The sequence below is a fragment of the Myodes glareolus genome, chromosome 4 (genome assembly GCF_982192425.1).
Source record: "Myodes glareolus chromosome 4, mMyoGla1.1, whole genome shotgun sequence".
In the NCBI taxonomy this organism is placed as follows: domain Eukaryota; kingdom Metazoa; phylum Chordata; class Mammalia; order Rodentia; family Cricetidae; genus Myodes; species Myodes glareolus.
Window position 1 is genome coordinate 108,860,769 of NC_142029.1, and position 288,358 is coordinate 109,149,126.

Consider the following 288,358-nt stretch of genomic DNA (forward strand, 5'->3'; position numbering starts at 1 on the left):
CCTGTGGCTTATATTAACCCATTATTCTTATCTATGTTAGCCACATTGCTTGGTACCTTTCTCAGTGGGGCAGTCCACATCTTGCTTCTTCAGTGATCTGGGCAGAACTGTGGAGGGAGCTTCTTGCTTCCCAAAATACTCCTGTTCTCATCGCCCCACCTCTACTTCCTGTCTGGTTGACCCACCTATACTTCCTGTCAATCAGTGGGGGCAGGTCACATCCTGCTTCTTCGGTGTCTGATCAGGAGTCTGGGGGAAGCTTCCTGCTTCCCAGAATACCCCTATTCTCCTTGCCCCACCTCTACTTCTTGTCTGGTTGACCCACCTATACTTCCTGCCTGGCCAATCAGCATTTATTTAAAATATGATTGACAGAATACAGACAATTCTCCCACACCACTATGTCAGACTTCAATGTTTTATATCATTTCCTTCCTTCCTTCAGTTCTTATAATCTCCCTTTCCTTTCGACCATGGTGCTCCCCGAACCTTGGGGGCTGACACTTAGCTATCCCTCAATTTCTGTGTTTTGGCCAATTTTGAATCTTTGCAGTCAACACTGAGTTAAATAGGATTTTCTGACTGAAGCTGGAAATGCTATCCCATGGGTATAGGCATGGTTATTTAGAAGGAAATTTGATGGGCAAGTCATATCCTAAGGAGAAAACTTTAGACTTGAGGGGCCACAGTGGAAAGAACCAGTGGTATTATACTGTAAGATCACCAGGTATATAGGGGCTACTCAAACATAGTAGCAGACATTGTACTTGCCTCTTTCTTCACAGAACCATTATTATCTCAATACAGAAAATTTGATAATTCAAAAGATTAACAATATTTTTATTTTTACTATCACTAAATATCAAGTCAAATTTCAAATATCCTGACTTGTTTTTATAAATTTTATAGTTGGTTCAGTTAAACATATAAGTAAAATTGTTCCCTCACAGATACTCAATGTTTCTGAAATCTCTTTTCAATCTATAGATTTTTCCCAGGCTCAATCTCTCAACTCCCCCATTCTGACCTGTCTATCTCCTGATTGTCATAATTACATGGGATGAGACCCCTACACTCTTACAAGAATCATGGAAGACACATCATCTCTGTGGGTGTCCAAGCTCCAGGGCTTCCTCTATGTCCATTAAGTGTTAGTATAATCATGAACATTCTGAGGTCTGTGTCTATTACTCCCTTTCTTACTGTCACTGGACTCTTACTTTGTCTTCTGTTCTATCAGCCTCACTCTGTCCGGCAAAACACTTTCCTGGCAATTTTGTCTCACCTTTCAATTTTCTGAGAACAGCTAATTTATGGGTTCTCCAGAGTTCCAGTATTGTCATTCTTCACTCTCAACAAAAGAACTGAGGCACACAGTTTCTTTCCGGAGGCCCATATACATCTCAGAGACTCTGTGGACAACTTTAGGGTTCCTCAGAGTTGGGAGTTACAAGTATCTCTTTTCTCTCCTGTTTGGTTAAACATATAGTTACTGGTGATTAACAGATACTTGTGGTAAGCAGTATATTCTCTATGACCCATTTACATATTTTTGTTTGGGGAGATATTGTATATCTTAGTTTAAGGGGAGTTTGAATAGCTGACCAACCCCACACTCTTCCTCTGTAGTCATTTCCAATCACAACAATTACTCTGAAATCCTAGAAGAAAAGCTTAAAACAACTGTACATAGAACATAAACCTTACAGAAATTAGGAAATTCACATTCTCAAATGCATGCTCTTCTTACTCTGAAGATGCTGACCCACTCACATTTGTCCTAAGACTGCAATTGATATTTATTTCTTGGTATGAAGAGATGAGGTGGTTGGGTGGCTTAAAAGAGTTCTGTTGAATGGTGAAGGGGATTATGAACTCTTATATCTTTTTATTTACTCCAGTTGACTGAAATAGACTTTGTTGCATGCATAATAAATCTGGTGCCAGCCTACATTTACCTGGCGAAGTAAAACTTAAGTAAAGATATATGTTTCCTTTAATACTTAAGGTTCATGAGGGCATTTTCCACATAATCCCTCACAGAACACAGGGATGCAATGTGAGGTTTCTTATGTTTAATTCAGTTCAGGGAATCTGCAGCAAAAGGAAATCCCTAGATATTGCGTCTTTGTCTACTGAGTGCAAAATGAATAATGCCCCAGTTTATGCAGAGATTAGCTATATTCCAAATAGCTGAAGAAGGAAGGGGACATCTGGGACACTTATCACTTAGCTAAGGAAGGTGAGTAAACCATGCTTGGGAAACCTTGACCTTACTCTTCCATCTCTTTGAGGATAGGTGATATCAAAATGAACGGCAAGAACCTTTTACAGTCAGGCATACCAGGCCTTTTCTTTGGTGCTATCAACCAGCTCCCAAATCTTGACATAGAGACTTTTTCCTAGTTATGAATGCCTGGCCTAGATTAGACTCGTTTATTGCTAGCTTTTCTAACTTGGATCATCCTGTTTTTTATACCTATCTGTTGCCTTGGGGCTTTTTCCTTTTCTTTCCTTTTTGTATAACTTACTTTCATTGTTTCCAGTGTCTTTCTGACTAGGGGCTGCCTGACTTCTTTCCCCAGGCATATCCTTCAGTCTCTCCTCCTTCTTCTGTCATTCTTCCTCAAACCTCGATTCCTCCTCCTCTTTATTCTCTCTGCCTGCCAGCCCCACCTATCATTTCTCTGTCTAGATATTAGACATTCACCTTTTTTATTAGACCAATCAGGTGTCGTGGGCAGGCAAGGTGCAACAAATTCAGCAACATATCTTTATATAATTAAGCACACATCCTTACATTGTTAAACAAATGCAGAATAAGCAAATGTGACACACCTTTGTATAGTTAAATATTCCACAACTGTCAGATTTAGAGCCCTCCCTGGGTCACTGACACTAGTATGAAGAGAGAATGTGACATCTATGAAAGTCACTGAGAGTCTGCAGGGACTCCATCTGGAACACTGATTAAATAGGCAGCCCACTGTGTCACACTGTAACATTCACTGTATTAGTTTTATTTTCTTCACTTTCCTTTTAGTCATTAACCAATTAAAGGAACACAAATACAGAAGGATGTCCTACACCATTTCTTCTTTTCTGTTTAAATAAAAAGGAAAGTTTTAACTTTAACATATCAAAATTGCATATAACAAGACAGGTATCATCAAGAATTATAGTTACAACATTTGTATTTACCGCTGAATCAGGAAGACCTCGTTTAAAGGAATCATGCCTCTGCTCGCCACATTCTTCCCCACCAGTTTTCTCAGACTCCTAGTTTTCCTTAAGACTAAGCTCTTTGTAAAGCAAAAGCAGACTCCTGTGCTTCCACACAATCTCTATGAACCTTTGCAAATAAGAACTTTGCAACTTTTTATTAGCTGCGATGTGGTTACTGTGACTTGTCTGGTTGTCTTTGTTGTCTCCTTATCTGGGTATCCATTGAATCCTGGGCTTTTCTGAAATTCATTCATTCTGCTGCATCCCCAGTACCTGCTGTCACTTCTGCCCAGTCACTACTACCTGTTGTGCTCTCTGTTTATCTCATTCCAGTGGCCATATTTCTTGTGCAGTGTTTTCTTTGATGGCCCCATGTCTTTCCTGAATTAAATTAGATGCCTCAGAGGAGCATCATTCTGCTTATCATTCCTCTCTAACTTGTTTGTTTACTCTTTAGTAAGCAGCCCACCCCTGGAGAGAAGTCAGGATATTAAATTTAGTTCCCATCTTTTGTTCAATTCAGTGTTAATTTTTGAGTTTCTTCAGTTGGTTATATCAACAAAAGCAAACTCCAACTAATTGCTGTCATTCCCACATCAGACCACATAGCAGCACCTTTTCTTGGAGTACAATCATGATATCCAAAACAATGACTTTCCATTCTTTTAATTCTGTTTATTTTCATCACACAACAGAGAAGTTTTAAAAACATGCACAGATCATTACACTTACCCCCTAGGTCAGTATTGTTCTAGTTTCACTTCTGCTGCTATGACAAATATCCCCTGACAGAAAACAACTTAGAGAGGCAGATTTGTTTCAGTTTATTATTTCATAACCAATAACTCGAAGACAATCACAGCAGCAAGAACTTTAAATGGCTCATTACATTGCATCCATAATCCAGAGCAGAGAGAAATAAATGCACACATGCTTGTTTGCATGCACTCAGCTTGCTTCTCTTGCATGGTTCAGAACCTGTTGCTTATAGAGCAGAGCTACCCACAGTGCACTGGGACTTGCTGATCAGGTAACTGAAACCAGTCACCTACAGACATGCCCAGGCCAAACTAAGGTAGATGTCCCTCAATGAAACTCTCTTTGCTGGTCATTCTGGGTTATATCAAATTGACAGCTAAGAACTACTCATTGCCGGCATCACCTTAAATGAAAGCACAGGCATTCTCTGTCGTCACTGTGCGCATTAAATCATTGCTCAGGTCTCTCTTTATGTTCCCACTACTTATTCCAGTTCAGAAATCGTTTTCCTTCGCTTAGTTTTACCTGTGGTCTATTCCTAATTTTATTAACTGTCTTTCCTAGCATAATCTCCTTTCACAAAGAAAGGCACTGCTTTATTTCATATGGGGCACCACAGTGTATTTATTCTACCAGTGAAGAGGATTATGAACAAATTATAACTTGCCATCTGCAGCTGAAGTTGGGATAAAGCATTACTTGGAGACTTTGACTCCAATTATCTGTGTTGGAAATCCTATTACTTTTCGATTTTGTTGGGAAGAACCAGCTGCTCAAATTTTAAATAGGTCATTTCTTCATCATTGAGTTGTGGGTAGTATCATTTGTGCTAAGAACATAACAAGAGACCTTGGCCAACATCATCAGTCACAGCTCTCATAATTGTTGTTGTTACAGTCTTGTGGTTTTATGAGCCTTCCATTTTTCTTTGCGTTTTGAGACTCTGTCCCCAGGACACATCCAGTAGTTTCTCTTTGAGAAGAATGACAAAAATATTGAAATATACCTAATAAGACTTGAGAATGAATATGGGCAGGTTACTCACGTTTATTGCTTCAACTTGTGGCAGGACAAGGAACAAGTGGAGAACAGGTAGAAAGGAATGTTTGGTGTTGGCATATCTGTATTGTCAGGGCTTTCTAGGAAACTCTACTGGGAAGAAAAGACTACTATATTTTGTATTTTTTTCGTGTTTTATTATGTAATGGACTAGTATATTGAGATTGGTAATGCCAGAAAAACTATATATATATGCATATATATCAAGTAAAACATTTTAAAAATAACCAAATGGCATTAGTGGATAAATGACTATGTGTTCTTTGCCTACTGTGATCTGTCCTTCTGACTCCACCAAGCAGAAGGGAAGCCAGTCTGAAAGCCTCTCTGCTGAAGCTCCCATAGACGCCTGCAGAAAACCCTGAACTGTCCTGTGTAATGTCTAAAAAGCAGATCCCACAATAATTATCACGGAGGCACATAAAGTGTGTTCTAGTCTCCCAGCTCTGTCTGTCTTAGTGGAGTTAGGCTTAGTGCTGCAAACCCGAGTCCAGATGTGTTGCATCCTCTCAGCACTTACCAGATTACCTTGACTATGCACAGTCAGTGAATGAAAGAACAATCTTCCTGAAGCACTGGGTGTGTGTACGGGAAGAAAAAGAGAGGAATCATGCCATTATAGGACTAGTTTGTAAATATAAACTTTGAAAATAAATCTTTTCTTACAAGAATAGAAAGAAGAAAAGTGTTTAAAACCACTCTAAATTATTTTGTTCTTTGAAAACAAAACACAAGAAAGATTTCTTTGCTTTCGATTGAATTAAAAATAAAGTTACAGGGACAAAGTAGCATATATCAATTCTCTGTTCAAAATGCATTCTTTTACCATGATGTAAATGTCATAAGCATGGAGCCATTCTAACTGAAATTAAGCTGGAAACACTCTGCCAAATGTGTTTCTCAGTCATGCAAACAACATTTTTTTTTAAAAAAAGAGCATTTATAACTTACTCTGAAACACTTTTAAAACATGACTGTTTCACTTCATCTTACCCTCAGAGTTTTTATTTTTATTTTTATAAATCAGTCTCTTCTTGGAAATATTACTGGACTCAACACACATGTGGTTTTCATGTGACAAGCCTTGCCCAGGTACACTGAGTTTTGAAAAATTGATATGTAACTTACCATGTTTTCCCATCAGAGAAATGGGCCGATTTTAAAAGGAGATTTAATTTCAGCTAATGAGATATCATTTTCTTGTTTCCAACAATTCTTTTGTAATCAGACACTTAAACACAGTAATGTCACAGAGGAGAACCTAGGGCAGACAGAACCTCTACCAGAAGCTAAAAAGAGATGCAGAAATCCTGCTAGTTATTAACTATATATTCAAGGACATGATGCCTCTGAAACACTGCTTCCAAATGATGCTGCTAGTATTCATGAGAATAGTCTTAATTACAACTTTCAATCAAGGCTATCCAGTTTGACAATACCTGTAATCATGTGCCTTAAAAATACCATCAGTGGTATAAGTTCATAATCAAATTATAGGTATCCTAGCAGATACAATAAGAGTATGTGAGAACATATCAGTGTATCTGTCATTTCTTTGTCATAATTAAAGGACTTTTTTATGGTACCATACTAACTATTAAACATAAAGAATGAGGAGTATCGGAATGTAATTAGAAAAAACTGACTGAATATGTAAGTCTGCAGGAATCTCTGTTCACACCCAACCACCAGTTATGTCAGCAGCCCTGAAGAGTCTGAATTTGCAATCGTCCATCATTTAGTCACATGTTATTAAAGACGATGATTTATTTTGCATGCATGAAGGATTTATAGTTCTCAATAAACTAAAATTCACACCAGTGACTCTAATTGATGGAGGCTTCCAGTCATATCTCACATATAAGATGAGAATATGTTTCAAAATCACACTATCTTGTCAGCATATAAATATCTAAAACATTACAAGATAAATCTCACCAGTGATGTTGTATTCTCCAATTCAAACATTCTCATCAAAGTCTCTAAGCAACAAGAGATCTTATGTCAAAGTCAAGCAAAGGCTTAACATTGAATTGGGGTTCCTGGCATCAAATGTAGTTTCCTCCATGCTTCAGCAGCATTAATTGGGGACAGGATTCTAGTTCCCTGTGCCTCAATTAACTTGTTTGTGAAATGAAGCACACAGCTTGTTTTATTGTATATTACGAGAAATAAATATCACTGATGTCTGACACAGTAATGTGTCTTCTTTTCTTTCTATCCTGGTTGAACAGACCAAGGATGTCAACATTTGCAATCTGATGAGTGTGATGGGACCCTTGGGATGACACTGAGTGCCAATACAAAGTGCCCCTCTTTGGTGACACTCTAATTGACCTTCCAGGCACTTACAAAAGGAGTAACGAAAGCATCCTGTCTTCCCAATCATAAAACCTCAGGAATTCTAATAAAAGGATATAGAGTGGATAAGATTTAAATTAGCTTAATAATGATAATTCCCTATTATCTGAAATACTTGAAATGGGTTCTGACATTCCTTATGTGCATGAGCACCTTCACTTAGGCACGCACAGCACTCTTCTATAGTGCAGCTTCTACAGGAGTCTCCCTGTCTCTGCATTGTCTCCTAGTCATCTGTCTCATGCTGAAGACACCATGCAGATACTGAAGGTCCATTTTACATCAGTCTAAAATGCTGAGGCTAATCTTGTGTCAGCAGGTAGAAACCAAGTACACACACACACACACACACACACACATGTCAACATATTTCATTATCTCTTGATCTGAAGCAGACCAGGACCTTTAGAGACTTTGATGGTGATAATGTCACCGCCACCCTGAGAAGAATCCCCATGGCAGTGTTGATGTGATTATGTGGTGCAAATTATTTTGTGTGATGTAGTTCTTCAAGGTCTGTGTCAATGAAGATCAGTCTGGGAAGACTTAGTAGTTGTATGCCATATGCAAGAGCATTTACTATAGAATGCTCTCATTTGATAAGTCTTGGAACCTCTTCCCTGGGAAAACTACTTAATATTCCTAGAGTCAAAGCAGATGTCCCTGAGGCGGCCTCTGTTGCCACATGGACTTTCTTGTGAGCTTACTCCCACAGATCATTTGTTAGTTTAAACTATTATTTTACCATCAGGCTAGATGTTCTTGAGGGTTCGGGGTTCTCATTTACCCTCAGATTCTCTGTTTCCCTGCGTGTCTTTATCTTTTGCTCCATCTCTCTCTATGTGTCTCCCCACCCATATGTCTCATTTTCTTTCTCACTGATTTTTGACTCAGAGTCTTTCTGTTCAGTCCTAACTGACTGACCTATGAGCTCTGCCTACCCTCTAACTTGTGGCAGTTTTCTAGTCCCAGCCTTGACAGTACTGGCATTGTAGGTTTGTGCTATTTTGTGCCTCACCACGACAGCTTCAATCTCTCTTATTCTCTGTTGGACCCTTAGCCATGGGTTTCTAATCATTCATAATTAACACCCAAATATTTGTGGAAGACTTTTCAGGGTGAATAAAGTATTAAGTCTCATTTTTAGGCGTACCTTTTAGTTTCAGGAATATTATAGGCAGACACACACAGACATACACTATTTGAGCTTCTCTGTCTTTCTATAGGTGCATACCTCCATTTTAACACATTGTAGCACGTATAAAGGATTCCATTGATTAAATTAAATTATATAATTCATTTATTAAAAATTTTCTATCTTTCTCATTTAGTAGATTCTGTTTGCAATTGAAAGCGCCTATTGTCTTATGATTGGTTTCTAATAAGAACCAAATGGAAACTGAAATTCCCCAGAATCTAAATTCACCTTTTTCATATTTTCCATTGCTTAGCCCAGAAATACTAAGATAACAAAGGTGTGAGATTTCACGTCTGCCAATGAGGTGAGTTGATTTGATCCATCGCCTATTAAATGTTTGTAAAAGAATAAGTTCATACTTATCATTTTTATGGACTTTTTGAGCTTTATATTTTTCTCTGCTCTGCTACCTTTCTCTCCCCTCCCCTTCAACCCTCTCCCATGGTCCTCATGCTCCCAATTTACTTAGGAGTTCTTGTCCTTTTCTACTTTCCATGAAGATTAGATCCATGTATGTCTCTCTTAGGGTCCTCATTATTGTCCAGGTTATCTGATATTGTGAATTGTAGGCTGGTTTTCTTTTCTTTATGTCTAAAAGCCACTTCTGAGTGAGTACACAAGGTAGACACTATTCTTGGCTTTAAATAAATATGTCTACTTGAAAGTACACATGTTAATAGTTTCCTGCTTAAGACTTCTCTAAAAATACAAATGTCTAAAACATACCCTAGTCAAGCTACTGCATGATTTTGTTCAAATTCCAGGTGGATTATGTTTTTATTTTAAAAGAATTTTGATGAGGTTTTTAATAGGTATTAGAATTTAGCATCATATTTAGACATTAAACACAGAAAATCCTTTGTAGATATGACATTTGTAAATCTGTATTTTGTTCAAATATCAAGAATGGCCAATTAATCTTAATCTCTTTTTTAGAGCAAAGAGTGTATAGTGAGATCCTGTCCAGACTGTTTTACATTGTGAGCCCCTGATATAAAACCCAGAACCACATTCTGTGCTTGAATATGAACATCTTACTCTAAAGCAACTCCATTCTCTTAAACTATCTGCCCTGAATATCAACATCTACCAGGTCCAGGAGCATGAGAAGCTTACTGTCATTCCACAGAAGTGACTGAGGGCAAAAAGCAAAGTGAGCTGGACCATCAATGAGTTAATCTACCAAAGTAAATGAAAATAATTAAATGAAAACCAAGTTTTTGAGAACTTCTCTTTGCTTTCTTTGGAGTGACTCTGGGTTTTGAAACAGTGGAATCTGTAAGTCTCCTATAATTGTAAAAGGCTGTCTTCTCTCTGTCACGTTTAAAGTTTTCAGATATCTTCTGTTAGGCATGGGAGAAAGATCTCTCTGAAATGCTTAGGTTAAGTTTATCAGACTCAAAGGGATTTGATTAAAATAAAAGACCCAAACAGGAAGGTTTGGGGAAATGTTCAAGCCCCCTGAGAAAAGTGTCTCTGGTTCTGTGTAAGCGGCCATGAAGTAATGGAGTTTCCAAGGCTCCCTGGACTTTCATAGCCTTCCTTGTTGCTCTGCCCTGTGTGGTTTATATTGTAGAAGAAATGACATGCCAATGGCTATGATCTGGAATACATCTTATAAATACCTTTTTTGTTTTCTTGTCAATAACTTCTCAAAGATCTTAGGAAAAAACCCTATATACTATGTGTAGGTCACTTCCTGGCAGATTTTGAAATCCCTACTTTGTCACTTTAACCCATTCAGAGAAGGTCATCTGTGGCGCTACTCATTTAAACACAGCAGTGTCTTTTGCAAAGAGGTAGGACCAATTCAAATCATATTCTGATCCATAGCCAAAGCCCTATAGTTTCCCTTTAGGGCAGTGGTTCTGAACCTGTGGGTCATGGCCCCTTTATGGGTACATATAAGATATCATGTATATCAGTTATTTACATTGTCATTTTGTTACATTTTGTTACATACCAGTAACAAAATTATATTATGATATAGAAACAAAATAATTTTATGGTTCTGGGTCCTACAACATGAACTGTGTATGCAAGGGTGGCAACATTAGGAAGGTTGAAAACTATTGCAATAGAGAATTGTCACATTGTAACTACCTTGGATACTGGATATTGGTGTATTATTGAAAAACCTCTTTCTGGTGGAAGTATATTTCTTTTACTGTCCATGGCTTCCTGATCCTTGTAGCATGATTGGAAAGAATTTACACAAGATCCATAGGGTATAATTTCCAAGAGGAGTGAAGTTAATTATTGAGTAAAATGTTACAATTAGCACACCAGATTGTAACTGTTTTAGCTAAAGGGTTGGTAAAATACCATAGCCCAAATGGGAGGCTGGGTCCAGTGGTGATTGGGGACCCTATTGCTGGCAATCGTAACGCCTGTTGCCATGGGCATTCATCTCTGAATCCTGTGTAAGATCAGACAACCCATGAGAATGCAGCATATGGTCATTTAGCAAGTCCTTCTGAGCCTATTGGCCAGTAATTTGAATGTACTCCAGGTTTGATTGCAAATACTGCACCAACAATGAAGATTCCTCCATAGACGGACAACTTCTACAGCAGAGGGCCCACCTAAGACAGGGAAGGGGCCTCCCAAAGACGGGAAAGGGTTTACTCTTCTGAGATGATCTAAGACAGGAGGGTCTTCTGTTTTATAAAAATTTTAGGGAGGAGATGTTGGGATTAATGAGTCCTGGCCTTCAGCTGGATGTTGGGACTAATGAGTTCTGGCCTTCAGCTGCTCTTCCCACCTAGAACCTTCTAATTAAAGTCACTAGAAACTGTGCCTAGTTTAGAGGATTAGAGGATGGAATTATCACCTGTTGGCCATTGACTGCAGTGTATTTAAGTCCACGTGGTGTTAATAAATAGGGCTTTTCTGAACCAGCTATTAGAGTTCCGTGTGTCGGTCTGTCTCTGCATGTGTCGGTTTGTCTCTTTGTGTGTATTCTCAACCTCCAGCCCCTTGCCCGAAGCTCAAGAACTGGGGTCTAGCACACAGAGCACAGACACGGGGGTGCGGTGCACGACAGGGACTCTTGAACAGTCATACTGGACAGTAGACATCAGAACATTGGTGCATGTTTATGTAGGCATTATACTACTTGTTAAAGTTTCTGGGACAGGCCGCTTCAAATGGTGCTTTTCTTTCCAGGTTATTTACAGCCCTATTTGAATTAACTCCTGAGGGAGGAGGCAGTGTCTAATTTCTTTTCCAGAAAATCCTTTGTTAGACAGCAGTCTCATGATGCTTGGGACAGTTTAGAATGCCACATCTCTAAACACGGCAAGAAATATAATTCAGGTCCATTTTTTTTTATCAGTAATCAGTAATCAAAGTCTTTCACTTTCTGTTTCTGTGTTGTACTATCAATTAATCCCAAGATATGACAGACATATAATTCTAGTGCTAACTAATTTAATATCTATGCAAGTTTATTTGCTCTGGTACTTTCCACCCTCCTTTCCATGCTCTTTGGGATCCCCAAGTAAACAGCGATTGCCCCCTCTCATCTTTAATATGGCATGTAGAAGTACTTGGCCCCGTAAGTCTTTGTTTATAAACAGCTTCTTCGTGAGCTTTGGTCGCCTGCCTGCTGGCATTAGTTCACTATTGAGTCTAATTATGGGGTAGTTTGCTGGCTTATATTGAATGTTCTTAGTTAACCTTATTTTAGCTTTATTGGGTAGTAAATTTCCTAATTTGGCATAACTTCTGCTTGCTTGGCCTGATATCCTGGATTAAAAACTGTTTCTCTACAGTGAATGGATTTACTAATAAAGGCTCCTTTACTCTTCTAATTGAAGATCTCCATCTTTATTTAAAAGCCAATTTAAGCAAAATGGCTTTCTTGTCTCTTTCAATCTGAAGTCCTAGCAGGAAATGACATTTTCTTCATCTAATACATATTGTTCGAATTTCAACTTGTGTTCAGCTGTACACTGCAGCATCCTTGGGGAACAGGTAGCCACAGACAGCCTGCTTTGAAGGAAGAGCTAGGGTTCCCAACACCCATTATTCTATTTGTGTTGTATAAGGTCTTTGAACTGTCCAATTTTCTCTGTAGAGCAAGTCTGATCAAACTGACAGATCTATTCATTCTTCATACTGTTTACCCTTAGTATACTCTATATCTTCAAAGGAAGTCAAATTACTTCTGTTTCATAAACAGTGACTCACAGCCCTTTACACAATGACCGATCACACTGAATCAGTCCCACACCCAGAGCTTTATACCTATCTACTCCACTTCATGAAACCTCTCTTGTGCAATAGTGTTGTGGGAGTAACTTCCGCTGCCTCAACCAATAGTCGCTGAAATACGAGCCCATAGTGCAGCGGGGAGCGACTACCGCTCCGTCAGCCAATAGCTGCTGAAATACCAGCCCACTGGGGCGTGGTATATTTCTCTTTTAAAAAGAGAAGCATATCCGGAATAGGCCCTCTTGGTTCCGGCTCTTGGTTCCGGTGCTTGCTCCTGGCTCCTGTTCCCGGCTCCTGCGACTAGGCTCCCTTCCTGACGGTTTATGGTGTATTGTAGAAGGCCGCAACCACACTCTCCACCATAGATGGCGCTGCACCGCCAGGTGAGCTAGAAAGCTCACACGTGTTGGTATTTTTCCACTACTCCCAAGGTATCACCTGGGACTGGGAGCAGTTGACCAATCAAAGAGTGACACGTCCAAAGCAGGGTCTGTTTCCTATATAAGGGATGGGTTCCATCATATCTGGGTCCCTGGCCATGTGGCTTATGCTCTAGCTCCCAAGAGACATAAAGCTTTACTGCAGAAGGATCCTATGTGTACCGCGTGGTTCTTGCTGGCGAGACGGTAGCGCGGGACATCTGGTGCCGAAACCCGGGACGCTGAGGGACCCTGACAACTACGCCGGGGGACCCTGAGAAGGAAGTGCCCAGCAACGTGCTGAAAGTCCAGGAGAAAAAGCTGAAATCAGACACCAGGACAGAGAGCCGTGAATTTCAGAACTCTGAGAACGTGGAGCGGTGAGTGACGTCAGTTGAATCCCCCAAAAAGGGGAGGAAAAAGAATTTCAAAGTATAGGCCTAAAAAGAAAAGAAAATACAAAAAAAATCAAAGTTAAGGTATCTGAAAGAAGGTACAGAAAGCAACGGGGAAGAAAAATTCCTTAAGTTCAGTACAGGAGGAGTGTAAACAGCAGCAAAAAAGGCGAGGTAACTAAGTCGGGACTATGAGGACGATGGGGTACGGGAGACCGCGGCTTCCGCTCCCTCTCCGTCCACCTGCGTACTCGCTGATAAGAGACTCGGAGGCAACAGTCTTGTAGGGAGGCGAGTTGATCGTGTTCTAAGACTGCCTTCCCTATTCTTAAAGAGCCATAGAGCTTTTGGAGGTGATTTTCGCCTAATTTTGTTAAGAGAGCTCAGTCTCTGGCTCTCACGTACAGAACTTGAACTTTGTTTGAGGAAGTAGCCGGCGGTGGTGGCGCACGCCTTTAATCCCAGCACTCGGGAGGCAGAGGCGGAAGCTGCATGGCAGCGCCGCTAAAGACCTAAAGACGGAGAGGGGCCAAACTCTGAACCGCGTTTCTATAGCAACATGGGCGGGCGGAGATGAGTTCCCAGAGAACGGGGCTCCACGCGCGGGCAGACCGGGCAGGAGAAGCCCCCCCACGGGTGGGCGGATGCCCCCCTCGCCGGAGCTTGGAAAAGACTCACGGCCGGCGGTGCGAGTTCATTGCCTGAGGTGAAACGGCGAGCCCGCGCACGGCCCGGGGTGGAGCCATGCCTTTGGGCCATGCGGAGCACGCCACAATGGGCCTCAGAGGCGGGGCAACTGCCGCTGTCTGCTGCCGCCACTCACAGCCACAGCCGCCAAGAATTCAGTCAGATAAAAACATTTGTCGCCAAAAATTCAGTCAGATAAAAACATTTATCCCCCAAACATCGCCCCTTCGTCAGCAGGAAGTAGTCAGATCGATTGCCAACGCCCATTCTCCCTCAAAGAACTGGTCGTAATTATCATAATAAAGGCGCGTCAACCTGGTTACCATTACCTTTTGCCTGAGGCAACGGGTGGAATAAAACAATGCTACCTAGAGGTTTTTTCATTTGAATGAGGAACTGGAGAGATGGCTCAGAGGTTAAGAGCACTGCCTGCTCTTCCAAAGGTCATGAGTTCAATTCCCAGTGACAATTGTTTTCATTTTTAGACAATAGAGGGGGACTATTACCAGTGACAGCTTCCCCCAGAGAAAGGATTTCTCTTGCATTCTTTACATTTAATTTTTAATTCAAAATTTTGCTGGAAAAAACAGCATCAGACAGACATGCTCTGTTTGAAAGATTTGCTCTTTGAAACGGAGACATACAGGTCTCTAAGTTCAAAACCAGCCTACTTCCAGTACTGATTGTGCTGAATTTTTACACTGAGAGTTTTTAATACTCTTAAATGTTAATTTGGGAGGAGAGTTTTGTTTATGTTTTTCTAGGAGTGCTGACATACATCTGGATGCCAGCAAGACTGACAAGAGAAATAAAGAAGAGAGATGACCCAGTGGATGCTGAGTGTCCTGCTGTGGAAGATTCGTGTGGAGACAGCAGAGATGACCTTCTGGGCGGTGCCAAGAGCAGCTGTTTCACACCATCGACTTGAGCAACACCCTGTGCAACCTCTTATCTCTTAACAATTTTCTGACTGACTCTACTTTGCCTTTTCCTTCCTTAGGAATGGGTGGGAGCAGAGATATTCTTGGCATGCTGCGTCTAGGTGGAAGTGCTGTATGTCTTTGATTGGTGTGCTACCTGCTAGCCCAAGTGAGGTGGGGACCAGATTGGAAAATAGTTTTGCCTTATTGCTCTTATTAACAAGAGAAGAGGGAGATGTAGGGAGCCACCTGGAGGCACAGGTGGTCCTGCAGTTTGGAGGTAGCCACGTGGGGCTGAGCACCCTTGCCTGCACCCTTGCCTGCACATGCTCAGACCAGCAGAATGGCATTAACCAATCAGGACAGCGTTCAAGCCTCTTCACCGCTTAAAAGCAGCTGCCTCTGGGCCCAACCCTCTCTCTCTAAGCTTTCTCTCGTCCCTGCTCTATCTTCCCTTCCCCCAATTTTCCTCAAGGGAATGCTCCAAATAAAGATGTGACCAGAGAAGGAATTCTCGTTTTTGGTGGCGTTCATTCCTGCTGGTCAGGATGCCCGCCGCAGTGTATGTAAGTTTTACCCCCCAAAATAAATAACCCCTTAAAACATAACTGGTGTGGGATTGATTCGCCGATAATTGACGCCCAACTTTTGGTTTAAGAACCGCCCCACCCCCCCACCCCCAGCTCGGCCTCCCAGGATACACAGGACGTCCCCTCTCCCAGTAAAGTTTGTCCTTGGGTTTAGGGACATCATTTAGGGGTTGGTTATAATTAGTATAGGGTTGAGGGTTGGGGGAGGAATTTTATAAGCGCAGGAATCCAAAAAAAAAAAGAGGGATAATTGGATTATGGGATAATAGCTTTGTACTTGTGAGTTATTGTTTTTAGACAAATATATTGGTATTGATTCTTATATATTGATACAAACTTAAATTATGTTGACTATTTTAGGCATGCATGCTTCTACCTCTGTTTAAAACATTTTTATGTATTGACATATATATAGTGTATTGATATATGTATATTTTACCATATTGCATTGTACACTTCTACCTCTGATTAAGATACTTATATATTGTTTATGTATTGATATATATATATATTTACCATATTGCAATGTATACTTGCACATTGTTTATACTTGGAGGTCATATTGTCCCCATTTATTACACAGTTGTTTACTATTTCAGTCTTTAAGTTAGATAGATATTAAAAATAATATAGATCAATAGTCATCTAAGTTTGTCATTTATAATTAGACTAATCAGGTTCTTTAGATACATAAACATTATATTCAGTATAGATAGATAATCTTCAACCTCTTCAAAGAGCTATAGAAAATGGCCTTTAATCTAACTCAGAGTTCTGTGGTAGGGAGACACAATCGCTCCTGGCAACACTGATCTATTCCCGAGAGAATGTTGAGCACCATAGACACTCCACCTGGAGCCTTTCTTCTTGGCAGAACTGGCCTTTGGGTAAAGAAATGCCCATACCTCAACTACTGACAGAGTGACAGAGTATCCGTAAATGGATAAAACAGGACTGTCATATCCTGCCAAGACAGGATAAGATAGTTTTAAAAAGTTCCTTGCCTTTAAAAATGGTATGTCAGTTACGTTAGGCCTTAGCCAAAATTGGTTGCTTCAACGCTACAAAACGTGATTTTGGGTGTTTGCCCAGGTAGCCAATTGTCTATATGATTTGTTACATGTTCTGGAAGTTTGATTGCACTTCCTAATTACTCAGGTAGCATTATTTCCCTTCTCAGATCTTTAATGGGATTGAAGATTATATAAACGTAGTTACTTTCTTTTCATGACGTGGCCAAGTTATTTCTTATACAAGACTTAAGCTAGTTAGAATAGGATATTTGTATTTATTATATATAATTGTGTAGGTTTGTACTTACTGTATATAATTTCGTAGTAGGCTTAGAACTCTCTTACTTAAACAAAAGGGGGAGGTGTTGTGGGAGTAACTTCCACTGCCTCAACCAATAGTCGCTGAAATACGAGCCCACAGTGCAGCAGGGAGCGACTTCCGCTCCGTCAGCCAATAGCTGCTGAAATACCAGCCCACTGGGGTGTGGTATATTTCTCTTTTAAAAAGAGAAGCATATCCGGAATAGGCCCTCTTGGTTCCAGCTCTTGGTTCCGGTGCTTGCTCCTGGTTCCTGCTCCCGGCTCCTGCGACTAGGCTCCCTTCCTGACGGTTTATGATGTATGTAAGTTTTACCCCCCAAAATAAATAACCCCTTAAAACATAACTGGTGTGGGATTGATTCGCCGATACAATAGTATATTTTTATAAACTTCATTCAATAACCTGCCACAGAGGAGTTGAACCCCTGTAAGTCAAATTTCAGATCTATGAGTCGTAAATCCAAAGATAAAGTTTATGCAACATCAGTGGAAGACAAGAATCACAATCATCAGGCTGCAGCATGGGCTTCAGCAGCTCACAGCCTACCTTACACAAAGTTCAAGTACTTACTCAAGAAAACTGTAACAGAAGGTAACAGAGAACTTGGGGCTTCATCTTCAGGAAATAGGACTTGATACGTGTTGACATCTCTGAATTGTAATTTCTTCATGAATATTGTAAAGGGGAGCTTGCAGTGACGGAATTCCAATACTCTATCCCACAAAACTGAGAAAGTAGACAGATGTGCATAAGAGCTCTGAGAAGCCTAAGGCAAGATTTACTAACAGAAAAAATTTATGATGTGGCATAGATATATGCATGGATTATATACAAAGAGAGAGGAATCTTAAATAATTAGATGAAAGTGTTAATTGCAGTTCTTTTGAACTTATTTACATGATTGTAAACAATGAACTGTGACTATAAGTTGCACGCTCAGTGAAGAGAGGGAGACACGAGCAAGCCAGACAGAGCAGACATCACTCTGTTGTGTTAATGCTTGCATGTGAGACAGAAAGGAGTGACTCCATCAGATGTTATTCTTAGACTATTCCAGATAGACATCATCACATGTATTGACTTCAAAGTATCTGGATATTGCATTTCAACAGACTAAACAGAAGGAAAATAGGTTCAGGGCAAGGATGGAAAAATAGATTATCCTTCTTCCATGGGGTTTTTCTGGAGAAGAAAAAAAATAAACACTGCAGACAGATTACTCATAAAAGTTTTTCTAATATAAAATTACAGTTAATGGAAAAGTCTTGAGAGGTCACTCATGGTGCAAAAGTGAACAGCAAGGCACTTTTAGTTGACCTTGAAAACCAAGTGCCCTCTAAGAAAAACACTGGCTCAGGATTCTCACTTGGAGATTTTAGAAACTGAAATTTGTGTAAACCTTGACAAAAGACCATGTGATTTGCAGTAGATTCTAAGTCAGAGGATGAATTCTTGACTCTATAGCGCAGGCAAGACACTAAAGTAACTATAGGGGAAAATAAATTCTGATAGACTTTCACCTCTCTGCATTTGTAGGTCACACCTCCAAGTATTAGTAACTGTAAATCCAGAAGATTCTATGACCACAGTCCCAGAAGGTCCCAGAAGGCACTGGAAAACTAAAGCAACTAGCTGCTCTGTTTAGCTTATGATTCATCCAGAACACACACACACACACACACACACACACCCCAAAAACAAAAACAAAAAAACTGCAATACTCTTCCTGCAACCATTGAAGTGCATGGTGATGGCAGCTGGTGTCATAAGAACACAATGAAACATGCAATGCAACTATAAACAGAAATGACTGATTGCTAGAGCACAGATGTGTTTCAGCACTAACTGTACTCTAGTGGGCAGCAAGCAGCCAGCACAACTTGTTAGTTGCCTGTCTAAAGGTCACAGAGTGGCCACCAAGTGAGATAACTTGAACTGATGTGATAACTAAGTGTGCCAAGCCTGTCAATCTGAATTTGATTCCTGGGACTCACATGTTGTAAGGATAACAAGTGACTTTCACAGGTTGTTCTTTGACCTCCACACTTGGACAGTGGAGCAGTCACCACCCTCTCCTAAAAAAACACACAAACAAATAAATAAATGTAGTACGTGAGAAACTCAAAAGACTAGGACATACATGTGAGCCATTGTACTCTACGATGACTACTGGGCATAGGCAGTTAATGGGTATCTATAAAACAGTAAGAATAAACTCATAATTTTGAGTCCTAGCAAAAACTACAGATTTAGGTTAGAAGTTTAAAGATGTCTTTGGTCTGATGAGAAGCACCTTTAAGTTTATATTTATATGACAACCAAAATAATTCTAAAATTTTAAGTTTGTGACCCAAACAGTAAGTACTCATTGTTTTATTAGCTTATCAGAACTATACCATAGAAATGGAAAGATATCTGAAATATTTCCATATCTTAACTATCTATTTACATCATTGTAACCTATATTTACATCTTAAATCATTTTCTAAGACTCTCAAACCTTATAAGCTTTTATATCTTCAGACCCTTATATATCTTAAAACAATTTCTTATCAAGAGACCTAGTAATGTCATAAAAAGCAAGGCTTGATTTTTATATATAAAATGAGCTAACAAGCTGGCTACAGTCTTGTGGAAGGATGTGGATATCTGTGGCTGTTAAGGTGATGAAGTTATAGCTAGCCTAGCCATCAATACTATCAGAGATTTCAGAACAATAAATAAATTATACCTGAGTGCAGACCAAGCAGTTTCTGAATCTATTAAAAAATGAAAGGGATCAGTCCATGGACAATTATCCATATCCAGGTCTCGATAGAGTAGTATCACAGCTACAGCACCACTCTTTGCCAGGCCCAGAAGGTGAGAGTTTCTTTTCCCCCTGTGGAAGAGGACCATGGAAAAGACCAACCTTAATTTGTCTAGGTAAAAGTGGTGCAATAAATTTTCCAGTGTCCTTCTGTTTGCCCACAGTCTAGGCCAGGTACTGGAGACAGGTGTTGCATTGGGGCATCTTGCCCAGCGGTCAGCATTGTCATGATCTAGGTAGAGACATTGTGGTACCCTATAATCTTCCTTGGAGACCTTGGATCACTGCAAGGATCTGGGAGTATCTGTTTGATAAAATAAGCTTTTTAATCACCATTTTATGACATATTCTGTAGATCTCTGAAGTATTTGAGGGCTGCCTACATATATCTGATTTTGCTTCTAATTACTTGTTTTAAGCATGACTTCTAAAGCATTCACAGGGGACTAAATAAGGCTGATCCCTGTAATTAATTATATCGGTACTTTAAAGATGGCTACTATTAACTTGTATTCCCTAACAGTCTACAATATGTTAGCAGCTTTTAAAAGACTAAGATTTTACATTCCATTCTTTTCAGGGTTAGCCTTTACAATAATGATTTTTTAATTGAAGCTAATAAAGAAACTAAATTAGTCATTCTGAGCGTAAGAACAGAACAAGTTTGTATCCAGCTGTTAATACTGTCTCCTGGAAATCAAGGAAAGGTGACAATAGGAGGAAGCCTAGGGGCTAGCATTGTCCTTGACAAGTTCTAAGGCACTAGTGCCATTTTTTAATGGAAGAACCACAAGTAATTTTTGCCAGAGATAAGGAGAGTGACTTCCTTTTTAGGGAGCAAGAGTTTTCTCCAAGACTCCTGTGGGAATGAGAGCTTCAACTGAATGCCTGACCTTGGGAAAAGGACTTTGTAGCTTTATCTTTACTAAGTACAAATTTTAAAGAACGACACTTTTTCAATTGAAAAACTCCTTTTAGGATATATGACTCATTTTATCCAAATAGCTTAATCTTAACAAAGTAAGCAAAGACAGGAGGCTAGACAGACATTTTAAAGCCTAATTAAACCTTGAGCAAGGAGATACATTCTTTAAGCCATTGGTTCTCAATATTATGGAATATTTTGACCTTTTAGTATAGTTTCCCATGTTGTGGTGATCTCAAATTACAAAATTTTTCTTGTTGTTATTCTATAGCTGCAGTTATGCCAGTGTATGAATCTCAATTTAAAGATCTGATACACAGGTGGTCCTAGGCTATCCCTTTACAACTCCCAAAGATTGAGCCCACAAGCTTGGACCCACAGTTCTAAGGCCTCTCTCAACTGCTTAGGTCATTGTCTTTCTGCATCACAAGAAATGAACACTCCAGTTTCTGACTAGCATTTGGTGCTTATGACTATGACACTAACTTTAGTTTTTTATTTTAAGTTCAAATTTTAACAATATAAAACATTTTATAGAGCACAAATATCCCATAGCCTTCTCTATGTCACTGTAGCTGGAGCTTCTGGTGACTATCACCTGGTACTGACATTTCTAAAACTGTTACGGTCCATCCATGCAACTGGACTGCCTTTGGGACTCTAGTCTCAGCTATTCACTATGATCCCTTTATGTCTTTAGAACCATTATCACCTGGGTGACTCTTAAATCACAAAGTTTTGCTGGCATAAGAAAGTACATTTTGTATATAAAAACATTGAAGTGCAGCTGCAATATTATAGCATATATATATGCTATATATATATCTTGTTTTCAGGAAAGGACATGAAAAATCTATTCTAATCCAAACTGTCTTGGAAATCTGTTGTAGCCTCCTAGTTAGGCCCGCTTCACGTGGTCACCTCTAATCAAGATGATGGTGAATCATGTGGCATCTGTTTTTTATTTTTTTGAACTCTAGCAAAATGGCAACCAGCCATGTGACTGAGTAAAAAATGGTGATAATCCAACTTGAACTCATGTCGTATGTCTAAAATTACCCATGCATAGACTTTAAATTTATCAATTTCCAGTGTTACTAGATTTTATTTTTTAACTAGTTTTAATTTTAACAGATTTTTAACCATATTTAAAAAGAAATCTTATAACATTTTAAAATAGAGAATGTTCACATAAACCAAGTCTTTAAATAAAGAACAACATAAAATAGTTTTAACAGTGTCTATACTGAAAAGACATCTGAATTCTTGCTAACCCTGATCCAGTGACCAGAGAACTCAGAGATACGTTCTGATCCAGACCCATAAATTCACCCGCAGCAGAAGTGGGTGTTGACTGGGTGCTGTTGGAACAGAGACAGCAAAAATATCCAAACCCTTTCTGTCACAGTTCCATCATTGCAACAAAACTTACGAGCATACCAGAACACAAAGATAAACCTTCCCAGGGTGGGGCCGGATGAGGGTTACAGTTGTGTTTACCTTGAGAAATGTTGTTTCTAAAGGCACAGGAACATAACACTGCTGTGCATGTTCACAAGACTGTCACAGTTTCCAAATATCACACCACTACATCAAGTGTCTCTGTCACTACGGCCTTACCAGACGATCTCTGTAGAAACTTCCCTAATGTTTCAGGAAAAATAAAGAATTGTCCAGAGTCTGAACTGGACAACTTCTGATTTGAAAATAGCCTCTTGGTGATTTCCATTAAAAAAAAATTAAAAAATCTTTTTTTGTGTGTGGCAATAAGGTGAAACGAAATTCTGCTTCCCACTCAAAGTGAAAGCACATCTCTGATTTGGTTGGTGGTGTTTTGAAGCCCTGCTGTTGTGAGGAGGTGAACAGAGGCTAGAGTATGAGCAGTCTTGTGGACCAGATGACATCCCAGGGTCTGAGAAGGTACCCGTGTCCTACCAGCAACCATGCCAACTGTCAGCAATTGGCAGTGCTATAAAATCATAAGAAATAAAAGAGTGTCACAGTTACGGAGCTGACAGTACCAGTCTGTATACAAATCACAGTCTTTTTCAGATGGCTTATAGAAACATATTTTCAATATACTTTTGTAATATAATTCTAAACATACTCCAGATTTTATTGTAAGTGAATGTGTTGCCCCAAAAGCTTAATGCTTAAAGAGTGATAAAGATTCAAGTAGCACCTGTTGACTTAGAGAAACCTGGGTTCTCGACTCAAGACCTGCATGGTATTCATTTCCTGCCTAAGCATAGATGGGCCAGTGTTTTAAGAAGGCCACTTTTTGTTCCCAGCTGCTCAGCTCTGAAATAATCACACAAAAACCATATTATTTGCAATACTGTTTTGTCAATAGCATAAGCATATTTCTGGCTAACTCATATCTTAACTTGACCCATCTCCATTAATCTGTGTATCACCATGAGGCTGTGTCTTGCTGGGTAAAGTTCTGGCGTCTGCTTTTGGCTAGGCTACATGGCTTCTCCTGACTCTGCCTTCTTTCTCCCAGCATTCAGTATAGTTTTCCCCTCCTAACTCTACTCTACCCTATTATAGGCCAAGGCAGATTTCTTTATTAACCAATGGTATTCACGGCATACAGAGGGAATCCCACATCAGGCCAGGTGTAGTCTGTCTTAGAGGAACATAATATGATGGTTATTCTCTTTAATGCTATCATTTATCTCCCTCACTTTATATGCATATGTGAATCAAACATTTTTTACACACTGCAATTTGAAAATAACTATATACACATATGCATCTCATTTATACATATAGGCACACATATATATTTATATACACACAATTAGATACACACTCACATATATGTGTAAACATATGCATATATATACCATCCATACATATATACATACAAATAGATACAAACACATAGACACATCAAAATGTCTTTTCTATAGACATTTTGGTAAAATGGTAAAATATGAAATTTTTACACATGGTAAAATATGAAACTTTTACACATGGTAAAATATGAAAATGGGGTGAAGTAAGCCTCAATAATTTATGTGGAAACTTAGAAACATGATCCAGAAATGATTTCCTACTGCATGAGATCCCTATAGTCCCATTTCACACCTAATCAGCTTAGCTACACTTATGAAATAAAAGCTTTGATAAACAAATAAATATAAGTAACATCACAAGAATACAAATAAGTAGGGTTTATTAATGGGCTATCACTTGCTGTGAGTTAAAGATTCTGTTACTTAGCCTGATCTGAGCAAGGAACTGAATGGAAAGATAATCCTCAGATGTTATATTTACTCCCAGAAGCCATCCAATAAACAAGAACTTAAAACAAGAAATTAAATGAAAATATAAAACAGAGTTTATCTGAGTCCATATTATTTCAGGACTCACAGAAGTGGTTAATCCACTAAGTTCTTACAAAAATAAGTGTCCAGCCTATGTTCACAGGGTGAAACAACTGAGAGAGAAAAACATATACATATGCATACATATATGTGTACATAATATATAACCAAAGGGAATATATAAATATATATATTTATACATTATATTTGTAACATATTATGTATGCTTACATGTACATACATACATATGTGTATGTAATTATATGTGTACAAATACTTTCAATATAATTGTATATATTTCTTTTAACCCAGGCACAGGGGAGGCAGAGACAGAGGATTCTCTGTGAGTTCAAGATCAACCTGATCTACAAAATGAATTCTAGGCCAGCTAGATTTACCTAGTAAGAAGCTGTCCCAAGGAGGAGGGATTATATGAGCAAGGAGGGGGACGAGATCAAGATGGGAAAACCCAGAGAGACAGCTGACCTGAGCTTATGAGAGCTTATGTACTCTGAACAGAGAGCTAGAAAGCAAGCACGAGACTGACCGAGGTCCTATGCATGTGGATGACAGTTGTGTAGCTTTGTCTTTTGTGGGGCCTCTAGCAGTGGGACTAGACCAGTCCCTGATGCTTGAACTGGCTCTTTGGAACTTTTCCCTATGGTGGCTTGTTCAGCCTTGATGCAGGGGTGGTGAACTAGGCCTGCCTCAACTTGACATACCATGCTTTGTTGTTTCCCAAGGGAGACATGGCCCCATCTGAATGGAGACAGAGGGGTGGTGGGGGTGTAGAGAAGAGAGGAGGGGGGAAGGGAATGGGAAGAGATGAGGGAGAAAAAACTGTGGTTAATATTTAAAATAAAATAAAGAAAAATTAATTAATTAACTAAAAAAGAACCTACTGAGAGATGGTGGTGCATGTCTTTAATCCCAGTGATTGGAAGGCAAAGCCAGGCAGATACCTATGATTTCAAAGGCAACTTGGTATTCAGAGCGAGTTCCAGAACAGGCGTCAAAGCTACATAGAGAGGCCCTGTCTCAAAAAATTAAAAAACAAAAACAAAAACAAAAAAGACCCTGTCTCAAATGAAGATGATGATGATGATAAAGTTGACAATAATTTCCCCAACACAAAATGCTACACAACTGAACTTGGAGAGAAGAATCAGATGCAGAAAGCATTTGCTGTTCTTGTGGGCAACCCAGGTTGGGTTCCCAGCAACCAGAAGGACACTCGAAATCATCCGTGCTCCAGTCTCAGAGGATCTGATGCACTCTTCTGGCTTCTGAGGGCACTAAATACATATAGTGCACAGACATATACACAGATAAAACACATGAAACAAAAATAGATCTTTTTTTTTCAAGGAAACAGTAACATCACTGATTAAAATATGCTGATGTCGGGCTATATGATTTAAATTTGAAAGTTATTCATGAGGTAACAAGAATTGAAGATAGTAAATGTTTGCATTCACATTCCAGTCTACCTGTAAGCACATAGTTTTATCTGGAGATAGAAATATCTAGAAAGGATTGATTTCTAAAGTGCAGAATTGAGGCAGTTTCTACATCTTTCCACTTCTTGTCATTTGTTATTGGGCTGTAACTGAGCTTTTCCGATATTTGTACCAGAAAATTTCCTTAAGAGTGACATGCGTGCTCAGCTGCAAACACTTCTATATGTTCGCACAAGTGAACTTTTAAAGGTGAGGAACTTTTGTATTTTGTGTCTAACTGAATGGACATTTAAGAATCAGTGTTTCTGTTCTGTGTCTGGTGCTTTGGTCAGCTTTACCCCTCAGTCAGAGAGGCACAGGACAGAACCTTGATCTAAGGTGAAGAAACAGAGCAGAGATGCCAGGTGACTCTATCAAGTCCAAGGGAAGTAAACAGCAAGGGGAGAATTCTGATTCCTTACGAGCTGTCTCCACAGCATCATATAAAGGAAAACACAGTACCACAAACTCACCTCAGTTCATGGGGCTTCTGTCTCTTTGTGTGTTTCTTCATTTCTATCATCCCACACAGAACTCAAATCCAAGTAGATCAAAGACCATACATAAAACCAGGTGCACTGAACCTAGTGAATGAGAAAGTAGGAAGTAGCCTTGAATGCATTGGCACAGGAGACTACTTTCTGAATAGAATACCAATCCTGCAGGTACTAAGATCCACCATTAATGAATGGGACCTCCTGTAACTGAAAAACTTCTGTAAGTCAAAGGACACTGTCAAAAATACAAAACAACAACCCACAGGATGGAAAAAGATTGTCAATAACCCACACAAGAAACTAGACATCAAAAAACCAAATAATTAAATTTTAAAATGGGGTACAGATCTAAATAATGATTCAGGCAAATGCTCAAGAGAATTTACCGACTGATGCATCTTCTGCTTGTGCACAGATCTTTTTGTGCACATGATAATTTGAACACCAGTCACCTTGCCCCCTTTATTCTCCATAGTGCACTAAGACACAGTGTCTTCTTTACTCAGACTGGATGGACAAAGTATGTCACGAAGGCCGTCAGTTACTGAGGTTCAGCTGTGAGTAACCTGAATCGAACAGAAGGTAGGGGTCAGTTATGAATGGCAAAGAAGCCACAGTTCTGAAGCCAGCTTGTTTGCACACTACCTGATAGGTCCATCATCTACATGGTGCCTGAAGGTCCTGGCATTTTCACACTACTAGCTTCTTCATTTGCACATTACCTGCTAACCCCTTCCTTTGCACCACTGCCTGGCAGCTTGCCCAGCAAAATGACCAGGGAAGAATGAAAACAAAAAGCCACAAGTGAAAACCACCTATGTCCAAGTAGAAAATATCAATTTATATATATGAGTATAATCCTGTTTTGACACAAGAACAAGGCGGTAATTGCTCCTGTAGAGATGTGCACTTAGGGACCATTAGTAGCCATTAAGAAATAAACTTCTCTAGTATTTTGTTTATTGAAATTTCATAGCAGGAAGCAACCCTTAGCTCCTCCAAACAGTATCCTAATGTGCATAATGTAGACTAATCAATATTTAGACTTCAGATCTCAATATAAATGTAAGAACGATTTCAGTCACAGTTTTATTAGAATTGGTGAACGTGTGCTTCACATATTAAACTTACGAAAGGAAAAATAAACAAATACTGTACATTTTGAGTAAAATGTGTGTACATCCTAAATCAACCACCAGTTTATAAAACAGATGTTTTTATTAATAGGTGGCTGAAATCTAAAGTGAAATGGTGCTAGCACTCACAGAGACATACAATGAGCATGTATGGAAAGGCACTCTGTCCCCTCACAGCCCACATAAGCTATATTTGGTATAATCATGGTCTCCCACCTACCAAGATGCCTCTGGAGTTTGTTTGGGTGACTTCTCAAGCAGTTGGAGAGATCATGGGTTTAAATTTGCCCCAGGTGTTCTGAGAGTGCAGAGCTAACTATTCATTCATTCCTGAATGAAGCCATTCAGAAGTATGAAGGGTGTTGTTGTCTTGGTACGCTTCTCAGCTGAGTTGTTGTCTATAAGGTTATCCAGATTGTTCTAATGTACTCAGCCAAGAAATCCTGAATGTATAGGCTTCAGTGGCATTCTAAAACTTTGATTCACTTTATTTTTCTTAAAGGAATAACAGTCATTCTTTAATGCTATTTAAAAGGAAAGAATAAATTTTACAGTCATTCCATTCTGGTGAACTACACAGGCTGAAGGTCACTCAATTGGGAAACCAGTCAAATGACTTAGCATATGTTTTATATGTAAAGCTTATGTCTCTGGCCTAAGTGGTTGCTCCCATTCTATATTGAAATTTCACCCAACAAAGTGATTGAAGTAGGAGTTCATGACTCTGAGAGCTACTGAGGCCATTCAGTCTTGTGAGGCCACACTAGGAAGGTGCCTTGTGCAATACAGGATACAGGTGGCAGACAACAGGCCTCCATAGTTAAGAGACTCCAAATCAGTCTATGGCTGTCTTCATAGTTGTTATAGCAGCATAAATAAGCTGTGCAGAGGGAAATATGTGTGTCTACAGATGTTCAGGATAACCAGATGTGCCCTCTCTACAGAGCTATACAGGGAGTGAGAGGTGGATCTACATCCACAAATAGCTATCGACCACAATTGTTACTTCCCCCATTGTTGTAACAAAGCTTAAGAAAGGAAGGGTGTTATAGATTTATTGTCCAAGGGGAGAGAACATTTTGCTGGGGAAAGCATGGAGGCTCTTTGCATCCACAGTCAGGAAGCAGAAAATGATGAATGCTATTGCTGATCTCACTTGCTCCTCTTCATTCACTCCAGAACTCCAGCTCATAGAATGGTGCCAACCACATTCAAGGTGAGCCCTCCTATCCCAGTTAATCTACCTTATAAACTTTCTTAAAGACATGTCTAAAATTTCATTATGACATAATTATAGATTTTATTAATAAACACAATAAACATGACAAATAACATTAAAGATCATACATATTGGATAGTATATAGCTTAATAACACAATATAACAAATTTAGAGCATGAAATAATTTATATAAGAGAATGCAGAGTATATGTTTCCTTCTATATGTAACTCCTATTCTTAAGATAGGAGCTTCCTAAAACACAGAAAAGTTTCTACAGATATCTCTCTTTCCTTCTAACTACCTTCCTGTCTGCCTGTCTGTCTGTCTCTCTGTCTGTCTGTCTATCTATCTATCTATCTATCTATCTATCATTACCAACTATCTATCTATCTATCTATCTATCTATCTATCTATCTATCTATCTATCTATCTATCATTACCAACTATCTATCTATCTATCTATCTATCTATCTATCTATCTATCTATAGTTACCAACTATCTATATATCTATCAATGATATATCTACTATTTCAATATTTGTTTCCCTGTATGCCAAAGTCAAGTGTGGTATGATACATTTGATTAACTGAATTAGCTTGATTTACTTTGAATATGCTAATTCCCCTTACTCCTGCAAGTTTCCCTTCAGCCCCACTGGTTCCTTGTCAAGTTCCTCTCCGTTTGTGATGCTGCTTGAGCCATGTTAGAAGCAGGAAAATATAGTGAGCAAGCTCAAACCACACTAAGCCAAAATAAGGTTTTGGCTTGCTGACTCTTTTAGAAAGAGAGAACATGAAAATGGGGGGGGGGCTTAGGAAGGACTCTATGACACAGCCTCTTCAGAGAGGGTCATAATGCCCTCTTGTGAGTCATGACTCCTATATCCCAGAGAAGAGCTGTTTACTTTACCCCAAGAAAAGCAGAGAAATGGTCGGAGGAATCTGAATGCACACCTCTGTTACAGTCCCATGGTTGAGTATGTACAGTTCGGAACTTCTCGAGTTGCATTGTATAAAATGTTCCATTCTCCACCAAGGCGTTCGGCTTTAATCAATGGAGGGGGGGATGGGACTTTTCATTTCCTTATGGATATACTTGCCATAAAAACCTTACATTAAATTAGTTGCTGTAATTTTTCTTATTAATGTGTATATTTTTTAATCTATTTGACAAGGTCACAAGCAGAAAATATAGGGAAAAAGAAAATAAATGGAGATGTCAAAGGATTTGTGCTTAGCCATTAAGCATGTGACTAAAGTGATCCTGGTGAACACAAGTAACACAGAGAACCAGATATAGCAGGACTTTAGGTAATAGGATGGTCCAGACAGAAACTGACACACCAAGGAAGGCTGCAGGACCTGAGAGGGTACAGACAGAACCAGATACACCAAGGCTGCATGAACTAGGATTATACAAGTAGAGTCAGAGACACCAAAATCGCAGAAACTAAGATGGTGCAGATGAAACCAGAGACACTAAAACTGAAAGAACTCAGATGATCAGATGGATACAGATATGCCAAGATTGCAGATTCGGAATGGAACAGACAGAGCCAGACACACCAAGGATGCAGGGCCTGAGAGGGTACAGACAAAACCAAATATACACTAAGGTTGCAGGACCTAGGATGGTACAGACAGAATCAGATGCACCAAGACCGCAGGACCTAGGAAGGTAGAGATAGAACCATATATACCAAGTCTGCAAAACTTAGGATGAAAAGTATCGAGCTAATTCTCAAGAGGTTCAGACTCCAGCAGTTTCTACCTCTGGCAAGATGTAGGAGAGCTTGGGTTCTCAACCAGCCTCCACTAAACTTATTCCTGAAAAGCTTGTCAGAGCAGCTGAGAAAGTTCTAAACTTCTCAAGTCTTTGGAAACATATCTGTTTCTCACAGGTATTTCACTGGTAAAAATACGTTCTGATAAGAATGTAAGTTGCAAGCAACAATACCATCTATTAGTAAATTTAGTGCAAACCATTGGACAATTTAGAGATTCACAAGAGAACTAAACAACCGGGGGCCAAAGTACTGAAAGCTACAAATCCTAAACTGAAGCCAAATAGTGTTGAAATCTGGTTGCCATTCTTGGTCTGGCATTTTGCAGCTCATACGTGTGTGATGTCTTGTGAACACAATGGGCAGGCTCTGGTTCAAGAGTGACCCTGCAGATCACTGATAAACAACTTCTAGATGCTGTGAGAGAGATATATGAGGTTGAGTGCCATTGAGCCTGGTCAAAGATGCTGTGGGAGAGAAGCAGGAGGTTGAGTCTGGTCAGATGCACCAACCCAGCTGCAAGAAAGCTGGGGAGGTGCTGCAATGAGTAGTGCATACATCCTTCTTCACCAGCTCTTAAAACAGAGGTTTCTCAAGTCACAGAAGAGGGCACTATGCTGGGCAGATAAAGCCTAACCTCATTGAAATATATGCAATCCACCTTCACTGTTTTCCACTTAGGCAAACAAGTGACAGTGTCCAGATATGGTAGATATAGTGGACCAGCTTCACAAAAACAATGAATGAGTAATATTATCTCCAACGTCTGTATTAATCAACACTGGTGCTATAACATGATTGGCAGGACCTTATCACCAGAGCATATCCCTTACTTATGTGATTTTGTCCTTCTGTGAGGTTGTACATTGCTGATACAAGGCTTCTTCCTCTGTTTAGTCATGTTACAAAGAAGGAAGCTGAAAAAAACCAAAAGTAAACATTTTAGATTATTACTTTTGTTTTGGAGAATTGCTAGAAAACAAAACACAACTAAAACATGTGAAGTGGTCAAAGTTTACTTCTGTTAATTTATGACAAAATCATTCATCAAATAAGAGATGACTAATGCCCCAAAAATATCTCAGAAAAAGAAAAGCACTTTTCACTGTATGGGATCTACAGTATAAAGAAATTGGGGAAAATGGCTATGATCAAAATAATATAATTTAATATGTAATAACACTCATATTTCTAAAAATATGCTAAGCTTTACCCAGACTCTAATATAGATAGTATATATATATAATTTAGTACTCAATAAGGAATCTGTGGAATATACTTCTAAAAAGACAGGTTCCTAACATTTAGATGATTTATGATATCTTTTATAATCTATCTTGTTTCAATTAGTTGCAGTGACAAAACATCGATCAAAGAAACATAGAAGAGGAAAAGGTTTACTTGGTTTACTGTTATGGAATAAACTTATTGAACACCATGAAAATTGATCTCATTGGTTAAATAAAGACCTAATGGCCAATAGCCAGGCATGAAGAGGTTGGGTGGGACTGTGGACAGAGGCAGCACTGGGAAAGGAAGGATGGAGCTGCTGGAAGACTTGGGGAGAAAAAGGATGAACATGCCTTGTTAAAAAAGTACTGAGCTATGTGATAGAATGTAGATGAGAAATATTGGTTAATTTAAGTTAAAAAAGATACTTAGTAATAAGCCTAAGCAATCACTCAAGCATTTTTAATTAATAGTCTTTGTGTAGTTATTTGGGATCTTTCTGGCAGGACAGAAAATTATGCCTACAGCTTACCCTTCCAGGCAGGTCACAACCCACCAGGTCATAGCCCACTGCATAGCGAAGTCATGCTTACACTTCCAGGTCACAGCCTACCAGTTCACCATTTGCCATTGTAAGAAGTTAGGGAAAGAGCTCAAGCAGAAACCCAAAACAGAAAGAATATAGGGGAAATGATTGCTGGTTAACTCTGCCTCACATTTATCTTTCTTATGAAGCCCATTGATACCTATCTAAAGAATGGTACCTTCCAGAGTGGCCTGAAACTTCCTATAGTACTTTAAAAAATCAAGAAAATAACCCATAGATATGCCCACAGGACAATCAGGTCTGGCCAGTCCTTGACTGAAAATTCCTTGTCAGGTAATACAGAATATCACACATCTTAAAATGTTGTTATCCATTGAATCAACGATAGCTTTTCTGATTATTTTAGGTAATAGTGCTGGCAATCAAACACTGAACGCTATCTGGATCATCAGATGCAGTAGTGTAACACCAAGGATAAAACACTAAAAGGGTCCAACACTGAAAAGGTCAGAAGTACAGTTTATATAATGATCCCACAGAATTCATTGTTTAGGAAGCAGTCTTCTTGTGATGGATCATGTTGTCGCATATATGTAGCATGATGATACTTGTGAACAATGACACTCCTTAGGATGCTTCTATCTTTTCTGTTTCTGTTCTTGTGAAACTAGCATGTCTTCGAAGCCTAGGATCGTGACTTAGTTACATTTTTATCACCAGTGAGTATCTCACCCTCACTTTCATTTGAGCTCAATAGATGTTTGAAGTATGAAATAAATGAATGTCTAAGGAGGCAAGCAAATATGTGTGTGTCTTCTTTAGAAAATTATTTTCCTTGCACAGTCTCTATACCTATTACTTTACAAATTTCATTGCATAGAATGCTTCAATAACAGACAATTAATCAATATTATGTAGAACTCCACTCTACAGCGCTACGTGAAATTCCCTGCTTCGTCTGAAGAGAAGGCAGATTCATTTCATTTTTATTTCATTCAGTAGCTATAAAACTGCATTCAATGAGTCCCTGATTAGCTACAGTCTTCACTGGATTATCTAAAGATTCTGTAGTATAAGAAAACCAATTACTTCCAAAATTCTTCCTTGAACAGTATAAGTCTCTCTCTCTCTCTCTCTCTCTCTCTCTCTCTCTCTCTCTCTCTCTCTCTCGCACACACACACACACACACACACACACACACACACACACAGCCACAATCTACAACAATCTATGGGAAAGTATTTATCTTCCTTTCCTACACGGTTAGCAATAAAAGCTAGCCGCAGAGGATATCAGAAAATGGCAATTGCACCAAGGGTATAACTGAACATTGAAAATATGTATAACCACCCTTTGTGAATGTGTGTGTGTGTGTGTGTGTGCATGTGTGTGTAATTGGAGTAACTAGATGTTGTTGTGAGCCCATCAGTGTTGGTGCTGTGATATGAACTACAACCCATATGAGCAGTGGGTGCTCTTAACTAGTGAGAACTTCTAGGCTCTGCTTTCAGATTTAAATGAATGTTGAACACTACCCTTTAACATACATTAGTGACTGATTTGCCAGATGTGTGACCTTCTAATAATGCAGAGCACAGGCTAAACCCCAAGTTAGATCTCTGATCTCTCTTTACATGTATGTGCCCTAGACCACACAAAGCCTTGAACACACATCAATGAATCAAAAATGTTTCTTAACATTTTAATTGTTCCAGTATTCCAAAAAGAACAAAAATGTTCTGACCTCATAGGCTATATAGATCTACTGATATGTTATGTTAGTCATTTCTAAAATGTATTATGTATATTGAGTTAGTGCCAAGATTTTTAATAGATAACTGCAAGAAGATTTCAGACAAATCGTCAGCAAAACATACTCATTCACATATCCAATCTTTCCATCAGATCCATATACTCTGAAAGACTCTCAAACTGTAATATATTGCCTGAGTTAAGACAGAGCATCAATGCAAGTGAAGGCAAGATCTCACCCAGCTAAGTTTCCAAATAGCGGAAAGAAACTAAAGAAAAGTTTAGAGCCTTGTGTGAGGGGACACAACATGAATTCCAGCACTGGAACAGCCGAGACTGGTGGATCTCTGAGTTTGAAACCAGCCTAGTCAAGAGATCTAGTATCAGGACAACAAAACTGAGAAAGGGAGAAAGCTGGTGAAGATGTAATTGAATGTGGGGGACATGTTCCTGTCCCAGAAAGCAGCATGGTTTGTCCTCTTCAGCCATGTGATTCTGGCTTTAGAGTCAGAATAGAAGAAGCGGGTTATGGAATTGTCTATAGAAAGCCACCGATGCCAGGCAGATGTCACAGGTGACTTTGAATAGTGGCCTAATATAGTTCATTGCATAAAGCTGTTAAGTTGAAGCCTAGATTACTTGGGAGAACCCAAGATGTTAGAGATTCCAGAGTCACGAGGTACCTGCTGAGGAGAGCTGCCAATAGAGAATGGGAATAGCCCAAGGGAAAGAAGTGTGTTGCTGTCAGCAAAAATGAACACAGTAAAGATCTGGAGAACATTTTGACATCAGACATGGAGACGCAGAGTTTGGAGCTTGCCCAGCTGGGTTTTGGTCTCGCTTTGTTCCAGTATTTCATCACTATGTTCCTTCCCTATGTTTTGGACTGGTAATGCAGATCCAGTGCCATTATATGTTGGAAGTATGTGATCTCTCTTTTTATTTTGATTTTATAGAAGATTATAGTTAAGAGATTACATGAATCTCAGAAAGGACTTTAGACTTTGGACTTTTAAATATTTTTGTTATTATGATAAACTATGGGGACTTTTGAAGTTGGACTAAATACATTTGGTATTATGGTATTATTATAAATTTATGGAAAGCAGGGAGTAGAAATTAAGAGCTTGAATGTACTTGGTCCCCTAAATCTCAGAAGGAGTAGCACTGTTAGGAGGTATGACTTTATTTGAGTGGGTATGGTCTTGTTAGAGGAAGTGTGTCACTGTAGGGGCAGGCTTTGATGTTTACTATGCTCAGGACATTGTCCTGTGTCTCAATCGACATCCTGTTGCTAGTAAAATATAGGACTCTCAGCTACTCCAGTAAGACATCTGACTGCATGTTGCCATGTTCCCTGTCATGATGATAATAGACCGAACCTCTGAAACTGCAAGTGAGCCACCCCCGTTAAATGTTTTCTTTATAAAACTTGCTGTCAACTTTGTGTCTTTCCATGCAATAAAACCCAAAGACACTACCCATCATCTACCATTTATATGTTTATTATTATCAGTCATTTCCCTCTATCTTTCCAACATGTATAATCTAGGGATCATCTATCATTTATCTGTCATCTATCTGTTATTAATATAGCTGCCATATATTTATCATATATATATATTATATATCTTAATAAATGTAATCCAATCTGTCTATTCTTTGTTTGTTAGCTGCTATCTGTCATCTATCAGAATATCATCCGTCTATCCTACTTTTTCTCGTTCTCTGAGAACCATGGTGAATGCAGTGTTGATTAGATTGATTCGCAAAGTCAGTAGCACCTAAAAACTTGCAACCTAAAGGAAAATATCATGGATTGCTACTTATTTGTTTATTTGGCTGGAGACTCCAAACAGAGATCAGAGAGCTCTGGGTAACACAAATCGCTTGCATGTTAAAGTAAAATCAACACACTTGAAGTTTTATTGATCATTTTTGAACATATTCATGAGCATAAAAGACTTTCATGTGAGAAAAATAGAACCTTCTGACTAGGGGCCTGGCTCAGGTCTCCTTCTTTCTTTTCCTATCTAGAAGGGCAAAAGTCGCCAGTTCAAGTGCCTGACTTCTGTGCTGGTGGCTTTCAGTCCATGTTTATTTCCAGGTAAGACTGGGTCTCAGAGAGTGTGGAGGCCCAAAAAGGCCAAAGGTCAGAGAGTTGGAGTGCGTTTCTAGTTCTTTCAAGGTTATTGTGCTCCTACCTCAGACAAAGGTCCCACCTAGTTCTGCTTTCTCAAGGCTATTGTCAACAGGTGTGGCTAATCGCCAGAACTTGAGCTCCTGGAAAAGGAAAGTAGATTGTTCTTACCTCAAACAAAGTCTAAGTAGCCAACTAAGTTCCAGTTGCCTTTATGGAAATAACTTGGGATTCCACCCAGGGAGTGGTTTGCCAACAGAGTGCTATTCTGGGGCCTGAGTTTTACTTGGCGACTTGCTTTGTTCTAGCAACAGAATGTTTAATGATGAATATAGCCCATGATTTTCAATTGGTATGTTCATTTTCTTCTATCATGTTAATGCAGTCTTCTGTCTTACTCCTATCTTTTGGGGTCAGGAGTATTTTAAGCATTTGGAAGTTAAAGTGGGCAAATTTTCGGTACTCATGGAAATTCCCTCTGGATACTATCCTAATGTTTCTCTGCTTTGTTATTTTCATTCATGTCTTCATATTCTTTACTATGTTTCTAAATTCCCACTCCCTTACCCTGGCAAGAGATATTTTTTTAATTATTATGTTTTTATTATTAAAAAATTTCAGCCTCCTCCCTACCTCCCATTTCCCTCCCCTCCCCCCACCTCCCTCCCCCTTCCTCTCCAGTCCAAAGAGCAGTCAGGGTTCCCTGCCCTGTGGGAAATCCAAGGTCCTCCCCTCTCCATCCAGGTATTCCCTCCATCCAGGTCCAGGAAGGTGCACAACCAAGCAGACTAGGTTCTCCCAAAGCCAGTACATGTAGTAGGATCAAAACCCAGTGCCATTGTCCTTGGCTTCTCAGTCAAGCCCTCATTATCTGCCATGTTCAGAGAGTCTGGTTTGATCCCAGACTCTCTTTTTTCAGTCCCAGTCCAGCTGGCCTTGGTGAGCTCCCATTAGATCAGCCCCACCGTCTCAGTGGGTGGGCACACCCCTTGCGGTCCTGACTTTCTTGCTCATGTTCTCCCTCCTTCTGCTCCTCATTTGGGCCTTGGGAGTGTTGAGGCTGGTCCCCGCCAAGAGATAAAGAAAGAAAAGGGACATATTTATGGATCATGTTAAGATACATACAATCCTAGAAACAGTATATATCCTGAGATATATAGTAAGACACAATAAAAATGGATCCTACAAAATAATAGGCAAAAAAAGAATAGCAAATTCCTTTAACACAATATTTGTTTTATCTGGTTCCTCTGGGTAATAGGACATTACTCTCACTAGACATCTAAATACCACAGTAATAACATTCAGGAAAAATGCTTTTTTTATTGAAAACATCACTTTTTCTTTTGTCATATTTTTGGTTAATAAGACCTAAGTCCTGATGGCATTAAAAGCAATGAGGCAAATCTAGTTGGTGTCCAGGCACAGTATTCTTAAACATGGTGTTTCAGAAGAAACTATGATACAGACATTTCCTTTCTACACGTTTTGGCTCTGGTTTTGGTGTGATTTATATTTATTTACCCACCTAATTTTATAAGTTCCATAGTGTAATGGTCTGTCCTGTCCCTTTAAGAGACAAAGCCCACCAACTCCCTCCCTCATCTGCTGAGGCAGGCAGATCTTCCTTCCTGCTTGCAGTCCTTCCCTTTCCATCTCTCTCAAAGTCTCTCTCTTTAAGAGGCAACTTCTGTCTCTCTCTTCTCCCCACTTCTCCCTTCCACCTTCTCTGTTTCTCTCTGTGCGTTTCTCTCTGTCTCTCTCTGTCTCTGTCTCTGTCTCTGTCTCTGTCTCTCTCTCTCTCTCTCTCTCTCTCTCTCTGCTTTTCCCCCTCTTCATTTTCCCTTCCATAACCCACTAAATAAATATCCAACTTTACTCTCCATGGTGTGAATATCCATGTCTCTGTCCTTCACCCCTATGTGGCTCCCTGCCTAGGACCAGCTGTCTTCGGAGACTTGTGGTGTGATCTTGTGGCATGTCTATCCATCTCAGTCTTTCACCCACCAGGTAGCTCTCTGCCTGGGACCCGACTGCCTTCATGGCCTGCTGTGGTCTCAGGACCCATTGCCTGCTGTCTGCTGCCTGCTGCCACTCAGGGACCTGCAGCATGGTCTTATCGCCCACTGCCCACAGCCACTGCTTGGAGACCTGCAGTGTGGTCTTATGGCCCACTGCCCACAGCCGCCACTTAGAGACCTGAAGCATTTTACTTAAACCATAACACATAGTATAAAGAATAGGCATTCACCATTACTTAGTGCAATAATATTCTGCCACACTTTCTGCACTGATAATATTTGTTAAAATATAAGTTCCTCTTTCTTTCTGAAGGCTATTCTCTTATAATGTAATGAAAATAAAAGTTGTATTGAAATGTATGAAGAGTTATGTATGACTAAATGAAAGACTGCCTAGTGTAGAGATGAAAGGTTACTCTCCATATTTCAGTTTCCTAATTAGTTAAGAGTAATAAATGACTGTATATTTACACAGTTGCCATGTAGAGCCCTGAAAGATTATCTATTTTTTTTGAAAAAAATAGTTATAATATTAGATAAATAGAAGCTGAATTCACACTTTCCTCATAAAATACATAAGACAGAAAAATAAGACAAGCTTGGGTTGTAACTTCAAATGTTGGAACACTTACCTAGCAAGAACAACCTGGGTTAAATTCATAGTACCATGCATACACATGCCTATGCACACACAAGCACAGATCCAAAAGACATTTCTTTATTTATTCCATTTCTGGATACTTCAAACAATATTCATTTCATCATACTCTGCTTTGAATACTTGAGAAGAAATCTATTAAAAGTTAATACAGTATAAAGACATATAAATCTTTCCAAAATACAAAAAAAAATAAAAATCATGAAGTTGAAAGGGAGATATGTTAGAGGGAGTCTGGGGTGGTTGGAGGAGCAAAGAAGGGGTAGATATAATCAAGATACATTGCATGCATGTATGTATGATATTATCCTCCAGCCATGGTATAATCTCTCCAGTCACAGTTGCAAGGGCCATGTACTTGCCACCAACTAGGACCAACTAGCATTGTCTCCTTGCAGTTAGTTCTATAATGTGAATCAGAATGACATCACTGGCACATCAGAATTATGGAACCAGCCACGAACCACTTGATAAGCTTGCACCTGCAGGCCTCCTACACCTTCCTCTCTCTGAGCTAATGTTTTGAACAGGATGATGCAGATCTGCACAACATAGGGCACTTATGCAAATTTGACAAGGAGAAGTGAGAGACCTCTGAGCGTCTTCTCATGTTCCAGAATGATCAACCCCTACAGCCCTAACCCCAATCTTGTTCCAGGATGAACAGAAGTCATCTCAAGATGAATGGGGTAAAATCCAGGAGGCCATGGAAGTTGCCCTAGCCCTGGGAAAGAACCTGAACCAGGTCCCCTTGGATCATCATTCTCTGGGTTCTGTTTGTATAGACCCTCATCTTCATGACTTCTAGAAAAACTACTTCCTGGATGAAGAACTGAAGTTCATCAAGAATAAGACAACCTCCTGGCCAACCTCTGTAGATTTGTTGGGCCACAGCCAACACAACTGGGTTGCCTAGGCCCCCCTGGATGAGTACCTCTTTGAGCAGTTCACTCTCAGGCACAATTAGAGGGTCTCCTCATCATCTGAGAGACCCCCTCCTCTCATCTGTACCAGCCAGCCTTGGGACCTACACTTTAATCTCTCAACTCACCAAACTGCTTTATAACTGCCCTGTAGTCTCTCCCAAGTCCTGGACTAAATTAAAATGAAAATTTCAAAGAATAAAAAGTTAAAACATCTTTAAAATTAGACATTTCAAATTTCCTTATCTTCAAATCTATGAAAACTCCCAATAGAAACCATGGTTTTCATAACTCATAAGAATCTCTTGGGTCCAGAGAGAATCCAATATGCAACAATTACCTATGAAAAGATCAATGTGTAATTATGCTTTGGTATAAAATTATCCTGGGGGAAATCAGCATTGCAATCTTCCTAAAAGATTAAGTACAAATTCGTGGGAGATTGTTAATCAGTAATAGTGGTAAGGAAAAGGACAAGACAGAGAACCACATAGAATACATATAAAGTAACTGAAGAAGGAAGCATAGGCCAAAAGGAAAATTAGATTATTGCTGATGATTGGACAAGTGGAGCATAAGAATTTAAGGAGAGTCAGCTTCTAAGAAGAACATTTATCTATTCACATATACACACACATATACACACATGTGCATGCACGTTCACATACACACAAGAATACATTGATATTTAAATTGTTATAGAATGGTTCAAACTGAGAGATTAAAACACTGCTTCTTTATGGAAAACAACAGAACTTTCAACTGCTAGTTTTTCTTTGTAGAACAAAATAGGATCATTTTCTTCCAAATTCAACATAGACATGCCACAAATCATTGTTAGCTACCATCCTATTATCCAGTCTTAAAAATAGTTACATCTATAACTCCAGATAGCATGCAAAGGGCAGTATCATTTCTCTTCCACAGAGACTCTAAGAGTTTTATTTTTATACTGAAAATGAGGAAATAATCACTATAAAACATAGGAAAAGAAAACATTAAGGAAAATTTTAAGACCTATCATTTAGAAAGTTAATCTGAAATACCTGTTTCCTCTTATAACTAAGAAGATTGACTGAAATTAAAGTGACATAGTAATTTTAGCTAATCATGCAGGAATGGTGCATTAGATACCCACCATGTTGAATTTCCATGTGGCATGTGAATTAACAACTGGCATAATTGCCAAGAAGTACATTAGCATATCAACAGACTACTACATGCTCCCTATTTGTGTTTTTATTGGATCACACTTCTGTATTCCTACAGTATCTATTCTTGTTTCTATGTCAAAGTGAAATGTTTGCAATAGAGACCAAATGGTCATGAACTCCAAAATACTTTCTTTCTGGTGTTTTAAAGAAAACACTTCTGACCCTAATAGAGTGAAGATTCCAGTGCCTAGAGTATTTTGGAAGTAGAGAAGGAAGGTCTCAATGATAATTGTATGATGAGGATGATGAAAAACAAACAAACAAACAAACAAAAAACCCGTCCAAGTCATTAATGGTGCTGACCTGAGCATTTGAGTATTCCACACTATTTAGTGAGGCAGAATAGGCAGAGAACTGGGGAATGTGCGGGAAGGAAAGATACTAGAAGTTAATACATCTACTTTGAAATGTCTTCTCTTCACAAGGTCCAGTTTTGAAAGTCAGTTTGTGTGTTTACCTGTAATGTTTCTGTCGCCCACATGGGGCTTCACACTTGGCCAATACTATGTTTTGGGCCTAACAGTTTCCCTGTGTTTATTATCAGCTTTCAGCAGCACAAACCCTGTGATCCAGGTAATCAATATCCTTCATTTCTCTTTGCCTCAATTTCCTCATCCATAAAATTTAAATAACAACAAATCATATCCATTTTATCTCAATAAATCTAGATAAATGTTGGGGCATTTTACCAGAGCTCTAACACAATGTGAGGATTATATCTTTTATGTGTTAACTAGTGAAGTAAAATTGAAGAAATAGTTAGACTTGACTTCAATGACAAAGAAATGTTCTTCTGAGTAAAAATAAAACATACTCTATATCAAGGATCCTCAATACAAAACAATGCCTTTTTAAGATGTTCTGACTGAGCTCAGAATCACTATCAGCCAATGTCTCATTTATGCTAGAGATTGAGTAGGACTCATTAGCCTCCTTCTCCATCATAGAAGCCCTAAGGCTCAGATGTTGACAAAGCTTGGTTTTCAGATACTGGGGCATATAGAAAATGTGTGTACCATAAGGGATTGAAACATTGACAGTTTCCTTAATTGACTGGATGACTGAGAAAAGGAGGAAAATACTTAAGATGGGGTTATTAAGAAAATAGAATTTTTAAATTGAAAATAGATTCTTCTTCATATAATATGTCCCAATCACAGTTTCCTCCTAGCTCCACTCCTCCTAGCTCGCCCCCGTATCCTTCTCCCATATATTCATTCCCCCTCTATTTCTTCTTTAGAAAAGAATGTGTCTCCAAGAGCCAGACAGGATAAAACAAGATAGAGTAAGATGAGCTAAAAATCCTCATATTAAGGCTGGACAAAACAACCCAACAGGAGGAAAAGAATCTCAAGAGCAGGCAAAAGAGTCAGAGACGCACCCATTCCAACTGATCTTACAAGAAAACCAAGTTAAAAACAGCCATATCTTAAGCAGAAGACTACATGCAGTCCCATGCAGGACTCATGCTTGCCGCTTCGGTCTCTATGAGCCCAGGCGAGTCATGCTTAGTTAGTTTGGTGGATCATGTCTTCCCTCTCCTCTGAGTCCTAGAGCTCTTTTTCTTTAGCAGAGTTCCCTATCTCTGAGGGGAGAGATTCAATGGAGAGCTTCAATTTAGACTCTTTCTTGGCATAATGTCTGACCATGTGTCTTTGCACTGGCTCCCATATGCTACTGAAGGAAACCTCCCCCTTGATAATTAAATAATGCACCAATCTATGAGTATAAGAAAATATTATTAGGAATCATTTCTTTAAAGTTTTTTTTTTATTTTCTAGTTGTGTTTGCTTCTATGTTAGGTCTCTGGGCCATCCAACCTCTGGTTCTTCACCTTTCCTCTAGGTAGTGTAGGGCATGGGCTCCTTCTCATGGAGTGGGACTCACATTAAACCAAACATTGGTTGGCCACTTCCACAAGTTCTATACCACCATTTTTCCCAGCGTATCTCATAGGCAGGACAGATTATATAGTGAGTAGTTTTATGCCTGGTTTGGTGTCTAGGTATCTCTTTCCATAGCCTAAAAGTACTTTATTGTGTCAAAGCAAAAAGCCCAGGATAGTCAAAACAATCGTGAACAATAAATGAATTTCTGGAGGCATCACAATCCCTGACTTCAAATTCTACTACAGAGCTACAGTACTGAAAACAGCCTGGTATTGGCATAAAAACAGACAAAAGGAACAATGAACCAAATTGAAGACCCAGATATTAATCCACACACCTTTAAACACCTGATTTTTGACAAAGAAGAAAAAAATATCAAATGGAAAAAAGAAAACATATTAAACAAATAGTGCTGGCATAATTAAATATCAACATGTATAAGAATGAAAATAGATCCATATCTATCACCATGCACAAAACTCAAGTCCAAATGGATCAAAAACCTCAAGATCAAGCCAACTACACTGAACCTCATGGAAGAGAAAGTGAGAAGTAGCCTTGAATGCATTGGTGCAAGAGACCATTTCCTAAATATAACCCCAGCAGCACAGACACTGAGAGAAACAATTAATAAATGGGACATCCTGAAACTGAAAAGCTTTTGTAAAGAAAAGGACACGGTCAACAAGACAAAATGGCAGCCTATAGAATGGGAAAAGATTTTCACCAACCCCACATTAGACAAAGGGCTGATGATCAAAATATATGAAGAGCTCAAGAAATTGGTCACCAAAAGAACAAATAATCCAATTTTAAAAATGGGGTAGAGACCTAAAAAGAGAACTCACAACAAAGGAATCTAAAATGGGTGAAAGATGTTTAAGGAAACACTCAACATCCTTAACCATCAGAGAAATGCAACTCAAAACAACTTTGAGATTCCATCATACACCTGTAAGAATGGCCAAGATCAAAAACACTGATGAAAACTTATATTTGAAAAAAATGTGGGGTAAAGGAAACATTCCTGTATTGTTGATGGGAGTGCAAACTGGTACAAACCTTTGACTGTCAGTATGGCGATTTCTCAGAGAATTAGGAAACAACCTACCTTCAGACCCAGCAATACAACTTTTGAGTATATATCCAAAAGATGCTCAATCATACCACAAGGACATGTGCTAAATTATGTTTATAGAGCATTGTTTGTCATAGCCATAACCTGGAAACAACCTAAATGCTTCTTGAGTAAAGAATGGATAAGGAAAATGTGGTACATTTATACAATGTAGTACAATATAGCTGAAAAAATACAGTGACATCTTGAAATTTGTAGGCAAATATATGGGTCTAGAAAACATCATATTGAGTGAGGTAACCCAGACCCAGAAAGACAAATATCATATGTACTCACTCGTAAGTGGTCTTTAGACATACAGCAAAGAATACCAGCCTACAATTCACAATCTCAGAGAATGTAGACAACAATTAGGACCCTAAGAAAGACATACATAGGTCTAATCCATATGGGAAGTAGAAAAAGACAAGATCTCCTGAGTAACTTGGAAGCATGGGGACCGTGAGAAAGGGTTGAAAGGCAGGGAAGAGGAAGGGAGCAGAGCTAAAAAATGTATATCTCAATAAAATCAAAACAGAATTTAGAAAAAAGAAATTTCTTATATCAAACTTTAAACTAAACTTATAGCTGCCAATTTCTTTCTAATCTCAATCCTTTTCTCTTGACTTTGTTGACAATAATGCTTTATTTATTTTCCTACTTTCAACTTCAAGCCATGAAAACCTGAAGAGAATCACTTGGTTCAGTCCCTTTTCCAAGCACTGGAAATGGGATTGCGTATGCTTATTCTTGTGAATCCCACAGGTCTGCCATTAGGATCCGCCAATACCAGGGATGTGGTTATATTCATTCATTTCCACCACAGTATAACAGTCAATCATAGAATAGGTCCCAATTTACCTTTTCCAACAGTTACATATATATGACCTCTAGAGAAAATCTATCTTTTCTTTATTTTGTGACTGTGGTAAACACTATCTCCATTCACTGTTACCCATTCTCTGTGAACATGCATATCTATTTATTTGGGACAGTATTTCTGAAATAGTATTACACTGTCAGAGAGTGTGCTCCTCTTGAACAAATTCTGTAAACCTGAATTCTTTCTCTAAGGTGCACAAAGAAACATTGCCTGAGACTTACTTTTTCCATATAATAATCAACACTTGATATCCTGTCCATGAATAAGTTGTAACCATTTTTGACCCTTGCATAAGTCTGGGTAATTATGGCATAACCTGGATGTTGCCATTCTTTCTAAATGCACACGTACAAAGGCACAGGGTTATAGAACTGTGCTTTGAAGCAGACCACGTACCATAAAAAGACTACAGTAGAAATGTACAGCAGGATCATGACACTAGGAGATAACAGGAGGTCTTCGGAGCAGAAAAGGATGAGGCTGTACACAAAGTTAAATTGGATTAAATAGATTTGTTGTGGAACAAGGACACAGTGTGTGCTGTAATGGGTCAGTACAAATATACCTTTGGGTACTTCTCAGGAAAACCATGAAATTTTATCCATGACAAGAGGATATATATGACCTCTAGAGAAAATCAGTCATTTCTTCAGATAAACATTTTTGACTATCTCTTATTTCTGAGAACATTAAGTTCACGTTGCAGGTAGTTCTTTTAGAAAGTGCACATGGGGTGTGAAGGGTGCTAAAGAGATGGCTTATTCAATAAAATACTCACTGTACAAGTGTGGAAATGTGAGTTCAATTGCCAGTACCTATGTAAAAGAAGCCAGCTGCATTACACAGTTGTAAAGCCAGCACTGGAAAGACAAATAGAGCCCTCTGGCTTACTAGCCAGCTGGCCTAGCCTAAGCAGTGACCACCAATACATTTGAGCAGTTCTGTCTCAAAAGTCAAGGTGGACAGTCCCCATGGACAAGACCTAATGTTGTTCTATGACTTTATTAGTAAGTACACACATACAGGTATATGCACACGTGTGCACACACACACACACACACCCTTCGTGGGTGTGTTTTCATGTTTTTTTTTTTACTACCTCTCCATTTAGTTTCTGTTACAATTCCACTGTTGAAAAACTGTTTGCTAAAAACACTAAAATATAAGTACTTGTCTGGTGCATATATGTCCCAATAGCTGTGGAATTAGCTACATTAGAACTCAGCTAAGGATTACAAATGAATACTGAAAATAGTTAAAATGGTAGGATTTATGCCATGCATAATTCACCATAACTAAAAACAATCCACACATAATGTAAGGTGTTGATGAAGCAATCACCTTCTGCTGAGGAGGGAAGCTAAAGCAGTGGTTTCCTGCTGCTAGAAACACCACCCCAGTTCTTTTTTGCTTGTTGTCTATCTGCATTCCAGAGTCACCTCCTTTATGATTGACACAGCCTCCTTTGGATATGCTGATGCATGCATACTGAAACTGGCCTTGATGTCATTGGTCCCTGTCAGAGATCTCATGGAGACATCTTTGCTGTCTTTCAAAGTTATCTGAGGGATATTTCGTCATTATATCAGTGTATCATATATTTGTGAGGTAATATCTTCTCTGCTATTCAATTTCATTTTTTAATCTTTTTGATTATATTCATTAAAACAATGGATTTTTATTCAGACTTTCTAGAAATGAATTCCAGTTTATTCCCATATTATCTATTTAACCTTGAAAAGGTTATTTGATATTTGTCTGTCTCGAGTTTTCTTAGTTTGAATATGAGGACAAAATTTATACAAATTTGGCTGATTTGAGAGTTAAAGTCAATACTACAAAAACCTTGTAGCAATTTTTGGCTCTCTGACTACTCCTTATTGAGCTTCATCTGGCCCAAACTCTGATAAAATAAAGGTAAGAAATAGAGATCCAATTCTACTCTCCTCAGATGACAAGAGCTTATTTAAAGAGATAAACTAGCGCTGAGGAAATAGCGACATCCGTAAAGTGCTCACTGTGCAAGAATGAGGAACAGAGTTCATTTCCCAGAGCACATACTGCAAAAAACAAGAGGAGTGAGTGATGTGTGCTTGAAATTTGTGATGTGGGAGGTAAACCCTGAGGTTCACTGGCCAGTCAGTCTACCCTATTCAGCCAATTCCAGGCCAGAGAAAAATTCTTGTGCTTAAAAACAAGGTGGATGGTTTTACATACAAGCACACACACACACACACACACACACACAAACATATACACACACACCAAGAGAGATAAACACACAGACAGAGAGAAGAGAGCTTCAACCTCATAAGCAAGTAAAATAACTTAATGTTATAATCCAGATTATGAAAGAAGGAATATATATATGAAAGGAAGAGTGGTGAGAGAAGACATGTCTAGACAGTCCGGGAAACAACTTTTAATTGCAAGTGTACCTGAATCATCTCTGATGTGAGAATATTTCAGAAAGTAAACCATTACCCTTTGGAAAGTTAGAACTCTAGTTCCTGAAGGCCCTGTATCAGCATCTACAAAGGACAGAAACAGGAGCCTTTGAGGTTGTAAAAGATGTCAAGGTGTTTAGAAACAAAGTTCATGTGGTGCCTTTTCACAATACCAATTATCTGAAAATATGAAGGCCAAACTTGCATCTGTGGTATATCCAGCCAACCCCTGATCACCCTCCTTTTTTCCTGCTATCTTTTACTTTCAAGGCAGATGTACCAAGTTCTTTTGATTATGGCCTTAAAATCACCAGTCAGGGGACCAAAGCAGGGGAGCCAAAGGTTAGCTTCTATTACATGCAACAAAACTGTTTTGATCAGTTGTATGTTTTGTAGTCTAAGAATGACACACGTTGCTAGGAATTCCACAATTTGGGCTCCAACTCTTCATTTGTGTCTATAAAAAGATCTAAATTTAGATGATAGCGTCAAGAATACTCATGTAGCACAAAGAATAGAGCCATAAAGCCAGGTTTCAGGGAGCCTATGTGAGAAGTGGAAGGAGAGTGACAGTCTCGGACAGAGCCGGAATAAGATAAAAATGAGAAATAAAATCCCAAATGATCAGGAGTCATAGGCTGCCCAAGTCAGACAGGTAGGGGCAAAGAGACCTAATTACTTGAGAAAGTGGTGAACATTTCCCAAAGGTCCAGACAAGGTCATGTGCCCTAGATGTCTCTCACAGAGAGTGCACTGCATTACATCAAATTATTACTTAATATTGAACTGTACCTTTGCAATTCCAGCATCTATCTCAGTAAATAATGTGAAGTAATGATTCTCCAAAAAGAGATTTTGGCAGATAGATCCAAGTTCCATGAACTTGTTAACACAAAATCACCATCTAACTGAGCCTGAGAGGTGAGATATTTGATGAGGTCATTATCAATATCATCATTGATATTGATCATTGATATTGATCATTATCAATCATCAATAATGAAAATATAAACAATAGAAAACAACAAGAGTAGTAGAAGATGCAGGGGTGCACAGTGCCAGTGACTATGCTGCAGGGGGAAGGGAGTAATGGGCACAGTGGCAGGTTCTGCTTTCTGTGGGTCTTCCACGTGGTCCTTCTTAACACAGGCAGTCTTAGCATCACAGGCAGAAGTATTAGAAACTTCTTAAAAGAAGAGCCATTTATAGCAAAGGGGTATCTGGTTGTAATCCCAGCAGCCAAGAGGCTAAGGATGGGGACTGTCATAAGTTCTTGGCTGGATAGTGGCATATTGTTTCAAAAAATGAAAGAAAAGAAATGAGAAGTAGGAAAACAGGGAGAAGGAAGAGCAGGAGGAGGAGGAGAAAGGAAGACTATCTGGAGATTCCAGATCTGGTAAGTAAATCACAGTCTTGCAGAGAATATTGAAGTAGCTACAGAAAGAGGAACTGGAGATCTGAATAGCCACACATCTTTATCAGTCTTACAGATGAAGGATGCCTCTGTCAAGTTTCAGATGACTGTGTTTTTAAAAAAGACAGTTTACTGGAGAAGAAAAACACCCAAGACAATGTAGCCCTGAGATCCAGTCTCTACCCCAATGACCAAAGAGGAAATGGATCATATTATGGTTCAGTCTGGAAATTAGAAATAGTCACCAAAATAGAGCATTGGAATCTATGCACAAAAAGCTTTTACAGTATAAAAAATGAAAACAAGGGTTTCTTTCTTTGGTATTTGCTTTCAAAGGTTTCTAGAAATCTTGTGAGAGACTGTGACAAAGGTGAGGGGAAAATCTTCAGTAATGAAGGGTCCTGAGCCCAGCAGTGATGTCAGGGCAAGGAGAGTTATCAAAAAGTGGAGGGTCCTGTGTCCAGCAATGAAGTCAGTGCAAAGAGAGTTATAAAAAATTGAAGGGTCCTAAGCCCAGCAGTGATGTCAATACAAAGAGAGATATCAAAAGTGGAGGGCTCTGCACCCAGCAGTGATGTCAGTGCAAAGAGAGGCAGCAAGAACAATGCTTCCCATTGAGTTATGAATAGAAAACACAGCACATACCATAGAGAAGGACTCCAGCCATAAGCATATCAGATAGAAAATCACCATCCTCTAAGGGCATTACCCTATTCTTACTGACGGTGCAAACCATACTTATCAGTCCTCATACACCTATAGTATTTAAACTGACTGAAGATCAGTGCTTAACAAAGCACGTGCAACAGACCCTGGCCACAGGATGATGATGTGCAGTTGTTGGTAGAGGCATATTCTTTCTGTTTATCCAGGGAACAGTGAATTACACAATAACAAAAACGTTCTCATCGTAAAGTTTCTTGTAAACTTTATGAGACTATGTGAAGCTTTCATGTAATCTCCAACTTACCCATGGCCATGGAATCTGTTCCTCTCATAGCACAAGTTACAATATCTGGCCCCACCTCAGCTAGTTTTGAAACTCCAGGTGACCAGGGCAGAACCTGTCATGGAAGAGGGCTTACACAAATAACTTCAAAAACTCTATTTATGGAGGCTGGAGAGATGGCTCAGGACTTACGAGCATTTGCTGCTCTTGCAGAGAACTGTATTTTGGTTCTCAGCGCCAATGTGTCAGCTCATAAACATTAGTAAATCCAGTTCTAGGAGATGATGCCATTCTCAGGACTCCACAGGTACCAGGCACTTATATTGTACATGGATGTACCTGCAGGCAAAACACTCACACACATAAAATAAAAAAAATGATATTAAGTCATTGTTTCACCAAACAATGAAGGATTGTGGGAGATATTTAAAAATGCCAGAAGAAATGAAATTTTTTCTGTAAAATTATAAAAATTAGTGGAAACAAAAATGACATTTTTGAAGTAGTTTATTACCTGCTGTGGTAATCACAAATTCTAAGGAATACATCGGAATCCAGGCACAGCAATAATAATTCACAAATCTAATGGCTATATGCCACTGAGTTTTTCTGAATCCTAAGAATAAGATAAGTCGCAACTGTACAATGAACTTTGGTCTATGCGTTATGTTTTCCCAGTGGGATCATCACGCAGTTTACTCGCTAGTACATGAGATGGCACTCATCTAGAAGGAGGTGATTACACAGTTTTAGGATCACGTGAGGGGAACTCTCTCTCATGCTGATACTTTATTTTGTTTGCAAAAAGCAAGAGCAAATATAGGAATTCTACCTGCATCTATAACTTGCAACGTCATCCAGCAGGCCCTCCCACAGATTTACAAACTGTCTAGTGAAATGCTATGCTATATGAGCAACTTGTCTCTGTCAAAGTCAGACAAAAATATTAGTGCCTTAGAGATAAAAGTATACATTCCAAGCTAGAAAAGGCACTTTGGACAATGTTGGATGTTATGACAGATAGACCTCTACTGCCCTGAGTACCAGTGGTTTCTCCTATGACTGTTGCTGGACAAAAGCTTTAAATGCAGCCGGGCGGTGGTGGCGCACGCCTTTAATCCCAGCACTCGGGAGGCAGAGGCAGGCGAATCCCTGTGAGTTCGAGGCCAGCCTGGTCTACAAGAGCTAGTTCCAGGACAGGCACCAAAAACTACAGAGAAACCCTGTCTCGAAAAAATAAAATAAAAAAAAAAAAAAAAAAGCTTTAAATGCCTCCACATTAACATCTAACTATACTTTGTCTCAACTTTTATGTTAATACAAGGACACTTTTAACTTTGAAACAATCCTGGGTCACAACGAATGATGGAGTTATTCTACTGTGCAACACCCTTTTTAAAACTGACATTTATTACCAGAAACTGTACCTAATTTTTATTTAATCGAAGTACTAAATATGGATTATTATTTCCATACTAGTACAGATAAAATGCTTTCATATGGAACCTGTTACATGTATTGCTCAAAGTCACAAACATAATAAAGCAGAGCTGAATTCACATTTAATGTCCTTATGACTTTAAAGTCTATGTTGCTTGGGACTGAGCAGTCTTCAGAAGATCAGCATTCTGTTACCTTTGCACTCCAAGTAAATCAGTTTGACAAATCAGTGCACGTGATGATAGCCAGGTTTGTTAGTTTGCAGCCATCATCCCAGCTTTTAATAAGATTGAGGAAGAAGGATCTAAATTTCAGGCCAACTTGGTACATGGAGTGAGTTTGAAAATAAGCTGGGCAATTTAGAGATCTGTTGCAAAACAAAAATGAAGAAGGTTGAGAATATTAATCTGTGTACAAGTCTTTTTTCATATATTTGAGGCCCTGTGTGTGTTATGATTTCCTTTTCATAAATATGCATATATAACCTCTATAATAATCACACATAGATAGGAAAAGAGAAAAGGAAAAGACTCCCAGCTCAAAAGGCCCAGAAAATATTTTTACCAAAATCATAGAAGAAAATTTTCTTAACCTAAAGAAGAATATTCAATAAAGGTACCAGAAGCTTAGAGAATACCAAATAGATTGGACCTGGAAAGGATGTCTCCTTCCCACATAATTATCAAAACACTAAATTCTGAACATCTATGCCTCAAACACAAGGAAACCAATTTTTGTAAAAGAAATATTCCTTATTAAAGATGAAATCATATATAAAACCTCACACATAAGTAGTGGGAGACTTCAATATCTTATTCTAACCAATAAACAAATGATCGAGACAAAAATTTAATCAGAGAAATACTGGAGCTAACACATATAACGACTCAAATAGACCTCACAGATATTTACAGACTGTTTCACGCAAACACTAAAGATTATATTATATTTCTTCTTAGTACCACATGGAACATTCTCTAAAATGGACCACACACTTGGTCACAAACAAGTGTCAGCATATACAAGAAAACTGAAATAACCTGCTGCAGCCTATCAGACAACCCTGGATTAAAACTGGATTTCAACAACAGAAAGTCTACAAACTCACGGAAACTGAAAAACTCTCTGCTGCGTTACCCCTGTGTCAAGGAAGAAATAAGGAAAAATATTAAAGACTTCCTAGAATTAAAGGCAAGTGAATGCACAATGTACCAAATTTTATAGAACATAATGAAAGCTGTACTAGGAGTTCATAGTACTACGTGCCTTCATAAACAATTGAGTGATTTCAACTGGCCACTTAACAGCACATGTGAAAGAAAGCTCTTGAACAAAATGAAGCAAATACATTCAAGATGGCAGGAAATAATCAAACTGAAGGCTGAAATCAATAAAAAGAGAAGTAAAGAAAACAGTACAAAGAATCAACAAGATAGATAAATCTTATCCAAACTAATTAAAAGGCAGAGAAAGAATGTCCAAATTACCAAAATTAGAAATGAAAATGGGAGACATCACAGCAGATACTGGAAAAAAATACAGGTCTTAATTCAAAAATCTATACTCTACAAAATTGGAAATCTAAAAGAAATAGACAATTTTCTAGGGAGGTACCACATACCAAAATTAAATCAAGACCAAATAAACAATTTAAATAGACCTATGACCACTAAGGAAATAGAAGTAGTCATTAAAAGTCTCCCAACAAAAAAGACTGCAGTGCCAGATGGTTTCAGGACATAATCCTACCAGGAATGTCAAAGAAGAACTAATACTCTTGAAATTCTTCCACACAAGAGAAACAGAAACAACATTGTCAAACTCTTTTTATGAGGCTACAGTTACCCTGATACCCAAACCACACAATGATGCAACAAAGAAAAAGAATTGCAGACCAATTTACCTAATGAACATTAATTCAAAAATACTCAATAAAATAGTGACAAACTGAATCCAAGAACATATCAAAAAGACCATCCATGATGGTTAAATATGTTTCATCCTAGTGATTCAGGTATGGTTCTAAATGTGAAAATCTGTCAATGTAATCCACCATATAAGTAACCTGGGGAAAAATAGGATCATCTCTTTAGACACCAAAAAAACCTTTGACAAAATCCAACACCCCTTCATGATAAAGATCTTGAAAAGACAGGGATACAAGGAACATATCTAAACACAATAAAGACAGTTTACAGAAAACCAACAGCCAACATCAAATAAAATGGAGAGAAACTCAAAGCAATTCTACTAAAATCAGAAACAAGATAAGGCTGTCTACTCTCACCATATCTTTTCAATATAGTATTTGAAATTCTAGCCAGAGCCACAAGAGAACTATGGAAGCACAAGGGGATACAAATTGGAATGGAAGAAGTCAAAGTATCACCCTTCACAGGTGACATTATAGCATGCATAGGCAGTTCTAAAAATTCTATCAGAGAACTAACTTTTACAGCTGATAAACCTGCATCCAAAGGGGAAGTGGCTGCATCCAAGATTAACTAAGAAAAATCAATAGCCCTCCTCTATACAAATGACAAACTTGCTGATAAAGAAATCATGGAAAAACACTCTTCACAACAGCTACAAAAAATATGAATTATCTTGGTGCAACTCTAACCAATCAAGTGAATGACTTGCGTGAAAAGAACCTCAAGTCTTTGAAGAAAGAAATTGGAGAAGATATCAGAAAATGAAAGTATCTCTCATATTCGTGGATCGGTAAGATTAACATAGTAAAAATGGCCATTTTACCAAAAGCTATCTATAGATTCAATACAATCCCCATTAAAATTCCAGAAAAATTCATTACATACTTTGAAAGAACAATACTCAACTTTATATGGAAAAACAAAGCAAACAACAAACAAAAACAACCAGAATAGCTAAAACAACCTTGTATAATAAAAGAAATTTGGGACTTATCACCAACCCTGATTTCAAGCTTTACTACAGAGCTATAGTTTTAAAAAATTGTATTGGCTTAAACACAGACAGCTGGAAATAATGGAGTAGATTCAAAGATCCAGAAGTAAACTCACACACCTATAGACAGGTGATTTTCAACAAAGAAACTAAAATTATACAATGGAAAAAAAGCATCTTCAACAAATGATGGTGGTATAATTTGCATGTGGAAGAATGCAAATAGATTCATATCTACAACCCTGTAAAAAGCTCACGTCGAATGAATAAAAGACCTCAACATAAAACCAGATAAGCTGAACCTGATAGAAGAGAAAGTAGCAAACATTCTTGGATGCATTGGCACAGAAGACAAATTACTGAACAGAATACCAATAGCACAGATACTAGAACTGACAATTAATAAATGAGATCTCCTGAAACTTAACAGCTAATGTAAGGCCAAGGACACCATCAACGATAAAATGGCAGCTTGCATAATGAGAAAATATTGGCACCAACCCTAATCTGAAAGAATACTAATTTCCAAAATATATAAAGAATTCAAGAAAGTGACCCTGTTAGCTTCCCCGCCGCCATCCCAGCTTCCATCCAGAGGGCCTTCTGAGTGGTGAGTTGATTCGGGCCCCCTCGGGCCCAGCGAGGGGGAGCTAGAACTCTCCCCGACCCCATAGACTCCCAGGTCAGCCTGCTCTGCTGGCTCCACCCTGCTAGCTTCCCCACCAGCCATCCCAGCTTCTATCCAGAGGGCCTTCGGAGTGGTGAGGTGATTCGGGTCCCCGCAGGCCCAGCAAGGGGGAGCTAGGACTCTCCCCGACCCCATAGACTCCCAGGTCAGCCTGCTCTGCTGGCTCCACCCTGCTAGCTTCCCCGCCAGCCATCCCAGCTTCCATCCAGAGGGCCTTCGGAGTGGTGAGTTGAATCGGGCCCGCGACAGGGGCCCGGCGAGGGGAAGCTAGGACTCTCCCCGACCCCATAGACTCCCAGGTCAGCCTGCTCTGCTGGCTCCACCCTGCTAGCTTCCCCGCCAGCCATCCCAGCTTCCATCCAGAGGGCCTTCGGAGTGGTGAGTTGATTCGGGCCCCCGCGGGTCCGGCGGAGGGGGAGCTAGGACTCTCCCCGACCCCATAGACTCCCAGATCAGCCTGCTCTGCTGGCTCCACCCTGCTAGCTTCCCCGCCAGCCATCCCAGCTTCCATCCAGAGGGCCTTCGGAGTGGTGAGTTGATTCGGGCCCCCGCGGGTCCGGCGGAGGGGGAGCTAGGACTCTCCCCGACCCCATAGACTCCCAGGTCAGCCTGCTCTGCTGGCTCCACCCTGCTAGCTTCCCCGCCAGCCATCCCAGCTTCCATCCAGAGGGCCTTCGGAGTGGTGAGTTGATTCGGGCCCACGACAGGGGCCCGGCGAGGGGGAGCTAGGACTCTCCCCGACCCCATAGACTCCCAGGTCAGCCTGCAGTGCTGTTTCCACCCTGCTAGGCTCTCCCACCTGCCATCCCAGCTTCCATCCAGGTACAAATTTCTATATTTCTCCCCTCCCACTGAGCCCATAAAATTTCCCCAGCTCAGCTGCCTTGCACACTGGGCCTGCTCTATAGGGGCATCCCGGAAAGAGGCAGTGCCTGTGGTTCAATACCCTGCTTGGGGAAAGGTAGGCATTCTATCAGTGAACTCCCTGCCCAACAAGGGAACCTGACCCGATACCAGAAGTTCCAATAGAGAGCATTTGATCGAAGAGATGGGTAGACGCCAAGGCAAGACCTCCTCCAACAATCTGAAAAACAACATGAAAATATCAGATCCCAATGACCCTACAACAGAAGGATTTGAACACTCTAACCCAGATGAAGTGGAAAAAAGTGCCATTATGAAAGCAATAGAGTCCCTTAAACAGGATATGAATAACTCCCTTAAGGAACTGGTCGAGAAGTATAACAAAAAGTTTGAAGAAATGAGTATAGAAATGGATGAGAAATATAACAAAAAGTTTGAAGAAATAAGTAAATCCGTGAGTGATACCCTGAGAAACCAAGAAAAAACAATCAAACAAGTAAAGGAAACAGTCCAAGAATTGAAAACTGAAATGGAGGCAAAGAAGAAAACACAAAACGAGAACCGGCTGGATATGGAAAACCTAGGTAAACGAGCGGAGACTACAGAATCAAGCATAACCAATAGAATACAAGAGATAGAAGAACGAATCTCAGATTCTGAAGATACCATAGAGAAAATAAATGCTCTGGTCAGAGAAAACGGCAAATCCAACAAATTCTCTTCACAAAACATTCAGGAAATCTGGGACACAATAAAAAAACCAAATCTAAGAATAATAGGGATTGAAGAAGGAGAAGAACTGCAGATCGAAGGCCCAGAAAATATATTCAACAAAATTATAGAAGAAAACTTTCCCAACCTAAAGAACGATATTCCTATGAAGGTTCAAGAAGCATACAGAACACAGAATAGATTGGATCAGAAAAAAACATCCCCGTGCCATATAATAATCAAAACACAAAACATAAATATTAAAGAAAAAATTTTAAGAGCTGCAAAGGAAAAAGGTCAAGTAACTTATAAAGGTAAACTTATCAGGCTTACACCGGATTTCTCTATGGAAACCATGAAAGCCAGAAGATCCTGGATAGAGGTACTGCAGAAACTAAGAGACCATGGATGCAAACCCAGACTACTATACCCAGCCAAGCTATTGTTCACTATCAACGGAGAAAACAAAATATTCCAGGATAAAAACAAATTTAAACAATACGTAGCTACTAATCCAGCCTTACAGAGAATATTAGAAGGAAAATCACTACCGAAGGAATCCAACATTCCCAACACGATCTACAATAACTCGAACATCTAGCGACCATTCACAAGCACAAATCAAAGAAGAAAAACACATACACTCTACTACTTAAAAAAAAAAAATGACCGGAGTCAACAACCACTGGTCATTAATATCACTTAAAATCAATTGAATCAATACCTATAAAGAGGCACAGACTTAGAGATTGGATACGAAAACAGGATCCAACATTCTGCTGTTTACAAGAAACACATCTCAACCACAAAGACAGATACTTACTCAGAGTAAAGGGTTGGGAAAAGGTTTTCCAAGCAAATGGACCTAAGAAACAAGCGGGCGTGGCCATTCTAATATCTAACAAAATCGACTTCAAACTAAAATCAATCAGAAGAAATGGAGATGGACATTTCATACTCATAACTGGAACAATTCATCAGGAGGAAGTCTCAATCCTGAATATCTATGCTCCTAATATAAAGGCACCCACATATGTAAAAGAAACTCTTCTAGAAGTCAAGGCGGTCATCAAACCACACACACTAATAGTAGGAGACTTCAACACTCCTCTCTCACCAATGGACAGGTCAATCAGACAGAAACCAAACAGAGAATTGAGAGACCTATTGGAGGTATTGAATCAAATGGACTTAACAGACATCTATAGAACACTCCACCCAAATAGGAAAGAATATACCTTTTTCTCTGCAGCTCATGGAACCTTCTCGAAAATTGACCACATACTTGGTAACAAAGCAAACTTCCACAGATACAGAAAAATATTAGTAACTACCTGTGTCTTGTCAGATCACCATGGACTAAAATTAGAATTCAACAACAATGCTCCCCCCAGGAAGCCAACAAACTCATGGAAACTGAACAGTCAACTACTAAATCACCCCTGGGTCAAGGAAGAAATAAAGAAAGAAATTAATCTCTTCCTTGAATTTAATGAAAACAAAGACACAACATACTCAAACCTATGGGACACTATGAAAGCAGTGCTAAGAGGAAAGTTCATAGCACTAAGTGCCCAATTAAAGAAAGCGGAGAAAGCACACATTGGAGACTTAACAGCACACTTGAAAGATCTAGAAAAAAAAGAAGCTGATTCACCCAGGAGGTCTAGAAGACTGGAAATAATCAAACTGAGGGCTGAAATCAACAAAATAGAAATAGAGAAAACAATCCAAAGAATCAATGAATCAAAAAGCTGGTTCTTGGAGAAAATCAACAAGATTGACAAACCCCTATCCAAGTTAATCAAACGGCAGAGAGAGAACATGCAAATTAATAAGATTAGAAATGAAAAGGGGGACATAACCACAGACACAGAGGAAATTCAGAGAATCATTAGATCTTACTATGAAAGTTTATATGCCACAAAGTTGGAAAATGTAAAAGAAATGGACATTTTTTTAGATAAATACCATATACCAAAGTTGAACCAAGAACAGGTGAACAATCTAAATAGACCTGTTAGTCGCGAAGAGTTAGAAGCTGTTATCAAAAATCTCCCTACCAAAAAAAGCCCAGGACCAGATGGTTTCAATGCAGAATTCTACCAGAACTTCCAGGAAGAGCTAATACCTATACTCCTTAACGTATTCCACAATATAGAAACAGAAGAGTCACTGCCTAACTCCTTTTATGAAGCTACAGTTACCCTAATACCAAAACCACACAAAGACACAACCAAGAAAGAGAATTACAGGCCAATCTCACTCATGAACATCGACGCGAAAATTCTCAATAAAATACTGGCAAACCGAATCCAAGAGCACATTAGAAAAATTATCCATTATGATCAAGTCGGCTTCATTCCAGAGATGCAGGGATGGTTCAACATACGCAAATCTATCAATGTAATCCATCATATAAATAAACTGAAAGAAAAAAACCATATGATCATCTCACTAGATGCTGAAAAAGCATTTGACAAAATTCAACACCCATTTATGATAAAGGTGTTGGAGAGACTGGGGATACAAGGATCATACCTAAATATAATAAAAGCAATATACACCAAGCCGACAGCTAACATCAAACTGAATGGAGAGAAACTCAAAGCCTTTCCACTAAAATCAGGAACGCGACAAGGCTGTCCACTCTCTCCATACCTCTTCAATATAGTGCTTGAAGTTCTAGCAATAGCAATAAGACAACATAAAAGGATCACGGGGATTCGAATTGGAAAGGATGAAGTTAAACTTTCGTTATTTGCTGACGATATGATAGTGTACATAAGCGACCCCAAAAACTCTACCAAAGAACTCCTACAGCTGATAAACACCTTTAGTAACGTGGCAGGATACAAGATCAACTCCAAAAAATCAGTGGCACTCCTATACACAAAGGATAAAGAAGCAGAGAGGGAAATCAGAGAAGCATCACCTTTCATGATAGCCACAAATAGCATAAAATATCTTGGGGTTACTCTAACCAAGGAAGTGAAAGACCTATTTGACAAAAACTTTAAGTCTTTGAAGAAAGAAATTGAGGAGGATACCAGAAAATGGAAAGACCTCCCCTGCTCTTGGATTGGGAGAATCAACATAGTAAAAATGGCAATTCTACCAAAAGCAATCTATAGATTCAATGCAATCCCCATCAAAATCCCATCAAACTTCTTCACAGACCTTGAGAGAACAATAATCAAGTTTATATGGCAAAACAAAAAACCCAGGATAGCCAAAACAATCTTATACAATAAAAGAACTTCTGGAGGCATTACCATCCCTGACTTCAAACTCTATTATAGAGCTACAGTATTGAAAACAGCTTGGTATTGGAATAATAACAGAGAAGTCGACCTATGGAATCGAATAGAAGACCCAGATATTAACCCACAAACTTATGAACACCTAATTTTCGACAAGGGAGCTAAAGGTATACAATGGAAGAAGGAAAGCATCTTTAACAAATGGTGCTGGCATAACTGGATGTCAACATGTAAAAAAATGAAAGTAGATCCATATCTATCACCATGCACAAAAATCAAGTCCAAATGAATTAAAGACATCAACATTAATCTGTCCACTTTGAACCTGATAGAAGAGAAAGTGGGAAGTAGTCTACAAGATTTAGGCACAGGAGGCCTCTTCCTAAGTAGGACCCCAGCAGCACAGACAATAAGAGAAACAATGAATAAATGGGATCTACTGAAACTGGGAAGCTTCTGTAAAGCAAAGGACACTGTCAGTAAGACAAAAAGGCTGCCTTCTGACTGGGAGAAGATCTTCACCAACCCCTCATCAGACAAAGGTCTGATCTCCAAAATATACAAAGAACTCAAGAAACTAGGCACTAAAACTCTAATTAACCCAATTAAAAAATGGGGTACTGAACTTAACAGAGAATTCACAACAGATGAACTTCGAATGGCCAGAAGACACTTAAGGTCATGCTCAACCTCCTTAGCGATCAGGGAAATGCAAATCAAAACCACTTTGAGATACCATCTTACACAGGTCAGAATAGCTAAAGTCAAAAACACCAATGATAGCCTATGCTGGAGAGGATGTGGGGTGAGGGGAACACTCATCCATTGTTGGTGGGAATGCAAACTCGTGCAGCCACTGTGGAAATCAGTGTGGCGATTTCTCAGGAAACTGGGAGTCAACCTCCCTCAGGACCCAGCAATTCCACTCTTGGGAATATACCCTAGAGATTCCTTAACATACTACAAAAGCATTTGTTCTACTATGTTCATAGCAGCACTATTTGTAATAGCCAGAACCTGGAAACAGCCTAGGTGCCCCTCAATAGAAGAATGGTTAAAAAAGGTGTGGAACATATACACATTAGAGTTTTACTCAGCGGTAAAAAACAATGACATCTTGAATTTTGCATGCAAATGGATGGAAATAGAAAACGCTTTACTGAGTGAGGTAAGCAGACCCAAAAAGAGGAACACGGTATGTATTCACTCATAAGTGGATTCTAACCATAATTAAAGGTCTTTGAGCCTATTATTCGTGATCCTAGAGAAGCTAAATAAGAAGATGAACCTGATGAAGATTATTTAGCTATCCACCAGAAGGTAGGAAATAGACAAGAGTCCCAGGTAACCTCGGGTGCATCGGGGGGTGGGAGGGTCGATGGAGGGGGAGAGGGCTAGAGAGAAGGGAGTAGGGGAGGAACGGGGAAAGCTTGGTGGCCGGGGATTGGGGGGGGAGGGAGGTAGGATGAATATGGGATCAGGGAACAATATATTTCAACTAAGGGAGCCATTTTAGGGTTTACAGGAGACTTGATTATATATGGGATCCCAGGTCCAAGGAGAAATCCCCCAGATTGTTCTCTGGACAGAGGAGAGGGTGCCTCAATCGGCCGTGGCCCATGACCATACTGATGTATATTTTGCTTATCACCATAGATCCTTTGTCTGGCGAAGGACGGCTATGCAGTCGGAGGCCCACATTGGAGCAATGGATTGAGCCCCCCGAGGTCCGGAGGGGGAGCGGAAGGAGGAGGAACATGAAAGACAAAATCAGTACTGCGAGGGATGCTATCACCCACTGATACAAGGGAACGGATCTGATGAGAATTTACCAGGGCCAGTCGGACTGGGACTGAATGAGGACGTGATCTAGCCAGATTCTCGGAATTTGGCCGGATTCTCTGACTGTGGCTGGCCCGGGATCTTTCTGAAAAGCCATTGACTATGACACTGGGACCTGTTTCCTCTGCACATGCTGGATTTTGGGGATCCAGTCTGTTTGGACGCTCGCCTTCCTGGACCTGGAGGGAGGGGGAGGGAGCTGGAGCTTCCCACAGGGCAGGAAACCCTGACTGCCCTGGGGGACGGAGGGGAAGGAGGGAGGGAGTGGGGGGAGTGGGAGGGTGTTGGGAGGGCGGGCGGAAATGGAAACTTTTATAATTTAATAAAATTTACTAAAAAAAAAAAAAAGAATTCAAGAAAGTAGATATCAACAAACCAAACAGTTCAATTTAAAATAGGGTACAAATTGAAACAGAGAATTCTCAACAGAAGAACTTCAAATGGGTGAGAAACAAAGAAATGTTCAACATTCTTAGCCATCAGAGCAATATAAATCAAAATGACTGTGAGATTCCATCTTTAACCTGCCAGAATAGCTAAATCAAAAACACAAGTGACAGCTCATGCATAAGAGGACATGGGAAAGGAAAACACTCCTCCATTGCTAGTGGGAATGTAAACTTGTACAACCTCTTATAAAATCAGTATGGAAGTTTCTCAGAAAATTAGGAATCAATCTATCTACCTCAAGACCTAGTTATATCATTCTTGGGTACATACTCAAAGATTATTCAATCAAACCATGAGGACACTTGTGCAAATATGTTCATAGCAGCTTTATGTGTAATAGCCAGAACCTAGAAACAACCTAGGTGTCCCTCAATGGAAAAACGGACAAATAAAATGTAGTACACTTACACATTGATTTATTTTTCAGCTGTTAGAAAATGGTATTATGAAATTTGCAAGCAAATGGATGGAACTAGAAAAAAATCATCCTGAGTGAGGTAATCCAGACCTAGAAAGACAAACATGTTATAGACTCACATATAAGTAGATATTAGCTGGAAAATAAAGGATAACCATGCTATAATCCATAAACCCAGAAAGGCTAAGTAACAATTCACGGAGGGACATGAGATATCCCAGGGAAGGGGAAGCCAAAGAGATTTTGTGGGTGGACTGGGGGCATATAGGGTGGGAACATGAAGAATTGGGTAGGGAGGAACGGAGGGAGAGAGTACTGAAAAGGATCACCTGAAAGCAGGGGCATTCTGAGGTGAGGTAGAAACCTGTTGCAAGGGAAACTTCCAGGAATCTATAAGAAAGACCTTAGCTCAAACTCCAAGCAATATGAAGCCTGAATTGACTGTCTCTCGTGGCCAGGCAAGACTTCCAGTGAAGGAACTGAGACCCTAACTCAGTCATTTAACCTTAAACCTACAGTCTGTCTTGCTTATGCAATGTGCACTGGTACAGGAGGCATGGAGATTGAGGGAGTGGCTAACCAATAACTATTCTAGCCTTAGACCCATGCCAGGAAACTAAACCCACCCCTGACACTGCCTAGAGCACCAGGGCCCAGAGAATGGACGTCCCAAGACCTAGAATAGAATCAGGCAGGTTTAGAGAAAAAAATGTCAATGTAGTGATGCTTAATGATATTCTGCTTTACTCAGATATTGTTGCCCAGCCAAACTGTGATCAGAAAGGCGTCTTCCAGCAATTGATGGAAACAGATGCAAAGACCTCCCGGCAAGTATTAGGTAGAGTTTTGGGAATTTTGCTCAAGAGAGGGAGGAAGATTGTAGGACTGAAAGGGTCAAGGACCCATGAGAAAACCCACACAATCAACTAACCTGGGCTCATAGGGGCTCACAGAGACTGAACCTACAACCAGGGACCCTATATGGGACTGACCTAGAGCCTCTGCATCTATTAGACAGTTTTGTAGCTTGATCTTCTCATGGTATTCCTTCAGTCAGAGCAGAGGCTGTCTTTTACTATTTTACTGGCTGTGTGGACCCTATTCATCATATTGGGTTGCCTTGCCCAGTCTTAATACAAAGGGAGATGCTCAGTCTTACTGCAACTCCAGATGCCATGTTTTGTTGATATCCATGGGAGGCCTGCAATTTTCTTATAGAAAAAAGTAGATAGAATGAGCAGAGGGGAGGTAGGGGGAGGGGCCTGGAAGAGAGGATGGAGGGGCAACTAGTGTTGAGATGATGTAAAATGAATAAATATTTTTTAAAAGAAAAAAAAGTGTTTGGTACAGGGTAAACAAATTTATGATTTTCTTTACATTAGCAGGCTTAAAATTGTACTTGGAAATATATATAGATGAATAAATTCTTACTGCAAAATGTTTCAAGTTGAAAGAAATAATCAGATAGATTCTATATAAAGAGAGACAAAATTAACAGTTTCTTTTAGTTTCTTGTTGGTCTTATAGGTATCTTTAAAAGAAGATTTAAAGCCCTTGACAGATATTGAGTAAGAATAAAGAATGTAATGAAGTCTCTACTTTAGAATTTACTAAGTATACAGAAAAGTAGTTGGAATTGTAAAAATATGTCATATTCTGTATATTTATATGTTTATACACACACACACACACACACACATGACAATGACAGATGTGATTATAAACCTCTCTGAATGTAGAGTATGTCCTGATTACCATGGCACTAGTTGTCACACGCGTGGCAGTGGTGCATAGTGTTGAGATTTCAGCTATGATCTTCAATCCAGTGATCCACTCTTCAAACATAAAAGCTACCTACATATGAGGTTTCCTCATCCAGAGTCCTTGATTTTCTTCCCCCTAGTAGTAAGTCTTCTTTAGCACTGTGCTCAGACTCTCTTAGGTTACTGATCTACATCCCATCTCTTTTTTTAATTATTTCATTTGGTTTTTGATGTTACGATATAATTATGTAATGTCTTTTTTCTTCCCTCCTATATAACTGTACCTACACTCTTTAAAACTTATGCCCTTTTTCATTAATTATTGTTACATATCGTTCTACTCCTCTGCCGTGCAGAATTTGAGGTAGAGACTATAACATTATTCTCATAAAAATATCCATTTCCAGTTCTAAATCTTCTTTATGGAGATGCCTATGAGAATAATAAGGAATGGGAGTGATATGTTCACACACTCATAATTCACTGTAATTCACTAATTAGAAGACTTTAAAAAAAATTCATTAAGCCTCCATGCAGACAATGCTCATGTTAACCGAAGGAATACTGAAGCAGTTCTGTTAAAATGTCTGCCAGTCTTCTTTCCATGCAAGTGTCAGGTGCAAAATTAAAACACCATTTCCCAAGTAATCCCATTAAGCAAAAGTCACTGTGTGTGGTTTTGAGATTATTGTATAATTACTTCTACATATTTAGCATTCATTATCATGGGGAGATGAATCTGTGCAATCAACATTTGTTTAGACACAGTGTTTTGTCAGTACTCGGTGGCAAGTGTCACGAAGCTAAATAAAAGCATCTCTTACATATGTTTGTGCAACAGGAAAGAGACTTGGGATGTTAATTCCATCCTGTTGCTGATTCCGAATGCCAGCTCTGACAGTCATGATAACAATTGGTTCAGGTGGTGCTGACAGCCGCGGATGACAGGCTAACACAGGCACTGCACTAGAGATTCCGACTCTCACCACTGCACTTCTCTCTTCAAAGAGGACAGGTACTGACATATCACCAGGAAGTGCAAAAATGAGTTATGATCCATTTCTGGTAAATTGATTCAAACTTTTAGATGACATCAAATAGCAAGTAACAACCCTTTTGTGTCATCCAGGTTCTTAGATGAAGTTCTTCAAGGTACTATCCTAAATTGTAGGTTAGCAAAACAGTTGCCAAAATGTTCCCAATAGCTATCATCCCGGGCCATTTGCATGCAGGTCTGACAAGTCTCATCCTGGAAGCCACATCAGGAGTCAGTGAACTTTTTCTATAGAGAGTATGAAATTAAATGGAAAATGCCTCAATCTCCATCAGACAAAGTCACTCTGCCGAGATAGTCATTAGCAGCACACACTGAAATAGAGAGGTTGAGTTTCCGGCAACACTCTATAATCAAGTCAGGAACAGGACAATTTGGATAAGGGGAAGAGGGGGTGTGTGGAACCTTGGCTACAGCAAGACCTCTCAAGCCTTCTGCTTTCTGTGAGAGGAGAGCATGTGGCAGAAAGAAAGCCTTTTCAACATCTTTGAAGGGTTTTGGGCTTCTGTGCTTATCTGGAATTAGGATGGAGTTTCATGAACTTAGGCTTAGCTTTGATGAGTGTAGAGAAGCTGAACAAAGACCACACATTGCATAGGTGATAGCGCCTGTGTTTCCATGTAGGACTTTCATTCCAAGTAAACCAAGAATATCTAGTTGCCTAATATTCTGGCTTAGGAATTTGGTCACTCAGGACAAAGCTTTGATGGAAGAAAAAGAAACCGCCAAAAAAATAAAATTAAGAATCTAAACTCTGATTCATTGTTTGATAAATAATCATACAACTTCAGTCTTTTCTCTCTATACATTGAACATTAATTTCTTCTCTTTGGCAGTAACATCATATCTGATACCTCTAAGGCATAACACAGGTCTAGTTTTCCATATTATAATACTATATTTTCACTATTCTCAGTAGCTATTTTGGACAAGGTTGTTAGGAAGACTTAACTAGAAAACACTGAGCCATTGCCCCTCCAGAGGGCAATAGCAGAAGGTTCTTATGAGACTCTGGTTACATTTCTGTCAATTTTGTAACAAATAATTTTGCATCATGTGTATCTCTGTTTCAAAATAATGTAAATAAAGGATAGCACTAATTTCTTTGCACGAGCTCAGGGCCAACAGCTCTCATACCCAAGTCTGAACAAAAATGATCGGTAAGTGTTCCCTCTGAAAGGATTAGCATCACCTTTTTGTGTTTGGAATGATGAGAAGCACTTTGGGTCTTCAGCCCCAATCTAAAACAGTGAAATCACAAATACCAACAAATCCACAAGCATGTGAAAAATGGGGAGTCTCTAGATTGAAATGCACAAGTTTATCTCGTGGGAGCAGACAAACAAAACTGGAAGATCTTGTTCCATCTGAGCTGTGATGTTATGGACTATGAGACTCAATTTTGTCAGCATGTGAGAATTTATGAGTGACAGAACCTTGCTGTGAGTGTTTACTTGGGGTTGCAATAAACTTGCTGAAGAGCTAAATTTGCTAAGAAAAATCTGTGTATAAATTGTAATGTTCTAACAACCCTATTGTTACCTTTAGCTCTGCATGGAGCAATGTCACACAAACCCTCCTCAGGATTCATCTATTAGCAGCATCCTTGGGTTCTAGGACACTTACCGTAGGTCTTATGCCTGAAAAACAGCATTCATCTTCTGTTCTTTACTCTTTTCAGTCTAATCCTTCAACACTGGTCCTAGCGTTAAAGTGTGTGAATCCTCATTGCACAGCTTTGCTCAATTGTTTTTCATTGATGTTAGAGTGAAGTTCTAAAGGCCAGACTTCTGAGCATTATCTGTAACCTGCTAATGCAAAGCCAGCCCTCTCAATCTTCTACTTGTCACCCTAACAACCACATTTACCCTTCTTTGCTTTTTCATAGACTTGTATCTCTGCAGTTGCCATTTTCTTTGCTATAACCAAAAATCCAAGAAGTCTATGCATTTTCCCTTGATTATCTCAGGGAGAAAAATGCTCATAGCATTAAAGTCCTATTTGTATGTTCACTAACTAGATTGCTGTCTCTTTAAGCTATCCACTGGAGAAGTTGCAATTTAGAGTAAGGCCAAAGCATGATACAGGTTCACTTAAACAGTCTAGAAGTATACATTGTTATTGTTAGAAAATATTTACTTAGTGTTTAATGATTACTAAGTATCAATCTAGGTGTTAGGATATAGCATGTGCTCAAACTGGTATAATTAGAGCTTTGACAGGCATTTTAAAGAACTCCTCAAAGTTTAGATTCTGTCACTTACTGATTGAAGAAAACCAGTTCTACTGCACAGGTCTCTTGCAGGAAATAGCTGTGATAACACAGAAGTAAATGTAATTCTCAGGACTGTGATCTAAGTGAGGAAGGCAACGATAAGTGTTAACTCTACAGGATTACTATGAAGAAGGTAAAAATGTTCCCTGCATCATATATCAGAAAGGCCTACGGTAAGATATGTGGGGGTGGGGGTAGGGCGTCTAACTCACCACAGAAATAATGGGTCTGGACTCACTATTTTAGTCTATGGAAGTTCGTTCAGGCTGACTTCAAAGTTATGACTCTTTTGCCACCTTAGCCTCTGGAGCGCTAGAATTAAAGGTATAAGACATCCTGCTGAACCTGAGCCAGATCTTCAATTTGATGAAGACTCACAACTCTTTGAAATGAGAGAAGATCTAGAGATTCTTCTGAAGGAACTTGGATTTGCAGGGTTTGTGCACATCACGATTGGCATGCATATCTTTCAGAAGTAGTCTGATATTTTATGGTTTAGACGCAATATGCATTTCTCATCACATTCCATAATTATATTCTTAAACTTCCTTTGAGAACATTTCCCCAATTCCTTCTGATGTGAGAACCCCTTCTGTTAGAAAAACACAAAATTTGCTTGAAATATTTTTGATAAAACAAGTCAAGGCTAACAAGTTACATAAAACCTGCCTACATTAGCTGAGAAAGTTGTGAGTTTTATTTTCTCATGATACTAATGTCTAAAGGTAAGTGCTGCTTGTGTTGGCTTACCATCTCAGTCAATTCCGGAAAATGTGTCTGATTCTCTTACTTTTGTCTCTTGATTCACTAATTACTGTTGCAGAGAGGGCTACTATGTAGACTTGACATGCCAGGAAAGAATACTGTTTCCCAGGAAGATACAGAGTACCTCCCTTGATATCCTACCATATGCAAGTGGGTCCCCTGACTATGCTACTGAGTACAGAGAAGACTGGCAACAAGGAATCTCAGTTCTATTAATTTATTTACACCTCAAAAACATTTACTATCTATTTGCATGGCAAAAAACAAGAAATAGAAGCTCTTAGCACTGAGACAGCCTAGATGAAGGGACTCTAGCCAGCTTCAGCATGGCAAACATGTCTCTGGCAGCCCTTGCCCTTCTCCCCATTCTGTCTGCCTTGCTAAACCTATTAGAGTACATTACATCAAGCTTTATTCTTTTATTTGACCACTTCTTCCTCTTGAGACTGGCTACTAAGGTCCAGTTATCAAAGTATTGAAGCCCAGCAATCAAAAGCCCCTTACAGCTCACCTAATAAACTTGTCCAATTAAAATTAAACACCTCATCCTAACACAGGGTTACCCTTTTACCTTTGTAAAATATTATTTTCTTATGTGTCATGTCTGTCTCTTCTCTATGCAGAGGCAGACTTTGTCCACGCAGGGTAAAAATATCCCTGCTCCATTTCCCAGGGCCCTTCACTGTCTCTCTTGTCCTCTGTCTTCTGTCTTTGACTATTATTCTTTGCCCTTGTCCTTCCGGGCAAATAAATCTCCTTTGTGCTGAGAAGGGGTCCTGTTCCCTTTCACTAGGAATGAATTTTATAAACCTGAATGAAGGTAATAGTCAAGAAAATTAAGCTTATTTAAAATCTTATAAGGCCCAGATATGCTTCCTTGGTTTGTGGTTCCCATCTTATTGTGTAATATTTTCTTTATGTTTCTTCTCATTATATGTGCCTACATATTAATTATAAAACAATGAGACTCATCATCACATTCTAGTATACATAACCCATTGATCATGTCTCTCCATCCTTTTGTCTGGTCCTTCCCTTTTCTTTCAACATTTTTCTAGGTTGCCAAAGATTTCTAGTATTTCTTCCTGTTTTTTTCCACTCTTGCCCTCTCCTATGTCTAGTGTCTACTATTCTATTACTCTCACAAGACTGACTTAGTTCTGCACATATGGAATTTATCTGTGTGTGTCTGGCTTGTTTCACTGAATGCAGTGATTGTCAGTTCCAATCATGATGCTGTGAATAACAGGATCTCATTCTTTTCATGGCTCAGTAATATCCTATTGTATATATACACCACATTTTCTTTGTCCACTCATTTGCTGGACAGTTGGTTTGACTTCAACATTTGGCTCTTTTGAGAAGTGTTGTAATGAACATGGGTTTTAAAGTATTTTGTACATAAAAAATTCATTTGGAAATATGCCCAGTCATGGAATTGCTGTCTCAAATGTTTGTTCTACATTTAGTTTTTGAAAACTCTCTAGACTATTGTCTAAAATGACTCAGTAGATTTATATTCTTAGCAGCAGGGTGTTAGAGTTTCTATCTCTCTGAATCCTTTCCAGAAATTGTTGTGTTTTGTCTTTTTGCTGATAGCTATTCCAACAGGGGTGATAGGAAATTTCATTGTGGTTTTGATTAGCATCACCCTGGTGATCAGGAAAGCTGAACATGTTTCCCGTGTTCATCGACCATTTGAATGTCTTCTGCTGAGAGGAGTTTTATTGCTGTTACTTAATTGAATTTCTTTTTCGCTCATCTTTTTGAGATCTATATATATTGGGGGTGCCAAGCCCTTACTGTACCATTGGCAGCTTTTCCTCATTCTGAAAGCCATCTCTCTTTGCTGTTTCCTTCGTAATGGAGAAATTCTTGGATTGATATTTTAGCATTTATCTCACGTCTGTGGTTAGTGCTTTTAGGCTTTTCAAAGACAGAATCAACATGGATAATTTAACTTTATTGTATTCCATTTCTTTTTCCTTTGCTATGACCCAGAACTATATTACATTTGAGCAGTGTCAAGTGGCTATTCTTATCTTCCACCCAAAATAGAGAAAATACTGTGTTGTTATTTTTGCATTCAATGTAATATTGAGTATGAGGTTCACTTACACAGTCTTTATTATTTAACATCATTTCTTTCTTTAATAGCTTCTTTTTGTATAGAAGTTGTAGTCACATTTATATTTAGTGTATGCCAGAGTTTCGCATTTTGTTACATCTTTACCACTCACTAACTCATTACCTCTCAGGGTATTTTTTTTAAAGTTTATTAAAATATAAAAGTTTCTATTTTCGCCCCTCCTCCCAACACCCTCCCACTCCCCCCACTCCCTCTCCTCTTCCCTATCCATCCCTAAGAGCAGTCAAGGTTTCCTGCCCTGTGGGTAGTTCAAGTTCCTCCCCGCTCCCTCCAGGACCAGGAAGGTAAGTATCCAATCAGACTGGATCCCCCAAAATCCAGAATATGCAGAGGAAACAAGTCCCAGAGTCATTGTCAATGGTTTTTTAGAAAGACTCCGGGCCAGCCACATTCAGAGAATCCAGCCTCCTCCAGAGAATCTGGTTGGATCAAGCGCTCCTTCAGTCCCAGTCAACTGGCCTTGGTGAACTCTCATTAGATCAGTCCCCTTGTATCAGTGGGTGATGGCTCCCCTTGCGGTTCTGATTTCCTTTTTCATGTTCTTCCTCCTTCTGCTCCTCCTTTGGACCTTGGGGGACTCAGTCCGGTGCTGGTGCTCCAATGTGGGTCTCCATCTGCATCACCATCCATCGCCGGATGAAGGTTCCCTCTGATCTTGCCCTCCCTGCTCACAATCTTCTTCCTTCTGCTTCTCGGATGGACCTAGGGAGTTAAGTCCAGTGTTCCAATGTGAGTCCCCGTCTCTATCTCCATCTATTGCCAGATGAAGGATCTATGGTGATAAGCAAAATATTCATCAGTATGGTTATGGGCCAAGGCCAGTTCAGGCACCCTCTCCTCTGTCCAGAGAACAATCTGGGGATCTCTCCTTGGACCTGGGATCCCATTTACAGTCAAGTCTCTAGTAAACCCTAAACTGACTTCCATAGTTGAGATATATTCTTCCCTGAACCCATATCTATTCTTCCTCCCTCTCCCCCTCCCAGTCCCCCGAGCATTTCCCATTCCTCCCCTGCTCCCTTCTCTCTAACCTCCTCCTCTTCCAACTACCCTCCCAACCACCCATGCACCCTTGGTTACCTGGAACTCTTGTCTATTTCCAATCTCCAGGAGGAAAACTACCTGAATTTTCTTCAGGTTCACCTTCTTATTTAGCTTCTCTAGGATCACGAATAATAGGCTCAAAGACCTTTAATTATGGCTAGAATCCACTTATGAGTGAATACATACCTTATTCCTCTTTTTGGGTCTGGCTTACCTGAGTCAGTAAAGCGTTTTCTTTTTCTTTTTTTTCTTTTTCTTTTTATTTATTTATTTATTTATTTTTAATTTTTACTAGGAACCCCTCAAGAATCAAGTCTCTTGCAAACCCTAGAATGGCTCTCTTAGTTGCGATATAAACTTCCCTGCTCCCATAACCATCCTTCCTCCCTCCCCCTCTCCCATTCCCCCAAGCCATCCCCAATTCTCGCCCTCTCCCCTCTCCCTAACCATCTTCCCTTACTTCCACCCCCCACCCTCCATGCACCCGACTTTGCTTGGCAATCTTGCCTAGTTCTATTATCCAGGAGGATAACTGTATAAATTTTCTTCAGGTTCCCCTTCTTATCTAGCTTCTCTAGGATCAGAAATTATAGACCCAAAGACCTTTAACTATGGCTAGAATCCACTTAGGAGTGAGTACATACCATATTCCTCTTTTTGGGTCTGGCTTACCTCACTCAGTAAAGCGTTTTCTATTTCCATCCATTTGCATGCAAAATTCAAGATGTCATTGTTCTTTACCGCTGAGTAAAACTCTAATGTATATATGTTCCACACCTTCTTTAACCATTCTTCTATTGAGGGGCACCTAGGTTGTTTCCAGGTTCTGGCTATTACAAATAGTGCAGCTATGAACATAGTTGAACAAATATTTTTGTAGTATGATAGGGCATCTCTTGGGTATATTCCCAAGAGTGGAATTGCTGGGTCCTGAGGGAGGTTGACTCCCAGTTTCCTGAGAAACCGTCACACTGATTTCCACAGTGGCTGCACAAGGTTGCATTCCCACCAACAATGGATGAGTGTTCCCCTCATTCCACATCCTCTCCAGCATAGGCTATCATTGGTATTTTTGACTTTAGCTATTCTGACAGGTGTAAGATGGTATCTCAAGTTTCAAGTTCCCACATTCAAAGAATTGTAGGCCTGCATCAGAAGCTCCACTAAAGTCCCAATTCTGACACTGAGGTAAGAAAAGAATTCTATTTCATTATCTTCAGCCCAACACTGTGGTAGAAAGGAGTATTCTCACAGAGTTCTGCATGGCAAGTGCAGACAGTGGAAGGTCTTACAAAGCTCCTCCTTACAAAGCTCCTCCTGGCTTTGGAAGTGAAGAAACTATTTTGAGATCATGCCCAGCAAGGTTCAGTGCAAGTCTGTGTAGGGGACTTAAGCTGACGCTGCAGTTGGTACAGACTCTGGAATGCTGCTAAGCTTTGGTCTTACAGGGGACTGTACAATAGCCGCACAGATGCTGAGGCTGGTAAATGGAGAGCAGTCCCTCCTTAAGATGGTGAAGACAGTAAAGCCTTTCTGTTCCATTGATATTAAAGTGAAACATCTCCTGCTTGCCTCTAAACTGAACACTGTGCTTCCCAATGTATAATGTTTCGATAGACAAACATCGAAGTACTCACCTGAGCTCCAACTGTTACTCTAATCACCTATGACCTGGGCCAGTGTAGAAAAGGAGCCTTTGGGATTTGGAGATAGAAGAATGCAAGTTTTACTGGTTCCCAGAACAGAAATCTCAGCAGGTCCTTTTTAAACGGCCCCTGGTTAGAGCATTGCATGAACAGAATAGGAATGTCAATAACTGTAGTTATTAATAAGTTGGTCAACTGTTTATTTAGATTTGCTTTTATAAAATGTCAGGCTCTTTGCTTGTAGATACCATTTGGGCTTGAAATTCTCACTTTTCCTCTCCTTTACCTAAAGCCCGATCCAGGGCAGCAGAATTCTCAGTGTTTAGACAATTGTTGTATTTCTCTTTCTAATTTTCAATATATCTGGATTTTTACCTGATCGCATGATCCCTTCTCTCTGATTTCACCAGGTTCTTACAATACCAAATCTAATACTCAGCTACACAATGACTGTGTTTGTTGAATCTCAAGAAAGATCTAAGGAGAACCCAGGGTTCCTGAGACATCATCTTGAATCTCCTTTACACACACACACACACACACACACACACACACGTGTGTGTATACATACATACATACATATACATACATACACACACACACACACACACACACACACACATATATATATATATATATATATATATATATATATATAATGCTCAATGTTTTCACGGTGCTTAGCACGAAGAATAGGAGCATAGACAAAGCTGTCTCTATTCAGACTGTCAAACATCACAGTGGAGTGTTCATCGGGAAACTGAAAACCACTGGTGTTTACAGACATGCAGACTGGGTATTTCACCCACTCTGGGCCTCTGTTCTGTTTAATAGTGTCACTCCATGAAAGGGCCTGTGAATGGAAGTTGTAAAATACTTTTCTACATAGATTTTCAGATTAGCAAGAAATTCTCTCATGCCTTCAAAGCTGTTAATTCTTTATATAAAGCTAGGCCTCTGAAGAGACTCTGATGGAAAGCACAGTTATAATAGTTGTTTTAAAAAATTCTGACAGTGAGTGTTTATATAAATCAATACACTCCTGAACTAGCAACTTATGAATCCTAGACAAATAAGCAAAATTGTTCTGCTGTATATATAATCTACTAGTTTTTCTTGCCCTGTCTGAGCACACACAAACACACACAAATAAGCAAACAAAAACAAAATAAAACAACAACATCAAAATCCAGTACTGACGGAGCCTTGCACTGCCCTACTGCAATGAACGACACTGAGAATTAGGGATTCCTGGGTGTGGAGATACACATCTGAAAACCGTAATGTACCCAAGCAGGAGGGCTACACAATAGCAAGTTCCTGTCTCAAAACAAAATTTAAAGGAGCTATGCTATAGTTTACTAGTGGATTTCCTCTCTAGGGCTCCCATTTCAATCTCTAGTACTGTAAACAAGGAAACAAAATAACAATACCAAAAATTAACTAGGGCAAGAGTGACTTGACTCCATTAGACATGCTTAAAGCTTTCTGCCTTAGCAAAACAATAAAACAAGCTCTTACTTAGACTAGTTTAAAAAAAAAATCAGAGCAGGAAAAAAACACAAAGTAGTGAAAATTTAGATGACAAGCACAAAAGTAAAATCACAGATAGGTCCCCTGCACAGGCAATACTACACAAGACTAGAAAATCTCGTCATTCCAGAACGTTCACTGTCTCAAGTACTGATTGCCACACACAAGGTGTCAGTCACAGTTGACAGCAGAGAGGGATTACAGACCTGCAACCCTGCTTACTCATCTTCAGCTGGGGTGGGGGGCAGCATCTATCCATACAGCACACAGCTATCATTCACCTGGCATTTTGTTTTTTCACCTTATTTGGTAATTCTGCAGTAATTCCTGTTTCTTTGGGTATTGATACCTCTTCCAGTCAATGTAATTATAGGAAATTTTGTAGAAAGAGAAAACGAGCAGCTTCTTCATGTCTCCAACCCTCACTGGAACTTAGTCATGCAATCATTTCATTCTTACCATGGGATATTGATATCAAGCATGTCTGGCATATCTGAGAGTTGATTTAAAGTGATCGTGCATCCTGGGATGAACCAACACGATTAGTTGAGTGATCATAGTTAGCTCTGCAGGACAGGAGGATGTGTACTGGCCTGATCTGACTGAAACCATGTGAGAGCCTATCAACACCTCCTGAGTTTTTCTATAAAGACATCAAGTTGTTCACTAAGTCGAGTGTCAGAGGAACACTACTACATGTGAAAGATTGCTGCTTCAGATCCCATCATGCAGTCTGGAGGGGTCAATGCTCAGGAATCTTCTGGGGCTCTCCGCCATTCTTCTGCTTAACTTCATTGCAAGACAATTTCATTCAACTTCTCTATTTTGATAGCTTCTGACTCTCACACTTCATGCCCCTGTCTGATTAAGATCTGACTCTGAACTTTTTACATTAAATATGAAACCTAGTCTTTTTCTGGCTCCCTTTGTCTCTGTGAATCAAAGACCAAGCGGTGAAGTTACTAATTTCCTAACAAGCAACAGCACTCCACTCTGACTCCCCTCTTCTAAGAAAAGCCAATGCATAGTAAATTGGAATAGCTATTTAAAAATCATTATTTCTAATAAATTAATACATTTATAGTGTTTTCCTGTAACTTATTCTTAGTAAGAAAATTTGCAAATTACTGAAAGCACATAAATTATTGAACAATCAAGATAAAATGCTTCCAATTTTTAAAAGTGACGTAATAGGGGAAACTTAACTTGCCACATTTCCCTACTCATTACCTTTCAATTCCTTACCCCTTAAAAGTGACTATTTTTATTAACCTGAAGTTTAAAATTTGTGCATTGATATGAACATTCTGACACAATATTCTTACAAATGACATGAAACTACTCTGTTCTTAACCAAAATGAATACTTTCATGCTGCATATTTATCTTAAAATGTAATATTTAGATTCATCATTGTATCTTGAACATATCATCATTAGCTTATTAACGTTGTGTATTATCTAGCCATATGTACAAAATCACAAGCAGCTAATACACACTGAAAGACGCAGATTGAGAGAACAAAACCATCTCGAATTCTTCTAGTTGCTATGGCAGAACAGAAAAAACACATGAAACATTGCATTGCAATTAATTGATTTATCAGAGCAGTTAAGCTTATTCCTTCTGCTCACAATTCATTGGAAAAAAGTTGTCTCATGACACACTCAAATTCAATTTGAAGAATAAACTCAATTCTGCCATGTGGAGGGAAGGCAGTCAGCCAGCAATACTTGATAAGCTACACTATGTCTGGAATGTCAACTTCAACAGAGCTTTTTTAACAGCTGTGACATTTCTTAAGAACAAAAAGGAAAATATCTGTAAGGTATTTTTTTTTTTAGTGAGACTGATGCTGGTTGACACATCAAGTAAATTTTCTGTTTCTTTGGTTTTTATTAAATTATTCTACATTTACACTGAGAATTTTGCAGTGTATTCATTAGAATCAGAGCTCGCAGAATCAGCATCTCCTTAGAGCCAACAAAATATTGTCTGTTGGTTAATTTCAACTGAGATAATCAAGTAATATTCTTATTTTACATTTTATTTGTGTACCCTTAGGTAATATTGAGTCATGTATCAGCTGAAATTTTCTATGATTTGTTACGTATGATTATCTTTTATTATAACATTTTCATCATTTTCTTGAGAATTTCGTACAATGTATTTTGCTCACATTCACCGCATCCCCACAAATCCTCCTGGATACACCCACCTCCAAACCCAGCAACTATCTACTTTTTTGCTTTTTTTCTTAGTAACCCAACTCCAATTTGTGTTTCTCATGTACTCCCAAGTATGAAAAGTTTTGCTGGAGGTTGCCAACCTAACCCATCTTCTGTTCATGCCAGAATGTTATTTTTTATCTTTTACAGGTACTTTAAAGTCAACCACATCCTCTGTGAACTCATGAGTACAGTGGATTTGTCATGTCCAGGGAGTACTTCTTCCAAGTGGTCCTCCCTGCTCTCTGGCACTTATAATCTTTTTGTCCTCTCTTCTGTGATGGTTGATTTACATGCTGAGGTAAAACCCTGCACCCTGCTGGCTCAGTTACTCTCTGCCTTTGACCAGTTGTGAGTTTCTGTGTTAATTGCCCCACTGCATGAAGAATCTTCTGTGATGAGGTAAGAACTGTGCTGGTCTATAAGAACTGTGTTGGGCCCTGTCTCCCCTTACTCCTGGGGTGTATCTCTGAGGACAGTTCTGGTCAGCCAGCTAAAGCTTCCTGCTAATTCTTGTGCTCACTCTGTTAGCCTGGTGATTTAGCTACAGGACACAGTCCACCTTTGGTATGGTAATTTCCCACCTGCTGGGGAGAATTACATGGCACCAAGGTCTCTCTGGCTGCTGTCACCCTGCCTGGAAAGGAATTCCCTATGGTGCCAGGTCCCATAAGGTGCCAGTTTCCCCTCTGGTTGGGAGGGAGTTCCCTTACTGGGGCCAAGGTGTATTAGCCTTGCATTCTGCTAAATAAAGTGGCATTTGGTGATCTCTTGTCAAATGACCCAGGTCTCTTGTGTGTGTGTCTTTTGTTCAATCTCTAGGCCTTTGCCCAAACTCGTGATCGATAAGGAAGGCGCGCGACCCATACCAAGTAGGGTGACGCAGAACCAAGTGGTACAAAGAATCAAGGGATGAAGTTAGGGAGAAGTTGGTACTATGTTCATTTACCAGAATAATAGGTCCAGGAATAAACCTACTATTCTAGGTATTTTATACTTGACTTTTTAGAATTTTTTTCTTTTTTAATAAAAGAAAACTGAAGTTTACTAAGATTATATTTGAATATATATTTATGCACAGTTGGAAGGAGAGATGTGTAAAGAACAATAGTACCCACTCTGAAGTAGTGATAACTTCTCAAAAAAGAGTTCAAGGCTGTTAGTTGTCAGGGTTTCCAATATATTCTAAATGTGGATGTTTATCCATAAAATGGCCCCTATATCATTCATTTCATTATACATTTTCTATTTGTCTGTGAAAGCTCAATGTCCCTTTTTCCTGAAAATTCTGTACATTTGTCTTGTTGAAAATACTCTCCTATCTTGAGTTTATAGTATACTTTTTATAAAGGAACTGGATTTTTTTACATTCCAGGATTGCCTTTGCACATTTCAGAACATTTCAGACTTATCTATTTTTCCCTGTACATGACTATCTTTCTTTTCTTTTTTTCTTTTTTTCTTTTTGGTTTCAGCACACTCCATTCCTGTACACACAATGCTTTCTGAGGTAGAAGCAGAAAGGGTTTCTGGACCTGTACAGGCTGTTAGAATAACTGCAGACAGGCTACTACCTTTCCTGCTGATACTATCACCCTTTATTAGCAATTTTAAAGTCTAATAATGATGCTACTGCTCTCTGCCAGAGTAGAGTTCTCACTCCTGTCCTCCCCATCATCATAGGTTAAATTGTCTTTCTGCCCTGTTGACAATTCAGTATTTCTATTAACACATCTAAACATACAGCACGGTTTCTCTTAACTTTATTACTTTTAGTCATTTGTTTGACATCCATGAGCATTCTGATGTAAGCTGGTACACATGGGGATCACGGGAAAACTTGCCATTGGCTTCCTTCTTCTATCATGGAGGTTCCAGGGATCAAACTCAGGCTTTCAGGTTTGGTGCTAGGTGCCCCTCTCGTCGTATCAGTCCAAAGTCTTAAAACTTTTAAACAAGTATCAATGCAGAAAAGACATGCTTCCTTTGATTATCGTGACTGAGTTACTAACTACAATTCTGAAATTCCTTTGTTTAGGTCCACAAAAACAAAACCTTGATCCTATGACTTTCTTATATTAAATTGAATAATTGTTATCTTCTGGTGCATTAAACAGTTGAATTCATGGGTATTATTTGTCTTTTTATCTTTTCTTCCTTAATTTCATTAATGCCTCTGAGCATTCTTCTGAATTAAGATTTTCTGCTATATCTTAGGTCACAGGGAGGAAACTGAGTAAAAGAGATTTCTGATCACTTTTATGATCTCATTAAGGAAGTAGTCTAGGACATTCCTAATATAATCATCTACCCAAACTACAGTTTTTCAAAATAACATATTGTGGATTACGTTTCCAACATATGATTATTAGAAGCACACATACATATCAAAAAAATCCTTGCAAAACCTCAAGAAGAGCAGCACTTGATATTTACATTTTACTTTGCAAAGTTTTTACACTTGCATTTTTATGTGAGATTGGACTGTGCAGTTTGTACTCAGGATTCTCTTTTATTCTGTTTTGAAATTTTTATAAACTTCTAGAATGATAATGAGGTTCTCTATCCCTCTATCAGAATTATTTGTGCTATGTGGATTAATACTAATTATTTGCTAAAACTTTAATACAAGACAGTTGTATTTAACTTGAAGATTGTTTAGAAAATATCTAATATTTGCCTCTGTGTAGTCTCTTTTAGTATTGATTTTTATTTTACTTTAGGGTCAGATAAAAGCATTTTTAATATTTGTGGAGTGTAACTTCATAGCACAAAAATGATTGCATAGCTTTACATTTTGCTCAAGAAACATGTGTGAACTCTTTTTTTAAAGGATTTGCTCAATTTATGTGTTCTGAGGTTGTTTTGTTGCTGGCCTTTGCTTTGCTTTTTCTCATAATTTTATGGACTCATTTCCTTGATTGTTCAGAGGTATATTGGAATGTATTGTGATGGTTAGGTTTGTTATTCTCTCCATATGTGATGGGTCAGAACGTATGTGACTCCTCAAGCTCCTGTGTTAGAGGTTTGATCCCATGGCAGATCTGCTCAGAGGGGGTGTCTTCAGAAAGAGACTAGGTCACAAGCATTCTGACATCTGAAAGACTAATCTGAAAGATTGATCTATTGATAGCTTATAGTCTACTGGCCTGTAGTTCAAAATGTTAAATCTCTCTGAATTCTCTCTGTGAATTCAGTCACGAGTTGAACAGCTCTGTCTTATATACCTCCTTTCAAGATGAGCCCCTTTCTTGCTCATATATCCAGAACCAACAGCCAATAACAGATACTATGGCCAGAGGAAAAAATATCCTTTTTAAAAATTATTTTATAGAGTCTAAAATCTTATTAATGCAAGTATGTTTGTTTATGTGTGTAATATTTATTTATGAAATTTGTAAATGAATATTTGATACATATCACTTAAGTGGACAGCAGTGGGAATGTTTATGTTACTGTCCCTGTGCAAGTTAGATGGACCCTTAAAATAAGGCAGACTGAAGATAGGGAGATGGCTGTCAGTATGCTGCCTGATGAGAAAGCACTGGGACATAAAATAGAAACTCATCATTCAAATTTTTGAAAAATGGTATGGTTGAGTTCATCTGTTACCCTATATACCAGAAGTTTCTTTCTTTCTTTCTTTCTTTCTTTCTTTCTTTCTTTCTTTCTTTCTTTCTTTCTTTCTCTCTCTCTCTCTCTCTCTCTCTCTCTCTCTCTCTCTCTCTCCCTCCCTCCCTCCCTCCCTCCCTCCCTCCCTCCCTCCCTCCCTTCCTTCCTTCATTTTCACTGTCTTCAACTTGATACAAAGAAAGGTCAGTTGGGAATAGGGAACCTTAGTTGAGAAAACGCTTTCATCAGAGTGGCCTGAAGTCAAATATGTGGCATGTTTTCATGATCAGTGCTTGATTTGGAAAGGACAGCCCTCTGAAAGTGGTGCCACCCTGCACTGGTCACTTTTGGGGATATAAGCAGAGATGGGTAGAGAGAAGGGAGAAGGGGAGGATTCAGGAGAACTTGGGGAAATGGAATGGGTGGGATGGAGGAAGGGTGGATATGGGAGCAGGGAAGAAAATATCTTAATTAAGGGAGCCATTTTAGGGTTTGCTAGGGACTTGTCTCTAGAGGGGTTCCCAGGTCCAAGAAGAGGTCCCCAGATTGTTCCTTGGGCAGCAGAGGAGAGGGTGCCTGAACTGGCCTTGTCCCATAGCCACACTGTTGAATATCTTGCATATCACCATAGAATCTTCATCTGGTGATGGATGGAGATAGAGACAAAGACACACATTGGAGCACTGGACTTAGCTCCCAAGGTCCAAATGAGGAGCAGAAGGAGGGAGAACATGAGCAAGGAAGTCAGGACCATGAGGGGTGCGTCGACCCACTGAGACAGTGGGACTGATCTAATGGGAGCTGACCAAGGCCAGCTGGACTGGGAGTGATGGAGCATGTGATCAAAATGGACACTCTGAATGTGGCTGGCAATGAAGGCTGACTGAGAAGTCAAGGACAATGACACTGGGTTTTTATTCTACTTTATGGACTGACTTTGTGGGAGCCTGTTTTGTTTGGATGCTCACTTTTATAGACATGGATGGAGTAGGGAGGACCTTGGACTTCCCATGGGGCAGGGAACCCTGGCTGCTCTTAGGATTAGAGAGGGAGGGGGAGGTGGGGAGGGGGAGGAAAAAAGGAGGCAGGGAGGAGGTGGAAATTTTTAATAGATAGATAGACAGACAGACAGACAGACAGACAGACAGATAGATAGATAGATAGATAAAGCAAGCTGGGCAAGCCATGAGAAGCAATTCAGTATGCAATGTTCCTCCACAACCTCTGCTTTCTTTCCTGCCTCCAAGTTCCTTTCTAAGTTTCTGCCCTGGCTTCCCTTCATGGTGGACATTAATCTGCAAGATAAAATAAATTTATGCTTTTCTGAAGTTATTTTTGGTCAGTATTTTATCACAGTAAGAAGAAAGAAGGCAAAGACACCCAAGGAGACAACAGGCAACAGAGTTCACTGGTCAGACAGTTTCGCTAATTGGTGAGCAGTGTACAGTGACAGAATGTGGTTCAATGACAACTAAGAGTAGAGGAACGAGGGAAGGCGCATAATGTCAAATTACTGTCTACACACACACACACACACACACACACACACATTCCTACATAGGTGTACGAACACATACACTCAGACACTCACACACAAACAGACAGACACACACATGCACACACAAACAGAGAGAGAGAAAGAGAGAAAGAGAGAGAGAGAGAGAGAGAGAGAGAGAGAGAGAGAGAGAGAGACCTAGGTCATTTCTGAAATCAAAACACACTTCAAGCAGTTGCAACCAGGAAAGTGTGATCAACTGTCAAGGAGACAGTGAAGCTGAAGCAAGAACATGGAAATATATGTAGGAAATGATTCTGAGGTGCACTGATCACACAGGATGTCACTCTGCAGTACTGGCTGCCCTGGAAATCACCTTCCTTGACATCCAGATCCTTCTGTCTCAGTCTCGGTATCCTAAATGGTGAAATTACACATGTGCACTACCATAGTCAGCAAAAGAAAAGTTGATCCTTGGAAGAACAAAAGGTCTGTGTGCAAGAAAGTGTTAATGAGGAGAGGGTGCGACCAAGGAACAGGATCCAAAGAACAGGTAGAAATGAAAATCAAAATGTCAAGTGGGCTGCTAAGATGTTTATGAAGTTTGTCTTCTCTGTCTCCTGACCTCTTAGGTAAGCTTCACACAGCTCAACTTAAAGCTGGCACAAGGTTCATCCCCCACCACACCCAAGGTTACAGATGTGTAAACAACTGGTGGCAAAGCAACCCTGCACTGGCTGGCCATATGCAATTGCAGTAAAATATCACCACAGTTGCAGCTCTTGGGAGTCAGTGCTCAGTCTGTGATGCGCTGTGCAGTGGCACAGCTGCCTTCAAGGGGTTTCTGATCCTGTTACCCTTCACCTGTGCTCCTGGAACTGATGTTGATAAACTCAATGGTTTATCATGATGGTCTATGGTGTGTCTTAGTTTGAATGGGAAACATTCCCCTCTGGGCTAATGTATTTTAACACCTGCAACCCAACTGGCAAGATGGATAGCATGGAGGGCCTTTTCAGGATAGTGAGATTATTCTGTATAATACTGTAAAGAATATGTGTCAATAAGCATCTCATCCACAGAAAAAAGCCAGGGAGAAAGAGATTTGGACAGTCACAGGTTTTTTGAGTCCTCAGAGCTTACTCCCAGTGACACACTTACTCTAACAAGACCACACATCTTAATGCTTCCCCCAAAGAGATCCAACAACTAGGGGCTACAAGCATTTGGACATCAATGTGACTCACTGTACATACTCAAAGGCAGAAGAAGAGCAGTTGGTAGCTGTAACATGAGGGCTGACTTGCTTGCTGGGGTTTATGTCCTGCCCAGTTTCCCACAGCTGGCAAGCCCCAAAGAAAATCACACAGAGATCTCCATAAGTTGTAAAACTGATTGGCCCATTCGCTCAGACTACTTATTAGCTCTTTTAGCTTATATTAACCCATTATTCTTATCTATGTTACCCACATTGCTTGGTACCTTTCTCAGTGGGGCAGTCCACATCTTGCTTCTTCAGTGATCTGGGCAGAACTGCGGAGGGAGCTTCTTGCTTCCCAAAATACTCCTGTTCTCATTGCCCTACCTCTACTTTCTGTCTGGTTGACCCACCTATATATACTTCCTGCCTGACCAATTAGCGTTTATTTAAAACATGATTGACAGAATACAGACAATTCTCCCACACCAAGTAGCTCTGGCCAGTGCTAGAGAAAGCCTATGTGGAGGAGGTGCAAGCTACAGGACCCCAGGAAGTGACCTCACTTTCCTCACATGGTGCAGATGTAACTTGGCATCCTGATTACCAAGTAGCCAGAGAGCAGCAGCAGTCTCAACTGACTCACTTGTCCTGAGGCACTCAAAGAAAAAGGATGTTCTCCTGTTTCTGGAAATCTGGTGGTTCAGGCTGCAGGAAAGGCAAGGGTGGTATCTTTGGCCACCTTTGGGAACATTTGGTGTGCCTTCTAAGACAAGCGTTGGGGATGTTTGGTGTGCCTTCTCACACACCTCTGGCCATCTTTGAACAGGGAAGACCAGATAAAACAGGCCAGTTTGTAGCAGGAATCATTTCTAGTCCCCCTAATCTATTGCAATCCCTGCCTAGAGGTGTGTTCCTTTGAGAACACTGAGGAACATTCTTTATGCCCACTTTTCACTTCAGTGTGTGGTAATGGGTGGCTGATGCCTCTCAGAGTTTCCACATTTACAGCTCCTTCCTTTCTTGGTCCTTCCTGAGGGTCACATGGACCTGGCCCACCTATGTAAGCCACTCAAGTTTGACAACGAAAGTCCAGACTTCAAACAGAAAGTAGTGCAGTACCTACCAACTGCTCTGAGAAAGGGGAAGTGTGACTTCATCGTTACTTTCCTTGGTGTCTACCCTGCTTTTGCCACCACCTGGAAGGTGCTGGAATTGATAAGGAACATTATTGTGTGAGTGTTCACACCTCACTACAGACCCTCAAGCCTCCTGGTTTGGTTTTAGGAGGACACCACTCATCTCCAGGACTGTGTGCTCTCCTAGGAAAAGTACAATTGTGTCCTGGTAGAGTTATTCTCCTGCCTGTAGCTTCCAATTGACATGGCATAGATTGAGGGTGAGAAGATGAATCTAGTTTATGATATTTAACCAAGTAGTATTAAACACTACTTTTTCTTACACCATGAGCAAAGCCTTTTTTTCCCCACTTGGAACAAAGGTTCTAGTCCCTATCTGGGTTATATGGGATAAATGGAGCCAGAAAGGATCCCTGCAGGGGCCCAAAGAAACCCTGTAAAGCCAAGAAACCTGAAAAAAGGCAGCTTGGGTTCTAGGCATTGCATTTGTGTCTTTGAAGATCTGTGACCAGAGGCTCATTCCCAGGTCCTCAGCATGGTTGTCAGAAGAGTAAAAAGGACCTGCGGCACTCCAACCCATCCCCTTGCTTCTATTCCTATACCAGATTTCTATACCGTTTTTTGCTCTTTACCCCTTCCCCATCCTATACTCTATCACCACAATGGTGCCGGACCACCCAGCTCCAGGGCTCTTGTTTGAGTCTCAGATGGAGCTTGGTTGAGCACTACTCAGCCCAGCCAGAAGGCATGAAACAGAGCTGTTGCCTATTCTCTCTCCAGTGCCCATGCTCAGAGACCTTGGGTAATGCTTGGCATGATGTTCTCTGATGCCAGGCAGGCCCTTGTTGATTTGTTCCCCTGAATCAAAAGGTGGGGGGGCTCCATCTGTATCCTCCATCAATAAACAGTAAACTGTTTATTTTTAACAGTTTCAGTAAACAGTGTGTTTTTCATTATATAAACTTATTTTATGCAAAACTAGATGCTTTGTACAAATTTTCCTGATGTATTGTCAAATATATTTTAAAGAAGATTCAAAATGGAATCTGAAACACTCAAAATGCTTCTGACACTAAGGTTTTCAATCTTATTATCTGGATCAACAATGAAAAGATTATTCTTATTAATAAGTGCTGTTAAATGACCCTTTTTAATTTATATACTTCGCTCTGATTATTTTTCCTTCTCTCCTCCCTTGGCTCTTCCCCATGCCTACCACCTTCCATTCTTTGCTAAATATTCTTAATTCCATTGTTTTCCTCTCTGGAGCCAGCAGATGTTAAGCATTTGTTTATTATTGCTAGCATGAATGACAATAAAGAATGCTCATTGTATAATTTTATCTATGTGCACCCTGGTCTAGATGCATTCTCTCCAGATAATTTTACAAGACCTGTGAACTCAAGGATTTGAGGGCTCACATGTTGCAAATGAATTCTTTTACTAATTCTTAACAGTTTAAAATATTTAAAAATTCATAATTTAGTCAACTCTACAGAAGAAAATGATTACTAAAACATCACATGAAGCGTCTTCATATAGTCCTGTGTCTTATTCACAGAACTTGAGTTTAAACAATGGTTTTAACTCCTCTAAGACAGAAAAACGTGACTCACGTTTAGCGTCATCAGTGTCACAGGGGAAATTATTAGCAAATCCCTAGCCACAATGCTACTGGTATCTTTGTGAGAAGAGAGGAACTGTATCCTCTGGCAGCCTGCTGATCTTCCAATAGACCTCAACACACACTAAGGTCTGAGAGTTCTGATTCCAGGCATCTCCAACAGCCCTCGTCTCTACTTGGTAAATGTGAAAAGTGAGGCTCAATATACTATAATGCTAGTTGCCCTGAGTATGTTCCGTGCCTTTTCACAGGCCACAAAACATCCCTAACAGATGCAGAACAGTAGCTGTTACCCCAACTCATGTGAAACCAAGTGATAGAATTATAACATTTTTGAAGTCAAAGAAATTTGTTCAGTACATTCTATGTTCCTATGTAATTCTAAGAATTATTTTGTTCAAAATTCCTGATTTAGTGTTTATATGTTTTAGTGAACCTTAATCTTCATAAAACAATCAGTCATAGCCAGGAAGTGGTGGTGCACACCTTTAATTCCAAAACTCGGGAGAAAGAAGCAAGCAGATCTCTGTGAATTCGATGCCAGCCTGGTCTACAAGAGTAGTTCCAGGAAAGGATCCATAGCTACATAGAAATCTTGTCTCGAAAACCAAAACCAACCAAACAAACAAAAAACCAGTCATAATTTTGTTATTATTAATTATATATTGTCTTCATAGTAGCCATCTAAGAAATATCTATTGTCTAGATGAAAATTGACTACATTAATAGGAACATACTTTGCATAGGTCAGGGCATTAAAAATAATACCAAGTCTTCACCACACCCTCTCTCTAATATGGAGAACTTTTTATAAAGTACTGTTGCTCTGTTGATCATAATACTATATAATGAACTGATCTGTAGGCATTGGGAAGTGGAGGACAGCTGATGTGACTCAGAAGGGTCTTTTGAAGTGTCTGAAAATAGGAAATTCATGACTCATTCAATTTACCTCGGACCCACAGAGATTCCCCCATGACAAAGGAAAACATTAACTTTCTGTGTAGTAAGTAGTAATTGGAAGGAGAACAATCAATTTTCTTAGCATATAGCACTGCTTCTTAAATTTTTATGTTCACTATTCCTTTTATTAGAAGTTTTATACAAACCTGGGAATATAGATATATAAAATAAGATATAGGTCAAACCATGATTGATAATAAATCACAAAAATCATTTAACTTTGTTGATTCTGTCTGGATAGCTATCTTTTCTTTAGGAGTCTCTTGAATTTTCAAAGAGGGGTATTTTCTATTTTCTTGCAAAAACAAGAACAGAACCCTGCCCCAATCCTCATGAGATTTCTTTACAAATGTACGATTTTCACCTGTGTGGATGAACTGTCATAACTTTTTACCAAGAGTTTTCTTCTTTTCAAATTGAATATTAATTGATTTTGATGATATCCATAGCTTTTCTTCTCCAGTGGAAACAAGAGTGAAACCCCTTCTCCAACATAGGACATCTTCTTGTTCTGTTCTAATCTCAATATATCCTTGAAGTACACCAGCTAATTTAATCCAGAGGTTGCTTCTGTTTCCAATGTCTCTCTAAAACTGCTGTTCCTTTCTCATTTACATTTAAAAAATTCAAGGTTAGCAAAGCATTGTACAATCTATTTTTGGAGGTACTTATCATCTCTTTCTCTTTATTTAACATAACCTTTATAGTTCCATTTGATCTTTCTATAACTGCCCGACCTGTAGAAAGAAAAGGGGAAATGGTGTAGGAGGTCCTTCTGTATTTGTGTTGTTTTCATAGGTTGAATAAAGGAACTGCCTTGGTCTTTTGATAGGGCAGAACTTAGATAGGCGGGGAAAAGAGAACTGAATGCTGGGAGAAAGAAAGCAAGCGTAGAGAGCCACCATGGAGTTGCCAAGTCAGATATGCTGAATCTTTTCTGGTAAGCCACGACCTCATGGTGATATGCACATTATTAGAAATTGGTTGAATCAAAATGTGAGAGTTAGACAATAAAAGGCCAGAGATAATGGGCCAGGCAATAATTTAATTAATACAATTGCTGTGTGGTTATTTTGGGGGTTAAACTAGATGGGCAGGATAAAACAAAAGGACCCTGCACTCCCTACAACATTTACCAATTTTCCCCTAATCCTGAGGTTAAAATTCACTTAACAATTTTTATGAAGTTCAGGTCATCAATTCAAGTGAATTTTTATAAACAAATATTATAACACATTATAGTTTAAATATACACATTTAAATTAAGATTTCTTATTAAAATCTTACAAAGGAATTTTTTTTAAAAAAAATCATACACCAAAATTAAGCATATGCATCTGTCTATCCTTAGTCTATACATCACAATGAACTTCCACATAGTTAGTCACTCTGAAATTGGGAAGCATCACATTGGATTTTACCTTAAGTATCAAATAAATTTTTATGCAATTATTCACCCTAAAATGAAGAATCTATGACAGAATTACAAGTAAATAACAACCGGTTTTATAAAATCTTATATTGTTTGTGTACATTACCTGAATTCAGTCCTTTAAAAAATAAACTATACTGGTTTTGTATTTGCACGTTGAGAAATAACAACATAAAAATACTCAATTTGATTTCTATAATTAAACAACCATGTTTCTATAGGAGCATGTATAAATTTGCATATACATTAAAAAAAATTCCCAGTTCACAACATAGATTCTATCTGATCTGACATGCCATAGGCAGTGTGTCCTGACAGTGTAAACTAGGATGGCATGCACAGTAGAACGATTCCGTGTATGTTGTACCCAGAATCAAGACTACAGGGATGTTTGACTATCTATGCAACATGAACAAACCCTCCCAGAAACACCTTGGACTCAGAATAAGATTGATTTTGAATTAAGGGTTTTTCATTGTATATTGAGAATACTTTTGCTGTTGACAAAATCTCGGAACCCTTATATTTGGTTTTGCTATTCTATAAAGAAACAAGCCTACAGTTCAAGAAACCATTGACAGACTTCATTGTCCATAATGATATCTGTTATAAAATTGCCTGTGGGTCCCGAGCAGCTGGAGGGTCCCTGTGCCCGGTCCCGAGCAGCGGGGGCCTGGCAGCGGGTGGGAGGCACACGGACAGACACATCGTATCGAATAGAATTGGATATTTATTAGTTGAATTATGGAATGGGAAGGAAAGAGGGGAGAAGGGGGAAAGAGAGGAGAGAGAGAAAGAAAGAGAGAGAAAGAGAAAGAGAGAGACAGAAAAGGGAGGGAAGTGGAGAAGTAGGGAAAGAGGCAAAAGCAAAGCGGCCTCTCCAAGAGGAAGACAGAAAAGAAAGTGAGTTCAGGCCGGAAGCTGAAGATCAGCCTGCCTCAGAGGATGGGGGAGAGAGTGAGCATGGCTTGTATGAACAATCATAACAATATCTACAAAGATAAATCCTCTCTTCAATAAATAAACCACCTACAAATTCATCTTGACACTTGTATGAATGTATCTATACATAAAATCATTATACACCACCCCCTTTGTTTAACCAAAAGCTATATTCAAAATGATAGTCTGATATGTTTAGGAGTGTCTAGAATAAGTATTTAGTTTTAAGAAGATGGACAACAAGGCTTCTTGAAAAAACACAGTGTCAGAACTTAAGAGCAAAAACTGCAGATCATCTTCAGGCAGGCACTTTGTTTTTTGTTTTTTTTTCCAAATTCTGACACTAATAAGTAATTTTGTGTGGTACATATGTTTTACATGACTTTTACCGGAGAGGACACAAATAAATGTCTATTCACCATGCATAATGCACTGATGACAGACCAAAGTAAGGATCTTGCCAAAATCCCACTTAGTGAGCCAACGAGCTAGTTTATTAAGAGGGTCACAGAATGTGGATGAGGAGTTACTTCCAGAAGCAGAGATGACACACAGGCAGTGTCTCATGAAAGCTGTATCCTAGGAGCTCCCTGCACTGCTTGTAGTGATCTTGACAGGTTGGAGAGTGTGTTTTCTCCACAGCAACTATCTTCTTCCTGTTTATACAACCTTGGGGAGTAGGGCCTGTCAAACTTGTAAATTTCAGCTTTATGGGATTCCAGAGGTTTGTTAGCTTCATGAGTGTTAGGAACCTCAACTCCCTTACTTAGGAAAAGTTTCAATTCAGAGGAATTTTACCCGAAACAGTGTCTTCAAGCACTTGACTTTGTTGTCTGTTTTATAAGTTGTTGGGTAAAGGCAGGAATATCATATTCCATTGTCACACTTAGAAAGCATATGATGGGGAACTTTAGTCAATCACATTCTGCTTAGGGTGTGTCCCTGTGTCCCCCTGGGGCCACACAAAACAAATAAAAGAACCAGGTGTGTTTGTCTCTTCTTTTCTTTGTCCCCTGGGTTTTTGGCTCGCTGGAACCCTGGTTTTGCAAGTTTTCCTTTCTTCTGTTTATTAAAGCTAGATCTTTTATATTAAGCTAGTCTGGTTAATTTTTAACTACCCATCGACCACGCCCATCAAGTATAAATATCGCCTACTATAATTGAGAACAGAATACTCAAATGGGACTCAGGTAAGTTTATGTATACTTCCCTAACAATAAACTTTCAGTCAACATTAAATATGAATTGACCAAAAAGATCTGACTGTAAGTGACTTGAGATTGACGCTTCATAGATAATATCTCCCTCTACCCTCCATTGAGGATTTAACTCAGACTCAGGAGTCTAGGTCCACCAGGTGACATTTGTTTGTAAAAATATTGTGCAAATGATAAAACGATAAAATGATATTGGCAGGAGTAAAATAAATAATAAAAGAACAAGTGCCTGAGTTCTTTGCTTGGGCTGACTGGTTCTGTGGTTTCTCCTCTGATCTCTTCCCAAGGTGTTCGTTCCTCAATTACTTCAGATGTATAGCTTTAATAGTCTGTGAATGTGACATTATTCGCCTTCCAATATTGTATTCATTCATGAGACTTCACTCACGCATGGCTTCCCTGGGTAAAATACCTTCTGATTAAGAAAATAGTCAATAAACAGGTTCCCTGATATTTGCAGCTACATAGCTATCCTTGTGGTGTAGTCATAGAGAACTGTATGTTTCATATCTGCATTATGCCAGATCTCAACACATCTCAAAACCTGTAAAGTGACTGGTTATTTACTTTATCCTAGAAGATAGGAACTAAGTATAAAAGACAAATTCTGACTATGAGAGATTTGTATACAACTTGTTAAATATACAATTAAAAGGCAAGGTGGAAAAGGCAGATTTCCATATCCTCATCAGAGACATTCTTTTTATCAATGGAGTAAAATAAAAGAAAGAAGCAACAAAAAGATGCAATTCCTTTATTTTAAGATGGCAGAAGTAATATTTTCGAAATTAGTCCACAGGAACAGGTTGAAAAGGAAAAACTGGTGCAATTACTGAGTCTTACCATAAGCATTGAAAATTTCAGTTGCTTCAATATACATAGTCCTAAATTTGTGCAAATGTGCGATGAAAAGGTGCTTTCCTTCCATCCCAACATGATTACAAATATAAATTACTGTCTTTACAAACAATAAACATTTGATGGCTAAATTAATTTCTGACTGAAAACAACCCATGGTCTCCACTCTCATCACCACAGTTCTGCCAGGCCAACCACAGTTCACAAATGCAGCAGCAACTGCCAAAGCTTCCAGTCAAGTTCCAGGGATGTTCTTATTTTCTTGGTAGTTTAAAGCCAAATGTATTCATTTGTATCTTGTCACTATTCTGAAGAAACAGTAAAAAAATGTTTATTTAAAATTCTATTTTGGGTCCAAATACTGTCTTATATTTTTGGTTTTGAGCCTAGCCTTTCACAGCTGAGTCATCCCTCCAGGCCCCATATACTGTCTTATAAGAGAAAGAAAACCATTTATCTTAGAAAATACAGAAAGTAATTCCATATCCAACACATGTTTTAATAATAAGATTTAAACGGAGAGTGGGGTAAGTTGTTGTACCTGGTGGTAAATGATCTAAAAAAGAAAGTCAGTTGCAGCAAGTGTAAACAATAGGAAACCAAACCTGGGCTTAAGGGAAGAGGACATGTTGGTAGGAATGATCAATAAGGATGGAGACACTGTTGTAGTGATATTCCATTTGTATTTTAATAAATAAAGCTTGCCTGAAGATCAAAGAGTAAAGCAGCCCCCCTGGTCAACCTTAGAGACCAGGTAGTAGTGGCACACACCTTTTATTCCAGTAGCTATACTAGTTTTCAATATAAACCAGGCAGTAACGGAGCACACCTTTAATCCTAGCTCTAAAGAGGTACATAAGATGGGAGGAGACAGCTCTCAGCACAGCCTCATTCTGAGTTCCTGGAGCCAGGATCACCATATCAGACTGAGGTAGAGGTAAGAGTCAGTGGCTGGCAATTTTGCTTTTCTGACCCCAATATCTATCTTTAGGTTTTTATTAATCATGCTCCTGGCTGCAGAGAGTGAAGACAGAAATGTGAAAAAGAGTCCTCATAACTGGGCTTGTGAAGGAGAGCCCTCATAACTGGGCTCACTGCTACTTTTTCCTTTCAAAGTTGCCATGATCTAATTTTTGCGATCCAGTCTCATCATGGCATCTCATTGGCAGAGTATCCCAAGTCTCTTGACAATGCATGCTTTCAGGTTAAAAATGACAGTAAAGAAAGATGAAAGGGATAATAGTATGATTATATTTGATATTTTTGTGTAGGCTTATTCTCTGACAATCTTTTGAAGCATATGTGACTGTTTCTAATTTGCAGAAGACCATGCCTACATGGGCTGAGCTTTACCAACTTCTCCAGGGTCTCATAGCTACTGGTGAAGCACCAGGACGATGAACTGAAATTTCTTGTCCATTACCTCCTCCCCAGCCTCTCCTTAATTCCTCTTAACTAGTCTGTTCTTTGTTGTAACTACATCTCAAAAGCTCAAATGATTTCTGAGCATTATGTCCCAAAAGCCCTCCTCAACTCTGTTTTTGTCATCTGAGTCCCGCTTATCCCTCCCTACAGTGTTCATACTTCTTTTAAAAAATTTCCTGAGCCGTTAGGAGTCCCTCTCAATATTTTAATCATGCTCATCTCCCACAAAACATTCTTACATAGATTTGCTTGATGGCGCTCATCTGCTTGCTGATGAAGCGGTCTCCACATCACTGCAAACTTGAGGCTCTAAATCGGTGCACATGTGTCTTGTTCTTCATGTTTACTGCTAGTACTCCCACCTCAACCGTTAGTGCCTACATCTTAAGAGCAAGGGGAGACACCTTCACACCGATTTAGTCCAGAGTCTTTGCAGTTCCTTCTGACTTCTGTGTTGTTGAGTGCTAATGTCAACTTGTAAGTGAGAGGTGCCACTACACAGCAAAGCACATTATCAGTCTGTACTTGTGAAACAGCGAGACTGACACATACAACCACAAGGAGAACTCCTCTCAACAAGGAAGAAGGAAAAGACCAAATCAGAGTTCATCCTCCAACCTCTATGTACATGTATGTACATGTAGTGACATTGATACATGCATACACACACACACACACACACACACACATACAGATAAGTAATTTCTAAATTTAAATCAACGGTTCTTCTAAGCAAATAAAGACTAGGGGACACCTTGTCACTCCTCATTTGCTCTCAGTAGATGGGCAGTATTGTGACCCTATATACCAATCCAGCAGTTATTAAGAAAGATTTAATCTTAATTAATTAATTCATTCTTAATTATTCATTAACTAATTCTTAAGAAGTTAAATCTTAATGAGTTGCTCTTAATTAATAAATCTCAAGCTCACATAACAAGATAAAAGATGCTCCTCCAAAACTGATGCTTTAGTATCCTTCTCTTTAGAAATAGAGAACCAGAAACAACTGTGTGAAAACACAGGGCTCTTTGACTTTCTCAGCAGCCTCAATTTGAGGTTTTTCTTCTTTCATTTAGAACTGAAGCCATCAACATACTCCCAGAGTTATTATGTGGTCATGAATGCTGAACTGATCTTTGATCTGGAAGAGATGGCCTTCATTCCCACGTGCTGTTACTGGGAGTATCAAAAGCACTGTCTGTTCCATCACCCTTGGTCTCCATAAGAACGATGAACAGAAACTTTACTGAGCTTATTGGGTCTGTAGGAGGAACAAGATAAAAAATGTCTGCTATTTTAACTGAGTGGTGGTGGTGCACATTTTTAATCCCAGAACTGAGTAAGCAGAGACAAGTAAATCTCCAGCTCCATGACAGCCAGGGCTACACACAAAAGTCATGTCTCAAAAAAAAAAACAAAAACAAAAACAAAATCTGCTATTTTAAGTTCATGAGAACTAGAGATCAGTTGTTAGCTCAGTATTATTTTACCTTTTTAAAAGACAGACTGGTTAACATTCAGCTAATATTCTTATTATTACACAAGCTCAAAATAAACATTAAAATTAAATAGTTGTGGAATAATGGGCAAGGAATTTTCTTATTTATTAGTTCTTACCTACGCAATCAAAAGATATAGTTAAATTTCTTCCAAAGTAGCATAATCATAAACTTAGAAGAGAAAAATAATCTATTAATCATCATACATAGACCTTAACTCACATGGTTTAAGTCCCTGTTTAATGTCCTTTTTTGAAGATTGCCTGACACACAATAGAAAGTGAGTTAATATGTTCAGGAAGGTCATTGGCTGGAGAAACTCTCTCCACATTTCAACTAATTATGAAAATATATCCTATAGAATTTAAAAGACAGAGGCTTGGAGAAATTGCTGAATTATCTCAAATTAACTAAGTAATAGCAAATTTTAAGTAGAATTGGAATGGATTAAAACATTTATGTTTAGTACAAAACTCAAGTCCAAATGCATAAAAGATCGCAGCATAAAGTCAGTCACACTGAACCTAGAAGAGTAAGTGGGAAGTACACTTGAATGCATTGGCATAGGAGACTACTTCCTAAATATAACCTCAGAAACACAGACACAGAGAGAAACAATTAATAAATAGGACCTCCTGAAACCGAAAAGCTTTTGTAAAACAAAGGACATGGTCAACAAGACAAAATAGCAGCCTAGAGAATGGAAAAAGATCTTCACCCACCGCACATCCAAAATATACAAAGAACTCAAGAAATTGGTCATCAAAAGAACAAATAATCCAATAAAAAATGGGGTACAGACCTAAACAGAGAACTCTCAAGAGAGGAATCTAAAATGGATGAGAGACACGTAAGGAAATGTTGAACATCCCCAGTCATCAGAGAAATGCAAATCAAAACAACTCTGAGATTCAATCTTACACCTGTAAGAATGGCCAAGATCAAAAACACTGATGACATTTATGCTGGAGAGGTTATAGGGTAAAGGGAACACTCCTAAATTGCTGCGTGGAGTGCAAGCTGGCATCGCCTCTTTGGATATCAGTATGGTAATCTTAAAAAATTAGAAAATAACCTACTTCAAGACCCAGCAATCCCACTTTTGGGTATATACCCAAAGGATGCTCAATTGTACCACAAAGACATGTGCTCAACTATGCTCATAACAGCATTGTTTGTCATAACCAGAACCTAGAAACAATTTAAATGCCCCTTGACTGAAGAATGGATAAGGAAAATGTGGTACATTTACACATTGGAGTACTACCCAACAGAAAATAATAATAATATCATGAAATTTGCAGGATGGAGCTAGAAAACATTTTGAATGAGGTAACCCAGACTCAGGAAGAGAATTATCATATGTACTCATACAAAAGGGGTTTTAAACATAAAGCAAATAAAACCAGCCTACAAATCACAATCCCAGAGAACCTAGACAACAATGAGGACTCTAAGAGAGTCATACATGGATCTAATCTACATGGGAAGAAGAAAAAAATGTATAGCTCAATAAAATCAATACATAAAAATAAATTAAAAAATTATATTTAATTCTATATTTGTCTGAGACTCCTGATCCACCTGTATGCCAAGGTCATTTTGTGGTTGTGAGTTCATAACAACTTTTTATGAACTTGGGAATAATGTGGTGTCTCTTTTTTCTTACAAGGTTACTAATTCCATCAAAACTCCACTTATGATTTCATCCTTCCCAAGGACTCACACCCCAATACTATCATGTACAAACTAGAATCTCTGATGTGGGATTTCCCTCTGTATGATGTGAATATGTTTAATTACCATGGTTAATAAAGAAGCTGCTTCTGCCTATGGCAGGGCAGAATAAAGCCAGGTATGAAATTCAAATATATATCTATCTATATCTATATATATATATAGAGAGAGAGAGAGAAAGAGAGAGTAAACAGAGTCATGGGGATGCCATGTAGCTGCTGAAGGAGAAGGCACTGCCAGAACCTTACCAATAGATCACAGCCTCATGATGATGATACATAGATTAGTAGAAATGGGCTAATATATAAGAGCTAGATAGAAATACACCTAAGCTATTGGCCAAATAGTACAGATTTGCAGGAAGCACAGGAATTCACTCTAAAATAGAATGGAAAGGAAAGAAAGCAATAAAAACTTAGGATCCAAAGGAGTTGCTAGTTTGGATACACAGATTCTTATTTTGACACTTGAAAAAGAAGATAACAAAAAGAATGATATAGGGTCATAGAGTAAGTAGATGGATATATAGATGATATATAGATAGAGGAAACATGATAAATAGCTGATAGGGAAATGGTAGATAATGAATAATAAACAATAGATAAATAGAAAATATATAGATGATATAATATAGATTATAGATAATGGTGAATAAATAGCTAGATAGAGAGGAGTTATAAGGATCATATTTTGTGGGCAGACAGAAAATATAGTATAGATTAATAGGTGATAAATTATGGAGAATTGTTAGTGGAGACTTTGTTTTCATTTCCCAGCCACCCAAAACTGAATAATCACACAGAAACTATATTAATTTTATCATGTTTGTCTAATAGTTCAAGAATATTCCTTGTTCAATCTTACATTTTAAATAAACCCATTTCTCTTAATCTGTGTTTTGCCATGAGACTGTGGTTTACTGGTATAGCATTTTACTTGTTCAGCAGCTATATGGCATCTCCTTGGCTCTGCCTACTCTCTCTCTCCCTCTCCTCTCTCTCTCTCTCTCTCTCTCTCTCTCTCTCTCTCTCTCTCTCTCTCTCTCTCTCTCTCTCTTTTCATATTTCCTTCCTGACTTCACTCTACTAAGCCATTAGTCAAAATAGCTTTATTCATCAACTAATAAAGAAACAAATATTCAGAGAGACATCCACATCATCTCCCCTTTTCTGTGCAATTAAATAGGAAGATTTTAACTTTAACATAGTAAAATTACATATATAAAACAGCTATCAAGCAAGAATTATAGTTACAATACTTAGTCCATTTACATTTGGTAAATGAAGGAAAACACTCAATTTTTGATCTCTATATTTTTCACTGCTTCATTCCCTGCCTCTTCCCTCCCATTCAACCCTCTCCCAAGATTCCTAGGCTCCCAATTTACTCAGGAGATCTTGTCTTTTTCTACTTCCCATGTAGATTAGATCTATGTATATCTCTCTTAGGATCCTCATTATTGTCTAGGTTCTCTGTGATTCTGATTTGTGGTCTGGTTTTCTTTGTTTTGTGTTTAAGAACCACTTATGAGTGATAACATGTGATAATTGTCTTTCTGGGTCTGAGTTTCCTCACTCAAAATGCTGTTTTCTAGCTCCATTTATTTGCCTTCAAAATTCAAGATATTGTTATTTTTTTCTTCTGTGTAGTACTCCATTGTGTAAATGTACCACATTTTCCTTATCCATTCTTCAGTTGAGGGGCATTTAGGTTGTTTCCAGGTTCTGGCTATGACAAACAATGCTGCTATGAACATAGTTGAGCACACATCCTTGTGGCATGATTGAGAATCCTTTGCATATATACCCAAAAGTGGTATTGCTAGGTCTTGAGGAAGGTTGTTTCCTAATTTTCTGAGAAATCTCCACACTGATATCCAAAGGGGGCAGTACCAGCTTGCATTCCCACTAGCAATGCAGGAGTGTTTCCCTTTACCCCACAACCTCTCCAGCATAAGTTATTATCAGAAAAACACTCTATCATTTATCTCATCCTTTAGAGTCTAAGGTTTTATATCTAATTTGTCATTTACAATAACTAAGGAAAACTTAAATATAAAAATATAGTCATCAACTCCATTACAGACCCCTGAAGGATATATTATTACCTAAGCAAACAGGAAGTTCAGTGTAAGAAACTTCTAAATCTCTAGAATTGACAGAGACATCTCACTGCTGAGACAGTAACTCAAAGTTCTTCTGTAACAACGGGGCATTCATCTTCAGCCTACAGGCCTATAGTGTCTGGCAGACTTTTTCATGAAGCAGGAAATTTGAAAGAATATTTTGCTTATATTAGCAGTTTGTCAGTCACTCTCTTTTGTATCCTGCAGAATGACTAGCAGGCTCTTTCATGAAGCAGAAACGCTGCAGAACTTCACCTTCTTTTGGCAAGTTCAGCAGTTATTTTTCTATGGGTCCTGCATGTCAACTTTATGCAGTATACCATCAAGCAGTCCAGGCACGAGTAAATTCTTTCCTAAATGTAAAGCAAACTCCTTAAGGAGTCTCTTCAATATTCATCTTCTTCTTGAAGTAGATTGTTACTGCCAAATGCAGACATGTCTCACTGTTGAGAAAAGCCTAAGTTCTTAAAACATTTTAAGTGCCATATTCCTTAGGTCTTTGAAGTGTTGAAGATTATCTATCTAACTGAAATATATCTTTATATATCTACAAAACCTAAGTAAATAAAAGTTTGATTATTATAGATGACTATCTATTAATCTGTATTACTTAACTATACATTGCATTTTTAAATGAGATAAAACCATAATACCTTAAATAAGAGTGGAAGTATATATATATATTACAAAAAATTTACCCTAAATTTGTTGCAAAAGACCAAAATCCATACCAGTGTGAAATATTCATTTGTATATTATATTCCCCTTATTTTTTTTCAGAAATTGACCGTAACCATTAACCATTTATAATCAATCTTTTTGAAATGAAATTAAACATTTATAAACAATCATTTTGGGAATTTGGTCATAGTTTCCTCCAAACTACAGCCTGTTTTTTCTTGAGTAAGCATTTTTATGGTTCAGTGGGGTCTTCTATAAAATCACATTAACTGGAAGGAATCCACAGGTTACCATCTTTTGTAGAAGCAAAAGCGGTACTTCTTCTTCAAAGCAACATATCCTTAGAGTCAAATTTTGAGGTCCAGATACCTTTAAAATATATATGCTGGTTTCGTTTAGCAGCCCTCCAGAAACCAATGTCTCTCTGCAGTCAAAAAAATCAAAGACAACACAATAATATATACAATCCAGACTCTTTGTGTATTGTCTATTTATTATTACTCATTTTAATTTTTATTCTATTTTTAAGAACCTTAGTTTAATATCCTTAAATTAAATTTTAACCTATAAATCTGTATATCTTTTATCCTCTCTATCTTAAGCCCAAGTACATATATTAAACTTACTGGAGCCCATTCAGAGGCCTTTTTTGTCTGAATCTGTATTTGCTATGTATCTGTACTCCTTTTCTGACCACAAGAGCTTTTTTAAATGCTAAATGTTGTGGCCAGTACTAATGCTAAGGCTTAATTTGGCTCCTCTCTGTTCAACATGGCAGAGTTATGTTTATCACCCCTGGGAGCCATGCCCACCACCCCAACTCCAGGGATTTAGCGGGTCTATTTTGCTTACCACTAAGCAACAAATAGCATGCTGCTCACAAACACCATTTAAGTTCTTCGTAGTAGGACCTCCCAAAAGATCCAGAACCATTCATGCCACCAGCATGAACCAGGAAGCTATCTCTTAGAGGAGTCCCACACTTTTTGCTGCTAAGGCTGAGTCAGGAAGGCTCCATCTCTTCAAGGAGCCTTGCCTTTGCTAGCTGCCAGCAAACAGAGCCTATCTGAAAATATGCGACTACCAAGATGCTGCAATTGACTCCCATTTTGTGCATCTAGATACTATTTTTAAAAGCTATATGTTGATGTACATTGCCAAACATTGGGCACTATATGTAAGCAAAGACTGCTTTTGTTTCCTGACCACCAAGTCCTGACGGCTGAGGCATATTCTTAGCTAGCTCTTAAATCTTAAATTAACCCATTTCTATTAATCTATGTATCATCAAGAGGCTGTGGTTTACCAGTGCTGCATGTTACTCTTTCAATGGCTTTATAGTGTTTCCTTGACTCTGCTTCCATTCTCTCTCTCTGTTTAGATTTCTCTCCTGGCTTTACTCTGCCAAGCCATTGGCCAAAATAGATTTATTCATCAACCAATAAAAGCAACACATATATGGAAGGATATCCCACATCAAAGAATAGAGGGTATAAGATACATGAATAGAATATTGACAGGTGATATATAACAAATAAATGATAGATAGATAGATAGATAGATAGATAGATTGACAGTTAGAGATAGAAAGTCCAAAGGCATTATTCACATTCTTGAAATTTAAATTCAGTAACACCAACTTGTAAATTCAGCTCACTAACTCATAAAGTCTCATTTCCATGGGCATTTATGGAGATAATATGCAGCTTTCTTCTAGTATGTTTGTTTAGTTAAAATTTGTTTCAATATTAGAACAAGGTTGGATTTATAAAATTAGAGTCCATTTCCCTTTTTCTATTTGCTACAATAGTTTGTATATAATTAAAATTTTTAAAAGATAATTAGTTGAACCATCTGCACATGGAATTAGATTATTAGAATATTTTATCTCAGCCTTCTTCAGTGGGCTTTGGTAACTATAGCCTCTCAAGGAATTTGTTCATTTATATAAACTTTTAAAGTATTTCCTAAAATGTTATTAGTCCTCTTTTTAGAGTAATGTCTCATTGTTCATTCCTAATAATGATTATTTCTGACATTATCCCTGATCATCTATGTAAAATACATTTAATTAATGTGTCTTAGTTATGGTTCCCTTTTGTTGCAAGAAAACACCATGACCAAAAAGTGAGTTGAAGAAAAAAGGGCTTATTCAGCTTACACTTCCACGTTGATGTTCAGAACAGAAAGTCAGGATAGAAACTGAAGCATGGCTGGAACCTGGAGGCAGGAGCTGATACAGAGACTATGAAGAGGGGCTGCTTACTGGCTTCCTTCTCTGGTTTGCTCAGTCTGTTTTCTTATTGAAACTTGAACTGTGGTCCCATGGATGGTATCACCTTCCATAGGCTGGGGCCTCCCCCACTGACCATTAATTGAGAAAATTCCTTACAGCTGAATCTCATGGGAACATTATTTTCCTCAACTGAGATTCCTTCCTCTCTGATGACTCTAGCTTGTATCAAGTTGACATCCAAAACCAGCCAGTACATAATACTGGCATAGTTTTAGTTAAAAATATAATTATATCTTGGCTGTCTTTTTATTTTGTTACTTCATTTACATTTCAATAATTCTTTTCCAAATTTTTCAAGGTAAACGTAAGTTATTGATTCAAAATATTACTTGTATTTTCTAATTAAGATTATGGTTCTGCGTCTATGGTATTTTTTATAGTTTGGCTTCTATCTGTTTGTGAAAATCTAGTGTTAAAATTGTGATTTACTTACAACTCAAAATTTTGACATCCCTCAAATTATTGTCAAAGGGAAATTGAAAGCCAGGTCACTCCTTCCTTTCTGAACCGAGTAAGAAGAGAGAATGGGAAAGAGCCTAATGCCTTTTAAGAAGTGTGGTGTGAAGCACTAAATATAAGATTATTTATGGCCTCATTGCTCCTCAAGTCTAAACAATAATCCATAACAAATTTGCTAATGTGAGCAGTCCTATCTGTCTCCCCTTTCCTCTGGCCTTTACTACACTGCATTCTTCTGCTAGCTCTTTACCCTTATAAACTGATTTTAGATTTTAACATGATTGAGAATAGTCACAAATTTAAACATTTAAAAATTTAAAGCACAAACATTAGACTTAGCCCTATAGCATTTATAGCAAAGGGTCATTTAATTCTATTTGAACAAAGTTCTAAACAAGGGAAGTTCTAGTACGCTAGCTAACAGTCATTGGTGATGGTGAGTGTCACACAGTTACCCACTCAGTCACGTCTGTCAACACATGGATGTGCTAATGAAGTTGGGAAATAGATTTCTCTGTCAAAATACTCAGTCAAGTTTAGAGAGACCTACCAATAATCAAAGGAAAAGTACTCCATAGAACCTAAGCACACAGTTTGCCAGGAATTTGAGATAGAAAATTTGATTTTCTGTATGCTTTTCTTTTATATTTTTAAGTAAATTTAAATGCACTTTATTTTTAGACTTTCTACAAGAAAGACGTGATTTTCTTTAAAAAGAAAAAAAAAGGAACACTGTCTCTACTCCAAATAAATCGTTGTCAAAATAAAAGCCCAAAGTAGCTTCAATCCCATTTGTCCTAAGTCCTGGTGTTGTGTGGATGGTAAGTAGCAGTCAATCATGGTGACAGGTGATGGTTCCAATTTGTTAATGTATTTCCATCTCTAAGCCATCCTGAAAGAAAATTATGAAAGGAGTCACACCATTTTCATGGTTGTCCAGGAGAGCAACCATGTCTTCTGAATTCTTGTTTTCACCAATAAAACCTGGTAGTTATTGAAAATTAGCAAGGATGTGCTTGATTTGCTCTGCTGCAGTCCCAGTCATAAGACTTTACTCTTTCTGCTTCCTGTTCTTCAGGTTTGCTTTTGAGTGATTTCATGTAATCCAAGATGTACTTTTTGTAGGCTTCTTTTGTGATGTTGGTTTCTTTTAAGTGGTGGTTCATGACAATGTCAGCAAAGGCGACTACTGTACTTTTAGTACCTTCACACTCTGGGCCTTCAGCAAAAATGTTTCCCCCAATTGAACAAGTCATCGATGTTACCCTCTGCTCTACTGACCACCTAGCCCTCCACCTCCAGGCCCAGCATGTCCATGATGTCCTGGATGTTGTAGATGTAGGAAAACATCTGGTCATGGCTGATGAGGTCCCGGTAGAAGATCATGGTGGCACTAGCCTGAAGATTCTGAGTGTAACCAGAGCAGCACTGGTGCGGGCAGAAAAGGCTGACTTGGGCCCTCCCCATCCTCATAGAGAGGGCACATTCCTCTATGTCATCACCAGCTTCCCTCTGTAAGTTTTTATGAAGTCATGAGAATGTTCTTATTTATTAATACAAAAGGGAAGTAAATAAGAATAAAGACTACACCAAAGTAGAGAATTACTGCATGTTTTACAAAACACTTCACCGCCCGAAAACACTAACATTGACCCACATCTCTAGACTAAGAAAAGGAAAGAATACCAATCATAAAGAGGCTTGATGAGACATTACATTCTCTGTGAGATGAGTTGCTAGGGTTTTTGACAGGCAGCCACACTCTGATTATTGGATCTTTCTGGAAAGCATATATGTGCAACCAGTTCTGATAGATACATCAGGTCATCAAGACTCTTGCCATTAAACATTCAAATCCTATAATTGCCTTCTGTGCTGGTTTCATGCTCAGCCAGCAGCTGTGTGATATGAGAGTCCCCTTGTAACTTGCCCATGGAGAGCTCTGAGCAGCATGAGCTGGCACTGTTCTCTATTCCCTGTGCAGTTCCAGTCAGCTATGAAATGTGATTTCATAAGCCGGTCATTGTGATTGATTCAGCAGCCTCCTGAGAACACAAATCTCACAAGCCACCATCCCAGAGGGCAACCACCTCTACAACAGTGTTACTGACAAGTTTTTTAATTCAAATACTGTTGCCTCCATTTCTGAGCATGTGGAATCCTTAAAGAAAGCAAGTCGGAGGTGACAGCTCCAGCTTTAAGTAGAACCTAACTGAAGATACCCTGTGGTGTCACCCTCCCAAGACTCTTGGCTGTCCTGGCAAGTTTCACCACCTTCAAGATTATACAAAGTTTAAACAATGCTAGCATTTCCTAGCCAATGTTGACTTTCCCTTTGTTCTTATGAACTTTCACAGAATTTTAAAAATGTATTTGTTTTAATTTTTGAGATTATACTATAATTACATAATCCCCTATTTAGCTTCCCTCCCCCAAACCCTTCAATAAACCCCTTCTTGGTCTCTCTCCAACTCATGACCTGTTTTGTAATTAATTATCACATGCCCTGAAAACTTCTGTAGACTTTTATTGGCCAGGTTATACTTATAACACCTGGAGAGAATTATATTTAGCTGATACAACCTAAGCTACAAAGATGCTCCTATATTTGAAATCTTTAAAATACAGCTAAAACATTTTATCCCAGCTTATTGAATAAAATTTAACATTTTAGTACTATGCAAATAAATTAATAAGACACATTTTATGGTTGCTTCTAACAACTCTTGCCTTATGGAGAACAGGTGAGTGAATATTTTTCCTAATTATCCCACTCACATATATCAAATAGTGTTTCTGAAACATAATATAATGTTTATGGTACAAATTGTGTTATTTTTCTTTGTTTGTGTTTTGAGTTTCATAAAGACATTTTAATTCACGTACGTGATCTTGTCACTTCTTCTGTCATATATACATGTGTATGTGTGTGTTCTGATTATTAGAACAATGTATTATTATTCAATCTGAGTCTATCTTACTTTACATAATATTATGCTTCATAGTTTTTTCTATTTTACTAATAATGTAATTTCATTGCTTGTGGCTGGAAAAAGTTCCACTGTGTATATACATCACATTTTCTTTATCTATTCATCTGTTAACTGACAACTAGGCTGATTCAGTGCTCTGGCTATTGTGAATACAGTAGAAATAAACAGAATGGCCTGAGTCTCTATGGTATATCACTTTCTTCAACACACCAATGGTTTAGTAGCTCCAGAGAAATCTCAAGATATGAACCAGAAATTTTATTTTTCATGTTAATTCATTACCCTCTTGTAAATGTGAGATGAGATCTACTTCACTAGCATAGAAACCTACTTCAGTATAGATCTGCCAAAAGAGCTGTGGGAAATGGGAAAACATCTGAGATGGGCAGAGAATAAAGAAGAAGGAGAACACAGCACAGAGTGATAACAGAAGTAATCAAGGACAGATGCTTAAGGCTGACTTACCTAGACCTTCTCAGAACCTCAAAGATAGTCAAGTGCTCAAGAAAGAAGGTAGCCAGAGTAAGCTGTCTCCAGCAATGTAGTGAAGCATGACCTAGGGGGTCAACTGTCATGAGGAATATCAAGGAATTCATGATAGATAACTGCTAGTCACTGCAGAGGTCAAGTTTAAAGAAGATCTGCTTTACCCACAACTTTCTAGTGTAACATGATGGGGGCCAGCTTGTTGGGGTATCTGTCCCATCTAGTATTTTACAGCCGGCAAGTCCCAAAGAAAATCATGTACAAGACTCCATAAGATTATAAACTGATTGGCCCATTAGGTCAGGCTTCTTGTTAACTCTTATAACTTATATTAACCCATTATTTTTATCTATGTTAGCCATAATGGCTCTGTACCTTTCTCAGCTGGACATGTTACATGCTGCCTCTTTGGAGGTTTGCGCAGGAGTGGCTGAGGAACCTTTCTCCTCCCTAGCCTTATCCTATTCTCATTACTCCGCCTCTACTTCCTGTCTGGTTGACCCGCCTATACTTCCTGCCTGGCCAATCAGCGTTTTATTAAAATACATGATTGACAGAATACAGATAATTCTCCCGCACCATTCTAGAATACCGAGGTGGCAGGAACTGTTGTTATGGGAAGTGTAACGGCATTATATTTTAAAATGTGTCTTATTAGGCTTATCAAAGCAATGTTTTATACCATAGGAAAAAAGGGGGGAGGGAAATAAGAGAGAGGGTAAGGAAAGATATAGGTAGGAAGGAGGGAAAAGGGGGTCAAGAGAGGAAGAGAGAAGAGAGAGAAGAAAGAATATTAGGAAGACCCTCATGAGAACTGTGATAAAAATAAGCCTGGACTATATTTTTGTTTTTATCTGAAGTAGCCATAATTAAACTGAAAGCCTGCAGTGGTGTGGTCTGCGATGCTAAAGACAGAAGACACACCATGAGAAAAGAATTCTTTTCTCATAATGTTATATGAGAATAATATAAATAAATGTTAAAGATAAATGTTAAAGATAGAGAAACTACTGCAGAATTTTCTCCTCACTGTCTTTCATCTGCTGTGTGCATGCAGGTAGGGAAATCAGGAAAAAATAGTAATTTTACATCGCTTGGTTTTGTGTTATTTCTACTAGCACTACAAAAATCCAGAACTGGAGGGTACAGCTATTTTGTATGAGAAGTAAACATATTCAATTTGCAGCATAAATGAACAAGCAAACTTTGAAGAATATAAAATCTCCCTGACACCCTAAAGAAAATGCTGTCTATTCTCTCCAGGGAAGTAAGTAACTAGGTGTGATGATTAGGCAGTACAAGCCATCCCGGTGGATGGAAGAATAAGTATCTCTTTGAAGATGGGGTTAATTGAAACTCAAAGTAGCAATGACCCTTCCCTTCACCTTATTCCAGCCTTAGGTCTCAGCCCGAGATCCTTTAGCATTTCTTTCTCTGTGTAGGGAACAAGACACTCTGCCACTGTACTGTGCTTTCTGGTTTACTTAGAAATGAGTCCAACAGAATACACATGGTTGTTTGCTGTGAAGTTAGGTCAAGAACCCTTGTTAGTGCCTGAGGATCCACCAAACACTTGCAGAAGACCTTTACCAACTAAATCTTCCTTCTGTCAAATTATTTCTTAAACATTTCAGAAGTATTTGTACTCTGTAAAATGTGGACTGAAATAAAAGGGGAGGAGTGGAGAAGAATCACCAAACAGAAAAATTGGTGGCATATCAAAGTAGTAGATTTTCATGAGAAAAAAAAAACTGTGTCAAAAGAATAATACTTTCATTAATAATAAGAAAAATAAAAGGAAACACAGTTACAAAAAAAGAAACTCTCAAGCCAGGCACTGGCCTTTAGTTCCAGCACTCGGGAGGAAGAGAACAGAATAGCAGATTTGAGTTTGAGGCCACCCTGGTCTACAGAATGAATTCCAATAAACAAATTCTGTCTCTAAAAGAATAAGAAGAAGAAGGAGAAGGCTTTAAATTGAACATAAAGAAAACAACCCCAAAACTGACAAAGTATTCAAGATACAAGTGCAGAAATCTGGAATGGAAGTTGATGAGAAAAGAAACGTAAGCTTCAACTAAAAAGCTTCCCTTTGCAACTGAAATACGAATTTAAATAATTTCTAAAATATCTCTATCACTGAAATCTTTTTTTCTAGACTATTTATGTGATATGACTAATGAGACACATCACTGCAAAATTCCAGAATATGGGTATAACACTAACAAAGTTTTGAATAAACTCTCCAAAATCCTACATTCTACTAGTAATTACAATGTCACAGATCCTCTCAACTCAACGAGAGAAATTTGAGACATAATAGAACATTGTCATCTTAATGTGCATTGATGACACAGTAGTTCAAACCCAAATGTCATGAATCTGGTAAGGTTCTGCCACCACTCACCCATATTGGGTGGCATGAGTTCACTGGACCCTCGGATCTTAGTACAAACAGGTTCACTTTTCGCTAATCATACCAAACAGCACAACAGAACACTGTTGCAAACACTTTGAATCAGTTTTGTAATGACTGTCCCATGAATTGAAGTACTTTGACTGTACATACAATTTCTAATATTAGAGAAAAATATGATTTAATTCTGGAAAGTAAAGACCATTATTCTTTCTTAACATAATTTCTCCATATGTAAACATCTAATTAGCAAATGTTTGAATTGAATTGTGCTATGATGCATAGTAAACTACAAAGTGGCAGTGAGAAAGAGAGAGAGATGACTATTATCCATTCAAAGTAGGATTAAAGGAAAAACTCCATCTTCCATTATAATGATAGGAAAGGTATTAAGTACCAAAATAATATAGCAAACTAGAGAGTGAGAGATGGTAGAAGGGGACAGAGAAAGAGTAAAGTATTTTTTTGTTTAAAGTAGAAATAAAAGAAAAAATTCTTGCATTATAATTATGTATGTCCATTTATGAAAAAGATTTCTATCTTTGAGAAAATTATATTAATAAATGATGTCAGGATAATTATTTTTTTGTTTTTTTTTTTTTGGAGACAGGGTTTCACTGTAGTTTTAGATCCTGTCCTGGTACTAGCTCTTGTAGACCAAGTTGGCCTCGAACTCACAGAGATCCACCGGCCTCTGCCTTCCAAGTGCTGGGATTTAAGGCGTGCACCACGACTGCCCAAATAATTATGTTAGCCTCAATAAAATGTATGAATAAGAAAGTAAATGAATCATAAGGATCATATAGCTCAATAAACATTACTCATTTACAACAAATTAAATACTGAAATTTTAATGCTTGCAGTATAAATATGTTGGTGGGTTTTGAGTGGAGAAAATGTTTGGACTTGAGGAAATGTACAAAAGTTAAACATGAATATTATCCTAACCTCTAGTTAGATGTTTAGTATAGCTACTATATCGTTCCCAGAAAGGTTTAAAAAGAGCAAACTAGGTAAGAATCATGGATGTAGCCGGGAGAGAAAATTGCCTGGACAGTCGAAAAAGGGTTGAGTTAGAAAGAGAGGAAAATGAATGTCTTTATTCCTTTCAGTGTGATTTGAATTTTAAAGCACTTTGCAGATTTACTTTTTGTTTTCAATAGTATATAGAAACATGTACCAAAGGGCTTATTTTTATATTTCCTTTTTCTTCAATTGTTTTTATTGAGCTACAGATTTTTCTCTGCTCACCCCTATCACTCCCCTCCCCTTCTACCCTCTCTCATGGTCCCCATACTCCCAATTTACTCAGGAAATCTTGCATTTTTTTTGTTACTTCCCATGTAGATTAGATTCATGTATATCTCTCTTATGGTTCTCTTTGTTGTCTAGGTTCTCTAGGATTGTGAATTATAGCCTAGTATTTTTTGTTATATGTATAAAAGCCTCTTATAAGTGAGTACATATATTTGTCTTTCTGGGTCTTGGTTGCCTCACTCAATATGATGTTTTCTAGATCCAGTTATTTGCCTGCAAATTTCAAGATGTCATAATTTTTTCTGCTGTGTAGTACTCCATTGTGTAAATCTACCACATTTTCCTTATTCATTCTTTGGTTAAGGGACATTTAGGTTGTTTCTGTGTTTGAGCAATGATAAATAATGCTGCTATGAATATAGCTGAGTACATGTAGATACTGAAAATGACTATGACAAAATACAACATCTCTTCATGATAAAGTTATTGGAGAGAGCAGGGCTGTAAGGAACATACCTTACATACTAAAGGCATTATAAACATAGCAAAGGGAATACACAGAAAGCCAACTGTCAGCATCAGAACAAATGGAGAGAAACTCAACGAAATACCTCTGAAATCAGGAACAAGACAAGATTGTCCAATTTTTCCATATCTATTCAATCTAGTATTGAGATTCTAGCTAGAGCAATAAGACAAGAAAAGGAGATCAAGGGGATACAAATTGGAAAAGAAGAAGTCAAACTCTTACTGTTTGTTGATGTTTTGATAATATTACATAAATGACCTCAAAAATTCTGTCAAGAAACTTTTACAACTCATAAACACCTTCAGGAATGTAGCAGGATACAAGATTAACTCAAAAAAAAAGTAGTCCTCCTTTAACCAGATGATAAATGGGTGAGAAAGAAATCAGAGAAACATTAATCTTCACAATAGCAACAAATAACATAAAATATCTTGGAGTAATTCTAATCAAAAAAGTGGAAGACCTGTATGACAAGAACTTTAAACCTTTGAAGAAAGAAATTGAAGAAGACACCAGTAAATGGAAAGATCTTCCAGAATCCTGGTTAGGTAGAATTAACAGAGTAGAAATGGCAATCTTACCAAAACCAATCTACAGATACAATGCAATGCCCAGCAAAGTTCTTCACAGACCTTGAAATAACAATACTCAACTTCATACAGAAAAGCAAAAGCCAGGATAGCCAAAAAATCCTGTACAATAAAAGAACTTCTTGAGGCATCACAGTCCCTGACTTCAAACTCTACTACAGAGCTACAGTACTGAAAACAGCCTAGTATTGGCATAAAAACAGATAGGAGGACCAATGGAAATGAATTGAAGACCTTGATATCAATCCACACACCTATGAACACCTGATTTTTGACAAAGAAGCAAAAAACATAAAATGGAAAAAAAGCATATTCAACAAATGGTGATAGCATAACTAGATATCAATATGTAGAAGAATGAAAATAGATTAATATCTATTGACATGTACAAAACTAAAGTCCAAATGGATGAAAAGCCTCAACATAAAGCCAGTCACTTTGAACCTCATAGAAGAGAAAGTTGAAAATACACTTGAATACATTGGCACAGGAGACCACTTCCTATATATAACCCCTGTAGCACAGACACTGAGAGAAACAATTAATAAACAGGGCCTCCTGAAACCATAATGCTTCTGTAAAGCAAAAGAAATGGTCAACAAAATGACATTCAACAGAACGGGAAAAAATCTTCACCAACCCCACATCAGACAGAGGTCTGATTTCCAAAATATACAAAGAACATAAGAAACTGATTATCAAAAGAACAAATAACCCAATAAATAATGTGGTTCAGATCTAAATAGAGAACTCTCAACAGAGGAATCTAAAATGGCTGAAAGACACTTAAGGAAATGCTGGACATCCTTAGCCATCAGTGAAATGCAAACCAAAACAACTCTGTGGTTCCATCTTACACCTGTCAGAAAGGCTAAGATCAAAAACACTGATGACAACTTATGTTGGAGGGGATGTGGGGTAAAGGGAGCACTCCTGCACTGCTGGTGAGAATGCAAACTGGTACAGCTAGTTTGAATTTCAGTATGGAAATTTCTCAGAAATTTAGGAAACAACCTACCTCAAGACCCAACAATACCATTTGGGGGTATATACCCAAAGGATACTCAATTATTTTTTGTATTTTGTATTTTGTATTGGCTTCTGCTATACCATCAACACTGGATCCCCACTAAAACCCCTCTTAAATATCCTGTTGTTTCACTGAATCACAGCAATATTGCAACTACGGTTGCCCAGGACTGGTACTTTTACATGCTCCCAGCAGACCATTGATGGGGTAGATGTTGCGGGGAGCCAGCCCAAATCCCTAGATGAAGGCATGGGTGTCAGCTAATTTGGTCAGCCCAGGCCTCCATCAGAACCGCACTCCATGTGAGGGGCAAGACCAGCTTTCCTAAACCTGCACCCCTGTGTGACTGGAGTCAGCTTGCTCTTCCATAAAGGGTGGAGCCAGCTCTCTCAGGACCAATGAGGGGTGGGGGCTTGCTTAGCAAGGCGCTTGAACATCAACATGCCTTTGGGCAGCAGTAGAGACCAGAGATGTCTGCATGGCCTTTTGTGTTAACATAAGTCCACAAACATCAACACAGACCCTGGCTGCTTTATGGTCACAGATCCAGAAGTGGCCCCTGGCTGCAGTTCAGGCTCAGACATCACTATGGCGTCAGGTGACAGTGCAGGCCTCTCAGAGAAGTATGTCCTGCTCCACAGCGTGGCTCTAGACCATCCATGTGGCCTGTAGTGGGAACACAGAACACAAACATCAACACAGAGCCTGACTCCTGAAGGACCCGAACATCAGAGGGCCTCAAGTGCCAGCACAGGCCTCTCCCTCCAGCCTGTTCCTCACCAACGCCACTGCATCTCCAATTCCGCCTCTCTCCATAGATAGCACCTGGAGAACTCGACTTGGCTTTCTCTCCCAGTTCTCTACCGCACATTGGCTCGTGGTAGTGGCACGGGTGGGCCTCATTCACTAATAGCTTATGTACATCTGGACTTGGCACAATAAAATAATAATTCCCCCAGCCCACCAGGCTGTCACTCCTTTGCAAGAGCTGTTACCCTGTTGAGAAGAGACTAGTAGTATTCTGTGATTTGCGTGTTACTGAACTATCCCAAGATTCACCAGAAGCAAGCAGAGACCAGGGCCCCATTTCTCAGCGCACATGATATTTGGAAGAAGTTGCATGGTTTTTCCATGCAACCTTAAACTTTCAGTAGTTTGTTTGTAAACACCTCTTAGCACCAAACACTAGTAATGGAAATGTTTACTTGTTTCAAGTATTTTTCCACTATTACAAAAGCAATGGCTCATTTCAAATTTTCAAGTCATTTGCATTTGAAAAGTTTGTTTCTGAGTGTCACCATAGTCCTCAGTATAATTTAGACTTTTAAGTCAATTTGGTATTGATTCAACCAGAACAGTCAATTATTTCCTGCAGAACTTCTTTACTTCTCAGATTATTGACCTGGTCAAGTCAATTTGTAATTAGACAACTTTTAAAGTACTTTCTGTCCATGGCAATAATGTAGCCGTCAGACTCTTCTGTGTGCATCCAAACTCGGAGATGATGCAGGGATGGGACTTTGCTTAAATGGAAATTATTTTTATTTTTATTAAGATGCTTCTTGTGTTTGCAAAGCAGCTAAAATAATTGAGACGTTGAAACTGAATCATATCTGTACTAGGAAATGATGGTGTAAAATGCCATTTCTGAAGTTGAAAGAATTAAATATCAGCAATTTCACATAATTCAGTCTTATGGTTTAATTTCTTCTTCATACCCTAGAATAGGAAGAGTATTTACAAGGAGGAGAACCGCTCAAGGTCTGCATGGAGATTGTAAGTATTCCGTACAAACTTAGACTCTATACAAGGAAGCAACAGGAAAACTACACAATTTATTTCAGCCTGAGAGGATAGCAGCTCTGCAGAGCCTGCCTCCCTGAATACACACAGCAGACACACCCTCTCTCTACTTCAGGAGAAGAGATAACATTCTGATCTGATCCTTTTGTGTCTTTGTGAGCCAGGCATTGCTGCTTGCTAAGTCCTCTGATCTCCATAAGACTTTAGGAGTTTGTTCCAAATGTTTTGGTTTTTTTTGTTTTATTTTTAATTTTTTATTTATTAAAAATTTCCACCTTCTCCCCACCTCCCTTTTCCCTCCTCCTCTCTCACCCCCTCCCTCTCCAGTCCTAAGAGCAGTCAGGGTTTCCTGCCCTGTGGGAAGTCCAAGGTCCTCCCCCTCCATCCAGGTCTAGGAAGGTGAGCATCCAAACAAACCAGGTTCCCACAAATTCAGTCCATGGTTTTGAACAGTAGTCTTTGAACACTAGTTCATCGGTCTTCCCCAAATAATTTTAGGGTTGAGATGTCATAAAACTTCTTGTTCTTCCTTTTCTGTAATAATCAATCAATAAGAATCAGTTAATGCCTGTATTCATGACTCAAGAGGAAGCATGAAACATGGAGATGACATCTATCTATCTATCTATCTATCTATCTATCTATCTATCTATCATCTATTTATCTATCTTTCTTTCTATCTTTCTATCTTTCTATCATCTATCCACCCATCTATCTATCTATCTTTCTATCATCTATCTATCTATCTATCTATCTATCTATCTATCTATCTATCTATCTATCTTTCTATCTTTGTATCTATCTATTCTTTCCTGGAGCTGACACACACTAAATAACCAGCATAATTTTTTTCAAAGAACAAACAAATCCAACTAATATCTATAATCATTATTTTTCTATTTTGTAAAGGAATATAACTATGCCAATAATGTTTGTAGAATGCTAAAACACTGAAATACTATAATTTATAAATGTTATATAAATATTTTCTCACTTAAATCTGTCTATGATCAAAATTTAATAGACTTGAGTGAGACACAGGATATCTGTAATATCCCTAAATTATAACTGAATATAAACAATACTTTGTATGCTTTGAGATTTGAATTGACTATGTTCTTTCTTGTGCAATGTGACATGATTCTCCTGTAATTCAGGAAGCAGCTTCAATTCTAAGTTGGTCATATGATGACTACAGTAGATAACAGGTGTTCTACATCACAACATATGACTATGCTGTGACTTGTAAAATGACACAAATATTAAATAATGGTGGTTTCATCACATAAGTGGATTTTTAGGATGTAACTCTATGGTACATAGAAGACCATCTACATTTCACTTTCTCATTGTGGAATTGTGTCCCAAACCCAAGGAAGATGAGTAATACATAAATGTTTTCTCATATATATCTATGATCAAGAATTATTACAGCTGAAGACTTTTATATAACCAAAGGCTTTTTCCTGCCCAAGAAATAAATATCTGTGTACAACTTCATTTATTAGATGATGCTTCTTTCCATGACCTATACATGTACTCTTTCTCCTAAGACACCAGCTGTACTATTTCACAAGAGTTTCCGAAGAAATCTATTCAACCTTTGTCTTCTTCCTAGGAACAAGTTCATATTATAAATTCCCAATATAGAATTATGCAGAAACTAGGAGGTATTCTCTGTATTTTAATAGGAAATTTTTAATGTGGTGAATTAGAAGTTCACAAGAACATTAAACTCCTGAGGAAGAAAATCACAAGCATCCCCATGGGTCTATACCACCAGTAATTTAATGGATCTTGGCAGAGAACTACTGGAAAACCCAAACAGCTGTTCCTAAATGTATTTGTAGCTTTGGCCCAGGGAGTAATGATTCTCTTTGTAATATACCTTCAAATACCAGGGAGACAAAAATAAAATGCTTGCAAGAGAATCAGTTGTTATAGAAAAGGAGTCCTTCTCAGTGTTGCATCTTGTTTCGTTGATCCTTCTACTTGGGATTTGAGAAAAACTGGTTCATATGAAAGCAGCCAATTCAGAGTACAACAGTGTATTTTACCATAGATCCTGCAAAGCATCAACACCACCCGTTTGTGATCACATCATCAAAATTTGCTTCAAAGAAGAAAAGTGCAGATAAGACTTTTAATCATGAATAATTTAGTCTAATAAATACGCACCTGTTAGATCATTTTGTTGTTCATGGCTCTATAAGCACACACACACACACACACACACACACACACACACATGCAATTTAATTAGCAGATTCAATGACAATGGCTATAAAAACCTAGGAGGAGTAATATGAACTAAGTAAGAAGGAAAATAATTATCACCAGCCCCAGTTAGAGAGCAGAGGAGACAACAGGGTATCAGACAGAACCTAATCTTGAAGACTCCATCTATGAAGACTCTTGGTTCCATAAGGGAGCCCTAGTTAAAGAATAAGAAAATTAGGGGAGGCGTCATTCATCCTTTCCTTCATTGTGTTTCTCACTCCATCCTCAGGCACCGAATAAAGAAGGAACCCTTTATTGCAACCACATGTTGATGCCAGAGAGCAACTCTGAATTTATTACAAGCCATGGCTTAAGGGCAAAAAATTTCAGATGCCAGCACCAACCCCCAAGGTCATTTAGTCACCAGTATGAGCTGTAATGGATTATTGATCCCTGAGACTCTGAAGGCTCTTGGAGATCTATCATGGGTTAATCGAGGATGGTGTGCACATGCTTATTTATCTACTGTCTCCTGAGTTGTCAAGGGTGATTCTTCCTGCTGCAGCTAGCTGGGTTGTGCTGGCATCTATGGCAGGGGAACAGGAGTCCTTTTAGGAGACCTGCTTTAAATAACAATGAAATAGTAGGTCAGAGAACATATAGCTTCAGCAGCCAAATAATAAAACCCTTCTGAAAGCTTTCATTTGAATCTTTCAAATGCTGCCATCATTTCTGCATTTGTTATCATTAAATGTGCAGAGTTTCACTTTAAGTTCCTTTTAAAGCTATAGTACCTTCATGAATTAACTCAATCATCCACAATAGTTTCTTGTCTCTGTGTTGTATTTTTGTGAGGGGGCACAGAAGCACCAAGTGCCTTTCCGCCAGTGTTGTAAAGTCAAATTCCCTCAGCTGAGATTCTGTTTCATTTCCCAATGGTAAATTCTGACTTAAGTATGAAAACCTGAAAAATGACTGGCTTAATGGAAATCCTTACATAACTGCTGCTGTAATACCTCAAACATACAAAAATGTATCACCAGTGATCTTGTTCTGTGTACACTAAAAGGATACTTTGGTAAATAATAATAATAATAATAATAATAATAATAACAATAACAATAATGGCATGCCACAGTGAGCACCTCTCTGCTCACACCATCCAGGTGACAAATTTGACCTTAATCAGTTCAATCACTACCACAGCACAAGCGAATCCCAGAGACCACAGGTTTCTCTTTCTCTAAGAAATGCTTTTCTTCAATTCCCATAAAATCTTGAGCATTAAAAGAGTATGTATTTCACCTCATGGAGGTTAAGATAGTAAAAATATGTGCAGCCTGTCTGGTTGTCCAGCTACTGTAAACAGTCTGCAGCATCAGTGTTTGGGATAGAAATCAGTAAGAATAAACTTGAGGTGCCCATGAGACCAGCTCAGCCACATGTCCCTGACCCAACGATGCCTTTGTGCTTCTCAAGGTTCATCTAAATTCTTCTCACCACTCAGAACCCAGTATCAGATCGATCGTACCAAGAAGCTTTTCCTGTTTTTTCCCTCCCTACCTCCTTCTTTTCACACAAAGGGACCTGCAGCTTAGTAGCCTATAATGTGCATTTCGGTGTTTTGCATTTTTCATGGGAATTATATTTGCCTTTCAGGTTAGCTCAATTAGAAGGGAGATAGTATTTTAAGGCTCAGACTGTGTTAAATTTTTTATCAGCTTTATAACACCATGAAAGGAGGACCAGTGAATGAATGAGGCTCATGGACATGTCACTGGTAGGAAGCAGGAGACACTTTTGACACCCTGGTGGATGCAGGGATACTACCTGCCTTGATAAAAGCCTGTGTTTTAGCTTGTAGACTAAAATGGGCCATAATTTTCATTTCCCAAACATTGTTTTAATTATGTAAATATGCAGGAGACAATATTAGTCTTGTAGAAGCAAAGAAATATTCAGGATACCAACAGTGCCTTCCATTGTTATGCTTGTATTCACTCTGGAGTTCAACAATCAAACTCACCTATATGTTTCATATTTTCATAAAAAATTCATATGAATCGCCACTTCCATTGACTGTAAAATAACAGCTAAGATTGCATTCTCTCGTCAGAAAGATTCTTTCATTATCTGATGTTCCTTGTGATTTTGCTTCATACAGTACAAAACCGGATGTAGCTAACATTCTTTTGCTTCATTGTAGCTTAATTATGACAATAGATATAAAATCAGATTAAGTATTATCATACAAAACACATTCAGTAGACATCATTATTATTGTTTTCATTTTGCTATTGATTTTTTATTACTATTAGTATTGCAAACAAATTGCATCCATAAAATTCTTGCAATGAAAATCCTTATCATCAACTCATTCATCATCTTAGATGATTTTAATGCTGATCCAAATGTCTGCTGGGTGGTTTTTCCATACCCAGCAACTGCTCTTCTTTTGTAGGAGGTTGCTTGTTTGTTCCTGGCTGCTCAGTCCCAAATATCGCACAGAAGCTATATTATTTGCAATATAATAGCTTAAGCATATTTCTAGTTAGCTCTTACATCTAGAATCAATCCATTTCCATTATTTTATATTTTACCATGAGGTTTATGGCCTACCGGTAAGGTTCTAGCTGGCAGCTTGTGTCTTTCTCCTCTGATGGCTCTGCCTTTTTCTCCCAGCATACAGCATACAGTTTAGTTTTCCCCACAGAGTTCTGTTCTGCCCTGCTCTGCTATAGGCTCAAAGCAGCCTCTTTATTAAGCAATGGTATTCACAGCTTACAGAGGGGAACCCCACATCACTCCTCCCTCGTCATACTTAGAGCTCCTCCCAGTGCTCTCCTTTCTGTCTGTGATCTCCTCATTCACTAATGTCGTCCAAAGTCCTGTGGGACATACTATGCCTCCAGGTCACATCTTTACCTGTTCTCCTTGAGAATCCAGTATTTTCCACAAGTTTTCACCTCTTATTTTCCCTTTCAATCTCAAACTTAGCTTTTCTTTCCTCTTTTTCTTTAAAAATTAAACCAATCTGTAGTGTAGCTTATTTCTATTAAATTTTGTTTTCTCTGTTTTTGGATCTTGACAATCAAATATTGCTTCAGGATACGATAGATTAAATTTTCTTTAAATTTTATCAATAAAACTTGTAGTTTTCCTAAATATTTGACTATTCTAATGTATTTTCTTAGTTAAACACTCACCAGTTTTCTTTACAAATATGTCTATATTTCATCACTTTTCAAATCCATGAAAATGTCAATTATTCCCTTTAATGAATAGCCTCTTAATGAACTTATACATAAATTCACATTCTCTGTCTGTCTGTGTATCTGTGTCTGTCTGTCTCTCCTTTCTCTCTCTCCCCACTCCCTTTCCCACACTCTCTTTGACACAAAGATATGAGGGAGATAAGAAGAAGAAGCAACAAAACAATATGATTTGACTGGAAACTTTCTAAGTTTCTATGCACCCACCTGTCCAGCCAATCCACCTGCAATGTTTGCCCATCTTTACCCATCTGTCTCCTACATATTTCTTCTTCTTTTTTTTTAAAAATATTTATTTATTTATTTATTTATTTATTTTATTATGTATACAATATTCTTTCTGCATGTATGCCTGAAGGCCAGAAGAGGGCACCAGACCTCATTACGGATGGTTGTGAGCCACCATGTGGTTGCTGGGAATTGAACTCAGGACCTTTGGAAGAGCAGGAAATGCTCTTAACCACTGAGCCATCTCTCCAGCCCCATATTTCTTCTTATTAGAGAGAAAATCACATCCTCTATGTCCAATTACTGTGTGTGTTTCTTTGGCCTTCTCCACATTCCAATATCTAACTGTCCATTTTATCTATCTTATAAGTGGCAAAACTGTGCTCTAATTTTAACTATGTTTTTTAAAAGTTGTAATTTCAGTCATCATAAATTTCTCAAAATCCAGCACACACATTCCCTTTTTAGTTATTTCTTCTGTATTCAAAAATATGCCCACAATAACTCTTTAACCTTGTATGCCATCCAGTTCCACATCCATTTTCATTCGGTTATTCAATCCATTCAATCCATTAATTTATTAAGTATTAATTAGATGCCATAAATTAATATTAATCAATGGCTTGCTAGCTAAATTCAACAGATTTATTTCATTTCAGGGTGCTTTACTAAATTCCCCACAAGTTATCATTTATTCTGGACTGGAAGCGCTGGACTCTCTTCCTATGCTGTTCTTCTTCTTAGTATACTGCAGCACTCTTCACCAAAACAGCCTCACCTCTGCTCAGGCATCTGCCTCCTTGTTTCTATCTCTATTTTTTTTTGTACTTCATACCAGTTTGCTTATTCAGAATCTCTTCTTAAATGGTTCAGTCCTGTCTCTAGTTTACCATGATTGAATCATATCTCCCTTTCCATTCAGCAGAACATTCATTTGTTATTTTACATCTCAACAAGCGGAACACATTATATCCATCAGATTGCTAAACTCAGGAAGCTAGAAGTTGCTCTGATGTTCTTCTCAATGATGTTACCTCAGCTTGTTCATTTCCTTTCACTTAGAACAGTACAGACGCTTCCATTCAGTCCTCAGGCAATACTAGCATTATCTCTTGCCAAAACTCCTCACTGGCAATGTACTTCTATATCAAGTCAGACTTAATGTCTTATAAAACAGAAATATGGCCATTCTGTTCGTGTGCCTAAAACCTCACAAAGATTTCCCAATTATGCTAACAGTGAGTTCCTTAATGTACGTTGAAATCTCCAGAGTCCTGTATGTGAGTCTCTTCAGAATCATCTTGGTTAATTCACACTCTGCCATGAGACGCCACAGGAGTGTGATGCCACTTTGTTAACCATATTATTCTTAGTGTTCATCAAACACTACCCTCCCAGTTTGCACTGATGCTTAATGGGGTATGGCTGTTCCAGGATGCATAGCTTACTACATTCTTTGTTGTGCTTAAACAGGGAAACACCTGATCAAAGAAATAGAAACAAACTAGCAAAGAGCGTGCACTGGCCTTGGCATCAACATATGGTGAAGGATTTGAGCTAAGTGTGAAGCAGAGGGCTGGAAAAGCAACATCATCTTTCCTAAAATATAACAAATTCCCTCATTATTGACCTAAGACAATTTCTGGTTCTTAAATGCTATGTAAAATGAGAAAAAAAGAAAAAAAACATGGATATTGAAGAGGACAAGAAAGAGAGGAAGAAAGTAGGGACAAAGAGGAATGACCAAGCTTAGAAGACCCCAGATCTCACCTGACACTGTAAGTATTTCTTTAGAGAAAACATAAAACTGCTGCTCTGTAGAGTATTCAAAAATCAAAAGAGAAGTCATGCTTCTTTTTCTTCTCAAAATCATTTTCTTTCATTACTCTTCATTATAACAGGTCTTGAAAATCACTTTTGGCTCAGAAAACTGAAGGAGCTACTGGTATTCCTGATACAGAAGCATGTCATAATTTCATGCTTTTGCAAACACACACTGTGAGCAATCAGGGGAGAAAGGAAATTAAAAACTAATTCTGCTGGGTTTTTTTTACTCATTTATTTTATCAGTCATCTCAGCTGCAAACTGAATAACAATCAACAGGGCTTGATAGACACATATAGGGAGGCCAGCCATCATCTTAAGTCTCCAGAAACATGGAAAGAAATACAAACAAAAATGCTCAGGGGAAGTGCTTCTAATTGTGCAATCAGAGACACCATATCCAATGTTTCCAGTGAAGGTTAATTAATAGCCATAAAAATTGTAGTAGAAGACACTTACCTTAAAAACTAGAGTGCACCAATGACAGGGTTTAAGTATATAACACCCCCAAAACATGAAAGCTAACATGCCCCGCAGAAGACAATGCACCTGGAGCAATGGTGATAGTTACCAAAGGTATCTCTGCAGTGCTACCAATTTTCCACCTCCGAGACCTGAGAATCGTGATTGTTTACCAGGATCTCATTAGTGTTGTTGAAAAGACTCACGTTACCCATCAGAGAAGAGTTTGTATCTGCTACTTTTGTGTCTGTGTGGCATACTGAGAAATGGGAGGCAGAGGGGGCACTGGCTTTATTTATAAGTGTGTACAGATCAGAGGATAAAATGTGCAGTAGAACAGTTTGTGCAGTCGAAGCCCACTGAAGCCCGGGGTTGCAGAGGTGATGCAGTAGCTGCCAGTACTGATCATCACTGTGTACACTACAATGGAGGTCATTCTCAGAGCACCCCCTTTAGGCTGATCACAGTATTTGCTGAGGACTGGTCACAGATTGGGTTCCCTGGGAACAAACTCTGGGACTGTCCCATTCTGAAAGAAACTTTGTGTCTCACTGCAAATGGTGTGATATTTGAGGGTAGACTACCAGGAAGATGCCCCTTTCTAAGCAAAATACTCCAAAATATACTACACAGCCATATTTTGTTATTCTAGATTGCATTAAGTTTGTGCTATTACTTGGCACTTACCTGAACTGCAATTATTAGATTGGTTTATTTGCTTGTTTTCAACTAATTAATGATGCCATTATTTTATAATTCTATTCAAATTAAATTGATCGTGTTATAGCTAGAGATTTGTGTTTAATTAGACAAGCTCAATAAAATATAATGGGTTGAATTCTGTTTACCTATTTTAACAAGCCTCGCTTTTTTCTGCTGTATCATTTTTTAGCTGACAATGTTATATATGTACAGAATGTTTTCCAATTATTGTATCTACTCTCACTTCTCTTATCTTCTCGACATTCTGGTCAACAATCTCCAGTCCCAAATCACTATCAGTTCATTTTTTTCTTCTCTAGAGTCATGGGTTTTGCTTTTGTATTTCAATCAATTTATTTGGACCACGACCATCCATGTAGCTCTTGGTTTGGAATTGTCTTCTAGAGCCCACCTTTTTAATACAAAAAGCTAAGTTTTGGGGAAAATACAACTATCAACATACATTTTTCAGGATCTCTATTTGAGGTATTCACTTGGCTGAGCTTTTAAAGTCTTTGACATCATAAATATTTTCATAAATAAATTATTCCCAGTCTGTTTCAAAGGATAGTTGTAAGCTTCTGAGGAAACAGGGCATTTTCATTGCTTTACTGTCTTCTAAATCTTCAACATACTCTGACTGAAAATATTTTTTAAGATTATTTGAGAACTATAAATACTACTGACTTGGGAGTAGAGTCCTATTTCCATACCCACTGGGCTTGACTGAAAAGCAACATGAATGTTTATTTTTTTTGAAAGAGGGGATGAGACAGGGTTTCTCTGTGTAGCTTTGGAGCCTGTACTGGAACTTACTTGGTAGGCCAGACTGGTTTTGAACACGCAGAGATCTGTCTGCCTCTGCCTCCTGAGTACTGGGATTAGGCATGCACCACCACCGCCTGGCCATGAATGGTTATTTTTCATGCACATATATTTTACCAGTGTGAATTTAAGTAGACAAGAGTGAAGTAAACATTCAATGGAGGATTTTCAGGGATAGTTAGGAAACTATGGTTGTACAAATCTGTCATGACTTCACTGGTAGTGGCTGACCACCACATATCACTGGAGGACCTTAGTTCTGGTAATATTTTGACCCTGATATGTGTATTCAGACCATTTGCTTTCATACTCAATTGTGACATCTTTAAATTACTAACATTAAAACATAGGGCATTTGTCCTGGCTATTTTTCTATTGCTGCAACAAAACACCATGATCAAGGCAACTTATTAAAGAAATTTTTAATTTGGGATTTCAGTTTCAGAGGGTTGTTATCCATAATGACAGAGTCAAGGCATGGTTGTAGAAACAGCTGAGCCTACATATTGATCCATAAGCAGCAGAAAGAGAGGGAGAGAACTTCATAGATCACACTGAGAACAGTGCAAGTCTTTGAACACTTAAAGCCCAGATAAGTAAAACATCTTCTCCATCAATGCCACACCTTCCAATCCTTACCAAGCAGTTCCAATAAGTAGGGTCTGAGTACTCAAATATATAACCCAATGGGGGAGGCAATTCTCATTCAAACCACCACAACAGCCAAAGTGCCTAGATTACTTACTGCAGTTCTTTGTAAATTCTCTGCAACCAGAACTCAGGAAGTTACTAAAAGAATAAATCTCACAGATATATACAAGATACATGGTCTTTGTTTCCGGGTAGATGATTTCTCCTTTGACTTTTTAAACTTTAAAAACTCTAAATACAATACCTAATATAATGTAGGTTTTAGAAGTTTAAAACTTAAAACACTTTTCCCAATATTTCCTATCCCCCTTCTGCTGTGAAAGAATAAGCATCTTTTCATGGATGTTTCATCCCTGCAAATTATCCTGTATGTTAGATCTTCTCAGTATGATGGCCAGGAGAAAGACAGAGTGATATGTGAATGGTATCAAGACACATTTAACGTGAGGATTAAAATAGTGCCCATAATTGATTATATTTCAGAACACTCCTTCTGTTTCCCATCCACATATGCCTTCTTTTTGAACAAAATAATCCATGCACAATTTAAAAATCTTAACACATTCCTGAGGATGGCTGATAGAGATACCTTGACATAAAAACACAATGGCTACCTGTTGAAAACATACATTTAAAAAACTATAAGCCACTAAGACCTTTGAAAGCTTTTATTTTGTTAAGTAGTGTAAACTATACCAATGGGTGTGTAGCAGGGAAAAAAGTTCATACTGGGCACTAGAAGCCAAAAATAAGAAAAAACCAAAAGAAGAAAATCCTGAGTTAGCCTTACTCAAAGACAAATCAAGGACACAAAGGGAAAACTACACTGGCTCCTTTTCCCAAGGAATGAGCTAAGACTGCAGATATTCAGTGCTCCAAAGGAAGAGTCTCTTTCAAAGCATGAGACAACAAAACATTTCTTACCAAAACATTCAAACTTCCTTAAAAACTGCAGTTCTTTTTTTAAATATAATATTATTAAATTTATTCTTTGAAAAGTCAAAATTGTGCAATGGAAAAAAGAAAACATCTTTAATAAATGGTGCTGGAATACCTAAATGTGGGCATGAAGAAGAATTCAAACAGATCCATACCTATCTCTCTGCACAAAACTCAAGTCCTAGTGGATCAGAGATCTCAACATAAATCTAGTTATACTGAACCTAATAGAAGAGAGAGTAGAAAATAGCCTTGAATATATGAGCATGAAAGACAACTTCCTAAATAGAACACCAGTAGCACAAACACTGAGAGCAACAATTAATAAATGGGACCTCCTGAAACTTAATAGCTTCTATAAAGCAAAAGACATGGTCAACAAGAGCCTAAATAATGGGAAAAGTTCTTCACCAATCCCATATCTGACAGAGGTCTGATCTCCAAAATATACAAAGAAATCAAGAAACTAGGCATCAAAACCCCAAATAATCCAATTAAAAATGGGGTGCAGATCTAAACAGAGAATTCTCAATAGAAGAATCTCAAATGGTCGTGATACACTTTAAAAACTGTTTCTACATCCTCAGCCATGAGGGAAATGCAAATCAAAAGCACTTTGAGATTCCATCTTATACCTGTCAGAATGACTAAGATTAAAAAAAAACACAAGTGGCAGCTCATTCTGGAGAGGATGTGGAGCAAGGGAAACACTCCTCCATTGTTGGAGGGAAAGCAAACTTGTACAGTCACTTTGGAAACCAATATGACAGTTTCTAAGAAAAATGTCAATAAATCTGCCTCAAGACCCAGGTATACTACTCTTGAGCACATACCCAAAGAAATCTCAATCTTAACCGAAGGACATTTCCTTGGGTTATGTTCACAGAAGAGTTATTCCAAATAGCCAGAACCTGGAAACAACCTAGATACCTCTCAATAAAAGAATGAACAAAGAAAATGTGCTACATTTACACAAAGAAGTATTACTCACCGGTTATAAACAATGATAATCAGGAAATTTGCAGGCAAATGGATGAAACCAGAAAAAGATCATTCTGAGTGAGGTAACCCAGACTCAGGAAGACAAACAAGGTATATACTGACTCATAAGTGGATATTAGCTGTAAAATAAAGAATAACCATGCTATAAACTCAGTGAGGCTAGGTCACAAGGAGGGCCCAAGGAGAGATGCATGGATCTCTCTGGGAAGCAGAAACAGGAGAGATCTCCTAGATAGATGTGGTGGGTGAGGATGGGAACATGAGGAGTCAGGTAGGGGGATGGATGGAGGGAGAAGGTAATGATAGAGGTTTCTTGATTGGGGGTACATTTCAGTGTCAGGTAGAAAACTGATGGATGGAAAATTCCCGCAGATCTACAAGGATGACTCCAGTCATGACTTCTAGCAATAGTGAATATGTACCCAGAACTCTCCATCTCCTGCATTCAGACTAGTAACTGATGTGGTAAAAGTTTGTTTTCATTTCAAGAATGTTGATTATAAATGGTTAAATCGTCACACTCAATATTTTCCTAAAATAAAAGGGAAGGAGATGTGATGTAAAGATTAATACTTTGCATTCATATGAATCTTGGTCTATTGATACAAATTTAAGGTTGGTTTTGTTATACTGTATATATATATATATATATTTCTGATCTTGTTTAAAACATTATCTTTATGTAGCTCATTTAGAAATGTAATGTAAAATTAAGAAGTACAGCTCAAGAGTCATTTATAATTGTCAAACTTGTAGTCATGTTAGGTTTTCTAGACATATTTCAGATGTATTTCAGTTAGATAATCTTCAACACTTCATAGATCTACAGAATATGGCTCTTAAATGATTTAAGAACTTAGACTTTTCTCAACAGTGAGACACATCTGCTTCTGGCAGCACTGAGACTCCTTGTGGAGTTTGTTAGTCATTTGGGCAAGAAACTGCTCTTGCCTAGACTATTTGCTGTTATACTGTATAAACTGGACATGCAGGACCCAGAGAATAGTGACTTATAAACTTTTCACTTCTTTGGTTAGTGTTACCACAAGATATTTTATGTTATTTGTGACTATTGTAAAGGGTGATGTTTCTCTGATTTCTTTCTCGGCCTCTTTATTATTTGTATATAGGAGGGATAATGATTTTTTTAAGTTGATCTTGTATCATGCTACATTAACAAAGGTCTTCAACATTTCTAGGAGTTTCCTTGTAGAGGTTTTGGGGTCAGTTATGTATACCATCATATCATCTACAAATAGTGAAATTTGACTTCTTTCTTTCCACTTTGAACCCCCTTGACCTCCTTTTGTTTTCTTATTGCTTTAGCCAGAACTCCTAGTACTATGTTGAATAGATATGGAGAAGAGTGGACATCCTTGTATTGTTCCTTATTTTAGTGGAATCACTTTGAGTTTCTCTCTATTAATTTAATGTTGGTTTTCAGCTTGCTGTATAATGCTTTTATTATGTTTAGATATGTTCCTTGTATCCCTGATCTCTCCAAGACCTTTATCATGAAGAGACATTGTATTTTTGTCTAATGCGTTTTCAGCATCTAATGAGATGATCATATGTTTTTTCTTTCAGTTTATTTATATGGTGGAACACATTATAGAATTTTATGTGTTGAACCATCCCTTCATCTCTGGGATGAAGCCAACTTGATCATGGTGGATGATTGTTTTATGTGTTCTTGGATTCAGTTTGTCAGTATGTGATTGAGTATTTTTACATCAATGTTCATGATTGAGATTGGACTGTAATTTTCTTTCTTGGATGAGTCTTTGTGTGGTTTTGGTATCAGGGTGACTATAGCTTCATAAAAAGAGTTTGGTAATGTTCCTTCTGTCCCTATTATGTGGAACACTTTGAGGAGGATCGGTCTTGCCTCTTCTTTGAAGTTCTGGTAGAATACTGCACTGAAACCATGAGGCCCTGGGCTCTTTTTGGTTGTGAGGCTTTTGATGACAGCTTCTATTTTTTGCAAGTTAGAGGTCTATTTAAATTGTTTACCTGATCTTGATTTAATTTTGGTATGTAATACCTATCCAGAAAATTATCCATTTGTTTTACAATTTCCAATTTTGTGGAGTATAGGTTTTTGTAGTATGACCTAATAATTCTCTAGATTTCCTGTGTTTGCTGTTAAGTCCCCCTTTTCATTTCTGATTTTGTTAATTTGTATGTTCTCTCTCAGCCTTTTGATTAGCTTGGATAAGTGTTTGTCTGTCTTGTTGATTTTCTCAAAGAACCAACTCCTTGCTTCTTTGTTTCTATTTTATTGATTTCAGCCCTCAATTGGATTATTTTCTGTCATATATTCCTCCTGGATAAGTCTGCTTCTTTTGTTCTACAGCTTTCAGGTGAGCTTTTAAGTCACTCATGTAAGATTTCTCTACTTCCTTTAAGTAGGCACTTAATGCAAGAAACTTTCATCTTAGCATTGCTTTCATAGTGTCCCATGGATTTGGGTACATTGTGCCTTCATTTTCCTTTAATTCTAGGGAGTCTTTAATTTTTCTTTATTTCTTTCTTGACCCAGGGGTGGTTCAACTAAGCACTGTCCAACTTCCATGTGTTTTTATGCTTTCTGTAATTAGTATTGTTGTTAAATTTTAATTTTAAACCATGGCGATCCAATAAGATACAGGGGCTTATTCCAATACTTTTGTATCTGTTAAGGTTTGCTTTGTTATTAGGTATGGTGGTCAATTTTAGAGAAGGTTCCATGAGGTGCTGAGAAGAAGGTATATTCTTTGTTTTGGGGTGAAATGTGTTATAGATGGCTGTTAAGTCCATTTGAGTCGTGACAATCTGTTATTTCTCTTATTTCTCTGTTAGGTTTCTATCTGGCTGACCTGTCCATTGTGGATTGTGGGTGTTGAAGACTCCTACTGTTAGGTTTTGATGTGTGATATCAGCTTAAGTAATGTTACTTTTACATATGTGGGTGCTCTTGTATTTGGGGCATAGATATTCAGGATTGAGACTTCATCTTAATGTATTGTTCCTGTTATGAGTATAAAGTGTTCTTCTCCATATCTTCTGATTGATTTTAGTTTGAGATCTATTTTTGTTAGATATTAGGATAGCTATACCCACTTGTTTCCTAGGTTCATTTGATTGAAAAATCTTTCCCCAACCCTTTACTCTGAGGTAATGTCTGTCCTTGAGGTTGAGGTGTGTTTCTTGTATACAGCAGAAGGATGGATCCTGCTTTTATATCCATTGGCTTAGCCGGTGTCTTTTTATAAATGATTTGAATTCATTAATATTAAGAAATATTAATGACCAGTGATTGTTAGTTCCTGTTATTTTTTGGTAGTAGTGTTTTTGTGTTTCCCTTCTTTGTGTTTTGCTGGTGGGAGGTTATCTGTTGTCTGTGTTTTTATGAGTGCGGTTAGCTTTCTTGGTTTGGAGTTTTCTTTTTTATTACTTTCTGTAGGGCAGAATTTGTGGATGGGTATTTTTTTAACTCTGGGTTGTCATGGAATATCTTGTTTTCTACATCAGTGGTGATTGAAATCTTTGCTGGGTATAGTATTCTGGGCTTCCATCCATGGTATCTTAATGTCTGCAACATATCTGTTCAGGACTTGAGAAATTGGGTGTAATTCTGATAGTTCTGCCTTTAAATGTTACTTGACCTTTTAATTTGCAGCTCCTAATATTCTTTCTTGATTCTGTATGTTTTACAATTTGATTATTATATGGTGAGGGGACTTTTTCAATTTTGGTCCAGTCTATTTAATGTTCTCTAAGCTTATAGTAACCTTCATAAGGATATCCTTCTTTAGGTTGGGAAAGTTTTCTTCTATGATTTTGTTTATTATATTTTCTGTGTCTTTGAGCTGAATTCATCTCTTTCTATCCCTACTACTCTTAGTTTTGGTCTTTTCATGATGTTCCAGATTTCCTGGTTGTTTTGTGTAAAATTTTGTTGGATTTAATGTTATCTTTGACCAATGAATCTATTTCCTCTATAGTATCTTCAACACCTCTGAGTCTCTCTTTCATCTCTTTTATTCCATTGGCTATTCTTGCCTCTGTAATTCCCATTCATTTATACAGATTTTCTATATCCAAAATCTCTTCAGTTTGTTTTCTATTTTCTATTTCTTTATTGTTTCTATTTTAGTCTTCAAGTTTTGAACCGTTTGAACTGTTTACTTCACCTTTTTGGTTGATTTTTCTTGGTTTTCTTTGAAAGACTTATTGATTTATTGATTTCTTTCAATTTTTTTGTCTTTTCCTCTATTTCTTTAAGTGAATTTTTCTTTTCCTCTTTAAAGGTCTCCATCATTCTCATAAAGTTATGTTTAAAATTGTTTTCTTCTACTTCTTCTGGATTAGGATTATTAAGTCTTCCTGTTGTGTGACCACTGTGTTATGGTGTTACCATGATGCTTTTTGTGTTGTTGGAGTTTCACCAACATACTCTAAATTTGTTTTAAACTTTGTCATAGTTAGAGTTTCTATTGCTATGATCAAAAATCATGACTAAAAGTCACGTTTGGGAGGAAAGGGTTTATTTGCAGATCATAATCCTTCAGTGGAGAAAGTCAGAAGAGGAGCTCAAGTGGAGCTGGAACCTGGAGGCAGGAACTGGTGCAGAGGCCACAGAGAAGAGCTGCTTATTGACTTGATTCCCCTGGCTTCATCTGTCTGTTTTGTTATAGAACCCAGGAACAGCAGCCCAGAGATGGCATTACCCACTACAGGCTGGGCCCTCCTCCATTGATCACTAATAGAGAAAATGACTTGCAACTGGATCTCATGGAAGCATTTCCTCAACTGAGGCTCTTTCTTCTTGAAACAAGACTCTAGCTAGTTTCATGTTAACACACAAAACCAGGCAGTACCAGTTTATAGACCTGCACTGTGGCATCCACACTGAAGCAAGCCATCTAGTGGCGACTGATTGTCTCTTGGAGCTACAACTTTAGACATAACTGTTCAGTGACAAAACTTTCTGACAGACTGTTAAAGTACAGCCAGTGCTCTTGGGTGAAAATCTCATTTGAGAAACATTAGAAGTTAGTTTTCACAACATTAAGTGTAATGTGAGGATATCCTAGGGCAGGTATAGTGGTGCACATGGATATAGATACTAGAAGATCAGGAGTTCCAGGCCATCCTGGGATGACTTAGCTGGGTCATATGAGAACCATTCCAGAAATTTTAAAAAGAAAAAATAAAAATAGATTATTGATTGAGATCTTACGAATAATATTTTGTCAAAAACTAAAACAAATGACACTATTATTATTTTTGTGATATGTGATTTTGCAAGCATACACAGACCTACACACACACACACACTCACACACACCCTTACAACCTCCTTGTACTCAAGAGTCAATTCTGTAATTATAAACACTTAGATTAATTAAACTTTGTCTTTTCTGCACCATTAACTTTATTCCAGGCACTCTGTGTATTAGCACACATTAATCCACAGTCAAATTAGAATAACTTCCCCAGCTTAACTTAACTTCAGCACAATTCTTTCTTCTCAACAAGACTATTAATCTCATCATAATTCTGCAACTAGTGAAAGAAGCCAAGGTTGATGCAGTTTAAAGCATGAAAATGTTTGACAGTGATAAAGACTAGAAGAGGAGTTGAATGCCATCTTTTAACATTTTAAGGTTATTTTTCAAGGCATCATAAAGCTAAGAATTCTGTAAGTCCCTAGTAGAGTCATGACCAACGTGCAGTTAAAGTGGTAGGGATACAGAGTGCCGTCATCCCATTTCTGTGCTGTTACTGATAATACAAAATGAAGAGACTTTTAAGAAATTCTTTGATAGCTAAATACACCCAAGTTTTTGGAAGCATTGTATCAAATGTGTCAAAGAGAAATTCATTCTATGATTCTGTTCAAAGTTTGATGGCTTCATGATTCTAGCCCTTTCCTGCATGCTGATATGCCTGCCATGTATCGGCATCTTTGAACCTAATGTACAGACTCACACAAACACAATCCCTGTACCAAAAATTCAACAGTTCCTGACAGCAAAGACAATATCACACAGTGGGAGTTTGTTTTACTACAGGGTGTCTAGAATATCAACATCTAAGTTCTAATCATCCATTAAAATTCCTAAATGAATTCTGTATCCTGCTTACATCTCCTTACAATGGTGTGCCTCCATGAAACTATAGTTTAAAATCTAGACATATAATTGTATTTCTGAAAATGGCAGATTTGCTTGGAAATTATAAAATAGCACTCATCTCTTACACATAAAATTCTCCTTTGGAAAACATTGCAACTCAATTTCTGTAATATTGAATGCAGTGTGAGTATATGTCATTAAGTAAAGTTTTATTAATCTAGCTTTGTAAGAAAGGCAACAAAAGTAAGATTTCTCATCTCTATTTTGACAGATGAGGAACTTAGAGAATTCAAAGCACTTGCCTGTACCTAGAGGTGCTTACGACAGTGTGAAGTGAGACGAGAACATTTGTGCTAATGGCCAAGATTCTGGCTGTGTCGTTACAAAGGAAAAACAATGTACTTGAATAAAACGAGACATGAAACTTAAAGAACGATGCCTTCTTTTCTTGAATGGCAAGGATATAACATTCTCAACCCTCTACCTTCACTACTATAGGAAGAGAGCACATCCTCATCATATTATTACACCAACAGTAGTGCATTCTTAGAGCTTTGACACTCTCCCTGGCTTAGACAATACCAGCTACAGAATTACTACAAAAAATCCATCACATTGAAGGGACTGAAGAATCTTCAGGAACCACATTGGTTGCAATATTGTGCTACCACATGGAAGTATTTAGAAGAGTAGCTCTCCAAACAAATATATTTAGGAAGAAGTAATGATAAATTTTCATAATACCTACACCAGATTCTATCCCGGGTTCATGGATATATGAAACAGGGCCATAGAACATTGTTTCTTACCATGTCTTCCTCTTGTTTAAAAGAATGAGCACGTTTTGCTGGGAATTGTGCTGCAAGTCTGTCAGCACATCACCTTGGAGGAAGAGGCAGAATAATCAGAATTTCAAGGTCATCCTTGGCTACATAGTGAATTTGAGACCAACTTGTACAACAGGAGACCCTATATTAAAAATAAAAACAAGTTAAAATGACAACTGTCACAAAAAACAATGAATGAGAGCTTCTGACTCATCTTCTCATAAATCTTATGAGCAATATAGTAGTTTTCAAAATTAAAATGATCCATTTGATTCATGATCATTCCAACAAAACCTAACTTTGTACTATTTATAGTGATAAAGTATGAGCTACAAAAACTGTAACATTTTTGTTTTACTGAAAGGAGAAACAAAAGAATTCCTTGGGGGATTTCAAAATACCATTTAAATAACAACTTTAAGTATGGAATTTATTCTAAGCACAATTTTTAAATTCATGTAAACATATAGAAAGCCTTTGGGTGATAAAAATTCTCTTAATATTTTACATTCTTCTACAATGAAACAATTAAAATTTCCATAGTATACTTTTACTTAATTAAATTTACATTTTTGACATTTATTCCCTCATATACTTAAATGTGTATGCAAAGTGTGTTACATATCTATCCCATGAGTCAGAATTAATAACCTTGATTATAACAACATGCACAGCTATTAATAGCTTACAGTTTGATCTATCGAATTCTACCAGCCACTTCCGCAAATTCTCCCTCTTTCTGCTGATAGCCAAAGTTCTGTGCTACTGTAAATACAACTTGTATTTCCAAATGGCTAAAATATAAAATAAAAAGTTAAGCTTTTTAACATCTTAAGAGACCTTTTTAAAATTTTCTCCACCATTAGCTTTAACATTTTATCAAAATCTTTTTAGCTGTCTATAATTTCTTTCTGACAAAAATTCCTCAGAGAAAGAATTCCTTGAGAAGACTCCAAATAGATTCTAAGCTTTACCATAAGGAGTAAAGGAAGTTGTTGGAGGAACATCTTCCAACAACCTGAGAATTTGAGGGACACTAGAGTAACAAAATCTCATATAAAAGGTCTTGACTCAAGAACTCGTGTAGCAGCTAATTCTCCCCTATTCGTACTTGTAAGAGACAGAGGGTTTTACATCTCAGTATGAAAAACACAAAAAAACAAACAGAAACAATAGCGAAAACTCCATTCTTTATCTTCATTTGTAATATCCAAGCAAGGAAGAGAAATAAGAATTTTATATTTGTCTCATGCCAAGCTCTCAACATGTTATTCAAAACAACAAAAGAAGCAGTTTCTATGGCTCAGAGTAATTTCCTTTCTAAGTAAAAAGTCTTAGAGAAAGACAGACCTACAGTCCTTATTTCTCAATATTTCTAAGAAATATTTTTTATTTGTAAACAATTCTTGTATTCGTATCACTACATAAATAAGTAACTTTTATCTTGCTTTTCCTGACATTAGTCAGACAGTGAAAATCTGGTATAAATATTGCTACACATTCCCCCCAAAAATCAATGTAGCAGTGCAAAGAAACATAAAATCCAGAAAGTTCGCCATTGGCAGCTCCAAAGATGTCAGAAATCAGCGAAACTAGTAAATTTTCTTGCCTTTTAGAGTTATTTTATTCAAGATCTAGAAGGAAAATACTAAAGAAATTTAAAGCTCAATGATTCTGAAGTATAAGAGGTACTACCAAACTGGCTGTGAATTAGAGAGCTGTTTGAATAGTTCGGCAAAGTAAAATCCTCCATCCAAACATGGCCATCATGCAGGCAAAGCCCCCAAATAGTTCAAGGATATTTAAAGTTAGAGCTCAGCTTACATGGAATCTCTCCAAATGTGGTGTATTTATATTTATAAATAAGTCATATTTATATTTAGCACTGGATTGTTCTAACACTACTTTCAAAAAGTGTCATCTGGAATATCCACTTCCAACTCAGTATTCTATCAAAGGAGGGGACTGCAGAGTTCATCTTCTCAGCTCCTTAACTTTTGTTGAAGTATCTGGATAGAGTCAGCCCACATTAGTGAGTTATAAGGATTTTTTTCTATTGAGATCTGAATTGTGTTGACTTTAAAAAAATAAAAATTCTTTTTAAGAAAATACTTATTTTATAGACATTAATGTTTGCCTAAATGTATGTGCACAATGTGTGAGCCTTGTGCTTGCAGAGGACAGAGAGGGCTTTGGATCCCCTAAAACAGGAGTTCCAGAGGCTGTGAGTCACCTTATGTATGCTGTTGATGGAAGTTATGCCATCAGTGGAAGCTGCAAGTGCTCTTAACTGCTGATCCATCTTTCTGGCTCTAGTCCCCGCATTTTTATTTGCTATTGAAGAATTCTTCAAACAAGGAGAGATTGGAGTCCCACTGGAGAGAGTTTATTGTGTGTCTTCCAGGCTTAGAACTCAAAAGAAGTCATTTGGTGACTATTGACAGAGGCAAGTGAGGACAGATCTCACCAGGGAAAAACTTAGGTCATGATGTGCACACATTGGGAGTTCTTAAAACATTGAAAGCAGCAGGTTTTAACTGTGCTTATCACTATAGGCTCAGAATCTTTACTTATCAAGGAATCCTGTACTTCTTGTCCTGGTACTTATCCTAGATGTACAAGTAGAAATTATGTCTAGTGGAGAGTAAGACAGAAGCTGCATATCCAACAATTCAACTGCAATCTTAGAACCAAATGTTCCTGGATACATTTTAATGTGTTTCATGTCCCATCCCTGGGTCAAATACATTTGCTTAAGCCAATCAAAGCATACAAATAGAAAGTTGTTACTTCTCAAACCTCATGATGGTAAAATCCAAGATATCATTCAAAACTTAAGAAGGGGTGCTAGAATGGCAGGAATCAATTGGCCACGAAAGCAACCAATTATAATTACTATTATTTATTTTATTTCATTTACTTTATTTTTGGTTAATATGTTTTATTATTTTGAGACAGGATCTCAAAAACCATTGGTGGCCTTGAACTAGCAAAGCTACAGAAAGCCTTGAGCTCCAGGTTCTCATGTTTCTACCGCCCAGTTGCTGAGATGACTGGCATATGTATCCACATCCAGCTTAATGCTCCTTTTAAATTTGAGGAATCATTTTTTTTGTATGAAAATTTTATAAATTGTTAGAGTTAGGAAAAGTTAGTAAAGGATTTCTTATTTTCTGCAAACAACTTTCTTACATTTCTGCTCAGGACACCCAGAGTTCTCTCACTTGATATCACCGAGTAGCTCTTACATCAGTACATTGCCACTAGAATTCATGTAACCCAACCAAAAACAATATATTATCTAAACTCAATTAGTATCAATATCATTTGCATCCAATTGTAATTTTATAATTGCTGTTCTCATTATTAACATTGCAATCAGTTTCAACAGTGAACTGCTCATAATGACCTGTTTAATTTACAAATTAGGCTTGTTCAAGTTTCAGGCAGTAAAATATTCTGATTTTTGAATCCTGTAACTTTCTGAGATTCCCAAAAGTTTGCAAGATTTCTGGGTCTGTCTCCTCTGCCTATATGAATAGGCAGGTGAGTACATCATGTTTGGGGAAAATATCCCTAGTTTAGAGCCTAGGTTGAATTTTTCTGACAATGCTTTAGAAATCATTTTTAAAAGACAGTAATAAAATGTTTTAAGTAACTTAATTGAAACCAAACATAAAGATATTATTCACAGAAATAAGAACTATATATTTAAAGACATGAGACCTATTTCAGATCTCTGGCACTCGTGTGAGTCTTTATACACTCTAACATGATATTGCACACCTGAATTAATTATTAGGCAATGAGAGGAAGATCCTTGCAGTGTATCAGTCAGTCAGTCAATCTTGACAGTTGCTAAGTTCTGGATTCAGTGACATACTCTGTCTCAGAAAGAAAGTTAAAGAAGGAAATGAAGAAGATATCTGTTGTCAAACTCCAAGCACACGCACACACACACACACACACACACACACATTGTTCTTTAATAAAAGTACTATAATGACTGAGGTTTCTGTCTTTTCTTGTCCTGCAGCTGTTAAGTCCCAAAGAATCACACAGAGGTCTACATTAATTGTAAACTGATTGGCCTAGTAGCTCAGGGTTCTTATAATTAATTCTTACATCTCATATTAACCCATTATCCTTGTCTGTGTTAGCTATGTGGCTTAGTACCTTTTTCGGCGAGGCAGTCTCATCGTGTATCCTTTGTGTCTAGGTGATGACTACAGACTGAAACTTTTCTCTTCCCAGAAATTCCATTGCCCCATCTCTACTTCCTGCCTGGCTACTGGTCAATCAGCATTTTATTAAAAATAATATAACTGGCAGGATAAAAGATCATTGTCCCACAGCAGTACCAAATGAATTAAAGAAGTAAGCCTGAGACTTTTAGCAAACAGTGTTAAAAATACATAAAATAGCATTTATTTTCTCTATGGTATCTGAGCCCCCAAGGTCCAAATGAGGAGCAGAAGGAGAGAGATCATGAAAAAGGAAATCAGAACCGTGTGGGGTGCGTTCACCCTCGGATACAAGGGGACTAATCGAATGAGAGCTCACCAAGGCCAGCTGGACTGGGACTGAACGAGCATGTGAGCAAACCCAAGTCTCTAAATGTGACTGACATGGGGGCTGACTGAGAAGCCATTGTCAATGGCACTGGATCTTGTTTTGTCTGCATGTACTGGCTTTCTGGGATCCTAGTCTGTTTGGATGCTCACCTTCCTAGACCTGGAGGGAGAGGGGAGGAACTTGAACTTCCCACAGGGCAGGAAAACCTGACTGCTCTTAGGACTGGAGAGGAAAGAGGGGAGGAAGTTGGGGGGGGAGGGCGTGGGGGAAATGGGAGGGTATGGGGAGGAGGGGAGGAAGTGGAAATTTTTATAAACAAATAAATAAATTAATAAAAAAAATTAAAAAATACATAAAATACCCCTCTTGCAACATTATGGTAGGTAGGAGAATAAGACATAAAAGATAATGTATGACTCAATATACCAACATTACAAATCAGAAAGATGTTAAGTCCTTAAGTGTGCATGTGTTGAAAGAGAAAGAAATTCGTAATACAGGCACAATAAACTGCTGTGTTTACACAATATATTCCTTACTTTTCATTTTGTAATGAGCTCCAGATTCATATATATGCATAGCTTTTAAAAATTAAAAATTGGTTATTCTCTCATATAATACATGCCAATCACAATTTCTCCCCATTCTTTCCAGGTCCCCCTACCAACGTTCCTCTCCCCCCGGTCCACACCCCCTTCTTATTTCTTTTCAGAAAAGAGCAGGACTCCAGGAGACAACACGACAAGATGAGAAATAATAAGACAAGGCAGAAGCCCTCAAACCAAAGCTGACAAGGCTATAGGAGAAAAAGGAGTCATAGCTTTTAAAAATTAAATTAATTCAGTTTATTATACATCGATTTGGCCTCAAAAATAGCTGTAAGGGGTGAAATATCTAAGAAATAACTCTAACTCTGAAATCAATTTTGTCTTTGATTGGGTCATTTATTCCTTAGCTCTTTTTTGTTTATTTATTCCTTCTCTCCTTTTTGATTGAGTTTGTTTCCTTAGTTTTGCAGAATTTTGAAGTACAAGTTGTTAGTTGTTGACCTTCACTCTAATCAAATTAAGTCTTATTCAGAGAGTATTTCCTATGTCTGTAGTTTATAGTCTATGTTTTCTTCTAAAAGTCCAGCGTTCAGTCTTCAGATTGAGGTCTTTGATCCACTAGCATCTAATTTTTGTGCAGGATGACAGATATGGGTCTAATTTTATTCTTCTGCAACTAGACATTAACTTTTTCCAGCACCATTTGCTAAAGATGCTGCATTTCCTTGAGAGTGTTTTTTCCACTTTGTCAAATATCAGGTGGTTGAAGTTCAAGTACTGCCCTTTGGGTCTCCGTTTTGTTCCACTGGTCTACACGTCTGTTTGTGCCAGTGCCATTCTGTTTTCATTATTATAGCTCTATGATATATCTTTAAGTCAGCATGACAGAAAGATGTGCTATTTGCATTTGACATTTCTCTGACTGATATGTAAGCAAAACACAATTAGATAACACAGATAGTTAGCTTTGGAAGAAAGCATGAACAGGAAACAATCTTGAGTTGATTCTCAAGAAATATTCAAAGGAAATATATAAATCCAGAAAACCATCAAAATTTTCAGACTGAGAATACAGAGAAGATTCTTATTTCCAGCGGGTGAATCACATACAGAGACGACAAGAGCAACAGTGGACAACTCACATCTGATGCTTTAGATGAAGTTCAAACAGCAGTGAGGCTGGACAACATCATTTCATATTTTTACTAAAATCATTACAAACATCGTTTCCTTCAAAAGCTAAAATTTAAGCGAATGACTTTCTTTGAAACTGCAGCCATGCCCATTGTGCCAAACACAGGCGCTACAGTGCAGGTTGTTGGTGCATTCTCTCTTCAGAAGAATCTGTGGTCAATGTCTGTACGTTCTCAGCTGAGAGGGTACTATGATGTATGTCTGACTTCTAGACATACCCAAGTTATATGTTCTGATGACACCTAGTCAACATGTGCTAAGTAAGGTGCATTCCTTGGAGTAATTACTCTTTGAAATGTAAGTGTGAAAAGTTACTTTGCAGGCAAATTAGCTTATTGTCACAGAAAGAAAAAGTAGGAAGAATGTTAAAACTGAGAGGGTGAGAATGAGCGTTGTGAAGTGCTGTCCTCAGAACATGGCATGGCTCCTGCAGGCACGATCTCAGAGCAGATGTGCTTACATGCACAGGCCTGCACAAGACTGTGTCTGTCAGCATTTCATCATGGATAGAGGAGCGGTTAATGACATCTCACCCCTCCCTTGGGAAGGTATTGGCATTTAATGTTTATTGGGGAATTGGGGACATATTTTTTATGAGTGAAGTCAGTGTTAAGTTACTCATATTTCAGTAAATAAACCCATATCCATCCTCATACAAAAAAAAATCTAATTAAACTCAGTGTTTCACAAACAAAAGACAGGAAAAGAAGAAAAGAACTATTGGGGTGAAGAAGAAGTGGAGGTAAGAGATGGTATGGGGTTAGTACGATCAAAATGCATTGCATGCACCTTTGAAATGGGCAAAGAAACATTTTTTCGTTAAAGGAAGAATTTTACTTCAAAATTTTGAGTGTAGGACTTTTCAGGGACTTTTAATCATGGGTGGAAATGGTGAATGTCCAAGGGACTATGGGACCATATAGTCTTTGTTTTTCCCGTTAGGCGTCTTGCGCAGTTCCCCTTCTTAAAAAAAATACATAAAATTCAATACTCTCCTAAAATGACTGCTGTATCACTAGAAACACTAAACAGATGTTAATAGATTTTGTTTCTTTTCCTATCCATGCACATGGTTCCCCTGTGGAAATAAGAAATATGAGAAGGAAAGATGCCACACCTTAAATATTTGTTTCTGGTCACTTATATTTTCATGACATGTGAATTGAGCTAATCAATACATTTATTTCTCCATTATGCCATGTTAATAGCTCAATTACAGCACTTCATCCCGGCAAAGAAATTGCCTTTTGTTGTCCTCAGTACAAAAGAATAAAGCCCCGGCTCAGTGGGAAAGAAGCCAATCCTAGCTAGCTGCTGGCCCCATGCCTGGCACTCTAGCGGAACATGATGCCGGAGCAGGGAGCCATAAAGTGCGTCCTGAGGAAGTGGTGAAGCATTGCTCACCTCCTAGCCTCCTGCTCCTGTTCTGTCCCTGTCATTTCTTCAGCTTCACGTTAAACCCCATTGTTCACTACCTTTTCCCTGAGCTCCTCTGTCTTCATGTCCTCAGACTTCTCTACATATGGTTTTTGCTTTTCCTCCCAAATTTCCCTTGTCTGTGCTATGAGCCTGCTTACTCTTCAGGGTTTGCCTGAAAAATCCCATTGTCTTTAATTTCCAAATTCAATGTAAGCTCTTTCTTAAGAAAAATTAAATCACGTCCTTCATCCAGTTTTGATTATTCTGTTTATTGGGTTTATTTGTTTTAATATGAGCATCTCACCTATCTGACTATACCCAATATGGAAGTGGGTAATATAATTCCTTTGACTCTGATTTTTTGCATACCATTTTGCCCCTTAGAACATGTACTGAAAGACGCTGGTGGACAAGACAATTTAAATGAAACAGTAACCCATCATTACACTGAGTGGCTTGATCCTGATCAAACACACTGGACCACATAGTTCCAGTATCCACAAGGCCCAGAAAGACCTTTTTCTACAACAAATGTGTCAGTGATCAAAACAAGCTTTGGGATTCATGGCAGAGAAGACTTAAATGACATTACATAGATACTAAGTGAACTTTGATTCACACACTTTTCATCGAAGACTACTAGTCTTTTGTTGGCCCTGAAATCTCTTTATCATTCTCTCAGACCTAAATACGTAGTCCTTGACTTAGCCTTCCCATGTGCCCCCTCCAAAGCCTTAACCTCTGCTGTTCTACTTTTATTAAGAACAGTCCTGCATCTTCTGACACAGCATCTTCTCCAAACATTGTCCATCCTCACTCTCTGCAGCTTTTCCTTAATTCTATCTTAAGTGGACTGCGATTAGACTTTAAAGCCACTACTGTTTCACCAAAAAGCTACACCTTCTAAGACCCCAGTGCCTTCCAGACACCTGAGCTCTTTTTCCAGCTGACTCTTAATTCTTCAGTCCTCTCTAACACTTATTACAGAGCTTCCCAACAGTGTCTCCTGTAGTGATGAGGCGAGCAGACCTGCTATTTGTCCCGCCTGGCTCCCTCACAGCTAGCTTAGCCCTGGAAATAATAACACAACACAGTAACTGTATTCATTTAGACACTGCCTGGCCCATTATATCTAGCCTCTTCTTGACTAACTCTCACATATTAATTAACCCATTTCTAATAATCTGTATATCACCACATGACTGTGGCTTACCGGGATGAGTCTAACCTACGTCTGTCTAGGAGAGGAGAGCCATGGCGTCTGTCTTACTCTGCTTTCTTTCTCCCAGCATTCTGTTCTGTCTACTCCATACACCAAAAGGCTGACCTATCAAAAGGCCAAGGCAGCTACTTTATTTAACCAATAAAAGTAACCCATAGACAGGAGACCCTCCTACATCAGTCTCCCCTGGTCTCCTGATCACCTGCATGCCTCCCTTATGGTTACAATGGAGTCTCCCTGACTTTTCCCTGGCCTGTAAGGTTGCTCTTCCTAGCAATCAGTCATTAGATGCTTTTTCTTTATTACCTACACTTGTCCTAGAAGTGATCTCACAGAAGCCTACAGCTTTCATGTTCTGCATTTATTAGCAATTTCTGCATTTATTCCCTATCCCAAGCTTTTCTCCAAGATCTGGGTCTTCATAGCCAACTTCATGGTTATGATTTTATTAGTCTGATTAGCAGGCTCCTCACTCTAAAGTACCTAGGATATTCTGCCTCAACAAAAGTGATTTACTTAGTTATATTCTTCATACAATAAAATTTCTTAAAGTATTAGAACCTACAAATATTGACTATTTAATATACCGATCATCCTATACTTAAGAAGTTATGGGTGGTTTTCACCACACTGTTGTTCCCTCATGTCTCAGCTTTCTCTTCTTTCCCCTACCCTCAGGAAAGGCAGTCACTGTTTCCATATATATGTGTGAAATTTATGTATTTCCAATGTGAGAGATTTAAGAACAAGCATCTCACAAGTGTCCATGACCCCCCACAAGTGCTGCCCACAGTAACTACTTTTTATTGATTTTTCTTTTTTAATTTGCATGTGAACATGTATATATGTATGTAGGGGATGTGCATGTGTGAACATTTATGATTTGTATATATGTGGCATATGTGTATACACTTACATATGGAGGTCTGAGGTTGGTATCAAGAAACACTGGATTTCTGCCTTAATCATTAAGGCAGGGTTGCTTAGTCAAACCCAGAACTCACAGTTAATGACCACTGTCTATATCCAGCTCACTCTGAGGAGCTCCTTTCTCCATTATGGAAAGCCATGTCTATATGTCATTTCATTGTGGGTGCTGGTATCACATCTCCAGTCCTTAGTTTTGCATAGCAAATGCTTTCATCTTTGAATTATCTCCCCAGACGTGTTTTTTTAATGATAGACTTTATTGAACAGATATTCAAAATTCTGTCTTCCCTGATCAACAACCATCACTATAGCACATAGAAGGGGGAGACCAAAATTAAATCAGGAAAATACCGTGACCATAAGTTGCAGAATAATTTCTCATTTGCTGACACAGATTCAAGAATCTCAGTGTAAGACAGATACACTATTATGAATGAATTGGCAGATTCATTTCAATTTGTAGAAAACAGTTTAATAGAGTATCATTGGAACATTAAAGAAAAAAAGCTAATTTGTTGAGATGTATGCTACATTGGTTGTAGTTATCCTATAAAATAATTTCAACCAATCCAACATAGTATTTTTATGAGAATAGGAAATACGTTACTGAAAAGGACAGAGACTTTGCAGCTGTAGGCTCATCTGGATATGGACAATTGGTTGCATTATAGTCCTCAGACGGTTGTCCTCATTTGGTTAATGAGGAAAGAACAACATTTTACCACTGTAAAAACTGTAAACCCATCTCCTTCCAGGATGAGGCTTCTTCTATTTCGTCTTTGTTGGCTTTTGGCTTAATTAATGAAACCAGAATTTACTTTCCACCTTCAATGCATTACCCCTGATTTCAAGCAATTATAGAAGAGTAGAAAAATAAGAAAGTAGGTGTTGGGTGATGGTTAGCCAACAAACAAAAGTCTGGACACATGATGCCGGGAAGCCATAGATAGTGACCATGAACACTTTAGAGCACCAGGGACTCCATTTTCCTCTTATGTCACAAACCCAGGCTTGTTTCAGTAGGAAAAGGATTGCAGGCAAGAGTAAGAATAGGCCTTAGAAAGGAGTCAAATGTCCAGTTGGTTTTTAAAGAGAACTTGCTTTCAAGGTTCAGAGTTAAGTTTCACCTTCTGCTTATCTAATAAGAAGTGGTGAGTAAATAGTTCAAATATTCAGTGATTTTCAAAATCACAAGCAGCAAGAGATCAAAAAACCTGTGAGTTCCCTAAAACTTTTAATAAACTAAAGTGATCTTCAACATTTTGCTTTTAACTAGCAATTAAAAGCAAAAGTGTTTTGACTCTACACTACCTATTAGTTTCTAATCAGATCTGTGCTCTGGGGTGATGAGCATATTAGTGATCATTAATATGGTGACTTTCCCAGAGCCCTACAGTATCTAAGGAAACAAAGCTAGATTTAATCTAATTCTTGTCAGATTCTTATACTAATTTCTTTAGACATTTATGTGAACTCTCTTTAGATTTTAAATCCTCAAAATATATACTGTCAATACCCAGTGTGGTTTGACAAGTTTTCCTTGAAGCCCAGTTTTGATACATAGTCTCTAGCTTGCAGAGTTTCTGGCTGGTGATAGACACGTAAAAATTCCAAATCCAGGGAAAATAGAGCATTGAGGGTGTGTCACTAATCTTCTCTGGGTCTCTACTCTCATATTCTTTTGTTTTCCCCCTCTATTCCATGAGATGAGAGTTAGTCTCAGCTATAAACTCCTATGCTACCTATGCTAATGAATTATTTGTGAGAAGGACAGAAAGCTAACTAGAATAGGCATATGCACAATAATTAGCACAGACCAGTTCTATGCATAAAATTTTGATAATTCATGCAGTGATATAAGCATTGAATAGTAATAGCATACAGTATACAAAGTTTAATTTTTCATAAATAATTGTCAAACAAACAAACCTTCTCCAGGAGAAAATGTTTTCTGAGTATGGCACTTCCCTCAGTTACTTTAAAATTCTGTTTAGTTTAACTCAAAAATTATTTTAACTCAAAATTTAGTATAAATTAAAATTTTAATTCATAGCAAAAATTAAACACGCTTATGGAATCCCGTATGACATTTTGATACATGTCATTGTGCAATATATAAATCAAACTAAGCACATCTGTTTTATAAAATCAAATTTCTGAGAGCACCTATCCTCGTTTCCAGGTCAGGCCCTATGAACTGCCTAAAAGTTATGCTTAGAGTGGAAATGTCCACGTGCACTTAATACATGAGCAAAACTTTTAGCAAAGAAAATTTTTAGGCAGGTCTTGCATCAAATTACCTCATTTTTACAGGTTGCTGTGGAAACAGATCACATCTCTGGAAGTGCAAAACCATGCTGGAGTTTAAGGCAAAGAAAAATCCCCTGCGTGAAAGGGAGCAACAGCTGGGAGCTGAGGTGGCCTGAACTGACAAGGCAGAGCCAGACAGCTAGGTGGGTGCCTTCTGGGAAGGAAGAGTGTGGGGGAGGGGAGAGGAAAACAACTGAACATTGTAACGTGGAGCTATAGAGAGGCCCAGCTGCTGACTCTCACAACACCAGTGAAACGCAGAGAATTCCATTCATGAGAAGAGAATGAGAAATTCGAAATAAAATTAAGGAAGAAGATCACTGGGAAGTATCTTTCTTTGAAACTTCTTGAGGTAGTTGCCAGCCCTCTAGCGTTCCCCCAGCTCTTGGATTACAAGTGCCTCTCACTTTACTTACGTTTTCATGTGGGTTCTGGGAATCAAACTCAGGTCTTCTTTCTTTCAAGGGAAGCACTTCACACCACCTACTCCCTAAAATACAATACTCTTGTTTTAGGGTTGTAAAATGCAAAGTTCTGTTTATCTTATTCAATTTGTATATACTAAGGTTATATATACTAAGTCTTAAGTTTAATTCTAGGTACAGTAGTTTTGTTGGGAAGAAAGTAATACAAATGTGTAAGCTGATTAGAAATTAGCTTCACAAATCAACTTCATTAGAAGCTCATCAGTATAAGTATTCAGGAATTCAATGATCTCAAAAATTACTTCCTTATCCAGATAGCATCCAGAATCATTAAAAGTATTCACAATCTGTCTTCACTAAAACAAGGGTAATTGAATAGAAAAAACGGAGGTGTATCTGCGGTTGTCTGCAGAGGGCTGCTTGCTACTCAGCAAAGGGGTCACTAAATGGGAACCAGAGGCTGACTGAGGCACCAAACACCAGAACTTCATTTACCTGGCAGACACCTGGGAACAAGAGGGAGACATGTTTAATGAGTCCTTGCCTGGTTTATTTGTTTGATTTTCTCCATTAGTCATAACATGACTCTGGAGAGATTGTCTTAGTGAAGAAAACGGATGAGCGGCTAACAGGATAGCTGATCAACAAGATGCAGGTTTCTATGGTGTCAAATAGGTGTATGTGCTCCACTTTCCTGCCTGCTGTCCCTCCCATTGACCCATCAGCGTGTGAATCCTGAATAAGAATAAAACACACAGGGATGGAAACTGTACTTTTCTCTCAGAAAGTATAGTTAAAGAATTGACTTTGGTATTTACATGAATTGTGAGAACAATTGTTTTCCCCAATGCTGGCCACAGAGCTAGCGTATTTAAATTCAGAAAGGTTGTGCTACACAGTCCAAAACACTAACTGAAAAAACTAAGGGGAGCAGAGAGCAGAGGTCCGGGTGTGCACCGGGTTTCCTCTCTGACAGAACTGACCTGGAAAAGCCATGACTCACATCCTGCTGTACTGGATCCCTAAGCATTAGGATCAACTCTCATCCCAACTATCTTGAAGGAAAAATGTTCCAGCTGAGCCCTGGCCCCTGGTTCCAAGGGGAGACTTAACCTTTCGGGCTTTAACACATGATAAGTTTGAAATGGCAGTGTCTTAGCTTAAGTTCATTCTTTGTAACAATTGTGACCCTCTTATGAGTGACAAAATAATCAGGAAATGTCTTATTCTCCAGTTTTGGTTAAGTCTATGAATAAATTCATTTTCTCTATATATCACTATCTATTGTGCATTTTTCTCTGGTGCAAGGCTCTTCGATAGGGAGCCAGGCCTGTGGTCAAGGACTCAGCATCACTTTTACCCACGGGTTAATCTCATTAGTGCAGATGCCCATCAGCTCCAGTTAAAATTGAATCTCTGGTCGTATTGCTGATGCCAGACTTTACTTTCCCTGGTACTAACCTTGTTCAGGCAAAAGGCAACGAACATCTAAGGGCATCTGTGTTTGATGCAAGCTGTGTGATCAATTCTCTCTGAAGCAGCATTCCTCTATATCCATTCCATCTAAGTGAAATTTGGATACAGTAGAAGAGGATGTTACAGTGTGGTGGCCCCATAATGAAGGCTGGCAGCTCGTGTGTGAAATATGATTACAGCCAAGTAAATAAAATGGATGGTTCACAATTTCTCTACTATGTAGGTTTAATACTAAGCCAAAGGAAAATAACAAAACATTTTTTTTAATTTTTAATTAGGCAATACACATATGTTTGGGTATCAGTTTGCACACATAGGTGCAGTGTCTACAGAATCTAAAAAAGGTGCATCAGGATACAATTCCCTTGAATTGGTGTTATAGGCAGTTGTAAGCCAGTTTGGCTTAGTTACTGAGAATCAAACTCCGGTTCCCTGCAAGGGTATTAAGTCTGATTAATCACTGAACCATATCTTCAGTCACAAGTAAAGTATTCTTAAAATAAAATGATTTAAACACTTACCAAACACTTACCAAATCCCTTAATTGTATATGAAGACATCCCATGTCTGTTTCTGGATTCAAGGTCATCCTGATCTTCTGGGGGAAACAAGTATCCACTTTTAAGTATTTATTTTAGCATTCAAGACTATTCACTGTAAGGTCACATAGGCAACTGGAACATTCTAGAAAGACAATATGTCAAAGGACAATTACCCTAGGTTGTGGAGACAGCAGCATACATTTTGAGGTCCCTTTCTTTCTCCTATTGGGTACAAACTCTTAGTGACTCAGTGTTTAGTTCAGTTCCCACTCTTGTAACTGTCAAAGGCAGGTATTTCTGTCTGGGTGACACTTTGAAAAACCAGGGTCTTCTTAGGGCTTGTCTAATTAAGGGAAGATTGACAGAGATGAGTACGTCCTCATCATAGCACGTCATAGAACTGTGTACATCCACAGTGGAACCATGTGCATCTTCATCACAGCACACAGTGGAAACAAGCAGACACCGAGAAATCGGAAGCTAGAAATTGAGCTATGTACAGAGCAAGATTCCACATGAGAGGGGAGAGTAAGACAAAGATAAACAGGAAGTAAAAAGGGGGAAGGGAGAGAGACAAAAAAGAGAGCAGGGAGCTACATACGCTTGCAGCAATGAGACAAGAGTTAGCGTTTAGGAACACACATGGACATAGGACTGAGAAACGTTCCCAACGGTACAAGAAGAAAAGAGATGCTATTTGTTTCCTGTCCTACTTTTTTGTTTGTTTACTTTTTATTTTTGTTTGTTTGTTTTTCAAGATAGGGTTTGTTGTGGTCTGATTTTTCCTTCATCAGAATTTCTTGTATTATTTTTTGATATAATGTATCTTTAGATTATAAGGAACTGTTTAAGCCATTTTGTAATCTTTCTGTCACAGGACACTCATCTACTTATTACACCAACATTCATATTGGAAGCATACCCTGTGATGGAGATTAAGATTGCTAAATCTCATCCGCTTATCCGCTGGATTTTGTTACTTGGAGTCAAGTAACTAGTCATAGCACTGAGGACTGGCTGAGATCATGGCCTATGGCACAAAATCACATGATTGACATTTATTTTTCTGCCCAAATACCCAGGAAAGCTGTAGAGTGCTCTCCTGGTGTGAACAGCACTGCTATTAAAAGGTTAAAAACTTAAAAGGCAAGGTTTGGAAATGTTCTTTTAATTAGTTTAAATTTTTTCTTTGGTAGAGAAAGAATCTTGGTATTCAAGAGCAAAATCTGTGGAACAATATAATAAGTTCCATATTCAAGCATAATAGGAACACTGAAGTGTGAAATTCAGTATAGAAAGGCAGACAGGACAAGGCATGATCAATGTCTGCAGGAATCTAATCATAGGCAGCATATACTAAGGATGATCAGAAAATTAAAACAAAAATTAAATGTTTTCCTTGAATTAACCATAGTTTTCATCTTCATTGGTAAGGGTGAGGTCAAGCTTTAAAGACAGAAATTAAAAACAAAAACAAAGCATATTTTCCTTGACTTGTCCTTACTACCCATCTTCACGAATGTAAGTTACTTCTCTTGTTATTGTGACAGAAATGCCAAGAAAAGCAACTCAAGGAAGGACAGATTTGCTTTGACTTGCAGTTAGAGAGGACAGTTCTTCTTGATGGCAAGGCATGGCAGCAGGAGCATGAGTCATGTGGCCACTTGATGTCCACTGTTAAGAAACAGAAATGAATGTTGCTGGTCAGTTCACATTCCCTTTTCATTCAAAGTGGGCTCTTATCCCATGGAGTGATGCCCACATGCAGGAGAGGTCCTTCTTCCTCAGTACAACTTCTCTGAAATATCTTCATAAATATGTCAGGAGATTTGTTTCTATGATGAGTTTAAATTTTGTCAAGTTGACAGTGACCATGAATCTTTATAATAAGTTCTGTGTCAGGCTTCCACCCAGAAAATTACGTTCTCATTCTGTGAGAGGAAGCCAAGGTGCATGACTACATACACTATCTCCCTCTTGCAAGTCATTGTTCCCATAGGTAGCACTGGAAGACTACACACCTGCATTGTCTCTCTTTACAGTAGAAGCAAAACCCTTCAAAGGGACTTCGAACGTAGTGATACAGTCATGACAAAGGAACATAGTATTTTCCCCAATAGAAAAAAAATACTCTGAGGTTGCCTGCCACTTCTACTGGGGCCTTTTGGAAAATTTCATTACCACAAGCCTTTGGAGTACATTGCTGGAGTAGATAAGAGCTCAGGAGACTGTGGAACCTGAGTCCCAGTCTTTGAAATCACTTCCTGTGGGTTGTTTTTACTTTGAGGAGATAATCTATAAAGCCACACTTTAACTCTTTTACCAGAAGAAAATCAAATCAGAAAGCAACAGAGTTACCCCAAAGGCCTTGGAGGGTGGGGGAGAGAGAGAACTACAGTAATAGGGAAGAAAGGGGAAGGAAAGAAAAAGGAACAAAACTTCAGATTGAAGAAACACACAATAAACCTCTATCATCTTATACTCTGTATAGGGAGGAAGCTTCCTTTTCTCATACTTACCTTGGAACTCATGCAGAATGAGGATGAAGGGAATAATTGGAACCTGCCCTTGGAAGCTCATAGACCTTTCCCCATTTACTGTGTTAAACACACAGGGATTCTGGTTGCAGAATGAGATGAGAAGAATGTAGTAGCAATAATGTAGAAAGTTGTCTCAATTTTTGGATTGATGTGGCTGTGAACAATCTATAGAAATAGTAGGTGGCATCTGCGAGGACAGATTTACGAAGAGAGCATTACTCTTTGAGAACTATCTTAGATGGCACTCTGATAATACAAACTTAGGGCACTCATTGTATGCCTTATACAAGCTCACTGTGTGTTTCAAGGCAAATCAAATCACTAGGACATTACCGACATAGTCACCATCAGCCCATGACAGGGACTATCTAAAGGCCTAGATCAGACAATAAGAAATCAAACCAGCAGAATCTTTTATTGATTAGGATACTTTGAAGAAGTCGCATAGCTGCTCCAGTATTTCCAATTTCTATGTGACAAATGAGGTGATGCGGATTTTCAATTGAAGGCCCCAAGGAAGAACATGCGATCCAATGAGATTATTCAGCAAATAGAATTTTATGTGATATTTGTTAATGCAATATTAGGGAAAAGAATGTGTATTCTTTAGCAATAGGATTTTGGCCTTATTGGTAAAAATTTTATCAGTGCATGGGACACCCGAAGTTGGGCATGTCTAACATAATCATTGTTTTAGGGAGTCATTTTATTTTTAACAGTAAGACCACCCTGAAACTTCAACAAAGAAATGAGAGCTATGGAGGGGTCCTATTTGTAGGAGGATATGTTTCTCAGAGTCAGAATGCCTAGATTGCTAGAAAATGTCCAATAATGCATTTTTATAAAGTATATTAGTAATTGTAAGTGTACTAGTTCTCATACAAAGTGGAAGGAAATTAGTTAAATTAACTACAGCTCCACATATTCAAAATACTTTTTTGACATAGAATAAATGTAAATGCCAATAAGATATCTAATATTTTTATTTCACAAAGTTTCTGAAATAAGGTATATATTTTACATGTATGGGATCCCTCCATTTGGAATTCCTAACTCTCATGTGACTAAGACTCTTAAGTGGCACATGGCTGCTAGTAAAACCGAGCAAGAGAAACCTTGGTGGGCCAAGGGGCCACGTGGAGGGTGAGAGCCCACTGGCAGTGAGCAAACATGCCTTGCAAGTAGAGCTTATGAGGGAGCTGTATAGAGTTAAAAGGAGTGGGGGTAGGGAAGAGAAAGAGAAATACAGAGAGAAAGAAGAGAAAGGCAAGGAGCAGCCTGCTTCTTCATCAGAGCAAAAAGAATGGGCAGAGCTTGTCTCTTAAAGGGACCTTCTGTGCCTGTGTACATACATAGTGACATAGCAGCTGTAGGACCTTGGGCTGGCCAGGGTACTGCCTGGGTGCATCCTGCCAGGTTAGTGCCTGAATCCTAACAGCTGCCATATTAAAAAAGCAGCTGAAGTGGCTCCTGACACAAGCAGCAAGCTGTGTGTGACAAGGTCTTGTCTCTGCCCGACTCTCTCTGCTCGCTGCCTGTGCTTTTCTCTGTAGGGACTAAGCTTTTGTGAAATCTATGGATGTAATGGACATAGCTGGCCCATGAAGCAGGTACACATAGCTCTTTCTCAGATAAAGCCATGCTTCAGGACCAACTCTAATCTAACTTTCTGATGAATCAGAAAAAGACTCTAACTGACATAACTCGTCACTTCTCCACTTTACTTCCAATAATGTATGGTGGAATAAATACAGAAGAAAAGATGATCAACATGGTTATCAAAGTTTGAAATATACATATAAAATCTGAGTTAAAACATGTACTGCCCATTCTCTGGGGTTCCCTCAAAGACTACTACTGTATGCAGACAATTGCATCACTACTTCAACAAAGATGACTAAGCTTATGGTCCATTTTCCCTTTGTTGTACTTAATAGAAAACATTAGTTGAAGCCCATAAAATTAATATCCAATATCAAGCATCAGAAAACATTTTTAGAGGGCCAGAGGGTAAACACATTAAGTTTTATGATCCAAGAAACAAAATGGAGGTAGTTGTATAACTAATTCAAAATGATAACAACATTCTGGACCCACACACCATGCAAACATTGGGGACAGGCCAGATTTGCCATGGAAGCATAGTTTTCAGACACCTGAACGTCTTTTTTCAGACACCTGAACTAAACTGGAGTATAGTTTCTAGATTTAGTTCTCTCATGACCCATGAAAGCCTATGACAGATCTTAGCATTAGTGACTGATGAAGCACACACTCACTTTGTAGGGACTAAAAGAAACTATTAGGCTAAAATTACAGAATGATCCCATCATTCCATGAGCCATGCTCCTTCCTCCTGTTTCCAGGGACTGTGGAACCTAGCCTCTCAGAAAACATTTATCTGACTTCTAGGAGAAGGTACAGCTGTTATTAAATACCTCGCAAGGGAGCAAGTTCCTATTATACCAATCTTTGGGGAATGCAATTCTCAATGGCCATTATTTTCACTAACAATGAGTCAAGCTTTCTTATGCAGAAATATGTCAAATATGTGTTTGAAACTTATCCCTGTTATCTTGAACCTAAAAGCGTCTTTATAAATGAGATGGAAACCCAGATTTCTACCTCCCATGATTGTTATGAGGACAAAACTATGCAGGTCAACCAGTCAGTACTATTTGGTGAATATTTAACTGCAGAAGATAAAATAGCAATGAAGAGATGATGGTGAGGGCACAGATAAATAAGTTGTGATAGTATTAATGAATAGTCTTCACCACAGCGCAGAAGGCCATGCCAGAATAGTTTTCCTGTAAACAGAGACTGACCTTTCATTTCCCAGCCATTCAGACCTGAGTAATCATACAAAAACTATATTAACTACAACACTGTTTTGCCAATGATTCAGGGATATTCCTAGATATCTCTTACATCTTAAACTAACCTATTTCTATTAGTCTGTGTATTGCCACATGGCTGTAACATTGCCTCATTTTCTACAGGTCCTGTTTCCTTGGTGATTGGCTGGTATCTCTCTGACTCCTCATTCCTTTTCTCTGCATTCAGTTTAATTTTCCCACCAACCTATATTCTGTCCTACCGTAGGCCAAAGCAGCTTCTTTATTAACCAATGGCAATAAAGCATATTCACAACTTACAGAGGGAAATCCCACATCAATTTCTACAGTAAGACAGACGTCAGATGATCATGTTCCAAGGTTCTTAGCCTCCCAGAGAGCATATTTATAACACAATCTAACTATAAACATTTGTAAACCTAATTCACACAATTCAGATCTAGATACATCATGCTTCACTCCACATAAGCTTCTTACTCCCATTTTGGCAATTTCAATGAGACACAAACATTCAAGAAATATGTTCTGTGAAAAACTAGTGCCATGGAATATATATATATATATATACATACATATAGGCACATGGACATACATACACACAGATATATGCAGCATATAAGTAAAAAAAAGCATGTTGGAAATCTCAAGCTAAATAAAGTTAAATGTGTTAAATGTGTTCTTCTCTGCAGACTTTTCAGGCAAGTTTTTTACGATAGCTGTTAGCAGATAGTCCTTTTGTACACTGTGAAGATGTGTCTGTTTTACCTTATCTGCCTAAGGCGCCTTCCGATTGATTTAATAAAGAGTGGAGTAGCCAATAGCTGAGCATGAAAGGATAGGTGGTACTACTGGGGAGAGAGCAGAACTCCGGGGAAGAATCTGAGAGGTGGAGAATTCGCCGGCCTGACAGAGAGGAAGTGGGGATGCATGGTACTGGGCAGAAGTGTTGACCCAGCTGGCAGAATGTAGATTAATATAAGTGGGTTAATTTAAGCTTGAAGAGCTAGTTGGGAACAAGCCTAAGCTATAGACTGAGGTTCCATGATTAATATGAAGTCTCCATGTCATCCTTTGGGAGCTGGTGGTCCAAAGAAAGACCTGTTACAGAAAGCAGTTGTGGAAGAAACCACAACAATACCGTTACCCAGACTTGTATGGCAGAGACCATTTTTGCTACACTGAGCTGATTTAAGGACCAGCTATCTGTGCAAGACATCTACAAACTGGTGAAACAGATGACATGTGTTTGCACCACACTCTCAGAACAGATATTTAAGTTGACTTTCAAGCAATTTCTTCCTTCAAGTGTATAATACTCTAGAATCAATGTGAAAGGGAAGAATCTATCAGGTGACTTCAGCTTGCTACATCCAGAAAACAGAACCTGGGTCTGTAACAAATCAAATTCTATGAACTTGATCTATGTCAAATATCAAACAAAAAAGGCAGGCACTGCGCTTGGGACTTAACTATCATATACCCAGGCATAGGCTGTATTAGCATAAATTGGGGGAAATGAGGAAGAGGGTAAGGAGGAGGTGTGGGAAAGGGAATTCATACAGGCCATCCTGTAGAGCATGTTAGGACCTAGATAACTATGCAGTATAGGTGGAGGGGGATCATGCCCTTCATATCTGCCTCACCAAACTTTTACAGCAAAGCTCCCCAAAGCCCATTTCATGCCAGCAGAGGAATGTCCTGAGTCATAACAGTTGATCATATAGGATTTATGTTCTCTGGGAAAATGGCTCCTACTGCCGCTCTTTACTCAGTTGGATGGAGTGATTACGGTTTAAGATCCCACCGCAGGAAGCACAAAGCCCTTGGACAGAGGCTCTAACCTTCAATTACTGAAGCCTGGGGCCAATTATAGAATCGTGCTGAGGCTCAGAACCTCCACCTACAAATCCAGGACAATAATATATTTGAGGAGTGAACAGATCTCCTACATAAAACTGTATAGCATTTAATAAACAGTCATTGCATTATTGCTTAGTAGGGTGCCTGGTATATAAACAAGCAACATGCTTTTATTTACTTAGCAATAAAAAGACTCCTAATGAAATTCCGCTATACTCATAGATCAGTGCCTTGCTCAGCCGTTGTCAGAGAAGCATCCTCGTGCAGCAGATGGAAACAGGAACAGAGACCCAAATTGGACAAATAATCCAGAGAGACTTAAGCATACTCGACCCTAAATGGGATCTCACCATCAAATCTCACCCCTCAGCACTCAGGGAATTCTGCAGGAAAGGGGGAAGAAAAAGTGTAAGGGCCAGAGGGAATGGAGGACACCAAGAAAACAAAACCTAAGCTCAATAGTACTGGCACACATAAGAATCCATATAAACTATGACAGCACACACAGGGCCTACATGGGTCTGAACCAACCAGATGGGATCATAGAGCTGAAAGAAGTTAACACACACAGACACACACACACACACACACACACACACACACACACACACACACACACACCTAACCCAAAAGCTATCTCCAGTTGATCATCACTTGTAAATGAAAATATAGTTTTTCCAAGAGAGTCTCATTGGGAAAACAAGTTATACATGTCCAGGAGTAAGTAGATAGCCAACAGAAAATGAACTCAGTGGTACCATTGGACATTTCTTGTCTTATAATGTCAAGTCCAGTATTTTTATCTCTCTATTTAATGACATCTCTTTTATTTTATGTTCTTTGCATATATATCATGGCTTCTGGTTTGTGTTTTTATGAGATTACTGAGTGTGAAAACAAATGGGGCTCTGGCTCTGTATCCACTCCTTATGTTGTTAGTGGGCTCTTTCCCCTGTCTATTTTATCCTATTCCAATGTGTTTATTTTAGTTTCATCTTATCTTAACTCATCTCTGATAGTTTTCTAACGGGAGGCGGAAAGGGAATGGATCCAAATGTGAGGAGAGGTAGTAGGAAGTGGGAAAAGTAGAGAGAGATAAAACCTCAGTTAAAATATAGTGTATGAAAAAATCCATTGTCTATAAAAGAAACAAGTGAAATGCTTACACATAAAAACAAATGTGTTTAAGATGTCATATATTAACACTTCCATGCTATGATAGGATATCTTGTCATTTTTAAAATATTTATCAATCTTAAAAACTCAGAAGTTTGACATTTTACCTTCATTAAAAAAGAACATCAATATTCTTAACTCTTATAAATTTGTTCCTTACATACAACAAAATACTTTTATAAATTTGTTCTTTATATACCACAAAATATTTTTTTCTAGAAACTTCACTTATTATTGTAGAAGTTGAGTTTCCTGAGCTAAATAGAAGAAACCCCTAAATCCTGAAGTACTCCTCAAATCCCTCTAGTAAAGGTTTAGTGCTTTGGAAAGAAGGGGACAGTCTCTTCATTTATGAACAAGAGTCCTTGTCACTTCACAGTGCAGGTGACTGGAAACAGTAAGTGAAGAAGAGCATAACAGAGGTGAACTTTAGACACAATCACAGCCCTTGTGGCAGCAGTGCAGGGGAGTATCCTTCTGTGATGGCTGACACACTCAGGGGTTATTTGGGGCTCACTGACAACGCTCACACTGTAGTCAGTATTCCAGAAAAAACAGGAAGTTACGTAGAATAACTTCTCCCAAAAGCAGTGGTAAAAATGTGATTGTATGGCAAAACTCCCGCCACTTGGCATAGTCTCCCCAAAGGGCTACATAAAGCAGTGTAGCTGGCTTTATTTGGAGCAATTCAGCCTATTACCTTGAAGCCATAAGCTTGTTACATAATGGTAACTTATTTTCTTATTAAGTAAATGGTGATTGAGTGCTTATCCTGTGTAAAATTCCATTAGGGGAGTGAATTGAAGATAAACAGATGTCCCTAAGCACAAGCTAAACATCTAGGTTTCGTACAAGCTACACAGAATGGGGCAGTAAAATGCATTCCTAGCATATAGTACAGAGCCCATTCACGGACCGATCTCTGAGTTTGAGACCAGCCTGCTATACTGCTTTACAAACAGAGTTCAAGGACAGCCAGGACTGTAACACAGAGAAATCCTGTCTCAAAACAACAACAAGAAAACACAACACATAAAAATGAAAATTCTCAAAGCAACAGCAACAACAAAACATTTCACTGTAGATGACACTGTGTTACGTGAGAACATTTTCATATGAGGGCATATTGCTCGTTGACCATACTTTCTCATGCTTCCCATTGTTTCCCTTTGCTCTCCCAAATAATTTTGATTTTTCTTCCATGCCATATCTCTATATATAATATTTGATATATGTGATATGACATCTACTTACTTATGCATTTACATAAAATCTAGGAATCACATTCAAGGAAGAAAATTCATGAAATGTGACTTTCTGAGACTAAGTTAGTTTGATAATGCAATTACCTTATCTGCATTTATTTTCCTGAAAATGACATAGGTTCATTCTTTAGACAAAAAATCCCATTTTTTGTCTAACACATGTTTTCCTGAACCATGTTCTGTTTGCAGACACCTGTGTTAGTGCACAACATAGCTCTCCCACTATAAACAGCGCTGCAATGACAGTGTTGCTCAAGCATCTCCATATGCTGACTTCCGAGCCTTCCTTTGAGTAAATATCAGTAGCGGATATATAGGATCATTGGCTGGATGTAGTTGTGGTTTTGTGAAATGTTTCTCGGCTGAGTCCCTTAGTAGCTGGACAAGCTTGCTCTCACAGTAACGGTGTCAGAGTGCTTCCTTTAGACCATCTGCACTTGTCATCTGCTTCCTAACGATTGCCCTTCTGGCTACGACAAGCCTCAGATAATAACGAATCCAATTATTCTATTAACAGAGCACCGTTATCCATGAATGTCGTGGGATATGTCTGTAGCTTTATCAACTGAGAGGTGGAGGCGGGAGGATCAGGACTTTGGGCTAACCCTGGCTACAACAACACTTTTGAGACGTGAGGGGACGTCCCAAAGTAAAGGCAATGCCATAATGAATATGGAAGTTATGTGTTTACAGAATTAACTCACTTTTTTCATGTATTATTCATAAATATATTAATAATCTCTATTATGAACATATTTGTGGAGGACTCTCTTCAAATTACTTCTAGATTATCTCATAGTTCCAAAGGAAACTCTGGTATCTGAGAGGAAAGAATATAGAGCTGGCCATTGCAGGTAACACTGCAGCTCCAGAACAAGCCTGGGCCCGCAGTCACAGCTCCTCAGCTACTCCAAGTGCTGCTAGTTTTCTATGACTATTTGCAAGACAATTAATCTCAGAGAGTTAAGTAATTCCCAAAGTATTTCCCCATAAGGAATTTCAGGGTCAACATGGGGATTCTGGCTGTTGAGTCTGTGCTTTTGCCTCAAACGTTCCATCACAGTCCCAGGAAACACAATAGGCTGAAAGTTTGGCCTCAGGAAATTACACACATAAATGCCCCAGTGAGATGCCAAAGTGCCCTACAAGGTGGGCTGATGAGTAGAAAACTCAGGGGGAAAGTGGTAAATGATTTGATTAGTGGCAGTAGTAGGCCAGTCAAAGTCCTCAGCTAAAAAAAAATTCTCAGTTCACAAGGCAGAAGCACACTCCTCTGACATGGTCAAAAAGCCAATGTCAATGCAAACTTGACCTATGAGAGGCAGAGACTATGCCACTTAGGTTGTGGGACTTATCCTCTCTCTTTTATCATCTTAGCAGAGAAGGAAAAAGGAATGAGTATCTGAAGGGAATAGATAGCCCTGGAACCAGATTCGGGAATATAAGAAAAACATTTTAAATAATATAAACTATGACCCTCCTCCTTTCCTTTGCAGGGATGATGTCTGATTTTTAACACATTGGTTGACTTCCCTGCATCAGAAAGCCATGGGCGGTCACACTCCCTGTGCAGACTTCAGAATGACTCTCAGTCTGAACTCAATTTGCTTGAAGCTCCTTACTGCGCAACAAGCTTAGAAAAAATCTAGGTATCTACAGAAAAATTCTGTATCTAGTCTTTGTAATTAAGATAGAAAAGTAGGCTGTTCATTGAAGAGTCCACTGTGCCTCCCTTCAACATTAATTATGACATTCATCATCATGTGCCTTTGAGGACAAGGAATCCTGCCATATTTCTGAAGGCAATCTATCCCGAGCTTCTATTAAACAATGCTTCTGGACCAGCAAAGAACAGCATGGGCCCCGGCTCTGCCCGTTCATTAAAGACTTCCTCCTGCCGCTCAGCAGCAGGAGCAGATGCTGAGGCCTTAACAGCCACAGCGTGTAGAGTGCTGCCATGCACATCTGTGCTGCTGCATAATGAGGGAAGGAGCTGCAACTGTTCCGCTACAGCCCGAGAGGAGAGAGGAACACACCGAGGAGGGCACTCCCTCGTGTTCCCATGGATTCAGTCTCTACAGGGCCCGATGAAATAAGTTTCCAAAATATGACAACAGTCTTTCATATTATTTGGATCTTGACAAAATTCTATTTTTCTGTTGCACCAGAGTGAATTTTCTCTTCTGACTTAAAGTTAATAATGACACCTTCATCTTACTAGATTTGCCAAGCCTTCGCAAATTACCTTATGTTAAACATTATCTTCTTATCAGTATATGGCTTATTTTGATTTTAAATGCTACAGTTGGCTTCTAAATTGCAATTTAAAATCTTAAGAGCTTTTGGTTCTCAAAGCTCTTAAGAGAGTCTTCCTCCAATGTTTTCAGAATTTGGATCACATCCTGGCTGTCTTACACATTGGATGTATCATTCCATAAGAAAGTGTTCTCCACAGGTCAGACACTTTAACAGTTTTTTTGTGGATATTTAACAATATTCAAGGGTAGACACATGCTTTTTGTGTGTCTTACTTTTTCTTGTATTGTGTATGTTATGTGTATCTGTCAATATTTTATATGCATATGTGTGCATGTGTGTGTTAATAAGTTTGTGTATGAACCTCTGTGGTCTGTGTATCTGTGTGTGAGTATGTCTGTGTGAGCATGTCTACCATTATGTTTGTGTGAATGCAAAGGTAGCTGTTTTGTGTTTAGCTGATGTATTTTTATTCCACCCAAATGGGATTATAGTACTTCTGGCCACCTGGGTATGCAGTGAGCAGCCTTAGTGAATAATATTTAGTTATTGGTTAGACTTCTGGGGATATGCCATCTGGCTGTTCATTAATGTTCATAATAATTTTACTATTATTTGCTAAAAATAATAGTAGTAATCAGGCCATGGAGCTCTCATATATTGTCCTTAAATCACTCCAACCATTCTCCCTGATATCTCCATGCATAGCACACTCTGTTTCTTAGTTAATTCTTCTTGGCTGGAATTTCAGCCACAATAGGTAACAAGGAGTGTCTACTTACCAACTTCTTCCTTTATGAGGCATGTAACAGTTCTTATTCCTGAGCACTCAGTTACCCAAGAAGTCACTAATCCTACACACTTAGGTACTATTTCATGAGATGACAGTGCATGAAGATCAGGGTGCTGAATACCATATTCTGGATTGGTACATTCTGACAGGAGCCACTGACTCTTTGTTGTATCAAGAAAGTCGAGAAGCGGCTGTGTGCTGAGAAGTGAGGTTCTCCTTGAGTTAATAGACAACATCAAGGGTTTCCACAGTGTGCCATTCTGCATAATTAGGACTTAAATATTGATTCTTTTTAATTACTGTTGCTTTAAGCAGAATTTGGGGGTTTTAAATCTTCAGAAATTTGACAAAGCAAAAAACCAGCCTTGCAGTTATATCTGCACAAATAGGACTTGCAAAACTAAGCCGTGTAGTCAATTTCATAGCTAAAGTATAGTTCAGAGATGAATGTTAGTAGCATTGTGTATCCTCGCTTTGTAGTGTTAGAAATTATTCTCACACATTAGGTTAGGGACTGTGCTGTGAATAAAATCCTCATATACTGTTAATTACAAGCTGTTAACCTTAGGTAAAAATTTAGCCCCTTCTACGGATGGATCTGGGAAATTTCCCTGCTTTTACAGGACATAGAACTAAGAGGGATATCTTAGAAAGACATCCCATACTGTCACACATCTTTGTGAGATCTGGGTGTATATGCCTTATGACTTGGGAGTCAGAGCTCCCTGATCTTTCCAGCTATATTTCTGCATTGGTTGAGGCTGAGGAAATGGGCCCCTAAGAGTGCAGTAGGACCCAGACCCTCCCCGTCTCAGAGGTCCTTCCTTCTACTGTTTATTCTCCTGAGCATGCTACCTCTTGTAAAGGTCTGAGAACTTCACACAGCCTTTATTCTTGCTTCAGTCCTTTTAAGTTCCAACCCTATTGAATTTTCTGGAGCCATTTGTCTGTTACTTTCTGCACTGTTATATATAGTTATTTTTCTCAACTCTTAGTCACAATGTTTTTACTCAGTATCTCTGCTATTTTTAATTTACCTATTGAGGCATTTCCCTTTTATAGCTTAAAAATGGTGTGACATTGAGACATCCAATAGACTGAGAAAAAATTATATATGAACTATTTAAAAGAGTTAACTTTTTTTACACACACACATGCACACACATTTTATATATATATATATATATATATATATATATATATATATATATATACCATAAAATTTCTCTCTGAGAATGCTCCTGAGAACAAATTAGCTAGATGGCTGAAGTTCAATCAAAACAACTTTGAAATGTGTGGGTACTGGGTTATTACAGGCTTCTGCTGCCTGCAGTCAGCGGTTTCCTCTTTATTGTAAATTGTAAGTTGTCTAAAACACTTCCTCTTGTCCTGAACTCAGCTGCACTTCAGGGTCTCCATGTCTTAATTACAAACGAACAGGCTGCAGTGTCTCCTGCAAGGTTTGTGTAACTTAGGGTTGTTTTGCAATCTGCCACCTCTAAATAGCTATTAGTATGCCACAGTAAGAAACCATCAACAAAGGCTTGGCACGGTGCCGAGAGTCATCTGGGTCAAAATGCCAGACTTGTGTTTCTGGCGCTTGATAATTGTCTTATTCAGGCCCTCCCTTACTCTAACTTGGCCAGCCAGTGTGGTTCTCTGTAGGATCCTCTTGTCCCTTGCGTTGTAGACTTAAGGCCTAGTCTGTAGTTGGGAATCCATGCCTGATGCTGTAAACTTAGCCAAATACCCATTGCTGGTCAGAATATGGGTCATGAAGGAGAACCTACGACAGCCATCTTCCTAAACCCGTATAATTCCCCATACATTCTAAATACCTGCTCTTATATTCTCAGTCACATGCAGTTCCTCCCACTCAACAAAAAGCTTCTTTTCTCAGCAGACAGAGAACACTACAGACAGACACAACTGTGTGAAATTTAGAGAAAAAATTGAACTCGGGGTACCTTCCCCAGCTAGTACATTTACAACACAAATCCCACATCTAAGGCTCGGGGAACATTATGGAAGGAGGGACAGGGAGATTGTAGGAGCCAGAAGATCATGCCATTTTCTGCCTTCTTAAAACAAAATAAAATAAAACAAAAAAGAAAGTCAAAGAGGACATGAAGTGGAGGAAGGGGTATAAGGAGAAAACAGATTTGAGAGGACTTTGAGGGAGGTGTGGGACTGAATGAGATCAAAATATTAATTCTCCAAGAATTATTTAGATAATAAACTACATTGTTTGTAAAAGTTCACCTTACTTCAATTTTTTTCTATGAATACAAACAGGATTCACTGTTCATTGCAAGCTGTTTCTAAGGGCATTAGGAGAGTCCAAAACAGCATTTTCATAGGTCCTGCAAACTGTCCAGAAATTTGTACTTCATTTCACCCCATGCTGTGGAGGCTGTCGTTCTGAAGTCTAACTGCAGAATTCAAACACCAGTGCTTCAACTGTTCGTATTCCTCACTGTGTGTCTCTCTGCTACACTGAAAGTCTAACTTTACAGCTTGCTTGTTGCTCTCTGATATTTGCATTTATCTCTTTATAACTCTGTGAATATTGCAAAATTGTTGTTTAAACAACCCCAAATCCATGAACAGATGGATTGATGTACCTTCTTGAAGTACAGGCAGTATGGGTCACACTAACATGGAACACATAGACAATCCCAAGAGAGCCCATGTGTCATGGAACGTTTGGCCACTTCAGCTAATTAACTGATGGACACAGCCAGAGCCTGCCACTTATATTCAACGAGAATTTCATTAAAAGATTGAAGCTGACTGAGAAGCTGAGACAGAAAAGCTGACCAATCAGAAACATCCTGTACATGCGCAGTGAAAGGCTAACTTGATGGAATTCCATGAAGCCTTTTGATAAAGCTGGATTTAGGCCAATTTTCATCGTGTGTGCTTTTTACTTTTATCTGTGTCTACATTTGTTTCTCTCTACATATGTGTTCGTATAGTATCCACACATACATTTCATAAAGCAGTGTTCTGGATCCCTTTCTACCATGTCAGGTGTTTTATTATCTTTAGGTTCAGCTAAGTGTTCGGAGGTCTTAGAAGGTGTCACCGCAGTGATTTTCTCTTCAAATGTTTGTTTTTGTCGTTCCGCCTTAAGCGTCTGTCTGTCGGGACACAGTAACCTCCTTCTTTGCTTGTGCGACTGCCTTTTCCATTCTTATTGCTCTTTTCTTTCTGTGTAGATTTCATTTCTTGATTTATTCTCCTCTGTTCCTAGTGATAGGAAGCAGAGAGTCGCAGCAAAAACAAGGGTTGGATAAACCTTGTGTTAATTGCATTGGAAAGCACATGTGTGACAATATGGTTCACAGACAGAAAGTAAAATACTACTAGGAAATATGTGGTTTATTTAGCTTGAAATCTAAATGTATTCATAACTAGGATATAAAAGGGTTAGCAAATCAGTAAAGCAAAGTCCAGGCATAGCAGAAATGGGAGGGAGCATACATGAGTTAAAGGCTTGAGAAGAAATTAGGAAAGTGATAAGGACCAGACGTGGGAAATGAAAGCACAGTCGTAAAAGCTAATTCAGTAAAAAAATAAAACAAAATAAAAACCAAAGTAATTAATATGCAGAATACTCTCTGCAGGTAAGAAGATGGCTGCTAGTCTCTAGGTACGACAGAACAAGTTAGAAAAGAATATACCCCGGCTGCTTTATATTCCCACACGAGACACAGCATCCATTGGAGTTTCAGGACTGAAACTGCTCAGGACTGGTGTCGCCACTTAGTTCCATCCCCTCCCAACTAAAGTCTTCTCTCTGCTTTTGTTACATTATTTCCAGTGTCCACACCCACATCCATGTTTGCTTCTGTTGTTGGGTGCCCTTCCTCATCATGATCCAGGCTGCTTCCCTCTAGTTTCTTGTCTGAGTTTATTTGCATATACGCTCTGTGCCAGGAGCAGCTCACTTCTCTTAATGGTATAGTGGCTGGGGTGGTCATCATTTACTTAGCTGCTAGAGAAACTTGGTGTGCTGACGTTTGGAGATGTCTCTGAAATGAATAAAGGGTTGAAAGAAGTAGAAAAAAATCAAATGAAATTTTGTAATATAAGAGAATATGAAATTGTAATTTGGGTGCCCAGACATAGATTTTCTTAAAAGGTAGCAAATACAATTTCATATTATCTAGACCTTACTTAAAGTTATAGTACCAGAGGTGAATAATTCTAAAACAGACCCTTAATCTGTAAAGCAATGTACATGCCTGCACACACACACACACACACACACACACCACACACACATTAGTTTCTTGCTGTACAAGAGCAGACATGAATCAGACACATCTAAGTGTGGATTTCAGCACATATGTACCCACACAACATGTGAGCTCCAGTATAGGGTTTCAGAATGTGTTTTCCTATCTGTAAAATGAAGTTTTCAATGTTCTGTCAAAGTTGTAATGAAGATCATGAATGAGATTTATGAACCTGCCGATAACTGATCCCAATTACTAGCCAGGGGGATAAAATCGCCCCCGTCAAGCAGACGAAAAGTATGTATAAAGCAGAGTAACAAGAATGCCCCATGAACGTTAAGCAGAAGACCCATGCTTATTGGTGGTGCTGCAGTAGGTGAATACCACAGACAGAAAGCAGGACACTCACACGCCTGTGAGTTCTGTAGCAGTGTGAACTGTAAAGCCTTGGGAAGCTCACTCTTCCTTCCTGAGCTGATAGTCCATTTAAAAAATGCAGGGTAGGTTCATGAATACAGGAGGCTGAATTGGGGATTAACTGCAGGAACACATACAGAAGAGCATCAAGCAAAACTTTGGTTATCACTATATCAAGATGCATTTAAAAGGAATAGAAATCAGTTTGAATAGTATTTCAAGAAAAATATTGAAAGCTTTTGCAAATTTGATTTCAGTTGTCTGTCTAGGACTTTTTTTCTATGATCTCAGAACTACAATGACCACTAAGTAAAAAGCACAGAGGATAGAAGAATAAAAGAGATATTCTCCATGGTTGCTGGGGTCAAGAACTCTAGACTGGTTATAATATATTACTATGAATTTACAGATTCAGTGAATTAAGAAATATGCAATTAATTCACACTGATGAGTTTATTTCTTTATATGATATTCTCAATTTTTAATGTCTTTCATAATTTCTAAGACCCCCTTCTTCTTCCAAGCTCCCTCTACACTGTTCCTAAAGTTTTATGTAATTCTTCAGTAGCCCTAATCTTTCAGATTCCCCTTTATTCTGGGAATATCAGATATTATATTATATAACAGTAAAATTACAGTCATGAATTAGCAAAGAAATGATTTTTCTTGTTAGAGGTCACCAAACACAGGGAACTGCACTAAAGTGCAGCAGCATTCAGAGGGTGAAGAACCACTGATTTAGATGATAGTATCAATTTTTAAAATAATTCAAGGGGCTGGACAGATGACTCAACAGCTAAGCAAGTATACTGTTCAAACACTGGACCCGATTAGTTCCCAGCACCCAGGCTCAGTGACTGACAAGCACTAGCTGCAGAGAATCTAAGACCATCTTCTGGATAGCACAGATACATGTGCACACCCCCCCATACACACAAAAATACATAAATATACACATAATTGTAAATAAGTAGATACTTAACATAATTTGACAAAACTAACATTTTTATAATATCAAAGATTGTTCATGAAAATGCACAATTTGAATAAACAAAATAGAAAAGAATTAACTTGCAATTCTGTCTCAAACAATGTAAAGTATATCTGCTTTTAACAAAGAATGTGGCCAGTTTATCTCTCTGCTGTACCCTAGAGTCTTGGGTAGCGTTTGATCATAGTAAAGAATCAATAACTATGTATCTATAGAACACAAACATAAATGGACATAAGTACCTAATAATTAATGATTTAATCATACTATATTTATTTACCTGTATTCTTTTCTCCCTCTGTGAGTGTCTAAAGCACATGATAAAATGTGATGATTAACAAAATAGACAAAAGGCTAGCCACTGTAGAAATTACAACAATAGAAAGAAGTATATTATTATAAGAATTTACAAAATAACATGATAAATACTATGAAATATGCCTATACCCAATCCAAACTCAGAGGTCAGAGTAAAATTGCCCAGAGGGGGAAACATGAAGTCTATAATATAAGGAATTTAGTTTTGGTATAATCTGAACTGATACAGTACATAATACTTATAGTTTGAAAACATTTTCTATCTTTACAAGGCTCTTAAAGAACAGTAAGATGGCCTAATTAATTCTAGATAATATACTCCTGAAGGTTTACTACTTTACTGTTGCCGGTTCTGAAGCCTACAGTAACCACAAAATGTGTAAAGATTGCAAACAATTCAAGGTGGGACAACATCTCTAGCTATCTGACTTAAATTGTATTCTTCTTTCTTAGAGGGCTAGAGATGTGAGCAGTCTCACCTTGTACATTCTATGTTCTGGTCCCTCATTTAAGATATCCCAACCTTGGAAAAAAATTGTTAAACTGTGAAAATTAGGCTGTTTCCCTTGGTAAAAGGGTAAAAGTGAATTGGGAGGAACCATTCAAGTATAGGGGACATTTGGAATATGTAGATTGTTTCACTTCACAAAGATAGGAAAGCTTTCTTTGGATTGAGTATGCACTCTATCAAAATTCCAGTCATATATTCATAATATTAAAAATGAACCCTAATATTTATATGGAAGAATAAAAGAACCAAATAGCTAAAACAGATCTGAATAAAGGAAGAAAGAGGGAAACATCACAATACCTATTTGTAATTGTTTGAAAGAAAACGGTTCCCAAAGAAAGTGGCACCATTAGGAGGTGTGGCCTTGCTGGAGGAAGTGTGTCACTGTTGGGGTGGGCTTGGAGGTATGTTTTGCTCAAGCTTCCCTTAGTGTGACAGTCAGTCAACTTCCTGTTGTCTCTGTGTCAAGATGTAAGGACTCTCAGCTCAGGCACCAGGTTTCCCTCATTCCACCATGCTCCCCAGTAATGGACTGAACCTCAGAAACTGTAAGTTAGCCACCTCAATTAAATATTTCCTTTATAAGAGTTGCCATGGTCATGGTGTCTCTTCACAGCAATAGAAACAAATAAAAAAAACAAACACTAAGACATTATTAATGTCATCATGCTAACTTGTCATAGTACCAAACTGCCTTCTGATTCATGTTTATACTGATAGGGCAGTAGTAGCTTTCTGTCGACCTTGGTCAGAGAAACTCTTTCTGTGATGGGCAGATGGTAATTCAGAGATGCAAAGCTCTTCAGAGTGTTGAGAATACTCAGCCTTACATAGGGCATTTGTGTGAATCTCTCCCCAGTCTATGGGTCAGAAACATTGCAAAGGAAGGAATAGAAAGAGTATAAGAGTCAGGAGAAGAGAAAGAGTCTGTGAAATGCTGTCTTCTGAAAATGCAAGGCTCTTGTACTCACGAACTCATAGCATCTGTGGTTATCAGACCTGCACAAGGGGAAGTTAATAAAAATCCCACAGGGATTAGGGACAGTTCATGAGGATCCACACAATAATACTGGTAACTGATGAAGAATTACTTTTACTTGACTGTGTACTCACATATAGGTTGCCCATGCTCCAGTTGTTGGGCCTATGACCACATACAAATGGAGAGCAGTCGCTGAAATCACTAGGGTATTAAAAACAAAAGAACACATGAAATTGTGAATCACAGGGGTGCCTGAGAGGAGCTGGAGCATGGAAATAGGACTAGAAATCATCAAAATACTTTGAATGCACGTATGAACATTTCAAAGAATAAATTTTAAAATTATTTTTAAAATAACATGAATATGGGGGAAATACATATAGGGAGAAGATAAAAAAAGGATATTATTGATGTAATTAAGGATCTTGTATAAACATGAAGTTCTACTTTGCTATGTACAGTGCTTAGAGTTCAGTAACAACTAGATGCTGTCTACCAGCACAGGTCTGCTACCTATGCAGCATCTGAATATGGCACTGTGTGCACAGAGTTCTTAGTGCTGCTGGATTATGCTTACTAGGTCTCATAAATTTAGTTTTCTTACCCAGAAAATGGATATTAGCATGAACCTTGCTTTTAAGTGTTGGTCTTGAGTACAGAACAAATCAAGTGTTATAAAATATCCATGTTTAATATTTAGTAACTGTGACCTACAAAACCCAGAAATGAACACTCTACGTAGCTTAATCCAACTTTCTTATTTCTTTCTTGAGAAAAGCAATATTCTGACACTGACCTTCACTGCAGGTAGTTCAAGAGGTCTATGTTAATTCAGTGCTATGGAAATGGAAGTTCTTCCATGGGTTATTGGTTATCCATCTGGACAGAATGTTTTAAAAAAAATATATTAATCAGAAATGACATATTCACGGTGATTGTGAAGTCTGGACATTTGCTGTTGTTGGAAATGGAAACAGATCTACAGAGAAATTCTCCTCTGCCTTTCCTATTTTCAGTGATAGGTTTGTAAGAATAAACTCGTTGAATCTTTCAGCCAGTGGAGGGAAAACTCCATAGTGGTTTCTTAGAGGACACTAGATGTTACAGAGCAGGGCTCATGTTACTCTCGCACTTAAATGTGTGTCATAGTTCAGGTCCCCAGCACCCAATAATAAGAACAGAGATAGGTGACAGAAACAACACCGAGAGTAAATGGTAGGCAAGGCACCCAAGGTAAACCAGATGCCTTCAGCAAAGAGCTAGGGGAGAAGTTCTCAACCTGCGAGTCACAACCTCTTGGGGGTCAAATGGCCCTTTCATAGGCATCATCTAAGGCCATCTGCATATCAGATATTTACATTATGATGTGTAATGTTTTCAAAATTATAGTAATGAATTAGCAATAAAAATAACTTTATAGTTGGGAGTCACCACAGCATGAGGAACTGTATTAAAGGACCACAGCATTACGAAGGTTAACAACCAATGGTCTAGCACATAATCAAGAAAGAAACTATCTGGACATAAAGATTTGACTTGCATAACCATGACATGTGGTATAGGTGAGATTTAAATATATGTGTAGGAAAAAAAGAAATGATAACAATTCCAATAAAAAACAAACTTTAAAAAATAATGTTACACAACATTAAATTTTCTCTAAAGCTATAATATTCATACTAGGACAAGACAGTGCTGTTTTGTATTTGTAAATAGTCTAAAATAAAAGGGGAAACTTACATAGATATAAACATTAGAACTTTAATAAAACTAATATACCCATTGGAAGCTTGATTCTAAGGTCTCCACTTGATTTAAATATTTTAAGCTGTTCAATAAGTACTGTTGAAAGGATACCACTGATTGCCCACATACAATGAGCTTCCAAAGATCTCACATAATTTAAAACTTGTTAATTAAAGGAAATTATAGTTTTATATGTAAATTATCAAACGATGTAGTTTTTTTTTTTTAAAAAAAAAAAAAAAGAAGAAGAAGAAGACCTGGTAGAAAACTTCATGACCTGGAATTAAGCAAAAAGTGCTTGCAAACGATAGCAAAACTATACAAAAATAATGTTTGCTAACACACGTGCAATAGAGATGCTCATGTCTATGGGGCCACTATGAACCACAATCCATATTAGATTTAAGCCCTGGGTAGTGACACCCTATGTCAACCTCCCACCCCTTAATAAAAAATTCATAGCCTGGATTTTATCAAAATATGAAACTTTTATCTTGCTAAAGATACCTACAGAAGAATGTCACAATACAAAGTAGGCAAAGATATCTGTAAGTATCATATCCAGTAATTGATTATATTGTGCACAGAAAACTTCAAGAACCATGAAGACCTAATTATAGGAAGCAGTTAATAACAAATCCAAATTGATCCCCCGACTAACACAAATGTAAAAATGTCAGATACATATCCAGAAGATTTTCAAATAGCCACACATAAAATACAGATTCAAAACCATTGTTTTCTATCACTAATTTTGCATCTGAGTGTCTAAAATAAAATTCTTGAAAACAGTAAGCTGTAAAAAGGAAGGAGACTGATGAGGAGGTAAAAGCTGAGAATGAGAAATTTTCTGATCAAAATAAAGAGTGAGTGGCCAATGACCCCCAGTATGGTCACAGTACCTATATATCCACCAAGGTTATTCTTGATGTTTCTTCGGGGCCATTTTTGGATAGAATTGATGTTTAAGTTGGTAGGAATTTTCAGAGACACATCAACTAAAATAGACTGACCTCCATTATGTAAATTAAATCTATCTACCTATTTGAAATCATTAATTGGACTTTTATTTGAAATCATTAATTGACTTTTCTAGACCTGAAAGGAATTTTGTGCGTAGACCGCCTGTGGTACTGTACAGCTGCTCCTCCCTGACCGCACTTCCCACCGTATCAGCAGACCTATCTCATCAGGCTTGTGAACCTACAATCTCATGATAAAGTTGCCTCAACATCAGCAATTTCTTCTATCTTCCAGTTCTTTCTGCTGTTCCTCTCCTCTTCCCTTCCTCTCTTTCTCAACTTCTGTCCCTTTAACTTTCCTTCTTATTCACTCCTTCCTTATTTCCCTTCTCTCTTTCAATCCTTCATTCTTCTTTCAATCTCTCTGCTTCCCTGGCTTTCCCTCATTCTCTCTCCCTTATACTATGGAAGACATATTTCTCTAGATCTATTGAGTAATATAAGCAGGGTTTGACAAAGTTAAACATATACTTAACATATAACCCAGAGACACCAACCCTGGATATTATTTCTCGAGATGGGCTTGAATAGAATTTTTTCTAACTCTTAGTGTCTAGAATTTTATCTTTGCCCTAACTGGGTTAACAGGCATTTTTTTTACATCTGTGTAAAAGTGAACAGCTCAAAAAAATAAAAAGAAAAAGAAGAGAAGAAGAAGAAAAGGGAGAGGAAAAAAATGGAAATATAGAATTGAGGAAGGGAGGGAGGAAAGAACTTTGAGAGAGTAGATAAGAGAGAAACAGGGGGTGATAGAAAGAGCCAGATAAAAAGACAATGTGTGAACAACTGCTTAACATTATAAAGAGATGATATATGAGTGACAAATTCCTACAAACTTAAAGAAAGCCCGCCACCATTTTTTTAAATTTTTTTATTAAGCAAATAAAAGCACAGGATATGTACACAAAGTTCACAGAGATAAAAGATCTTTAACTGAAGAAAGCCATTCATTATGCTTGGGAATGCAAATGGAAAAGAGATAGCAATGTAATTCTTATCTATCAATGGTTCAGAAACACGGGCACCTACTAAGAGCATACTCCTGAAGATGCTGTGGGAATGAATGCATGAATCACTTAAATGAATTTCTTCCTGATAGCTAAATGAAACTACGTGAATACTAAGTTGTAATAGAATGTCCTATATGAACTTAGTAGTTTAGCCACTCACCCAAGTCAGAGGTATTTTTGAGATGAGGTAGACCTATTCTTCCATACAGGGAAAATGAGGCTGACAGCACTAGTTTTCTTTGTCAAAGATCAAATTCCAAATCTTATGTTATGGGAAGAAATTTCCTAAAGGGTGGTGGCTCTCTTCCCTACCTCCATACTTGTTTGTACTTTGAGTGTAACAGTGATGTTCCTCTCCTACACCTCAGTGTGAAGAGTTAGAACACTGTACCTGACATCAGTGATGTGCTTCCACTCCTAAGTCATGAAGCTGCAGTAGTGGACTTACTGTCTTTGCTTCATTCTTTCCCAAAGCCATTGCTGGCTTTAGCTGTCATTTCCAAGGACCACAAGATTAGTAAGAATTATAGACTCGGGATTTCTCTAGTAACAACACTGAGAATCAATAAAAAATGATTGGTCATTTAGTGTAATATACCTGGCAATAATCAGAAGCCTCTGGTTGATGACAAATTGATCTTGAAACACTAGTTACTCACACAGCTTGCTAAGATGGATTTCAGGATCCATCTTCTTCCGTGACTGCTTAGTCATGGGTCAGAGAGTTCAGAATTTGCTTTAATGTAGTGGACACTTGACATTGACATGTACGCTGTGTTTCTACTCTCCTAGAGGATGTGCATGGGAACCAGAGATGACTGCCAAGTGTTTGTTAGTGAACATGGAAGTGAAAGATTTTATCAGCCTTTAACACTTTTCAAAAGACAATTCATTTCTTAGTGTTGCAAAAAGAGTGGGCTAACAGATGACAAGGATGATTGGTTTCACAAGTGAAATGGAGAAGCATAGACTCATTCTTGCCACACTCCCTCTGCAGGAAAAGACTTTCTGAGTCTGCTTAAACATTTTCTCAGATTCTACTTAATTCCCAGTCTGCAGGTATGAGGAAGGCCCCAGGGAAAATCAGAAAACTCATGCCTTGGTAAGAAACGACACTGTGGCTGCTGGCTCTCTACTTCCTAACATGGAACTTAGACAAGTTACTTATTTCTGAGCTTTGCATCCTCATGAGAAGGGTGTTCATGCCTTAAAGTGGTATTTTTAGACTAGCAAAAATATATACTATAAATAAAGATTCCTATAAAAGTAGAGATCATTGCTCATTTATTGAAGGTTACAATTTGAAGATCCAGCTTCATTGAGGTACTTAGGGTCTGGAGACAGTCCCAGGAGGAGGAAAGACCTTCTAGTTTGAGCCACTCACTCTTTCCCATGGTCTGTTAAAAGTATGTTATAGTCATAAAGAGTCTTTCCTTTTTTCGTAGGTAACAAGTTTTATATTATGCAATGAAAATATTTTTGTTAAGACTTTGTTCTTTAAGTGTTCTATTAGACTCTTAAACTGGCAATAGATATTATCAGTTCAATGACTATTGATCAAGTATCATCTTGTCTCAGATCCCAGAGCTGGTGGTGAGCATGACAGAGAGAATTCCTTCCTCTTTGATTCCCTTGTGCTTTAGTTCAATTTATATGAAAAAAAAGAGTGATGCATGTTAAATTAGAGAATATGTGAATGTTACAAGCAGAAAGTCAAATATAAGGACAGCATAAAAGAATCATCATGTGAGATTAGGTCCATATGTAAAAAGAATTAAGTGACAGTTCACAAGGGAAAGTGTTGTGGTGCTCATAATGACAATCAAGCAGTAGATACTGCAGGAATTAAATCAATGTCCAGAAAAGGAAGGGAAAAATGCACTCTATGGTGAAACACAGTACAACTTCTTCATCAAAACCATCATCAAAACTGTTGCCATAAACTTATTAGTGAATATTTTGAGCATTATCTTAGAAGAAAATGGGAGACATAGACATTCTTGAAGTAAGAGTTGACACAATCAGGGATGGCTTGGAACACAACTCTAGAACTGTGGAGAAGAAGATACCTTCAAGGCAACATAATCATCCGATGAGATAACCTTTTGTAGCAGAATGAGAGGTCAGAATAGAAAGGGGTTTCTGAATATTAGAAGTGATACTTTGAGCATAAATCGTGGCAAATTTTATTAAACATTTGAATAAAAGTTTTGACTGGAGCTGGAGAGAGGACTTCATAGTTAAGATTACTTACTGATATCCACAGAGGGCTTGAGTTAGGTTTTCAGCTCCCATGCCAGATGGCTCACAACCACCTGTAAACACAGCACCACAGAAACAAATACCTTCTCCACAGCCCCCGACAGACACATACTACCAAGTGTGTGTGTGTGTGTGTGTGTGTGTGTGTGTGTGTAAGCTTAAAATTCTTCCAAACTGTAAAGCATATGTTTTTCTAAGCTTTTTCTCTTTTGCAATCATGAAGCTTCATTTTTATGGGCCCGTGATGGTTGCCAAGTTTGGCAACCAACACATCAAAGTAAAACCCTGCTGCCTAAATGGATAACAGAAAAAAAAAAGAGTGTGGAGAAGGCTGAATTTTTAGCTTTTCAAAATAATTTTGTTTCAGATACATTCAGAAACAAATATGTTTTATCAAAATATTTGAAAGAGCAGCTCTGTGAAGAAACAGTCCTGTTGAACATCTTTCAAACACCCCGCTGTAGTTGTTAGATCCTGCTGATTGCTCCATTTATCCTTCAGAAGAAGGGACACTGCACTGCCATTACATGTTGTTTCTTTCCTTGGTCTACAAGTTGGAAAATGCACATTCCTTCTAGAGGTTTCTAGGAACCAAGTTCCTTCTTGGACAGTGCCAGAAGATAGTCTAGACATCAGCGAAAATCTCTGAATTCACCCTCTAAAGCCAGTGGGACACATTACCAAATTACAGTATCTGCCATGTTGCCCTGCTAGCTTCTAATTATCCATGATGGTGCTGAAGCCTGGAGGGTAAAATGGCCTCATAAAATACAGTAATAAAGGTGTCCTTGGTTGGACCATCATTTTGTAAAGTGCAAACTATGATTGATTAGACAATCTGAACCTCAGGCCATCTGCAACCTGCCAAAAGAGTGTGTGTAGTTCTAACATTAGACTCAGGCGACTTTCCAACCTGACCTTTTGCCTGAACAGCTGGAAAAGACATGGGCTTATGGTGCAGCAGCCATATTCCATATGTCCCTCTAGTTAAAGGAAAACATGCTGATGTGTACCCATCTGCTGACCCATCTCCTCTATAGTCAGGGGACTCTCTGCAAGCAGTACCATCTTTACTTACCCTTTTAGGCATGTGGGACTTCATCAAGAATTGTTGAAATTACATCAAGGAAAAACTTGCTTGAACTTTCTCTCTCAGCAACTGGGGGATGTACAAGTAGATGAGGACTTTTCCATGAATGTCAGGAAAGGGGCCAGCAGCTGCCAACACACAAAAAACAAGGGAATTTCAACTGGGTACATGCATGTGTGGTGCTGTCAACTGGGATATTCAAAGCAGGGAAGAAAGCATTGTCTCCAACCTCTGTTTGTCTCATTAGACATCGTCTATGGCTCCTTCCCACCATATTGCTATTGGTTGCTATCGTGCAATATCTTACGTGAGCATCAGTACTAATATATTATATCTTAATACTTTCTACATAGCCACAGTTGAAAAGTACTCAAAAAAAAAAGAAACGTATATAGACACAAATAAAATCTACAAATACAAAACACTGACAAGTAGTACTGAAAATAGAAAGAGGGAGAAGAAGGAAATCAGGACTGTGAGGGATGCGATCACCCACTGATACAAGGGGACTGATCTAATGAGAGTTCACCAAGGCCAGTTGGACTGGGACTGAACGAGGACGCGATCCAACCAGATTCTCTGAATGTGGCTGGCCCAGAGTCTTTCTGAAAAGCCATTGACAATGACACTGGGACTTGTTTCCTCTGCATATACTGGATTTTGGGGATCCAGTCTGTTTGGCTACTCACCTTCCTGGACCTGGAGGGAGGGGGGAGGAACTTGAACTTCCCACAGGGCAGGAAGCCCTGACTGCTCTTAGGGATGGAGAGGGAGGAGGAGTGGGAGTGGGGGAAGTGGGAGGGTGTTGGGAGGAGGGGTGGAAATGAAAACTTTTATAATTTAATAAAATTACTTTCTCATCCAAAAAAAAAAAAAAGATGGGATCTATACAAAAAAAAAAAGAGGGAGAAGAGAAGATGGCTGTGATTTAAATGAGAAATGCTTCCCACAGGCTCAAGTGTTTGAATATTTAGATCATGGTGATCTCTTTTGTGAAGTTGCTGAACCTTTAGTAGGCACCACAGAACTTGGAAAGCATTATCAGGTAGCTTTATTGCCCATGTTTTCCATCCTTTCTCTGTCTGCCTGTCCACTGAGAAATAGGTGTGCAGCTGACTGATCCACTAGAGAGCCGCTCTCCATGCCACCTCACTATGGTGAGCCATGAACTAAAATGAACCTTATTCCATTCATCTAGTTTTACTCAGATACTTGGTCACAGCAATGAGAAAAGCTACTAGACAGATTAACCTGACAGACAAAGAAACATCCCCGGCTCTTAAATCACAGCAAATATTTCAGCATTGCTATTACCCGTGAGTCCTTACATAACACAGTCCCTTCCTCCAGGGTTGAGTTCTCCTTCTGTCATTTTACAAGTCCCTAACAATGCTGGGTGGTAGTGCCAAACACCTTTAATTCCAACACTTGGAAGACCGAGATGGGGGGATCTCTGTGAGTTCAAGACCAACCTGGTCTACAAAACAAGTTCCAGTATAAGCTCCAACAATACAGAGAAATCCTGTCTCGAAAAACAAAAACAAAACAACAAAAAAAGCCCCTATAAACTCCTAACATCTACACCATGCCACAAATTTAGCATTTAACTAACCATCATTTGAAAACACCATGTTGTCTGAACCAGGAGCAGCAGTAAGTCCTCTCCACTGATACTAGAGACATGGAACTTGCACTATTTTCTGTTGGTAAGCTGTAGAACTCCAGTTTGAACCAGACGGTAAGGCTCACACTAACACAGAAGAAACTTTCAAAGGCCCAAAGAGCAGGCGACAGCATAGTCTTGGTAAGGCAGTAACCAAAGAAAGTGATGTGGGGTGTCCTTCTGTATATGTATTGCTTTTAATGGTAATGAATAAAACTGTTTTGGCTTAGCAGAGTAAAGTCAGGAAGAAAATCAGACCAGAGAGAGAGAGAGAGAGAGAGAGAGAGAGAGAGAGAGAGAGAGTAAGCAGAGTCAGGGAAACATCATGTAACTGTCAAAGGAGAAAGGCACTCTGGTAAGCCACAGCCTCATGGCAATATGATTAATAGAAATGGGTTAATTTAAGATTAAGTGTTACTTAATAAGAAGTCTAAGCAAATAGGTCAAACAGTGTTGTAAGTAATATAGTTTCTGTATTATTATTCGGGTCTAGATGGCCAGGAAACAAATGAGCAGTCTCCATTTACATAATGATGCCAACATAGGCCAATTATATCCACATAAAACCTGAGGCAGCTTAGGAAGGAATTCTAGACTTAAAAGAATAGAAGAGTTAAGCATGATTTCTTGGTAGCAGTCTTTTCTTGAGTGGACTGTGGTTGCTAGAGGCAAGTAGAGGCATGATTCCCTTAAGAGAATGTTTCTCCACTCAACATTAGCAGCAACATCTGTGTTGCTTCCAGAATCGTGCTGGTTCAGTTACAGAGCACTTAATAAAGTCTGGGAACAGTATGTTACAAATTGCTTCATGGTCACATAGACCCACTGTATTCCTGGAGTTGGGGCAGTGAGCATGGCTAACAGAGGCAGTAAACATACCTCTGCCATATGGATGGGACAGAGCCAACAGGCAGGGTGGTGGAATTGCTCCTAGCCATGCCTGCTTAGAGCATTCCTGGTCTGAAAATGATTACAGATACTCAATAAAGACATATTCAGACAGAAATAAACTTCTGAACCTGTCATAGTATGTTTCAAAAATGTATGTAGGTTTGAAAGAAAAAAGTAAGAAAGTATAGACAGTTATATAAAGAAATAAATAAATAATCTAAAAATAAAACAAAGTCTTTAAAGAGACAGTTAAAGTAATATAAATGAGTATAGACAGTCATTGGTTAAAGGAGTAAAAAAATAAGTCACATAAAGATGGAAAATAAACATGGAATCTGGATTATGTATATTATTATGTTTTGCATTTTCAGACTGCAGGGAGACATTTGGTGCTAGGGACTGCTAAGCTAAACCAACATATATAGTTTAAAGGTATCTTGGCTTCATAATTTGAGTCTAAGGGTATGTTACTTTGGAAAAGAGTTTCTGCTTTTGTTTCCACAGAAAATGAGAACCTGTGGATCCCTTCCAGAATAATGTGACTTTATGGAGCAAGATCCTCTGAAAAGTCTCCATGAACCTTAGAAATACTTGGCCCAACAAACAGTAGAAAGCAGTTTTTATGCCCAAATTCCTAAAATAATTGTTCATAAATGTTTATTTTCTATTAAAAGGGTTGATTATATATTATTAATGGTCAAAGTCAATTTCTAAAAAAAATAAAGGGGATATGATTTAGAGATAAATACTTTACATTGTTATGGACTTTAGTGTATTGATACAGATTTAAGGCCAATTCTGTTACACTGTACATATGTATATTTCTACTCGTGTTTAAGGTATTAGGTTTATACAGCTCATTTAAAAATGTAATATATAATTAAAAAATGCAGGTTAATAGATAGTCATTTATTATAGTAAAACTTGTAGTCATGTTAGTTAGGTTTTCCAGATGACAGAGATATATTTCAAATGGATAGGTATCTTCAAATCTTTCAAAGACCTACAAAATATGGCATTTAAAAGCTTTTAAGAACTTAGACATTTTTCCATAGTGAGAAAATTTGCCTCTGGCAGCACCAATTACTTCAGAGAGGTTGATGGGTATTGAAGAAATTTGTTATGGAATTTGCCTTCAATGTGACAATGCTAGCCATTTGGACAAGAAACTATTTTTGCCTGGACTGCTTGATGCTATGCTGTATGAACTGGACACGCAGGACTCACATAAAAGTTATTTCTGAATTTTCCAAAAGATGGGATGGACCCTCAGTGTTTCCGCTTCATGGAAGAAACTGCCAGACATTTTGCAGGACACAGAGGAAAGCAACTGATGAACTTTGCCAGTACAGGGCATGACAGATTTTCAAATTTTCTGCTTCACTGAAAAATCTGTCAGTTGCTATGGGTATGTAGGCTGAAGACAGATGCCACAATGTCACTTTCGGTGACTATCCAGGCAGCAAGATGTCTCGGACAATTTTAGAGTTTTGGAAGTTGTTTACAATGAACTTCCTGCTTACTTAGGTAATATTATAACCTTCTGGAGTCTTTGATGGAATTGAAGAATAAATAGTTATTATTATAGTTTTCCTTAGTTATGATAAAAGGTAAATTAAATATGAAACTTTAGACTCACAAGAAATACTATAACTGTAATTCTTGCTTGATAACTCTTCTGTTATATGTAATTTTACTGTGTTAAAGTTTAAACCTTACATTTTATTTAGACAGAAAAGGAAAGATGATGTGGGATGTCCTTCTGTACGTGTATTATTTTTATTGGGTAATGAATAAATCTGTTTGGTCCAATGGCTTATCAGAGTAATGTCAGGTGGGAAATCAAAACAGAGAGAGAATAGGCAATGTTAGGTAGACACCATGTAGCTGCCAAAAAAAAGACACCTTCAGAACCTTACTAACAGACCACAGCTTCATAGTGATACAGAGATTAATAGAAATGTGTTAATTTAATGTGAGAGTGAGTTAAAAAGAATTATGAACTAATAGACCAAACAGTTTTGCGATTAACCTCGTTTCTGTGTGATTATTCTGTTCTGTGTGGCTGGGAAATGAACTAGCAGTCTCCATTTACAAGAAAGCCTTAGAAACAATGAAGACATTTTTATTTTTGTTATTTTTTCAATTATGTGTCTGTATGTTTATGCATGTGCTTGCAGGGTCTACATAATCCACAAAAGGAAGTCATAGTCCCTGGACCTAGAGTTACAGGTAGTTGTGAATTGCCCACCGCAGCTGTTAGGAACTGAACCTGCTCATCTTCATGAGCTGTACATGCTTTTAATCACTGAGTCATCTTTAACATGATTAAAAAGCAAACCCTGTCTAGCCTCCACAACAGATCTTTGGAAAGCACATTTTGATTAACTTGGAAAAAGAAAGATCAGTACAAAAAGAACCCAAGAAAACATAAAACAGAGGTTGTGATTAGATGTTACATGAAGAGCTGTGTGAATTTCTCTGAGCACATCCTTCTGTAAGAGATGTGGTTGCCTATTTATTGCTCAGGTCTCAGGTGCATACTCCTCTATCACTGATGAAATCATTCCTGTAACATGTCTGATTATACCACATCTCTTCCTGAGTAACAGTCTATTGAACACACTACTAAAACATACCGCGCCTTTCAGAAAAGGGAGATGCTTGATAGCATTGCCTGAGCTCTGCGGCAGTTCCATATTCCAGGTTTGCATCTGTTATTTGTGAGTTTCACTACAAACACATTGGCCGTCAGCATTACATGTGAATGAACCCAGGTGTAGCAGCCAACAGCACAGAGAAGAAAGAAGTGATTCCCAAAGAAGTTAAGGGAAGTTGTGTTTGTGGCACATGTCTTCATTCTACCTGTGAGAATTCTGCCTGTGGAGACATTTTGCTTGGTATTTTTGGTTTGGCAACATGGATCCCTTGTAGCTTTGAACTTGTAATACATCTTGTGATTGAATTCTTAGAAGTCTTGCATCCCCTTTCCAGGTGATGGAATTGTGGACCCGAACCATCATTCCTGGCTTATTCATGTGGAATTTAAAGTTGTTTTGATATACAAGCAAAATAATATTTTTTTAATATTTAATCTTTTTTAGGGTCAGTACCTCTACATTACTATCTGCATTATCTAAAGAGAAATGTTTTCTGTCTTGTACTATATAGATTCTATCAACCATCTTGTTTAGTCCTGAAATGAAATCCATTTTTGTAGAAGAATAACAAAGTAAGGCACAAGCATCACATTTACAAGGATATGAGTTAAAAGAACCATTGGTGCTTAAACTCAAAAATGTTAGTGCTAACCTCATTACTTCATTCACCTGTGGAGACATCTGTTCTTCCTGTTCCCACCAGAAGTGATAACTCCTTCCAAGAACTGATGGGAGGAGGGAGTGGGAATGTGGAAGAGTTAGCACAGTCCTCGTCTTTCAACAAGACTGAAATGTGAAATTGTTTCATTTTCATTATTAATTACTCGCATACTCCTAACACCAAATACCACAGAGAATGTGTGTCAAATCAAAACACTTGTTATTAGCTGCATTCATATTTTTCCTATGACTACTAATTATCCTAAGCAACATAATAAGAGCCATTGAGAATAACGAGAAGTATTTTTCTGACGCAGATTGAAAGTTGAGAGCTATCCTGGAAAATTTGTGCTAACAGTCTAGAGACATGCAACTCCTGGACACGAGTCCACATCCCATTTCATAAGATGCATGGGTATTGGTTCTTTTTTCCTAGTGTCCAAAATTCAGGGACTTGCCGGCAAGTGTCTCTGTCAGTAATTCTGTGATATTAATCAAAGTACTCAGCACTCACATGTCTGGACAAATGATAATAAAATGGTTCTGTGAGCCTCATTAAGATAAAATTGGAAAGGATAAACAAAAGAATCTCATAAATTCATGGAAAATATAATTTATTTTTCCTTCTTACCCCTGGCATCCTCCTGAAAAGCTGTACATATATACTTAACTTAAAAAAAAAAACCTAAGGAGAATGACATACTAAGCCGCCTCAAAGTATCAGTAAGTAAAGGTGAAGTTCTCCTTCACTGGTCCCAGACTACATGGTTTGCCAAGTAGTCTGTGACCACTTGATTCCTTTATTTAGGTTTCAACTCACCCCAACCCATAGGAGTTTCTTCTATGCCAAAAGATGTTAAACATTTCTCTTAATCATAAGAGAAATAAGAAAAACAAAAGAAATCATTCATAAATCTACCTATCTGTCAACTCATGTCAGCACTTAGGAAATATCTAATGAAAAGTAAGTATTTGTGGTGCACTGAGCTAAGTTTTAGAATTACAAATTCAAAAAAAAAGAAAGGAAGGAAGGGAGGGAGGGAGGGAGGGAGGGAGGAAGGGAGTGAGAGAGAGGGGGGAGAAGGAGGGAGGAAAGATGGAAGTTAGAAAAAAATCACACTATATGAACCATGCCCTGACGATGCTCACATTTCAGCTGGGAAGACAGGGAACATAAACAACACTGAGAGGTGGTGGGATGGGGTGATGTGCATTGTCTACAATGGGGAGATCTTGGAGCTCGGTTTGTCTTAAAGAGGGGAAGTACCTCATCCATCTTTAATTCAAATACCACTCTTGCTTCTGAACTAAGACTTCATAACTTCCTTGAAACCTGGGACCTCCTGAATAGATTTTGACTTTGTTCCAGTCTGTTGGCATTTTAGAGAAGCAAGTCTTTCCCTGTGTCAAAACCTTTTATACTTAGGAAGTGGTCTCCTGTGCCTATATCTTGTAGACTACTTCCCACTCTCTCTTCTATCAGGTTCAAAGTGGACAGATTAATGTTGATGTCTTTAATCCATTTGGACTTGAGTTTTGTGCATGGTGATAGATATGGATCTACTTTCATTCTTCTACAGGTTGATATCCAGTTATGCCAGAACCATTTGTTAAAGATGCTGTCCTTTTTCCATTGTATATCTTTAGCTCCCTTGTCGAAAATTAGGTGTTCATAAGTTTGTGGGTTAATATCCGGGTCTTCTATTCGATTCCATAGGTCGACTTCTCTGTTCTTATGTCAATACCAAGCTGTTTTCAATACTGTAGCCTATAATAGAGTTTGAAGTCAGGGATGGTAATGCCTCCAGAAGTTCCTTTATTGTATAAGATTGCTTTGGGTTTTTAGTTTTGCCATATAAACTTGATTATTGTTCTCTCAAGGTCTGTGAAGAAGTTTGATGGGATTTTGATGGGGATTGCATAGCACAAACAATAAGAGAATCAATGAATAAATAGGACCTACTGAAACTGAGAAGCTTCTGTAAAGCAAAGGACACTGTCAGTAAGACAAAAAGGCTACCTTCGGACTGGGAGAAGATCTTCACCAACCCCTTATCAGACAAAAGTCTGATCTCCAAAATATACAAAGAACTCAAGAAACTAGACACTAAAACTCTAATTAACCCAATTAAAAAATGGGGTACTGAACTGAACAGAGAATTCACAATAGATGAACTTCGAATGGCCAAAAGACACTTAAGGTCATGCTCAACCTCCTTAGCGATCAGGGAAATGCAAATCAAAACCACTTTGAGATACCATCTTACACCTGTCAGAATAGCTAAAGTCAAAAACACCAATGATAGCCTATGCTGGAGAGGATGTGGAGTGAGGGGAACACATATCCATTGTTGGTGGGAATGCAAACTGTGCAGCCACTGTGAAAATCAGTGTGGCGGTTTCTCAGGAAACTGGGAGTCAACCTCCCTCAGGACCCAGCAATTCCACTCTTGGGAATATACCCAAGAGATGCCCTATCATACTACAAAAGTATTTGTTCAACTATGTTCATAGCTGCACTATTTGTAATAGCCAGAACCTGGAAACAACCTAGGTGCCCCTCAATAGAAAAATGGTTAAAAATGATGTGGAACATATTAGAGTTTTACTCAACGGTAAAAAACAATGACATCTTGAATTTTGCATGCAAATGGATGGACATAGAAAACGCTTTACTGAGTGAGGTAACCCAGACCCAAAAAGAGGAATATGGTATGTATTCACTCATAAGTGGATTCTAGCCATAATTAAAGGTCTTTGAGCCTATTATTCGTGATCCTAGAGAAGCTAAATAAAAAGGTGAACCTGAAGAAAATCATATAGTTATCCTCCTGGATATTAGAAGTGGACAAGATTGCCAGGCAAACTTGGGTGCATGGGGGTTGGGGGGTTGGAAGTAAGGGGAGATGGTTAGGGAGAGGGGAGAGGGGGAGGATTGGGGATGGCTCGGGGGAAAGGGAGGGGGGGATGGAGGAAGGATGGTTATGGGAGCAGGAAAGTATATATCTCAACTAAGGGAGCCATTTTAGGGTTTGCAAGAGACTTGATTCTGGAGGGGTTCCCAGGCCCAAGGAGAGGTCCCCAGATTGTTCCCTGGGCAGCAAAGGAGAGGGTGCCTGAACTGGCCTTGAATATTTTGTATGTCACCACAGAACCTTCATCTGGCGAAGGATGGAGAAAGAGACAGAGACACATATTGGAACACTGGACTTAACTCCCTAGGTCCAAATGAAAAGCAGAGGGAGGGAAAACGTGAACAAGGAAGGCAGAACCAGAGGGAACCTTCATCCAACGATGGATGGCGATACAGACGGAGACCCACATTGGAGCACTGGACTGAGCCCCCAAGGTTCAAATGAAGAGCAGGAGGGAGAACATGAAAAAGCAAGTCAGGACCGCGAAGGGTGCATTCACCCACTGATACAAGGGGATTGATCGAATGAGAGCTCACCAAGGCCAGCTGGACTGGGACTGAAGGAGCATGTGATCAAACCGGATTCTCTGAATGTGGCTGACGTGGGGGCTGACTGAAAAGCCATTGATAATGGCACTGGGTCTTGTTTCATCTGCATGTACTGGATTTTTGGGATCCTGGTCTGTTTGGATGCTCACCTTCCTGGACCTGGAGGGAGGGGGAAGGAACTTGGACTTCCCACAGGGCAGGAAACCCTGACTGCTCTTGGGACTGGAGAGGGAGGAGGAGAGGGAGTGGGGGGAGCGGGAGGGTATTGGGAGGAGGGGAGGAAGTGGAAATTCTGTAAATAAATAAATAAGGAAAAAAACCTTTTATAGAGCCCACCTCACACTGGTAGAGCTTCCTGATATCCTTATTGCTGCATGGACTTCAGAGACCAGCTCTTCAATGACCCATGAGCCATGTCTGCACTCCGCTGAATCCCCTGGGCTTCCTGGGTAGCTCATATGTTCTCTGCCAAATTATAAATCCCAGTCCCTTGAGCTGTGGTTCCTCCCCCTTCTCTGAAGACCTGCATCACACCTGATTCTTGCACACTGTGAAGTGTAAGAACTCCATTAGGAATGTGAAACTAGCCCACCTGAAACACTTCTAGGTATATACCTCAAATATCAGTCACAGAGGAGATACCCACATATGTATTCACTTGAAGATCACAACAGCTTAGCTATGGAGTCAGCATAGATGATAACCAGCAGAAAATGGAATGAAGAAAGTGATATAGCAGTACAGATACAAAAGAGTATCAGTCAACCAGAAAGAAGAACAAAACACTGTAAACTTTAGAAAAATAAAAAATTGAAGAACATTGTGCTAAGTGAAATATGCCAGTCATAAAAACAAGAATCGGCGTTTTGCTTCATTTGGAGAAGGAAAAATGAAATGATACCAATCAGACAGCAGAAGAGGAACCAAAGAGGAAACTAAAAAGAACTAGAGAGGAGTGAGAAAGGCCAAAGAGGATATCAGAGAGAGTGGATTCAAACAAACATGGCATATACATGTAATATGGCAAAGACATCATTTTGCATAATTTATATGATTATTATAAAGATGCCTCTTTTATAAAGAAGGTAAATGACACATTTATCTTTAGTTGGTACACTTCTTTGGATTATGCTTCTACCATGGTGGTAACTCGTCAATAATTCCTAAATATTTGATGTGTCCATGACATGGGTAGACACTGGAAACAGAACAAGGAGCTCCTCATAAACTGGGTGCAGGACAGTCTAGAGAGAAAGCAGTTATCCTGGGTGCCTTTAAGTTTGGAAAACTGCTGTTTGAAAAGAACTTGTTATTTGAAGGTAAAGCCAGTTAAAAATTTCTGAATTTAGGCAGATTTCTTTCCCGTCTTAATTCTCACTAGATTTAGAGTGACCTCAGACAGGCATGCATTAAACATTATTGTGCTTTATAAAAGTCTTTTAACATTTTTACTTAGAACTGAAAATAAGTGGTACCTATGATACATGAAGAATGATGTTATATCTTAAGGCAAAATAAAAAAAAACAGAGACAGTTTCTGCCATAAGTAGCTCATAATATAGAAGGCAAACACAGACTAAAAATACTATCAGTAAAATTTTTACAGCATACCTTGTTCACAACTGTTTATTTCACACACAAAAAGAAATACTACAAATCCCTAGAGTTTAACCTGAAAAAACTGACCTCTACATTGTATACCATTGAGTTGTAATCATGAACTCCTCTCTCCTCTGTGCAGTACTGCAATGGGAATTTAGTGGACATATTGGAATCGCCAAACGTTTTTCCTCATCATCTTCACATGCATGCTGGGAAGGAGACTTGTGGGCCTAGACAACGTGAGCTGCCACTTTTCCTTACCGTGTTCAAAGCATCCAGCTCTTACACACAGTGACGTAATGATTTTTAGAACAGTCTTAGAAAGTTTCTTGGTTTTTGTTTGTTTCATAAATGTGTTGTCACATAGTCCAAGCTGGCCTCAAATTTATCTATGGAGCCAAAGATGACCTTGAATTTTTACCTCTGCTGTCTCTACCTTCTGAGTGCTGCCTTTCAGTTGTGCAGTGTCTGGTGTCACATGGTGCTAGATGCCAAGCAAACATTCTACATGCTAGACAGGCGTTCCACCTGCACAGCCCCAGGCACTAAGGTTGCTGATTTTTTTAATCAATTTTTTTTCTGATTAAGAAAATGAACTTCAGGATCAGTGCTTAGCCTCCAAGGTTACGTCCAAGGGATGTCAAACTGAACTTTGACCAGGCCTCTCTCAATGCAGTGTTCTAAGCCTCTCCTGCCATGCTCTTCCTTCTGAAATAGCTTCATTTATTATTTCTCAGGTTGATTTTTCAATCTTGTGGTATTTGGTTGTTACTCAAAATTCTTTGTGCTTTTTACATTCACATGAATCACTTATTTCTTTAAACCAGACACTGCTTGGGGCTATTAATGGGAACGAAATCTCTACCTGGGAGAACTTTAATTTTTTAAAACCATCCTTTGCTTATGAAATAGCCCCTGTTATATGCCTCACCTCATCTTTCAAGATCCCATCAACAAGGATTGTTTGCCTATGCCATTTTCTTGGCTGCCACCTCAGGGTACTCACCATCTGGTTAAATGTTAAAACCAGTGTTAAATGCATGCAAAGATTGAGAGGTAAAGAAGCTGTCACCCAAACTTAAAAATGTAGGAGAGATCAGCAAGGACTTTGAGAAGACACCTTGGTAGAAACAGGAAAGGAAGCTAGAGACAAGGGAGAGAAGTACAATGAACTTTAAGGATTTTTAGGAACGATGGCCATGCTCCTTGCGGAGCTCAAAGATGTTGAACTTGGACTAATGCTGACTTTCTTAGCTCATTACCCAAACAGAGAGTACAGGGTTCAGTTCATACACTGAGATTAACATTATAGAAATCTGATTTTTAAAATAAGCACCCTTGGAACCAGGACTTCTTTTATCGATTTTTATTGAGCTCTACATTTTTCTCTGCTCACCTCCCTGCCTCTTCCCTCCTCTTAAACCCTCTCCCAAGGTCCCAATGCTCCCAATTTACTCAGGAGATCTTGTCTTTCTCTACTTCCCATGTAGATCTATGTAAGTCTTTCTTAGGGTCCTGATTGCTGTCTAGGTTCTCTGGGATTGTGGTTTATGAGCTGGTATTCTTTGTTTTATGTTTAAAAACCACTTATGAGTGAGTACATGTGATAATTGACTCTCTGGGTCTGGGTTAAATCGCTCAAAATGATGTTTTCTAGCTCCATCCGTTTGCCTGCAAAATTCAAGATGTTGTTATTTTTTCTGCTGTGTAGTACTCCATTGTGTAAATGTACCACATCTTCTTTATCCATTCTTCAGTTGAGAGGCATTTAGGTTGTTTCCAGGTTCTGGCTATGACAAACAATGCTGCTATAAATATAGTTGAGCACATGTCCTTGTGGCACGATTGAGCATCCTTTGGATATATGCCCAAAAGTGGTATTACTGGGTCTTGACGAAGGTTGTTTCCTAATTTTATGAGAAACTGCCACACTGACATCCAAAGGGGTTGTACCAGCTTGTATTCCTACCAGAAATAAAGGAGTGTTCCCTTTTCCTCACAACCTCTCCAGCATAAGTTGTCATCAGTGTTTTTGATTTTGGCCATTCTTACAGGTATCAGATGGACTCTCAGAGTTGTTTTGATTTGCATTTCTCTGATGACTAAGGATATTGAGCATTTCCTTGAGTGTTTTTCAGAATCAGGACTTTTCATTGGTAGACTGGGGCATCATCATATGAGGAGCAGTGAATATCACACAGTCACTACTAACAATGGAAAACATTATTCCAGCTGTTACTACAGAAAGGCAGGGTGGACCTGTCTATCATTGCATAAAATTACATCGAAGAATCCAGCCACAATCTCCAAAGGAAGATGTGCACCAGTACAGTTTACGGAATGAGCAGTAATTCTCCTGAAATCAGGCCAGACACCTCTATGCGCAGCACAAACAGGAGAAGGCAGCAGCTGATATCCACCCCTGCTCTGTTTTCTAAGAAGTGTAATGGCCTCAGCTTCCTTCCTGTCTGTGCATGAGCAGAGCGAACATTAAGTTTATTTCATTGTGCTGCCAGCACTTCATTTCCCTGGACTCATTCTCTGGGTATATCCTTGGCTGTTTCTCATTTGTCAGTCTGTTCCCAGAACAGCTTAAGAGATCTAAGAGAAAGATGCTGAATCAATATTTGAGCTTTATGTGGGTCCTGGAGAAGCCTGACTACACAGCAGTAAGCTGCAGTGGCCCGGAGCTGCTGTAGAAGCAGCCTTGTCCAAGTGGGTTAGCTCTTGACTCAAGTATAGTGACTAAGCCGCAAAACTAACTTAGCTGCATTTTATCTGGAACTCAGAAGAGCACTTGACATCTGGCTTTCAGAATTTGGGAGGAAAAAAATACCTCACTAATCATAGTGACCTAGAGTTGCCTGTTCAGTCACCACAGAAGAGTAAGAGGACCTATGGTCAGCCTTGTCTTATTCCGCTATGTGATTATAAGCAACCTATTGATTTCTAGTCTCTGCTGTCTCTTGAAACTTGGGTTGGTTGGGCTTTACTCCAAAATTAGCTCTAGTTCTATGCTATTTAGAAAACTAGCACAGTCCTCTTGAATATTGTAATATCAGAATATTCATTCAATTTGTTATCTAATTATTTAGTAGAACTATTACATATTTACTGATATGGATGCTGACAGTATAGAAAAGAAAACTGAGACAAACTGTCTCTTAGTCTTGGGGCTCAGGGCATCTTTAATCCTTTTGTACAGAAAGCACCACACATCCACGATTTTTAACATTGTGGGTAAAACAAAACTCAAAGGAGAACCTAAGAGGACTTCCTTCTGCCCTTATCAGAACCAAACATGCTTGGAACCCATAAGAAAACAAGTGCTTGTCTAAAAGGATTATGGCAACAAAGTGGCATGCATGATGTAGTATGAGCACTCTAAGAGTTGTTGAGACAGTGAGGAGGCTGGACATCAGAATGAAGTTATAAGAAGAGTGGGAAACTGAGGATCATATGTGGGGGAGAATGCTGAGAGGGCAATCAAGTATAGGCATACTTGCACGATGGAGGATTGTATGTGATCAAATTTTAAATGTATTCTAGATGATTCCAGAAGATAAAATTGTTGAAATTATTGCCAGTGACTGGAAGCTGAAGAAAAATAGGTTTTCTCTTTTTGGTAGTTACAGAAAAGAAAATTTCACATCCTAAATAAACAACAGAATGGGCTTCTTGACTGAACATGCTAGAATAACTGTGATTGATAGCCTGGGGGTTAAATGAGTAAGCATAAGAATTGCAAACTGAGTTGGTGTGTTCCAGTCCCAAATCTCTATGTAAGCTTTCATCATGCACATGGAAAAAGTAGCTATAAAATCCCTTTCATTCTGAAGATCTGGGGGTTTATAGATCTTTTCTATAAACCTATGGTTATGGCCAATAGCATCATATGAAAATGAGAAATGATTTCTGTGACAATAGATCTTTCTCTGCTGCTCACTGAGAATCTACAAAATGGTAAGTAATACACATTTTACAGAATCTGTTATTCATGATTAAAAGAGAAAATATGAGAGAAAGGCCTGATGTTATGATACTAAATGGTTTAGTTCATGAGAGACAACACAATGACCGGTAGGTGTAATTTAAACCTTGAACAATAGGGACTGTTGTTCTCTCGCTGAAAGTGAAGTACTCTTCATGAAGGTTGCCTTGCATGTTAATGCAAACTTGCAGCATGAAGCTGATTAGTGAGGTTTCACTCATCGGTCTTGGGCTGTCTGAAAACTTCCAGATAACATGTGTCCATAACATTGCATCCAAATGATCGCCCCAAGAGCTTATAAAGACACGAGGAGAAAGAATGAACAGAAAGCAAGGACGTGCTACTATGATGTGCTATCTTAACTGTCAACACACATGAATTTGGAATCACCCATGACGCATGCTGCTGAGGGCTTCCCTGAAGAAGATGAATTGATGGGGGAAGGCACATCCTAAATGTTGATGCTACCAGTGTATGGACTAGAGTGCCTGGCTGGAAAAGAAAGGAAAAAGGGGAGGGAGCTAGCTGAGTGCCAGAGTCCCTGCTCTCTGCACTCTGGCATAGCCTGGTGGAGAAACTACAGCTTCCTTCTCCTGTGTGCTCCTTCATGCCTTTCCTGTCACAAATGACTGCCCTCTGTCAAACAGTAAGCAGAAGAAATTCTGCTCCCCTGAAGGCGCTCATCTTACATATTTGGTCACAGTGATGACAAAAGAACTAGCTTGGTTCTCACAGAAATGTTCAGTTTTGTTAGTGTAGACTGAAGAATTAAACTGTTAAATATTCTACTACATTTGTTGACCAAATCAAAACGTTTCTTAGTTCTCTCTCTCTCTCTCTCTCTCTCTCTCTCTCTCTCTCTCTCTCTCACACACACACACACACACACACACACACACACACACACAGTGCACACATACATGCATGCAAGCACATGTATTCACTGTAGCAGACAGGGACCTTTTCTCTAACACCTCTTCCAATGGGCTAGCTTTCCAGCCTTCACAGTGCTACCATACTTAAAGATTTCCCATGATTCACTTCCCAGGGAGAAATCTTCAGACAGGTACTATATCATCACATGCTGACCACTTAGTGATCTTCCGATATTTGCCACACTATAAATACTTGGGGAAAAATGGCTGTCCAGTTGTTCAACTGAAACTCCTTAAAAGTAAATCTATAACATACAACTTATAGTACCTGGTTACTTGCTATGATTAAGAACCTCATTTATATATCCCTTCCTTGCTCTTCCTATATGTTTTACTATCTTTATACACTTGTATATATTTTCCAGGCGCACTAGGCACGTATTCATCTCTTTTGATTTAATTTCTCCCTCCGTGGATCTGTGTGTGGGCATCTCATTTGAGAAGCCTCTTGTTCATAAATAACTACTAGATGGTTTTACTGTCCAAACACCTTCAACATTTTAATTGGAACTGTTTCTAAAGCCTGCTTCCTAAGCTGCATAACTGGCTCACATTCAAATGGGGCTGAGATGTATCCATCAATAACGGCTCACATTGCATTAAAATATAGATTAAAACACATCAAAGTAGAAACAACTTCCTTTACACTTAATAAAATTTAATACACATTCAAAAATACATTTTTTCAAAGGCAGACACCTTTAAAAATTTCCTTTATGGTAGGAAAATGTCCTCAGAATCTTGCCTTTGGGACACTGGATCAGTTTGTGTCTTTGTCTCTTAGGAGGTCTGCTATTGGAATGCAAGATCACTTTATGACTTTTCTCTATTGATTTCATGAATTAATATAGCAGATTTATTCCTATGTTTCCTAATGGGTATTAGCATTTACAGAAAGGGAGGAAAGAGCAGAGACATAAAGGAACTGAAAGAGACCTTGGATCTTGAACACATCACACCTCAATTGTGAGTGAGGTCATGGTAATGAGAGAAGCAGAAAGGCACATGTGGGGTGGGGAAAGAAAGGGCTGCTTTGTGTGCTGTTGACCATTCTCTCGCCTCATTGTCAATTGGGACTGTTGCAGGCCTCCCTTGACTTGAATCTGGATCAGCTGACATTCTGACTCCCTATTAGCGGAGCCTGCCTGATATGGTTATGATTTACGAAAGAAGCTGGCTGCTCTTCACATCACATAGCAGGAAAACATTTGTTAAAGCCAGCACACTCTTAGCCCCAGCCACACTCCAGCCAGGCTATCAACTAAGCCCCTGCTTAACTCACAGTTGCCCAGTATAGAGTCCTTCTCTGAAGACAAGCATTGGACAGGCAGTGTTCATGAATTGGGCTGGAGCTCAGATCTCATCATTATCACAGTGTGAAAGAAGCAGAGAGATAAATGCAGGCTTCTCAAGATACTCAGTGAATGTTCCAGAAAGATAATAGAACCTCTCATTTTTTGTGTCTCTGTATTATTTTCCCTTAATGTTAGGCTCTTTGGGAGGCCTTATGGATATAGAAGTTTCTTCAGTTCCTCCTGAGGTTAAGAAGAATGCATCCACAGTGTTTTACAAGATTCTGAGGCTATGAAAGATGACAGTAGATACTCATGCATAGTTATAGTAGTCCAACAAAAGAAGAGAGATCAGAGAAGAAAGTTAACATTCTTCATGATGGGCTTTCTGTATTTCTGCTCATTTATAGTAAAAGTTTACAGTATGGGATTCCTGTATATTTCCATGAATGATCAATGTATGAGGCTTCTTGATTTCTCTTTGTTACCCCTCATGTTTTGGTTGTTTTGCTTCATAAGCCATTGGTATCTACACACACACACACACACACACACACACACACACACACACACACACAAATATGTACCTGTGTCAACACGTGTTTCTCTGTAAATGACTTCCCAGCATATTTTCAAGTTGAGTTTACATCATCATATGATCTGCTTCAGAGGCTGTTGCCCAGTACTGAGATGAGGACACGCAGCCAGCATGCATCCCTCATCTGCAAATGACACCATTATTGAGCTGCACGTACTTTTGAAAATACTAGCATAGAGAGGCAGGAGCAGAGCATTTAATTTCTATATGTTTTAAATTTGACTCTATATAGGGTGAAATATCTAGTTTCTATGGAGTGGTAGTGCCAATTTGCTTGAGCTGCTTGTCATAAAGTGTCATGGCAATGTTCTTCACCACTGTGGCGAGGGTAAGTCCAAGAACAAGGAGCTGGTGATTTCAGAACCACTCCCGACCACACACACATACACTGCCCCTGCTATGTCCTCAAAAGTCCTCTGTGTGAACCACAGGAATGCCTTCTGCCTCTCAAGGCCCCACTGTAATGTATCATTTAGCACAGCCACCCTATAAGGTTTTTGTGTCAAGATGAAGTACATTCTGAAGCGCAGGAGAGCTAAGACCCAACAAAGGAATGTTGAATCAATACTATGTAGACATACTGACAGAAAACATCCCAGGGGCGATCAGTAGAAAAGCATGGGGAGTTGATAAAGCTAGTACTTCAGAAGCTGAAGTAGAAGAATCATGAGCTTGAAGTCAATCTGGAAAACCTAGGAAGCAGGTAAATGATAGTAATAATAGTCATGGTGAAAACAATAATAACTCAGCAACAGCAATAGAACAGTAATTAGCATAGTAATATCCTGCCTTGAACAAAATTAAACAGAGAAGAAGAGAAAGTATATGAGCTGGGGATGACACACAGTGGGAAAATGCAAGCATGAGGACTGAAGTTCAAATCCACAGCACTCATATGTTCCATAAGTAGGTGAGTGTGGCCACTCCCATGCAATCCCAGTTATCAGGAGGTAGAGACAGGAATCCCCAGCGCATTCTCACAGCCTAGATCAGAAAAGCTAACTAGTTCTGGTTTAAATGAGAAACCCTGCCTCAATGCATATAATTTTGGAAAGAGAAAGGAAACAGATGGCAACCTCTGCCATCTACTCACAGTATCCACATGTGTGTGCGCATGTATCCACACACAAACAAATGTCCATACACATATGCACACATATTAGAAATCCTTAGATATTGTTTTTGCAAATAGCACCGTGAAGACTCAGTTCCATTCTAGAAGACTGGCTCATAGTTGCTCCCTGAGACCAGAATCATCTTATTCAAATCACTCAGTTGTTGCTTTGCTTAGAATCCTGGTCATTGTCTGTTTGCTCATAAATAAATGTTTGCTCACACTTAAAGAAAAACTCAATTTATATTTGACAAGCATGATACATTGTAGGACACCCTTCTGTATTCTGTGAATATGTCTTATTACCATTGGTTAATAAAGAAGCTGATTTGGCCTATGGCAGGACAAAAGAGAGCTAGGAGGGAAAGCCAAATTGAATACAGGGAAAAAGAAGGAGTAATCAAGAGAGACACCAATAGTCTCTGGAGAAGTAAGATATGACATAATAAGCCAAGAGCCTCATGAAAATTTATAAACTAATAAGAATGGGTTAGTTTAAGTTGTAAGAGCTGGTTAATAATAAGCCTGAGCTGATAGGCTAAACAGTATGTAATTAATATTAAACCTCTGAGTGGTTATTTTAGAAGCAGCTGTGGGACAAGGCAGGATGAGAAGCCTCCAGTTACAATGATATGACAAGCGGCAAAATTTTTAGTGATCCTTTGAGAAAGTGTCCATGTTACTATAACAGTAGGAGAAGAATGACTCTCTGGAACAAGCTGAAGACATTCCAGTCTTCACCTGCTGTCACCTCTTGCCTTTTGCAGTCATACCCACTACAGGCAAAAGTTTTCAAAAATCTTCCTGCTTCTCAACTAAATCTCTCATAGGCATTCTCAGCAGCTTCTGATTAGTAGATTCCAGATGCAGACCAGTGTTTGCTCTGATCTGTCTGTAACCTTTGAATGAAAGATTCTTGACTCTCATTTTTACAAACAACAATAAAACCGAAAGTTATGTGGAACATTTTACTACTAGTTCCAACTTTATGAATTTTTCTGGTATATACAGAATATTTTCCTTTATATTAAGTGTTTAGTGTTAAATATCTATGTAGATTTCATCAAATGAAAAAGTATCCTAAAAATCACCTTGTTTACTAAATATTAGAACCTGTGTCCATGCGTTCTACTGTAGATACTTCAAAGAGGAAAGCCATCCTGACAGCTGATGTGGACAGAAAGTATCTCACTGTCTTTTGTTGTCTATTATTTTTCTTCCCCCCTCGTTCTTTCTCTTTCTTCCTTCATCATTGCTTACTAAGTACATGTCATGTGCCCAGTAGCATTCCAAAAAATTACAGAACTAAAATAAAGCCCCTAATTATATAAATCTTTCTTTCCACCATAAAAATGCAGTTAGCATAATACACCATCCAGGGTGCTACAGTAAAGAATATGATAAAGAGGTACAGAGGAGAAGAGTGTGGTAAATTCAGGGAGTAAGTTCCTGGCCTCCAAGGCTCTTCTCTGTGCTTTCCCAGTAAGGAATGAAGGTAGAGTGGGAAATGAAGTGTAGGTCTTCTCAGCCTTCTCTGTAAGGTCATGGGTTAGGGAGAGGGTCTCATCACTGTGCACTTGGCAATCTTTCTCAATTCTGATTCCTCTTACCCTTGCTGTAAGGAGAGTAAAATGCTCTTTATGTGGAGTAGTATGGGATGGCATCTCTGGGGTACTAACTTTGTTCTTTCATTCGAGATAGTCCATACTAGTAGAAAATAGGACAATTGCAGATTTGTGGTACTACACAGCTCTCTTACGGCTCTATGACATTGTTTAAGAAGGATTTACAAGTTTAAACCATGTAGTTTTTTTTTTCTTTTGGGATACCTTGATTGAAATCATCACAAAGAAACAAGGCCAGTGAAGATAATTTCCCATCAGGAAATGGGTCTTGGGGATGGAAGGTGACCTAAGATGGGTTGGAAGTACAGGTAAGGGAAGGGATACGGAACACTATTGGGATGCCCTCTAGACCCAGAGCAAACTCTGCACTTCTTCAAGTCAGACAGACCAAAGATTTGCCTATCAGACGACCACCATGACATGGGTGGCTAGCTATCCCTGTGTTGTTAAAACATGAAGCTATTTTCTTATTTTCCATTTTCCAAGAAATGTTACTTGAAAGTATAAAAATAATTTAAGCACTTGGGAGTTAAATGTATTCTCCTTTTAATTCCTTTTGCATTAGTTTCTCTTTTTACTTAATTTTTTATGGCTGAAAGAATTTAATTAATTCAACATGGTTACTTTAGAGAGACATTTCCCGGGTCCTGCTAGACACACTGTAGACATATATTCAAAATAAGTCTAGGGAATAAGACACTCCAGTAAATAATTTATTATATCTGATGTAAATTCATTTAGATTGTTTTACTTTTCTGAAGACTGAATATTAATGCTCCCCACAAGTGTGAAATATTTGATATTTCTGGAGTAGCTTTATCACTCCACAGTTCTGTCCAGATCAGCATAAATCAGAGCTGAGTCTCAAGATACAACCTGGAAAGTGTTCTCAGCGTGGTTTTTAAGCTATGTGAGCCTTACGCAGAGCAAAGTAAACTGAACTTTCTGGGGTGAAAGGAAAAGTGTATTTTTCACATTACGGTTACCAGAAGGCTGCCTTTTGGGGAGTCCTTCCCTTCGAAATGAGGCCTCATTCATTTGGTTCATCATCTGTGGCTTATTTGAAATTTTAAAATACATGTTTTACTGAATTTTGATATGGCAAGGACTTTCTATTTTCTTTAAATAACTACTTTGAAAGAATGAGCTTACAATTTTCAAACCAATGCTTATTATTTCGGGGCATGACTCACGGATTGAAAGCCTGCCACTCACTTATGTTTGCCTAGCAAGAATGCTACCTCCCAAAATGTTTATGCATGCTCTGTTAGCTGTGGGCTCCGCTGAGGACTGACTGAAAATTAAATGATTTATGCCTTCTTTTAAAGCTCATATTCCTATAAATTAAAGCAAAAAAATAGAAATTATATTTTTAGAGCAAACTAGAATCTAAGAAATATACAACAACAAAACCAAGCTTTGCCACATCTCATAATAAAAAAAAATATTGCTAGCAAATGTGCCTGTGTTTATCTGGGCAATTTATTCTTAATTTTAGATTTCTTATGTAAGTAAATAGTTACAAAACTGTAAATCTGGTTAGCCCATACTTTACAGCTGGAATGAGTCTTAAAAATTATTTGAATAAACTCTTTTATTGACAAGAATGCACAGAACGTGAATAGAGAAATGACTTAGCCAAGGACGGCTTCATAATATCTGGATTTGTAAGAGCACCCAACAGGTTTTCTCTGACCTCCCTGCAGTGATCTTTTGAAGCCTCAGTGACATGAACAGCACTGACAATTGGTAGAAATGTCAGGAGACAGCAATGGTTAGTGTCAGAGAAGAAATGGTTCAGAGCAATGCTCTGAGAAGTCAGGTTCAGTACTGACGGCTATAGATGGCGTCAAAAATCTTGACTGCACTCTACAGCTGTGGTTATTTCCTACATTGAGTCTGCCTATTCTGGGATATTAACAAAAACATGAGTGCACAGGCTGCCATCCACAGCCTTTCCATACACAGCTGTTTGGCATGGTGCTATGCAATTCTTTCCTCATAATGAAAACATTCCCACCCTAGGGAGGATAGATACTCATAAGACTCAGGAGACAAACAAAACCTACATGGTTAAAGAAGATCCGAGAACAAACTCACAAGATCCACAGGACACCCCTAGGTGTGTAGAACAGTAACAATTACTAGGGAGAGTGGCCTGGAGGGTGGACACAGAACTCAGAGGACGCCATTTTGTGTTATCATCCATGCTGGCAAGGTCTTAACAATAATGCACTCCCTGAGTCACCCATGTTCCTGAAAATAAGTTCAATAACTCATTGGTCCACCAAGGAAAAGTTTTGGAGAATGATTTATTTGGTTCTGCTCTTGGTTACCTGAGATACACAGATATTTTTTTCCAGACTTCTTTGGGAAAATCCCTACAACACATGAACACAACAAAAGATTACCCTTTCATATAAACATGTGAGAGTTGAATCCCCAGCTCATCACTATCCACAGCAATCAACATCTCTTGTCCTCTGGTATAGAAAGATAGCAATTCACTCAGGGCAAGAAGCAACACTCTCTAATCTCACATTGACACCACCTGCTCAATAAATTATGCACCTTCCCAAAGAAGCTACACCATTTATGATATAAATTACATCTAGGAGTCATGGTTACAATTTCCTGTAGAATGATGCTCAGAAAACCTGTTTTAGAAATGGGTGCATTATCTCGCCGACATTTTTTAACTGACATTTTAAACTCCAGGGTCAGGAGTAAACATACCCAGTTTCCTGCCTTCCGCCAATGCTGCATAATCTCTAAAAAAGAGATTAGGTTTTTGGCAAGAAGCACTAGGTCCTCTGTGGCCAGTGTGAGCAATCCCGCTTCACTTTATAGCCAGGAGCTATTTTTCATATCCCAGTAATGATTGGCTCTTCAGGGTGAGTGTGCTGTGGTCTTTTCCTCAGGAAGGCTGTTTTCCAGATCTATACCCTTGGACATGTGTGAATGCTTCAATTGTGTTTTGACATTTCCATGTCTTCATTAGTGAGTCTCAGCAAATTTCTCCTTGAAACCATTGCCTGACACCAGCACCACAGTCACAGAGCCGTTTGATGACTTCAGGGCCAGGGCACACTTTATGACTCTAAACAGTAAAATAAGGGTATGTCTTTCTTTGTCTCAACTATGAGGACATTCATTATTCTTATGTCTCCTCCTGCCGTGTTGAGAATTCAAGTGGGTTTAATTTAATTCCACCCACGGAATCACAGGATGTTAACCCCAGAGCAATAAGTATTTCTGAAGTGCGAAGCGCATAGCAGGATTATGTGCTCTTTCTGTCGGCCCTCTTAGAGCTGCTCCTCTCGTTTCTCCCGCTTCCGTCAAGTGATGTGAAGGTTCATCTTTATTGTCAAACGAATTTTGAATCACCCAGGAAACACACCTTTGAGGTGTCTTTGAAGGCGTATTCAGAGTGGTTTAACAAACGGAAGATCTGGAGGTGGATGGCACCGTCCCATAAGCTGGAGCTGTTGACAAAATGAAAAAGGGAGGAGTTAATGAGCTGAGCATCAACACCCGTCTCTCCGCTTTCCAGCTACAGGTACATTGTACTCAGCTGTCTCGTGCTCCTGTTGCCATGTTTCCTTGCCACATTGGATGGACCACATCCTCTCAAAGTGTGAGCTAGGATAAGCCCTTCCTCCTTTAAGTGGCTGTTGCTAGGTATTTGGCCACAGTAACTGAGACAGATGAGACAGAGATGTCTTCCAGTGCCCATCACAGAGCAGTAACTGAATATCACAATAACTGATTAAAACAAAACAAAACAAAATACCCCCAAACAAACAAGCAAACAACTTGGCTTTAAGAACCCTTGCATAAAACTAAGTTATTTGCCTCATAAAATAACATCAGAAGTTGGGGTGGGGAGAGATGGTTCAGTCTGTAAAGCACTTGTCACACAAACCTGAGAAACTAATTTCCATAACCAGAATCCATGTTAAAAGCATGGTATGTTGGGTGTGGTTTGTGAGCACAGCATAGAGCAAGCAGAGACAGAAACAGAGACAAGTCAGTGAGCTCTGGGTTAAGCAAGGGACCCTGTCTCACAAAATAATGTGGCAAGCAACTGAAAAGGACATCTGTTGTCAACCTCTGACCTCCACATGTGCATGTGCCCATGCACACACACACACACACACACGAGCAAATGCATAGCTCACGTGTACACACCCAAACCCACCAGAACAAAAGAAAATATCAGAAAGAGTTTTATCCATGTTGGTGAGTCTCATCCTCCATAACACTAGTCCTGAATCATCTGTGTTTCTGGATCCACAGCTCAGTGCACAGGGCTGGCTATTGTGAGTGCCTATCGTGTATCCTAGAGATGAAAAAGTCTGCCCTGTCCATTACTTCTTTTCCTTTCCAAAACCTAGTAAGCCACGGGAGTGACTATTAATCCCCAATTCCTGTCCTGCTGCTGTTTCTTCTTTCCTCTTCATCTCAGGCCTTCAAACCTTTACAAACCAACAAGGAAAACAGTAATCTCAGTATGTTCATAAGTACGTTCACAAATAGATGGGAGACGAGAGAGCTGTGAAGTATGGCTAACTGCATGTGGTTCTCACAAGGCCCTTTGGGTCACTGTGTTACCTACCAGTCACAACATCTACCTATCGTAACCAAGCGCCCAACACTCGCTCTTCCCCTCCACAAAACACATGGATTTCATGGCCTCTGTGAGAAGATAATGTCACAGTTTTCTTTGTAATCCTCCGCCACTTGTATAACCAGAGGACAGGGTCTTTGTAATCCTCCTCGACTTGTGTAACCAGAGGACAGGGTCTTTTTAGCTACTGTGAGGTCAGTTTATTAAGGGCAGACTCATCTCTCCTTCTTTCATGAAAATTTAAAATTTAGATTTAAGTGAATAATCATGGTTTGCATACCCATTTATTCTCTGTAGCAACTGAGGAAACGAATATAGGTCAGGATGGGAGCTCGTCATTTTTAACAAGTTCTTAGAATAAGGCATCTTTCCTTTTCCCTGCTAGATCCTAGCCCCACGCAGGCAGGAAAAAAAATGCATAACCAGGGGGTGGTGAGAAAACCTTGTTCTCCATGGCCACTATGGCCATTTCCCCAAGAAGAGCCTTGAGCTGAAGTCATCTCCTCAAGCAGGCAGGTTAGATGGTGCGCTGGTCATAAAGGAGGTTAATGCAACCCAAAGAATTTAGAATACCCTACCTAAAATAAATCAATTTGGAAAGAAGCAACCTTGCCAACTTAAATTTTTTTTCTAACTTAAAATTTTTCATATAGAGTTACTGACCTAAAATATTTTGGGTCTATTTAACCATCCCAAGAGCTCCCCATGCTATTTCTGAGAGAGGTCCAATCTTGGGTAATGGTTTCGTTTCTCCTGAAATCCTGTTTACTTCTGAGCATTCCTGGTTAATTATGCCATTTGGTCAACCAAACCCAGCTTACCAAACTTCCCACAGGAGCTTCTGAGGGGAATTTTGAGTGATGAGATCATTCATGTCAGTCTCCTTAAGGTTAATGGAGAATTCTGCCTTAGAACAGGCACTCTCATCGAAGTGTAGAATGCATTTCCAGGTCAGAGCATTGGCCTGGGCCAAAGTCCTGCCCTAGGTCAGATCCTTGTCTTGGGTGAGATTTATGCCCTGGATCAAATCTTTGCCCTGTGCCGTGTCCTGAGTCATAGCCGTGCCCAGAGTCAGAGCCCTTTCTGGTCAGAGTCCAGCCCTGTCTCAGAGCATAGCCCCAACTCAGGACCCTTGCATCCCCTGGGTCAGAGCTCTGCCCAGGGTAAGATGCTTGTCCTCAGTTAGAGCATTGTCATAAGTCAGAACTGTGCCCTCAACTAGAGCTCTGCCCTGGCTCAGAATCCTGCCCCAAGTCAATGCCATGTTGGCATCCTTATTTAGACTGCAGTGCCAATTTCATTCACCCTTCAGACAAAAAAAGCCTCATATGTCAGCTGATTTAGAATGCACACCCCCACCATCTCCACAGTGCCCTGGGCAGAATGATGACTGATTTCTTGGAACTAAGATAACATGAAGAAAGTCAGCTAACATGTATGTAGTGACACCCATAATCTGGTGATGATAGCCATATCCTTGTATATATTATAGGGTATTACTTTTTTTCAGAAAGGGACATGACTTTATAATTTTGCTTTACTCTGATTGGTTATTCCATAAATGGTCACAGTATATCCAGGAACAAGCCTAGATTCAGAACGGTGAGCTTGGAAATCAGGTTCAGCTCTCTCTGTTCTTTGATTTTGTTTTCTTTGGGTGATCAATTCCTTCATGTTTCATGCTTTAGAAAAACAAAATATAATTATCCATGTGTTCATGGAGAGGCAACAGATCAGATAGATATTTAAAGACCTTTCTAAGGTCTTTGGTACACTGTGGCAGAAAATTCAATTGGCTTCAATTAATTCATATTGAGGCAAGGTACCACACAACAGCAAAGGTGGCCTTCAGATATAAGATTTTGATTTTTATGAGACAAACTTTTGACAAGACTTTACCTCTCAACCATAGCTCTTCTCTGATGTCTATATTATAACTCACCCTTTGTTGGCTCTATAATTAAATTGTCCTGTTTTAGAGCCCACCCTAAGTGGTTATTTTTGCACAAATGTCAAGATGAAAAGTCTGGCTAGGTTGGGGTTTTTAGAAGGTAGCAAATGGAGTATGATTGTCTGTTTCGCAGACTCGCAGTAGACAGGAGCCGACTCCACACCACTGAAGGCAGGAAGGCTGTAACAGGAATCTGTGTATCTGCTTCTCCCATGGGAATGATGCCAAGATTTCCTGCACCTTAGCTTCCTCACTTTAAAAGGAAGATTAATAGTTTCCTATTATGACTTACAAAATGTATCAGATATTGATTGACTTGAACTTAGTGCTTATTAAATACTAGCTTTGATGAAAGACAACAACGTTGGATGACGGTGATGATGGGCTCATCTCACGGCTGTTACCATTCTGTGAGATAAATGGACACAACCCTGAAGCACTGCAGGAGACTCAGAGGAGAACCACAGCTTGGGAGTGGGATCCAGGGGTTAGTCTGCTCAAAATGGCAGAAGAAAATAGAATTGGCCATAAGGTCTTTACCAAAAATGTGGCACATCTCAACCTCAAAACATTTGCTAGCGTCTGCAAGCACATTAAGACTTCTCCCCCACTTAAAGATCTCAGTCCTACCCACAAGTCCTCAATAGAAAGAAATAATCTTCCAAAAATAAGAATTCTAAGATCTGTGCTTTCCTCTGAGGAGAAATACCAACATAGAGGTATATAAAAAGTACTTTCACTAGTAAAATGAATATACTTATTACACTTTTTTAATATATATCCTAAGAAATTATATTAATCAGGTTGAAATCTGTAACAATGCACTTTTCAAAAGAGGGATTGTCCATTCAGCTATTATGATGGCATCTATGACTGTCATGTTTCTGCTTAGACAAATGTGTTTATTTTTAGGCACGATGTACATGCTAAGAATATTACAGTGTTTTCTGAACTTGAAGGAATCCAGTGCACATGATTGGATGTGGAAATCACAGAACACGAAATCCTACAAATATGATGACCACCTCAGCTGGCTTCATTGGTAACATGGAGAAATGGTAAGGAGATCTTCCTAATTAAAGTATGAAAATCAAGCAGTTTCAGAGTTGAGGGTAGCACTGCACTCCAAGCCCTAATTCTTGTTGCTGTAGAGTACATGCCTTATGCCCCATGAATGTACCTTCCCCTTGAGACAGCAAACTCCTGTTTCCTCCTTCTGTAGACACGGACAGCATTGGGATTTATCAGGTCTTGGCTTAGCTTGATCTTGATTATATTCATACTTTATACCTGTATTATATTCATGCTTTGATTTGGGGTTCCTCAGAATATGAAGCTTACTATCTTGTTACTTTCTCTTTTATTTTCATGATGTGAAGCCATTATAAGTCCATAGCAAATAAACTAGCCAGAGATTAATAATGATAGCAACAATGTAACAACAGCAGACATAAAAAAAATATGACTAGAATACCACAGTAAACACATAAAACTGAGCTCCAAAGATTGCTTCACTCTCCAGTCCATAAAAGGCTGAATGTTGTCAGCTATGTCACAGGACGACAATGAACCTGACTTTTGGGGGCAGACACAGCCACTCATTGATCAACTCTGTCATTTCAGACACAGTACGGAGAAATGGATCTCTCTCCATTCACCCATGCAGCAGGGAATAGAAAGCTAGGGAGAGGAGGGTGGAGGCATGCTGTATAGATAGGCTAGATTTCAGGTTGGTGAGACCCATGAGGAAAGCACAGTTTTTCCCACTGGAGATGCTCAATGCAGCTGGTGCTTAACAGGAAATAAATCATGTAGCAAAGTCTACCTGAGAGGCAAGGTAGCCTAGATGTAACTAGAACGCAATATATAAAAACATGGCTAATATATATTTCTTTAACATACAGATCTCTGTATATAATATAATGATATATTATACATGCTTATCTATTTTTGTATACTATTACTCTTATTAAGTATTAAGTCTGGGCTTCAGGATAGGGGAAATGACTCAGTCATTGAAGGACTTGCTTAGCAACCTAAAGACATGAGTATATATGACAAGAACCTATATATAAAAACCAGGGCAGGGTGATACACATGTGTAATTCCAGTGCTGAGAAGTGAATAAGGAAGACTCCCTCAGGCCAGCCAGCATAGCTAGCTTGGCAGATTAGAGACCAATGAGAGATTCTGTTTCATAGAGGAAAGACCTCTATTTTCCACACAAATATGTGCAAATGCACTCTTGAACACACACACATGAATACATGTGCACACACAAATATATACTGTTTGTAAAGGGTACATCCACTGAAGGATTACATGAGAGGTGAGAAAACACGTGGCTTGGAATTTAAAGCTAAGATTTTGTAGGCAGTTTAGAAGGCCAGAGACTATTTCAGAAGCAATAGCCCAGAAGCTGGCAAAGTTATGTACTGAGTTAGGAGTGGCCCAGCATGATTGGAGAGTTCTTACAGTCGACAGACTGCAGGAAATGGAAAGATAAGAGGAATCTTAAATATCATGTCAGCCTTAGAATTTTTACTTCAGGCATCAGAAATGTGATCTGTCTTAGGATGATAAGAAGGCAGGGCCTAAAGTATCAGTTACAGGACAAACAGAAGACAGGGGTTGCTCAGGCGATCCTTATGATGTTACCAAGGGAATCAAAACCAAAGTAGGAGTTCTCCATTCAATATGGACTGGTGTTTCTTATTCTTAACTAATTGTCCTCTTTAAAATAGACAATCCTACTGAGAAAACCTGACCTAGATATAGAGTTCAGCATTTCTAGCAAGCTCCAAGTTGATGCCAATGTTGCTGGCCCGTGAATTGTGCGAGCTTACAGGTAACCCTAGATACACCATCCTTGCTAGACTGGCCATGTGGTGCTTCAACAAATGTATCTGCATTGGGAGAAGATAGAGACATATTTGCTATGGAAGATAACTGTTTATATTAGACATGAAGCCTAAGTTGTGCTGGAGGCATTGGAGTCTATCGAAAGGCAGAAGACAAATCTAAGTGGATAATATTTCCCTGAAACCACCACCAATAACAGTATACTGGCCCATTTGGGGATGTGATGACCCAGCATCTTGTCTCACAGAGGAATCTTCTGAAGAGATATCCTGGCCTGGGTTCACCCCATGGCAACATCTGAGCTTCTTGCTCACACTGAGAGTCTGTATCCTGAAGCTTCCTGTTTCCTTCGCTCCCTTGCGGTGTTTCTCCAGGTAGCACTCCCCAGTAACACCCCGTCTCAGTGTGGGTTTCTCGGAAACCTAGCCTCAGACAGATGTGCTCATTTTGGACCCAAAATCACAGAAATTCCTCTCGTCTGAGCGGCCTCTCCACAGGCGTGTTCCCGAACAGAGACAGCCCCTCAGTACTTCGTCTGCCCTGTGGATTCTGCTTTGGGAGTTTTATTAGAAGGTGCTGCTGTACCATCTGTTGAAAACAAGGCAGCGAGTTTCAGGGTCATTTCTGTAGGAGGGAGGTCACATTCCCAGCTGTTGTGTCTTGCCTTCTGTGTCTTCGCTCATTCTTCTCACTCCTTATTTTGCATGGAGCTACTAAAGCTGCACTGTCTTCCCGTGTGCCCATTATCCACCTGCAATTGCAGGGAGCCGCCATTATGGGCATACTCTTTAAAAGAGAAAGAAGTCGAACATGCTGATTATACCTGCAGATCAAGCCGAAATGAAAGGCATGGAAGAACCATGAAGGACAGAAGGTCACATAGAGTGGCTTCAGCACTTGGAAATATAAATAGAAAATGACCAAATAAGCTTTTAGCAGAGAGACCTGAACACTAATACATCTGGAGGAAAGGGACCCAAAGCAGAGCTGTTTACATTTACAGAGAGAAATTGAGCAAGAAAATAGGAAAGCAGATAGGAAGTTGGTAGTACACATTTCCACATAAATTTATGGTCCGCTGAGACTGAATCAAAACAGGGCATGTTTCTTGGCAACATGTAGAGACACTTTAGCACAGGTGGCTACAAGATGACCTGTACAGAGCTGCCATGGAGATTTCCAGGTGCTTGGGAAATAGTTTGAAACAGACAAGAAGGGGTGTCTGGGAGACAGAAAGAGAAAGGATGAATGAGACTGGATTACCAGACAGCAAGGTAAAGTCAGTGCAGCAAACCACACCTATCGCTGAGGGCAAATGTCAAAGAGGATGGTATGGAAACGATAAGTTCTCTAGTGATGAATATCCTGGGTAGGGTGTTGGCTGTTAAAACAGAATTCGGGCTTAGAGACATGACCAGTCCTGAAACTTCAGCGAACACTTGCAAAGGGGTAGCATCCATGGTGTGATTTTCCAAAGGTGGTTGACAAAGAAGCGTCTGTGAAGTCGCTGTGAGACAGCCTTGATGGGAAGAACCTGAACACCTGATAACAATGATGCCTAAAGCCAAGAGGGCATCCTCCTTCAGAGAGCAACGCATCCATGTTCCACAGTGAGTATAGGAAAAGTAAAGAAATGAACACAGAAGAGTGGGCAACCTACTGACCTGGGCTCACTGACAGTCAGGCCTTCTCTTTCATCTCTCACAGAAGGAGTTTCATGGGATAGAGACACTTATTTCATGTTTTCTGAATTAATTAATGGTGGAAATCTGAGGGGAAAACTGCCTGGGATGTTATGCCAGATGCAGGCTCAGCACTTCTGAGACCCAGGATTTCCCAAAGGCTCTGCGTTCCAGAAAGCAATTTGTAGTCTGGGGGTCCTGGTCTCCTAGTCAGTCTTTAGGGTATAGTAGACCCCTCAGCAGCGGGTGGGCAGATGTCTACATTTCAAAGCAGTCCTTTCTCTCATTATAAAATCTGTGTGTGAAATTAGAGGATTTGACAGCAAGTGTTAGGACACTGTATAGATTACACAGTTAAGAACATGGGCTGAAGGACCAGACAACCAGATTTCAAAATTCGACAGGGCCACTTTCTAATTGGGTATAAACTTCAGCAAGTTACTGTTTTCCTTCTCCTTAAATTTATCAATTTTTAACCAAGGATAATGATAGTTCTGCTTAGATGAGGCTGTAGGACATTAAACTTCAGAAAGCTTTAAAGGTATTTAAGAGACTATGGTTCTGTAAATCGTGTGTGTGTGTGTGTGTGTGTGTGTGTGTGTGTGTGTGTGCATGCGTGCGTGTAAGAGAAGGGGATGGGGTCAGACTCTAAACAAGGTAGTCAGTAAATAATAGCTATTATTCCACATATCAGTCAGTTACCTGAGATTCGTTAAATAAATCAGATACTAGCAAATGGCTTGTCAAAGAGTAGCTAAAGAAATGTGCTTTTAGTGTGTGTCAAGTGTGAACTCAGTGGCAGAGGAAACCACCCATGTGAAGGTGTGGAGCAATGGAGGCTATATGAAAAACACAAACAGACAGAACTTTTAGAGATGGGGAGAGAGGAAGTCACAGTCTTATTAAGCAGGGTAATAGCTTTTGCTTTGATTTGGTTTTGAACCTGGTGTGTGTGTGTGTGTGTGTGTGTGTGTGTGTGTGTGTGTGTGTGCGTGTGTGTGTGTGTGTACACACGTAGAGGCCAGAGGTTGGTGTGCCATGTCTTCCTGAATTGCTTTCCTCTTTATTACCTAAGGCAGATTCTCTTTCTGAGCCCAAAGCTCACCAATTGGTTTTACCCAACTAATCAGTTAGTGTAGGGAATCTTTTGTCTCCGTTTCCCTATGATTGAGAAACAGACATGCCAGAGTGCCCATTGGGCTATACATAGATGCTAAAGATCTAAATTGTAATCTTGGCTGTCAGTTAGGACACAAGTGCCTTATGCAATGTATTCCCAACCCTGTGTGGTACGATGTTAGCGTAATGGAAAGTCACCAGAAATGCCTGAACATGGAAAGACCTGATGTGACTTGGAACTTTCAGGTCTCCACACTGGTTCTGTGAGAGAAGAAAAGTGACCTAGAGTAGAACCAGGGTGCGTTATTGTAGGATATCGGCCACTTCAGAAACCGGATCACCCTCCCGGAGGAGAACTGGGGGAGAGCCTTGGAGTTGGAAAGAATGTGATGTTTGACTGGTACTAGAGTAGAGCTAACCAGACCCTTAGAAGAATCCATTAGCATCTTTAGTATCTGATACTTGACAGAGCTTAGGAATAATGTCAAACAATTAATTACAAGCAGTGTCTGCCTTAGCCCTCTTGTGTCCATGTTGCCTGAAAATACATTCATCAAAGCCCAACACCACACTTCTGTGCAGGTACCACAGCATATTCAATGTCTCCGACTGTCAGGGTCCTGACAGGAAACAGAATCACATCCAGACTTTAATGAAGAGCTTATCTACAGAAGCATGGGCAAAGTCAAATGACCTGAAAGAAGTTTGGAAAACCCATAAACCAAAAACAGGTGGAATCCATTACCACTAAGAGCCTGCACAGAAGGGGGAGGAAGGAACACCAGCCAGGCCCAGTGGAAACAAGCATCTTGTGGGAGTCAGCTGAAAGGAAAGCGACCCCAGAGGGGTTTGCCGCTGCTGTAAGGGACCGCTCAAAGCCAAAGGAAGGCAGTAGAATTGCATCCTCCTCTGACACACATCTCCAGCAACTGCGTTCTACTAACCAAAGGCAAGAGGCATCCTGACTGTCGAGGCTGTGTGGTCCTTCATCCAATGTGTTACTTTCCCAGGGCCATAGCCAGAAACATGCAAAAGGTAGGTCTATACGTGTTGGGGAGGTAAAGTATACAGACCATAGAAGGAATTCAACATGAAAATGTCACAGGAGGGGGACGAGTAGCTTTATACTTGCTTTGGGGTTTTAATATATTTTCAGCTCAGAGACATTGCAGTCCAAACTATTCCTTACAAAGAACATTGGCTATACACTCTGAAAGTGATAATCTATTGTTTCTTTCTTTCTTTCATCCCTCACAGGGAAGTTAGGGAAAATGGTACAGAGAGTGATTTCACATTCTGTTGCTTCTATGAAGAAGCAGACACTTCTTCATTTTAAGATGTTTGTTGTTAAGGACTGGAGGGAAACGCGGGGACAACACAAAACAATCACCGCAGGAAGTGATAAAACTCAGTGCTGACTGCCGTGGCCATGTATCAGTGGCATTGGAATCCCTCCTAGACTAAATGGAAGCCTCTGTGCACGTATGGAATCTGCCTTGTGCTTTTATATTTGCTGCCTAGGGCATTTTGAGATAGAACTTTGTAGCTCAGGCTTGCCTCAACTCCTTATGTAGTCAAGAATGTTCATAAATTCATAATCTGCCTGCTTCTGCCTTTCAAATTCTGAGATTATGAACTCCTCTGGTTTTCTCTATGGCTTCGATCTCTTTCTGTATCTCTCCTACTTCTACTTCACCTGAAATCATCCAAGAACACTTTACTTTTAGCATAAGCTAATTATGTCCCCATGCTTTAAGGAGACAGCTTGACCTAGAGACATACACCCCCTCCTGACCACAAAGCTAAACTACTGTGTCAGGAAGAAAGTTTCCTTCATTTTCTAGAGCTTTAGCCATCTTGCTTGTATCACCATTCTGTCTGACTCCTCGTTCACCCCCACCCCAACATTATGCTTCCATAGAGGTGCAGATCACAGCCTCTCAGGAGCTCCTGGCTTCTCCTCGAAGAGAATTCAGTGCTGGTCGTATGCCCTGCCTCCGCAGTGCTTTCTTATCATCTCAGAACTCCGGAGCCTGTGTGCACAATAAATCAGTGGCATTTTAAGCTCTCCCTGTGGCCTCGATTACTATGCGTCTTGTTGCAGCTTTGCTCTGCCGATAACGTTTATGACTTCACCTAAATTCTTAATGCTCTGTCTCGGTGCAAAGAAATGGGATTTTTTATGAAAATGTAACTTTTAGCTTAGCCCACCAGACAATTGCCAATATGCTTTGCAACGAATAAAACAGCCTCCAAATGTCATATTCCCTCAAATTTAGCTCTGAGATCGTCTAGAGCCTTGATTATAAACCCAATGAAGACTGATCATGTCAGCTTTGAATATCTCTGCATTCCCTATAGCCCATCATTGAGCCTGTCATCAAATTAGGGCTTACCAAATATTTGTTGACTACTGAATAGCGCACTGTTTTGCAAATGGTGTTTTCAAAGCACCACTTCCCCTGTGCATTTTATATGCTAACAAACACACACACACACACACACACACACACGAGAGAGAGAGAGAGAGAGAGAGAGAGAGAGAGAGAGAGAGAGAGAGTTTACACTCACACATTAATAATTCCAGTGCAATTGAAATCAAATGTAGCTCACAAAAAAGCAAAACACAGTGTCCTCAAGACAACAAAGTTGAGATTTGGCAATGGTCCCAAGAATGCAACTGTTCTCTGACCCCAAAGCTCTTCATCTATTGATCCAAGGTCGTGAGAGCTATTTTCTATCTGCTTTCTCTCCCTCACTACAGAGCTCACTCAGGTCTCTTGCATTGTTGCCTTTATTCATCAAGTTTCAATTAGGAATGTTGTGTGACTTGTCCAAGGGAGCCATGAACAACCATCTATTCATTCCAGATAGGGCACCAATGACAGACCAAAAAAAAAAAAAAAAGAAATTATTTCACTCAAACCTAGCGTAATGAACCAATAAGGTTAGTGGATTAACATATAGGAGCAGAACTGAATCTAACGTGGACCTCTAAAACTCCCCCCTCAGCCAGAACAAGGACTCAGAAATGCTGCATGCTGGAGCCGCATGCAGTGCCCAGGCAGCTCCACTGAGGAGTGTCTTCTCTTTAAGTGCTCATATATCTAATCTTCCCGGATCTCTTGAGTCTTGTAGCTTTAGTCAGCTCCCAGAATTCCCCCACTCCTCCAGGGGTACTGCCTCAACATAGAGGAAATAGCTGCACATCAGTATGGAAATTGTTTCCCGAAACACCCTGACTACATGATAATGTGGGCTACTCCGTGGTAATTGCCAACACACCTTGGCTTCTATATTATCGTGGTATAAAGGTTTCCAGTGTCAACACCCAACTCCATGCTACCACAAGGCAGTTCTGCCCAGAAGTATGATCATCCCCTGCATGCTAATTATCACTGCTTATTGTTAGTTGTGTATTTAGTTTATGATTAGAGCATCCAAATCATGACAAGCACCCAGTCTTACAGTCCGGTTCCCCACGTGTATCTGTTGCTCCAATCAGAAAGGCTGACGAGGTTTTGACCTCAAAGCTGTTTTCGGCTGTTGTTGTTTTGTTGTGTTTTTTTTTTTCCATCTCAATTTGTCAGAATAGGTGTTGCTTAGAAAAAAGAAGAATACAAAAGTGAAAAATGATTAAACTGAGACTTTGAAAGCAAAATTCTTTTCCTGCACCCCAAATTTGTGTGTGTGTGTGTGTGTGTGTGTGTGTGTGTGTGTGTTCAGAACTTGAGATCAAATGCATCTTGCCTCCCGGCTCTTGGATCTTCATGACGTTCTTCAGCTGTCAGCCATGACCACAAACCCACATCCTTTAAAGGAAGCACAATGCTTCCTCTGCAGGGCAGCTCAGCTAATGGACAGCAGTGGTGGAATAAATCTATCAACACCCATGCTGTGGAGCCACTGCTGTCCATACGGGAGGTGAGGCATTTGTTGCTATTTTAAGAAGAAAAAGTCAGGCCTGATGGCAAGGCCTATAATTCTCTTTACACGGAAGGCTTAAACCAGGAATATGGTAAATTGAAAGCTCAAGACCAAATTGGGTTATAGAATGAGTTCCAGGCTATCTTGAGCAACATAAAGAGACTTTGAATCAAAATTTTAAAATAATAGAAAGACTACCTAGAGAGGGAGAACTGTTTGTCTTCAGGGATATAGCTCCCTGGAGCATTGCTCATGGTTCAATGAATGACCTTACAATCATGCAAGTACTGGCATCATTAACTGGATTCAGAGGATTGTTTTAATAAGGGAATGGCAGTGGTAGGGAGAGATGGCACAGAGTTAAGAACTTGGAATTCTTTTCCAGAAAATACCAGTTTAATACCCAGCACCCACATGGTACATCACAACCATCTGTAACTCCAATCTCAGGGACGTCCATGCCCTTTCTGACCTCCATGGGCACTGCATATACATGGTGACATGGTGGACACACATACATGGAGGCAAGATACTCACTCATACAGGTAAAATAAAAATAAAGGATACACACACACACACACACACACACACACACACACACACATATATATAGTAAATAAAAGAGTCTTGAGGACACTCAAGATAAACCACTAAGGGGAATCTCAGAGGAACTGAAAGAAGCATTCAGGACAGATATGATCAAACTTCAGTGCATACATCTACGAAATTAAAAAATAAAATATTTTATATAAAAGTAAGCATAAACAGCAATAGAAATGTTTGGGTTGTAGCCAGTGGTCGAGTACATACTAGCACACAAATTGTCAATAAAACAGATGGAAATGCAAAGAAGGAAAAAAGAGACAGTCAAAAGGAAAACCTTTGCCCCTGTGTGCTGTGTGCGTCTCAACATCTAAGAGCACCAATGTCCACTGTTGCAGCTGCTTCTCGCCAGATGCCAATGATGGACAGTCTCTCCCTCTGCAGATGAAGATGCTGAGAAAGTAGCAGACAAAGTGTTGAGGGCTTCTCTAAAAGGTTCTAGTTCCTGAGTAACACAGCTGTGCAAGGGGCAGTCATCCTCAAAACATCCTTTGGAGGAGAAAGGAGTGAACAGCTCCATCCAAACTCAACCCTGAGACCCGCACGTGGGCTCCACCATCATTTAAAGCAACAATCTTCACCTGGTTGACCAATTTTCTGGATCTTGACTGTTTTGCATAGACAGTCACCTTGACAAGGAGAGGCTGCAGCATATTAACTACAGGCTCCTGTGTACTAGAGAAAGAAAGGGCTCCTCTTCTACCGTAGACCTCAGTGTGGAGGCTGCTAACCCCCTTCCCATCTCCAAGACGCTCATGGCATTTCAGAACAGCATCGGCAAAGTAACTGCTATTTTTTGTGGTTTCCTTATGTAAGATCTTAAAGAATCCCCCCTCCCCCGGTAACCCGTAGGTTTTCAGTCTCTGCCATTTATTAGTGTAAATTATTTTCTTGTCTGCCTTTGATCTGCTGTTGTATCTTGTTTGTAACAGACATTCCTGTAGGAGAAAATTATACAACTTTCCCATGAAGATACATTTTAATAAAGCATAAAACTCTGAACTCTCAACTGTTCACAGATACATAGGGAATTCTGAAAATCCACTTTGCCAGCCAGAGGCTCCACGGCAGTGCTATGTGCGTACCTTGTTGCCCAGGGGAACAGCCCACACAGGCTACAGATCTGCATCGTCAGGGAGGTTGTTGAGTTTGAGACATTAACCCTCTTCTTTTTGTGTAACTCTTCTGGCATTTAAAAGCAGTTTTGTGTGTGGATTTGAGACAAGGATCAGAAAAGTCCCCATGCTGTCAGTAAAAGGTGTTTGCTCATTTGAAAGGCAAAATAACCAGAAGTTACTTGGGCAGAAGCCACATTGACTCAGGTGACAGGGAACAAAAAAGAAAAGCAGAAAGAGACTTTTGGATTCAAAAATAGCTATATAAAGAAACCGGTAGCGATTTGGGAACTTGGCCAGAACACCTTATATTAATATTTAAATTTGTCTCTGAATAGCTGAAAACCCAAGAGAGAATATACCTTAATAAGAATTCCGAAGTTTAAGGATGTGAGACAGCCATGGCGGCCTTCACACATTCACATGCTCTTTTCATGGGGGGAGAAAGAAGAAGAGAATATCCAAGAGTAGGAGGGCATGCTACATATGTAAAAATGGAAGCCATTGTATTTGGGCAAAAATGCGAAACTGTGAGAAGTGAGGTAGATAACAACTCTTAGATTCAGAACACTGATCAAAGGATTTCCATAATTCAGGAAAGTTGTTTGGCTCGTTAGTTTTAGGTTTTTACCACAAAGGGCACTAAAATAGACTAAAATTGGGTGGGAAAGAGCAGAGAGTGGAATCCAATAGAGCTCGCAGGCAGCTCGTGTTGCTTGTGCCACCAGAATTCTACAAACAGCAGATGGTTGGTCTCGATTGCTAATTTCCCTGGATGGAGAGAAGCCTAGGAAGGAAGTTAAGCTCAGTTCTGGGTATGTATGACATCTTACTGAAGATAAATACACGAAATACATGCATACATTGGAAAAGGATCTGATTTTTATGAGGAGTGAAATGCCTAAGAAGCAGCTTAGGCACCGTTCCCACCAAGCACGTTTAAAATCGTCCTAACGCCGTCACTAGTCTGCCACTGTGGCTGCTCTCGATGTCTCGCCCGAGTTTCTTACCTTCTCGGAGGGCTTCGGTATGAGCCATGCTCAGCGCACATGTACATGTGTTCCACTGCAGCTCAAGATCCCAGGAAGAACTTTACAGAATATGCATTCATCAGAACAGAAATAAGTGAAAGCCCAAAAAAGGAAATAAATAGCCCCAGTTTACAACAGCAAAGAATTGTGCAGCTTCCTAAAATGTGCCGGTGCCGCAGGAAGGACTCGGCTCCCTCCGAGCCCTGCAGCCTATGAAAGGCAAACTGTCCAAGCTAAAGACTTCTTTTCCTCCCTCAGAACCTATATTTCATTTGAATTTCTAATTGAAGTTACTGCCCTCAGAATGGCAGGGATTCATTAGCTTGGGAAAGCTATTGCTGTTGGTGGCAGGTACCTGAGAGTGGAGTGGGGTCATTGCCTAAACACCAGTCAGAGATTAGGCCTGGCTTTCTCCGTATTTCTCAAAGGCTTATGATTTATTAATATTTGCATAATGCATCCACCATGTGCTAGACAGTCATTTAGCTGAAAAATTTTAAACTGTCTAAGAATATTATTTAAGGAATTGCTGAACCAATGCTGATCAAAATGTATACTTTCTAGAATTTTAACCAAAACTTAAGCTGGGCACTTTCATTTTTCCTTCTCTGACAGAGTTCAATTCAATTCCAAAGCTCTTCTTTCGTACTTGCCTATTCTCAGGGTCCCTGTGGGGAGCCAGCATTTTTTGTTTCCAAACCTGATGACAGAGCACTGGTCTAGACGATTTCCCAGAGGTAGCAAAGTGGGTTCCATCACCAGCATCACACACCCACTGAATAGTGAGGAAAGTAACCAGAAGACTGAGTTCATTCAGAGGCTGAGTTCATTCAGCCTCCTGGAAGAGTCATGTAGTCATCTTTACTGTCACACAGTCACATGGCACCTGTCCTTCAGGATCATACAGAACTGAGAAAATAAACCACCATGCTACCTTTTCAAAAGCATGGACTCCTTCAGTATACCTCATGGCATCAAAAGCAGCACTCAGCAGACTGTCCTGCTGGGTAAATCACTTTCTGGGGCCACTTTAACAACAGAAACACTGGCACCAGCCTATTGTCATAGATTCACCATACTCATGTGTCATCTTTTACATGGATTCACTAACAGTTGCTAAAGTCCCATGAACCAAGCAATCCAGGCTATGGGGGTCAGAACTGTGTTCTTTTACGATGTGTTTGTGTGTCTGTAATGAAAAAGCTGCCCAAGATTCTCTCATATGCAGTCCCTAATTCCATACATTTCTCATTTTACTATTTTTATATTTTAAATCCTTAGTTTTAGCATGGAGAAAATTTTTCCTATAAAAATTTGGATACTATTTCGTCATTATGCTTTAATTAACATTTGTCTTTATTGGCTCAGCCACCTATTCTGGAATTAAAGAGCATCCTTTAACATATTTCCTTAATTAAAATTCATAGAAATAAGCTATAAATACTTTTTTGGTAGCTGGTTTTGAGGCAGGGTTTCTCTATATAGTTTTGGAACCTGTCCTGGAACTCATTCTGTATTCCAGGCTGGCCTCGAACTCACAGAGATCCACCAGCTTTGACTCCTGAGTTCTGGGATTAAAGGCGTGTGTTACCACTGCCCAGTAATAAATACTTTGAAAATAATATTATGAATATTTCATTTAGAATAAATTAAAATTCATTATCTGAAGCTGTATTACCTGGAATTGAAGTCTTGTTCACCCCGAATTTAGCTCAGTACAGTACTGAAGTGTCACAGTCGGGACTGAGAGGGTAATGGAGATACCTCGAGTACAAGGAACATAGAGCTCGACGTGACTCATACATCTGCTGCCTTAGCTACTGCCCTCTTGCTGTGAGAAGACACCAGGCCCAAGGCAATTTTATAAAAGCAATCCTTTAACCGCAGGCCTTCTTACAGTTTTACGTTTATGATCAACATGGCAGGATGCAGACAGGTATGGTGATGGAGCTTTAGCTATCTTAACTCCTGTTCTGAAGGATCTGAAGGCAGTAGGAAGATAGAAAGAGTGAGTGAGAGAGAGAGAGAGAGAGAGAGAGAGAGAGAGAGAGAGAGAGAGAGAGAGACTAGGTTTGGCATAAGTTTTTGAAACCACAAAATCCACCCCCAGAGACACACTTCCTTCAACAAAGCCACACTTCTGACACTTCTCAAACAATTCTCCTGACTGACTAGGAAGCAAGCATTCAAACATATAAGCCCGTGGGGGCCAGTCTCCTTCAGACCACCACATTTCACTCCATAGTCCTCATTGGCTTGTAGTCATCATAATGTAAATTTCATTTCATTTAACTTCAAAAGATTCCATAACTGGTAACAGTTTCAACACTGTTTAAAGGCCAAAGTCTCTTCTGAAACGTAAGGCAATCTCCTAACTGTGACCCCTAAAAAAGATAAATAAGAAAGCAGATCGCACACTTTCAATAAACAATAGGCCATAATATATCTTACCATGCCAAGATGGAGGAAATATTGGACCAAAGCAAGACTGAAAACCAGCCGGGAAACTCTGAGGTTCTGTCTGATGTCCGAGGGCTCAGATGACCCTTCCCTTCCAGCCTTGCTGACTACAACATACTTCTCTTTGTCTGGCTCTCCGCCCCATCTGAAGCTCTCCTTGGCACATATCCCACAGCCCTGGCACCTCCAGCGTTTTGGGACCTCTAAGGCAATCCAGGATTCATCTTCACAGCTTCATGTGGTGGCCTCTCTGGGCCTCCATGCAAGAACTTCCCTGCCGCAAACCTTGCCCAACAGATTTTCTTAACCCTGTAGGAAGGGTCCTCCAGCCCTTCCCTGTGCCATTCTTGGCTAGAAGTCCAGAATCACAAGGTAAAGACAGCCACGGTCTTCTGTTTGAGGGTGCTAGAACCTGCCCCCTCCTTGAATTACATTTGCATAAGCTTCCCTTTATTGATGGCCTCCATTGCTGCTTAGGCTGCACTTTAATTCATATTCCTAAGATGGAAGCTTAGCTGCGTGGGGTCTTGTCCTGAGGACGCCACTCCCTTTATTCCATTTCAAATCGAGCCTTGCTTTAAACTTTGTCTCTCTTTGAACATAAGACTTGGCACCAATATTAAATTCCCAGGTGGTGATTTTATCCCCAAACACTACATTTTGTATTTCTCCTTGCCTTATTCATTGTAGATCTGCGTAAGAGTGGCCAATAGTAACCATATAACATAGCCAATAGTAGGTCGTCTTGAAATTTCACCAGATAGTGCCATTAATCCATAACTCTTCTGTTTAGCCTCTGGGAGAAGTTTAGGACAAAGGCCAAAAGTAGTCACACTGCCTGACAAACTCTCATAAGAATAGATTTTAAGTCACTTGCTACGATTATTCCACCAGGAAACGTCTTAGGCCAGGCTTGCATAGCCCACATCGCCCTGAGCACTGCTGTTTTCCATGTTCCTGCTAGGACACAGGTTCAGCCACTTTTCCATTACAAAGTCCCGAAATCTTCCGTATTCCTCCAAACAGCAACATAGCCAGGCACGTCACATCAATACTTCTGGTACCAAGTTCTGTCCTGCTTACTATTTTCTTGCTATGAGGATAAATCATCAAGGCAGCACTTACAAAAAGAAAGAATTTAATTGACAGATTGATTATGGTTTTAAGGGGTTAGTCCATGATTTTAACGGCAGGAAGCAGACAGGCATTGTGTTAGGACAGTAACTGAGAGCTTCAGATTCTAATCCACAGGCATTAGTCAGAGACAACAACTGTACCTAGTATGGGCTTCCTAGTATGGGCTTTTGAAACCTCAAAATCCACCTTCAGTGACACACTTCCTCCAACAAAACTACATGTCCTAATCCTCAAACAGTTCCAATAACAGGAAACCAATCATTCAAACATATGAGTCCACGGGGGTCATTTTATCCAAGCCACCACAGCGAGCAAACATTGAACAGTCTGATGTACATTGAGTAGCTCCTCCCCTTAATCACTGTGCCATCTGAATCTGCACCTAGTTTCACTAAATCACCTAAATGAATTCTCAGTCAATAGTGATGTCTGAAAAGTTACTGATAATATTCCTAAAATATCTTGCATACTGACAGTTGTTTTAAGAAATGCTTTTAATTCATTTATCTAATAAAATGGGTGAAAAGAGCCTAGATATTTATCAGTAAATTAATGAATGGGTGAATAAAATGCTTTGTATATAAAAACTACAACTGCATTCACTTGTAACCAGAATGATTCTGCATATTTTTTGATATTAAGAGAACTTCATCAAATTCAGAATGATAAACACAATAGGTTCCATTATATGCAGAAAACAGAGGGATGGGACTTTCTGCTTGAGGAAATGTGGAAGAGTATTGAGAAGTACAGAGATATGCAAAGAGTGAGGAAATACATGTATGAACACCATAAGAACATGTCCCACAGACAAACAATAAACTGCTAACAATCATCGTATCTTAAACCTCCTTTTGTTAGTAATCAGGTAGTTGTATATAAATGGTGGCAGGTAAGTGTAAACATTTTGTAGAAGAAAAATGAACTATGTTTGTCAAATTGTTCTAAATATAATTCATAGTAATAATCAACACATTCTTCTCATTCAGCACAAATACAGATATCTTCCTTTCAACATCTTGGCTTATATAGTCTAATAGTTGATTAACTGAAAAATAGATAAATAAATACATAGAGCTCTAGATAGACGATAAATAACTGATAGACAGAAAGTTGGTAGATATTGGACTGTGGGATAAAATTAGGTTTAATGTAGGCTAATGTGGTTTATAGCAAAAGAGGCTCAGAGCATGCTCCACTAAATGAAGTTTATGATCTACTATTGGGCTGTAATACCCACCTTCAAAATAAATGAATCTGGTCTCGTGTTTTGTTTTGTTTTTATTATTATGATTAAAGATGTATTGGTTTGGGTTTTATTTTTTAAATGTATATGTAGAGAAGTTTCATAAGGAAGAATAGGATGCAAAATCCAAAATGTCTGTTCAGTAGAAAAGATGAGCAAAGAAACAGAGCTAAACAGAAACAGGCGGAAAAACAGACAAAGCAAATGGCAAGAGAGCACAACCTCAGCATAATTAATCAGAAACTAGGACCAAACAACCCAACTGCTTCTCATTCACAACACTAAGAAGAGGATCAGCTGAAGAGGATAACAGTAAGGAGCGATGGAACAATTAGAAAAATAAATAGAAAACAAGTGTGTTGATGTATCAAAATCTGCTCTATTAGAATGTCAGAGCAAATCTAGTGACAATAACAAAATACATTTGTATATATTTGTGCAATACAAGTGAGAAAGTGATAACTGTTTTTTATGTGAGGTGCTATATAGGTCAATACCCTATCAGTTTTCATGGCTATGTTAACCATCCTGACGTCAGCAGCTCCAGAAATCGTCATTGATACCTCACAGTTTTTATGTGCCAGGGGCCCGGAGGCAGAAGAAGCATCTACTTCAGAAACTGTCTGGAGTTTACTGTCTATTGCTGACTGTTATGTGTAAATCCTTCGTGATGGCCTCCAAAGTGGCTTGTTCCCCTTATTATCAACAGGTGGCTGAGGTCTTTACCCAAGAACCATGCTGATGCTGCTTGAGTGTCCTCCCATGTGGATGCAGTCCCTGGAGAATGACTGACAAGAGTGTAGAGGGAGTCAGTTGTGTTTAGAGACTAGTCCGGAGCCCACATCCTATCAATTTCATCATATTCTGTCAACTAAACAGAGAATTCAAAAACAAGAGGGGAACTTACGAGGGCATGAACAATTAGAAGTAAAAATCACCCAATAGCAACATGAAGCCTTTAATTATAATGATGCTTGATATGGACAAATGACATGAACTAGAAAATCACAAAGTAGGCCTGTGAAACCCAAGAACATAAAAAATTACCTATGATGGTTTTTAAAAAGCAAGTGTTTTAAATATGTGCCAAATTATCAACAGCTAAAAGTCCAAGGTCAGAAGATAGTAGAATGGAGACAAACAGCAACAATCCAAACCCCTGAAAATTCAGAGTCTCTGACTAGTTGTGGGAAGGATAGGTGGTAGAAATGCAAGGGAGAGACACAGTAGATACTGGAAAGGGAGAGAACATAAAAGTTCAGGAAAATAATTTATAAAAGAAGCAATAGACTCCACCATAGAGACATGAATGTAGTGGAAGCAGAGAGGAAGTCCCATGCCTCTGCCCCATGAGAGAAGGAGCACGTGATGGTCTCTAGGAAAACAAAGCAAAACAAAACCCAAGGGGAAAGAAACCCAGAAATTTAAAAGGAGAATCCCCTTGGAGCCCATGAGGCAGCTAACTGGATAATTGGAAGGTACTTATAACTCAGGAAGGAACCATTTCTGCAACAGGCCATGTCAGCAAATTGCTCAATCAGAGAGAGCAGAGAAATTGCTGCTGTTTCAGGGGCCCCACCCTTTCTACCTACTATGCAGCCTACAGATCACATGAACATGAACGTTAAGATGAATTCTGAACCTGTGTAACATGAGGGCCTGTTGTTTTGCCCCAGCTGCCCAGCTAACTTAGCCTTGAAATAATCACACCGAAACTGTATTCATTAAAGCACTGCTTGGCCCATTAGCTCAGGCTTCGTATTAGCTCTTACAACTTAAATTAACCCATTATTCTAGTATATGTTAGCCACAAACCTGTTATAGACTCAAAGACAATTGGACTCGCATGAGAACTGTGGATCACCAGCTCAACAGCAAGCTATGTCCTGGTTGAAGCAAAATCCTCAACATCAAAGATAAATATAAGCCCTTGTGTGCATCTCTTCCTGTCCCTGAGTCTCTGGCACTGCAATCTGTATGTTGGATAATGTGACCACCCAGCACAGGAATCCAGAGAGCAAAATGGGGCTGAGCATGAGGAGCTACACATCAAGTACTAGAAAACAAAACACAGGCCTGACTCCCAAGCAAGAAAAACTTCTGGGACAACTTACATAGAATTCCAGAGACACAAAACCACATTTCCAACTGTGAGTGACAGATGACAGTTGTCAAAAGAAATTACATTTGTCAACAAGGGACAAATATAAACTGAAGATGATGTAACCATTTTTATTCTACCTTTCATAATTTAATTTTTAATTTTGCTTTGGTGTTTTCAGCAGTGTTTTGTGTTATACATTTTATCTACCCCAAATGGGCTATTGTGACAATTCATTCTCAGCCCCTAGGACAACTTCTAATACTGCTAACTCCCAGGCTTTCCCTCTCATCCTGACAACTTACACTTCTGTTATTTTCCCCTTTCTAGATTTTATCCACTCAATAACTAACACCCTAGCTTTGAAACATTACAGCCACGTTTATCCTAGCTCTGTCTTTTCACTTTATCTTGGTCTAATTGACTCATACAAGGACTTTTTTCAGTGTTTCCATACTAAGGTGTTTGTATGTTATGTTAACATAACATAAGATTTATGTTAACTTGAGACACACGATAGTCATCTGAGAGAAAAAAAAATCCTCAATTAAGAAAAAGTCTCCATAAGAAAGAGCTGTAGGGCAATTTGTAGATTCTACACTGTAGAGTCACAGTGGAGAGAATTTTCTTAATTACCGATGGATGAGGGAGGCTCCAGCACATTGTAGGTGATGTCACCCCTGAGTTGGTGATCCTAAGTTCTAAAAAAACCAGCTGAGCAAGGCATGTGGAGCCAGTCAGTAAGGAGCATGCCTCCACAGTCTTTTCCTCAGCTCCTGCCTCCAGGTTCCTGTCATTGGAGTTCTTGTCCTGACGTCCTTCAATGATAGACTGTAATATGGAAGTGTAAGCCCAATAAACCCTTCCCTCGCAAGCCTTCTTTTGACTCATGTTGCTTTATTGCATCAATAGAGCAATAGTAACCCTGACTAAGACAGTATTTATCAAGTCGTTGTTTTGATTTCTGCTTCCTATTTCCCCCTAGGTAAGACTGCATACAAAAAGACCCTTATAAAAGGAAAATCATAAAATAAGTGGGAAAAGATGGGGGGAAGGTAACCTGGACAGAACATCAGGTCTGACAAAGGCTGAAAACACACCAGAGAAGCTCAAAGGGTTACAATAAAGTGGTCTAAGCAGCACCTTCAAAAAATCACACCCTTGGCTGAATCAGATGGAAGAGGACAGGTGGAGCACCAGAAAGAGCTTTCAGAATCCTACCGTGTACTGGCCCCTTAGTGGGCTGAGACCAACTGCTGAGTGAAATGATACAATGAAGTAAGTACACAGGCAAGAATGCTGGCCAAGACCAGGATATAGTCAGCAGCATGAGGGAATAACTCTACGTGGTGGGAGCATAATTCAGCAAGGAAATGGCGATTGTGAAATAGGGCCAAACAGAAATTCTGGAAATGAAAGAGTCTATCAAAAGACAGGTTGGAAGGCATTATCACCAGAAAAGATCAAAGGAAGAAAGAATACTGGGAATCAAAGACAAAAGCAAGGTAATGCTTCCTATAAATTTCAATAAAGGAAAAAAGCAAATCAACATGACTACAAGGTCCATCCATAAAATTGATGTTCATCGAAAAATGAATGGCCACACCAGAGATCATCCTGTTAAATGAGATGAGCCAGGCTCAGGAAAATACATATTTCTCCTCTCAAATGCCAACCCAAAAATAAATGTCTGTATGTGTCGGGTGACTGGAGGGAAAAGGGTCTCTTTCTGTAGAGGGAAAGTTCCATTAAGAAAAAAAAAAGATAGAAAAGGGAAGAAGCAGGTGGGGTCAAATAAGAGAAAGATGCAGTGGAGCATACGTAAAATTCATAATTATACTCACTACTTTGCATGATAATTTAAAAAATTTATTAAATATAACAAATCTAGAAAGTCAGTTGAAGGTGAAGATTAGGGAACTCAGTATTATTTAAAGCTGAAGAAGAAAGGCATCTCTGATCGGCCAGCTCTGCCCCATATAATTTCTTCTAGCCTAGAAGTCTTAAAGCTCACACCTGAGAACACGTCCAACAATACCGTTAGTCTCAAATTTTAGAACTGACTGAGTTGGCATTTCTAATTTATTTTTTTTTCCGTTAGACTTGTTTATTCAAGTATTTGAAAACACTCTTTTTACTTCCTCCCCTCCTCCCAATACCCCCCCCGCTCCTCCCACTCCCCCCTCTCCTTCTCCTCTTCCCTCACCATTCCCAAGAGCAGTCAGGGTTTCCTGCCCTGTGGGAAATCCAAGTTCCTTCCCCCTCCCTCTAGGTCCAGAAAGGTGAGCATCCAAACAGGCCAGGATCCCAAAAAGCCAGTCCATGCAGAGGAAACAAGACCCAGTGCCATTGTCAATGGCTTCTCAGTCTTCATTTGGACCTCGGGGGCTCAGTCAGCCCCCATGTCAACCACATTCAGAGAGTCCGGTTTGGTCACATGCTCGTTCAGTCCCAGTCCAGCTGACCTTAGTGAGCTCTAAATGCATTCAAATTTTTCCTTTTAAAAAGTCTGTATTTCTCAAATGGCTTATACAACCGGAGCCTAAGAATAAGCTAGAGGTATGGAAAGTAGGTAGGAATGTGTTTGTACTGAGCACATACTGACAGGGAGCAGATAAAAGCACTCCCTTTACCCATCTGCCCATGTGCCAAAACATAAGAATACAGAACTAAATTTAAATTCAGCAAATAGTGTCGAGGTATCTACCATGGCGTGTTCAAATGTACACTTTAGGTTTTAAAAGGGAAAATTGGTATACAGTTTGTGTGATGACCTTAGACCTCAGAATCCGTAATAAATAATGTAAATCTTCCCAGAAGATACAATATACCCATATGCTACAACCTTAGCCAGACTTCTGGAATCTAAATACATACAGTCTTTATTGAACCAATGGTTCATCCAGTGGCTGGTAAACTAAGCACATTGTAATGTAGTGTAATGTAATGGCTTCTGTAATGTGCTGGCTTCCTGTGAAGCAGGTAACATCTTGTCTGTCCTCTTCCTTGGCTTTCTCTGGCCGCTCTGCTTTTCTTCTTGCTAGATCTTGAGGAGATCGACCCAGCACAGATACCAGCTCTGCTTTTCCCTTGCCTACACCCTCTAATGCACTCTGCATACACAGGTTGAGAATAGGCTTCGTTTCAGAGGATGTCAGGACAAATTTTTGTGACCCACTTAGTTTAACCAGGGATGCCTGTGAGACTGTTTGACGCTGTCCACTGGAACCTCATGGACTCACAGCTACGTATGCATCTGAATACCATAACTGTGCCTCCGGCAGTATGCGCCCTATCTGTGATTGACTGATGGCTGCCCATCTTGTGCAGATTCAGTCGAGGCAACCTCAGCTGCAGTGGGGTCTGATTTTAAAGGCTATGTCAGACCCAACAAACAGCAAAAGTGAAGTCTGTAATTCCCAGAATAGTATAATTAAGGAGGTTTGGTTACTATAAAGTTATAGATAAATATTCTATATAGAAGAGATCAAGTACTTTATTTAAATTCACATAGACAGCAGTGGCCAAGCTTCTAAATCATATGAGGCCTTCCTTTCCCCAAAGTTAACATTCACAGCTACTTGATATGGGCTGTCTGTCATCCTATTTCCACACTTTTCTACACTCATGTTTAAGAACTCCATCTTGGGAAGAATCCCATTCCAAGAAACCCCACTGCTTTTATTCATATGTTCTTTGGACCTCACAGTCGCTGTTTATGATCAAATCAAATTCCAGATAGTAGGCAGTTTTATTTTACACAAAATTGGTTCCTAAGCATCTCCCTGATTAATGGTCCCATGGATACCATCTCTCTCTATGGTTTTTCACCCAGTATTTTCTTAGTATTGTCAGAGCTCACACATAAAATTTTTTAAAGCAAAATATGTGTTCAGACACGACTATCAAAAGTGTGCATGTCTCTACAGATCCAGAGCAGTGTTCAGAGTTCTAGCCTCCAGCATCTTCCCTTTGCTCCCGTATGGGCCTTCCAGCTCATATCCGTACAGTCTGATGCATGTCTTCCTCACCTGCTATGGGGACTTTCTCCCTTATACTGCCTTTCTCCTCTCTCCAGAGTGACTTCGTCCATCTTCGGTTTGCCTGAAACAATTCATGTTTAAAACTCAGTTCAAATCCCCTCTCTTTCCTGGTGCTTACCCCAGTGTTCCCATTTCAGGAGTGATTCTCTCTGCCTTCACATGGCCATTGTGTTTGTGCAAGGTTCTTTGATGCTGAAGTGTGTGTATAGTAGGTGAGCCTTAAAGTTTTATTTTATATTTATTTTCATGTTAGTGTTTGTAGTTTATTTTCATTTTCATCTTTGTGCACACACCCACACAAACACGCAAGGGTGTGAGTGTGTGTAGAGACAAGAAGAGTTAAGTAAATCTGGAGCTGAAATTACAAGCAGCTTTGGGCCTTTTGGTGTGTGTTCTGGGAACCAAACTTTAATATTCTGCAAGAGCAGAAAGCGCTTTTAACAACTGAGTCATCCATCCAGCACTCATTTGAAGTTTATAAGTGTGTTTATCTCTTACTGGATTTCAAATCTTGCTTAATTTGCATGATTATGCTCTTGGTAACCTATTTGTGACGTTATCTTTGGGTCTTCCAAAGATTTCGAACCACAGCCCGAAGTTTGCATAGATGAGGAAACTGAAGTACAAATAGGGAACAATTTAATTAAAAGACTGCAATAAGAGATGGTTACAGTAGACTGGCCCCAACTGTACCTGATCCGACAGGTGAGTGTCTGAGATCCCTGCTCTCTAGGCCCTAGCTCCCACACCTTCCCAGCCCATAGCACTCCCAGAAACCAGGAAGCAGCACCCTCTTCCACCAACTAACCCCCACCTTAGCACGAGTGGCCACAGGCCCCACTGGCCCCAACTGCACCTGAAGGCACAGCACCAGCAACCACCTGTGCCACAAGCCCCAACTGTACAGCTGGAGGAAGAGGCCAGAACTGCAGCTGAAGGAAAAGTGACTACCTGAACTACCAGGCTCCGCCTGCACAGATTGGAGGAAGAGATGGGTAGATGGCAGTGTAAGAATGCATTCAACAGCACAAGGAGCTAGCTATAAGACATCACCAGAAATTAGTGGTCCTCCCATCAGCAAGACCTGAACACCCTAACACAGATGAAGCAGAAGGAAATGACCTTAAAAATAACTTTATGAAGATGATAGAGGCCTTTAAAGAAGAAATAAATAATTCCTATAAAGAAATAGAGGAAAGGACAGACAAAAAAAATTGGAAGAAATCAATAAATCCCTTAAAGAAAGCTGAAGAAAACCAACAAAAAGCAATCAAACAGGTGAAGGAAACAGTTCAAGGCATGAAAATTGAAACTGAGGCAATAAAGAAAACACAAACCAGGAAAATTCTGGAAATGGAAAATCTGGGTAAATGAACAGGAACTACAGAGGCAAGCATAACCAACATAATACAAGAGATGGAAGAGAGAATCTCAAGAGTTGAAGATACAATAGAGAAAACAGATTCACCAGTCTAAGAAAATGTTCAACCAGCAAATTCTTAACAAAAAACATCCAGGAAATCTGGAACACAATGAAAAGACCAAACCTAAGAATAATTTATATAGAAGACTCCAGCTCAAAGGCACAGAAAATATGTTCAACAAAAATCATAGAAGATAACTTCCTCAACTTAAAGAAGGATATGCCTATGAAGGTACAGGAAGCATACAGAACATCAAATAGACTTAACAAAAAAAAAGTCCACTCTCTATATAATAATCCAAACACTAAACTTACAGAATAACGAAAGACTATGAAGCGCCACAAAAAAAAAGGTCAAGTAATATATCAAGGCAGACCTATCAGAATCACACCTGACTTCTCAATGAAAACTTTGAAAACCAGAAAGTCTGAACAGATGTGCTGCAGACACTAAGAGATAATGGATACCAGCACTGACTATTATACCCAGAAAAGCTTTCAGTCACCATAGAAGGAGAAAACAAGATATTTCATGATAAAACTAGATTTAAGCAGTACCTATTCACAAATCCAGCCTTACAAAAATTACTAGAAGGAAAACTCTAATCCAAACAATTTAGCTGCACTCATGAAAAACACAAATAACAGATAACCTCACACCAACAAACCCCAAAGAAGGGAAGCACACAAACACTACCACAGAAAAATAACAGGAATTAACAATCATTGGTCATTAATATCTCTTGTTATCAGTGGATTTAATTCACCTATAAAAAGACACAGACCAACATAATGGATATAAAAAATATGTTCTATCCTTCTGCTGCATACAAGATACACACCGCAACCTCAGAGACAGAGGTTACCTCAGAGTAAAAGGTTGGGAAAAACATTTCTAATCAAATGGACCTAAGAAACAAGCAGGTGTAGCTATCCTAATATCTAATAAAATACTCTTCAAACTAAAATCAATTAGAAGGGATGGAGAAGAACACTTCGTACTCATCACAGAAAAAATACATCAATGAAGTCTCAATTCTGGACATCTATACCACATAGATAAGAGTACCCACATTTGTAAAAGAAACATTACTAAAGTTTAAATCACAAATCAAACCCCTCACACTAATAATAGGAGACTTCAACACTCTGTTCTCATCAATGGACAGGTCTGAACAGAGAAATGAGGGAACTAGCAGATGTCATGACTCAAATGGACTTAACAGATATCTATAGAACATTCCACCCAAACTCAAAAGAATATATCTTCTTTTAAGAACCTCATGGAGCCTTCACTAAAATAGACCACATACTCAGTAACAAAGTAAACCTCAACAGACACAAAAATAAAAATGGAATAACCCCCTGTATTTTATCGGGTCACCAGGACTTATAGTTAGAATTCAGCAACAACTTCAATTTCAGAAAGTCTGCAACTCATGGGAATTAAACAATGCTCAACTAAATCTCCCCTGGGTCAAGGAAGAAATAAAAAAAGAAATTAAATACTTCCTATAATTCAACAAAAATGAATGCACAGCATACCCAAACCTATGGGTGCAGTGGGACAATGGTCTTGTTCCTTGTAAAGATTTATCACACTGATTGGCCAGTAGACAGGTAGGAAGTATAGGTGGAGCAAACAGGCAAGAAATAGAGGCAGGGCAATGAGAACAGGGGAATTCTAGGAAGAGGAAATAGTCAGTCTGCAGTCATCACAGAGGAATCCAGACACAAAGCAAGCAAGATGAAAATGCCTTACTGATAAAAGGTACCAAACCACGTAGCTAATACAGACAAGAATTGTGGCCTAATATAGGTTACAAGAGTTAATAAGAAGCCTGAACTAATAGCCAACAAGTTTATAGTTAATGTAGACTTCTGTGTATTCCTTTGGGACTGAACAACTGTGGGACCAGGCAGGGCAAAAACTTCTGTCAACATATGGGACAATATGAAAGCAGAGCTAACTGGAAAATTTATAGCAGTTAAGTGTCTATATAAAGAAAGTGGAGAAATATCACACTAGTAACTTAACAGTACAACTAAAATCTCTAGAACAAAAGGAAGCCAACACACCCAGGAGGAGTAACTGGCAGTAAATAATCAAATTTGAGGACTAAAATCAATAAAATCTTGGCAAAAAAAGTAATATAAAGAATCAAAGGAACAAGGAGGTGGTTCTTTAAGAAAATAGACAAATCCTTATCCAAACTAACCAAAAGACAGAGAGAGAATATCCCAATTAACAACATCAGAAATGAAAAGGGGGACTAACAATAGACAATGAGAAAATCCAGAGAATCATTAGATCATATTTCAAAAACCTGTACTCCACAAAGCTAAAATCTAACTGAAATGGAAATTTTTCTGGATAGATATCACTTACCAAATTACATACGATCAGATAAACAATATAAATAGACAAATAAACCCCAAGGAAATTGAAGCAGTCATCAAAATTATCTCAACCAAAAAAAAAAAAAATCCCAGGGCTGAATGGTTTCAGCACAGAATCTACCAGAACTTTAAAGGAGAGATAATACCAATACTTCTCAAATTGCTCCAGACAATAGAAACAGAACTCTTTTTATGAGGCTACAATTACCCCGATAACTAAATCACACAAAGACTCAACTAAGAAAGAGAATTATAGACCAATCTCCCTCATGAACACTGATGCAAAAAATACTCAATAAAATTCTGGCAAACTTCTTGAATGTGTTCTTGAATCCAAGAACACATCAAAAAAATTTACTGATCATAATCAAGTTGGTTTCATCCCATAATCAAGTTGGCATGGATAGTTCAACATATAAACATTGTCAATGTAATCCTCCTTATAAATAAACCGAAACAATAGAATCATATAATCATTTCATTAGATGCTGAAAAGGCCTTTGACAAAAATACAACACCACTTCATGACAAATGTCTTGGAAAGATCAGGGATACAAGGAACATACCTAAATATTACCTGAATATAATAAAAGCAATATACAGCAAACCAACAACCAACCTCAAATTAAATGGAGAGAAACTCAAAAAGATTCTACTAAAATCAGGAACAAGACAAGGCTGTCCACTCTCTCCATATTTATTCAACATAGTTCTTGAAGTTGTAGTTGGAGCAATAAGACAACAAAAGGAGATCAAGGGGATACAAATCGAAAAGTAAGAAGTCAAACCTTTGCTATTTGCAGATTATATGACAGTATGCATAAGTGACCCCAAAAATTCGATGAGGGAACACCTACAGCTGATAAATACCTTCAGTGATGTAGCAGGATATAAGATCAACTCAAAACAAATCAGTATTCTTCCTATATACAAATTATAAATAGACTGAGAAAGAAAACAATATCACCTTCACAAAAGCCACAAATGACAAAATATCTTGGGGGTAACTCTAACCAAAGAATTGTATGGTAAGAAGAAAGAAATTGAAGAAGGTACAGAAAAATGAGAAGATCTCCCATGCTCTTGGATATGTAGGACCAACATAGTAAAACTGGCAGTCTGCAGACTCAAGGCTATCCCAACCGAAACTTTTCATAGACTGTAAAAGAAGAATACTCAACTTCATATGGAAAAACAAAACCTCAGGATAGTCAAAACAATTTTGTACAATAAAGGAAATTTCAGAGGCATCACCACCCATGACTTTATTACTAGAGCTATAGTAATGAAAGAGCTTGATGTTGACATAAAAACAGACAGGTGGATCAAATGGAATAGCCTGATATTAATTCACACACACATGAAAACCTGAATTTGAACAAAGAAGCTAAAATTATACAATGGAAGAAAGAAAGCATCTTCAACAAATGGTGCTGGCATAACTGGATGTTGACATGATCCATATCTATCCTCATGCACAAACCTCAATCCAAATGGATAAAAGACCTCAACATAAATACAGATACACTGGAATATGATAGAAGAGAATATGGGAAGTATTTAAGAATGCATGGGTGCAGGAGAACACTTCCTAAATAAAGCACCAGTTACCCAGACACTGTGAACATAATTGTAAATGAGACCTCCTGAAAACAAGAAGCTTCAGTAAGGCAAAGAATACAATTAATAAGACAAAATAGCAGCCTACAGAATGGAAAAGATATTCATTAACCCCACATTAGACAGAGGACTGATTTCCAAAATACATAAAGAATTCAATAAACTAGACATCAAAATATCAAATAATCCATTTAAAAATGTGGCAGAGATCTAAACAAACATTCTCAACAGAAGAATCTCAAATGACCAAATAACACTTAAAGAATTAATCAACACCCTTAGCCATCAGAGAAATTCAAATCAAAATGACTCTGAGATAACATCTTACACCTGTCAGACTGGCTAATATCAAAGCACCAATGATAACTTATACTGAAGAGGATATGAAGTTGGGGGACAACTCCTTCGTTTCTGGTGGGAGTGAAAACATGTACAGCCACTTTGGAAAATCAGTATGGCAGTTTCTCAGAATTTTGGGAATCAATCTACCTTGAGAACCAGCAATACCACTCTTGAGCATATTACCAAGGACACAAACTCATACCACAAGGACATTTGCTCAACTCTTTTCATATAGCAGCATTATTCCTAATAGTCAGAACCTGGAAACAACCTAGGTGTCCCTCAACTGAAGAGCAGGTAAAGAAAATATGGTACATTTACACAATAGACTACTACTCAGCAGTAAAAAAAAAAACAATAACAGCTTGAGATTTGCAGGCAAATAGACAGAACTAGAAAAAAACATACTGAGTGAAGTAACCCAAACCCAGAAAGACAAATGCGGCATGTACTCACTCATAAATGGATAGTTAACATAAAGCAAAGGATAACCAGCCTACAGACTACAACCCCTTGCTACAAGGTAGCAAGGAGAACCCTAGAGAGAAATACATGGGTCCACCTGGGAAGGAAAAATAGACAAAATCTCCTGAGTAAATTGAGAATGTAGTGGGGATATGAGGAAGGATTAGAGGTGAGGGGAAGGAAGAAGACGAGGAGAGAGGATTACACAAGGGAACTGGATGGTCAAGATGGGGAAAAGACAGACAGGGAGAACAAGGAAAAACATATCTTGGTTGAGGGAGCCATTAAAAGATTCACAAGAAACCTGGCACTAGGAAAATTCCCAGTAAGCAATAAGGATGATGCCTGCTACGACCTTAAAGTATAGTGGAGAGGGTGCCTGAACTGACCTTCCCCTGTAATCAGGTTGATGACTAGCTTAATTGTCATCATAGAACCTTCATCCTACCACTGAGGGAAGCAAATGCAGAGATATATAGCTAAGGACTGGACTGAGCTCCCAGAGTCCAGTCGAAGAGAGGAAGGTAAGAAGGACACTTAAAAGGAATTCCACACTAGCTCAGAATTGAGAAATAGATGGTTACTTATTTAGGGGTAAAGTCATAAATCAGATCCTCTGCTTGAATGGAAATCAGAAAACGAATCCCGCAGCCAGAAAAAGAGGCCAGACAGGAAAGTAATAATATGAACAAAGGGATCAAGACCATGATGGAGAAACTCACAAAAACAGCTGAACTGAGCTAGTGAGAGCTCACTGTCTCCAGACTGAGAGTGCAGGAACCTGCTTAGGACCAAGTTAGGCCCTCTGAATGTGGGTGACAGTTGTGTGACTTGGGCAATTTTGGGGACCACTGGCAGTGAGACCAAGATTTATCCTGAGTGCATGAACTGGCTTTTTGGGGCCCTTCTCTATGGAGAGATACCGTGCTCAGTCTAGATACAGGGAATGGAGATAGGTCCTGCCTCAAAGTGATGTGTAAGACTTTGTTGACACCCCTTGGAAAGCCTTAGTCTCTCTGATAAGTAGATGGGGAATGGGGTGGGTGGAACCAGAGGAGAAGGGGGAGTGGGAACTGGAATTGGTATGTCAAATGAGAAAAGATTATTTTAAAAATAAAAATTAAAAAAATATGGTGACATGAGATGAAGCCTATTTGAGTGTACTCTTCCAAGCTTACAGCTTCTCCTGGCATGCAGTACACATAGTGGACAAATGTTGGGCTGCGATTTGGCGTTTTATCCTCATTACAAAGGGCTTGCTTGTTAAGTTCCTTCATATAAATCAACACTCAGAATGAAAGATGTAAGGTTTCATTGTAACAGTTTTAATAAAATCAGCGGCAGATTGATTTGGCAAATTCTTCAAGACAACTAGTAAAACAAAATTATGGATGAATGTAGACCCTACCAGGCAAGACTCAGCTCCAACTGAAAAGTTGAACTTGTGCATCTTTATATTGATTTAAAAAAAACCCTGTGTTTCTCAGGGTGAAGGTAGTTTAAAATATTTTTTTTCTTTAGATGTTGTAAGACAAGGCTCCTTTTTTTAACCAAGAAAACCTCTCATTCATGCCATGATATCAGCAGTCTGTATCCATCCACATAAGTTAAGGACTTTAATTAAATACAGGATAAATAAGTATGTGTTTCAATTTATTAATAGTATTGAAAAGGGTCTTCTCTTGTCTATGTCTTTTTGGAGGGGGGTCATTTGGTACTCATACTTGCATACACACATGTACACATACATAACAACTGTTTTTCTTTCAGAGCTTTCAGGTGAGGGCAATTTACTTTCCTTATACAATGGCTGTATATGATAGTCCATAAACTTCTGCTTCATAATGCCCAGCCCCTGCTTCTTCATTTTGAGTTTTTCCTATGGGTACAAGAGTACATTAGAAGCATAGGAAAGTATGATATCAAAATCAAGGGTCTGGTCTGGGGTTCCTAGCACCAACCTTGTCTCTCATAAGGCTACCAAGGCTGTGTGTCCTAGTATGGAGCTCAGAGGACAGGGGACAGTCTCAAGGTTTCATGATCTTAAAAGAGAAAAAAGTTTGCTCACTGTTCTTATCACCCACCTCTTCTATGAGTGTGTGCATATGTGTGTGTGTGTATGCATGCATATGTACACATCTTATCTTTAAATGTACACAAATGTATACATTTGTGTGGTCATGGAAGAGATTATTGTTATGTATTTTCTTCAATCATTTTCCTACTTATTTTGGAGGAGGTTGTTTCTCTTGCTCTGGTGAGCCCAGCTGCCATATCCTGAGGGCAGTCAAGTGGTCCCATGGCAAGATCCATGCAGTGATATTTAGAGAGTTTCTGCCCATGGCAAGGAATAGAGCCTCATGGTAACAGCTATAAGAATAAGTCAATCTGCAGGTGGTGTCTCCAGGCCCTATCATATGACCAGATGCCTGAAAACCTGGACAGTATCTCAAACAACACCTTATCAGAGATCTATCCCAAAAACTGACACAAGTGGTTCCCAATCCTTACTGAAGCTAGAGCTTATCAATTTGGCTGCATTAGGTACTCAACAAGCTCTGGAAATTGCTGGTCTCTAGGTCCTAGCACTGGTCTTACCAGGGTGTGCTTCCATGCTTGCCTTTTTATGTATGGTCTGGAGATTGAATTCAGGTCCTCATGTTTGAGTACTTTACAGGCTAAGCCATCGACCTCGCTCTGATCAATAGCACTTGCACTACAGAATATGCTATCTTCGGGTACTTCTTCATCAATCTGCACTTTCTGGGCATTTAAAACTCCATGGATTTAAAGCAGTGAAAAAGAAATACCAAACCCAAACATGTTTCTTTCTGGAATTCATCCTGTTTGAATAGAGAGATAGTTCTCCCACCAGGAAGAATATTGTGCCACTCCTAGTGATGCCAGTGAGTGGTGCCTGATGTACAGAGGTGAAACATGGAAGTCCAAAGATGTCTCCTATTGGCAATTAAGTCTCAGCTCAGAGCACAGTTACAGAGATCAGTGAGAAGGAAAGCTATTTATTGACCCACTTTATAAGACAGATGGTACCACATCTGTGCTGGCTATATCATCAGTCAAAGAAAATGTTAAATCTAAAAAAATTCCTAACACGAAACATCTAGGAAATCTGGGGCACTCTGAAAACACCAAACATAAGAAGAGAAGGAGGAGAAGAAACACAGATCAAAAACACAGAGAATATGTTTAACAAAATCATAGAAGAAAATTTTGCCAACCTAAAGAAGACATGTCTTTAAAGGTACAAGACACTTACAGAACACCAAATAGACTAGATAAGAAAGGAAAATCACATTGACACATAATAATCAAAATGCTAGACATAAAGAATAAGTTCTATGTAGGTACCACTTCTTCCTCACCATGTTTGATGAACTGTACATGTGTTGTCTTCAGCAGTGAGACCTTGCTGTCAGTTTGTGGAAGCCTATTGCCTTGACAATAGCCTGGGTTGTTTGAAGAGTCACATGGGACCCCATTGACCAATAACTCAATTAGATGTAACTCAGTCCTGGTACTGGAAGCTTCACTGAATGACAAGAAATAGCCAGTTGGCATTCTGTCTCCTCCATTATTTGATAATTTCTTTTAGATCACCTTCATATATGCATGTTTTTTAGGAAGATTCTACTGTATTAGGTTTCCATACTACCCCTCAAATGACCCTTAAATTTATCTGTCTTTTCCTGTATTCTCTCCCTAATTCTTGTCTAGACTTGTTCCTTCTTATTCCAAGACACCCCATACATCCATAACTCTCTATTTTGAGTCACTTTCCTGAAGAGTTCTATCTGTACTCTCTACCCTCTTACTCTTTACTCAGCCTCTGTGGTTCTGTGTCACGATTTGGGGACTGGTGGTCCAAGAAAGCCTGCTATATATACCTGACACTGCTTGGATAACCAAGAACCAGAGAGTAGACTAGATATCCCAGGGACCTAGGACAAAATCAAATACCAGAGATCTTTTTGAAAAAAGTAGTGATAAAATGATTCATAATGATATTTTGAATCAGTGTCTTGCTCAGGCACCATCAGATAAGCTTTCTCCTACAAAAGATAGAAACAATTCAGAGACCAGAGCCAGACATTACACACAGAGCGTGGGAAATCTTGGAACATTCAACCATAAATGGAGTGTCTTCACCAAATCTCCCTTCCCAGAGCTCAGGGAACCCCATGAAATCAGAAGAGGATTTTTGGAAAGGCTATATGATTCAGAGGGGATACCAGGAGGAAAAGATTTTTTAAATCAGCATGATCAAAGCTCATATGAACTCACAGAGACTGAAACAGCAAGCACGGGGCCTGTTTTTATGGAACTCCAAAGTATGACAACTGATTCTTGTGCCTACTCTTAGTCACTTTCATGGGAAGCAAACAACTCTCTACTGAGTAACCTCTGGATCAATGAAGAAATAAGAAGAGAAAGATTTCCTAGAAACAGCTGAAAATAAATTCACAACATACCCAAACCTATGGGACACAATAAAAGCAATGCTAAGAGGAAAGTTTACAGCACTAAGTGCCTTCATGAAGAATGTGGAGAAATCTTGTATTAGTGACATAATAGCAGACCTGAAAGCTCTAGAATAAATAGAAGCAGACACACCTAAGAAGAGTAGATGGCAGGAAATAATCAAACTGAGGGCTGAAAACAATAAAATAAAAAAAAAGAAAAAATCATTTTTTGAGAAAATCAGCAAAATAGACAAACCCTTATCCAAACTAATTAAAGAGCAGAGAGAAAATATCCAAATCAACAAAATCAGAAGTGAAAATGAGGAAATGACAACAGACTTCAAGGATATCCAGAGAATCACCAGGTCATACTGCAAAAATCTGAACTTCGCATAATTGAAAAATCTAAAAGAAATGAACAAATTTCTTGATAGATACCACCTTCAAAGGTTAAATCAAGATCAGATGAACAACTTAAATATAACAATAACCCTTATGGAAATAGAATCAGTCATTAAAAGGCTCCAAAACAAAATTAAAATGCCACGTCCAGGACAGTTTTAATGCAGAATTCTACCAGACTTTCAAAGAAGAGCCGATATCAATACCCATCAAATTGTCTCACAAAATAGAAACGGAATGAACATTGCAAATTCTTTCTATGAGGCCACCATCACTCTGATACCCAAACCAAAGACTCAACCAAGAGAACTGCAAACCAATTTTCTTCGTGAATATTGATGTAAAAATACCCAATAAAATACTGGCAAACCAAATCCAAGAGCAGCATGACCGAGCAGGGTTCATCTCAGAGATACAGGGATGGTTCAACATACAAAAATCTGTCAATGTAATCACCATATAAACAAACTGAAAGAAAAAAAGAAAGAAAACACAATCATCTCCTTAGACGCTGAAAAAGTCTTTGACAAAATCCACCATCCATTACTGATAAAAGACCAGGGATGCAAGGAACATACCTAAATGAAATAAAGGCAATTTATAGCAAATAGATTGCCAACACTGAATTAACTGGAGAGGTATTCCACCAAAATCAGAAGTAATTCTACCAAAATCATGAACAGGATAAAGTTGTATTGCTGGTGGCCATGTCAATAGAGCAGCAGATGGCAAATGACTTCAGGGGGTCGGCCCAACAGGTAACAAAACCATGGTGGGTGAATCTCTGATAGGCAAGTCCCTAAGAGCCTTGGCACTATAAAGTTTCTTGCTACTGCTCTGTCTTTGCATGTTTGCCACTGCCATTTTTCTCTTATATCTGCCATGGTATGAATGCACATGGGGAAATCCACTGACCTTAATGCAGTATGATCATCTCATGTAAATATCCCCTGTGCATTTTTACCTGTAGATTATTATGAAGACAATTCCCTCCTAAACCATGTTGTTAAACTGAAGCAGTGATTTTATGCAATAAAAATGTTAGTTTAAATAGGATTTTGGTGATTGAGGGAATTTAATAAATATAAAAGGGATTATGATAGAGGTTAGTTTTGTGGGAAAATTACCATAGGTAAAGGTAGGATAAAATGTTGCCTCCGCCTCTGATAAAGCAGAGACTATGAAGAACAATAAATAAAACAAGGAAATGTCACATAGCCAGAACAAATAAGTTTCTATTGAAAAACCATATAGACTATGGCTTAGGTTAATGATTAAGACAAACTATTGAGTCCCAGTAGCCCAAATAACTTAAATTCTTTTATTCTTAATGTTGGGAGATGTGTTGTGCTCACTGGTTTCAGAGTGCATCACAGTTGAAACAAAGCCTTAAAACAACTTCAGGTTAGTATAAAATGTTTTGATAATAGCTTTGAGGAAAAAGTATAACCTTAGAAAATGATCTTAAGCTCACAGGGATGCATAGCTCAGTGATAGATTCATTGCAATTCTGGGTCAAAAACAAAGCAGTTCAATTATTATTAGATGGCATGTCTTTCTTGCTAGAATGAGTTGGTGACAAAATGCAATGATTAATTTTTGTGTCCATTGCTACCCTCAGCCTCCTGGTGTAAAAAACTGTTGATGAGTGTCTGCACCCAGAGGATTGAAAATACAGCTGACTGGTTCATTTTCAAACATAAAAGTTTAGATTTGTGATACTTCTAAAATTTCTTACATTACATTTTGAGATAAAAATAAAATAATTAATCCTTTCCTTATAATCACAAAATGCCAGCAAAAGAACTGGATGAGAAAAATACCTTGTTTGATTTCACTCTATTAATTAATCTATAACTTACTTGGAGATAAATGTATGTAAGTTCTTGGGACAACTCATTTTTTACCTGTAGTATATAAAATATTTAACTCTGTGGATGTGGGAAAACAGGCTGTTTTTTAACTTGAAGTCATTCACTTAAAATAGAATGTAACTTCACTGTAATTTTTATACTACCTGAAAGATTTGCTGGGGTATGTAAGCTAAAAAGGAAAAAATAAAGTTAGTTGGAAGGAAAACATCAAGAATGAGAGAAGTAAAACACCCGGAAAGATGTAGGGAAGAAGAAGAAGAAGAAGAAGAAGAAGAAGAAGAAGAAGAAGAAGAAGAAGAAGAAGAAGAAGAAGAAGAAGAAGAAGAAGAAGAAGAAGAAGAAGAAGAAGAAGAAGAAAGAGAAAGTCAGGAGAAAACCATCAAGAGAGTGCACTTGTCTTTTCCTGTTACTCCCCCAGATAAAAAGTCTAAGTTCAACAACTCCATGGACTCCCACTGAGCCCTTTGCTGTTGGAGGCTGCTCCTTAAGGCAGCAGTATTTCTGGTCTTCTCCACACCTTTTCAATAGAGTACTATGCAAAGCAATAAGACAGCTGAAGCAAGTCAAGGGGTTACAAATCGAAAAGGAAGAAGTACAAGTATCATTATTCACAGATGATATGGTAAATATAAAAGCAACCCCGTAAACTCTACCAGGGAATTTCTACAGCAAAAAAAAAAAAAAAAAAAAGAAAAAAAAAAACATCTTTAGTCAAGTGGTGAACCCAAGACTAACTCAAATAAATCAGTCACCTTCTTATATACAAATGATAAATGTGCTGAGAAAAAAGATCAGAGAATCAAGACCCTTTACAGTAGCTTCAAATAATATAAAATATCTTGGTGTAACTCTAACAAAGAAACCTATATGAGATTAACCTATAAGAGAAGCACTTCTAATCTTTGAAGAAAGAAATTAAAGAAAGTGTTGGAAAAGAGAAAGATTTCCCATGCTCATGGATCAGAAGGAATGACAAAGTAAAACTGACCATCTTACCAAAAGGAATCTACAAATTCAGTGCAACCCCCAATAAAATCCCAACACAATTCTTTATAGCCTTTGGAAGAAAAATACTCAACTTCATATGGAAAAACAAAGAAAAAACTAGGGTAGCTAAAATAATCCTTTATCATAAAGGAACTTCTGGATGGATCACCATCCCTGATTTAAAGCTCTGCTTCAGAGCTATAGTAATAAAAACAGCATGGTTTTGGCATAAAAACAGTTGTGACGATCAGTGGAATTGAATCAAAGAAATAAATCCACATACCTATGGACACCTGACTTTTAACAAAGAAGCAAAAATTGTACAATAGAAAAAAAGAAAGCAGTTTAAACCAATGGTTCGGATACAACTGCATGTTAGCATGCAGAAAAATACAAATAGATCCATAGCTATTATCCTGCAGACAACTCAAGTGCAAGGAGACCAAAAACCTCAACATCAATCCAGATGCTCTGAACCTGATAAAAGAGAAAGTAGGAGATAAACTTGAACACATTGGCACTAGAGACAACTTCCTAAACAAAATATCAATATATCAATAGCACAGGCATTAAGACTGACATATAGATATAGATATAGGTATAGGTAGAGAGATAGAGAGATAGAGAGATAGAGAGATAAAGAGATAGATAGATAGATAGATAGATAGATAGATAGATAGATAGATAGATAGATAGACAGACAGACAGATAGATACTGAAAAGTTTCTGTAAGGCAAAAGATATCATCAATAGGACAAAATGGCAGTCTACAGAATGTGAACGGTCTTCACTAACCCCACGTCCAAGAGATGGCTGATTTCCAAAACATACAAAGAACTCGAAAAACTAGATACCCAGAAACCAAATCATCCAGTTTTATAAAATAGGGTACAGATCTAAACAGAAAATTTCCAACTGAAGAATCTCAAATGTCTGAGAAAGATTTGAAGAGGTGTTCAACACCTTTAGCCATCAGGAAAAATGCAAATCAAAAAACTGAAATACCATCTTACATCTGTCAGAAAGTTAAGATCAAAAATACAAGTGACAGCTCATGCTGGAGAGGACATGGAGCAAGGGGAACACTCTTCCATTGCTTCTTGGAGTGCAAACTTGTACAGCCACTTTGGAAATCAGTGTGAAATTTTCTTAGAAAACTGAAAATCAATCTGCCACAAGGCCCATCTATACACTCCTGAGCATATACACAAAGGATGCTCAATCATACCACAAGGACACTTGCTCAACAATGTTCATAGCAGCTTTCTATGTAATAGCCAGAACCTGGAAACAACTGAGAAATGGAGTAGGAAAATGTGGTACTTGTACAACTTTTAAATACAAGGAAAAAAGGAAATTTGAAGATAAATGCATGAAACTAGAAAAAAAATCATCCTGACTGAAGTAACTCAGACTGAGAAAGACAAACATGGTATGTACTCACTCATAAGTGGATATTAGCTGTAAAATAAAGGATAACTATGCTACAATCCACAAACCCAGAGAGACCGGGTAGCGAGGAGGTTTCCTAAGGGGATGCCTGGGTCTCACTTGGAAAGGGAAATAGACGAGATTTTGTGGGTAGACTGAGGACTGGGAGAGATAGAAACATGAACAACCGGGTTGGGTTGGGTGGAGGAGAGAGTACTGGAAGAGACTATTGGAAGGGGGGGCTGCATCTGGGGGTCAGGTAAAAGCCTGTTGCAAGGAAGTCTCCCAAGAATCTATAAGGACTATAAGGACAGCCCCAGCTAAGATTCCAAGCAATAGCGGATATGTAGCCTAAAAGGGCCATCTGCTATGACCAGATTGGTGCCTAGGTGAATTGTCATCAGAGTTACTTCATCCAGCAACTGAAGGAAACATGCAGACCCATAGCTGAACATTAGGCAAAGTTTGGGGAATCCTGCAGAAGTACGGAGAAAGGATCCTAGAAGTCAGACTGGTCAAGGACCCCATAGAAAACTCACAGAATCAACTAACCTGGGCACATTTGGGGCTCACAGAGTCTGAAACGACATCCAGAGAGCCTGCCTGGGACTGACAGAGGTCCTCTATATATGTGACAGTTACAGAACTTGGTCCTACTGTAGGACTTCTAACAGTGGTGCACAAGAGTTGTCTCTGACTCTTATTAATTTTTTTAAATTTTATTTTGTTTTGGCTTTGGGGATCCTAGTCCTCCTCATGTTGGGTCACATTGTCCATTCTTAATATTTAGGGAGGTGCTTAGTCTTACTGCAACTTGGTAAGTCATGCTTTATTGATACTCACAGGATCTCCGTCTGTATGGCCATCTATCGTCAGATGAAGGATCTATGGTGATAAGCAAAATCTTCATCAGTATGGTTATGGGCCAAGGACAGTTCAGGCACCCTCTCCTCTGTCTAGAGAACAGTCTGGGGATCTCTCCTTGGACCTGGGATCCCATTTATAATCAAGTCTCCTGTAAACCCTAAAATGACTCCCTTAGTTGAAATATATTCTTCCTTGATCTCATATCCATCCTTCCTCCCTCCCCCCATCCCAGTCCACCTAGCTTTCCCCATTCCTCCCCTACTCCCTTCTCTCTAACCCTCTCCCCTTCCAACAACCCGCCCACCCCCCCCCATGCACCCGAGGTTACCTGGGCCTCTTGTCTATTTCCAATCTCCAGGCAGATAGCTACATGATTTTCAACAGGATCACCTTCTTATTTAGCTTCTCTAGGATCACGAATAATAGGCTCAAAGACCTTTAATTATGGTTAGAACCCACATATGAGTGAATACATACCATATTCCTCTTTTTGGGTCTGGCTTACCTCACTCAGTAAAGCGTTTTCTATTTCCATCCATTTGCATGCAAAATTCAAGGTGTCATTGTTTTTTACCGCTGAGTAAAACTCTAATGTGTATATGTTCCACACCTTTATTAACCATTCTTCTATTGAGGGGCACCTAGGTTGTTTCCAGGTTCTGGCTATTACAAATAGTGCTGCTATGCACATAGTTGAACAAATGCTTTTGTAGTATGATAGGGCATCTCTTGGGTATATTCCCAAGAGTGGAATTGCTGGGTTCTGAGGGAGGTTGACTCCCAGTTTCCTGAGAAACCGCCACACTGATTTCCACAGTGGCTGCACAAGTTTGCATTCCCACCAACAATGGATGAGTGTTCCCTTCATTCCACATCCTCTCCAGCATAGGCTATCATTGGTGTTTTTGAGTTTGGACCCACATTGGAGCACCGGACTGAGCCCTCCATGGTCCAAATGAGGGGCAGAAGGAGGAAGAACATGAAAAAAACTCAGGACCGCGAGGGGTGCGATCACCCACTGATACAAGGGGACTGATCTAATGAGAGTTCACCAAGGCCAGTTGGACTGGGACTGAAAGAGCATGTGATCCAACCAGATTTTCTGAATGTGGCCGGATTCTCTGAATGTGGCTGGCCCGGAGCCTTTCTGAAAAGCCATTGACAATGACACTGGGACTTGTTTCCTCTGCATATACTGGATTTTTGGGATCCAGTCTGTTCAGATACTCACCTTCAGGGACCTGGAGGGAGGGGGGAGGAACTTGAACTTCCCACAGGGCTGGAAGCCCTGACTGCTCTTAGGGATGGAGAGGGAGGAGGAGGGGAGTGGGGGGAGTGGGAGGGTGTTGGGAGGAGGGGCAGAAATGGAAACTTTCATAATTTAATAAACTTTGAAAAAAAAAAGTTACTCACAGGAGACCTGTCCTTTGCTGAACAGAATAAGAGGGTGAGTAGATTGGAGTTGTGGAAACCGAGAGGGGGTGAAGGGGGATATGGGAAAAGAGTGAGGAGAAGAAACTGCAGCCAGGATGTAAAATAAATAAAAAAATAATTAATTAATATCTTTATTAAAATTTTAAAAGAAGATTATGAAGCCTCTTTAGGTGTTTTCTTTTTGATTGATTTTTATTGAGCCCTACATTTTTTCTGCTCCCCTCTCCTGCCTCCCCTCCCCTTCAACCCTCTCCCAAGGTCCTCATGCTCCCAATTTACTTAGGAGATCTTTCTTTTAAGTTTTTCAATATCCATCGGAAAGGAGGGCAATGCTAAGGAGAACGTTTCCCGATACTATCTCGATTTTAAAGACAAGAAAGTTTAAGCTCAAGGAAACCAAGAATTAATTCAAAACCCTCCACCTGGAGAGGCCCTGGAACCTAAATTGGAGGCTTTGACCTTCATAAGTGACTTTGTCCAGAACTGGACTGATGTATCGGTTGTCTTCATCCATGGCGCACAGGTTGCATATGACTTATTAGTCCACAATAAGCCCTCAATGTACTTCAGCCCCACTTAAAATGAGGTGAAAAATACAGCACAAGAGGAAGAAAAAGAAAGAACTGTGCTTCCAGGGAGCCAGTGCTGGGTGTTGCTTTAATTCCTCTCTTCCTTCTAACTCTGGAGCAAGGAAACTCGAGATGAGTAAATGAGCCAAGGTAGACCCAGGGGCCAGGCTACATCCCAAAAGGAGACACAGTTTCTTATATTTCTATTCCATTCCTGCTTCTCACAGAGGTGTGACCAATTCCTGGAGGCCATTATTCATTCTTAGTAATTTATTATGAGTAGGATAGTCATCTTGGTTCCTCTTCCTTCTTCCTTCCCTCTACATTGTATTTGAATAATCAGAGTGAGCGGTTTGCGAGAAGCCCTGGTGAAGCTGGTCCTTCATTATCGCTGTTGTCTGGCTTTGATAATAAACAGCTCAATGCGGTTTCTCATGTTCAGTTCAGTTCTCCTAGTCTCCATACTGAAGGGGCAGAAAGGGAAGAATTCCACGTAAGCCTCTGCTGCTGACATGGGCGCTAGTTTGCAATTTCAGGTTCAGAAATAAATTGCAATTTAAATAAGGTATGAGCCATTATTTTCGTTACCTCCCTTTTTCATCCTTCTTTCTCTTTCATGCTCTCTCCTAGATGTGACACAGGCATTGTAAAATGGCTCACGGTTGACAATAAGCTGCTGCATTCCAGGAGTTGGCTCTGTGTTTCTTGTCAGTCCGTTGCCTCCAAGGAAAATGCTTTAGGATGAGGTAAGCAGCCTCCCCGTGTCCTCAGCATAGAACACTCACATATAAGATTTCAGCTTAGAACACTCGCATCTAAGATCTCAGCATAGAACACTCACATCTAAGCCCAGCCTCCCTGTGCCCTCAGCATAGAACACTTACATCTAAGCCCAGTGCGCATACAGTCTCAATACTTCATGACTTTATGTTTCTGCCTTTGCACCCTCACTAAACCTTACGTTGATTTCATTTAATGGGAGTATTTTGTAGCACGAATACTTGTCACAATCTATTCTGTCTTAATTTGGAAGGAAATATTTGGCCGCACTTTTTTTCCTTTTTTAAAAAGAAAGTAAAAAATCATTTCAGTATGAAAGAGATTTTTGGTCTGGAGAGATGGCTCAGTGGATATTGTGCTTGCTTCCGGTGTACACATTTAGGACCTGAGTTCAATATTTGTAATAAACTTAAAAATTATGTGTGTGGTTGTAAGCTTCCGCACTTTTCTGTGGACACCCGAACCTCGAAACAGGGCGCGCTTTCCTGACTCGAGCCCACGAGAACGGACGCATGTCCTAGGGGTTTGAACAGACGACACACACACAAAGAGACCGGCTCATCTGCCAAAGAGCAAGTGGCAAATGGCAGCTTTATTAAGCATAAGTCGGGTATATATACTGTGGGGCAAAAGGACACCAGCCCCCCATCAGGATCAAGGAAAGAGAAAAGTCAGGGGGTCGCACCCAAGGTCGGAGAGCAGCTGAACAGAGAAAAGAGGAAGCCAGGTGGGCGTGCTCAGGCTCAGAGAAAGGCTGACCCGGGAACCTTGCCTGCGGCGAGAACCTTGCTTGCAGGTGGAATTACCATGACAGTAGAGTTCTCTCTGAGCTACACCCTTGGGCCGTAGGTGAAATTAACATAACAGGAGAGGGCAGTTCTATGCTACACCCTCAAGCTGATGCAGTGGAACCAGGAAGCAGAACAGCCCTGCATGGCGTCTCGGGAAAAGTGGGGAACTGTGTACCTACATGTGGTAGTGAGTGCCCGTAATCCTAGCATTTGGGAGGCAGAGACAGATGGAGCCCAGGGGCTTGCTGACAGCCAGTCTATCCTGACTGATGATTTACAGGCCAGTGAGAGACCCTGTCTCAGAACAAATGGTAGATGGATGGCACCTGAGGAAAGACATTGAGTTTGCTATCTGGCCTGCACACACATATACATACAAACTGAACCCCACACACGCATGCACAAATGAACCCACATTGTTATTTATGTTATCATGTATGAGTAAAAACAAAGTTTATTGAAAAAATAATATATCATTTCTATCGAAACAGAGAAATCTGTGCTAACATTTTTTTTTGTTACTTGGCCATTTAACTTCGATTTTCTTTCTTTTTTATTTAGTTCTTATTTCTTACAGAATTTAAACTGTGTCTTTTCCTGAACAGTATAAGAGTTTATAGTTATATATTTAGACTCAGTATGTAAGCTCTCAGGATTTGTGTAATAAGCACTTACAAAGCTGCGCTGGTCATACCACCCTCGTCAGATATTAAGGATCTCAATAAGAAGGAGGCTGTGGCTTCCGGAGGTTTGACATGAAATCTTTCATAAGTAAGAGTGGATTTAATAAACACACTTAGAATACTAGAGACATACTCATCAATTAGCATAACCTTTGAACCCAGCCCTCCTTCTCACGGTGTTTCACGGACTTACTTCAGTCATTAATGCTTATCACAGAAATGACAGCCTGGGATTCCTTCCACACACCGATCATGCAATCTTTAATTTCTTCTAGGAGGATGGCTTTACCAGTATTTTCCTGTATATTACAGTAGCCATCATGAAAGCAGATGCTTATAACTATTTGACAAACAGTTAATTTTTAGCTATAGTTAACAAAATGTTAACAAACGTACTGCTTGCATAGAAACCTACATTTTGTAATGAGGAACAAGTGTCACCGGATTAACTCTGAAATAACCAACATTTGTTATTGTCATCAGAGAGTGCTATCACAGTGGGCTGATAAGGTTTTATTAAAAGTATTATTTTTCTGAATTTTAGTTAAATGACAACAAATTATTATTGCATAAAAAAATTGGGAGAGGAAAACATCAGATAACAAGACCACAACAATGGCAGCGTTCTTTCATAGTTATCTGTGGCCTCAGGCCTGAACTATTCCCATCAAATAGCAATCACACACACACACACACACACACACACACACACACACACAGAGTTCACAAAGACAACTTATTCATGTTTAGAATGTTCAGGCTAAAGGTCACTCATATTTCATATTTGCTTACATTTGTTGACTTAAAGTCAATAGAATAATTTTTACTAAGATTATTTAAACCTATAGAAAAAGAACTAAGAGAAATTTTTAACTTTAATAAATTGACTATCACTGAAACTTCTGTGGGGTTTTGTTTCTTTAGTGGCTAAGTGTCTGGGCACTGGAATTTGCCAGGCTTAGAATACACTTAAACTCTCCTGTGCATAAAGTATTAAACTTGGGACAGGTTGCTAATTCTTTCAAAGTCTCTATGTTCTCACCAATGAAACAATACACACAATACATCTCTTATACCTGATATGAGGATGAAATGGCCCGTGGTGTTCAGGGCTTGAAACAGAGTGCTCAGCAGGCAATAAAATTTAAAATAATAAAAAGTGCTTAAAATTGGGTTAACCTATCAATATATTTAAAGGTGGCTCATCATTAGAAATATTTAAATATGCACATTATAATTTTATTTCATAAGTGGTCTTAGTTAAAGTGTCAAAAAAGTCTGTCAGAGAACTTTGGAAGACAATGCCTGGCTCATTAAAGATTTATATAAAATATCAAATGAGACATTTTATTTCTACAAAGGGTTCTGTGTGAATGTGTGTGTGTGTGTATGTGTATGTACGTGTGTGTGCACTCTCCTGTAAATAGTAATCCTTAATTTCCTGTATGTGTGCAGTATTCCCAGAAGACAATCTTACAAAAATTCATGCAGAGCATGGTGAAAGCAACTAGATTTAGAACTCCCTTCTGCTTAGTAATGCTTCCTACCTGCCCAACATGCAATTCAGTCCACCTACCCCAGCAACATCAGTTTTAATTCTTCCCTGAAGTTTCCGTAGGAATTAAGAAGGCTGCTGAAGATTGTTTTGCTATTGGTTAACAAAAGACCCTCTTTGGCCTATGGCAAGTCAGAATATAGTGAGAAGGGAAAGCTAAGCCGAAAACAGGGAGAAAGAAGGCGGAGTCAGGCAGATGCCATGTAGCCACCCAAGTAGTAAGATGTGAGGTAACAAACCACAAGTCTCATGGCAAAATATAAACTAATAAAAAGGGATTAATTTAAAATGTAAGAGCTAACTAGGAATATGCCTGACTGTACTGTATCCTCTGTTATAATTAATACAGTTTCTGTATGATTATTTGGGTCGGGGCAGCTGGGAAAGAAAAGTTACAATCTATGTTTACGCTGTCCTATACTCTAGCCTTAACTCTCACACTTTCTTGCTTTGTGACTGAGACTTTGCTTCTCACTTGTGAAATGATGCCTCAAGTGTGACAGCTCTTCCAAAAGACCCACGTTCAGTTCCTACTACCCATGTTGGGTGACTTACAACCTCCTAAAAGTCATGCTCCAGGGGATGCAAAGCTTCTGGTCTCTGTGAACACCAACACACATGTGCCTCCAACACGCAAACACATACAAATGCCCACAGAATTGAAAAACATATTTATCAAGATTACATTTTTAGGGCAAGGGAGACGACCTGACTATTAATAGTACATACTGCTCTTCCAGAGGACTTGGGTGCAGTTCCCAGAACCCATGCTAGGCAGTTCACAACTACATATACAACCCGAGCTCCAGAACATGAGGAGCTCTGTACTCTGTGGGGACCTATACACATGTGCATGCTTACACAGACACACCAATATACACATAAATTAAAATAAAGCTAAATCTCTAAAACAAATTTTTAGCATATATTGTATACCACATATTCAGAATCCCTGTCGTCACTGACTATTAAGGGCAAGGAAGATTCTTTTGCAGTGTTATTGATGACTGTAGACTCAACAATTGAGAATGAGAGACACAGAAACAGTCTGGATAGGAAACCCTTGAAGAATACTCTTGAAATTGTGATAGGGGTGCTGAAATGCAGTTCTTCATAGTTGATGACTTCTGGAGGTAATTGGGTGGGGAAGAATTCAGTTGAATTTAGGAGCTGCCCACTGGGAGTTTAGTCATGCTCCAGTGAGTATACGGATAACATAAATTGTACTTGGTATTGTCTTCTCTATTTTTCTTCCTTTCCTTTCTTCTTTTGTCTTAGGGGAGGGTTAGAAGGATGGGGAATGGACCTGGGAGCACTGATGCGGGAGTCCCCTTTGTATGCTGTGATTACCATTAATGAATAAAGAAACTGATTTGGACCTATAGCAGGGCAAAACTTAGTTAGGCAGGGAAAACTAAACTGAATGCTGGGAGAAAGATGGGCAGAGTCAGGAATGAAGCCATATAGCCTCCTCAGAGACAGATGTCAAAACTTTAGCTGGTATGCCACAGCCACGTGGTGATACACAGATTAACAGAAATAGGTTAAATTAATATATTAGAGTTTGGCAATAAGAAACTAGAGCTAATGAGCCAAGCAGTGATTTAAATAACATAATTTCTGTGTGATTATTTTGGGGTTGAGCAGCCAGGAACCAACAAGTGTACTGGGAAGTGAATGTGATCAGGGTGTATTATATGAAATTTCCAAATAATGAATAAAAGTATTATGTTAAAATTAAAAAAAAACTTACTTGTAAATAGAAACGGTTTTAAACTGAACAGAAAGTCCCTAAATTAGGTAATGTATGATCATTTGCCAGATTACAAATAAAGTAATAAGGGCATAGAAATTTGGAGAGCTTGCCTAAGACTGGGGTAGTAGATAAGAGCCAAGCTCCAGTGTCACAGTCTCTGAAAAATATGTTACACCTAGCTTGTGGAAAGACTAGGAATTCCACAGAAGCACAGAGTCCCACAGTTACGGGTGGAAGTCCAGATCCATTTGCTGTGAAGATGGGTATCTTACGAGGCCTGCCAAGTAGGAGCCTTTTCTCTGCTATCCTCATGAACTCCTGCCTCTCTGTGGGTGTAACTCCCACGCCTTCGCTCTCATACGGGCACAGTCTCTGGGTTGTGTCCACCTTAACCTTATCACTTTAGCTCAACCGCCACTTTAAGGTGCCTGTCTGCAAATGGAAGCATACCATGAGGTACTTCTAGTGAAGATTTCAACACATGAAATTCAGGAAGGAGCAATATAATTCATCCTGGAATAGCCTTGCACCTTCTATTTTTATTATTGCTAAAATTATCTACCTACACTGAGCCCTGGGTAGCTGTGTAGGAAAGAACTAAGCACACAGATAAATGTACCAGCCCAGTCCCTACTGGGCTGGCGCTCTAACCATTCTATAACCTCAATTTTGAAAATTGTAGAGTATTTGTTATTTTTTGTTTTATCAATATCGCATCTTGTTTCGGGGGGCTTTTGGAAGCTGCACAGCTGGTTTTATTTGACTTGAAACTCGGAAGCATTCCCAGACAATATTATTCTTTCACTGAAAGAAAAGTCTCATAAACCCACAAGTTTCTAAGATGCCATAAGGAAAACCAGTGCCTAAAGGAGCAAGAGGAGTTTTCTCATAAGAGTGAAAAACAGGGCGTGGAGAAGGTAAGGGAAACGCAACATGAGAAAACGCTGTTCAAAGTGTGTTTGGCGCTGGGGTCCGTCTCTGGGAGGAGGGAAGGGAACGGAGCACCTGCATACCCAGCCAACTGGCACAGAGAGGCAGCAGCCCACGGTAGCAATGGTTTCCACCCTTCCAGTTTCCAAGTGTCTCACTCAAAAACAGGCCGTGATTAACACCAGCAAGTGCCTATTCGTTTTGCAGATAGGCAGCACAATGTGATGGCTGCATCCTCCAACATTCCAAGAGTTGGTTTCCTCAAAACATGGAGGGGAGATTAAGGAGGACCACTTAAATGCCCACATAAAGGACGTAAAATAGAGAGGATCCCATTTATTAAGCACTTGCTGTGTGCTGTCAATGTACCTGATACTCGTTGCAGGTTTAATGTTTGTGGTCACTGTTTTGTATGGAATTGTCCATTCATCTTCACAAGAAGCTGATAGGATTGCTTCTATTATAATCCTGCCTTTGTGAATGATGATAAGAATCAAAGAACAAATGATTAACAGAAAGTAAGCAGGATTTGAGCACATGCAGAGTGTTATAGAGTGGCGGTGCTTCAAGACTCTAAGACCAAGGTCGCAATGTTCTCAATTGTTCTGTTCAACAGTTCTGGCATGTGCAGACATTACTTCTCCATTCCAGGGGAGAAGAAAAGTCTGTGAAGAAATCTACTCTAGGTCACAAAGTTAACAAGACCAATAGTCACTGTGCAACTCTTTTTTTCCAAGAATGTCACACCACCCTTTCCTATGTATCCCCGAGGAAGTGTGATGAAGGAAAATGACACCAATATGAAACATTCTTTTGTTCTTTGGAAAGGAAGGCACTGTTTTTAAATAAAAGAGTAGCTCTGATTAGAATATTTATAAAGGTTAATGAGAAACAAAATGAACTGAAAACCAGCAGGGAAATATTCCCCGATGTAAATAACAAACTTCTACTGTTGTAATTATATAAGAAAATATCCCAAGCAGAAAGTCAATTTATTTTCATCAGATACAAGGGGATAAGCAAAATAAGACTTCTGCCACTCTCTGCCTGTACTTTGTGCAGTTCTACAGCTGGAGCCCACAGTTCTCTGCATCGGCAAATGGTTATGGATGTCCAGGAGAGGTGGCTGGGAGCAGAATGACAGTCACTACTGCTGTAGTGAAGGACTTAACAAAATCAAGCACGGCCTTTGGAGAATCTTTGGAGACTCTTTATTTTTTCTCAGACAGTGGAAAGGACCAAATGAATGGGCTCGATTCTGCTCTGTGAGAACGAGATTTGGAAAACTGGCCTGCTGTTTCCTCCAGATGTCTTCTGTTTTGCAGGGCCTTGATCCCTGAAGGAAAGTCCCTGGGGACATCTGACCCTCATCGTAGGCAAACTCCTTGGTTCCGGTGGCAACAGATCTCTTTGAGGTTTGGGAGCAACCTTAGTATGACATAAATATGAATAGCTGAGCAATGGCAGCCTGGTTTTCTTTTGAGCCAATCCCAACAACTAATCTATTCATTCTTACAGATCTAAGAACAAGTGGTACTAGGTTTCTGTCAAATTCTCACTGTAAAGGCAGTGCCCTAAATTTACAAACCTTACCCTCGTGTTCCTTCTTGTGAATGGTAAAATAATGTGTCATTCTGCCATCAGGCTGAACAACATGCTTTGATTTCATGAGTCCTTGCAAAAAGAAATCACATAGAACAGTCTCCTTGTACAGGTGCTTTAACCCTTAACAGATAATAGAAGGGAAAGTTTGTACAAAGAAGAAAAAGAATGCAGCACAAAGGCCACAGCATGGAGGTAAACCAGATGGCTCGTGTTGAAATGGAAATTACATAAATGTTAGAAATGTGATCTTCTGAACAAAAGGCTCTGCAGCCTAGATTGTCAATAGGAAAATTTTAATCACAGTTTATAACCTCTGAGATGCTTCTAAACATAACAGACTTGTAGTTAAAAGGCAGCACTGCTGTCAAGTAAGGCAATTAAGAATTTCTTACTGGAAAACTTAAGTTTGCCTCTCATTGGGAAACCAGGTTGTTCTAACAACTTAAGACAGAACTTATCTAATTTATTTATCTGCAAATGTTAGCAAAATATTTAAACCCTAAATATTGAATGTGGTAATAACAATTTAAACTCTCCTTGGGGTGAATGAAAATATCAACGTGGAATCTGATATTTGGGCTCATTTACAGTTTTTTTCTCCATTTCCATGAATACAGTAATTTTTTTAAATCACTTGGGTCTTGAAAGTATAGTCAGGCAAACAAACAGAAGCACTGTACAGGTGTCCATCGGAGTGTCACGACACAGAAAAACTGTTGATGGCTTCCATGCAGCTTCACTTTCCAAGTTCAATACTTTGCTGTCACCTTCCCCACTCAAATCCATTAGGAGGGCAGTGCTTTGCTCATTAGTGGGGGAAAGCCGCTGCTATTAGGGAGACATAAAATCCGTCACTCTTGAGGCTGCTCTTACCGTTGAGTAAGGTAAAAATCTACATCTTACAAGCCTCTGAGTGCTAGGGAGAGGAAAGAAAATGACCTTTACAGCCAGGCCTCAAAAGTATTCCTCCTCTCTTCAAATAGCACAAAATCATGACTTTCTGTAAAATCAAAACTGAATTTATTCCCAAGACTAAACACAGAGGAGGCTACAGGCATTCATAAAACTGCCAGTTCGCAGCAGCCACTTTCCAACACTCCAGTTTTTCCTTGGTTAAAACAGAACATCTTCAAAAGATAGCTCCTAAAATCAAATGCTATTTTCTACAGAGAGTCATTCTTCTATACATTAACCTGTTCACTTTTGATTTTCTTCTCAGTGACTGCCTTTAACTGGAGAAAAAAAAAGTAGGGTAAACCAGTAAGTGTTTTAGGAAAAATGGAAGAAATTAAATGGAACATGACATAGAAAGAATTGCAGAAAAATATCTGATTAGGGCAAGCAATAATACAAGCCCCTAGAAGTCAAAGCTATGGGGAACAATGAGTCTCAAAACATGAACTGTGTCTTGTGAATATGATATCCTGAGTCGGTTGCTCAAAGCCGTTTCTGTAGCACCCAGACTAGAAAGATGAAGGAAGGTATCCAACAGACACCAAGCACCTCCATCTTTGTGCAATGCAAAACTGTGGGCTTCTCAAACTTGATGAGTTGTGTCTGCAGTGAAATCCATGACCGTGGCCTCCACAACTTACCTGCTGTGGCCGATGACTGCCCATGTCGCAGGAGATGGGACTGTTGCACAGAATAATGTTTACGATGCTTACTATCCTATGAGGAATACCTTCTTTTGTGTCAGAACTGGTGAAAAGGTTCAACGTGAAAAGTACTTTATTTTGAAGCATAAAATCCTGTATTCAGTCTCTAGCATCCATGTAAAAGAACTGAGCACAGAAGTGAGTAGCTGGTTCCACGACTGGGAAGGTGGATCTTGGACATCATTGTCCAAACAGCCTAGGTGAATCAGTGAGTACCAGGGTCAGTGAAACTCTGGCTCAAAATATAAATTAAAAGTATAATCAAGGAATACATTTTACATCATTCTCTGCCTTCAGATGTGCGGGCACACACATACACTTTTATATTATATTATATTCTCAACATCCATAACACAGAATACAGATCCTTGACTTATTACCTCAAAAGTAGGGTGTCGGGGTCCTGCCTCGACCGGGTTTGCATGTTCCTGGGTAGGAGCATGAGGATTAGAAATATTAGGCAGGAGGGACAGAGATGCAAAACAAAAGGAACAGAAATGCTGAATAGAACCAGGAGTGCAATCCAGTGACTACTGAATTCACCCACATTCATTTTCCATATGCATTTATTTTCCCCAACAGAAAAGGAAGGAGAGAAGGCAAAAGATTGCTTTAACATGGTACAAAGAACAGAGAAATTTCCTGCATCAATATCTGAAACATCAAGCAATTTTTCTTAAATTAAGCGTTTTGTTCTTTAGGCAGGACATGCAATGACCACACTTTAGACCAAGCATCGTGTAGGCAGCCAGCCCTGGGTCAAACCTCCGGTCATATCCTTGAAGGAGCAAAATAGGCTTGAATTCTCTGACTTTTGGTCAAGGTGGAACAGACCCACTTCTGTGGGCCCCCACAGTAGGTTCAGTTTTAGACTTGACACCAGGAACTGCTATATAGAACTGCTATGTAGTGTACTCACTGTTATAGGTCTGTAAAGAAGGCATGCCAGTTATTCTACTATAGGAAGAGGTAGAAGATCCCAATTTTAAATCAAGAATGAAGTGTGTTGTAGTTCAGTTCTGTCAGGGAGAAGAGCACAAAATCAGACCTTCCTCTAATCACCTTAGAAACTTAAGTGAGATTTTCCTTTAAAATGTCTCCGTGTTTTATGCTTGTTCATGACTCAACGACACTAAAGTTTTGCTACTAAAATATGTTTCTTGCCATTCTTAGATAACAATTAATAAGACCTGAGATTGGTCTGAGAGCTTTACAAATATTAATGATCCATCAAACAGTACCTTTGTAAGGTAGGGGACTCATGTTTGTCCTTTTACAGAGGAAGGAACAGAAGCATGAAGACATCAAAAACTTGCAACAAAGGCATACTGATCAAGAATTTGGACTGACGAATATGGCTACAAAGACAATGTCCTTAGTTGGCACTTTCTACAAATTTCTATAAAGTAAAGAAAGGGGTGGCCTGTGAAAAAGAAAGTAACTGTTTTAATACATTTTGTTTCCAGTCATTTCTACAGTTATCTCACATAATCTTCTCCTGGCAGGAGGAGTATTGTCATCACCATGAAACAGATAAGGAAAATGGGACTCTGAGAAGATGAACAATTCAGCCAACACCAAGCAGACAGGAAATTGAAGAAACCAGAATTTGGATTTCAGGGTTAATGTATTCCAAACTCTGTTCTTTCAGTTACTTAATGTCTTCCTCAGGATAGGTGAAGGAAAGTCGACACAAATAATCGACAAACTTCTAACTGTGAAACACACAAAATCAATTCAACATCAGATGACAACCAAGGGATTTCTAGCCACCTCCACCAAGGCTGCACTGTGTGGCTTCACTGCACTCTGCTCTGAGAACACGGCCTGTGTAGTGTACATGGTACTGCGTATGTGACCACATCTGCAACCCCACAGAAGCTTACCTGATACCTGGGTTCAGGTTCCAGACTGCACATACATTTTCTGCTGTAGAGAAATATAATAGCCTAATTATAGACAAAAAGACTTTTAATACCTTTGGAGCATTATTCCTTAGCATGCATGTATAAAATTGGTATATTTTTAGATTATATTACGTTAAAATATTTGTTTAAAGTGTTCTGTTTGAGTTGCTGACATGAGTTTCATTTTTAAAAACATGATAAATGAATTTGGAATTAAGATTAAGATTAAGACAGAACTTGTACCAATTTTAAAGACACTCTAAAACTAAGTTCTATGTATGAACAATTATAAAAATCAAAATATCAACCAACTATAAAGAGGAATGCAGATGCTGTGTGTGGTAAAATAGTAAGTATTTAACCAAGATTTAATTCTTTATGTAAAAATAAAGATGTGTACCCATCTCATTAGCATGTAAATGCATTTTATCCTTAATAAATGATAATGAATGAGCAAAAAGAATTGATTTTAAATATCTCTTTATAATTTTTGGTAGTAAATGTTTAATCGATATATTTATTTTATAAGCCTATATCCCAGGGTAACAACAATTTAGGGGGTAAAAAAATATGTCCGCCTGAAAAAGGTTAAGAACTCTGATTTAAGATGACAGAAGAGTGGACCAAAAGTGACTGCTGAGGCACATTAAGCACCTCCAGATTCTCTTAACTTCTTTAGTTTTAATTTACTCCCCTACCTTACAGAGGATGAACTCCTGAAAAAGCGATTGACCTAAGGTGCACAGGATGTTAGAGGCAGAAGTGAGGCTAGAACTGGGATTTCCAATAAGACGAAGAGCTTAGCTCTCACTCAGGCTTCATCTGGCATGACTTTCTGTTCTTGTGTGAGTCTGGAAACCACACCCCCAGAGCTAGAAGTCCATGAATCCTTTAAAAGGACATTTTCCCTCTCAACTTTTAAAATGTTTCCTAACACTGATGAGGAAAAGGCGAGAGATGGAAGAAGAGGAGGGAGGGAGGAAGAGAGAGTTGGAAGAGAAAAAAGAACTCTAGGCGCAGGTCAGAGAAAAGCAAGGAGTTTTAAGTATCCTGACCCTCTGGTTGTTAACATTTCCAATTTACACATCTGCTTTCAGTTTGTTCCCACATGAATGTGTTGGCATGCGTGCATCTATGCAGGCATGACCACACATAGGTACTATTTCCAGCAGTTGAATTCTATGAAGTCACCACAAACACTGAATTGGGAAGTATCGAACAATTCCCTGCTCCAAAAGAAAGCCCATCAGCAGATGGACTTTCTGTGAGCCACCGTTCTCAGCAGTTACTTTAACCAATCAAAATGGAGCCTGGCTTCTTTGTGTGTCTGCTTGAATCCACCTTATTCAGTGTTGGCAACTGATGGACACTGGGCTTGTAGCCAACAGCACTGTAACTTGTCCTGAAGTTTGTCTAATACACATGTTCTTCACATAAGATTCAACAGAGTACGTCAGGCTTGGGGAATACTGGACAGAACTATTTTTATTACACTTGAAGGTCATTTAAACAACAAAAACACCAAGAAAATTACTTATGTGAGAAGCATGGGCTGCACAGAGAGAAGAGAACACTTATTCACACGTGAGAGCCAAGGCAGGACTAAATGTCACCTCGTGGGACCCAGAAGAGAATGTGCGTATCAATGACTAACACTCTCTACCCCTCTCCACATACTGCAAATGACCAACAAGGCCCCATGAGGTCCTAGGGTTCCAAATAGACGTCCATGGGTAGCTAAATTTCAAAGCACGGAATCCATGGAAAATGAGGTTTGGTTATACATATGAATCATTTAAATTAAATAGCAAACCTCGAGATGTTTTACAACAAATATATCAAAACTGGTAAATTTTGAAAAGTGCAGACCTAGAGAAAACAGAGTACAAATATAAAAAAGGATTTTGGAAATGTGTCCAAACAGAGAACCAGTGAAGCCAGAAGTTTGAGAAATAATTCTTCTTAGTTTTCGTCTCCAGGCAGTGATGTCTGAAGTTCTGATCATCGACTATGACGATCTACCCTTACAACTTTTCTCAGAGGCCCCTGACTCACCTGCAGAACTGTCAGATGCCTGTCATCTCCGTGTTTCTCTAGCAGAGATGTACACACATCCTTCTGCCAATGCCCTTCTGTGCCAACTATAGATTTTGCCTTCTAACCACACTGTTTTCTTGAGAAGAATTGATGAGGAGACCTGAAAAGGACATTTTTCAGAATTAATGGAAAAATGCCTCTTGTGTAGCAGCAATACTGTGAAGCAGCAAAGCAGAAAGTGCTGTGTTCAGTGTTCAGGACAGCCTTGCTAAGGTCTGCTGAGCTGTGACTGCATGGCTGGACATCAAAGATGAACGCATCGGGGCAGATGGCAGGAATACCTACTGTGTTACTTACTTTTTATATTGTTGTAATAAAATGTCACAAGCTGTAATAAAATGTCAGAAATCCCTCCTAAGCTGACTACATCCCTTTCCTCTCTTCAATTCCACATCTCCGAAAAGACCTTCTGGACTATGGTTCAGATCCTCTCTGCATCAGCACCATTCTGAGATCTCTATGTTCCTGTCTCCCACAACGTTCTGAGCTATAATTTACCCATAGTCCTGAAAACTACTGTAGACCATGTGCTTCTGAGTCCTTCCAGAAACCAGATCTTCATCATTTGGTCTCCCATGGCATATTACCTATTCCAGACAAGAACTCAAGAAACAAATGTCATGGAAGATTTAATAAATGAGTGAGTTTGTGTTTGCTCCAGTAGGAAGTACCACATTTCCGTTCAGAATATCTAACCTCTTATTTTATAAATTTGAAATTCCTATAATTCATAAATTTGGTTTTCTTTAACTGTTTCCATATTCCCCCTGTCTTCTTAGTTTTCTTCAGTGCCTGTATTCAGGAAAGAGGCCAGAAATTCATTTAAGCCAATTTATTTTAATTATCTGCAAAGTGCAAATTTTCCATAATGGCTTAACCTCCCTGTAGGGATGAGATTCTCCTGACAAGCCCAGCTCAGAGGCCCACAGGAAGAAGCAGTGAGGAAACAGCTGCTAACAGCTCAGTCAAGAGCCCCTTCCTTCCACGACCTGGGGGCTCTGTTCCCTGATGCCGCTTCCCCCGGAGAGGTCACATATGTCCTCTCAACCCTCTGCACATATGAGCACTCACTGCCCTGGTCGGGGAGCAGACAGGGGAGCAGACAGAAGTCCTACAGATTTCATTCGGTATGTGGAGGAGTGAGCTGTGTCTGTCTTTCTTCATTCGGTTTCAGCCACACTTCATATTTGATGTATCACCAAAAGCAAAGCAGAGCTAGTTTTTCTTCAAAATGAAGAAATCTTTCTAATCAGGTTCCAAAGACTCAAACTTTCAGTTCATTCATCACAATCAACAATTAAACTCCAGCCCCATGTGGAGTGATAAAGAACTATACTTATACCTATTCAACAACGTTAGCACAGGGAGAGTAAACAGCAAAACTAGACACAGCAAACTCACTTCTCAAGGTGAATAAACACATGGAATGACTTTTCTGGCCAAATATTTGGAACTGGGGGCAGTTAGAAACATGATTAATTTGCCTGGTTCCTGGAAATATTCAGGAAATAATTAAATGAACTAAGTAAAACTCATTTTAAAATAAGTAAAAAAAAGAACAATATATTCTTTATGACAGGATGATGCTTATAAGTTTGCACAAGACAATTTTTAATGAATAATTGATAGTGAAATCACCTAATTCAACCTACTCTTGCTTGCCAGGTGTTCTAGCTGTTGATTTCATAAATAAGATCTTACACAACCCTACAGTAACTCTGTGAGTAGGTGTCATGATTATTCTCCTGTAAATGAAGAAATGAGGTCTGAAAGGAAATTGACTCTCCCGTGATTTAAACCATCTGCGTTGCTCTGTCATAACAAAGATATGTTGCATCAGCCTTCATGGAAAGTGACCTCAGCATTTATATGGATGGGGATTCTAACAGGTAAGGAAAGAGCAAAGAGAGTGCTCATGAGGAAGACATCAACACCTGGTGGCAGCTCGAACACTTGGGAAGCAGCTACAGACACATATAAACTGGCCTACTGTGACAGCTGCTGAATCTCCTGCACAGGGCTAGCTCAGAAAACACATGTGTGCATTTCCTAAGTTTGTGGGCCCTACTCTGGCCTAATTTGGTGAATTTCTTAACATCTGCTCCCTGGAGAAAGAGATAATCTGTGTATAAGGAAAAAATCCTGGACTTTGGAAAAGAAATTGTGCAAGAGATGAATTTAAGGTGAAGGGCAAAGTTCCTGAACAGGAGAAGCCCTCTTCCCTAACCTGCTTTTTGTGTGTATAGGAGGGAGGAGGATGGGAGGACAACCACAAAAGAAGCAAGCAAGCTAATAATCTTAAAGTCATTTTGGCAAAATAAGAAGGATTCAAAGATGATCACTGGGTAAGAAAGTCTGTTTACAAACATGGGCACTGAGTCCCAGTCCCCAGCACCACCCATGAGAAAAGCTGGGCATGGATGAATGTTATGGATTCCAAACATTGCTAAGCACAGGCAGGAAAACCCCAGGATTTTACAGGCCAACCAGGCAAGCTGAAACTTTGAGGTTCCTGCTCAACGGGTGACCCTATCTTAGGGTAATAAGACAGACAGCAGTAAGAGAGGACATCATATGTCCCACTAAGGCTTCTGAAAAGGAATGCATGCTTGTACGTTTACATACATTCAATACACATGCAAAATAAGCGGATATTAGGTATAAGGTAAAGGTTAACCAGACTACAATCCACAGCCCCAGAGGAGCTAGGTAGCCCAAAGAGGGTCGCATGAATTTCCCTGAGAAAGGAAAGTAGAAGAGATCTCCTGGGTAAGCTGGGGATGGGCAGGACTAGGAACATGAAGGATTCAGTCAGGCAGGTTGGGGGTGGGACAGAGGGAAAGAGCAATGAAAGAGATGTCTTGATTGGGAGGAGGCATTGCAGGGTTATGGAGAAACCTAGTAGCAGGGAAACTCCCAGGACTCCACAAAGATGACCCCAGCTAAGACTCCTAGCAATAGTGGAGAGGGTGCCTGAACTGGCCTTCCCCTTTAATCAGATTGGTGACCACCCTGATTGTCATCATAGACCCTTCATGCAGTAACCAATGGAAGCAGAAGCAAAGATCCACAGCTAAGAACTAGGCTGAGCTTCTGGAGTCCTGTTGAACAGAGGGAAGAGCGATTGTAGGAGTGATGGGGTGAGGAAGTGTCAAGTTCATAATGGATAAACCTTCAGAGAGACAGATGACCTGGCCTCATGGGAGTTCACTGACTCTGGATTAACAGCTATGGAGCCTGCGTGGAATTGCCCTAGGCCTTCTGCGTGTGTGTAGTTTGATCTGTTTGTCCTGGGTTGACAATTTGTTGAATTGTTAGCTGCCTGGATCCTGCGGAAATCCCCAAACAACCCAGGCAGAGGACAGAGGGTTATTCTCTGCAAACTGACACTGGGGCCCCTTTGGCAAGGACAACCTCCACATAGAGCAATGAAGGTGGAGAGTTTGAGCAGGTGCCTGCATGGAGCCTCCTACATTCTAGTCTCTTTAGAGTGGAAAGGTACTCTGCAGGTTACACTAACCCAGAAACAAAACCTTTGACCTACATTCTGTCCTGCTTTCAAGATATGCTGGGGCAAAGGTGGCACAGGACTTCAGCGAGTGGCTAACCTGTGTCTGATTTAACTTGAGTCCCACTCCATGACAGGGAGTCCATGCCTGACACTGTTTGAATGGCCAAGAACCCGAGACCTGATAGTCTAGACACCTAGGATACACCCAAATACAACTGGCCAAAGAGAGAAAAAGAGAGAGAGAGAGAAATAATGATGATGATGATGATGATGATGATGATGATGATGATGATGATAAGGAGAAGAAGAAGAAGAAGAAGAAGAAGAAGAAGAAGAAGAAGAAGAAGAAGAAGAAGAAGAAGAGAAGGAGGAGGAAAAGGAGGAAGAGGGGAGGGGAAGGAGGAAAGATGGGAGGATAGGAGGAAGGGAGGAAAAAACAAAGGAAAGAAGGAAGGAAGGAAAAGAAAAATGAAATTATTTCTAAAGATATTTCCTTATATTTATAGATTGGTACCTTGTTCAGTCATCACTAATCATCACCAGAAAGGCTTCCAGAAGCATATGGAAGCACATGCAGAGACCCACAGTCAGACATTTTGCAGAGAGGGAGTTGAAATTGGAGGTCTCCATGGATATCCTCCTCTTGGACCATGGAGAAATTCCACTGAGGTGGGAATAGAAAGATTGTAGAGGCAGAGGGGATAGAGGACAACAAGAGAACATGGACCATGAAATGAACTAAACAGGGTAGATATGGATATGGTTCACAGAGATCGAAGTGACAAGCCCAAGGTCTGCACGGGTCTGCAGTAGGTCCCCTGGGTATATGTTATGGCTGTTAACTCAGCTTCTTGGTGAGACCAGTGAGAGCAGGTGGATCTCTGACTCTTCTGCCTCTCCTGGGACTCTTTTCCTCCTGTTGGGTTGCCTTGCCCAGCTTCAGTATGGGGACTTTTACCTTGTCTGATTGTACCTTGTTTATCATGCTTGGTTGTTGTCTCTTTCCTAAAGGGAGGCTGAGGGGGATTAGATACCAGGAAGAGAGGAAATGCTTCAGAGCTGGGAAGAGTAGAGGGAAAAGAAACTGTGATCTGGATGAGAGAAGAATCCAATTTCAATAAAAATTTAAAAAATAAAAAAAAATTGTGATTCCACTATCATTAGTACCTTCAAATGTTAATCAACCATCAGCTGTGGGATGTGGGAGTACCATGAAGCCAAGAGGTTAGACTTATTTTCCTGAATAATGATTCAGGAAATCATTATAATTTGGGCCTTTTACAGCTATGAACTTGTATTCATTGATGACTGTCAAACTCCACTTACAGACATGTCTCATGTTTCTCCACGTGAATCTTTGTTCTAGGAGAGCAAACTTTACTTGTATTCTACTCACTCTCTGCTTTCACTTGAATAGACTAATCTCAACAGAATCTTTATGTTCAAGCACTCTACCCTACCAGATCCTCTTCCCAGTTAAACAATATAATATTCTTACAGAATTTCACCAACAACATAAATTAGTACTCATCCTCCACAAGGAAAAAGTGTTTCCTAGCAAAATACCTTAAATCTGAATAGCTCCTTAGAAGTTCTGAATGTTAGTGACTCCAGTAAGTTCAATGGTTTCCCTGAGGAGCTAGAGAGATGGTTATGGAGGAAAAAGTTTATTGCTCTTTCAGAGAACCCAAGTCACCAGGACTCAACAAACAGCCTATAGCTCCAGCTCCTGGTAGATGTGACACTTCTGCCTTTTGCAGGGACCTGCACCCATGTGTACACACATGCAAACACGCACGCACACGCACACACACACACACACACACACACACACACAAGCACACACACAAAATAAAAAATAAACCTCAAAAACAAGTTTCTTTAGTTATTAGATGGAGAATTCTATTCATAAATACTTAAGTGGATTTTTCTAATAATATAATCACCATTTCATTTCATGTGTGACTCAGCAAGTTCTTTGTATCCAGAAAGGTTAAGGAACATTCTGTCTTCATGCTTACTCATCCCTTGAAGCTTTGCAATTAATTATTGCCTTTTGTATTTCCACCTAAGAGGATCTTTATTGATTTCAAAACTCTTGAAAATGAAAGCCATTTATTTTACTTCTTAACTCTAGACTATGGCACCTCTAACAGGAATCAGATGGCATCATGTCTATATCACCCAAGCCTGATGCTTCACAGGTAATTAGAGAAGTTTATGAATGTAGGAATGTCAGAAGAGTGACTGTCACACCTATTATTATTTTGATAATTTGTCAAATAATTTAAAGATGCCTGCTTCACCAGAGACACCTTCTGCACCATCAACCATGCTGCCTTCTTAGTTTGTAAAACTTAAAGAAATGAGTTTCTATTTTACATGAGACTTTTTAATATACTAAATCATTAAATTTTGGGGTAAATACCACATAGAAAACTTTTTAGTTCTTAACATACATCTAAACTCTACAAATCTCCCACCATGCTTTGACAAACTCACCTGCCATGGCTTTTCATTGCCATAATAGAAGTGACCACAGTCATTTAAATTCTCATTTCCAGTGTTTAGAAGAAAGAGTCTTCGGTGTATTCAGCACAGTTACACAGCTGTTTCTTTATCACTGTGCACTGAAATGCTCTGGATATGCAACTGTGTGAATGAAAGAACCACATAGAGGGCAATAGTGATCATTCCTGGGTGTCACGGGACAAACACTTGGGAGACACAGCCTCTGAAAAAAAAATGACCTTCTGACACAGCAGCTGGAAGGGCTGGCCTGCGTTTTACTTGATCTGGATCTCTTCCACTATCTCATCTGTGCATTTGAGAAATAGTCATAATGGAAAATAGTTTGGCTATCATTCTGATATCATGTTTTTTGAGAGATGAGTATAATCTGTTTTTTACAGCACCTGAGAGAGTTCAGGGCACTTCTGGGGTTCATCTTCAGTGCACATGATGAGCTGTGTGGAAATATATTCCATAACACAGTTTAAGTAACACTTTGCTGAGTACCTTTGCTAAGTTTTGAAATTACTCATTTCACAGAGAATATTTGTAGAATTGAACTTATTTTAGTAGAGATTCTTTAACAATTATGTCTGTAGGTTAACAAGAATAGAAAAAGCTGTCTTAATTTTTTCTCCTTACAATGGGAGGGAGCTACTTCAAGTATCTAACACTAGCATCCCTTGAGTGTCAACAGGATCCTAGAGACACACAGACTTATTCTTGTTCTTAGCTGATGTGTTGTCTTGGTCAACAGTGAAAAGAATTACCATGTGATACTATTATGGCCCAAATTATATAAAAGGACACAGATTTCAGTAAGTCTACATATACTTGGAAGAAAAGGCAAAATAGCTTTCAGCAAAATACATCTCTGTGCATGAAATGAAGTGGTTTTCAAAGAGAATTCTAGAATATTACCTTCCATTTCAAATTAAGTAAATAACAGTTTTGTAAACACCAGAAGGTTCAAGATAATGTGTATTTATTGATCATGAATTCAATTTCTGTTTAACTTTAGAATACGAATAAAGATGGCTGCCATTATTATAAATAGAGTTTGCAATGTGTTTCCTTATGAAATATTTGACTAGAATGTCCCATCTCTTTGTCAAGATTGTGATTACTAAGGCAGAAGAATCTTTAGTTGCTACTCTCCATGCAACTAAAGTTTAAAATCATGCTAAAAATCAGTCTAGGTTTTGAGTCTAAACCTTGTATTCTTTTCAAAAATTTAAGGTGACAAAAAAAATTTTCTTTTTGATTTTTTATGAGAAATGCACTGGATCTGTTTGTAAGAACTGAGAAAAAAACATAAAATTAAATGACAATGAATCTAAGAGCCTTGAAATTTACTAAGGCAGGAGGAATAAGTCATCATATTAAAATCCATGACAGTAGGAAATATGGATTCAACAAACTCTTTTCAAGCCAGTCTTCTATACATTCAGAAGAAGATATTGCCTAGCGATTTCTCAGAGAAGATGTCAGATAAGTTGTACAATGTTTAGTAAATGCATAGACCATTAAGACCAAACGCAAATGACTGTAGAAGCCTTAGAAGGTGAAAATATTTTGACAACCTACTATGGAATAACAGAAAAAATAGTAAGTGGACTAAATGCACTCTAACAAAGGCAAGGACAAATGGGAGAAAAGTAATGAACAAAAATCTTTATAGATTAAATATTTTTCACATCTCTATACTAAATGCATGTAGAAATAGATGTTGAATTATAAGTCTCTGAGACAGTCACTTCCCTTGAGTCAAAAACAACCAGAAAAAAAAGTGGCCACTGTGTTGAGAATATTGAGCTAAGGGGTCTGTCCCAAATACAAATAAGGCTCCATCAGCAGTCATGTGTTATTTCTGGAATTGCTGTTCTCAGTCTTACCGTATCAAATCGAGTTAATAGTCGCCTCTCTCAACCTCAAGCTCACTAGCTAGAATCTCTGAAAGCCTTGCAGATCTTCTTGACCTACTATCAAACACACATGTAGCACTTCCTCTCTGCAAATGCCAGTTGAATGTTTCAATCAAATTTAAATTTAAAACCTCCTCAGCCTCTGCTCTAAGTATTGCTGGGAATTTCAATGCATCCAATTATTGACCTCATCAAAACTTTTTTTTCTTTCTTTTTCTTTTTTTTTGAGAATCTCCTGGATTCTAGGTACCATGCTTTCACTAAAGACATACTAAAAAAACTAAATAAATAAGGGTTAGAAGAAATAATAACTATAGATCTTCATGATGACAGCTCTGAAGCAGTTTCTTAAATATAAGACTCAGAGTACAAGTGTGGAAGAGAACACCAAAAGACGACAAACAAGTGTGTATAATCCTTGTTTTTCAAAGGACTTTATTCCAAACATGGAAAGAAAACCCAAACAAAGCATTGCTAAGAACACATAAGACCTGAGTTCAATCCTCCTGTCCGCCACAAAGAAGGAGACAAGGAGCAGACCAGGAAGAGCAGAAGTAGAATCAGGTAGAGAGGAGAAAGAGGAAAACAGGGAGAGTAAGTAAAAAACAGAAAGAAACGAAAGGAGTAAAAAATAAAGGAGAAAAAATTGCAGAAAGAAATGCAGATCATTATTTTAAAAGAATATATAACTTAAATATTTAACTATTTCACATAAGTCAATAGTGAAATGGCAGCCCAATTAAATGTTCCAAAATGCACAGACAAGGACCGAATATAAAATAAATTAAAGGCAGAAATTTTAGAAAAGAAAAACATTTAATAACCTACTTAGAAAGAATGTAGGAATGTATACTTTAAAATGGTCAAAGGAGTTGGCTAGAAATTTATCAACAGAAGACAGACAAAGACAATGTGAAATAATTGTTTATCATTTCTAAAATGCAAGTTAGCATGTAAGGGTGTCCCATTGTACACTCATAGTATGACTATAATAGAAATGACAGACAATAAAAATGCTTATGATATGTATACTAAAGTAAATATTTTATAAATATTATAGATTGATCCCTCATTTTCTTGGAGAAAGAAATGTTCAAAATCAAGCCTCTTTTAAAATCTGTGTCTGGTGAGGGCTATCTCACATGTAGGTAACGACTTTATACTCAATTCTCAAGAAGTGTTTAAGGTAAAAAAAAAAAAAAAAGACTTCTAACCTTTATCATGGGGCTACTAATCTCTTGCCCGGAGATGTTCCCTGATGCCTTCATAAATTCCCAAAGACGCCACTTCCTTCCACCATTACATTATCATGAGTTTTCAGTCTGTATTATGAAAGGAAATTCAGCATTAAAACCATGCAATACATAAATATTTCTGATGAGAATACAAAAGTGATCCAGCCTCTTTGGAAGACAGGTTGGCAATTCCATGAAAAGTTAGCCTGTGGCATTATCATAAGGTTTCACAATTCCATTAGAGAGCTGAAATATGCAGACAACATTTAGCATGAATTTTCTTAGTATTATTCATAATCACCAAAGGATGGGGAAATTAATTCCTACCCACTAATAAATGAATGAACAGAATATGAAACTGTTCAGCAATTAACCTCCACCCACACTCTAATTAATGTAGCTCTAATTAAACTCAGTGGTCTACATACAGAATACAGAGGTGAAGGTAGGCAGGGCCTTGTTGAGAATTGTTTCGGTGGGAGAAGGAGGGAGACAAAAGAGGAGAAATGAGGAGTGAAAATGACCAAAATCCAGTGTGCAAACATCTGAGAGTGTTAAGCAATAGGAAAGAAAGAACACCACTTAAAGAGAAATTAAGGGCTAATGCAAGCTATAACAGATAAACCTCAAAACTATGCTACATGAAAGCCACAATTACAGAAAGCCACATACTCTATGGTCTTATAAATAACAGAAGATTCAAAGCTAAATTCAGGAAGATGGATGGAAGAGGCCAGAATGCCAGGTTTAGACTGTTAGCGATCCGGGGAACATCCACAACCCTTTTGTGCCAATGAAGATGTTCTGACAGTAAGCGGCGATGTGACAATGGTAATAGAATTCTTTGAACATATGAACATACATTTTGAGGAGATATGTTGCAGTGCTTAAATCGTTTCTCAGTTTAAAAGGACAGAGTTCTTTCTAATTAAGGCGTATGCAGCACAGTGGGATCAAAGAGAAGACATTACTCCCAGCAAAAATATAAAGCACGGATGTTTCAATACAGCAAAGTCTGCCTGAGTTGGTCTGAGTTGGTGTATTAAATGCACAAGATATGAAATAACAGCCATTGTTTATTGAGCATTCACCACATGACAGCTTAAGATTTTTTTTTTAATCAACACCTAGTTCTCATTACAAACTCTTTGAGCTGTGCAATACTTTCCTCCTACTCTTTTAGATAAGAAACTAAAGCACACAGGGTAAAGCATCTTACTCAATCTTGTTCTGAGGGTAACTGCATAGGTAGGATTAGACTGTGGAAGACAGACTAGAATTAGTATTAACTGCGTCCTTTAGAAAATGCAGGACACAGTGCTCACATCAAAATGCTCATCTGGGGACCGGTGAGATGGCTCAGTCACTAAAAGCAATTGCTATACTTCCAGAGGACTGAGTTTGGGTCTCACAACCCACATGAAGCTGCTCACAGCCAACTCTAACTCCAGTGGCAGGAGATCTGACCTCTTCAGGAACCCATACACATACACGCCATACACATGGTGTGTCCATGTGGAAGACATAAACATATAAATCAAATCAAATCATAGTTTATTAATAAGTATTGGCTCACATATTTATTAATCCTTTACTTTAGAATAGACTTTTTGTGAGTATGAGTCATTTCTTTGTCCCTCTTTGCTTTTTGTTTTGTTTTTGTCTTTGTTTTTTTGAGACAGTACCGGCTGCTGAGTGACTTCTCAATTGTATGAGTGTATTACACGTGTACGTGGTGCTGCCTGAGGTTTCCCTGGAACTGGAGTTACAGAAGGTTGTGAGCTAACATGTTAATGGATATAAGGAACTGTACCCAGTCCTTTGCAGGAGAAACAAGTGCTTAATTGAAGAATCGTCTCTCCAGGACAGTCCCCTGAATTCTGGAGTTTTGGTTGGTTTGCTGTTGTAGTTTTGAGGTGGGGGATGGGCTCACGGGCAAGAGAATGGACCGGGGGGATAGGAACTAAATGTGATTGGAGTGCATTGTACAAAATTCCCAAATAATTAATAAAAATATTATGTTGTGGGGAAATGTCCATGCAATGCCTTGTTTAGCTCCTGTCTGAAGAATCTGAACATTCCCTGTAAAAAGATATTGTACCCTACCTCTCTTGCATACATTTGAGGAAGTTCAACGCTGGACCGGGAGTATCCTACACTCCAATGGCACTCAGTGTTTTGGAATCCCTGCATTGAGATTCCTTGCCTCATAGCTGTAGAGGCTTCTCAGTGACAATAGCCCTTTCTCAGGACAAGTTGAGAAGCAGAATGTGAGATGAGAAGGAAACTGTCTAGGAAAGGAAAAGATACAACCAAAGCAATATTCTAATCAAGTATATTCTTGGCCCTGTACACAGGAGTATGTGTCATGCCCAGAGGCAGCAACCGGAAGCATCACAGGGTCATGTGCTGAGATAGTGCAAGACTGCTGAGTTGCCAAGCAAATGCCCCGGAGCAGCTCTGGGACAGGAGCAGCTAACTGAGCACAGCAGCAGTTTGTTCTGATCTGTAACAGAAGGTCAGAAAGCATTTCCGAGGATTTCCCACGTGGGGCCCAGAAAAGGTCATGAAGCACGTGAAGTGGTGACAAGAAAACAGAGCTGAGCCTTGCGAAACTGGAGCCTGATCGTGAGTCTCTAGTAGCTACTAGCCCACAGCGGTGAGACCGGAGCCACTAACCTTCCTCAGTCCTGTTTCTGTTTGTTTGTAATTTTGTGATTGGAGACAAAGTCCTCAATCAATAGCTTGCGTGGAATTCACTCCATATTGCCGGCTGAACCTGAACTCATGATCCTCCTGCCTCTGCCCACAAGGTGCTGGGATAACAGGCCTGTACAGCCATGCCTGCTCAGTCTAGGTCTTTATGTTTATGACTGGCATGATAATGCTGGCTTGATGGGGGCATAATAGAGATCCAGAAAAAATGACACATGAGTTAAATATATCTCTGTGTTTATTATAGAGTGCTCAATGTTCCACAGTCATTGCAACCGTAAGTATACACCCAGCTGAAAGAAGCATGTAATTCTGCCAGTTTCCATCCAAGGAGAAGTAAAAGAACTTGGGCTACTTATTAAGCCCACAACCAATTTCAAATCCCACAATTTCTGCTTTTATTTTTAACCTCTATAATACAATATCTTAATGTTTGTTCACAATAATTTCAATTCACACAAGAGGAACATGAATGTTGCCTGAAAATTCACCTTTTTATCAGTGAGGCTATCTCCACTGGAGGGACAACTTTGTCTTGGCCTGGCTTCTTTTGTCCTCTCTGTATCTGTTCTCATTCAGGACTATCATACATCCATCTACATCTGATTTTTTCCTTTGTAGCAACAAATACCAAAGCTTCATTCCGAATCCACACGCTGTTATAGTGGTTTCCAATTCATTCCTGGTCTTAGAGTCATCCCCGCTAAAGACATTTTAAATAATATGGTATTTTTTTCCAGGAAAGAAAACAGGCTAAGGTGCAGCCACCTGAACACGTGGCATTGGTGTCTCTGGAGTAGAGTTCCACTAACAATAGTAGGGACGAAAAGACTGGAACCTGACACTGGACAGGGCGGGAAAAGTGACAAGGACACTTCAGGACAGAGCTTTACAGTCACTAATCTAGAAATTTTGACCCCAGTAGGGAAACAGGTACACAGTAATGTGGCACCACAGAAATTCCATCTCCAAAACTATCGCCTGCATTTGACAGGGAGGGAATGCCTGTTCAGATATGCTGGCCTTCAGGCAGCAGGGTGTCTTCCTCTTCAGTCAGATCCCATCTCCATCTCCTCTCTGCTGTTTAAAGGTCAAGAAAGGGCTCTTCACCAGGATTCCTCTATGAAAGACAGTAGTGGCTGCCATTTGTGGTAGTTTGAATGAAGAATGCCTTCCATAGCTCTGTGTCTTTGAAGACTTGGTTCCTAATTGATGACACTATCTGGAGAGATCATCTTTAGGGAGGGAATCTTTAGGTGGTGGAACCTTGTGTAAGGAAGCATATCGCTGAAGGGCGGGCTTTGAAAATTTATAGTCTCACCCCACTTCCAGTTCATTGTTTCCTTTGTGCAACTGAGATACGAGATGTCAGCCTCCAGGTCCTCCGATTTGCCGCCATATCTCTGCTATCATTGTGGGCGAGCCTACTAGAACATTAGGCTGAAATAAACTTTTACTTTTAATAAATTCCCTTAGTCATAATATTTTATCAGAGCAACCAAAAGTAACTAATATACTATTCAGGCAAATGATCAATGAATATTCATTCACTGAGTGATTAGTATGGGTACTAAGGCAAATATGGTTATATAATAAAAGATACCAAATTGAGGTGCTTGGGTTTAACCCCAAAGCTGTAACTTCTACCTCACTCCTATAATATTGCTGTTTTAAAGAGGAACATGATGCTAAAATTTCAAATATAGGTCAACAGATGTTGAACTGTTGCATAAACAGACAGTGAATGGTTTTTCAGCTCCTCTACAATCAAGCCTTAATGTTAACCCACCGATTGTCCAAGAGAAAACTGAACTGCTCTTCTTCTACAGTGTGGACAGCAGCCACAGTGATGCTCTTTGTACCGGAACCCCTCTGCTGAGTCAGGGCCTCCTTTTTTCCTTCTATGTAATAGAGATGCTGTCTGGGCAGGGTTGGCAGGTACAGTGTTGTTATTTGTAGACCTAATGGGTCCATTCCAACCGTTAGTTTTTCTAAAATGTTTGAGATCATTTGGCAATAATAATGAGATAGGATGTGACAACAGAAATTCTCCAACTTAGCAAGATCCATGTTGCTAAATCATCAGCGAGTCTGAATAACTGCCTAACTGAGCAGAACAACATCTGGCAAACAAGTGGTGACACATGATCATGCTTCCAGTACCATATGGCAATGCCTTCAAAGTCACCTGCAGGTTGGGAAGAAGGACCACTTTGTAACTACCGGGAAAGTGGGAGGCAGGGTGTGCAATCAAGGAAAGCATTGAAATGGTGTGGTATGGCTACCAAAAGTGGGTATTAAGTATTAAGCTCGATGCTGAGATAGCAACACCTTGCTAAGAAGCCCACGTAACACGTTGTTTAAGGCAGCTAATTAGAATAAAGTATAACAAACCCAATGCTTATGCATTAAACTAGGAAAGCTTGTAATTAGGCTCAGTTAGATGACAAATGGTGACTATGGTCAGACTTGATTAGGATTTTTGTTGTTTGACACAATAGACAGAAATCATGGAACCTTTGCCAAGCATGCTCTCACACGCTGGGTGTGTATTTGTCACTTGTTTAAGATTTACCCTTTCTAGAGTTTGATTTCCCTCTCCAAATGAATATAATGCCAGGCGTTTAGGAACACGGTGTGGCTCTGCTGAGGCAGAGCTTGATTCCCAGGCTGACTTTAGGGTCTGTGCCCTTGTATCCCACACATACCGCCTTTGATTTCTCACACCCTCTTTCATATGAGCATGTTTTCTACCAGAGAAGCTTTAGGCATACATGGAAATATATTTCAAAATACATTCTTCTCAGTTTCCAACATGCCCTACCCTACCTCCCACCCCATCATCTCCCCAATCCACCTACCATCCAGCCACCCACCACCCACTATCCACCGCCACCCACCCATACCCCACTCCCACTCGTGGAATGACCCTTTTGTTTGTATTTCTGTATGCTGTGCAAAGTTGGCCTTGCTTGCTCTTCACATCAAGTCTGTACTAGAAAGGCCTGAGCACACGCAGTGACAAAGCCACACCAAAGTATAGAAATGGATCCTGGGCTCTGATTGCTGAGTGCGTCTTCTTTCCTATACCTTTCCTGTCTCTCTAGTGAAAGTGGCAAGAAAGCTGACCCCCAAGGCAGGTCAGGTCGGCAGGCGTCCTTCATCAAGGTCCTCACGCAGAGTCTCTGCCACAGTCAGGGTTGGTACTCTGCTTCTTTCTCTGCTCACCTCTGGTTCTGTGGCCCTGTCTATTCCATTTTTCCTAGAAGACTCACTGGGCTGCTGCTAACTCCAAGCTAACTCCAAACCCCATTGGCCATGAATGAACTCTCTAGTAGATTCTCCTGTAGGAAGCCCCTCCTCTCCTCCTCCATAGAATATTAGGTGACATTCTGAACTTCTAGTCATTGTGATTATTTGAATACTTATCACACAACACACATACACACACACACACACACACACACACACACACACACACACACACGTGGGACTGAAAAGTCTCCCATGAGAGGGACTCATATTCTTATTCCACCTGCCAGAGGGGGCAGGTGAGGACCCTTGCTGGTTAGACTCTGTAAACTAAACTCCTTCTCCAGAATATAACAAGTGTCATAATATGTGTTTCTTTTCCACTTGCGAGTCTCCACAGATTCCCCAGAAACAAGGGCACTTTCAGGTCCTTCAGAGCTTTTAATTTAACCTTCCTTAATGGCATTTACCTCTTGGTTGGGTCAGTATATTCTCAGAAGTCTGTTGCCTTATGGATTTATAGTCTTGAAAATGTTTTCTTCCCATTGCATAAAATCCCCTTGATTATTTATTAGGGCCGATTCATATCTAGTGAATTTATATTGTTTTCTTATCCAAAGAAAATATCCTATTAAGTTCCAGCCCAAATATATTTGTTTTCTTCAAATGCGAAGTGATTTATGGCATCTACCATATATTTGGGGAAATTAAACTCTTTACAGATGAGACAGAAATATTTTTTTGCACAGCTTATTTCATAAAACCAGCACGTGAGAATTGCTCCAGCTGGCTCTCTCCTGCTGTGATCCATCCCTAAGCTTCAGAATGCAATTCACAGCCAGTCTCACAGACAATGCTGACACACCACTGTCCTTGCAACATTTCACCCGTGGCTCTGTGCAATCCTTGTCTGCTTTGTCAAGTGCCTTTGGCTTACCGTCATGTAGATGGTTTGGAGAAAAGCCATCTGAAGAAAGTGCAGCCATTCAAAACACCTGGCTACAGTCCTTCTGTATGTTTAAAACACTCTCTTTTACTTGTATTTCAAAGACTGTGCATTGCAAGTTGTTTATCCCAAAAGGCATGCAAAGAAAATTGACTTGGAGTACCAGCAAGCCCCATATCACACTCCAGGGAAGGCTATGGTCAGGATCTTTTGTGCAAGCTAGAGCAGCTCTCTAGAGAAAGCAGGGAGATCATTCAGACACCACAGCAGTCGGATAACAGGTACAAGGCAAGTGTCTCCAAGCCTCCAGCCCCCAGGTACTGTGCTAGATGCTGTTACAGAGCATGCCCACTTCACAGCCTCACAACTAAGGGAGAGCAGTGCGCAGGGTGTGAGAACACATAAAATCGGAGCTATAACCGTATAAGGGCCGCTACAGGCATCCCTGAGGTGGGAAAAGCCTGTGCGAGGGCTCCAGGAGGGAGGATTTGTTCCAAAAGAAAGATAACACTGCTCACCAAGAATAGCTCCTGCAAAGTCAGGAGGTGAACAAGAATGTTCCCACATTATACAAAACAAAAGCTGGTTCTTTTTTAAAATTGAATGCAAGAAGAAGCATGGGCAGAAAAAAAGAAACAGAGCTGGAAGGAATAATTCCCTCAGCGGCCCTTCCCGCTGTCCCCCATATCTATTATAGGAAGAACACTACATGCAAAGCAAGAGAAACAAATTTTAAATACCAGCCTCTCTTGCCAACGAAGGAAAACCGAAGTTGTCACACAGGGTTGTTTTGTTTCTTATTTGCAGGGATGGGGGTTGATCTTGTTTTTCTCTGGTTGCTTTGTTTTGTTTTGACAGAGGATCTCATGTAACCTTCGACTGCTCTCAAAAGGTAGGATGGATCCTTCTCCTTCCACCCCCAGAGTTCTGAGATTACGTGTGCTTGTATCATTCTGGCTCAGGTGGTGCTGGTGATCAAAACCAAGGCTTTCTATGTCCTAGGCAAGCACTCTACCTACTGACCTATACAGTCCAGCTCACATAAACATCATACATTCTGTAGGTTCCACAGAACCCTCAACATACGTGTGCATTGTTCAGTGTTTGAATCAGGTGGAACATATGTGTCTTTTCAGACACTTACTTTTTCTTAGTACTAAAAACTCTTATCATTCGTTCTGCTATTTTGAAATACACAACTGTGACATGTGTATTCTTATACTGAGGAATAGTTCCTAAGGTGCTGGTTCCTACCTGTCTGTAAGTTATCACACATTGATCACCCTAGCGCCACCCGACCCTCCTTCTACTACCCCAACCCCTGATTACTGCCCTTCCACTCTGCACAATTCCACACATTTTGGATTCCACCTAAGTGAGGTAATGCATCACTTGTCTTCCTGTGTCTGGCTTATTGTACAACCGCAGAGACACTCAGATCCTTCTGTGTTGAAAGGAATTGTTTAACTGTTTCCTTGTCTCAGTGGTATTTCCTGCTGATGGAACCACAAGTTGCTTTCATTTCTTGGTTATTATGAATAATAGTGTTGCATGGAACGTGGGGGAGCAAATATCTCTTTCAAGTGTTGCTTTGTCTCCTTTGCATAGTGTTACAGTTGTTGTGTGTTGAAAAACAGCCGTACTTTCCCCCTGATTACTGCATCACTGCACAGTTGTACCAACACTGTCCAAAGGATCTCTTTCCTCCACATCCGCCATGCCACCTCTTAGTTCCTTGTTATAAAAAAACAGGTACCTAAGGAATAATAATACAATAAGATAAAAACAAATCCAGCTAAACAGGAGAAAATAAACAGAAGAAAAAGAGGCAAAAAAAGCATGAGTTATGTTACTATTGTCACAGAGATGGGGAGATGTTGCTTTCTGATTTTTATTTTTCGTTCTTTGATGGCTTGTGAGGTTGAACTTTTGTTTCATACACCTATTCCCATTCATAAGTATTTTAAAAAAACATCTATTTAGATCACTTGTTCAAGTTTTTAAGTTAATTTTTATTTTTTTGAGAATTTCAAACAAGAATACTGTACTTATATCATTTTAACCCCTCCTCCTCTTTTTCAACCTCCTTCCATTCCCCCAGCCTCTCTCAAATTCATGGTCTTTCCTTACCATTATTTTTACACACACGTATGTATACATGCATACAACCTACTGAGTTAAGAACTGATTATGTGACTTATGGGAGGGCTCATTCCTGGACAACACCTATTCTGACTCTATGAGGACCTATTCATTTCCTGAAGCTCTTTTGGTCTGTACTTAGAGCAGTGTGAAATTTCCTCATCCATGCCGACTGATGTGATCAGTTTTCAACTTGGATATTGTTCCCATTGATTTTTTCAAGTTCCATCCATATTCTAGTTATCAGTTTTTTGTCATGTGTATGCATAGACAATGTTTTCTCCCCTTAGAGATTAACTTCTCTCTGTACTCTTGATTGGAGAAACATTTTAGCTTCAAGTAATCCCATTTATGGGATATTCAAAGAACTAAGGTTGATTATGATATTTTATGTAATAATTCTTAGAATAATGCCAGGTAAATTAAAACAGAAAACTAAGGAAATGCTAAAAGAAAAAACACCAGTTACAATGTGTCATTGGAATTTCTTTTGGAACAGTACCAAATGAAGAATTGTGAACTGCCATGGCAGTAACCAAGAAAAGCATCACCATCATACACCTCTCACCTCCCACTCCCACCTGCCATACTCTCTCACTTCCCACTCCCCCCTTTCACCACACCTATAGCCTCACTGGGAAATTCCATGGGTCTGTTTCTGCAGTGGTCTGATTCTTCCTCAAGAAAAAGGATACAGAGACTTCCCAAATTATATAGTGCAACCATACAGTGCTGTCTACTGTGGCCTATTGACATGAAATATTCAAGGAGTCAAGCAAACAAACACACTCTCTTTCATCTGCATAGAAAAACCATCCAAGACGAGAGGCACATCAGGTTTTGCATCATTTCGATGAATCTGCAGCCTTCGGGGCTAGAGCCATGGAACTGACCGAAGGTGTGTTTTCTAAAGGTGACTCCCATCTGTGCTTATGAGCTGCTCCTCTAGAAGCAGACACCATCCTGAAAGGGTACTTTGAAAATGGATTGACCTCAGAGTAGACAGAGCAGCCACATCTCCCCAAGGGTGTTGCTTGGTTCAGCACCTTTATGGAAAATTTGCACACAGCAAATGACAGGATGCTGGGCAGGAACCTGAAGATTCACACCACTGTGTATTTTTATCTTCTAATTACTATTTAATTTGCACTCCAGTGCTCGCGAAATGGGTGTGAACATGAAAATTAATTCTCAAGGAAAGGATAAGAAACACACCCTTGTGGCATGTAACATCCAGCAGAGCTCCAAACCCACAGTGACAGCTCTGACCCAGTTTGAGCCTAGTGCTTAAAGCCTTTGCAGTGCCAGGAGCTAAGGCTTTTGAAGGCATTGATGAGACAAGAGTTGACAGCGGATCTTGGGAGCCTTTTGTCAATTCCACGGCTCTTTCACATTAGAACCTTAAGAGTCTTTGGAACATTATCTATTCTTATCGGAGAATTCAGATTTCTGATTGGCTAATGCAGTGTGTATGACCTGTGGCCCCATATAAGCCACAAAGTAAACACTTCATCATTGAGAGCTAATGATAGTTCAGTCATTCAGTCATTGCACTCATAGGCATATGTTTTTCTTCTTCATATTAAACTTAGTATGCAAAAATTAAGTATCATTATGGCATTTCCAAACACAGTGTGTTTTAGACTTCTCCCTCCTCAGCCCGATGTCGCTCCCACCTCCTTGGTCCACCCTGAGCCACAAACTCCTGTCCACCATTACATCACGTGTGTCCCCCCCACCACAGCCTCCTGTTCACACTTATATCACGTGTGTCCCCCCCCACCGCAGACTCCTGTCCACAGTTACATCACGTGTGTCTCACAGTTAGCTCCCACTCACTGAGGGTCTTTCTGTCCCTTGTTGGTTTTGTCACAGGTATCTAGGCTTCAATCACATTTGCATCCTAGGATTCACATGTAAAAGATTTTTGTCTTTCTTAGATTGGACCATCTCACTTCATATGAATGCTTTCCAGATCCATTCGTTTTCCTGAAATTTTCAAACTTTTCTTTTATAAAAACCTGAATACAACTCTAGTATGGACATGAACCGCATCTTCATTATTTGTTACCTTGTTGGTGGACATCTAAGCTGACTCCCAGTTTCTACCATTCATGGATACTTTTCAGCACCTTCTAAGAGCAAGTGAAGTATTAAACCCTGGGCGCTTAAAGCTAAGCACAACACTGTCTGCAACTTTGAGGGTCCCTAGCTGTGTGCATGAAGAGCTATAGAAAGCAGTCATAATCAGTGGAGATGACTGTGATGTGTAGAGAAGGGAAAATGAAATTTTGATCTGGTATAGACGTTAAAAACATTGGCAGACTTGTAAAAGTACTTGAATAATGGCTTATGAAACCAATATGAGTAAGCTTTTATAATTGTGGCTCTTTCAAGACTATTGAGTAAAATGACCAAAAGAAAAGACTTCAGTGGAAGAGAGTTAGTATTTAGAGAGTCTTACAGGTTCAACCAGAGTCAATTTGAATTCATTAAGTAAAAGACAGATCTGTTCTTCAGGATACAGTATTTGGGGCTTAGCATTTGATATTCAGCTACATGGATTGTTTCAACAGTAACTCCTTTCATGTCTATAGCTCAAGGCTAAGGAGCCATGTTCAATAACTACTGCAGAGAAACAACAGCTACTATCAGTATGACAGCTATGAATTCCATCACGTTACACTTGAAACATTGATGTTATTTCCTCAGAATGTCTCTGACCTTAAATAAAGACTATGGTCTAATAATGGCTCAGTTACAGTGTACAAATTGGTGTGTTTTCCAGTAGAATAAGATGCAAAATACTCAATTAAAAGTGTGCTGTCTTGTTTTGCTTTGCTTTTTGTTTGTTTGTTGTTTTGTTTTGTTTATTAAAAATTTCCACGTCCTCCCCTCCTCCCATTCCCCTCCCACTCCCCCACTCCTCCTTCCCCTATTTCCCCAGGGCTAAGAGCAGTCAGGGTTCCCTGCCCTGTGGGAAGTCCAAGGTCCTCCCTTCTCCATCCAAGTCTAGGAAGGTGAGCATCCAAACAGACTAGGCTCCCACAAAGTCAGTACATGCAGTAGAATCAAAACCCAGTGCCATTGTCCTTGGTTTCTCAGTCAGCCCTCATTGTCAGCCACATTCAGAGAGTCTGGTCTGATAACATGCTCATTCAGTCCCAGTCCAGCTGACGTTGGTGAGCTCCCTTTAGTTCAGTCCCGCCGTCTCCGTGAGTGGACGCACACCTCATGGTCCTGACTTCCTTGCTCATGTTCTCCTTCCTTCTGCTCCTCATTTGGACCTTGGGAGCTCAGTCCAGTGCTCCAATGTGGGTCTCTGTCTCTATCTCCATCCATCACTGGATGAAGGTTCTATTGTGATATGCAAGATGTTAATCAGTGTGGCTATTGGATAAGGCCAGTTCAGGCACCCCCTCCTCTGCTGCCCAAGGAACAAGCTGGGTACATCTCCTTGGACACCTGGGAACCCCTCTAGAGTCAAGTCTTTTGCCAACCCTAAAATGGCTCCCTTAATTAAGATATCTTCTTCCCTGCTCCCATATCCACCCTTCCCCCATCTCAACCATCCCAGTTCCCCAAACTCTCTCCAATCCTCCACTTCTCTCTCCCCATCTCTCCTTACCCCCACCCCATCCCCACCCCAATGCTCCCAACTTTTGCCTGTCAATCTTGTGTACTTCCAATATTCAAGAGGATAACTATATGTTTTTCTTTGAGTTAACCTTCCTATTTAGCTTCTCTAGGATCACGAATAATAGGCTCAATGTCCTTTATTTATGCCTAGGATCCATTTATGAGAGAGTACATACCATATTCATCTTTTTGAGTCTGGGTTATCTCACTCAGTAACATGTTTTCTATTTCCATCCATTTGCATGAAAAATTCAAGATGTCATTGTTTTTTTTATCGCTGAGTAAAACTCTAAAGTGTATATATGCCACACCTTCTGTATCCATTTCTTCTATAGAAGGGCACCTAGGCTGTTTCCAGGTTCTGGTTATTACAAATAATGTTGCTATAAACATAGTTGAACAAAAGCTTTTGTAGTATGATTGGGCATTTCTTGGGTATATTTCCAAGAGTGGAATTGCTGGGTCCTGAGGGAGGTTGACTCCCAGTTTCCTGAGAAACCGCCACACTGATTTCCAAAGTGGTTGCACAAGTTGCATTTCCACCAGCATAGGCTATCATTGGTGTTTTTGATTTTAGAAGAAGCTTGGGATGGGTTGAGGCAGAGTAACCAACAAGGGCCAATAATATTCCACCACAGTAGCAGTGGCTGGGCAGAGGCAGGTCTAAGTCAGGTAGCCAGAGACAGGTCTCCAAACTCTAGCTAGCCTCAGGAAATTCCACTGGGCCTCACGCCCAGGCCTCATGGAGACCAACAACAGGGCAGGAGCAGAGCAGCGGGAGAAGCATGGGAGAATTGGGTGCAGCATAAAATAAGAGAACAGCTCATGGTTTCTGTGGCAGAGAAGGACAAGATGATGCAATGCCTGTGTATGTTGGAGCCCAGGCGACAGGACTCAGAAGCCTGCATGAATGTCTTATGCTTGATGCTCAAAACACGGCAGCAGAAGCATGACAAACTTCATTAACAGTCATGATAATAACGGTCCTTCTCTATGCTCTACAGAATATTGGAAACCCTTTCACATTCATTAATGTTCTTGTTTGGAGTTCATCATCTCTTTGAGGGAGATAGTGAAGGCTAATTATCCCTGCCTCACTGATAAGGGAGCCAACTTCCAGGAAACGTGAGAGACTAGAGCTCACTTGAAGAGCAATTAAAGGCTGAGCCAGCACTAGAATTCTGATTCCCTGTTTCTCCGTCAAGCTACCATTCTTTTCGCAGCCTTGCCCAATCTCAAGTCGAGGGAAAACCAAAGAATGTCTCAAAGAATCACTCAACATGACGGCACCCTGAAGAGAACTGCCTCTCCTCCATCCCTTCCTTCAGTCCTTCGTAGCAGCTAGAATGGGGGAGGGGGGGCTGCTGTCATCCTTAGTGTCTTCAGTGAAACCTGGCAGAAGCTCTGCCCTGTGCTGGGCTCCCTGAACTGGCCTGGATATCCTCTAAAAAGGCTAAGTTTGTCCTTTCTGCTGTTGACTTCCACATCCTGCTAACTAAATGGCCAACAGCCACCAGTCAAGACATGTAGGGAATAAATGTGCTTTATACCTCCCTTCAGGCAGACACATACTCCACCTAGTGCTATTAACAAGGTTTAAACAGAATCCCCTTCTTCATCACCATCCTTCTTGGAATACTCATCAGATTCATGTCCTGTGGCTAAATTCAGAAGCCAAACCCAATTCACTCAGAGGCAGACTTCTGGGCAGCCTGGAAGGTAGGGGAACCCTGCTGGGGGAAGTTGTTACAGACATAAAAACCTGTTCCCGCCACTATAAAAGAAAATAACATAATTTTCTTAATGTGTCAGAGCTTTGGGACGGTGTCCAGGTCTCTGTGTAGTGAAAAACTTGAATCTGAAGCTGAAAGCCATGAACTGTGCCTTTCCCACACTGAAACCACAGTTCAATAACTTGTCAAATCTGGAAGAATCCACTCCAATGTTCCGGTTGTTCCTGCATGTAATTCTAAGGCAATAAATCTGGAAAAGCAAATGGTTTCCATTCCTGAATCTCCAATTAAACTTTCTCATGTTTTAGAATTATTGGTACTGAATCCAAGTCAATTTCAAACAATAACCAATAAAATATAACCAGAGCTTTAGCTACAAAGAAAATTAAAAGTTTATAAAAGCAGCAACTGGAATTGATAGCTAGTTCAATTTGTGTCTTAACTAACCAGAACTGAACAGACATGGAAGAGAGAAAATCTGGAGAGGAGACCAGAGGTCAAAGAAACATAATGGCTTTTCTAGACCCAGAAAACAAAACAGAACACGAGGTGAGGGATGGGTATAGGAAACCATAAGGGACAGGCTTGTAGGACAGATAACTCAGGATTCAGGAAAGCGAGCCTGGCTTTTTCTTTACAAAACAATGAGGAATGTATGAGTCATGCTGTAGTTTTGGCTCAACTGTGTACCTGAAGCAAGCTTAGCTGAGTGATCTCCATCATAACACTCCAGTAGGTCAGACAGAAATCCATAGGACCACTACAATAAATCCATTTGCTTGGTGATAAAATATGAGCGAAAATTAACAAGTTCTCTGCTTCATCGGATGCTAAGTTGAGCTTATTCATCTATTTAGACTTCTAATTCAATGCCCAAATTATAAGTTCAAAATGCCTGAGTTTTGTGGTATCTACTACAAGGAAAATGGATTTGTAGTATCTTATTGTGTTTGGTATTTTCCAGTTGCAGGTAGGCACTACCTCGTCTGAGCAACCAGCCAATCCAGGGTCCACTGCCTCTGAGCCTGCTCTGTCAAACTATTCCATACAAAGCCCAAATCAATCTAAACCCAGATATTCTGCTACTTGGGGTCTTGTGATATGCAAGTGATATTACAACTGATATTCAAATAATACAAAAACCTCTGGTTTTTCTATTACTTCCTGTAAAATCTGCAACAAAGGCATTGGCCTATGCTTCTGCTGTCTACCCCAGCCTACTGACTGATCATCGCTATCCTGTGTGTTCTGTCTCTACAGGTCTCTTTCTTCTGAGAAGTACTCTACAATTCTCCTTCTTTGTAAAAGATTTCATTCTTACTTTCAATTCTATGCATGTTTGTGTGTTTGTCAATGTGCACATGAGTTCAGATGCCTACAGAAGTAGGAAGAGGACATTTGATTCCCTGGGGCTGAAGTTATGGGTAGTTGTGAGCCACCCAGTGTGGGTGCTGGGACATGAACTCTGGTCCGCTGCAAGAATGACATTCTCTCTTCATTGCTGAGCCGTGTTTCCCTAAAACCCTCTTTGCCAATCCAAATATTCCCATTCCAGTCATCTTCCCAGACCTGATTGCTAGCATAATTTGGGGGAAACACTGAAATCTATGGAAAGAGGGCTAGCAAAGTAAATATATTGAACGTTGATCAAATAATTTCCCTGAGAGATCCAGAAGGCTCCTCCTTCATATTATGAAAACTATTGCCACTGGTGGGGAAAAGAGTTTTTAGGAAAAGTTCAGTGGGGCTGTCTGTCTGTCATGGAGGCCTTTTCTGACCTTATGGGCAGCAGTGGGATGTCAGAAAACGGGTTATTGGCATGGTGCTTAGCTCACAGAGCAAATGTGACTGATTACCCTGAGACGACATGGAAGAGTGATAATCAGAGTGTAGTCTGGCTGTGGCTAATCACAAACTCCGTAGACATACATACGTATGTATCCCATTAAGGTGTCCCATGGCACCGATGGAAAGCTGGTGGGTAGAATTATCTAGTATCAGTGCTGACAATGCACAGATTAAATACGACGGTGGGTGCTGGGAACTGAACTCCTGTCCTCTGAAGAGCAGTTGTCAACTCTCAGCCAGTCGAGCCATCTCTCCAGCCTCCTTGGTAGTTTTTGTATTATTTACATTCCTTGTCAATGTGACAAAATCCTTGACAGCAGCCACTTTAAGGAGAAAAGGTATATTTAAGCTCTCCACTTGGAGAGAAGTGTCTGCGGTGGTGAAGTCACAGAGGCTGGTGTGAGTCTTGGCATAGTGCTGGGAACATGTAGACTCTCCAGTGAAGAGTGAAGGTTAAGTCTAGCGTAAAGCAGAAGCGAATACCAGAGAGTGCCCAGTAACTAAAACGGCCGCATGTCCCAAAGATTCCATGCCCTCCTGAATCAGTACCACTAGCTGGGACCAGGCATGAGAGTCTGCAGGAAGCATTTTATATTCAAATCACAACTGGCATGGTACATCCTAGCAGGGAAGTCATATACCCAGCTCCCCTTCAATGTTGCAAAATGATAAGAAACAATTTTCTCTCACATCTCAGAGTGACTGTATTTACTATCTTTCCTCCAGGCTGTATCAGTGTTTCTTCCTCTCCCATTATATAGGTTGAAGAATACTTTGTTATTTTAATAAACCTTAGAGTATCAAGCTAATCAGTCAAGCCAATGACGCACAGATACGATAAGGTGACAGGCTGGATGTGTATGTGTTGACCTGGAAGGGTTCCTCCATACAGAGAGTGCAATGCTACATTATAATATGGTTTCTACATGTCAATGGCATTTTCTCATAAAAGAGTTTACTTTCTTAAAGCCTAGGAAGATATATGCTAGCATGTTAATATTTGCCATCTTCAGGTGAAATATAAATGGATAAATTTTCCCGAATCCTTTATGCATTTTCTTAGTGTCTTGGTGATGTATGTGCAAGTATGTGTTCATGTGTATGCACATGTCTGGGAAGGCCAGAGGTAGATGCTGGATGTTTTTCTCCATTTCTGTCTACCAAATATGTTTTGGAACTCATTGATTGGCTGGACCGACTGACCAGCTAGCCTTGGGAATCTTCCACATTCCTCCAGCCTTGGAGTTACAGATGCACAACACTGCTTCCTTCATTTTCACGTGGGTTCTGGGCGTTTAAACTCAGATATTCATGCTTGCAAGTACTTTATAGTCTGCTGGGTTATCAGCCTCATTTTATGTTTTATCTGAATGTTTGTAACAGCTCCTTTGATTTTTTTTCCTTTGATTTTTATAATGATAATTATTCAAAAAGGATTTAGAAAGGCAGAGGAGCCACTTTGGAAAAGCTGAGTCTCTGATATACTGAACTGCTAGGCACTGGTTCTCAACCTTCTGAACACTGTGACCCCTTTAATATGGTTTGTCATGCTGTGGTGACCCCAACTATAAAACTATTTTCATCACTACTTTATAACTGCAATTTTGTTACTGCTATGAATTATAATCTAAATTACGTGTTTTCTGATGGCTTTGTGCAACTCCTGTGAAAGGGTTGTTGGACAACCCATACGGGTCATGACCTACAGGTTGAGAACCTCCGTGTTAGAGGATTTTCCCAGGATTTATATAATCTCCTTCAAAATAGATCCAAACTAGTCTGTGGAGATGACACCATGGATAAGGTGCTCTCTGCTCAATATGAACCTGAGTTCATATCCCCAAATCCATATACAAAGTGGGTACAAAAAGCCTTCACCCCCAGAACTGGGAGGCACAGAGGCAGGAAGATCCCTTGTACTTAGTAGTCAGCTAGCATAGATCCAGATTCATTTAGAGTCTTTATCTCAAAAAAAACAAACTAGAGAGCAATACGAAATGATCACCACCACATCCAACTCTGGCCTATGCGTGTGCACACACATGCATGAATACACATATCTCATGATTTGGACCAGCGGCTAAGTTGTACTGAGACTGGGAGCTTGTTCAGGCTTCAGATTATTCCTTCTGGAATAATTGGAGACACACAAGGAGGGAGGGAAGAGTTCTGTGCTCCTCTCTTAGAGTCCCAAGTTGTTCCCAAAGCCAGTGTGCTAGCACAGTGAACGCACCGTGAAGCCCAGAGACTCTGAACCAAACTAAGCAGGGAATGAATGCTAATGAAAATTCCTTAATATAACAGCTCTCAAAGAAATGAAATATAAAATTATTTCACCATGTATACACACCACTCTAAGATTAATTCATTTTTACTCTCTGTTGGTTACTAAAATAGATGGTAGCTGCACAATGATGCACAATAAAGAAAGACAAAATCATTCCCATCTCCAAGGAGCTTGTAGACTAGTAGGGGGCTCAGAGAGAGGGGTGTTTTTATTGAACTCACGGGACAAGAAGGAGGAAGTGTGGTAGCCCACCAAGCAGCAATTCTTTGGAATGAGTCATAGGCGTGGGTCTCAAGGCAAATGCAAGGTTCAGAATGAGCTCGGAGAAGGAGGAGGGAGTAGTCCAGAGAGAAAGAGAGTAGAGGTGATACTAGGACAGTTCCATCTCTTCAGACATAACTCTTAGAGAAATCTTCCCTACTGTGTCATATAAATCTCTATGCATAATGATTTCTGGTCATTCTTTGAATTTTAAAACCTAATCATGTTTAGTCACTTATAATTTATTTGGGTGGTGGTATAAGCTAGAGATCTCTAAAATTTTTAGAATCAATCCCATCATCTCCCTGACATGATAACCTATTTATTTTAAGTTCCACTGATCACTGTAACTTGCTATCTGAGCAGATCACACATAAATCTAAACATTTAAAAACTATATGAAGAAAATGCTTATGGTAGGTTCCTGGTCCTGCATACTTCTATCTGAGCAGTGGCTGCCTCTATAAATACATGGTCCCCTCATGTGCAAGTCCCCTCTCCTGAAAACTGGCTTTCTGATCTTCAGACTTGAAGGCAAGTTTGGGGCTTTGCCACAGAAGGCTCTCTTAAGCATGAAGGGTTATCATTATTAAATCCATTTAAGTTACCCAAACACCCAAGTACTCTAAGGAGCCTGCTGACATTAACAAGACTGTCTATCACCCCCCACAACATCAGTAGCAGTTGCTACACATCTGGGGCAGACTCTTCAGTCTCGGGTAGTACAACTTGGTCCACACAGAGGTGGATAACCAAAAATCTGCAGGCTTCCCCACTAAAGAGAAAGACTTGCTATCCATAGTTGCTGAAATGTTGGATTGTTGAAAATTGCAGGTGTCATTTTGAATTCTCCAAAACACACATGAAGTTGTGACTAGGTAAGAAGTAGAGATTGCAATGTTCTTCCTCTTCTTTGTGAAGATGTGCTTGCACCCAAAAGCTGTTGTTGTGATGCATGTGTTAACTAGACACAGAATCAGTACCCTGGAGAGGATGTGGGGTGAGGGGAGCACTCATCCATTGTTGGTGGGAATGCAAACTTGTGCAGCCACTGTGGAAATCAGTGTGGCGGTTTCTCAGGAAACTGGGAGTCAACCTCCCTCAGGACCCAGCAATTCCACTCTTGGGAATATACCCTAGAGATTCCCTAACATACTACAAAAGCATTTGTTCTACTATGTTCATAGCAGCACTATTTGTAATAGCCAGAACCTGGAAACAGCCTAGGTGCCCCTCAATAGAAGAATGGTTAAAAAAGGTGTGGAACATATACACATTAGAGTTTTACTCAGCGGTAAAAAACAATGACATCTTGAATTTTTCATGCAAATGGATGGAAATAGAAAACGCTTTACTGAGTGAGGTAAGCCAGACCCAAAAAGAGGAACACGGTATGTATTCACTCATAAGTGGATTCTAACCATAATTAAAGGTCTTTGAGCCTATTATTCGTGATCCTAGAGAAGCTAAATAAGAAGATGAACCTGATGAAGATTATTTAGCTATCCGCCAGAAGGTAGGAAATAGACAAGAGTCCCAGGTATCCTCGGGTGCATGGGGGGGGGTGGGAGGGTTGATGGAAGGGGAGAGGATTAGAGAGAAGGGAGTAGGGGAGGAATGGAGAAAGCTCGGTGGCCTGGGATGGGGGGGGGGAGGGAAGAAGGATGAATATGGGATCAGGGAAGAATATATTTCAACTAAGGGAGTCATTTTAGGGTTTACAGGAGACTTGATTATATATGGGATCCCAGGTCCAAGGAGAGATCCCCAGATTGTTCTCTGGACAGAGGAGAGGGTGCCTGAACCGGCCGTGGCCCATAACCATACTGATGAATATTTTGCTTATAACCATAGATCCTTCATCTGGCGAAGGACAACGATACAGACGGAGACCCACATTGGAGCACCGGACTGAGCCCCCCAAGGTCCAAATGAGGAGCAGAAGGAGGAAGAACATGAAAAAGAAAATCAGGACTGCGAGGGATGCCATCACCCACTGATACAAGGGAACGGATCTAATGAGAGTTTACCAAGGCCAGTTGGACTGGGACTGAACGAGGACGTGATCTAACCAGATTCTCGGAATTTGGCCGGATTCTCTGAATGTGGCTGGCCCGAAGTCTTTCTGAAAAGCCATTGACTATGATACTGGGACTTGTTTCCTCTGCATATACTGGATTTTGGGGATCCAGTCTGTTTGGATACTCACCTTCCTGGACCTGGAGGGAGGGGGGAGGAACTTGAACTTCCCACAGGGCAGGAAACCCTGACTGCCCTAAGGGACGAAGAAGGAGGAGGAGAGGGAGTGGGGGGAGTGGGAGGGTGTTGGGAAGAGGGGCGGAAATGGAAACTTTTATAATTTAATAAAATTTACTTTAAAAAAAAAGGAGAGACAGGTTGCAGATGGCTCATTAAGCTACTTCCAGATAGATATCATATTCTTATGTTTAGAAGCAAAGGGAGGCAAATGTGCAGCTGATAGTAGAAATATGTTGTATGGGAAAAATGACTCAAAATCCTTCTTTTTAACCTATTAATAGTCAGCTATTACAATATCAGAATTGCATTATCCAGTGACTAGCTTTGAGTTTCATCTGAAGGGATGATCAGGATGTGATTAATACTTAAAATCTGTGATCTTTTAGAAAGCAGTTTTCGGTTTATAATGTAGAAAGTCCTCAGACTGTCAGCTGAAGGTCCCAATACAACTAAAACCCTGACCTCTTTAAGCAGGAGGGAGCTCTGTCTTTGGGTTTTATCTCCGCCATGGGCTCCTCTGAGCTTCCTGGTCACCATTGCCTTCTGACTCGAGCTACATCTCCAGTCCTATGGAGCTCATCAGCACATGCTGTAAATTCGTAGGCTCATGCTTCATGGTTTCCACAGCCACATGATTTAGCCTTTTAGAGTAAATCTCCTAACACACACACACACACACACACACACACACACACACACACACATTGTTTGGGTTCCATTTCTTTGGGGCTCCAAGGATTAAAAAGGTACAAATTTTGTTAGGAAAATAAGCAAGTCTTCATAATCCATTACTGTTCTAGTTTCATATTGTTGCTACGTAAGCATCATGATCAAAGGGGATGTAAGGGATTAAAGGGTTCATTTCAGCTTATAGGTTATAGTCAATCATTAAGGGAAGTCAAAGCAGGAAGTCAGGAAAGGTATTGAAGACAGATGCCATGGAGGAACTCCCCTTGCTGGTTTGAGCAGAAGACCATGCTTAGCTAGGCTTTATTTTACAGCCCAGTACTACCTGCCAGGGGATGGCGCTGCCCACACTTGGCCTGGCTCTTCTGCATCAATTAGCAATTGAAACAATCTCCCACAGACTATCCTGTGCACAGGCTAATTCAATGTCAGCAATTCCTCAGCTGAGGCTTCTCGTTTCAGATGACTGTACTGTATCAAGCTGAGAGCTCAAACATGGCGGGACAGTTTCTAAGGAGTTATCCAGACACCCAGTCTCTGAAAGAATTGTATAAAATGTAAATATGTTTTACGGAAAAGGTGGTGTAAACAAAATTGGATCCCACTGAGGTTAGGAATCTGACCTTGTGAAGGGCATCAGGAAAATGATGATGGATGAAAGAGAGGCACAGAGAAACACAGAACAGCTACTGCTGCTGAGTTATCTCAACATGAGGTCTGAGGTAGAAAATTAGAAGCAAAAACAGCTCAGAAGCAAGTGTTCTAGGACTGCGAGGCCAGAGGGCAAGAGCACTGGGCGTCCCAGAGCAGGGGAGATGTGGGCTTCTGGTCTCTGTTAAAATGAGAAAACTGCGCAGGGCGAGCCTTCTGAAGAAGATGAGAGGAGCGCAGCTCTTTATGAACTCTTCCGTCTAAACACTGAAAACAAAAGAGATGGGGAAACATTGAGTCTCCTGAGTCGCTTATGCAAAGGAATTACAGTTTTAAAAAAGTGGGCTATCACATCTAGGTGACTACGGGGAAATTATTTTTCTCACCTGCAAATGACAAGAGAGAAACATTTATTACTTAAATAAATAAACGCTCCATATGATGGAAATGTCTCTCTCCTGTAGATTATTCTTAAATATGAATTCTTTTCTTTGCAATCGTAATACTACAATGGATGTCACAGTACTTCTGCTTCAAAGGTCTCCAATTCTGAGCTCATTTCCTCATAGGGAAAAAAAGTAGCTATGCGTGTTCCTACAGCATCTTCAAGGATCAGTCCCATTATGTATTTTCATCCATTCTCTATTGTCTACAGGGGACAAGAACCTTCCCTACAGCTATATAGAAGGTTCAGGTCTCCAGAAGTGATCCAGATATTAGGTATTTTTGAAATGAGAATAGAGAAGTATCTAATTTTCTTAGACATGCATTGGATATTTATTTCTGAACTTCATCTTTTTGTCTGGTGAAATCAG

General features: G+C 39.2%; 2 pseudogenes; one reads left to right on the top strand and one right to left on the bottom strand.

Moving 5' to 3' along the window:
• Positions 1–14,161: 14,161 nt before the first annotated feature.
• On the top strand, positions 14,162–14,347 carry LOC148122429 (Nuclear RNase P; annotated as a pseudogene).
• An 87,840-nt stretch (positions 14,348–102,187) lies between these two features.
• On the bottom strand, positions 102,188–102,708 carry LOC125400513 (translationally-controlled tumor protein-like; annotated as a pseudogene).
• Positions 102,709–288,358: the final 185,650 nt, after the last annotated feature.